Genomic DNA, 288,358 nt, shown 5'->3' on the forward strand with positions numbered 1-288,358 from the left:
ACTAATTAAGGAGGTTAAGGATGATATGGCTGTTTGGCTAGAATTCCTGGCTTGCTACAACGGTCGGTCCATGTGGCAGAGGGAATTTGTACTAGACAGCGAAATGGAATTCTTTACAGATTCGGCAGGCTCTATAGGTTATGGGGCCTATTGGCAGGGTAGGTGGTCAGCGGAAAGTTGGCCAGAGGCTTGGATCAGAGAAGGAGTTAACAAAAATATACTGCTGCTGGAATTATTTCCGGTAGTAGTTGCTCTGTCGCTATGGGGTCCGGAGTTTGCGGACAGAAGAATTCATTTGCAAACGGATAATAAGGGTGTAATGTTTGCAGTGAACTGCCTGTCAGCAAAATCTGTTGGTGTAGTGAGACTCCTTAGACGATTAGTGCTTTTATGTTTAAAGTTTAACATATGGATTAAGGCCTCTTATCTGCCAGGCAAATTTAATGTGTTAGCAGATTCATTATCTCGCCAACAGTGGGACACATTCAAGGCTTTAGCCCCAAAGGCCAGATTGGAGGGAGAAGGCTGTCCGGAGCATCTCTGGAGCCTTATCTGGGCCTAATTAATGAGATGGTGCGAAGATCGGTCTCAGAAAACACATGGAAGGACTACGAAGCTTCATGGAAAAAATGGTGTGGATTTTCAGTAGGGTATGATTTATCCCCATGGGCTGATTCGGAAGATTTATTTTTGACCTTTATTTGTCAGGAAGTTGAAAATGGGTCATCTCGCTCTAAGATTGCGAAGATGTTAGCGGGAATATCATTTTTCAGGCGCTTAGCTAAGTCTCCTACTAGTTGTTCCTACCCCATCATCAAGCAGTTTATGAAGGGCTTGAGCAGACAGTCGGTTAAACCTGATAATAGGCGTCCTATTTCGTTCAAGCTGTTGCAGGATATTGCTATAGCATTGGACGAAGTGTGTTCGGATGCATACGAGTGCATTTTATTTAAAACCTCATTTGTTCTGGCATTTTTTGGCGCCTTTAGAATTTCGGAATTGGTAGCCCCCAATAAAAGTTCTGAATCCCCCCTTAAATCGGAGGATGTTAGGATAGTTAATGATAGCTTAGAGATTAAGGTCAGAAAATCAAAAACGGATCAGCTAGCCAGAGGATCGGTGGTTAAGTTGGGTGCGATTTCGTCCGGGCACTGCTGCCCGGTCAGATTGGTGCAGCAGTTTTTAGCTGTTAGGCATCCTTCAGTGTCTTTTCTGGTCCATTCTTCAGGTTCTCCTTTGACAACATTTCAATTTAGAGCAGTTCTAAAGAAATGTCTGGGACGTTTGGGCCTAAGCAGTTATAAGTTTACTTCCCACTCGTTCCGAATTGGAGCTGCTTCGGAGGCGGCTAGATTTGGTCTTAGTGGGGAAGCTTTGCAGCGCATTGGGCGCTGGGAATCCCGCAGATCCCAGCTGTATGTCCGGCCTAACCTTTATGTTTATTGAATTTTGTTTCAGATCGGAAGAAAATTGTGTGGATAATAGGCCATTCATTTGTTTTTTGGGCACAAAAAAGAGCCAGACACAGGCCGTACACCGAGAATTTATTCCTGAGCTTCGAGGCCTATCAAGTTGTTTGGATAGGTAGGAGGGGCCTCCGATGGGATGGCCTTTTTTCTTTGATTTTAGAACAATTAAAGAGTTTCCCAGCCCCGGATTTTCTACTGATACATGTTGGTGGAAATGACGTGGGAAAATGGAGGACAATTGATCTCATGATTCAAATGAGGTCTGACATTCACAGCATTGCAAGTCAGCTGTCAGGGGCCAAGATCATTTTCTCCGAAATGATCTCCAGATGTGTGTGGATGAGACCGGACTTGAAATTTATGGACAGAATTCGGAAGAGAGTGAATAGGTTCATGGTTAGGGTTTTAAATGAGGTTAATGGTACTACAGTGAGGCATGTGGAACTGGAAGAAAAAGAGGTGTGCCTTTTCAAAAGAGATGGGGTTCATTTGTCCTCCATCGGACTCGATATTTTCAATACTAACCTGCATGATGGTATAGTAAGGGCCGCGGTCTTGGGGGGCCAGCCCAGTTCAGCTGGTCTGGCCGGTTGGTAATGTCACCCGTTGGGCGGACATTGGTTTGGTGATCAGTGTTTTTTGGGTCATCATCATTATTATTATGTTTAAGTGGTTTAAGTGTTATTAATAAAGAAATTTTTGATTTTGTTTGGTTTACCCCAATAAACGGCCGCGGCCTTTCTCCAGTTGGTGTCTCTAATTATTATAGTTTGGTAAGAGGGAGTGGGGTGTGCAATACCATGGAAAGGGACAGGCATAAACTGTCCCTGCATGGTATTGCCGCCCCAGCCCTGAGAGGGTTAAGTGCTGTTTTCTGGCTGTCTTTTCTTAATTACAGGTGCTGCGGCAGGTGTGCCTGACAAGCAGCTGGGAGAGAGGCCGTTTGGAGCAGCTGATTGGCCAGGGGGCTCGGCGGGCGGTCTCAGCAGCCGTCCCCTGGCTGAAGAGGAGTATATAAGCCGGGCTGGAAACTGCGCCACAAGCCCGTGAAGAAAAAGAAAGAAGTTTCCCCCCCCCCCCTCCCCCTTTTGTCGTGGCCAATTATTGGGGTTAATTGGGTAATGTCACCCGTTGGGCGGACATTGGTTTGGTGATCAGTGTTTTTTGGGTCATCATCATTATTATTATGTTTAAGTGGTTTAAGTGTTATTAATAAAGAAATTTTTGATTTTGTTTGGTTTACCCCAATAAACGGCCGCGGCCTTTCTCCAGTTGGTGTCTCTAATTATTATAGTTTGGTAAGAGGGAGTGGGGTGTGCAATACCATGTAAAAGGATGTAAATATGACAGCTTCCATATCCCTCTCACTTCAGGTGTCCTTTAATGGTTTATCAGTATGCATGTTCCTTGGCTGGGAAGGACAGATATACAGAGGCAAGGGCGTAGCAATAGCCATAGCAGCCAGAGCAGCTGCTATGGGGCCTGGAGCACAGGGGGCCCAGTGGGTACTTAAAGGTATAAAACCTTGACATAATCAATAAAAACATGCTTTCCTACTTTTTATATCCCATACAGTTATCATATTTGTTTTTGTGCGTAAGTTTTATTATTCATTTAGAAATTACAAGTTCCCAAAGTACAATTTTTTGGCTCTGAGAGCTGTCATTGCATTTTATTCATAACTGGTGTATTCATATTGTAATGTACCCAGAAATGCTTTCTGAGTATCTGTCTGTTTTCTGGAGTGTCTGAATTGCCAGAGAATACTTAATTGTGTCAAGTGAGGAATGTAAACACAAGATAACATTAAATAAAGTCTGTGCAGGCGCTCAACATAGAAGTAAATGCCAAGTCCCAGTCTGTATTCAAATGGGAAAAAAGACGATCTCACATATTCACAGATCAATATGCACCAGGTACTCTCACCAGATCAGTAGGCTGACTTAATCACAACTCAGCAACAACAGCTTAGTAACAAACTCCAGAGATCTTCTGCTATTCTAAGCATCTGTGGACCAAATGAAACATGCGGACATAGCGTAATACTGCTAGATTGTAGATTGTAATGACAATACACCCTGTGTTAAGGTGATCAAGTGATCCACTGCGTGTTCCCACCACCAACAGTGTAATGGTTAACCGCTCACCAGATTCCAATGCTGACCCTTTGTATCGATCAGCTATGCACGCTTGTGTTTTAAATCCTAGTTGCCCAGATGGGATGCAGTTCCTTAAAAAACTAAGACAAAAGCTCCAATAGCGTAATACTGTATTTAATAAAAAATTAAAAAACAACTGATGCACTTACAAACGAAGACATCAAACAGCGCATATAAATCATTCCTCGGCAGTGTACAACAAGTTTCTCCGTATCCTGAATCGCGTCTCCCAGTGCGACTTCCGCCAGAGGCCACGCCTTACTAGTTTCGTCAATGTGACTCATCAGAGGCTGGCCTCCGGCGTACCTGGGAGACGCTTTAACTCGTATTTTATGCAAATGAGATCACGTGGTGCGCTCCAACGGCCATGTCTATTTGAATTGGATGCGCACCAGCGGCCATCTAAGGGGACGGGTTGAAAACCAGCTGGGCTTACACATAAGGAAGTAGACAATATATCGTGCGCTCCAGCAGCCATATTGGGGGAAGGATATTAAACTAGCAAAGCGAACCAATCATGATCCCATCTGCCCAGCACACATGTAAATATAAAAATTATACAATATAAAATAAAATAAAATATAAAATATCAGCACTTCCCCAATACGGGGACCTTATAAAGATATCTACATTCCATATATCCAGGCACATATCCATAATGAAATATACTAAACTAAATACTAGACTGTTAAGGTTCAAATATTAGACCGCATCCATAAGTGCAATGCACATATATGCTAAACCTGAAATGCTAGTCATGTACCCAAAAAACCTCACACTTCTGAGTGAACTAACATAGTGAACCCACATTCATAATAATTACCTTACTATCTAAGAAATACAATATACCCCAAAAAACTGAACTATCCCTCATCTTACAGGGCTCACCATATTCTCCCGTTGGATAATGGTAAAGTGAACGTTTTTTATTCCACCTAACATAATTGATCTCTATGTAAACAATGAAAGAACTAGCTGGAACTATATATGGTCAGCCAACCGCACGATGAATGTGAGCAACTATAGAGACCGAACGCCCCCTTGGGGCTGTAAGGCTCCAGACCAGCACACACACACCGCGCGATGGGCTAACCCAACAATCATATTATAACAAACGCATCGGTATGTGTCAGTGACAAAATTATACCCCAAACCATATATTACATGTACACCATCTAATAATTGATGAAATGCCTGAAAAACATGCTGAAAAAAAATATTTAAAAAAGCTAAAAGGTGCTGAGAAAAAAAAAAAAAAAAAAATTACTAAAAAATTACTAAAAAAGGGGGGTTATTATAGAAGGGATCCACTAGCTTCAATCATCTGCTATGAAACAATTTAGATCTAAGTCCACATTCAATCCACCCGGAACCATAGTCTTAAATGTATAAATCCACTTTGTCTCCATGCGAGAAATTTCTCTTATCTTGTGGCATCCACGCCATCTTGTGGTCAATTTCTGTAATGCGCAGAAGTGCATAAATTTAGGGTCACGAGCATGTTTTTCAGCAAAATGTCTTGAGAGGCTATGATTTTTAAAGCCTTTTTCTATATTCTTTACATGCTCGTTAATCCTACTCTTGAGTGCCCTTTTTGTACGGCCTATATACTGAAGGCCACAGGGGCACCAAATAATATACACCACATGTGTACTGCTGCATGTAATAAATTCTTTTATTTTATGACATTCTCCTGTTACTGTAGACGTATTTGATTGTTGTCTGTGGGCCTGTGCTGTCAGGCATGGATTGCATTGTCTGCAGGGAAAGAATCCTGTCTGTCCCCACATATCTTTGCCTCCCGAATGGGGCTCATCTATACACGGTTTCACCAGTCTCCTTTCTAAGTTACTGGCTCTCCTGTATATAAATTTTGGTGTAACAGGTAACTTCCTTTTCAGGATCGGGTCATTCTGGAGTATACCCCAATATCTCTTAATGATGTTTTCAACCTCTCTATGCTGTGAATTAAAATCCATACAAATTGCATATTCTGCTTCATGATGCATCTCACTGCTAGACCTGTTGGTCAACAATATCTTCCTATCCATCTGTTTGATTCTCTCGAGCTCTTGTCTTAAAGGTGCTTCTTGATATCCTTTTTCCACAAAGCGACCCACTAGCATTTCTGCCTGCATGACATAATCTGCGTCATTGCTACAATTCCTCCGTATGCGGGTAAGCTGGCTTCGGGGGATTCCTTTAAGCCAAGTTTTGTGATGGCAGCTTTTAATAGGTATATAAGAATTTCTATCAGTGGCCTTGAAATAGGTTTTAGTTGCCAATCGCGTATCCTTCCTAAAAATTACCACATCCAAAAAATCGATCTCATTCTTATCCCACTTGGCAGTCAGTTGAATTCCTCTTTGATTTTCATTCAGCCATGATACATATGCTTTCAATTCTGCCTCTGATCCTTTCCAGAACCAGATCAGGTCATCTATGTATCTTCGCCACATAGTGACCTTACTGCTTCTTGGATCGGCTAGGATGCTCAATTCCCAATCGTCCATAAATATATTTGCCACGCTGGGTGCAAATTTTGCCCCCATAGCGCACCCGGATAGCTGCAGGTAGAAATTGCCCCCATACCAAAAGTAATTGTGAGTGAGGGAAAACGAAAGCAACTCAACAATGAACTCAATTTGCTGCATCTTCAAGTCAGTGTAAATTGATAGTGCTTGTTTTACTGTCCTAATCGCTTCTGTATGTGGAATAATTGTATACAGGGCTGTCACATCAGCCGTGACCAACAGGTCTGCAGTATGTACATCCATATGTTCCAATGTTTGCAACAAATGCTTAGTGTCTTTTAATAATAAAGTCAGCTTCTTGACTACTGGTTGCAAAAAGCTGTCTATATATTCTCCAGTTCGCTGATTCATTGACCCGATCCCGCTGACAATAGGTCTACCAGGGGGCTTCGATGTATCTTTATGAATTTTTGGGTTGTGATAAATCACCGGTATTCTTGGTGCATCAACCACCAAGTATTTGAATTCTGTATCATTCAGAATGCCCATGTCAAGACCTTTTTTCAAAGTTTGTCTTAACGTTTTCATGTATTCGCCAGTGGGATCTCCTCTTAATTTCTTATAAGTTTGAGTATCACTCAATATTCTTTCCATTTCTATTCTATATTGATCCTTATGCATAATAACTACTCCCCCTCCTTTATCTGCTGGTCTAACTAGCACTTCTTTGCTTTGACTCAACGTTTTTATTTGTTGGAATTCTCTTCCATTATTCTTCACTTGAATCTTTTCTAAATCTTTCAAGACCATATTTTTAAAGACTTTTATCGTTCCGTCACTGGTATTGTCAGGTGGATTGAATGTGGACCTGTTCCTGAGAGACGTGTGCACAAATTGCTCTCTATTTGCTAATGTATTGGCCCTAGAGTTTGGCCCCTCTTTGGTTAAAAAATACTTTTTAATATTTAATTTCCTTACAAATTTATTTACATCAATATATGCTGAAAATTTATTTAAAGCCTGCTGTGGAGCGTATTTTAAACCTTTGTCAAGAATTTGCATCTCCGTGTTAGAAAGTGGGACTCCACTAATATTGAAGATCCCCTCCCCCTTTTTTACCTTCTCCTTTTTGTGAAGTCGCCCTGCTCTTGTACCTCGTCTATTCCTCTTTTTCTGACCATCCTTTGATTGTGTTCGAGATTGTCCCAGTTGACTCTGGGGGATTCCCCCCCTAAAAAATGATGGTGTATACTTTCATTGGTCTGTCTTTCCAGTGGTTCAAACCGATTGAAGGTCGGCAAGGATTCTTGCTCGTCTCCTTTCGGGTAATGGGAATAATAATTACCCCTATGTAATGAATCATATTGACCATCTGGAATTCTATTTCTTTGAGTCTCTGCATAACTCCGGTACATATTATCTCTCACCTGTCCATGTCTGGCCTGTTGCCAACCCTCCTCCTGTATTCTGCTGGTGTGTGATTGTTGTAAGTATCTCCCATTTTGATAGTATCTAGGGTGTGGTCTGACTGCTCCCTCTCTAACTGGTGTCCCAGTTCTATTAACTATACTTACCTGAGCTTGAGTTTCCTGTAAACCTTCACCAGGTCTAGAATTGGGACCTGCATTAGGTTGCACCGGATTTTTATTTTTGTTTTCTGCAGCAGTTTGTCGCTTGGTTTGTTCAATTTGCCATTTGTATGCAATTTTATTTTTATATTCCTGCCACTCATTTTGAAAACGTCTAATTCTAATCTCACTCACCTCTTTCTCATTTTTTTGTATTATCTTAGTGAGGGCTAGAGCATTCTCCCTAAAATTTTCCTGTTCTTTGAACTCCTCCATAGTGGTCTTTATTTTTTCTATCTCAACTCCTAATTTCTCAAGTCTATTTTGTTTCCTTTTACCCAAAATCTTAAGGAGGCCCACCCCACATTGATTAAGATAATCACCTAACTCCCTATCTGTTTCATCACCTTCTTCTCCATCAGTTGGCAGGATATCCCACCTAAACCGTTTGGGAATGATACCTTCTTTGGCACATTTGTTCAAACTAGCCAGATCCCACCATGCATTGGTTTCCCTCAACATTAGGGTCTGTAGCTGCTTGAACAAACCATCCATACTCTGATGTCCACTTTCTGGTTCTTTAACAAACAAACGATCTATATCAATAATTCCTCTACTGCGAATATTAAACATTTCCATTTCTGAACCTGAGTATGCTGCCGCACCACAACCCCAGTAAGATATTATAATAAATGTGGTTATAGGCGCTACTCAAAAATGACAATAATGAACAACAATAATGAACAGTGTAACAAAAAAGGACATGGGTCGCCACACAGTGGGATGGGATCCACCTCCCTAAATGAATGAAATAAAGTCTGTGCAGGCGCTCAACATAGAAGTAAATGCCAAGTCCCAGTCTGTATTCAAATGGGAAAAAAGACGATCTCACATATTCACAGATCAATATGCACCAGGTACTCTCACCAGATCAGTAGGCTGACTTAATCACAAATCAGCAACAACAGCTTAGTAACAAACTCCAGAGATCTTCTGCTATTCTAAGCATCTGTGGACCAAATGAAACATGCGGACATAGCGTAATACTGCAAAGATTGTAGATTGTAATGACAATACACCCTGTGTTAAGGTGATCAAGTGATCCACTGCGTGTTCCCACCACCAACAGTGTAATGGTTAACCGCTCACCAGATTCCAATGCTGACCCTTTGTATCGATCAGCTATGCACACTTGTGTTTTAAATCCTAGTTGCCCAGATGGGATGCAGTTCCTTAAAAAACTAAGACAAAAGCTCCAATAGCGTAATACTGTATTTAATAAAAAATTAAAAAACAACTGATGCACTTACAAACGAAGACATCAAACAGCGCATATAAATCATTCCTCGGCAGTGTACAACAAGTTTCTCCGTATCCTGAATCGCGTCTCCCAGTGCGACTTCCGCCAGAGGCCACGCCTTACTAGTTTCGTCAATGTGACTCATCAGAGGCTGGCCTCCGGCGTACCTGGGAGACGCTTTAACTCGTATTTTATGCAAATGATTAATTTTTTAGTAATTTTTTTTTTTTTTTTTTCTCAGCACCTTTTAGCTTTTTTAAATATTTTTTTTCAGCATGTTTTTCAGGCATTTCATCAATTATTAGATGGTGTACATGTAATATATGGTTTGGGGTATAATTTTGTCACATGTGGTGTATATTATTTGGTGCCCATGTGGCCTTCAGTATATAGGCCGTACAAAAAGGGCACTCAAGAGTAGGATTAACGAGCATGTAAAGAATATAGAAAAAGGCTTTAAAAATCATAGCCTCTCAAGACATTTTGCTGAAAAACATGCTCGTGACCCTAAATTTATGCACTTCTGCGCATTACAGAAATTGACCACAAGATGGCGTGGATGCCACAAGATAAGAGAAATTTCTCGCATGGAGACAAAGTGGATTTATACATTTAAGACTATGGTTCCGGGTGGATTGAATGTGGACTTAGATCTAAATTGTTTCATAGCAGATGATTGAAGCTAGTGGATCCCTTCTATAATAACCCCCCTTTTTTAGTAATTTTTTAGTAATTTTTTTTTTTTTTTTTTCTCAGCACCTTTTAGCTTTTTTAAATATTTTTTTTCAGCATGTTTTTCAGGCATTTCATCAATTATTAGATGGTGTACATGTAATATATGGTTTGGGGTATAATTTTGTCACTGACACATACCGATGCGTTTGTTATAATATGATTGTTGGGTTAGCCCATCGCGCGGTGTGTGTGTGCTGGTCTGGAGCCTTACAGCCCCAAGGGGGCGTTCGGTCTCTATAGTTGCTCACATTCATCGTGCGGTTGGCTGACCATATATAGTTCCAGCTAGTTCTTTCATTGTTTACATAGAGATCAATTATGTTAGGTGGAATAAAAAACGTTCACTTTACCATTATCCAACGGGAGAATATGGTGAGCCCTGTAAGATGAGGGACAGTTCAGTTTTTTGGGGTATATTGTATTTCTTAGATAGTAAGGTAATTATTATGAATGTGGGTTCACTATGTTAGTTCACTCAGAAGTGTGAGGTTTTTTGGGTACATGACTAGCATTTCAGGTTTAGCATATATGTGCATTGCACTTATGGATGCGGTCTAATATTTGAACCTTAACAGTCTAGTATTTAGTTTAGTATATTTCATTATGGATATGTGCCTGGATATATGGAATGTAGATATCTTTATAAGGTCCCCGTATTGGGGAAGTGCTGATATTTTATATTTTATTTTATTTTATATTGTATAATTTTTATATTTACATGTGTGCTGGGCAGATGGGATCATGATTGGTTCGCTTTGCTAGTTTAATATCCTTCCCCCAATATGGCTGCTGGAGCGCACGATATATTGTCTACTTCCTTATGTGTAAGCCCAGCTGGTTTTCAACCCGTCCCCTTAGATGGCCGCTGGTGCGCATCCAATTCAAATAGACATGGCCGTTGGAGCGCACCACGTGATCTCATTTGCATAAAATACGAGTTAAAGCGTCTCCCAGGTACGCCGGAGGCCAGCCTCTGATGAGTCACATTGACTAAACTAGTAAGGCGTGGCCTCTGGCGGAAGTCGCACTGGGAGACGCGATTCAGGATACGGAGAAACTTGTTGTACACTGCCGAGGAATGATTTATATGCGCTGTTTGATGTCTTCGTTTGTAAGTGCATCAGTTGTTTTTTAATTTTTTATTAAATACAGTATTACGCTATTGGAGCTTTTGTCTTAGTTTTTTAAGGAACTGCATCCCATCTGGGCAACTAGGATTTAAAACACAAGCGTGCATAGCTGATCGATACAAAGGGTCAGCATTGGAATCTGGTGAGCGGTTAACCATTACACTGTTGGTGGTGGGAACACGCAGTGGATCACTTGATCACCTTAACACAGGGTGTATTGTCATTACAATCTACAATCTAGCAGTATTACGCTATGTCCGCATGTTTCATTTGGTCCACAGATGCTTAGAATAGCAGAAGATCTCTGGAGTTTGTTACTAAGCTGTTGTTGCTGATTTGTGATTAAGTCAGCCTACTGATCTGGTGAGAGTACCTGGTGCATATTGATCTGTGAATATGTGAGATCGTCTTTTTTCCCATTTGAATACAGACTGGGACTTGGCATTTACTTCTATGTTGAGCGCCTGCACAGACTTTATTTCATTCATTTAGGGAGGTGGATCCCATCCCACTGTGTGGCGACCCATGTCCTTTTTTGTTACACTGTTCATTATTGTTGTTCATTATTGTCATTTTTGAGTAGCGCCTATAACCACATTTATTATAACAAGATAACATTAAATCCAGTTCGGATGCGTCCAGCTTTCCCTGCAGGGAGCTTGTAAGTCCTGTGTTTAACTAGTTGAATGCTGTTCTAGTTTTAAAAAAATGGTGGTAGTATACAATATGCTGTAAATAATCTTTTAGAGCAAAGAAGAAATGCTGAGTTTCATACCACTTTAATGTATTCACCATTAACTTTCCTGAGTTTCTCCACCCTCTGCATGATAATGTAAATTGCCCAATTAACTCATATCCATGGGGTAGGGGCAGATGCCTCCTTCTTAGGGCCCCGTGTAAGTTTTGCTATGGGGCCCCATGATCTCTACTGCACAGAGGGAGAGGATTCTCTCCCCATTCTCTCCACATGGCTACATCACTCTCAGCTTTGCATAAACTTCTTGACCTCCCAAAAATACTCAGCTCTGCCCAAATGACAGTCTGGGACTTTCGTGTCACACATGCAGAGGAGTCACAGGCTGAAAATGATGGGGTAAGATGACTGTAACTCTTTAGATGCTGGAACGCTAACAAAGACACATGTATACTTTAATTTAAATACATGAATACTTAATGCAGCAAGCTTTTAGTTTTTAGCTTGAGTTCCATTTTAATTGACAGGAATCAACAAGGAGAGGATTCCATTAGGAGCAATGAGGCAGTAACACGGTTTTACTGGGGGCCTTTCCGTTTCACAGAAGCTGAATTCTAGTAAATAAAATGATAAATCACAGGTCAAAAACAATCAAGGTGGTGGTAAAACTTCCCTTGCAGGTGAATTTTAGAGGATAGATTCAGATATTTCCAAATGTAAATATATATATATATATATATATATATATATATATATATATATATATATATATATATATTACTGGTTCTGTTTAATATGGCCTTTTATGCAGTGAGAAAGTTCATTGGATAAAAGTTAATTACGCCAGATACACCTGTCATACTCATTTGTTCGATATAAGGCTATTGTGTGCTTCTGCTCCTTTGTCTGACTATCACACACTTTGCCAGCGCAGGTCTGACCTCATTCTATTTTCTTTGATGTTTTCCACAATCCGGTTCGATTTATGGACAAGAAATTCATTACAGGGCTTAAACGGAAAGGAGAGTAATTATACCACTTAAAAAACTAGAGCCCTGATTGTAGAGTCCATGTAAATAGAATTCACTCATTTTTACCCCTCTGTATAAATTTAACCCTAAGTTAGCCAATAGCTACATATGCAGAATATTGGAATAACAATGTGTTACGGGTATAAAAATACAGATCGAAGACAGGTAATGCTACATAAGTTATCTATATAATGGTTATATTAGATATGTGCATTAATATTCAGTTCTATGAAGTATATAGTATTGGCTCCAGGCTCAAGGATTCCAGCTGTCCAATATGATTTTTTAGTTTTTTTTTGCCAGAAGCTACCAAACTGATGATTTGGAACCCACCAAACAGATACTGAAAACATACACCTAATAACCAAAACCAAATTTGCCATAATTACCAGGGGCAAGCGTATGGCAAATATACCAAAACTGAAGGAGAAAAAGATAACTCTTACTTCTCTGATAACTCTGAACCTGGAAAACTAGTTTTAAGTCAAATGTTTGTACGTACGACACACTTGATAAAACACAAACGGCAATACTGACACAATTAATTAAAGGATGATTTGACCTGACAAGCATTTTATTTGCTGCAGTAGGCAAGTCCCAAAGCACAAGGACCAGAAGACAGCCCTGCAAAGACATCAGAGTTAATTGTGCTATATTAACACTTTATAATGCAGACGAAGGTTCATGAAAAATCCATTTTTTAATAACCATTTCATGAACTCAGCAAATAATGGGGAGAATCTGGACAGCCTTTGCATGATGAGCTATAATGCATTTAAAAATTAAAGAACCACATTTTAGTTCCTTATATGAAAAATCCTTTGGCAAGAGAAAAAAGTATTGGCCAGCGCTCAGATTAGTGTTCATGCAGGTCAGTGTGATGCTGCACTCCCTGGCATCCTCCTTATTATACAGCGGACAATACAGTCAAACTGAATGAAATGTTAATGAACATTAACTAGAGCACCTGCCCTAGTCATTTCCAGTAAGTTGACACATTCAAAGCATTCGCTTACTAAAATGAAGTGAAAAGCCTATCTTGCACAGACAAACGCTGTCACCTAGTGGTGAAATCACGTTAAAGGCATGTTTCAGAGCAAATGGCTATGGTTTAGAAGGCAAATTTATATTTAGCAATGGTTTTAGTCAGGCTTACGCATTTTGAATGCTTACAAGATTTCAAATTATATTTGTAATTTGTAAGAATAATCTAATTTAATTTCAGTTTATTATTATGGATTTTCTAAATACGGGTCTTGCCTCCCCAACATGCTCAGCTTTAATGAATTGGTAAATGCAAATTTAGATCTTGGTAAATCAGTATACTTGGACTTTCCTAGGAATTTGAGGAGTGTTCCTCACATAAGAGGCTGAGCATGTAGGAACTAAGGGCAATAAGGGACAGAAGGCAAAGAGAACTAATGACACCCAAAATGGGAAACTTTTAGTACTGGGTCCAGTTCTCTTCAACATATTTCTTAATGATCTACAGGATGGAATCCAAAGTAATATACGTATTACAGGAGGATCTTCAAAGCATGGCTATATGGGCAGGTGTATGGCAGATTAAACTTAAACTGAGAGGGCTATGGATGTTTCCTTTTAAACCATACCAGTTGCCTGGGAGTCCTGCTGGTCTCTTTCACTGCAGTAGTGGTTGAATCACACACTTGAAACAAGCTTGCAGCTAATCCAGTCTGACTTCAGCCAGAGAACCTGATCTGCATGCTTGTTTAGGAGCTGTGGCTAAAAGTATTAGAGACACAGGATCAGCAGGAGAGTTAGGCAACTGGTATTAGTTTAAAAGGAAAAATCCATATCCTTCTCAGTTTAGGTTCCCTTTAATGTTGATAAATGTAAGGTCATCCCTCTAGGATGGGCCATTGGCAAAGTACCATATAAACTCAATGAGATTGGCTAGGGACTTCAGACTTAAAAGGACACCCGAGGTGAAAATAAACTAATGAAATAAACAATTGTATCTATCTTCCTTCTCCTAAAAATGACTTTTTAAGATATTCCACAGTTTTATTTTATATTTAAATCTACTTTTTAAGTTTTTACTCTTTTATTTGTTTTGCTCAATGACACATTAATGAAGTATGCCAAAACTAAAAACTATGAACTACTGACCTTTTTTATCTCTTTTCTACTCTGACCTATTTTCTGCTAGGAAAGTGTTTTATAGTTGTAATTTCTTATCAGTGAGGGTCACATTGTAGTGTGACTCAATCCAGTCCTGACCCAGACAGGAACTGCCACTTACATACCTGATGTTTAACTCTTTCAGGCTGAGAAAGAAAAAAAAGGAACACAGCGTAGTTATTTGTGTGCAAGGAACTGTACATACACATGTCTATCCCATCATGTCACATGTGACCTCAGGTATCCTTGAAGGAATGCTTGCAAACGTATTCAATACCAAGCTGCAACAGTTAAAGCTGACAAAATTCTGGAATGCTTATTATAAATCCGAAGCAGGGGTCAAAATACACATACTCACCTAAATCTTCCTTGCTCCTACTGATGCTGCCCGGTTCACTTTGGAAGATTTGGGCAACGCTCCACTTAATGTCATGAACAGAGCCATGCTTCACCCATGCAAGCAAGGCTGAGCTTGTGAGTAGCATGTAGCTACTCCTGCACAAGCGGCTCCAGCTTACTGTGCAGGCAAAATCTTAAATTTAACTTTATATTGGGGTGAACTGGCAGAGCACACAGTGAAACATGCAAATTCCACTACCAGTGATGTCACTTCAGTGGTTCCACCACTGCTGGTTCCCATGTAGCACAGAATGTTCACATATAGTGTGATGGAGGAGGTCTAAAATGTCTACATCTCCTCATTATGGCCATGTGGCCTACTTTGTTCAGGCTCTGGCTGCCCACATGTTCTTTGGGTCCTGCCAAGTACCTCTACTGCTGATATTCAGTCTCGTTCTTGTTTCTTCTCCCTGCCACCATAATTTATCCTCATTGTGGATACCCTAATTTTGGATATCTGCAGAGGTACCCACACTTTTTCAGCGTGTGAGTTACTTCAAAGATGAATAATTGAAAATGATCTACTAGGATGTATCTACCTACAGATGCAAGCCACAACTTCAGCACATGCACAGCGGAAGTCCATCAATAATTACCTCAAGCCACCAGTCAATTAGATGCATACCATATAGTCCTCCTAAGTAAGCCATATTGAATAGTGCATCAACAAATAGAGTAACAATGGCATGCTCAGTGTCTGGCAAAATTGCAATCAGCAGTGTAATGTATGGCTCCAAACCTTGCAACATAATCATCTACACTGCTATGCAATATTTCAGGACAGCATATCACACTAAGCTCATCCAAGAGACAGAGTACGACACTTGCGTCACTCAGGTGGGCAGTGTGGGACTGGGAATTACCCAAACGTCTTTTGTTCTCTACTGATAGATCACAATCTATGCAATGGGCATTCCTGATGGAGAACAAGGTTAAATAATGGCAACAACAAGGAGATGAGAAAGACACTGGGGGAGATAGGGAAAGCAGAGACAAAACACAGAACATTTATATTGTGCTTTTCTCCTGGTGGACTCTGAACACAAGAGCTGCAGCCACTAGTGTAATGCTGGGGATACACGGGTCGACCGGCGGCTCGATTAGCCGCCGGATTGACCCCAGCCGCGTCCCCGCTCGTCCACGCGTGCGGGCGGATCGGATCGATTACCGCTCGCCCCCGCCGCCGCTTCCTTATCAGCGCTCGATTCCCTGCCATTGTCCGCAGGCGGGAATCGAGTGGGCGGGGATCGAGCGGCTTGATCGGGCCAGCTGAATATTATCAGCTGGCCGGATCAGCTGGTCGATACACGGTACAGAAACGTACCGTGCATCCCCAGCATTAGGGAGTCTTGCCAAAGGTCTCCTTACTGAATAGGTGCTGGCTTACTGAACAGGAAGAGCTGAGATTTGAACCCTGGTCTTCTGTGTCCGAGGCAGAGCCTTTAGCCAGTACACTATCCAGCCATTACAAAGGATGCCTAATGGCTTGAACAGGAAGGTAACTACACCAATCCCCCATCGCAATTGCTAGTGATTTGTAGTATCGCTTTATGAGCGATTACCCTGATCCTATACAATACATTAGAATGGAAACGCTCCCAAAATTCTGCATGTCCTGTGATTGTGATTTACCTAATCGCAATCGCTCCAGTGGGATCTGATCCATCCACTTACATTGGCAAATTAATTTGGGAAATCGCTAGCGATTGAAAGTGATCCCAAAACACTGCCTAAAATGCTTTAGTGGGCCCCAGCCCTAATGGAGGGCCAATGGCAGGGAAACCAGTAGTGGAACCAGTCTTGGGACCAGAGTAGAGGCAGAGCGAGCAGAAAATCCAGTCTGATAGCGCGATTGGTGGGGTGAAGTTAAGGCCTCCTCATTATATAATTGGGTTAACAATTTATATCTGTCTTCTCATAGAGAAGGCATAGGCTTATATTTTAATCACTTTATATTATCGTGTCCTCTGTCTTACAAAGCCTTCCTCCTGAGTTCACAATGTCTTTCACCGCAGCACTCTGGCCAGTCAAAGTGCCTCCTAAGAGCAAACCAATGTGCATGAGTCATTCCCCATCTTCACTAACATCTTCCCCATCTTCACTCACATATGTGGGGCATGGCTGTTACAGTCAGCATCCTCTTCATCCCCAATTGGGTATGGCTTTAGCATTCAGGGAAGACTAGACTGTGGAATGTAGTGTGAGGAGTTGTGTTATGGGTGCATCGCCATCCTGTAACTCATTTTTCTTCCAGTGTTATGCTACGAAGGAATGCATGGTCCAGGAGACACCATCTAGACACAAGAAGCTGAAATAGTACATGGAGGACAAGCATGGTCCAATCAAACAAGGAGATCACGGGACTCCTCAGGTTGAGAACCACTGTAGGTGAATGTGATTGGGGATTTAGCAAGATTGTCCTTTTTTTTTTCTTTTATCATTGTGAGAGGAAACAGAAAAGTAAAATCCAGGACATGGGTTTAAACATGATTCAGTTTCCTTAATTTGAATTGTTCTAAACTAAAATGGTTTCTAATGCAACAATACTATTTAATACAAAATAATCCTGTAATTCAATTGATTCGTTTATTTGTCTTATGACGCAGACACATAGGTGAATGCTCAGTCTGAGAATAATAGTATAAATAGTGGTATATAGTGGATTTATTGATCCTGCTTCATCTAACAGATTTCAAGTGGCAGCAAAGCAGTGAATCACGTTTTTTTCATTCATTGCTAACCTGACACTTGGACAAAATGATCAATCCTGGTAGATTAGGTTTTAAGATGAAAAATATCTTTTGCTTGGCAAATGAAAGATTCTTTCTTTTCTCATGTTTATGGGTACCTTTTGAAGCAATAGGAACCAAGTCTTGGCAGGGTAAAGTACGAAGTAGAATACAACCAAAAGGTAGAAGTTCAAACATCAAACAAAACAAGAAAACAGGCAGAAAAAGAAAAAGCTCAAAAGCAGACAAGAAAACCAGAAAAATAAGGTCAGAAGGTTTAAGCCCAAACTGAAGAACATTTGACGATCAAATCCCCAATTAAGATTCTAGATCACAAAATACACAGGAACAAGAGCTGGAATGCCGACAAATGTGCAGAAAATGCCAGCATTCCCTAAGGGAAACTAACTAAATACAGGTGAGGAGAGGGAAGAGGCACAGATGAGATGATAGAAGCTATAAGGAATAGCCAAGGGAAGATATGTAAATGAAATCTACAGCTCAGTGGTAGAGAAACAGCGCAGGAAAACACTGCTATCAAGACCAGAGCCAGAGAGATTCCATGCATTCGGTCAGTTATCCAGTGTTTGAACTTTTCAAGTGATGTAATAAATCTGAAAATCACACACCACAAATGGAAAATTCTATAGCAAACCCCCTGGTCCACTTGGGAGCTCACTTGGCGCACACTGAATATCGTTCCATGGTTAACTACACAAGTATGTAGCTGTTCATCCTTAGAGTACCACAAGTACCACAATATTGGCATTTTCAGCCATCTAATAAGGAGAACCACTCTCTGCATAGAGAGACGAGGATCTGTTTTATACTTTGAAACACAAGGAGCCATATGCAATTCACTTTTTCACCTGAGTTTTCTCCTAGGTGCTATTTTCCCAACATGTAAATAAATGCATGTTAAACCACCAGAAAGCAAACAAATACTCAAAATAATTTTTACAGTATTTTTTCACCTATTTTCGGGTACCCTTTCCATTGCTAAAAAGTTATTTTAAATCGATGATGAAAAATTATCTCCTAGGAGAAAACTCAGGAGAAAAAGTTAATTGCACATGGACCAAGGAGCTCTTCTTTCTTTATCTTTTTTTTTTACAGTAAAACAAATGGGACATGTGTGTGCGTTGCCATGCAAACACTGAAGATCATTTTTTCTAAGTGTCGGAGATTCTCACTGTCTTATGTAGATATTTTGTAGCATGTTGAAAAATTGCGGACACTTAACATAAGAAAGAAAAGGTCCCTAGGCCATATCCATGTCACATTGATGTGGTTCAACATGGACAGACAAATCTCATTGAATACAGGATTTTTCTTCTATGTGGCATATACAAGATACTTCTGAAAAGATCCATTCTTCAAGTTCTCTGTTTGGTAGCACTAAATATGTACCGTATGTCACCTAAGACTAGCCATATAAACCTGAGGGAATATAAAGCACACTTGAAAATAAAAGGGGTATGGCGGCTAGCATATTTATTTCCTTTTAAACAATGCAAATTGCCTGGCTGTCCTGCTGATCCTCTGGCTGTAATAATTTGACATGTTTCGTCATAAAGACTCATCAGGAGCAGGATGAGTCAGGCTGCTCCTGATGAGTCTTTATGACGAAACATATCGGGCAGGGCTTAGGCACGGAAGTGAGAGCTCAGTGACGATTACACGTGGGAAATCCGAGTGGCGTCCCGATCTGGAGCGGTGGATACAGTGCGCGGACACTAGCAGCAGAGGGGACACAAACAGGCAGCCGGAGCCCATCTTTACGGGGGAGAGCCCGTGCAAAAAACTCTATGCCCTACAATCAAGTCTTCATATTGTGAGTGCAATAATTTTTTAGAGATTAATACAATTTTACAGTTTTACACTATGTGAGTTTTTTTCCGTTTGAGGACATATTTGTTGATGCAAGGAGGTGCACGTATAAGGAGATAACCCGAGTCCAGGCAGAAGGTTCTGTGGAGGTGGTGGACGGCCCTAAGTGGTGCTACTAGACCTTTCTGGAGTCTTTGAAGCTGGCAGGGACGGATCTAGACCAAGTTGCGCCTGGGGCAAGGTCAGTTTTTTGCGCCTAAAGGTCAGGTTTGGGCGCCTAAACTGCCATTCCCCATCCAGTTTTGGTGCCTAATGGTCAGGTTTTGGTGCCTAAAGATCAGGTTTTGGCGCCTAAACTGCCATTCCCCATCCAAATTTTGCCACCTTTTTAAGAATTCAACAAACTGCGCCTGGGGCAAGAGACCCGTCTGCCCCCCCCAGATCCGTCCCTGGAAGCTGGTGAATCTGTTTCCTTATGGTGTGGTGGTGGAATACACTTTGAAGACGCAGCAGACGGCAGATTCCAAAACACAAAAACACAGAGAATCTTATTTGGACTGGTACTCATGAGTGTAGCATTGGCTTGTATTTAAAATGTTATGTGGGTTGTGTAGGCGCTACCTTCTCTTAAAGATTTTTAGATTGTATACAGAAGGAGCAGCTCCAACTTACTCACATTGTATATTATATGAATCTGGAGGTACCTAGGTTGTGGCACTTATCTCTTTTTTAGAATCACTCACTCTGCCTGTCTCTATGAGTTTCTGTGAGCGGGTCAGGAGACGGTTTAATAGGCTCCTGGCCCTGTCTTTCAATGTAAGCAACTCCTATTGGCTTATATTGAAAGACAGGGCCAGTAGCCAATGAAAGCAGCTCCTGGCCGGCTCACAGGAACTCTGCCGTCACAGAGACAGCAGAGTGGGTGGCCCAAGTTCTCGACGTGCCGCGGTGACAACTTTTGCGGTGGGATTCGCCAGGATTCCGCCGTTTCTGTACCAGCGGGCTCTGGTCCTTAAAGGGGCAGAGACCACTGGTGCTTAAGTGGTTAAAGAGAATTAAATATGGCAGTCACCATATTTCTCTCACTTCAGGTTCAGCAGAGTTGGAAATATCTAATAATGGTCTGCGATTTTTGATACCGAGGAGGAGTGCGGATATCTGTTGTGGTGGATCATATGGAGTGGCTTACTATCCAGCGCATACGCACAACACCATCATATAAGGAAAGTTTAATGGTGGCCAAACACATTACAATTTTTAACTTTTTTTCGATTTCACAATTTGAATCATTTTTTTCACTTTTATGAAAAACTAGACTCTTGTAACCAATGTACCACACACGTATGTTCGATTTTGACACAATCACTACAAAAACAATTGAATAAAAGATATAAATTATATAAATAAATATATAATAATCTATACAGTTTCATTTAGAAATGTGTATTGGGTGCTCTGTGCCATAACTGCTGTGTATAAAGGCACACAGCACAAACAACCTTAGAAAATGTACCTTACATTGACAAATTGCTTCCTCATTTATTTTAATCAACATTACATTTATTACAGTGGAGAAATACATTTTATCTAATGTGTCACTTTGACAAATAAAGTTTGTTTATTCTTGAATGTAAACTTAAAATTAGGTTGAATAACTTTCATACTACCTCTCCACACAACCCCTCCACACACCATTCAATTTCTGACAAAATTGACCTGATTTTTATAACCTTTCTGATCGCTTTTAATAATAAAAATGTCAATTTTGATCAAATTTATCAATTGAAAAAATATTTTATCTTGATTTTTTTCACACAGTCAATTGTTTTTTAATCAAATTAGGGTAACATGGAACAGAAAAATTGTAACGTGTGGCTACCATTACAGTCATTCTTCCTCCCTTTAAAATTGGAACTTCAATAACTTGACCACACGGTAAATTCCCTGCTGAATCTGAGAAAAAATATGAAGCTTACGAGGTCCAATGTGCTTACATTGAATAGCAACAATCCACTTCTCTTTGATAACTCAATATTTTCCTATTTGTGCTTCACTTGTCATGTCATTGTCACTGCATGTCATTACCAAAGAGAAAATCAGCTCTTATGGCATCTTGGCGAGCCAGCAGATGAACAGAAGCAACATATTATATCATTTCACCCCATGTTGCTGATTAGATGATTGTGCAATAATGTGTTCTTGCTGAAGTGAGAGTGGCTGATTTTGTGGTATTTAAAACTTTATACATGGTGTCTGGAGCTACAGTCTCTGCAAGAGACTTCATTTACTTGTCACTCATAAAATGAAACAGAGTTTAATGCAGAGGCTTAACAATAGACCCTGCATGTGATGCAGCTACAGGGGGTCCCGTCCTGAGAGACTGACAACTAATGGCAAAGGGTGAAAAAACTTTCTGCTCTCTACACAATTGTTCTAATGACTAGGAAGCAAAACAGGAAACAGGAAAGGACCCGCAACATCCACACACAATGAGCCAAAGGGAGTCAGGAACCTGTAAGCTCAGCAACCAGTAGAGAAGAAAGAAAGTTCCGCTGCACCAATGGCTGGGTGAAAAAAGATTCTCCGTTTATTATTACATCAGTGGGTACAAAAAGGTTAAAAAAGCTCACGCGAATCATAGCTATGATTAAGGGGCCATGAGCTCCAACACGCGTGGCCTTTTTTAACCTTTTTTCACCCAGCCATTGGTGCAGCGGAACTTTCTTTCTTCTCTACTGTTCTAATGACTGCATCTGCTCAGCCACTGATAAGGAATCATACAAAGTTTTCCAGACAAAGATTTGTAGACGGTCCCTATTCAGTGTACAGCAGGCTCTTGTGCACAACGCCCAGCCCCCAACCTCTCTACCCCTCCTCAAGTGCTCTGTACTGTAGTGATGCTGGAGAAGTCTGCAGAGCCAGTTCTGCTCCATCAGAGATGGACAGAGTGAGTGTAATAAGCTGAGGCTGGGAGCACACTCATCTGTGGTTTTTTTTAATGTGTTTTCTGCACACCATGTGTGTCTGTATGTGTGAAAACATGCATGTTTTATCACAGAAGCTAATGTAATTGATAGAGAAAATGCCTGCAGTACTTGACTGCTGTCTGTTTTTATCTGCATGGGGAAAACACATTCAAGTGTGCACTAGCCAATTGAATAACATTAGTTCTCAGTTTACCTGTGCAGAAAGAGAGGGGGGTGGGTCTGGAGGCTTGGCAGGAGGAAGCCCCATCCAAAGTTTCGCAGGGGGGCCTAGTGATTTCTAGTTATGCCCTGGTTGAATGGCATGTTAAAATTTAGGTTAAGAAAAAACCTTAATGCACGTCATTGTGCAAGGGATACTCAAAACGTAGAGAACAACTAACCATCACAGTTTCCACAGGACAGTCTCACTGTCTGTCTAAATAGACTGGGCCTGATTAACTGCTGCCACAGCAGGCGGTTGTGTCCCACAATCAAGCAAAACCCTGAGTGCAGATTTAGAAAAAAGTGTGTCACATGCATGTGACTGTGCTGCCTGTGATGACACTTCAGGGTGGGGTCAGCAAAACCTCCCTGGCGTAATGTTTGAAAAGCAACACTGTGCTAGAGATATTTTGCTCATCCTCACCTCTTATACATGGAAGAAGGTGGAGGCAATAGAATGGGGGGCTTGTCATAAGCCATAGAAAAAAAATTCTCCAGTTATCATGTAAGTGCCCTGCAGCCAAATCAGTGCAATACTAGGCAATGAATAGGAAAACATGCACATGCATATTCTCAAACTATTTTCTATTCATTTAAATGGAACCCAATGTGGCTCCTAATGTGCAGAGAGCCGTGGGAGTATGATGAATGAGGTGGAAGCAATTCCTTTTATTGAAATGATTTTGATGAAGTTTGCGATTTTTATTTACAAAAACACATAAACATGTGTATGTGCAGTCCCTAACCTACACAGAGCTATGCTATTGTCACTGTAAGTGTTAAGAAACCAGGGCTGTCAATTACACTTTATCTTCAATTAGATTTGAGTTCAACTATAGTGTAACTCTCACTGATAACTAATTACGAGTCATAGAATTCTTGCATGGCAGAGAAACACTTTTGCGTGCAGGATAGGAAATAATTCAAGATGGTAGCTGTAAGAAAGATGTCAATACTTATCTAACTCACACTCTCAGAACAGTGCTCGACGGGGTCAGCAAATCCACTTGACATTAAGGAAGAAGGAGAAGGTCTGCACTTGTCCAATAAAACTGTTTATTGCTGGGCGTATCCAGAAGTCCAGAAAACCGCAAAGAAAAAGATTTCTTCTGGATACATCGAGCAATAAATAGTTTTATTGCTTCTCCTTCTTCCTTGATTAAAAGACTCAGCTGTCATTCAGCTCAGCTGAGACAATAAAACACACAAATTAAAACTGTGGGATTCTAGGCAACTCCTATTTAGGAGTAGAACTGTAGATACAATGGTTTGTCTCATCATTTTACTTTTGGTTCAGGTTTGCTCTGAGCTACTTCACACTCTTTTGTCTTAGATTTTTACAATAGTTACTTTACATTCATGCAGAAACAAAAACAGAGGAATCCTCATTCCTCAATTGCAACTTTTCTAATAACAACTGCAACCTATCAGAATGTGCTGAGAACTTTGGATGGCTGAGATCTAAGCTGAATTAGTCTTTCTTTGCTGCATATAATCTGCCTGCTAGATGTTGACCTCTTACAAGATGGAAGCTCTTCAGACTTTCCATGCCTGCTCCACTCTGCCCTGTACGTAGTCAAATGCTAAACCCTTAACTCTTTTATTAGCATCATTCATGACAAAATACTTTTTTTGTGTTGCACATATTTTATAAACATCTTCAAAATCTAAAAGAGGGAACTGTTTTTGAGGGTCATTTTACACTTGGTGCTGTTAGATTTGCACTCAGCAAAATGGCTCCCGCATCGGACCATACCATTACATACAGTTTAGTACATGTGGCAGACTGGGCCAACAGTGAAGCTCGCCCCCAAAAAGCCACACCCCTCAGTCACTTGGACACTGCTGAAGAGGAAATACGCTACCTGAAAATTCACATACACACTGCATGCAAAAATGCAAGAAAAATTCAAAATATTGACTATTGACTTGCATTGCTTCTGGCTCTGGTGCGTGGCAATGCGCTGCAGCTTCTGCTTCAGCTAGACCACTCCCAACGCATCACAGGAAATGTAACACATTCAATTGACTTTAACCACTTCCCCTCCCCCAGAACGAGTAACTACGTCCCTGCATTTCCCCACATCCTCTCGCAAGGACGTAGCTACTATGCCCCCCGATGCCATGCACTCCTGCTCGACCTCCCGCACGCTCACACGCTCATTTTCACCACCGATCGTTAGACAGGAGTTCAATGAATGGGAGCAAAGCTCCCATTCATTGATCTAAGTCCCCATGTGAGTGACCACCGCCATCATTGAGATGGCGCCCTCATTTACAAGAACCGATACTTTCACGTCCACGTATTACTTCCTGTTTGCGTAGTAATACTGCGCACAGGAAAATTGTGTGCGAGGACATCTTGTGGCCAAACAGTAAAATTACATCTACAAACATTTTTTTCTCATTAAAATACTTTTTTTTACATGTAAAATTAACTCCTTACCTCCCACACTCCCAAATAGCTACCCCCAAGCATTTTTGTAAAAAAAAAAAAAAAAGCATATATACAATAAAAAAAATACATAATATTACCTTAGGAACTGAACTTTTTTAATATGTATATCAAGAGGGTATATTACTGTTACTTTTTAAGTTATGAGCTTGCAATAAGTGATGGATGCAAAACTGAAAAAATGCACCTTTATTTTCAAATAAAATATTGGTGCCATGCATTGTATTAGAGAAAATTTTTAAACGTTGCAATAACTGGGACAAATAGGCAAATAAAATGTGTGGGTTTTAATTACGGTAGCATGTATTATTTTAAAACTATAATGGCCAGAAACTGAGAAATAATGACTTTTTTTCCCAAAGAAAGCCTAATTGTTGGCGAAAAAAACAAGATATAGATTGTTTCATTGTGATAAGTAGTAATAAAGTTATAGGTGAATGCATGGAAGGAGCACTGCCAGGTGAAAATTGCTCAGTTTTTTTCAAGGGGAAAAAAACCCTCAGATGTGAAGTGGTTAATGGCCATTGCAACGTGGTAAGCGTCAAAGGGGGCTGTAAGCCATGCTAAAATCAAGCAAATTTGACAATAATACCACATGTGTTTGCATTTAATAAAGCACCTTTGATATTAGAAGGCTGTTTATAGTCAAAGATGATTTTTGCTGTGTCTAATTCACAGCTTGGCTAATACAAATACTCAGCAAAAGCACTTGCTTTTGTCTAAGGCTGGGCTCACACTACACTCTAAAGGACCATTGGTACAATGCACTTACATCACACAGGGTGGTTTTCTGAACCTGGGTCTCTAAAATTTCTTGTCACTGACCCAGAACTCACATACTTGTCGTTCTGTGAGATGCAGACACTACTGAAGCCAAAACATTAGCGATACATTACTTCCTGCTTGGCTGGATTACAGATGTGGAAGGGTCTTATTCTTCCAATTGTAATATTAAATACTTAATGCAGGAAGAAGTGAAGGTAAGACTAAATAAATTAAAAATAGATATAAGACACCTGATCCGGATGGCATACATCCTCGGGTCCTAAGGGAATTAAGTTCAGTTATCGATAAACTCCTTTATCTTATCTTTTGTGACTATCTTTCAACTGGCAGAGTTCCAATAGTTTGGTGTACTGCCCATGTTTTCCCATTATTTAAGTGGGGCAAAAAAATCAGATACAGGAAATGATAAGCCTGTAAGCTTAACGTCAATTGTGTGCAAACTATTTGAGGGGTTACTAAGAGATACTATACATGACTTCATAGTAGAAAATAATTTTATTTCTCAACATGAGCATGGGTTTACTAAGGACAGGTCCTGTTTGACTAACATGTTCAGCTTTTATGAGGTAGTGAACGCTAATGTGGCTATTGGGAATGCAGTAGATGTGATATACTTGTACTTTGCAAAGGCTTTCGAAACTGTTCCCCACAAAAGTCTGGTGCAAAAGTTGAGGATGCAAGGACTGGGGAAGAGTCTGTGTGCATGGATAGGGAACTGGCTAATGGACAGAAAACAAAGAGTTGGGGTCAATGGATCTTATTCAAAATGGGTGACTGTTAGCAGTGTGGTCCCATAGGGGTAAGTAGTGGGCCCAGTGCTCTTCAATTTATTTATTAACCTCCTTGCCGGTTATCCCGAGCTCAGCTCGGGGTAACCTGCGCAGGAGGATTTCTCAGGCCCTGCTGGGCCGATTTGCATAAATTTGTTTTTCCTACACGCAGCTAGCAAAGTGCTCCGGCGATCAAAGTGGGTGGGGGGATGTCGCCGCTCAGAGGCTATCATGTAGCGAGCCCTGGGCTCAGAAGATCTATATCTTGTTTTTTCCGCCACCAATCAGGCTTTCTTTGGGTGATACATTTTGTTAAGAATTAATTTACTCTAAATCCATTTTAACAGCAATATTAAGAAATAAATGGAAAAAAAACATTATTTCTCAGTTTTTGGCCATTATAGTTTGAAATTAATACATGCTACCGTAATTAAAACCCATGTATTTTATTTGCCCATTTGTCCCGCTTATTACATCATTTAAATTATGTCCCTATCACAATATATGGCGCCAATATTTTATTGGGCAGCACGGTGGCGCAGTGGTTAGCTCTCTCGCCTTGCAGCGCTGGGTCCCTGGTTCGAATACCAGCCAGGGCACTATCTACAAAGAGTTTGTATGTTCTCTTCGTGTCTGCGTGGGTTTCCTCCGGGCACTCCGGTTTCCTCCCACATTCCAAAAACATACAGATAAGTTAATTGGCTCCCTCTAAAAAAAAAAAATTGTCCCTAGACTACAGTACTTACACTACATAATATAGACATATGGCAATGGTAGGGATTAGATTGTGAGCTCCTTTGAGGGACAGTTAGTGACAATATATATATATATATATATATATATATATATATATATATATATATATATATATATATATGTACAGCGCTGCGTAATATATCGGCGCTATATAAATAATAATAATAATTTGGAATAAAGGTGCATTTTTTTCAATTTGCGTCCATCACTATTCACAAGCCCATAATTAAAAAAATTATATTAATATACTCCTTTGACATGCATATTTAAAAAGTTCAGAACCTTAGGTAACTATTTATGTTGTTTTTTGTTTTTTTTTATTGTAATTTTTTTTTTTTATAAAAAAATTTGGGTAATTTTTGGTGTGGGAGGTAAACAGCTAATTTTAAATGTAAAATAATGTATTTGTTTAATAAAAAATAGATGTGGGTGTAGATGTGTCAAAAAATCCTGGAAGCGTGATCGTGCGCTTCCATGAAGTATTAGGAGGACGGGAAACTTTTTGGAACACAGAAAAACCGCAGCCTCTGATAAGAGGCTGTCGGCTTTTCTGCGGGGGGCTTCGAACAGTGAATGGGATCTATAATCCCATTCACTGATCGCTGGGCTAACGGCCGGTGGCGGGAGTGCACGCAGCCCAACTGGATGAGAATGTTCGTCCAGTTGGGCTTAAGTGGTAAAATAGTGGCTCATCTTAAAAGTTTGGAATTTACAGATTTTATCCATAGCAATTTGTAGGCCAGTCAGTAGTGGTCTGAACAGGACAAGCCAGTGACATGATTGAACATGAAGTAACAGATATTAACCATTTCAGCCACTTGGATTTCATTGTCATGTCCAGGCGGCTGCTGTTGCACGCCCATGTTGCCCCCCGTTAGCCCGGAGATCAATGAATGGGAACATAGTTGATCTCAGTCCCCGTTAGAAAGACCGACGGCTTCTTATCAGAAGCCACCATCTTTCTGATACAAAAAAAAGTTTCCCATCCCATTATGCTCGCTTCTAGGACAAAAAAAAATATTTTTGACTGTGGCCATCTTGTGGCCAAATAGTAAAACTACATCTAAATACATTTTTTATGAAATAAACACACATTATTACATTTAAAATTAACTGTTTACCTCCCACATCAAAAATTACCCAAATACATTTTTATTGAAAAAAATAAATAAATAATAAAAAAACACATTAATAGTTACCTAAAGGTCTGAACTTTTTTTAATATGCATGTGAAGAGGGTATCTTAGGAACATGTTTTTAATTATAAGCTTGTAAATAGTGATGGATGCAAAACTGAAAAAATGCACCTTTATTCCCAAATAAAATATGGGTGCCATACATTGTTCATTGTGATAGGGACATAATTTAACCACTTAAGGACTGCAGTCATAAAACCCCTTAAAGGGATACTGTAGGGGGGTCAGGGGAAAATGAGCTGAACTTACCCAGGGCTTCTAATGGTCCCCCGCAGACATCCTGTGCCCGCGCAGCCGCACACCGATGCTCCGGCTCCGCCTCCGGTTCACTTCTGGAATTTCTGACTTTAAAGTCAGAAAACCACTGCGCCTGCGTTGCCGTGTCCTCGATCCCGCTGATGTCATCAAGAGCACACAGCGCAGGCCCAGTATGGTCTGTGTCTGCGCAGTACACTCCTAGTGACATCAGCGGGAGCGAGGACACGGCAACGCAGGCGCAGTGGTTTTCTGACTTTAAAGTCAGAAATTCCAGAAGTGAACCGGAGGCGGGGCCGGAGCATTGGGGAGTGGCTGCGCCAACACAGGATGTCTGCGGGGGACCATTAGAAGCCCCGGGTAAGTTCAGCTCATTTTCCCCCGACCCCCCTACAGTATCCCTTTAAGGACCAGAGCCTTTTTTTCCATTCAGACCACTGCAGCTTTCACGGTTTATTGCTCAGTCATACAACCTACCACCTAAATGAATTTTACCTCCTTTTCTTGTCACTAATACAGCTTTCTTTTGGTGCTATTTGATTGCTGCTGCGAGTTTTACTTTTTATTATATTCATCAAAAAAGACATGAATTTTGTCAAAAAAATGACTTTTTTAACTGTCTGTGCTGACATTTTTCAAATAAAGTAAAATTTTCTTATACATTTGAGCGCGAAAGTTATTCTGCTACATGTCTTTGATAAAAAAAAAACATTCAGTGTATATTTATTGGATTGGGTAAAAGTTATAGCGTTTACAAACTATGGTGCCAAAAGTGAATTTTCCCATTTTCAAGCATCTCTGACTTTTCTGCGCACCTGTCAGGTTTCATGAGGGGCTAAAATTCCAGGATAGTACAAATACCCCCCAAATGACCCCATTTTGGAAAGAAGACATCCCAAAGTATTCAGTGAGAGGCATGGTGAGTTCATAGAAGATTTTATTTTTTGTCACAAGTTAGCGGAAAATGACACTTTGTGACAAAAAAAAAAAAAGTTTCCATTTCTTCTAACTTGCGACAAAAAAAAATGAAATCTGCCACGGACTCACTATGCTCCTCTCTGAATACCTTGAAGTGTCTACTTTCCAAAATGGGGTCATTTGTGGGGTGTGTTCACTGTCCTGGCATTTTGGGGGGTGCCTAATTGTAAGCACCCCTGTAAAGCCTAAAGATGCTCATTGGACTTTGGGCCCCTTAGCGCAGTTAGGCTGCAAAAAAGTGCCACACATGTGGTATTGCCGTACTCAGGAGAAGTAGTATAATGTGTTTTGGGGTGTATTTTTACACATACCCATGCTGGGGGGGAGAAATATCTCCGTAAATGACAATTTTTTTATTTTTTTTACACACAATTGTCAATTTATAGAGATATTTCTCCCACTCAGCATGGGTATGTGGAAAAATACACCCCAAAACACATTATACTACTTCTCCTGAGTACAGCGATACCACATGTGTGGCACTTTTTTGCACCCTAACTGCGCTAAGGGGCCCAAAGTCCAATGAGTACCTTTAGGATTTCACAGGTCATTTTGAGAAATTTCGTTTCAAGACTGCTCCTCACGGTTTAGGGCCCCTAAAATGCCAGGACAGTATAGGAATCCCACAAATTACCCCATTTTAGAAAAAAGACACCCCAAGGTATTCCATTAGGAGTATGGTGAGTTCATAGAAGATTTTTTTTTTTTGTCACAAGTTAGCGGAAATTGATATGTATTGTTTTTTTTTTCACAAAGTGTCATTTTCCGCTAACTTGTGACAAAAATAAAATCTTCTATGAACTCACCATACTCCTAACGGAATACCTTGGGGTGTCTTCTTTCTAAAATGGGGTCGTTTGTGGGGTTCCTATACTGCCCTGGCATTTTAGGGGCCCTAAACCGTGAGGAGTAGTCTTGAAACCAAATGTCGCAACTACTCCTCACGGTTTAGGGCCCCTAAAATGCCAGGGCAGTATAGGAACCCCACAAATGACCCCATTTTAGAAAGAAGACACCCCAAGGTATTCCGTTAGGAGTATGGTGAGTTCATAGAAGATTTTATTTTTTGTTACAAGTTAGCGGAAAATGACACTTTGTGAAAAAAAACAATTAAAATCAATTTCCGCTAACTTGTGACAAAAAAAAAAATCTTCTATGAACTCACCATCCTCCTAACGGAATACCTTGGGGTGTCTTCTTTCTAAAATGGGGTAATTTGTGGGGTTCCTATACTGTCCTGGCATTTTAGGGGCCCTAAACCGTGCGGAGTAGTTTTGAACCCAAATGTCTCAAAATGACCTGTGAAATCCTAAAGGTACTCATTGGACTTTGGGCCCCTTAGCACAGTTAGGCTGCAAAAAAGTGTCACACATGTGGTATCGCCGTACTCAGAAGAAGTAGTATAATGTGTTTTGTGGTGTATTTTTACATATAACCATGCTGGGTGGGAGAAATATCTCTGTAAATGACACATTTTTGATTTTTTTTTACACACAATTGTCCATTTACAGAGAGATTTCTCCCACCCAGCATGGGTATGTGTAAAAATACACCACAAAACACATTATACTACTTCTCCTGAGTATGGCGATACTACATGTGTGACACTTTTTTGCAGCCTAGGTGCGCTAAGGGGCCCAACGTCCTATTCACGGGTCATTTTGAGGCATTTGTTTTCTAGACTACTCCCCACGGTTTAGGGCCCCTAAAATGCCAGGGCAGTATAGGAACCCCACAAGTGACCCCATTTTAGAAAGAAGACACCCCAAGGTATGGTGAGTTCATAGAAGATTTTATTTTTTGTCACAAGTTAGTGAAAAATGACACTTTGTGAAAAAAACAATAAAAATCCAATTTCCGCTAACTTTTGACAAAAAATAAAATCTTCTATGAACTCATCATACACCTAACAGAATACCTTGGGGTGTCTTCTTTCTAAAATGGGGTCACTTGTGGGGTTCCTATACTGCCCTGGCATTTTACGGGCCCAAAACTGTGAGTAGTCTGGAAACCAAAATTTCTCAAAATGACTGTTCAGGGGTATAAGCATCTGCAAATTTTGATGACAGGTCGTCTATGAGGGGGCAAATTTTGTGGAAACGGTCATAAGCAGAGTGGCCTCTTAGATGACAGGATGTATTGGGCCTGATCTGATGGATAGGAGTGCTAGGGGGGGGTGACAGGAGGTGATTGATGGGTGTCTCAGGGGGCGGTTAGAGGGGAAAATAGATGCAATCAATGCACTGGGGAGGTGATCGGAAGGGGGTCTGAGGGGGATCTGAGGGTTTGGCCGAGTGATCAGGAGCCCACACGGGGCAAATTAGGGCCTGATCTGATGGGTAGGTGTGCTAGGGGGTGGCAGGAGGTGATTTATGGGTGTCTAAAGGTGTGATTAGAGGGGGGGAAATAGATGCAAGCAATGCACTAGCGAGGTGATCAGGGCTGGGGTCTGAGGGCGTTCTGAGGTGTGGGCGGGTGATTGGGTGCCCGCAAGGGGCAGATTAGGGTCTAATCTGATGGGTAACAGTGACAGGTGGTGATAGGGGGTGATTGATGGGTAATTAGTGGGTGTTTAGAGGAGAGAAGAGATGTAAACACTGCACTTGGGAGGTGATCTGATGTCGGATCTGCGGGCGATCTATTGGTGTGGGTGGGTGATCAGATTGCCCGCAAGGGGCAGGTTAGGGGCTGATTGATGGGTGGCAGTGACAGGGGGTGATTGATGGGTGGCAGTGACAGGGGGTGATTGATGGGTGATTGACAGGTGATCAGTGGGTTATTACAGGGAATAACAGATGTAAATATTGCACTGGCGAATTGATAAGGGGGGGTCTGAGGGCAATCTGAGCGTGTGGGCGGGTGATTGGGTGCCCGCAAGGGGCAGATTAGGGTCTAATCTGATGGGTAACAGTGACAGGTGATGATAGGGGGTGATTGATGGGTAATTAGTGGGTGTTTAGAGGAGAGAAGAGATGTAAACACTGCGCTTGGGAGGTGATCTGATGTCGGATCTGCGGGCGATCTATTGGTGTGGGTGGGTGATCAGATTGCCCGCAAGGGGCAGGTTAGGGGCTGATTGATGGGTGGCAGTGACAGGGGGTGATTGATGGGTGGCAGTGACAGGGTGTGATTGACAGGTGATCAGTGGGTTATTACAGGGAAGAACGGATGTAAATAATGCACTGGCGAATCGATAAGGGGGGGTTTGAGGGCAATCTGAGCGTGTGGGCGGGTGATTGGGTGCCCGCAAGGGTCTAATCTGATGGGTAACAGTGACAGGTGGTGATAGGGGGTGATTGATGGGTAATTAGTGGGTGTTTAGAGGAGAGAATAGATGTAAGCAATGGATTTGGCAGGTGATCTAATGTCGGATCTGCGGGCGATCTATTGGTGTGGGTGGGTGATTAGATTGCCCGCAAGGGGCAGGTTAGGGGCTGATTGATGGGTGGCAGTGACAGGGGGTGATTGATGGGTGGCAGTGACAGGGGGTGATTGACAGGTGATCAGTGGGTTATTACAGGGAAGAACGGATGTAAATAATGCACTGGCGAATCGATAAGGGGGGGTTTGAGGGCAATCTGAGCGTGTGGGCGGGTGATTGGGTGCCCGCAAGGGTCTAATCTGATGGGTAACAGTGACAGGTGGTGATAGGGGGTGATTGATGGGTAATTAGTGGGTGTTTAGAGGAGAGAATAGATGTAAACAATGGATTTGGGAGGTGATCTGATGTCGGATCTGCGGGCGATCTATTGGTGTGGGTGGGTGATCAGATTGCCCGCAAGGGGCAGGTTAGGGGCTGATTGATGGGTGGCAGTGACAGGGGGTGATTGACGGGTGATTGACAGGTGATTGACAGGTGATTGACAGGTGATTGACAGGTGATCAGGGGGGATAGATGCATACAGTACACAGGGGGGGAGGGTCTGGGGGGGTCTGGGGAGAATCTGAGGGGTGGGTGATCAGGAGGGAGCAGGGGGCAGTTTAGGGACTTAAAAAAAAAATAGCGTTGACAGATAGTGACAGGGAGTGATTGATGGGTGATTAGGGGGGTGATTGTGTGCAAACGGTGGTCTGGGGGGTGGGCAGGGGGGGGGTCTGAGGGGTACTGTGGGCGATCAGGGGGCAGGGGGGGGCAGATCAGTGTGTTTGGGTGCAGACTAGGGTGGCTGCAGCCTGCCCTGGTGGTCCCTCGGACACTGGGACCACCAGGGCAGGAGGCAGCCTGTATAATACACTTTGTAAACATTACAAAGCGTATTATACGCTTCCTATCCGGCGATCGTCGGGTTAACAACCCGCCGGCGCTTCCGATTGGCCAGCGGGTTGACGTCGCGGGTGGGCGGAGCCTATTGCCGGCGGATGCGCGCGCATCCCAGCGCGCGATCCCTGGCCAAAGAGTGCCCCAGGACCTGACGCCAATCTGCGTTACGTGGTCCTGGGGCTGCCACTTTGCCGCCGCCAATATGAAGTAGGCTGTCGGCAAGTGGTTAAATGGTGGAATAACTGGGACAAATGGGCAAATAAAATACATAGGTTTTAATTATGGTAGCATGTAATGGCTGAAAACTGAGAAATAAGGAATTTTTTCAATTTTTTTCTTAATATTCCTGCGAAAATGCATTTAGAAAAAAATAATTCTTAGCAAAATGAACCACCCAAACAAAGCCTAATTGGTGCCGAAAAAAAAGATATAGATCAATTCATTGTGATAATTAGTGATAAGGTCCGTACACACGCCGGACTGGAGGCAACGACGGGTCCGTCGTCACCTCCCACTGGGTGGGTGTTCCAGCGACAGTCCGGCGTGTGTACAGTCTTTCTGCAAACTGATTCGGCTGTCTCTGAGCGAACAGCCGTATCAGTCCGCCGACAGACTGTACACACACCGGACTGTCGCTGTAACGCCCACCCATCGGGAGGTGACGACGGACCCGTCGTTGCCTCCAGTCCGGCGTGTGTACGGACCTATAAAGTTATTGGCGAATGAATGGGTGGTGAAAATTGCTCTGATGCATAAGGTAAAAAATACCTGCAGGCTGAAATGGTGAAAGGGGCCCATTCAAGCACCACTTTAGTAGAATCCTTGTAGAGTAGAGTAGACCTGTAAACAAAAATTAACTTTCTGCTCTCAAAACACAAGTTCACAAAAGCCTAGAACACTAGCAGCAATACAAGCAACTAAGAGATGTCAGAGACTTCAAATACTTCAATATCTTTCGTACTCAAACTTTTCACTGCTTCATGGTTCCCTCCTTAAGCTACATACTCACCTCGCGCCGCAGGAAGATGGATCCAGCAACGTCTCCTTGATGTTGAGCATTTCCCGATCCATCTTCCGGCTGGCAGGTATGGGCGACGTCATGCAACAAACGCAAACGAGATTTCAAGCTATGGCTCTACTTTGTGCGGGAGTGGTCGGGGATCTTAAACGCTGTGGCAGTTGTTAACGCCATGTGACACTAAACAACGTTGCATAATCATGCACCTGTACCCATGTCGCGAGATTGCAGAAACGATCGCTCATCCCTCAAAAAATTGCCAGTTGTCAATAAAATTGGCGGAAAAATCGCAAGGTGAGTACGGGCCTTTAGATCTGGCCCCTACTCTGCCTACACCAGCCAGCATGCAAGCAAACCCATCAAGCTCTAGAACCTGAGTTTCAAGCTGTAGGCAATTTTGGTTCATAATCTAAAAAAAAAATTGTTCCAGTCTGTTGAAAGCCTGTGTTTTGAGTGAAAAGGTTTAACGACAGCATGGAAATTGACCAAATCCCTAAGCACCTGTTTTTCCCGTATTTAGGTCCCAGCAGGATGAATCACCCTTGTGTCAATCGTGAATGTGCCATATGCACAAAAGTATGCATACAAATGCATTCTCCAGAAATCATCTTATTTTTTGGTTTTGCTTAATGCAGATCTGAACTCAGAACTCCTCTCTGCTCTAAAAGATACGCAACAGCATAATAGCCTTTAAAGAAAAACATTTCTTTGTTACAGCTGATACAAATCAGCAATTAATCTGCAGTGTGTCTACTTCCTACTTTCGAGGAAGCAGACATATTAACATCCTGTGTTTACCAATTAACTCTTTGCCATGGCAGGCAGCTGACACAGGTGAGGAATAAAATTACAACTTGTGGTTAGTCACAGATGAGGGGAAATTAGACAGGCTAAACTCTAAATACATACAGGGTGCATTTCTATATGTTTTCCGTCTGTCATGTGCAAGCGTTCAGGTCCACTTTAACCACTTAAGTACCAGCGGTCTCTGCCCCCTTAAGGACCAGAGAGTACAATTCCCGCCAGAATCCCGACGATCGCCGCGCATACCCGCCGCAACCCCCATTACTGCCGAACGCTGGGATCCTCCTGACATAGATTCTGCCGTCTCTATGACGGCAGAGTCATGTGAGCCGGTCAGGAGCCGCTTTCATTGGCTCCTGACCGTGTCTACCAATGTAAGCCAATGGGAACGGCTCCTGACCGGCTCACATGGCTCTGCTGTCATAGAGACAGTCAGAGCCAGTGAGCTGCAGCGAGAGACATCGGGTTTGAGCGGCGCGATCAGTGGGGAGTGACGGAAACAGCGAATTCTCGCGGCGGCGGCGATTGAAATCTACGCCCTGCCAGCCAGGAGCCCACCAAAACAGGGCGTAGATTTCAATCACTGTGGTCCTAAAGTATTTAACAAGCATGTGTTTCTGTCAGAGATTCCAGGTCTCTGCAATAGGAAGTAACTGTTTATTAGAGAGGCAGCCCTGGTCAACAAAGATGTGTTTATCCACTTAAGTCTATCTGAATGGATATATCCATCCAGATAGCTTGCCATGCTGCCGCTGAGCTGGGATCCACCGCCTTCTGTTAGCCCGGAGATCAATTAATGGGAACACAGTTCCCATTCATTGATCTAAGTCCCCGTATGAAAGACAGACACCGTCAGCGAGACGGCTACGTATTTCATAAATCCCCTTCTGCTCCATCCTGTAACGATTGGTGCTAGCAAGAACAGAGTTCTGATTATCAGGTGATCTGCAGTATCACCTATAATGCAGATATATACCTTATTATATGATGATCTGCAGAATCACCAATAATACAGACATATAGATAACTGATGTATTAGCTGACAATACTAATAGACACCAGGAAGTAACGTGAGCTAGTCACACTTTAATGCACAGAGTGTAGTGATTGGTGCAACAGTAAGTACTGATAGTTTTAGCAATACCTCACCAGAGGAGCTGGTGGGTACTACCAGTACTGCACCTCTCACCAGAGACAAGGGCTCCCTGGTGAGAGAATGATCAGACAGATCAGTTCAGCAACAGACAGGCAGGTCAGGTACAGAATCGACAGACAGAGGCAGAACGAGTATCAGACAGGGTTGGCAGCAAGATCAGATGGGCAGAGGTACAAAATCACTAAGAGCAAGATTGGTCAGAACTAGCCAGAGTCATACACAGATAATAAACAGTTTTTAGTAATATTAAGCTATCAAGTCGATTCTAACTTAGTGTGAATTCCCAGCTCCTGCTGGTTCTAACACACTAGGGAACTGACTAAGGTCTGAGCGCTAACACAAAGTATTCGCAACAGCAGACAGTTTGCAAGTGAAGCCGAGAGGCTTAAGAAGCGGAGAAGACCCCCAAGGCACGCCCACCGCCCTCGACCAATCAGGAGCGGCGAGCGTGTCCTCTGACGTCAGCCGACCTGCCGGTCAGCTGACGCGCCTCCTCCTGGCATAAAGATCCTGACGGTGAGCGCGCGCACGCGCTAATGTCCCACCTGAGAACAGCAGAGACACCCGTCCTCGGCGTGCTAGACGCCCGAGGCGTGGAGAAATCAGCAGGCAGGGACTGAGCAATGACCGCGGTGGACCCACCGTCCACCGCAGTTGACATGTGGCTATTCCTCACACCCGTCTTTGGCGTGCTAGACACCCGAGGTGCAGGGAGACTGGCAGGCAGAGAACTAGAAGTAGCTGCGGTGGTACTGCTATCCACCGCAGCTGACATGTCATTATTCATTACACATCCATGCTTTACTTCCGCTTGCGTACTAATACTATGCATACAGAATTAAGCTCCGAGGGCAACTTGTGGCCAAATAGTAAAATTACATCTGGAAATAAAAATTTCCAGATAATTACATTTTTTTTACTGTTAAAGTTAGTCCCTTACCTCCCACACTCCCCAATAGCTCCATAAAAAAATGTTTGTAAAAAAAAAAAAATTACAATAAAAAAATACATAAATAGTTACCTTAGGGACTAAAATTTTCTAATATGTATTTTTTAAATTATGGGCTTGCAATAAGTGATGGACACGAAACTGAAAAAATGCACCTTTATTTCCAAATAAAATATTGGTGCCTTACATTGTGATAGGGACATAATTTAAACAGTGTAATAACTGGGACAAATAAGCAAATAAAATACATGGGTTTTAACTATGGTAGCATGTATTAATTTCACATTTATAATGGCCAAAAACTGAGAAATAATGATTTTTTTTTCATTTCTTTCTTAATCTTCCTGTTAAAATGGATTTAGAATAAAATAATTCTTAGCAAAATGTACCACCCAAAGAAAGCCTAAATGGTGGCGATAAAAACAAGATATAGATCATTTCAGTGTGATAAGTAGTGATAAAGTTATTGGCAAATGAATGGGAGTTGAAAGTTGCTCGGATGCATAAGGTGAAACAACACTGTAGGCTGAAGTGGTTATTCTTCTGCTGTAGAAGGTGACATATAACAATAAGAAACCCCTTCCAGAACCTGGAGATAGGTGCTTCAAAGAGAACTGATAAGATCTTACCAGCTCACCAGCTGTATATGCCTTTCCCCCTGACTGCATCAAATATAGCAGGAAACTAGGCAGAGGGATAGAAAATGTAATTTCAACTAGTAATAAATAATTTAGGTTTTCTTTTATCTTTTCGTGTTTTCCTTTATGTTACCCGCACAGAAAACAGGTGGGACCGTCACTAGTTAAAAATGGAACATCCCAAACCGACAATTGTAGGAGTAGCCCATTCTACCGCAAAGACAGGGATACTCTGTTCTAAACCATATTAACTACATAATGTTTGAGATGTATAAATCTAAGAAATTCTTGAAATTGCAAACTGATTTCTCCCTCTAGAAACGGAGCTGGATCAGCTGTCAGAGTCTGCCCATCTCTCATTACAATTTCCACCCCCAGCAGAGAGATGGTTAAATTTGAGGGTCCTTCAAAGTGTCCTATTTCATCACAGATCCTTCTGTGAGCCCATTTGGACCTGGGCATTACTTTGGACCACAGAACTTTCCATATTCTTTTTGGACTGCTCAGACTTTATCCAGTTACTATTTCAACTTTTTATTCCTATTATTTTACTATTTCAATCTGTTCAATGTGATATAAATGTTGTTATTAATATGTAATCCTTTAGGCATTTATTTTATTACAAGTGAAAAGGCCCGCCCATTAAAAGACGGGTGCTAGGCCACAAACACCCCCCCCCTTCCCGAATGTGTACCCCGACGATTGCCCATCAACGATCGCTGTCCAAAGTATATGCACACAGGGAGACGTTGCTTGCTTGGCGGTTGGAAAAAGCAGTTACTTCCCACAATGCAATGAGGTTCACAGACAGCAAACTGTCAGGTCTGGAAGCAGGGATACACACACACAGGGACATGGGACGGAGAGACACTTGCCAATTATTAAATAGGATAACTTTGTCTAAGTGCTCTTTCTGAATATCCTCTGCAAAGTATCCTGCCTTTCAGAGCAAATGTTACCATATGTTTTATTGATATACAGTATATTCTTTACCTGGCAGCTGCTGTACAGTATTGAGGATGGAGGAGCAAAGGCTGGCACTCCCATCAGAGTGAAATGAAATATAATTGTTTCTGTTATAGCTATTTCCATAGCATTATGTGTATTCCTATAAAAATACTGATACAAAATGAACAGTCAAAGTACTGTATGTACTACAATCTATCCAGTACCTTGGGATTGTTCAAACATAATGATGCCTCAAAAGGACTCTTAATAGAAAAGCATATATCACCCATAGACTTTGAACACTTTGTTACTATTGTTAACAAACTAACCACACTTTTGTGCTTACTAGGCAAGTAGAAAATGCTTGCTAAATTTCCCTGTAGGTCTTTAAAATATGACTAAAGAAATGCATTACATCGACACAAGAGACCAGCATGAGAAATCCACTTTAACCAACAATTTTTGCTTCTGTTTAACTCATTATTGTCATTGTAGAAAAGTCCAATTATCCCCAATTATTCCCATTTACTTATGTATGGCTTAATCGAAATACATGGAAGTGTTTGTTTGTTACAAAAAATCTATTTTACATTTTCATTTAATCTAGTGCAGGTAAATTGACATTTTAAGGTTTCAAAAGTAAACATTTGAACCCTAAAACTAGTACAATATTATACCTATATGCAAATACCTTTTCTGAGCAGCTAACACAGCAGTCCACATGACCCTATATGTAGTGAATTTGTGCTCATCATGAAATCCCAAAACTACAATGCTGAGTTCTCAGCAATTAGACATAACATATACAAATGTATTCGTTTTATGCTAGGTAAACACCATACAATTTTGTGTTAGATAGTTGGTTCGATAGATAATTTCCGACATGTCCAATATTATTTTCGATAGTTTTTCTGATCGATTTCCCATAGAAGTGAATGGAAACAGATAAGAAAAGATAACAGAATTGGAAATTGATCGGAAAATTGAATCGGAAATCGATCGGATGGAAAATCGACTGAAAAAACACATTGTGTGTACCCAGCATAAGATAGCCACAAAAATCAACATCCTTGTTAGATGACCAGAGTTTGATGATCTGTCACAGGGTACACCTTATAAATAGTAGCTCAACAAAAAGGTAGCCTCTAAACCGATTTTTAGAATTATTCCTTTTATTATTCTTCTGCATGGTCTAAAACTATTAACATCCATGTAAACTAGAAAAAACGTGGCTGTACACTGATGGCTTGAATGCAAAATCTTGTATTGACCAAGCACACTACATGTTGCAGTCTAATGACCTTCATCTAAACCAAAGCACTTGTTAACACTGAAATACCTTCTACCCTTCAAAGGGCAGGAGTTCTATGGTGCAATCCCCTGCTACATATACACGTAAAACTGCATAACTCAGATTTGTATCCCTATTGTCTCTTGGAGGCATCAATGTATGGCAATGGGTCCAGCGGAGCAGTGGAGATTGTTGCTGATAAGATATTGGACCACAAGGTACAAGCACCTTATAGCTCTCTGAATATGGTCCACCTGGATACTGTGCATGGTTTATAGTCAACCCAGTAATATGTTTTTATTATTACTACTAGTAAAAAGGCCCGCCATTAAAAAAACGGGTGCTAGGTCACAGCCGCTACCGCCCCTCCCCCGCAATGTGCACACATATGCGTCCTGCTTGCTCGTTCCCCACCACTATCTGAAGTCTATGCACACAGGGAGCTGCTTGCTTGGCAGTTGGAAAAACCTGTTATTTCCCACAATGCAATGAGAACCTCTGTGAACCACACCCAGCAAACTGTCAGGTCCGGCCCTGTGTCCTAACTGCCCTGGCTGCGCACATGCTCAGTACAAAAAAGCCAGGGACACACAACCATTCATCAGGCAGGGGTCACACTTGTCTTTCAGTTTCTACACTTTTCAGAAAACTGAAAGACAAATGTGACCTCTACCTTACAACAGCTAATGTAATTTATAGAGAAAACTGACAAATTGCGCAAGATGTCAGTTTTTTTTCTGCATGCGAAATCTGCATTAAAGTGTGACCTAGCTCATTGATTAACATGAGTTCTCAGTTGAAGTCAGTTTTTCTGTGCAGAAAACGCGTACGAAAACCGGTAAGTGTGACCCCTGCCTCAGTTGATGACGCAGGGACACTTGCATTTTACTGTATAGGATTATTTTTATTTACTGTATATAGCGCCAACATCTTCCGTAGCGTTGTACATAGTACATAAAAATAATGGGGAGCAAATATACATAAGAACTACAAGACACTGTACAGTCATGACATTGAATAGAAGAAATACAAATACATACATTGTTGATGTGTAGTTGGTACAAGTGCATATGTTAAAATTACAGCAGTATGAGAAACACTAGGAGGAGGTCCCTGCCCTTGCGAGCTTACAATCTAGAGGCGAGCTTATATATTTTTTTTTTGTTCAACAAAAGAGCTTTATTGAGGTCACCAATAAAAACAGTATCTACATTAAATCCTTCAGTAAGCATACATCAAGAGAGTTTTCTGTTAATTACACAAAGATAGGATACATGAAAGTGTCAAGCAAAAAGTTATTACCGTATTTTTCGGACCATAAGACACACTTTTTCTTCCCCAAAAGTGTGGGGGGGGGGGGAAGTGAGTGCGTCTTATGGTCCGAATGCTACAATTTGAACCACCGCCTAGCGTGCTAAGCCCCCCCCCCCCCCCCCCAATTATTCCAACAGTGCTAGCCTGCGATCTTTCAAGTCCCTTCAGTCACAGCTACTAGTTTGTTAACTGAGGAGGGCTGAGATGGCTGTGCTGGGGGGCAGCTCTTCTTCCCCACGGCCAGTTCAAACACTTTTGGCAGAACGCTGGGCCAATCACGCTGCTGCGGATGGTCTCAGAGGCGGGACCAAGGCAGCGTCATTTGACCAATCACTGCACTCACCCAGTAGAAGTCAGTGCAGTGATTGGCCCAATGATACTGCCATGGTCTCGCCTCCGAGACCATCGGGAGTAGCGTGATTGGCCCAGGCCAGCGTTCTGCCGAAAGGCTTTGAAGTGGCTGCGGGGAGAAGAGCTTTGAGCCTGCTGCGAGACCATCGGGAGCAGCGTGATTGGCCCAACGTTCTGCCGAAAGTGTTTGAAGTGGCCGCGGGGAGAAGAGCTGTGAGCCTGCTGCGAGACCATCGGGAGCAGCGTGATTGGCCCAGCGTTCTGCCGAAAGTGTTTGAAGTGGCCACGGGGAGATGAGCTGTCAGAAGTGCTGCAGGTGACTTCCAGAACAGTCATCTCTGCCCTCGTCAAGCCACGTGCAAGAGGCTGAACTGCGGCGTACATCGTGAAATGCCAGTGCAGGAGCTGGAGTCACGTGGGTGATAGCAGTCAAATGGACACCTCTTGCTGCTGTGCTGTGACCCTTAACCCCACGCTGGCTATTCTCCTGTACCAGGCACTCCCAGAAATCTGCAGAGGACTCGCATCCCTGTCACCTCTCGCTGCTGTGACCCTTAACCCTGGGCTGGCTCTCCTCCTGCATCAGCTGCTTCCTGGCACCTTTACAAGATCGCTGGCACTACATGTGTTTGCAGGTGGGTGGTGCAAGGGGTGCATGGCTGCTGCTTTAAAAATTAAGTTGAATCCATTATTCTGTTCAAATTAAGTGTGTGTATGCATACAGTAATATTCACATATCAGACTAGGTAAAAGGTGGGTGCTTGGGAAAAGGAAGCCTTAGTGTGAATTTAATGCACACAGAATAAATTATTGCAAGCATTGCCTGCCTTCCATCTATTCCTTCATTTCAAAATACTGTGTACAGATTGTAATTGGTGAAGTTGATTGACATTCTGCCCTTTATCTATGAAGTATGTTAACTTAGCTTAGCTTCACCTAGTAACCATCTCCCTTTATTGACTGCTGTTTTCAGAGTGTGTGTGTGGGGGAGAATGCTGTAACTGGGTAAAGCTCCACAAGACGCCCCTGCACCAAGGACACACCAGGTTTAGTATAATTTTTTTTCCTGGTTTTTGTCCTCTAAAACTAGGTGCGTCTTATGGTCCGGAGCGTCTTATGGTCCGAAAAATACGGTATCTCATACAACTTACAGAACTCCTAAATAGACCAATTGTAGCTAAGATTCTTTCTCGCACAATGTCAGGATCAACATAATCTTGAGCATTAAGCCAATTACACCATATTTTTTCAAAATTTTCACTAGAACTCCTATGTGCATATACAATATTCTCAAGTTTTAAAAAATCGTTAATCTGTTTAATCCACATATTCAGTGAAGGGGGGTTGACTTTCTTCCAGAGCTGAAGTATCAATTTTCTGGCTATAAATAGTGATCTCAACACTGCTATTCTAGTATGTTCTGAAATATCTCCATCCTCATATGACCCTAAAATACATACCAACACTGTACGTGGGATTTTTATTTGAAATACTTGGTCAATGACATCTAACATGCTACCCCAATACCTCCTAAGTTTGGGACAATTCCACAGCATGTGCAAGAGATCACCATGGTCTCTAGCACACCGACGAGCTTATATTTAGCTAGTACTGGACCTGTCATACTTAGCTTGCGTCACCTTTATGTACATTTTTATATTTAGAAACCTGTTTTCCTTGTAAGGTCCAGGCAAAGAATTTCCTAATTTATGGAACACGCTGTGCACCAAAGGACAGGAGTTCTGTGCCGTGATTGTTATATATTGTATACCCCTCCAACTGTATAATACATGTTTTGGACCTGTCATACATGGCTTGGGTAACCTTTATGTACAGATTTTTATTTAGGAACCTGTTTTCCTTGTACTGTCTAGCCAAAGAATTTCCTAAATTATGGAACATGGTGTCCCCCAAAGGGCAGGAGTTCTGTGCCATGATCAATGGTATAATACAGGTTTTGGCCGTTATTATCTGGTGGAGTCGTCATTGTAGGACAGTGGGTCCGGCGGAGCTGTGGAGATTGATGCCCTCAAATATGCGGTTGGACACTGGTCTTTTTTTGGCTTGGAGGCCCTCCTCACAATTAGATTCGGCGTAATTTGCCAATCTCATTTTGCAGAACTCATACATTCACTGCTACTGTTTTTGTTCTTGTCTGTTGTTTTAGGCTTAAGGTATGTGTGATACCTTCGCTATTCTTGCAATTCCGATTACCAAAGAAATTGCTAAGGTATAACATGTCAATCACAGTGTCACAAGCAGCCAGAGCTAACAATTTCTCTGCTATGCCAGGCGAAATTATGGAGTTAATTAGATCTTATCAGGATCTCCCTGGAAAGCACAGCACCCTGCTGACAAACTCTTAAATTAAGGTTGACAGAAATCAGTAAAAAGTATACTTTCACCAGTCCAAAACACCAGGGGTTTTAATACCTTTAGAACTCTACTAGGATTCAAAGAGATCCTTATCTCCCAGCTGGCTTTTACAAATGGAAAATGAGCTCCCAGTCACCTTCCAATCTATAACTTCCATATTTTCTTCCTATTTCAGGGGTTAAGAATCTACTAGGTCGCCCATCTGTGCAGAGGTTATTGGGCTCAGCTTGACACCCTTTCTGGGAAATTTCGAGAATGACTGGACCTAAGACCGCTTAGTAATATAGGTTTCCATAACACATTCTAGTTGGGCACCGGTGTTTCCTATGTGCAGACTCGTGGTGCTTTGCTGAATGCATGTATCCAGTCCATTTGTTGATAGGACTCACATGCGTGGAAAAAATTGTGTTCTGCTAGATTTCTTCTCTTCTGTAAGAGGCTTGGAATTTCTCCTCCTTCAGGGAGGGCATCAGCTCTTATGTCAACCCTTCCCTTTAGGACAAGGTCTTTAAGAGTCTGTTACACTCACATCTTCGTGTCCTTTGTACCTTGTCTATCATCTTTTGTAGAAATGCCATCTCATCAAGCCAGCAGGACACCGGCCACAGATCATCATTTTGGATTGTTCACTACAAAGACTTCATCGCTTACTGGACACCAACATGGTATTTTGAACTTCAGACATTCTACCTCATTTCTCATCTCTTGCTTATTCGGTCCAATCAATCTGTTCAGCTGCCAGATATATTTATTTGCCAGCTCCAATGTACAGTATATGCCAGCTCCAATGTACAGTATATTTTTTGCGTATAGTTTTTATAATAAAACTAACAATTTTATTTGCTCTTGTTACCTGCTTATTCTGATCTATGTTAGATCAAGAAAAGACACACTACTGCATGGTCTTAATTTTATAAATTGATGATTTAATTGCTAGGTTGCAAATGACTGTTTCTTCCTTTTAGGAATAACTAGCTGTGGTCTCTTGTTTTCAACCCGGAGATCGGTGGCAGCAAAATCCTTGATTTCAAGCATGAAATCCGTAATTTTATTTTACCGATTGTATATACAATCGAGATTGCATCATGTATGTGCACAACAGCCAATCTTAAATGTTTACTGTGCTCACAGTGGATTCGCCTCTAGAAGTCTCTAATGGATCTATATGGCAAGTGTAGCATAGTATGACGGGATTCGCAGGTGTTTGTCACAGAATGCATCTACCAATATGTTGTGTGCATCCTATCCTCTTTGAAATATTGGGACACCCCATTTGTCCTTATATTTCCCTAAAGCAAATCTCCCCCAGAACTCCTTATGATTGTGATCCTGTCGTACAATGCATGGGGCCTTAATTCTCTGGTAAGGGATCCAGAGAGTCTCTAGCTTTTCACATTAGAGCAGTGAGGTGATAAAGGTGGGGGGCATAGTCAGTTTGTGCACTGTAGCTCTGCCCCCTTTGCAGTGTAATTTCGTTATTAAGCTATGCTTTGAGCTGCTGAAAAGACTTAAAGTGTCGGATTTCTAGCATGTCAGGGAAAGCTATAGACATTGGGCAGACATGTGAAACAGAAAAATGAATCGGATCCGAATCCTTGTGGATATTATCAGAAGCTTGCCTTTAAAGGATGAACCTAACTTGGTCCTTATGAGTCAGGCCTGGTAAAATCATGCACAATGCCCCAATGTTGCTCCATTATGGGTTGGATTACAAACAGACTTGCTGCAGCCACTAACCTGGCAGGGCCTTATGTGGTCCAAAGACTTTAAAGGAAACCAGAGACGACATATAGTAAAAGTTGTATACATACCTGGTGCTTCCTCTAGCCCCATGCGCATGGATCACTCCCACGCCATCGTCCTTAGCCTTCCGTATCGCCATTATCGGGTCCCATAAATGGGACGCAAGAGAAGTGCACTCTACATATCTCTCCGGCAGTTAACTTTGTTTTTATTAAAATTCGCCACATATACCTGTCAGTTTTACAGTTACATCTGCAGTTGTATCAGAAAAAGTAAAACATGAGCAAGTTTCCTTTTTCCTGTCTAGAAAAAATGTTACATCCCTTTATAAATAAAGTTACATTTGTAGCATTGGAGTTGGCGCATGCTCTCGCACGGCTTCCTATCTGTATTTTAAAATTCTCTCTCTCCCATCTTCATGCCATTGTGAAATGGAAATTAGAGCCATACTTGGATGCATCGATGTAAAGTATAGCTGAGATCCAGGGTGACAGCAATGAAAAGCTGAATAGCAGAAAGAAAGAGGGGGAGAAAGAAAGAAAGGGGGAAGGAATGATAAACTAGTGAAAATTCCCTTCCAATTCTGGGTGTTATGCTGTATCAGAGCAATAAGTGGCGAGGTTCTGCCGCCTCCCCTGAGTCCCAGACTTGGTTATACATTTCTAAGTAAATACATTTTACTGCAATGTTCATTTAAAATGTCACAATAGTTTCTCGTCTTATACATTCTCACTACTTCATTTGTGCCAGTTCCAGACCAGCTTTAGCAGACAATCCAGCAAACACAGGAAATGATAATCTTTATTTCAGGGCAGCAGAACTAAAGTCAAATAAAGAAAGAAATCCTGCACACAAGTCAGAGCAGGAGAACTCCACCCACCACCATTCAACAACCCAGGTGGATGAGCACAGTGGTGTACCTAGGGCATCTGACACCCAGTGCTGCGTATTAAATGACACCCCCACCCCCCAAAAAAGCAAAGGAGTGAGTGTGGTGTGCTAAGCGTGCCACGGCAGTTAATGCCAGGTATAGGTGCCCCCAGTATAGGTAGCGTGGACTAGTTGCCCGCAGTATAGGTACCCTGGAATATTTGCTCACAATATAGGTAGCCTGGAATATTTGCCCCCAGTATAGCTAGCCTGGAATAGTTGCCCCTAGTATAAGTAGCCTGGAATAGTTGCCCGCAGTATAGTTAGCCTGGAATAGTTTCTTGCAGTATAGGTAGTTTGGAATAGTTGCCTGCAGTATAGGTAGCCTGGAATAGGTGCAGGCAGTATAGGTATCCTGGAATAGGTGCAGCCAGTATAGGTAGCCAGGAATAATTGCTGCCAGTATGCGTAGCCTGGAATACTGCTGCCAGTATAGGTAGCCTGAAACAGTTGCCTCCAGTGTAGGTAGCCTGGAATAGTTGCCTGCAGTGTAGGTAGCATGGAATAGTTGCCTCTGGGATAGGTAGCCTGGAATAGTTTCCTGCAGTATAGGTAGCCTGAAATATGTGCAGCCAGTATAGGTAGCCTGGAATAGGGTCAGCCACTATAGGTAGCCTGGAATAGGGGCAGCCAGTATAGGTAGGCTGGAATAGTTGCATCTGGTGTCAGTAGCCTGGAATAGTTGCTGCCAGTATAGGTAGCCTGGAATAGGTGCCGCCAGTATATCTAGCCTGGAATAGGTGCCGCCAGTATATCTAGCCTGGAATAGGTGCCGCCAGTATATCTAGCCTGGAATAGGTGCCGCCAGTATAGGTAGCCAGGAATAGTTGCCTGCAGTATAGGTAGCCTCGAATAGGTGCAGCCAGTATAGGCAGCCAGGGAAAGGTGCAGCCAGTATAGGTAGCCTGAAATAGGTGTAGCCAGTATAGGTAGCCTGGAATATTTGCTCCCAGTATAGCTAGCCTTGAATAGTTGCCCCCAGTATAAGTAGCCTGGAATAGTTGCCCGAAGTATAGGTAGCCTGGAATAGTTACCTGCAGTATAGGTAGCTTAGAATAGTTGCCTGCAGTATAAGTAGCCTGGAATAGGTACAGGCAGTATAGGTATCGTGGAATTGGTGCAGCCAGTATAGGTAGCCAGGAATAATTGCTGCCAGTGTAGGTAGCCTGGAATAGTTGCCTGCAGTATAGCTAGCCAGGAATAGTTGCCTCCAGTGTAGGTAGCCTGGAATAGTTGCCTCCGGGATAGGTAGCCTGGAATAGTTGCCTGCAGTATAGGTAGCCTGGAATATGTGCAGCTAGTATAGGTAGCCTGGAATAGGGGCAGCCACTATAGGTATCCTGGAATAGGGGCAGCCAGTATAGGTAGCCAGGAATAGTTGCCTGCAGTATAGGTAGCCAGGAATAGTTGCCTGCAGTATAGGTAGTCTGGAATAGGTGCAGCCAGTATAGGTAGCCAGGGATAGGTGCAGCCAGTGTAGGTAGCCTGGAATAGGTGCAGCCAGTATAGGTAGCCAGGAATAGGTGCAGCAGTATAGGTAGCCTAGAATAGAGGTAGCCTGGAATAGGTGCAGGCAGTATCGGTAGCCTGGAATAGGTGCAGCCAGTATAGGTAGCCAGGAATAGGTGCAGCCAGTATAGGTAGCCAGGAATAGGTGCAGCCAGTATAGATAGCCAGGAATAGGTGCAGCCAGTATAGGTAGCCTGGAATAGGTGCAGCCAGTATATGTAGCGAGGAATAGGTGGAGCCAGTATAGGTAGCCTGGAATAGAGGTAGCCTAAAATAGGTGCAGCCAGTAATAGTTGCCTGCAGTATAGGTAGCCTAGAATAGGTGCCCACAGTATAGGTAGCCAGGAATAGGTGCAATCAGTATAGGTAGCCAGGAATAGGTGCAGCCAGTATAGGTAGCCTGGTATAGGTGCACCCAGTATAGGTAGCCAGGAATAGATGTAGCCAGTATAGGTAGCCTGGTGTAGGTGCACCCAGTATAGGTAGCCAGAAATAGGTGCAGCCAGAATAGGTGGCTTGGTATAGGTGCACCCGGTATAGGTAGCCATGAATAGGTGCAGCCAGTATATGTAGCCAGGAATAGGTGCTGCCAGTACAGGTAGCCCAGTCCATCCCTTCTTCTCCTGCTTTACCTCCTCTCCAGTCTCCTGGTCCCCTCCTTTAGAACGCCTGGATCCCCCTCCACTGCCTGGTGGCATAGTTCACACAGCAGATCAGTGGTGACTTGCAACGAGGAGGCACTGAGTCAGTGCCCAGTAACGGCGCTGTATAGAGGAAGTGCCATCTTTTTACTTCCTGTATGTGGCTGAAGTTACTAGGCAATGCTTGCTGGCTTTCTGGAGGGGAGGACCGGTAGGCAGAGAGGATAAAGCAGCGGCCGGGGGGGGGGGGGGGGGGGGAGGGGGCAGGTGACAAGGCAGCTTGTCCATCGGGGAGGGGGGGGTGTTCTGGGCAGCGGTAACCCCCAGCAGCAGGGAGGACGGCTGTCATCTTCCCCTCTCCCCCCCCCCCCCGCACGGTAAGACCAGGGGAGGGCCACCCTTGCACCACCCCCTTCAGATGGCACTGTGAGTGCAAACACCAGGACTGTTTTTAGGCATAGGAATACTAGAAAGATGTCGGGGTGACACCTGCAGTTGGGGGCACCACAAAGCTATTCTTTTTTCTTACATTTAGCTTATATCACCATGACCCAACCAGGCTAGTTTTCACCAGCCCCCGAATTACATCTTCCTCCGAGTTGCGAGGACTCAGAAGGGAATAGTATTTTACACTGCCGGGTATATGGGCCATCGTTCGGCTCACCCTGTGCTCAGCTCAACAGCGGCGAACTTATACGTACGCATAGCAGAGGTGCCAAAGCAGCGGATGCAGCATTACAAGGCAGATTCCCGAATGTGTTCATGCTAAAATCGATTGTAGATTGTCCTGCGGTATATGGGCAGCTAACAGATCACTCTTGATCACTCTCTGATCAGATTTGATCAGAGAGAGATCTCTCTATTGATTGATCTGCCCATGCATCATCTGCTGTATTGGAACTTTTACATTTGGTCAGCATTCATTGTTAAAATGCTTCTGGGTTTCCAGGGCAATATCTCTTAAAGTGGACTCAAACTAAAAATACAAGATTTCAGAAATAAAATCTATTTTCTAAATTATAATAATAAATAGCAGCCTTTTTTCAGCTACATGATGACAAATATAAAATATTTTACATTTAATGGAGGAACCCCTCCCTTCCTTTCATATTGCCGGGACAGAAACCGGCAAACTGGTGAGTAGCAGGTGTCTGGCAAAGGAGGAATTGCTAATGGCTGCTACTTGTATAACCCTAGTTATGAAAGAGAAGGGTGAAAAAATGCTCATAGGCTTGAAGGAGTGTTTATTTATCTTTGTATGTGTCAGAGTGGTGCAACTGAATATTTTGAATTAAAAAAATGTTTGGTTTGGGTCCGCTTTAACAATAAAGACCCGGGCTGTACATAAACAGAATAATGTTTATATAGAGTAACTATATACCTCTCTTAACAATGTAGGAAGGGTTTTGTTATGCGGGTTCATTGAGTATGGGTTGGTGAAATGTATCTGGGTTGCTATCAATTTGTGTATCCTTTACAGACATTTTTTTTAAATACTTGATTTCTGTATACCTACAAATTTGTTATCGATGTCATAATATTTAACTAATTAATATAGTCTATCACATTACTGTTCACAAATGGGGGTGGGGGACAAAAGGTGCACCAAAATGTCCAGAACCAGCCAGGCAGAAAAGTTACATAAATACCTGTGAGATGGTGTCCTTTGGATTTAAGCAACTGTATATTTACATAAACTCCCATGCAAATTTGTAATTACTCAGCAGATGCAAAATAAACTGTAAACTGATAGTGCAGGCACTAACTTTTTTTTTTTTTTTTTTTTTTTTTAGGGTGGCCACTGGGACAGTTAAACAGGCCACTAGCCAGCTATGGCACTGCCACAACCCCAGAAAACTCTCTCTTTCTCTCTTTCCCTATCTTTTTTTTCCAGAGGAGTTACTGCAGAGCTGTTAAAGAGGAACTCCAGTGAAAATAATGTAGTAAAAAAAGTGCTTCATTTTTTACCATAATTATGTATAAATGATTTATTCAGTGTTTGCTCATTGTAAAATCTTTCCTCTCCACGATTTACATTCTGACATTTATTACATGGTGACATTTTTACTGTGGGCAGGTTATGTAGCTGCTGTTAGCTGTTTTGGCTGTTAGAGACAGCTGTAAACAGCTAATTTCTGTCTGTGAACCTTGTTACATTGTAACAAACTGCCAAAAGTACCGCGGTACTCAGAGCTTCTTGTGGGAGGGGTTTCAGCACAAAATCAGTCATACAGCGCCCCCTCATGGTCTGTTTGTGAAAAGCATTATATTTCTCATGTAAAAGGGGGTATCAGGTACTGATTTGGATAAAGTTCAATTCTAGGTTGGAGTTTCTCTTTAAGTGCTGCAAATAATGTGCACTCGGATAACCCCTCTGGACCATCCCCACTATGCTGTGTACTGTGAATATGCCTACTTAATGTATATTTACTGTATGCTGATTAAAAACTACTGTACCATAACTGACCCTGTAGATGCCAAAAATAATTCTGGGTACAACCCCCTTGTACTTGGCAAAATAAATTCTAATTCTCCAAGAACATAGAACCAGCAATGGCTACTGTGGGGGTATGTATGAAACACATACCTTTACTTATCTCATTCCCTGCTGCCAAATAGTAGTAAGCAAGGAAATGAGCCAAGCATGATAACAATATGTCCACCACCTGAATGTGTGATCTTATAAAGCTCCCATCAGTACTTTGTAATAAATACTGCCTACATTTAAGGCTATGAGTAAGGATTTGTAGTCCGAAACATGTCAGCCAACTTTTTGAGGCAGAGGTACCTGCTATTTGCCTGAAAAAACAAATCTTGAATTTTTATGCCCTGGACCTTTCTTGATCCAAGTCGATGCCCTGCAATCTGGTGTCCAGCACCCCCAGTGAGGTAATGAGAGATTGAGCGCGTTATTCTTTACTTTTTCTACATTTTAGGGAGAGCCTTTTTCTCTTCTTTTCCATTGTGCTACTACGAATTACCGGTAACTAAAACTAGGTACTATGAACTAACTAAAAAATATACCTTCATTGTAGTTGCCAAGAAAGCTATGTGAAGAATTTGCATATTTCCTAGGTTGCCCTTGGAGCTGCACAAAATAGTCCTTCCACATCACCGAACTGACTGTTTTTTTTCTTCTTCTAATAGTAAAATGTCCCTCAGACACCTGGGGGGCTTCCCATGACCTTTTGATGTATTTGGCTATACTTTGCCCTCCAAAGACCAGAAAGACTAGAACATATTTTAGAAATTGCCCTGATTGACTTTTATCACTTTCATATGATCATTTTAGGATTATGGATCCCCATATTGCAGATTTAGGGGCTCATTTGACCACAGTATCCTCAAAACACACTTATGCATATTTTTGCAATCAAAGCATATTTACTTCCTTTCTATGCTGTGATATGACCCAAGCGAGGACTGATCATTTTCAAATTAACCCCACTGAGACATTTAGAAGTGGATAGATACAATTACAAAGTGTTTAATGCTGTTTTTCATTTACATTCTGTCATTGTTGACCTGGAACACATGCAATATTTCCGCTTTAGCTCGGTCTTCCACAATCAAGTTTCCTGCCTGATCTTGTCCTATAATCTCTATCTTCTTTCGTTTTGAGTTTATATATAGTGTTTGTAAAACTTTTTGGGATCTCTTGTTTTTGCTTTACAAATGTTTCAGCTTGCATTCCAAAGTAAACCATATATTGTTATTATGTTTTATTTCATTTTAGAGGATACCAGTGGCCTGGCAGTCCTGCTGAAGTCTCATCAATAGTGTCAGAAACAAACGCCTGAAACAAGCATGCAGCTAACCCAGTTAGACTCCAGTCAGAGCACCTGATCTGCTTGCTTGTTCGCAGTCTATAACTAAAAGTATCTGCTTGCTTGTTCGCAGTCTATAACTAAAAGTATTAGAGGCAGATGACCAGCAGGACAGCCAACCAATGTGCATTGTTAAAAAATAAATATGTCAGCCTTCATATCCCTCACAGTTCAGGTGTGCTTTAAAACATTTTAGTAATAGCGCCAATACTAAACACCTAATGCTCACCTCCATTCTACAAAAAAGCTTTATCCAAGATAGGAAAGAATCTTAAACTGCTACAGTGGCATAGCTACGGAGCTATGGGCCCCGGTGTGCAAGTTTTACATTGGGCGCCCCCAGGGCCGGGCCGAGGCATAGGCTGGAGAGGCTCCAGCCTCGGGGCGCAGTGTAGGAGGGGGCGCACAATTCATTCAGCTGTCATTCCTAATTGTGTATGAAGCAGAAAGAAATAAGAAAAGGGGATACATGGCAGTGACTGCAAGCCAGATAACTAGATATTAAGGTGTTGAGGAGGTTGTGGGCCATGTGGCCCTCTTAGTCTAACAGCAATCAGTAAGTGACAGCTGGGGTGGGAGGGGTGGAGGGGCGCACTTTGGTGTCTCAGCCTTGGGTGCTGGAGGACCTTGTCCCTGCTCTGGGCGCCCCCAAGCACTTTATACATAACTATTGATACAGCACAGTCACATTGTCACAGGTGCAAAAAGGGGATGGGGAACAGTTTATTAAAGGGGTTCTGTGGGGGGTTATTGAAGATAAAAACAAACACTTACCTGGGGCTTCTATCAGCCCACTGTAGCAGTAATGTCCCACTCCATCCTCCTCCGATCCGCCATTCTCCACCGCTGGCCCCAGTCTAGTGCGGCATGCCATCCAATTGCGGCTGTGCGGCCGTGGCCGCATGCCTGCTCGCTCCCGCGCGCGTTATCGGAAGCTTACTGCACAGGCGCAGTACAAGAAAACTTCATACTGCGCCTGCATGGTAAGCTTCTGATGATGGGAGCGGGAGCACGCATTATTCGTCTTGTTAGGCGAATAATTGCCCGGCGCCAGCGCCGGGGAACGGCGGATCAGAGGAGGATGGCGTGGAACATTACTGCTACAGGAAGCTGATAGAAGCCCCAGGTAAGTGTCTGTTTTTATCTTCAACACCCCCTCCACAGAACCCCTTTAATGACTACTACTATTCAAAGTATATATAGAAGTGATTATTACCAGCACAGGACCAGTAAAGTTCTAATACTGGGCGCCCCTCTGGCCCAAGGGCCCTGGTGCAATCGCATCCTCTGCACCCCCGTTTGATACGCCACTGGACTGCTATAAAATCACAAAGAGGAATTATTATTATTATTGCAGACTATACAAAAGGAAAATTGAAAACAATTTATGTAGTAACGTTTTAAAGTAAACCTGCAGTGGTTATAAAAACAGATCAATAAACCTAGAACTTTGACACATTCGTTTCTACGTGTTTCAGAGAAGAGGGAAATTGTTTAGTATTGAAATAATATAGTTTCCTATATGGAGCTTGAAAACAAAATTGATTGTGGTTTTTTTTCTCTTTATAAACTAAATTAAGTGTCCGATTAATGTGACAAGAGCAAGAAATACATTTTCACACAAGTGGACATTGATAGCTAAGAGCAAATCTCTATTGTTCTTCCTTAAAACCATTTCATGCTCTATTTAATCCATTTCATCATATCAAAGTAGTAAGTATTACACAGGTTATTACACTTACCATAAAAGTCATCAATAAACCTGCTGCTACTCAAATTGGACTGTGTCTACAGAGGAATCTGTTATTTTTTATAAAGGAATGAGTGAACTTTTCCAGTCGCAATATAAATGAACTGACTAAGCAATCTGTTATTTGGTAGAAAGAATACGGAAACAATTATCAATGCTTCTGATCTGACTCTCTCACAATTCAGTAACTACACTACTAACTACAGTGACTGATATACACGAGATTGTCTGACTCTGCAATACCTGGATTTGCAAAGTTCAATTAAGGATTTGCCACGGGTATGGAGACAGAAATATGAGCTGGAATAAGTGGTCTAACGCTAATTTATGTCCTGTTTTTTTGAAGTGTGTCTAGTGCATTATGGGGACTGAGATCTATAAAACAGATACCAAAGTAAACTTGAAATGAGCAGAATATAAAAACTACTCTGCTTTCCCCTTTAAAAAACAAATACCGGTATGCAAAAAGTCTGGTTTTAAGTTAGCCTCGGATACATTACTTTTCACTTTGAATTACTGTAATCAACCTAGACCAAACTAGCAATAAACAACTATAACACTATAAACTCTATTTCAGTGGCGTACCTACCATAGGGCTGCAGGTGTAGAGATGTCGCGAACCTCCGATTTTCGGTTCGCGAACCGGGATCGCGAACTTCCGCGGAAGGTTCGGTTCGCGGAAAAGTTCGCGAACCGCAATAGACTTCAATGGGGAGGCGAACTTTGAAAAATAGAAAAAATTATGCTGGCCACAAAAGTGATGGAAAAGATGTTTCAAGGGGTCTAACACCTGGAGGGGGGCATGGTGTAGTGGGATACATGCCAAAAGTCCCGGGGTAAAATCTGGATGTGAGGCAAAGCAGCGTTTTAAGGGCAGAAATCACATTGAATGCTGAATTGCAGGCCTAACGTGCCTTAAAACATCTTGCATGTGTATACATCAATCAGGGAGTGTAATTAGAGTACTGCTTCACACTGACACACAAAACTCACTGTGTAACGCACCGCAAACAGCTGTTTGTGTAGTGACGGCCATGCTGGACTACTGCGCAACATGGCGAGATTGCTCTTCCTCACTCAGTGATGTCAGGTAATGTGTGACTTCCTTCTCAACTTTCCATGGCATTGTTAAAAAGCTTACGTTTTGTTTTTAAATTACATTTTCTACTTGCTGTGTACTTGTTCAGTACCGCTACAAAGAGAATCCTGTGGAGGCGGGCAAGTCTGCCATTGTGACCCCGGGTAATGGCCGGGGAATGAGGGGTTTGAATCCGGTGTGGAGCTTGAGCAACGGCTACCACTACACATCCAAGGAGGGCAGCGGGCAGGCAAGCGCGCCCGCCCGCCCGCCCCGAGGTAGTGACCAAAAATAACAATACAGGAGGAGGACTTTCGAGGCCCTGCTGTGTATTTGAAATGAATGTACTTTAAATCCTTTAACGAGAACCAGTTATGGCGGGCAAAGATGACACCACATTCCTTTCACGAGAATCATATGGAGGCGGGCAAGTCTGCCATTTGTGACCCAGGGTAATGGCCGGGGAATGAGGGATGGAATCCGGTGTGGAGCCTGAGAAACGGCTACCACTACACATCCAAGGAGGGCAGCAGGCAGGCATGCACGCCCGCCCCGAGGTAGTGACCAAAAATAACAATACAGGAGGCGGACTTTTGAGGCCCTGCTGTGTATTTGAAATGAATGAACTTTAAATCCTTTAACCGGAATCCGTTATGGAGGGCAAGTCTGCCATTGTCACCGCGGGGAATGAAGGTTGGATTCCGGCCCGAAGTGGGAGCCTGCTGAGACCCATGCTGTAGCTGCCCTGACCGTGCTTTGCAGACCAGGCATCTGTGGTCAGATGGACCCTTGAGCCAGCGGAAGACAAACCAAGTCGAAAGCATTTGCCAAGAATGTTTTACGGAGGGCAAGTTTTTTTGCCCTTTTTTTTACATTTTTTGAAAATGATAGATGGTTGTATTTTTCAATTGTTTGAAAGTTTAGATGGTTGTATTTTTAAATTCTTTGAAAGTTTAGATGGTTGTATTTTTAAATTCTTTGAAAGTTTAGATGGTTGTATTTTTAAATTGTTTAAAAGTGTATCCATTCTTCCTCCCCCCAGCCACGAACAATACCATGGGAACGTGGAGCAGCAGAAGCCCCCTGTGACGGCTGCTGCGGTTGTTCTCCGCGGCTTGTCTTTTGAGGGGTGCTGCTTTTCCTCAGGTGTTCTTGCCATAGCTGTTTGTGCCTTCTCTCCAGGTGCCTTCGTAAAGCACTTGCCCCTACGTGACAGTTGGCCTTTCCACGGCTCAATTTTTGCTGGCAGAGACAACAGTTGGTTTTGCTCTGAGACACACACGTGAAAAAATTTCCAAACCGCTGAACCCCCCTGGGGTGATGGCGCTACGGTGGCATCAGCAGCTGACGTTGAAGGGCATGTTGGCTGGCTGGCCATAGCTGGTGATACATGGCGCCGGACACTGCCCCCAGCTGTTTCTGAGGACGAGCTCCCTCTGCTTCTATCATGGAGTCATCTCCTCCTACTCCTCTCTGACTCCTCCTCTGAACTGTCCCCTTGGTTATCTCCTCTACCGGGAACATATGTGGTATCCGTATAATCGTCATCATAATCCTCCTGGCCAGCTGCGCTTTCCTCAGACACCTCCTCAAGTGCACCAACTTCAGGTGGTCCACCATCATCCACATCCACACACGTTACGTCCATACTATCGCCAGAGCCGGGACGAGGTCCTCCAGCACCCAAGGCTGAGACACCAAAGTGCGCTCCTCCATCCCTGCCACCCCAGCTGTCACACACTGATTGCTATTAGACTAAGAGGCGCCACAGGGCCCCCAACCTCCCCAACACCTTAATATGTAGTTATCTGGCTTACAGTCACTGCCATGTATCCCCTTTTCTTATTTCTTTCTGCTTCAAACACAATTAGGAATGACAGCTGAATGAATTCTGCGCCCCCTCCTACCCTGCGCCCTCAGGCTGGAGCCTCTCCAGCCTATGCCTCGGCCCGGCCCTGACTATCGCCACCTAACTCAGACGTATGAGGTGGTGTACCTGCGCCTTCTTGTTGTTGTTGCAGTAGTGGCTGGGAATCAGTGATTTCACCACCACCACCAAATAACTCCTGCGAAGTGTCAAATGCAGCGGATGTGGTGCTTGTTGTAGCGCTGGTGGCTGCGGGAGATGAGGTGTTCTGTGTTAAATACTCAAGCACCTCCTCACGATTTTGGGAAGTGATGGCACGTGCCTTCTTCTGAGCACTGTATTTTGGGGCAGGTCCGCACGAAATCACAGCAACACCACCTCGCATAGCCACAGACCTGCCGGTGCCTGGTGGCCTTCCTCTGGGTCTGCCTCTACCTCTTCCTCTACCTGGTTTGTCCATTTTGTCCATCTCGGGGGTATGCTAGCTATATGCAGTGAGGTGGGTTCTCACTCAACACAACAGGTAGTTAGATGCAGTGAGCTGGGTTCACTGAACACAACAGGTAGTTAGATGCAGTGAGCTGGGTTCACTGAACAGTAAAGGTACTTAAGATGCAGTGAGGTGGGTTCTCACTCAACACAACAGGTAGTTAGATGCATTGAGGTGGCCAGGTGGGTTCACACTCAACACAACAGGTAGTTAGATGCAGTGAGCTGGGTTCACTCAACACAATGCTAGGTATATGCAGTGATGAGGTGGATTAATTAAACCCAACAGGTACTGGGTAGTTAGATGCAGTGAGCTGGGTTCACTGAACAGTAAAGGTACTTAAGATGCAGTGAGGTGGATTCTCACTCAACACAACAGGTAGTTAGATGCAGTGAGCTGGGTTCACTCAACACAATGCTAGGTATATGCAGTGATGAGGTGGGTTAAGTAAACACAACAGGTACTGAGTAGTTAGATGCAGTGAGCTGGGTTCACTGAACAGTAAAGGTACTTAAGATGCAGTGAGGTGGGTTCTCACTCAACACAACAGGTAGTTAAATGCAGTGAGGTGGCCAGGTGGGTTCTCACTCAACACAACAGGTAGTTAGATGCAGTGAGCTGGGTTCACTGAACAGTAAAGGTACTTAAGATGCAGTGAGGTGGGTTCTCACTCAACACAACAGGTAGTTAGATGCAGTGAGGTGGCTAGGTGGGTTCACACTCAACACAACAAGATGCAGTGAGCTGGGTTCACTCAACACAACGCTAGGTATATGCAGTGATGAGGTGGGTTAAGTAAACACAACAGGTACTGGGTAGTTAGATGCAGTGAGCTGGGTTCACTCAACACAAAGCTAGGTATATGCAGTGATGAGGTGGGTTAAGTAAACACAACAGGTACTGGGGTATATGCAGTACTGGGTAGTACAATGTGCAGGTTCCTGTCACACACACAGGTAGTCACTGAATGTGCTGGGCTGCTGGCAGTGGCACACACAATATCAATTAGCAAGGCTGTGCATGCAACAAAAGTGTCAGTTTGACACACAGAAAATTTTTTTTACAGGATGAGCTCTGAAAAGAGCTGTTGCTGGGTGCTTTAAAAGCAATAATAATCAGTCAGGAGCAAGCAAAGCAGCCTAGAACCTAACTAATCTGTCCCTAGGAGAAAAAGTCTGCAGCAGCTGTCCCTTTCCTCTCTCTAGCAGGCACACGAGTGAGGCTAATGGCTGCCGGACCCTGCCTTATATAAGGGGGGGGTGGGGCTCCAGGGCTTAGTGTAGCCTGAATGGCTACAATGTGCCTGCTGACTGTGATGCAGAGGGTCAAAGTTGACCCTCATAGTGCATTATGGGGCGAATCGAACTTCCGGAAAAGTTCGCTTGCCGCAGGCGAACGCGAACCCCCTAAGTTCGCCTGGAACCGTTCGCCGGCGAACCGTTCGCTACATCTCTATGCAGGTGTTCACAGCACCGGGTGAACCATGGCTAGGGGTGCCCCTGTGGTGCTCAGCCACTGTGTTCTTCCACCTGGGAATGTGTTTAGTGCTTCAGAGGTTGCCTGTCATTAGTAGCCATGTGCACTGGCTGCTGTAATACAAGAGTGCCCTAGACTATTAATTATTTATCCTGATCAGAGTAATAAATTAATAATGCAGGGCAGTTTGCTGTTGCAGAAGCCATTGATACAAGTGCTGACAGCCGACTTCTGTAGTGAGCAGAGAAGCAAGCTCCAGGCAATTTAGATTGGCTTGTTTGCAGGTAATCGTATCTCTTTTCCCAGTTCCCCCTCCCACCCTGTTGTCTTCCCCATGACCCTTTCCTCTTTTCAGACTTTAGAGGCCTCTTTTAACAGCATGTCCCTGCCAATCAGCACTGGTGATGTCTGCAATCCTGGTGAGAGGTCATCCTGACATTTCTCCTCTCCCACCAGGCTCTCTGTCTTGTGCCTCTACCTCTTTACCACCCCCTCCTCCTCCTATGCATCCCCCTCTTTCGTATGTCCCCCTTTTCTGATTGTCCTCACAATGTAATCATACTGTAGTCATAGTCTAATGTCCTACCATATTATTATTGTGTATTTATATAGCACTGATATCTTCTGCAGCACCGTATAGAGTACAAATCTTCATAACAGTTAGCTCCGTCCACATCCCGACGACTCCTTTTCCTCCAAAATCCCCCAAAATTTGCAGCGACATGCACGACGCCCCAACTCGTCTACCCTCCCAACAACAAAAAATTGGTTGTTGGGGGGGGGGGGGGTTGTATGTAAATAATCAGCACCTGTTGTTAAATTCCAAATACCAATACCAAACACAGCAACCCACAAAACCAAACAGATCATGACACCCTGTGACTGGATACTGTGTTATATAATACATGATTGGATACTGCGGTAAATAACACATTAATTACCTTACTGAACAGGCCAAGTGGTCATGTGGTCCACTTCTAGCTTCCAGTTGCTCTTGCTGTATTTTTAAGTGTTGTCAGACTTTCATTGGTACAGTAGTATTCCTTAAATTCACTGTTTTTCTGTAAAAAATAAGAATAAAATGTCTCTGTATCACCTCAACATGACAGAAAACGCAGCTCTCACCAAATAGAGTAGAGAGAGTTTTACACTATGGATGGAATCACAGAAAATCGAAACCTGAAATCTGCATTAAAAAAATCTGATATTGGCTAAAGCCTTACAAATCCATAAGCGTTTTATTGCTTATGGAAATGCATTAGGCCAAAAGCCAGGACTGGAGTCTTTCTCAATGAATAGTGCTAGGGCTGCTTAGTGTGAGCGCTATAATCATTGGCTCCTGGTCACGCTCCAGGCAATGCTGTTTGGCCAAACAACAAAAAAAGATCCCCAGCATGCCATAGACTAAAATGAATTAGTGCCATACACTAAAATGCAATAACGCCATCCACTAAGATGCAACTATATACTAAATGTAATCCACTATATACTAAATATAATCATGCCATACACTAAAGTTATTGAATACTCACAATGGGTTGTCAGTAATAACAATCTGCTTGCAGAGCCCAAACCTAATATGCAAACTCAGCTAATGACAATATCTTTCATTATCATTATTTTTGAATTATAAAGTGCCAACATGGGGGCACTGTACAGACTAAAAAAACAAACATGGGTTACATAATAATACAGACAATGGGATACACACAATATCAAAATTGGTACATATTTCAGAATTGTTAGACATTGTACTTACAGTGGCAAATTAACATAATTATCAAAATGTATAGCAAATTTCAAGACAGGAAGCAGCAAGAGAGCCCTTCCATTGTGAGCTTACAATCTAAAGGGTTAGGAAGGAAACAAGAGGTTGGGTAATATATAATATGTATTACTAGAGGCGGTGTATTAGATTATATTTAAAGTAACACAACTTGGCTAGAGGGTGAAGGGGATTGGCCTACATTAGAGCTTATACGGGTACCTGTCTGAAAAATTGAGTTTTGAGGGAGCACTTGGATGTCAAAGGTTGGATTGTGACAGATGTGTTTTGGAGGAATTCCAGAGGAGGGATGAGGCTTGTGAAAAATCTTGTATACATGAATGTGAGGAGATGATTCTAGAGGAGGACAGAAGAAGGTCATGTGCAGAGCGGAGATTGAGGTAGGGTTGGTATCTGGAAACTATTGAGGAGATAAATGGGGGAGAGTTTGTATAGAGCTTTGTAGGTTAGAGTTACAAGTGATTTCTGGCGCTTGCTGCCATACTAGTGACAGGTATACTGTATGTAGTAGGAATGTACACCTGGTGGTAGATTGCCAAACTATGTTTTTCAGTATATCACTAAACTATTACCACATGTGTGAAAATCTTAGTGAATTTGGAAAATTTGGGGAAAAAAATGTAAATTACTAAATGCTGTATTTTACTGACCTATCATTTTTCACCAAACTAGACATGTCACTGTAAACAGTGCACCCCCGTGTTTACTTATATGTTGATATGCTATCCTCACAGCAATTTATTCAACAGAAACCTGCTTTTAGATATACTTGATGGAGGAGACGAAGTAGAGCACAATACCGGCATCTGCTGAGGGGGTTTAGCTGATCAAACAGCGGCTTCCCATCCGTACGACGCGTGACGTACAGCACAAATAAGCACTCTCCCTTATATCTCAATATATACAGTATGTACGCTGCAGTTAAGGTAAGCACATTTAAGTCTGGGGCCACTGCAGTTATGCAGTTATACTATATGGTTTGTCCTTGGAACCATGTACATTGAAAGCGAACCAACACCCCTCCCTGTGTTGACTTTCAAACTACAGTGTTTAGGGCAGGATCAGCAAAGAACTCCTTAGTATAGTATTCTTCTTGACACACCCAAAAACCCGTCAGTATAATTTAAAGGGGCACTATGGCGAAAAATTGTAAAATTTAAAATATGTGCAAACATAGACAAATAAGAAGTACGTTTTTTTCCAGAGTAAAATGAGCCATAAATTACTTTTCTCCTATGTTGCTGTCACTTACAGTGGGTAGTAGAAATCAGACAGAAGCGACAGGTTTTGGACTAGTCCATCTCTTTAAAGGAAATTTTCAGCGAGGCTTTTATTCTTTATAAAGATATTCCCTAAAAAGGATTTAAATAATGATGTTAGCCAGCTTCCCTGCTCGATACACAGTTTTTTGTCAGTTGAACAATGCAACTGCCATTCAATACGTGCTTTTGAAAATAAATAAATCCCTGAGAATCCCCTATGAAGAGATGGATTAGTCCAAAACCTGTTGCTTCTGTCAGATTTCTACTACCTACTGTAAGTGACAGAAACATAGGAGAAAAATAATATATGGCTCCTCTCCTTTTACGCTGGAAAAAACATACTTCTTATTTGTCTTTGCACATATTTTAAATTTTACAATTTATTTTGCCATAATGCCCCTTTAAGAGTTATGCTTTCTTGATGTATATATGGTTTTAAACTATTGAATAAAAGTTATATTTTAGATTACACAGATTTTGCTAGGTACAGACAGCGTTCAGTCCTTTGGACCCCATGTTTTATATTATATTCCCTTGTACCGATTTTTGGCCTTTTGGCATATTACAGGCCATTGAGGGGCTGAGAGGTGCTATAGAAAACTACTGAATCTGGACTAGAAGTTTTTCAGCTAGTGTAACCTTGAACATTTAGAGCTGGTTGAAATCTGCCAATGCCGTGAATATTTTCATTTTCTTTTAATAAAGCGCAAGCTTTTGCTTATTTGTACTTACCTGGTGTGTCTCTGTTCATTAAAGAGTTCAGTTAATGTACTGTTATGCACAATAAGAATCAGTCATCTATCAGTCTCTTAGGAAGACCATTTCCTCATGGCTCACTCCAGCCCCTGCATGCTGAAGCAGATGGTATTTAATATGTGGTATTTAGTGAGTGTAATTGTACGATATGCCAGCCTTGAAACACACTGTTCCTGTTTCAGTCCAGATGGCTGCAAGTTGTCATATATGAGAAAGTGTCCTCTGTCCAGGATTAGAGATGCCAGCATCAGTGCCCCTGGTGAGGGCAGCTGACGTGCTTGGGAACAATGCATGCAATTATTAATTTCTCGCCTGCCAACACGCTTTGTTAATCAGATCTACATCCCTGGGTGTGATACAGAATATACAGAGTGACAGATCTTGGGAAAAGACTGTAAGGCTTAATATAGCAACTAAAATCAAGGTCAATACCCACCCTCTGCTTGAATTAATCAGGGATTGCTTGTAAATTACAGCACTTTGCTATGCTGCTTCACAGTCAAAATATTAAATTAAAAAGGCAGCTTCACTTTCGCTAGGAAAAATAAAAAGCAGCCCTCACCTGAACAGCAAAATAAATTGCCAGAATTTTAGTTAGCTGAATTACCCAGACCTACCTCATTGTGTTCTGGTGCAGAACTTAAGGCCATGTTCACAGTGGTGCGTTGCAGTGTAACGGATGCTTTGTGAAGTGGCTTACTGCAGTGCGAACCACTACATGGACATTGACAGCAAAGTGAAGCATGCTTTTCATTGACTGTGTGCTTCACTGTACCTGACGCAATGCAAGCTTAACGTGTGGCGCTGCTGTCCCGAGCCAATGCATTGCATTCCTGCTGCTACAGGGAACACAATGACCACTGTGAATGTGGCCTTAGCTGGGCACATGCAAATTGATTTAAGTTTGCTTAACATTCAATTCAAATTTTATAAGTATATAAAAAGTGGAAATCAGTTGATCTTGGTAGCACAGATGGCAATCCATGCATGGCCAATTTTGTACTGAAGTAGGTTCAAACAAGAGGAAAGTGCGTAGCCTGGGAGTTCTAATTGATGGGGATTTAAACTTCAGAACTCAAATCTTTGCTGTGGTGAAATGATCCTATTTTCACCTGAAGAACATTGCAAAAATCAAGCACCTCATCCCCCCAGAAGATCTGCCAACCTTAGTCCATGCCTTCATTACCTCCCGACTGGACTACTGCAATGCTCTCTACACTGGCCTTCCAAAAAAGGTCTTGTACCACCTACAGCTGATACAGAATGCTGCTGCCAGACTGCTAACCAACCAACCCCGTCACTGCTACATAACACCAGTCCTGCACTCACTTCACTGGCTACCTATAGAATGGAGGGTCCTATTCAAGATCAGCCTACTGACATTTAAATCACTGAATAATGTGGACCCTGGATACATGAAAGATATGTTGCAGCTACGTAGCAATCCCCGCATTCTCAGATCCACAGGTTCTAATAATCTAGTCATACCCAGAGTCCACTTGGAAACTTTTGGTCCCAGAGCCTTCTGTCATGCTGCCCCTACGTTTTGGAACTCCTTACCTCAACAGATCAGGACAGCGCCATCCCTGGACGTGTTTAAATCCAGACTGAAAACCCACCTGTTCAGTTTGGCATTTGCAGAAATATAACTTTTGTTGTGTGAATACTTCATCCTACTACCAATTACTGAATCTGAGAGAGCCTAAGCGCTTTGAGTCCTATGGGAGAAAAGCGCTATAGAAATGTTATTATATTATTATTATATAATAAAGGAAGCATTTGTGCATTTGCTCCTTTGTTAGATCCAACAGGAATCCACTGAAAAGTCTCAAAAGCCCATCAGATACTTGTATGATTGATGGAGGTTTTCAAAGTTGATAGATCAAGGTTCTTTCAATTCTGCACTTCATATTGGTAGGAAAGTGCATCATCTTCAGTACTCCTTGACCCATAAACCCTCAACTGTATGGACATGTTCATATCCCTGCATTGTAAAGGACCACCTTATTGTAATGCACTTCATACAGTGCATTTCCAGATAACGTGAAAAATGCCCACAATATATAGCTCTTGTTCATGCTATGAAAATAACGTGTACCTGTAATGCTATGTTTTTGGCGTTGCTAAGGCCTCACACTCGACTCACACTAGCACACAGACTAGGTAAATACATAGCTTACAACTTCACACTGTATTAGGATATTTATTCAATGATTTACATTATTTACAGGTATAGCAGTGAATCATGGATAAGTAATAGAGTAAAGAATCAATACATTACCGGATATTGCATCATCACTCCGTATCGGGGACCAGCGATCGTCAGGAGGCAGCGCATACACAACATCACACAACTCGTCAGTAGTGGAGAGTCCCATCAGAGCAAGGAAAATCTCTCTTTCTTATACTCATAGCTCCACCCATTTTCCCTATTGCATCCTGGGGATGCACAGGCATGAGCTTCACTACGGTTGGATGACTTATAGTCAATATTCTCATGAACAGGACTAGTTCTGGTTAAGTCCCGTGTGAACGTGCAATTCCTGAAACAGTTAATTCAGGGTTACGCGCTTATTGCAACACAATGTTATATAACCATATCACGTGCCACGCATGCTCAGTACTTGTTTGCAGAGGGTTTAGTCGACCATCAGCCTATCCACAACGTGGAAGTATGATTCATCCCTTGTGCCCACTGCGTGATGGCAGCGCACAGCCGTATGTTTTTATAACTTGCAGTAACCTTTTGTTCTTGCCAATGATTTTTCTATGGAGAATGGTGCATCGCTACTAAAAGATCAAAATATGTCCTATCTGCCTGCAGACTAGCTTGCTAATGTGTTTTTCTCCTAACAGCCAGTCAATCACACAAGCTCTTCAGACGTGTATCACAGTACCAAGATCTTCTTTCCTGGGAATTCCTCCAGCCATGGCAGCCTATCTGTCCCTCACCACATCTCCACTCCCAGCCAGTGTCCCGGGGTCCCCTCCATTGCAGATGTTTTCTGCGACTGCACAAGCGCACAGTCGCGATCTTGTGGCCAGGAGCATTCTGTGCAGGCACAGTACTTCTGCGCCTTCGCAGAACGCTCCAGGCTACATGAGCGGGATCACAAGCAGCATTTCCCCTCTCACGCAGGCGCAGAAGATGCCGACATGGCAAGGTCGGCTACGGAGGGGACACTGGCTGGAAGCAGAGCTGCGTCGAGGGAAAGATAGGCTGCCAAGGTTGGAGGAAGACCCAGGTATGTAGATCTGTGGGGTTTTTTTTACCTCGGACCTGTTCTTTAGCATGCAGAGTGTGCATTATTTTCTGCCCATGTTGTAGTGCCTGCCTAGTTAGAGTACTGGTTAAGTGCACTACCTGACTTAGGAGACCAGAGTTTGAATCTTGGCTCTACCTATTCAGTAAGCCAGTACCTATTCATATGTTGGGTATGGATCACTGATGACTGAAAGAAACATACAGTATATGCGAGACCCCCACCTGACAGTGAGGTGGTTTGGATCTGGAGAGCCTCCCTGTTTGCAGGGTTGTGGGAACACAGTGTTGCACCGATTGGCACTTGCACAGTTTTGGTGGAGGTTGAGTGAAGCGTTTATGAAGCAGTGTTACACTATGTGAAGTTGTCTTTTACAGGTCTTAATTCTGGAAGCGCAGTGGACTCTTATATGCATAACGATATATGGACTGGATGAAACACAGCGCACTAACAGGATTTTAGTGATACAGCAACTGTGAATATTGATGTGGGACTGTTTGTGCAATTGTTGAGCCCGAAGTAGGGGTGATATAAAATTGTATGTGTGGGTGGCGCAGCATATAGTAATAACATTTGTTTAGCTGATACTACCTATTCAGTAAAGAGTCCTTGGGCAAAACTCCCTAATACTGCAAGGTATACTGAGTGGTTGCAGCTCTCAAGCACTTTGAGTCTGACAGGAGAAAAGCACTACACAAATGTTATTATTATTATTATTATTATTAATGTGTTATAAAAATACCCATAGTGTGAATTTAGCAAGACAAAGGCTCCTGCCTTTTCATGCACACAAAAACAGAGATGAAATAAACGCTTATTGAGATCAATAGGCTGTTTCAGATTAGTCTGCGGGGAAAAAAAATTGTGTTTGCTACATTTTTTTGCAAATTGCATCTGAATCCCCATTATGGCACATTGGCATGGCAGGGGGATTTGGTTACAGATTCACAGATGCACGGGCTCCACGTCCATCTCAGAGATAACATAATGGTGTCTCTGACTGTTATCCCTCATTCTTATAACTGCCACTTAGTTCACTTGCTAGTATCCCAAATGCTGGCAATAAAATTAAATCACCATTGCAAACACAGCATGATTTAGATAATGCACTGTTATCCATTATACAAACTTCTCAACACTGCAGTACAGGCACTCATCTGGAAGTTAAATATAGAATCGATATTAAAGAATGAACAAACAGTATTGCAAATTAAGTTCAAACCCTTTAAGAAACACAAAACATTTTCCATTATTAGTTCTTTCAAAACCCATATTAAAAACTTCTACAAAATAAGATTTGTGAATAAAAGATCGCTAGCAATGCTGAGGCAAGAAATAGGGATTATATATGAACTAATCACATCATAGCAAAGAAAATCCACGGACTGAGAAGATAGCCAAATATTAAGAGGAACATGAGATAAACATGCATAATACAAGGAAAACAGAACAGGCTGTGAAATTAAAATACATATTTCAAAAGAGTTTTTACGTGACTTTATTCATGATTGTACATAATTAGAGAATCTCCAAGATGCATAACAAAAGAAAACTATACCAAGTATATAATTGTTATTGCTGTTTATTTATCACATCATTATTATTAATTACAATGTTACATTAAAACATATAGGCTAGGTGCACACTAGGTACGTTAACGTATCCGTGGCTCTGTTTTTCAGGCCAGATCAAAACTGGAGCCACGAGTACCAGTGTTTTAGATAGCAGCTGACTTCACCCATAAAGAAAAATGGATCCGTCTGCGTTTGCGGAGATCCGTTTTCAAAACCTAGGCGGAAGGTCCGGATCTGCTGCATTTTCACGCAACGAATCTGGATCCTGATACACGCAGAGGTAGAGGCAGGCAATAGAAAAACAGATCCCCCTCTACACAGGCAGATTTGGACACAGAAACGGATCTGTTTCTGTGTAACAGCCTGTGGGGGAGAGGGGGCCGCCATGCTGAGGAGTAAAGCAGGCCAGACGGGGGTGGCAGCGGTCAGCTCACCTGGGTCCCCTGTCCATGCTACCCCCGCCAGCTATATGCCGCAAAACTTGTTAAAATGTATAGCAGCAGCCAGTGGGGAGCTTACCTTCTCCTCCTACTTCCTCCGCTCGCTGCGTCGCTGCGTCGCTGCTTGCAATGCCACCCTCCAAAGTATAGAGGGCAGTGTTGCAGGCAGTGACGCGGCGAGCGGAGAAAGTGGAGAGAAGGTAAGCTCCCCGCTCCTCGCTATACATTGTAACAAGTTTTGCAGCATGTAGCTGGAGGGGTAGCGGGGACAGGGGACCCATGTGAGGGGAGGGGTGTCCTCCCTCCCCGCTGACCACTGCCACCCCTGTCCTGTTTGCTATACTCCTCTAGCATGGCTGGGCATACATTTCCATGAACTGGAAACGTATGCTACAAAAATGCACAAGTTCTGGAACCTTTAGGGCTTGATTCACAAAAGAGTGCGAACTGTTAGCATGGCCGTTTTCACGCTAATTTTCGCGTTTGCGCGTGATCGTGAATTTCCACGCGCAATTAAACGTTTTCGCGCGCAAACGCGAATTTTCACGCAAGACCGTTATCGTATCGAAAATTCGCTTTTGCGTGCGAAAGCGATCGCGCGCAAACGCAAACATTTGCGCGAGAAGGGCCGTGCTAACAGTTAACATTCTTTTGTGAATCAAGCCCACAATAGATATAGAAACAAAAAAATGCCATTTTGGCTGCTGCTCCAGATCAGGCACTTCATTGATGGTTTGAAGAGAAATGTAGTACAATTTTCCATATCTGCTGGTTTGCTATAATACAACTTAGAAGATTTATATAGCAGTGTGCTAAAGTTATCTACTAAATGACTTTGCTTTAAAGTGCTTGGTCTGGAACTACTTGCACCTGTAAGAGACTTACCTCCGGGATCCAGCGATGTGGCCGTCTCTGCCAAAAGCGGGTCGCGTCCTAGCACTTCCGCATGTCAGCAGCCGTCCTTCGCTGGTGACGCGCGCACTGGGGATCGCTATACGCATACTGGTGGGCAGATGTCTCGCTTCTCTCTGCCGCAGTATGGTCTGAGGCGGTGACAGAGGTAGTGTCAGCTGACAGGATAGTCAGCTGACACTTATGCAGGGGTTTTATTTAATAAATATAAAATGATGGATGCTGACCCTGGCTGGGATTGAACCCTGGCTCTCACGTCAGAGGCTATGCCCTTAACCAGTATGCTATAGCTGACACACAGTCAGGATGTTTTGCTGGTCAGTACTGGTTAGTCAGCTGACATGTATTGCCACCTGTGTCACCTGATCTCTCTGTCAGCTGACACTTAAACAGGATTAAAACCTGCATGTGATTGGCTGTTGTGTGCATGTGGCCGGCCACTGACTAGATGCTGTCAGTATTTAAACCGTGCTGTGACAGTTGCATGTTGCCCGTGATAGCTCTAGCTTGCTGGTTGCTGGGTGCTCTGTATACCTGCTCTTGTTATATTGGATTATCTGGATTTCGACCTCTGCTTGTTTACTGGACCTCCCTTGACTGCTGCCTGAACCGACCTATTGCCTGGATTATCGTTATGACTGTTTGCTACCTGGTTTGACCTCGGATACCTTTTTTGACCTCTCTTCTGCCTAGCCCTCCTGTACTGCGATATCTCGGTTTACCCGTGTATGACCTTGGACTGTTTCTGGACTTTGCTACTTTGTGTTCTTGTTTAGGCCTGGAAGTTTATTTACTCACCCTGCATTAAGCTCCAATACCTTGCACACTAAAGGCCTGGGTGTAACCAAAGTCGGGTAGGTGTTGTCTGTCACCTCTCGTTCAAGCGAGGACGCGCCACATAGGGTGAAGCGTGTGGAGGTAGATTGGGGCATTGGAGCTGATTCTTGAGTGGATATTCCTACAGACCTGACAGCACCACTGTATTATTGGTCTACTAGTTGGGTCAGCTGAAGATTGAAGTGAGGGCACTGTTGGGAATACCAAAAAGTCAGCACATGCTCCTGAAACATACAGAAGAAAAAAATCTACTATGCCAGAACACTTTCTCTTACACAACACTCAAAGGCCACTGAAAAAATGTAGTTTCCAACCCTGCATTTTGCAAATGAAGCTTAAAGGACTCACGAGGTGACATGTGACATAATGAGATAGACGTGTATGTACAGTGCCTAGCACACAAATAACTAGGTTGTGTTCCTTTTTTTCTTCCTCTGCCTGAAAGAGCTAAAAATCAGGCATGCAAGTGACAGTTTTTGTCTGGGTCGCGACCGGTTCAGACCCTCCCTGATAAGGAATCGCAGCCATAAAACACTTTCCTGGCAGAAAATGGCTTCTGAGAGCAGGAAAGAGATAAAAAACATCAATAGTTCATGGATTTTAGCTGTGGCATACTTCAATGCATGTATCATTGAACAGAGACAATTAAACTGTAAACACTTAAAAAATTAGATTTAAAAATAAAATAAAACTGTTGGATATCTAAAAAAGTCATTTTTAGGATAAGGAGGATATATACAATTGTTTATCTCATAACTTTATTTTCACCTCGTGTGTCCTTTAATCTTGCACCTCAGTGCTGTGGAAATCTGCAGTACCCAATTGATGTAGAACCTGGTTTAACAAGATTAATAAAATTTGAGGTAATGGAACAAATTATTGAGAACGGTCATGAGAAACCTGAAAAAAAAGATTATTACTTGGGCTGTGTGGGTAGATTGGAAGAGCTTTAATGAATATTAAGAACTAAATTGAAGAAAAAAATAAGCTGCAATGAATAGGGGTGGAGTGGAAGTCACCCCCCCCCCCCCCGTTCTCTTCCTCCTTCTCTTTTCTGTCTCCCCCCCTTCTCTTTTCTGCCCCCCCCCCCCCCCCTCCCCGCCGTCTAAAATATCTTCTCTTTGTGCTGCGTCCGGTTGGGTGCTTCTTAGGTCAGTGATTATATAACTATTTGATATATTATTGCTCAGTGGTAGTAGTGGTATTTTACAGAGGAGGGGACCTTGGGCTAAAGCCATTGCAATGAGCCTAAACCTATTTGTTATAGTACTTGAAGTTATTGTTACGCATACATTAGGGAGGAGTCGTCGGTGGCTTCATGACACAGTGACGCTCTGTGAAATTACATGAGCACTGCCATTTTTTATTATTCAAAGTGGGGCTTTAATTTTCTTTAAAAATGGCTTTATTATTTTATTGGTGTTCAATGAAAGGTAAAACAAAACCATACACATTAAATATTCCCCTATGTTAAATAAGGTCTTAATTTGGGATATTTCGTGCCACTCTATCTAATTTTATACACTGGCAGTGTCCCTACTGCTTTAGTCACCCACATGTCTAGCTGAAGAGGATAAAGAAAGCATTGATGTCATGAAGAAGGAGACCAAGTTGTGGTGCTCAGGAAAGCCAGGAGGCTGCTGCTCTCTGCAGCATGCTTTGTCAGATCAGATTACAACAGCATGTGTGGATGAAGTGGCAAACACCAGCAGCAGAGGGCCAGCATGAAGCCCATTTGGAGTGTGCACTGCCAAACCAATAAAACCAGAGCAGGTGCAGGAAATAATAAACTGCCTGAGTCAAGCTAGTTTTTAGCTATCACTTGTCTATACCAGCAATCAAATTGAAAGTGTCAGTAATGCTGCCACTTCTTTTAAGTCGCTGGCCCATGAAACTTGGGCTGATGAACATATATGATCATAAAATATAACTTCTGTGGATGCATAGACTGCCAGCATTGATATCTGAAGGGGAGGGATTAACTCCAAAGTAATTATGGAGCTTTGTTTTAAAGCATTATTAATGTAAGAGGAGTAAATTGAAAGGATAGGGTCAGATGCAGAGGTGGAGAAGCCCTAGCACGATGGTACCGGGCAAATTGCTGGTGAAGGAAAACGGGACAGTGACGCTTGTGGGGCCTTTGAAATAGTGATGGACAAGTAGATGTAGATAACTTTGAGATGATGCAAAAGTATGCAGCTTGAAAACAAAACCAATCAAACCCTGCTGAGGTAACATTCGATTGGTTAATTTTCAAGCTGCGTAAATTTGCATAAAATTTGCATCAACTCGAAGTTATTTGCATCTACTTGACCATCACTACTTTGAAGTTTGGTGGCAGGCTGTGTTAGAGGTGGAGGAAAAGGAGCTTAGGCACACAGAAGTCGCTGTTTTCATACTACATTAAGGTTTTTATGGATGTCTCTGTTACCACTGAAGGAGTTATCCACTCATTTCCTGTTCCTGTGAAAGCCATAAACCTTCACAGCTTTAGCATGAATCCTAGTGGTCCCAGGTTGTGAATACTGTGCTATGGGCCCCCATGATTCACACCTGGACAGGTTTACAGGAGCTGTTTCATTCTAATGTTGGCCAAGCACAGGATGATACAACACACTACTTTATACTGCATGACATCAAATTTAAATTTTTTCCCCATATTTTCTTATTAAAACATAACCTTTTAAAGATGTGGCATCTTGTAAATTTTTATCGAATCGACTAAGAAAAATCCAATTCTGCAAGTATTTTTATTAGATTATTCTTGTCTTGTGTGTGAATATTGGAAAAACAGAACAAGACAAAAAAGCAGCTTCAGGCTGGCAAAACATTCCAGTTAGATCAATATCAGCGTGGAAATTTGGGGTTATGAGAAATGCATGTTTGTGACTAGTTACTGTTACACTAATTACTGCTGTGTCTAGAGAGAAACAACTTGCAAGGTAAGGAGCTGTGGATGGCTGACTATCTAGGGCATTACTGCAAACAACATCCACTTGTGTAGAAGCAACAGACATCTGCTCTCGGTATGTGTCTGCATTATTACTGTAGTGTAGATCATTGCAGGCAAGCTAAACATTAAAACAATAACTTGTCTCAGAAATAGAGAACAAGAAACAAAGGACTCCGTGCTGTGTCCTATTTTATCAGAATGTGCAAGGATACACAAACACTGTGTAGATACAGTTCTGCAGTTTAATCTCTCCCTGCAGGCTAAATGGCCCTATTTTCAGCTCACCAGTCATATCAATTCTCACAGCTGCAGTCGTCCTTCCCTACCAATTATTTTATTGGGTTGATTTCTCACTTATCTAGTAAATCTAAGCCAGGGAGCAAATCTCAAACAAATGCTTGTTTCAGGCTTATATCTCCCTCTAGGAAATTTGAAATAAGTATATCTGAAGAATGAAGCAAACAAATGTGAGCTAAACTTATCAATTTGTTTTGTTGGACTCTTTGAGGTCTTGGCATGAAAATTGAGTTCTCTTTACATGATGTTATTCTTTAATAATGAGTATTTACCATTCCACTACTGGGACACACCAGCGACTGCACTCAATGTGGATCTTAAACACAACAGTCATCTCACTTCCCCAAGGAAAAGCTGGGTCTGGGGTTTCCTTGTCTATAGAGCTCTGGACAGAGGCAGAATAATGAAGCTGGAAATGCAAACCTTTTGTATCTGTGCAGTAGCCACTGATAATATCAACCCCTCAAACACACTCTTTTCAATGCAGCAACTGCTGGTGGTAAAGCACATGTTAAGTAATCACAGGCTATAGACTAGATTTATTTCAGGGGAAAGGAATCGATTGAAAAGCACTTCTAACCCTTCTCCAATTTATGCTGAGACCAAAGGTACAACATATCTGCTATAAAATTGTGTGAGATGACACTTACTTTTGAAATCAATGGAAAAGGTCATGACATATGATTTAACAAAGCCAAAGAATGTATCATTATCTCTGCACGACTAAGAACAAGATTGACATGCCAATAAAATAATTAAATTAATGGTTCTGTAGTTACAAGGTTTCTTTAGGTATTACCAATAGCAGTCTCATGAGGTTTGCAAGTGGTAGATACATGTCTCTAAAACAATGTTTTGTAAAATGTGTACCCCCAAATCTCTGCTGCATTACATCTCAGTATTATGATGAGCATTTGAAGCAGACTTCTAGTAAACCTGAGATGGCGAGGGAGAGAAAATGTATACATACCCAGGGCTTCCTCCAGCACACTCCAGGATGATCACTCCCTCGCCACCCTCTTCCGCCACCTGGATCATCTGGAATCTGGCCCTGAGTCCTCTGGTCTAAGGCATTCTGGGCATGCACAGCCTGGCTGCGCATACCCCCATTGCGCTACCAACACAGGGAGCATTCTGCGCCTGCAAAGTACTACTGCAACGGTGCAGAATGCTCCTGACGACGGGAGCGCAAGAGGGGAGCACGCATGGCCGGACTGGACCTGAGCTGACTGGCCCCGACTGGAGGACTTTAGGGGCCAGATTTCAGATGATCCGGGCAGAGGACGAGAACAGCAAGGGTGCAATCAGCCTGGAGGAAGCCCCCGGTATGTATACATTTTCTCTCCCTCGCCATCTAAAGTACACAACTCTGAACAGGTTCCATGGCACCGATACAAACAAGCAGTTTAGTCATGCTCTTTACAGTATGCCCTGTCACACTCTCCCTATTGGTCAGTTTACGGAAGCCTCTCAGTCTGCTCTGACATACAGACAATCAAATCCTTTGGATACAATCAATGTGCCAGACCACTGACATTGTGTCTAACAGACAGATCAAAAGGTGGTATATACATGTACAATTGAACACACAATTAAATGGTAACTGCCACCACCTTTTATAAAGAGGAAAGGTCCTTTCTGACTACTCTACACTAGGTAAAGATATGTTTATAGCCCAGTTCACACTGGCATGGATGGAAAACTGACGAATCAGTTTTTAACCACTTGCAGAACCCTGGTATATATCTAAACCCCTGTAAATTTTACTTGCGCATCAGAAGCATAGATATGCGTATTTGTTTATTTACCGCTGCCACTCGGCGATACCAGGCGTGCTCCCGTTCACCTTCATTGCAATCCCACCGGTCTTTGATCAGTGAATGGGAACAGCTGTTACCAAACCTGATCAGTGCCTGTAACGAATGAAGTCCGGCGAGATGCCTGTGTTCATTCTCGAAGTGAAAGTAAAAACACACACACATAACACTTCCTGTGTACTAACAACTGGGAGGGAGAAGGTGCCCCAAAAAATAGGTGGTGGTGGATGAACGGTATATCTATATTATGTGACTAAAAATAGCAAAAAAAATATGAATAATAAAAATGGCTTACCTCAAAGGTAGGGGCAAAGCCAATTTCAAACAAAAAGTTTATTATTGATCAGACACGATCAATGATAACACACTTCGCGGAACACAGTCCGCTTCCTAAGATCAAAGGAGCTTTTAGGCGCACCTGAACTTACTGTTTACAGTATAAAGACACTGCTTTGCATTTGATCAGAGGAAGCTGACTGTGTTCTGCGAAACGTGTTTTCATTGATAGTGTCTGACAGGGCCGGGACAAGGTCCACCATCAACAGAGGCTGAGCTGCCCAAGTGCGCCCCCCCCACCCCAAGTGCGCCCCCCCCCAAGTGCGCCCCCTCCTTAAAGATATCCAAAAATAAGACAGTATTTTCCCACAGGAGAACAGATTAATATAAATTAACAGCAAACAAGTGATACCAACATTTTTTTGTATAAATTAGGTAATAAGTGCAAATACAAATAAATTAACAGCAAAAGAACATGTATGTTTAAATGCAGAAAAAATTGCTTAAACACAACTGTAAACATTTGTCTTTCCTGAATCCATAAAGCCTCAGGCTAGATTCACAGTGGGACGTTGCGTTTTGATGCCACGTTAAAGTCGCACCGCATGCTTACAACGCAACGCGCCCAAAAAGTGGCAACGCAGCGTTACCGTCGCATACAGCAGATACAGTAAAAAATACAGGCAATGAAAAGTATGCTTCCAAGTCATTACTGAGCATGTGCAAACAGTCCAACGCAGCTAATAACGTGTATAACGCACAGCATGCAGTACTTTTACTTAACGTGCAGCGTTAGATACCAACGCAACGTGTGCACTGTGAACAGGGCATTGATTTTTCATTGCAGTGAGTTATTCTGCGTTAAATGCTGTTTTAACGCGCGACTTTAACGTCCCACTGTGAACTTAGCCTCATACACACGCTCAGCAAAAGTCTTTTAAATGCACAATTATCAAACAACTTGAAGAAGTTGGACAACTTTTGTCAAGTAAAATATCACTGATAAGAGGCGACCAACAACTGATAAGATGCAGCTCAAGTCAATCCAACTGTTGTAATTGCACATAAATATGCACAGTTTAAAGGACAACTGTAACGACAGGCATATGGAGGCTGCCATATGTATTTCCTTATAAACAATACCAGTTGCTTGGCTGTCCTGCTGGTCTATTTGGCTGCTGTAGTGTCTGAAAACAAGCATGTCAAATCTGACAATAATGTCAGAAATACCTGATGTACTGCATGCTTGTTTAGGGGCTATGGCTAAAAGTATTAAGCCTCATCTACACGGTACAATTTTCCATCAGATAGATGGAACTTTTAGATAGATCTGATATGTAGAGTATAGTAAACCTGAGATGAAAGTTTATATATACCTGGGGCTTCCTCCAGCCACCTTTAGACTAATCAGTCCCTCACTGTCCTCCTCCGCCACCTGGATCTTCTGCCATGGGTACAGGCACTTGAGCCAGTCTGGCGTAGTACGCATGCACACACTCCACCACCAGGAACGTACTACACCTGTGTAGTACTATTGTGCAGGTGCAGAACGCTCCTGGCTGTGGGAGTGTCATGCGGCCGGACTGCGCTCAATGGCTGAATTACCGGGATTCATAGCAGAAGATCCAGGTGGTGGAGGAGGACAACGAGGGACTAATTAGCCTGAAGGGAGCTGGAGGAAGCCCCAGGTATGTATAAAACTTTTCTTTTCATCCGTCTCAGGTCCCATTTAATTCATAGTCATCAAACCAAATTTTAACATATCAAATTTTTTGATTTAATGAGCAAAAGGAGTGCATAAATCAGCATCAGCGCAGAATTATTTGCATTTCATTGACCATCACTATTAGTTACACATCTACACATCAGGCTTTATTCTTACAGCATAGATGTTATATAGTATATATAAGAGATTCCTGTGTACACATCATATATACAGTCACTATCAGATATGTACATCGGACTTTAAAAATATGGGGACTGCTTTATGGAAGCAGCACAAGTAACTATTCTTGATTGGTTTATTTCAATTTTATGGGCTAAGCAGAGTCACTACTGTATATATAAACTGTATATATAATTTATGATGTGCTCTCTGCCCACCTGCCCCACTGGAGTACAGCAGATACCCCTAAAGGGTCGTACTCAGCCAGCAATAGTGCGCACAATGTTACTCAACGTCGGGAAATATTGTTTAACAAACGCATGTTAAATGTTGTGTCCTCCCTGTGGCGATTGCGCATTCTCAAACTACAGACACAGAAGATCAGATCTTTAAGATCCTCAAAGACGCTCGTGTAAAGTACCACGATCGCTTGAACGTTCGATCAAGCTTGTCAAGTAATGACACTTTAGGTGATTACATAGCTTAAAGAGACTCTGAAGTCTCCAAAATATAAGGTTTTTACTTTAAAAACCTCATTAACATTATTGCCCCTCTTAAATCAAAACACCCTAAACCACCCCAAACTCGCCCGGCTAAATCCACGACTTTCTTGGTCGTGGATTTTGCTGCAGCCTCTATGCGCGTATCTACCTCTTCCCCGCCCCTCTCAGTGAAGGAAGACTGAGAGGGGCGGGGGAGAAGTGGCGTTCTGCGCTGATTGACACGCATAGAAGCAGAGCTGCAGCAAAATGCTCTACCTCTATGCGGAAGGAGCCTGCAATGTACCCCAGAGAGTTTGGGGTGATTTAGGGTGTTTTCAGACGTGGGGAATGCGGCGATTAAACAGGGGCAATAATGTTAATGAGGTTTTTAAGGTAAAAACCTCATTTTTTGGAGAATTCAGAGTCTCTTCAAAGGATACATCTGACAAATTAAAAAAGAAACAGATTTACTTACCTGAGTCTTCCTCCAGCCCCTTAAAGCCTGTGTGTCCCTGGGCACAGCTCCGCTCCAAGAGTCCCAGCCCATCTATTGTGGCCCCCTCTGTAGCAAATGCCGAACTGGAAGGTCGGGATCCATTGCGCAGGGGCCCATCTGATCTGCTTGCTATCAAGCTCCCATTGCCGGGAGCATTCTTCACAGGCGGAAAAGTAATGCGTCTGCACAGAATGGTCCCACTGACGGGAGCTTCATAGCAAGCAGATTAGCTGTGTGCTGCTACGGAGGGGATAACAGGAGACGGGCTGGAAGCGGAGCTGCGCTGAGGGACACACAGGCTCCCAGCCAGGGGCAGAGGAAGTCCCCACCCAGGTAAGTGAATCTCATTTTTTTATTATGTTCATCAGATGTATCCTTTAAGCAATGTGTGCACCCCTCATATTTCAGGTGCCAAATAAACACATAAGAATTGGGGATCTAGCAATAAACTTAAACTGGGAACTTAAAGGAATCATCAGGCAAAAAATAAAAAAAAAAATCAGCTTTACTCACCTGGGGCTTTCTCCAGCCCCTTGCAGCCGACTGTCCCACACTGACCGCTCTGCTCTCTGCCGCTTTACCGGGTTCCCCGCACGGTGCAGAGGATGACCTTGAGGTTGTCCTTACTGCGCCTGCGTGAAGCGCCGCTGTCAATCATGGCCACAATGTCCGCTGCGCACTGCGCAGAACTACTGCACCTGCGCAGCGGACACTGTGGCCATGATTGACAGCAGCGCTTCACGCAGGCACAGTAAGGACAACCTCGAGGTTGTCCTCTGCACCATGCGGCAAGCCCGGGACAGCGGCGGAGAGCGGAGCGGAGAAAGCCCCAGGTGAGTAAAGCTAATTGTTTACCTAATGATTCCCTTAACACCAAAATAAGGTGCATTGTTCAACCCCATGAATAGCAGCCAGTCACCTAAGTGACACGATTGATGACAGACCTCTGCCCTGCATTATTGATAGTATACATAATAGTATAATGTGACAAGCACTGGCTGCAAATCTATATCAGCTGCTGATAATACTATACAGTATCCAGTTATGGTGCATTATATGATGGATAATATTAGTGTGTCTGTGGTATAGACACACTAACATTATCCATCATATAATGCACCATAAATGGATACTGTATTATCAGCAGCTGATATAGATTTGCAGCCAGTGCTTGTCACATTATACTATTATCAATAATGCAGGACAGGAGCTCTGAGTCAGTGTGTCACATTAATATCTAAAATATAAATGTATGTATGATGGGATTGGGACTAGGAGGCATTGGAGGCCCTGTGTAATACTATAATAGATTCACCATAATAATGCTGCCTGTGCAGCTGTGCCTGCTGCCTGTCACACTTACTTTTACTTGACTTGGGACAGGGACTGAGAGACAGACAGCCAGCCGCGGGCCACACAGGGCAGACGATTCCCCCGCCGTCAACACAGCCACACTGTCTCCTGCCTGACTCCTCCCTAGCTGCTGATTCACAGGCGAGGAGACAGGCGACGTTGTGAGGGGGCGGGACCCACAGGCTGCCCGACGTCACACAGAGAGGCGCACGCTGGTTGGCCGCTCTGTGTGTGAGAGAGAGGGAAGGGCGGCGGCGCACTTTGGAGTCACCGGGACGGACGGTGACCATGACAACAACAACAAGCCAGGTAGCGGAGAGCGGAATATGTATACTCCGCTCCCGCTTTAGACAGACAGACAGCACTGTTGTGCGATTAGAGGCGGCGGGCGCTGGGCGGCACAGCAGGGCAGGCAGCACGCAGCACGAATACAGCGGGGGGCGGCCAGCAGAGGTAACACAGAGTGAGTCACACAGACTGCAAGTTCCGCCCCTCCAGAGTGCTAATGACATGCGCCCTGAGGCTCCAGCCTCGTCGGCCTCTGTGTCGGCACGGCCCTGGTGTCTGATGAATAATAAACCTTTGTTTGAAATTGGCTTTGCGCCTTCCTTTGAGGTAAGCCATTTTTATTATTTATATTTTTTTGCTATTTTTAGTCACATAATATAGATATACCATTCATCCACCATCACTTATTTTTTGGGGCGCATTCTTCCTCCCAGTTGTTATGTCACAGCCCACAAGCTGCTTTGGGGGGTTAGTCTAGTGTTCAATTTCTGAACTATTGCTTTTTTTCTAGAACACGACCGGAGCTAGTCTACTTTAGGGGACCCAGCGCAAATCCCCATAGACAATTGGAACTGAGCTGAAAACGGAAAGAATTTCCGCTTTCAGCTTGTTTTAAACCCCACAAGTTATATATGTATGGAAAGCTAAGATTCTCCTCTAACGAATTCTGGCACTTTCGGTGAGAAAAACCTTAAACTCACCGTGCAGGAAGCGCCGAAAGTCCGCAATCGTGGCTCCGTCGGCCATTTTAGCTGTCTGCTGCTGCTGTTTATCTCCCTCCTCATTGGAGGGATTGTTAGCTGGGGGCGTGCCAGGAAGAAGAAGTGAACTCCACACACCACCCAGTGGCTGAGTGATAAAACATAAGTTGCTCTGAACTTGGGCATGGGAATAATAATGTATTATAATACATTAATACATTATTATTAAAATAATGTTATTTATACGCACACCTGCTTTAGTGGAGTCACTGTCCCCTTGCCCGCTCGCTTCGCTCGCTGGGCTGCGGGCTCGGTCCTCGCTTCGCTCGGACAACTTTTTATTCCTACTCTATGTCCACATGGATAGTGGAGATTGCACGCACATCTGCTTTAGTGGAGTCACTGTCCCCTTGCCCGCTCGCTTCGCTCGCTGGGCTGCGGGCTCGGTCCTCGCTTCGCTCGGACAACTTTTTATTCCTACTCTATGTCCACATGGATAGTGGAGATTGCACACACACCTGCTTTAGTGGAGTCACTGTCCCCTTGCCCGCTCGCTGGGCTGCGGGCTCGGTCCTCGCTTCGCTCGGACAACTTTTTATTCCTACTCTATGTCCACATGGATAGTGGAGATTGCACGCACACCTGCTTTAGTGGAGTCACTGTCCCCTTGCCCGCTCGCTTCGCTCGCTGGGCTACGGGCTCGGTCCTCGCTTCGCTCGGACAACTTTTTATTCCTACTCTATGTCCACATGGATAGTGGAGATTGCACGCACACCTTAATTATTTTCATTATTTTTTTTATTATTTCATTAAATGCATTTCTTGTATTTTTGCAAGTTTTAAATTACAATGACAGTTTTCAATACAAGAATTACTTGTATTCCACAGCCACTAGGTGGCGTGTGGAGTTCACTTTTTCTTCCTGGCACGCCCCCAGCTAACAATCCCTCCAATGAGGAGGGAGACAAACAGCAGCAGCAGCAGAGCTAAGATGGCCGACGGAGCCACGATTGCGGACTTTCGGCGCTTCCTGCACGGTGAGTTTAAGGTTTTTCTCACCGAAAGTGCCAGAATTCGTTAGAGGAGAATCTTAGCTTTCCATACATATATAACTTGTGGGGTTTTAAACTAGCTGAAAGCGGAAATTCGTTCCGTTTTCAGCACAGTTCCAATTGTCTATGGGGATTTGCGCTGGGTCCCCTAAAGTAGACTAGCGCCACACGACCCACATATTTGATGACCAAAGAACCTGAGTGAGGATGGGATTTCCTCACCTGCCTTCATACTGTGGTTGCTGGTCGTGCAACCTACACTTGTGAGTATTCTTTTGCTCTTTAAGACTATGTGATCAGCACTTGACATACTGCACCATAAGGGGCTCCTGGTGTCTCTGTGTTTTTTCCTGTCTCCCTAGGAAGTCTGTTGAATCCCTTGGGATAACACACACCCTCTTAACTTCCTGTGTACTGTTCTACAGCAGAAAATGGCTTCTGAGAGCAAGAAAGAGGTATAAAGGGGAATTTCCTATTAATGAGGGTCACACTAGTCACTTCCTGTCTGAGTCAGGACTGAGTCAGCCACTTACATACCTGATATTTAACTATTTCAGACAGAGAAAGAAAAAAGGAACACAGCATAGTTATTTGTGTGCTAGGCCTTGCACATATCTCATCATGTCACATGTCACTTGCGGGATCCTTTAAAAAAGACTAACAGACAGATTTAGAGCAAGTACAGGGAGTATAACAAACATGTACATTCTAAAGGGATGCTGGGATGCCTCTTATTATTGTAATACACAGACCAATACACAGACAAATTCACACTCTTCTGCTGTTACTGAACAGGTTTTTGTCAATGGGCTTCGGTAAATTACTGAACTTCTACCGCACCTGTGAAAATATATAATGAATTAGCAAAAAAAATCTAAAATACTGAATGCAGTATTTTCCCAACTTTTTTTTTTATTGAACAGCCTTTGATAAACTGACGCTTATGTGTTGAGCTGATGCAGAGATAACTTCAGATATTTCATCTCTCTTTCTATAACATTTGCGCTGCTGTTTATGGACAGTTGGGTAAAACATTATGGCCTGATCAGCTCTGTCCAATCCTCCCATAGTGTGATTATAGTCGATCACAACCTGGGACTTTTCAATATCCGTACCACCTCTTGTTCTTGTCGTAGGAGAGGTGGCATTGTGTATGGTGCTCAGGAGGGACACTTTTTATCCCTCTACCACAGTACCATCATCTTGCCCTACTGCCAAGCCACAATTTCCCCAATTTTTTAAAAGAAAAGGAGGGTGGTGGTTGGCCCTTACTGTGCAGGGGCAGGATTCTCCTTGGAGGAACCTGTTTCAGAGGTGGGATTAAGCGTCCTGCTCCTTGCTTAAAGTAAACCAGAGACCTTGATAAGTAAAGATTTGATACTTACTCGGGGCTTCCTCCCGCCCCATAAACACGCCGGAGTTCCTCGCAGTAGATCTGCTCATGCGCAGAAGACCAAGACTGAACCCGACTGAGCCAGTTCTCGGGCTGATCACGGCTTAACGGCAGAGCACAGGAGGACAGCGTGGGTCTCAGATGTGTTTATGGGGCAGGAGGAAGCCCCAGGTAAGTATCAAATCTTTAGTTATCGCGGTCTCTGGTTTAAGGGCAAATTAAGCCCTTGTTTTGGAGGGAACATTCCATCATGAATGTATGATTAGTCCATATGTCTGTCACGTGCAATTGGACAGCAGATTCAAAGACTGCTAACTTTTCTTGTTGGCTTGACCAACTTCGATATTGAATTGGATTCCATTACAGAGAAATGTAATAATTGGGATTCCGCTTGTGTTATGTACACAACAATGATATGCAGATGTCTGGCAAGTTTCCAGCTATCTATTGATACACTTTACATAGTGCTCAGATATAGGGAACAGATTAAAACCACCCAAATATGAAATGCATCATACAGTATTTTAGTTTGTGACTTTTTTCCATTCAGACCACTGCAGCTTTCAAGGTTTATTCGACGCTCATACAACCTACCACCTAAATGAATTTTGGCTCCTTTTCTTGTCACTAATAAAGCTTTCTTTTGGTGCTATTTGATTGCTCCTGCGATTTTTACTTTTTATTATATTCATCAAAAAAGACATGAATTTTGGCAAAAAAATGATTTTTTTTAACTTTCTGTGCTGACATTTCAAATAAAGTAAAATTTCTGTATACATGCTGAGCGAAAAATGTGGACAAACATGTTTTGGATAAAAAAAAACCCCATTCAGTGTATATTTATTGGTTTGGGTAAAAGGTATAGCGTTTACAAACTATGGTGCAAAAAGTGAATTTTCCCATTTTCAAGCATCTATGACTTTTCTGACCCCCTGTCATGTTTCATGAGGGGCTAGAATTCCAGGATAGTATAAATACCCCCCAAATGAACCCATTTTTGAAAGAAGACATCCCAAAGTATTCACTGAGAGGCATAGTGAGTTCATAGAAGATATTAATTTTTGTCACAAGTAAGCGGAAAATGACACTTTGTGACAAAAAAAAAAAAAAGTTTCCATTTCTTCTAACTTGCGACAAAAAAAAAAATGAAATCTGCCACGGACTCACCATGCCCCTCTCTGAATACCTTGAAGTGTCTACTTTCCAAAATGGGGTCATTTGTGGGGTGTGTTTACTGTCCTCGCATTTTGGGGGGTGCTAATTTGTAAGCACCCCTGTAAAGCCTAAAGGTGCTCATTGGACTTTGGGCCCCTTAGCGCAGTTAGGCTGCAAAAAGTGCCACACGTGTGGTATTGCCGTACTCAGGAGAAGTAGTATAATGTGTTTTGGGGTGTATTTTTACACATACTGATGCTGGGTGGGAGAAATATCTCTGTAAATGACAATTTTTTAATTTTTTTTACACACAATTGTCCATTTACAGAGATCTTTCTCCCACTCAGCATGGGTATGTGTACAAATACACCCCAAAACACATTATACTACTTCTCCTAGGTACGGCGAAACCACATGTGTGGCACTTTTTTGCACCCTAACTGCGCTAAGGGGCCCAAAGTCCAATGAGTACCTTTAGGATTTCACAGGTCATTTTGAGAAATTTCGTTTCAAGACTACTCCTCACGGTTTAGGGCCCCTAAAATGCCAGGACAGTATACGAACCCCACAAATGAACCCATTTTAGAAAGAAGACACCCCAAGGTATTCCGTTAGTAGTACGGTGAGTTCATAGAAGATTTTATTTTTTGTCACAAGTTAGCGGAAAATGACACTTTGTGAAAAAAAACAATAAAAATCAATTTCCGCTAAATTGTGACAAAAAATAAAATCTTCTATGAACTCACCGTACTACTAACAGAATACCTTGGGGTGTCTTCTTTCTAAAATGGAGTCATTTGTGGGGTTCCTATACTAACCTGGCATTTTAGGGGCCCTAAACCGTGAGGAGTAGTCTTGAAACAAAATTTCTCAAAATGACCTGTGAAATCCTAAAGGTACTCATTGGACTTTGGGCCCCTTAGCGCAGTTAGGGTACAAAAAAGTGCCACACATGTGGTATCGCCGTACTCGGGAGAAGTAGTACAATGTGTTTTGGGGTGTATTTTTACACATATACCCATGCTGGGTGGGAGAAATAACTCTGTAAATGGACAATTGTGTGTAAAAAAATCAAAAGATTGTCATTTACAGAGGTATTTCTCCCACCCAGCATGGGTATGTGTAAAAATACACCCCAAAACGCATTATACTACTTCTCCTGAGTACGGCGGTACCGCATGTGTGGCACTTTTTTACACCCTAAGTACGCTAAGGGGCCCAAAGTCCAATGAGTACCTTTAGGATTTCACAGGTCATTTTTATTTCAAGACTACTCCTCACGGTTTAGGGCCAGGGCAGTATAGGAACCCCACTAATGACCCCATTTTAGAAAGAAGACACCCCAAGGTATTCCGTTAGGAGTATGGTGAGTTCATAGAAGTTTTTATTTTTTTGTCACAAGTTAGCGGAAATTCATTTTAATTGTTTTTTTTCACAAAGTGTCATTTTTCGCTAACTTGTGACAAAAAATAAAATCTTCTATGAACTCACCATACTCCGTACGGAATACCTTTGGGTGTCTTGTTTCTAGAATGGGGTCATTTGTGGGGTTCCTATACTGCCCTGGCATTTTAGGGGCCCTAAACCGTGAGGAGTAGTCTTGAAACCAAATGTCGCAAAATGACCTGTGAAATCCTAAAGGTACTCATTGGACTTTGGGCCCCTTAGCGTACTTAGGGTGTAAAAAAGTGCCACACATGTGGTACCGCCGTACTCAGGAGAAGTAGTATAATGCGTTTTGGGGTGTATTTTTACACATACCCATGCTAAGTGGGAGAAATATCTCTGTAAATGACAATTGTTTGATTTTTTTTACACACAATTGTCCATTTACATAGAAATTTCTCCCACCCAGCATGGGTATGTGTAAAAATACACCCCAAAACACATTATACTACTTTTCCTGAGTACGGCGGTACCACATGTGTGACACTTTTTTGCAGCCTAGGTGCGCTAAGGGGCCCAACGTCCTATTCACAGGTAATTTTGAGGCATTTGTTTTCTAGACTACTCCTCGCGGTTTTAGGGCCCCTAAAATGCCAGGGCAGTATAGGAACCCCACAAGTGACCCCATTTTAGAAAGAAGACACCCCAAGGTATTCCGTTAGGTGTATGGCGAGCTCATAGAAGATTTTATTTTTTGTCACAAGTTAGTGAAAAATTACACTTTGTGAAAAAAAACCAATAAAAATCAATTTCCGCTAACTTTTGACAAAAAATAAAATCTTCTATGAACTCATCATACACCTAACTGAATACCTTGGGGTGTCTTTTTTTCTAAAATGGGGTCACTTGTGGGGTTCCTATACCGCCCTGGCATTTTACGGGCCCAAAACCGTGAGTAGTCTGGAAACCAAATGTCTCAAAATGACTGTTCAGGGGTATAAGCATCTGCAAATTTTGATGACAGGTGATCTATGAGGGGGCGAATTTTGTGGAACCGGTCATAAGCAGGGTGGCCTTTTAGATGACAGGTTGTATTGGGCCTGATCTGATGGATAGGAGTGCTAGGGGGGTGACAGGAGGTGATTGATGGGTGTCTCAGGGGGTGGTTAGAGGGGAAAATAGATGCAATCAATGCACTGGGGAGGTGATCGAAAGGGGGTCTGAGGGGGATCTGAGGGTTTGGCCGAGTGATCAGGAGCCCACACGGGGCAAATTAGGGCCTGATCTGATGGGTAGGTGTGCTAGGGGGTGACAAGAGGTGATTGATGGGTGTCTCAAGGTGTGATTAGAGGGGGGAATAGATGCAAGCAATGCACTGGCGAGGTGATCAGGGCTGGGGTCTGAGGGCATTCTGAGGGTGTGGGCGGGTGATTGAGTGCCCTAGGGGCAGATAGGGGTCTAATCTGATAGGTAGCAGTGACAGGGGGTGATTGATGGGTAATTAGTGGGTGTTTAGGGTAGAGAACAGATGTAAACACTGCACTTGGGAGGTGATCGGACGTCGGATCTGCGGGCGATCTATTGGTGTGGGTGGGTGATCAGATTGCCCGCAAGGGGCAGGTTAGGGGCTGATTGATGGGTGGCAGTGACAGCGGGTGATTGATGGGTGGCAGTGACAGGGGGTGATTGATGGGTGGCAGTGACAGGGGGTGATTGATGGGTGATTGATAGGTGATTGAAAGGTAATCAGTGGGTTATTACAGGGGAGAACAGATGTAAATATTGCACTGGCGAATTGATAAGGGGGGGTCTGAGGGCAATCTGAGCGTGTAGGCGGGTGATTGGGTGCCCGCAAGGGGCAGATTAGGGTCTGATCTGATGGGTAACAGTGACAGGTGGTGATAGGGGGTGATTGATGGGTGATTGATGGGTAATTAGTGGGTGTTTAGAGGAGAGAATAGATGTAAACACTGCGCTTGGGTGGTGATCTGATGTCGGATCTGCGGACGATCTATTGGTGTGGGTGGGTGATCAGTTTGCCCGCAAGGGGCAGGTTAGGGGCTGATTGATGGGTGGCAGTGACAGGGGGTGATTGATGGGTGGCAGTGACAGGGGGTGATTGATGGGTGATTGACAGGTGATCAGTGGGTTATTACAGGGAAGGACAGATGTAAATAATGCCCTGGCGAATTGATAAGGGGGGAGTCTGAGGGCAATCTGAGCGTGTAGGCGGGTGATTGGGTGCCCGCAAGGGGCAGATTAGGGTCTGATCTGATGGGTAACAGTGACAGTTGGTGATAGGGGGTGATTGATGGGTGATTGATGGGTAATTAGTGGGTGTTTAGAGGAGAGAATAGATGTAAACACTGCGCTTGGGTGGTGATCTGATGTCGGATCTGCGGGCGATCTATTGGTGTGGGTGGGTGATCAGATTGCCCGCAAGGGGCAGTTTAGGGGCTGATTGATGGGTGGCAGTGACAGGGGGTGATTGACGGGTGATTGACAGGTGATTGACAGGTGATCAGGGGGGATAGATGCATACAGTACATGGGGGGGGGTCTGGGGGGGGGGGTCTGGGGAGAATCTGAGGGGTGGGGGGTGATCAGGAGGGAGCAGGGGGCATAAAAAAAATAGCGTTTTTAGATAGTGACAGGGAGTGATTGATGGGTGATTAGGGGGGTGATTGGGTGCAAACAGGGGTCTGGGGGGTCGGCAGGGGGGGACCTGATGGGTGCTGTGGGCGATCTGGGGCAGGGGGGGGGAATCAGTGTGCTTGGTGCAGACTAGGGTGGCTGCAGCCTGCCCTGGTGGTCCCTCGGACACTGGGACCACCAGGGCAGGAGGCAGCCTGTATAATACACTTTGTAAACATTACAAAGTGTATTATACACTTTGTATGCGGCGATCGTCGGGTTAACATCCCGCCGGCGCTTCCGTATGGCCGGCGGGATGTTGCGGCGGGTGAGCGGCGCCAGGCGGAGGCGGAGGATCGCGTCACTGATGACGCGATTGCTCCGCCCATGCCCCTATAAGGACTGCCGCCATTTGTCTATACGGCGGTCCTTGCGGGGTGCACATCCCGGCCGCCATTTGTCAATACGGCGGTCGGGAAGTGGTTAAGTACTCCCTGCTGATTCTGTGCTCAGAATGCTGTGGAGCTGGCTTCCTAATTTTTCTTTGTTGTAGGCAGCTTCTTGGTTTGGCACACAGGCATTTGTTTAAAAAAAAAAAGAGTTTAACTTACCTGGGGCTTCTACCAGCCACCTGCAGACGTTCTGTGCCCACGCTGGGACACAACGATCCTTCGGTCCACCGCAACAGCTCACTTTCATTTTCGGCGACTGAGCCCATTGATGAGGACTGCGCCAGCGCAGCCCTGGCCGCACATGTCCTCGTTTGTGCTCCAGTTACCTGCGCAGGATGCTCCCAGCCACAGGAGTGCAAACAAGGTCGTGTGTGGCCAGTGCCGCGCAGGCGCAGTGGCTGTCAACTTGCAAGTCAGCGGTAACGAAAGTGAGCTGCAGCAGGGGAGTGGAGGATCGTTTTGTCCTGCCGCAGGCACAGGACGTCTGCAGGGGGCTGGTACAAGCCCCAGGTAACTTAAACTCTTTTTTGTTTTAAAGACCTTACAGGTTTCCTTTAAATGACACACTGACTGATATCACCAACAGAAACACACATTATGATGACATGGATGTTAGTGCGACAATGACACTTACACAGTTACCAGCACAGGGGTATTGTCACAAATGTCCATGAAACGTTATTTATTTTTTTAAAGAGCACACTAACTGTTATCACTTACAGTAACAAACAGTAAGGTGACACCATTGTGTTGGTGTGACTCTGTATGGGAGTCAGTGACAATTAATCACTTATGCGCACAGTAACAACGGGCTGTAATGGTGAAGCAGCCAGCCACACCATACACTGTATACAGGTCACAGGTGTTGTGTTGCTACAACACACACCACAAAATGCAACCACAAATTATCAGTACAGCAGGTTCATGGTCAGACCTCAAAAGGACTATCAAGGGGGCCTTAGCTTGTTCATTAACAGTTGCATAGCTCCGAGGAAGCAGCTACACAGCACTATGTTACAATACAGACTGTCTATCACTGTCCCTGTATCTGCAGCAGCAGCTCCTCTCCCTACCTTGACTTCAGGCAGAGTGAAAATGGGCGCTGGGATTGTGCCTTTTATAGGGCTAGGAGTGGCCCATATTGGAAAAATTTCCAAATGACAGTCCTGTCCCACCTGACTTCAGGGTAAATGGTCAAAAAATGGCTCCATAAAAAATATAGGGCGAGCGTGAGTAGCCTGAATGGGCGAACAGTGACAGTTCGGTGGGAACTGTTCACTGGGCGAACTGTTCGGCCATCACTACTTAACCACTTAAGGACCACAGTCTTTTCGCCCCTTAAAGAGGAACTCCAGTGAAAATAATGTAGTAAAAAAAGTGCTTCCTTTTTTACCATAATTATGTATAAATGATTTAGTCAGTGTTTGCTCATTGTAAAATCTTTCCTCTCCCAGATTCACATTCTGACATGTATTACATGGTGACATTTTTACTGTGGGCAGGTTATGTAGCTGCTCCTAGCTGTTTTGGCTGTTAGAGACAGCTGTAAACAGCTAATTCCTGTCTGTGAACATTGTTACATTGTGGCAGTTTGCCCAGAGTACCGCGGTACTCAGAGCTTATTGTGGGAGGGGTTTCAGCACAAAATCAGTCATACAGCGCCCCCTGATGGTCTGTTTGTGAAAATCATTATATTTCTCATGTAAAAGGGGGTATCAGCTACTGATTGGGATAAAGTTCAATTCTAGGTTGGAGTTTCTCTTTAAGGACCAGAGCCTTTTTTTCCATTCAGACCACTGCAGCTTTAACAGTTTATTGCTCGGTCATACAACCTACTATCTAAATGAATTTTACCTCCTTTTCTTGTCACTAATACAGCTTTCTTTTGGTGCTATTTGATTGCTGCTGCGATTTTTAGTTTTTATTATATTCATCAAAAAAAGTCATGAATTTTGTAAAAAAAATGATTTTTTTTTAACTTTCTGTGATAAAATTTGTCAAATAAAGTAAAATTTCTGTATACATTTTTGTCCAAATTTATTGTGCTACATGTTTTTGATAAAAAAAAACAAAAAACATTCAGTGTATATTTATTGGTTTGGGTAAAAGTTATAGGGCTTGATTCACAAAGCCGTGCAAACTGTTTAGCACAGGAGTGCTAAACAGTTAGCACGTGAAGTGCCATTCGCGGACTTTTGTGCGCGCAAAAGTCCGCGAATGCCACTTCACGTGCTAAGTGTTTAGCACACCCAGTTGCACGGCTTTGTGAATCAAGCCCATAGCGTTTACAAACTATGGTGCAAAAAGTGAATTTTCCCATTTTGAAGCATCTCTGACTTTTCTGAGCACCTGTCATGTTTCATGAGGTGCTAAAATTGCAGTATAGTATAAATACCCCCCAAATGACCCCATTTTGGAAAGAACACATCCCAAAGTATTCACTGAGAGGCATGGTGAGTTCATAGAAGATTTTATTTTTTGTCACAACTGCCACGGACTCACCATGCCCCTCTCTGAATACCTTGAAGTGTCTACTTTCCAAAATGGGGTCATTTGTGGGGTGTGCTTACTGTCCTGGCATTTTGGGGGGTGCTAAATTGTAAGCACCCCTGTAAAGCCTAAAGTAGCTCATTGGACTTTGGGCCCCTTAGCGCAGTAAGGGTGCAAAAAAGTGCCACACATGTGGTACCGCTGTACTCAGGAGAAGTAGTATAATGTGTTTTGTGGTGTATTTTTACATATACCCATGCTGGGTGGGAGAAATATCTCTGTAAATAACAATTTTTTTATTTTTTTTTTACACACAATTGTCCATTTACAGAGAGATTTCTCCCACCCAGCATGGGTATGTGTAAAAATACACCACAAAACACATTATACTACTTCTCCTGAGTACGGCGATACCACATGTGTGACACTTTTTTGCAGCCTAGGTGCGCTAAGGGGCCCAACGTCCTATTCACAGGTCATTTTGAGGCATTTGGTTTCTAGACTACTCCTCACGGCTTAGGGCCCCTAAAATGCCGGGGCAGTATAGGAACCCCACAAGTGACCCCATTTTAGAAAGAAGACACCCCAAGGTATTCCGTTAGGAGTATGGTGAGTTCATAGAAGATTTTTTTGTCACAAGTTAGCGGAAATTGACACTTTGTGAAAAAACAAACAATAAAAATCAATTTCCGCTGACTTGTGACAAAGAGTAAAATCTTCTATGAACTCGCCAGACACCTAACGGAATACCTTGGGGTGTATTCTTTCTAAAATGGGGTCACTTGTGGGGTTCCTATACTGCCCTGGCAGTTTAGGGGCCCTAAACCGTGAGGAGTAGTCTTGAAACCAAATGTCTCAAAATGACCTGTGAAATCCTAAAGGTACTCATTGGACCCCTTAGCGCAGTTAGGGTGCAAAAAAGTGCCACACATGTGGTATTGCCGTACTCAGGAGAAGTAGTATAATGTGTTTTGGGGTGTATTTTTACACATACCCATGCTGGGTGGGAGAAATATCTCTGTAAATGATAATTTTTTGATTTTTTTACACACAATTGTCCATTTACAGAGATATTTCTCCCACCCAGCATGGGTATGTGTAAAAATACACCACAAAACACATTATACTACTTCTCCTGATTTCAGCGATACCACATGTGTGACACTTTTTTGCAGCCTAGGTGCACTAAGCGGCCCAACGTCCTATTCACAGGTCATTTTGAGGCATTTGGTTTCTAGACTACTCCTCACGGTTTAGGGCCCCTAAAATGCCAGGGCAGTATAGTAACCCCACAAGTGACCACATTTTAGAAATAAGACACCCCAAGGTATTCCGTTAGTAGTATGGTGAGTTCATAGAAGATTTTATTTTTTGTCACAAGTTAGTGGAAAATGACACTTTGTGAAAAAGAAACAATAAAAATCAATTTCTGCTAACTTTTGACAAAAAAATAAAATCTTCTATGAACTCACCATACACCTAACGGAATACCTTGGGGTGTCTTCTTTCTAAAATGGGGTCACTTGTGGGGTTCCTATACTGCCCTGGCATTTTAGGGGCCCAAAACCGTGAGTAGTCTGGAAACCAAATGCCTCAAAATGACTGTTCAGGGGTTTAAGCATCTGCAAATTTTGATGACAGGTGGTTTATGAGGGGGCGAATTTTGTGGAACCGGTCATAAGCAGGGTAGCCTCTTAGATGACAGGTTGTATTGGCACTGAAGTGCAGGAAGCGCAAGATGTTCTCAAATCGTGACCTGGACATGGCAGCAGAGAACATGGGCATGTGATGTATTGGGTGCGTAGACCAATAAGACCGCAATACATTCTTTTTGACTAGACCCATGTTAAGGAGAAGGCCCCAAAAAATGTTACGTTTGGAAACTTGGAGTGGTTTCCACCGAAAAAGCTGGGCATGGTAGCTTCTTGGATTAGCCGTTGCGTATTGTGTGGCATAACGGTTGGTCTCACCCACAATTAAGTCATAGAGACCAGCAGTGATCAAAAAAAAAATTCTGTAACTGCGGTGGGGCGGGTGAGGGTTTGGCTAGGTGATCAGAAGCCCGCAGGGGGCAGATTAGGGCCTGATCTGATAGATAGGAGTGCTAGGGGGGTGACAGGAGGTGATTGATGGGTGTCTCAGGGGGTGATTAGAGGGGAAAATAGATGCAATCAATGCACTGGGGAGGTGTTTGGAAGTGGGTCTGAGGGGAATCTGAGGGTTTGGCAGAGTGATCAGGAGCCCACACGGGGTAAATTAGGGCCTGATCTGATGGGTAGGTGTGCTAGGGGGTGACAGGTGGTGACAGGAGGTGATTGATGGGTGTCTCAAGGTGTGATTAGAGGGAGGAATAGATGCAAGCAATGCACTGGCGAGGTGATCAGGGCTGGGGTCTGAGGGCGTTCTGAGGGTGTGGGCAGGTGATTGGGTGCACAAGGGGCAGATTAGGGTTTGATCTGATGGGTAGCAGTGACAGGTGGTGATAGGGGGTGATTGATAGGTGATTGATGGGTGATCAGTGGGTGATTAGATGGCAGAACAGATGTAAACGATGCACTTTGAAAGTGATCTGAGAGTGGGTCTGCTGGCGATCTGATGGTGTGGGTGGGTGATTATATGCCTGTAAGAGGCAGGTTAGGGTCTGATCTGATGGGTGGCAGTGACAGGTGGTGACGGGGTAATTGACAGGTGATTGACAGGTGATTACAGGGGAGAAAAGATGTATACAGTACACGGGGGGAGGTCTGGGGGGTGTCTGAGGGTGTTCTGAGGGTGTGGGCGGGTAATTGGGTGCCCTAGGGGCAGATAGAGGTCTGATCTGATGGGTAGCAGTGACAGGTGGTGACAGGGGGTGATTGATGGGTGATCAGTGGGTGATTAGATGGCAGAACAGATGTAAACAATGCACTTTGGAGGTGATCTGAGGGTGGGTCTGCGGGCGATCTGATGGTGTGGGTGGGTGATCAGATGCCCGTAAGAGGCAGGTTAGGGTCTGATCTGATAGGTGGCAGGGACAGGTGGTGATTGACGGGTGATTGACAGGTGATTGACAGGTGATTACAGGGGAGGATAGATGTATACAGTACACAGGAGGCGGGGTCTGGGGAGTATCTGAGAGTGTGGGGGTGGGGTGATCAGGAGCCCCCAGGGGGGCAGTTTAGGACCTAATAAAAAAAGAGCGTTGACAGATAGTGACAGGGAGTGATTGATGGGTGATTAGGGGGGTGCAAACAGGGGTCTGGGGGGTGGGCAGGAGGGGATCTGAGGGGTGCTGTGGGCGATCAGAGGGCAGGGGGGGCAGGATCAGTGTGTTTGGGTGCAGACATGGAGGGCTGCAGCCTGCCCTAATGGTCCCTCGATCACTGGGACCACCAGGGCCGGAGGCAGCCTGTATAATACGCTTTGTATACATTACAAAGCATATTATACGCTGTACATGCGGCGAATCAGTAGTTAATTACCCGCCGCCGCTTCCGTATGGGCAGCGGGTAAGAGCGCCAGGTTGGGGGAGCCAGCCGCCAGTGGCAGATCGCGTCACGCGTGACGCGATCGCTGCCTAACCACGGCTGCCGCCGCCGATGGATGTATTGCGGTAGTTTGGGCCCAGCCCTTGCCGCCGCCCATCGGCTGTGGGCGGTCGGCAAGTGGTTAAAGGATACATCTAAGCTAATAAAAAAAAGATCCACTTACTTGGGGCTTCCTCCAGCCCTTGGCAGCCGTCCTGTGCCCTCGCCGCAGCTCCGGTGGCTCCCGGTCTTCTCCGCTGGCGCAGCTGACCTCGGTCGGGTTCCAGTTCGGCTTCTTCTGCGCTTCACCGTGCGGGTCTCGTGGTCTCTCTGACTTCATCAGGACAGTACTGCGCAGGCCCAGAACCACATATAACCCTGACTACATATACTGGGAACATATACCCTTGGCTACATATACTGGGCACATATACCCCTGACTACATATATTGGGCACATATACCCCTGACTGCATACACTGGGCACATATACCCCTGACTACATACACTGGGCACATATACCCCTGACTACATACACTGGGCACATATACCCCTGACTACATACACTGGGCACATATACCCCTTACTACATACACTGGGCACATATACCCCTGACTACATATACTGGGCACATATACCCTTGGCTACATTTACTGAGCACATATACCCCTGACTACATACACTGGGCACATATACCCCTTACTACATACACTGGGCACATATACCCCTGACTACATATACTGGGCACATATACCCCTGGCTACATATACTGGGCACATATACCCCTGACGACATACACTGGGCACATATACCCGACTTCATACACTAGGCACATATACACCTGACTACATACACTGGGCACATATACCCCTGACTACATATACTGGGCACATATACCCCTGACTACATATACTGGGCACATATACCCCTGGCTACATATACTGGGGACATATACCCCTGACTACATATACTGGGCACATTACATATACCCCTGACTGCATATACTGGGCACATATACCCCTGCCTACATATACTGGGGACATTCCTCTGGCTACATATACTGGGCACATATACCCCTGGCTACATATACTGGACACATATACCCCTGTCTACATATACTGGGGACATATACCTCTGGCTACATATACTGGGGACATATACCTCTGGCTACATATACTGGGCATATATACCTCTGGCTACATATAATGGGCACATATACCCCTGACTACATATCCTGGGCACATACACCCCTGACTACATATACTGGGCACATATACCCCTGACTACATATACTGGGCGCAAATACCCCTGACAACATATACTGGGGACATATACCCCTGCCTACATAAACTGGGGACATATTCCTCTGGCTACATATACTAGGCACATATATCCCTGGCTACATATACAGTACTGGGGACGCTGGCTGTTTGTCATTATGTGCATTTACTGGTGAAAAGCTGTCTCTTATTATGTGCATTTACTGGTTAAAAGCTGTCTCTTATTATGTGCATTTACTGGTGAAAAGCTGTCTCTTATTATGTGCATTTACTGGTGAAAAGCTGTCTCTAATTATGTGCATTTACTGGTGAAAAACTGTTACTTATTATGTGCATTTACTGGTGAAAAGCTGTCTCTTATGTGCATTTACTGGTGAAAAGCTGTCTCTTATTATGTGCATTCACTGGGGAAACGCTGTCTCTCATTACGTGCATTTACTGGTGAAAGGCTGTCTGTCATTACGTGCATTTACTGGTGAAACGCTGTTTCTTATGTGCATTTAGTGGGGAAACGCTGTCTCTCATTACATGCATTTACTGGGGAAATGCCATCTGTCATTATGTGCATTTACTTCATATTTTTTTTATGTAACTGCATTAGCTAGTATAACTACATTACAGTTAGCCCCACCCACATGACATCATGGCCACGACCATTTTTAAAAATGTCCTCAAATATGTTGCCCCCTATCCATTTTTGACTGCCCCCTCATATGTGCCAGTCTAGAACCGGCCCTGTACCCCTGCCTACATATACTGGGCACATATACCCCTGGCTACCTGTTCTGGGGACATCTCTACCCCTGGCCACCTATTCTGGGGACACCTATAGACCTGGCTACTTATAATGTACTTAGAATGGTGTGGGAATGTTGGGGTGGAGGGTCCTGGAGGAATGTTTGGGTGGGAGGCCCGAGGTCCGTGGGGTTGGAAGGTCGAGGGGGGGGGGGGGCATAAAAATGTTTTGCTATGGGGCCCAGTCATTTCTAGCTATGCCCCTAAGTATGGCCACCATGGTTACCTGTCTATAAAAATGTCCGACCATGACACTGTAATATTTTTTTTAAAGGAGACACTGACTGATAACACTGACAGTAAACTCACAGTATGGTTAGTGACACGGGTGACGCTGTTTGGGGATCAGTGACAACCAGTCACTTATGCACAGTAACAGCGGGCTGGAACGGTGATGCAACCAGCCGCTACACACTACACTTTTTACAGGTGTTGTGTTGCTACAACACACACCATATCACAAGGCAACAGCAAATATCAGTACAGCAGTGTCAATGTCAGTCAAAAATGAGTTTTGTGGTCAGGATTAGTCCTCAAACAGAGTGTTAGGGGGTTCCTAGATTGTGGACTACAAGAAGCAGATGACCTAGTAAGCAGCTACATTGCACAATATCACAAATGCAGCAAATGTAGTCAGGAAAAGTCTTTAGAAGGACTATTGGGGAGTACATATTATTTGGGTGCTAGGCAGGTCAGCACAGGGTGAGCCGAATGACGGCTCTCCCTGCTGCCACTAAACACCCCGTCAGCATTAAATACTATTCCCCTCCGAGTTGCGACAACTTTGAGATGTCATTCGGGGTCTGGCAACCGCCAGAGCCCCAAATTACCGTTAAGCGGGGTGCACAGCACATTGCCTGCTTTGCTATTGGGGGTCACTAGCTGGTGGACTACAAGAAGCAGAGCACCTGGCAAGCAGCTACACAGCACAATATCACAACATCCTATCTAACACTGCCCCTGTATCAGCAGCAGCTCTTCTTCCTACACTGACTAAAGACAGACTTAAAGAGGATCTACATCCTAATATAATGCAGTAAATAGCTTGGTGTTTTTCTCCAGGTAGAGAGAGGAGGCGGGGCCAAGCTTCGGGACGGCTTTGTGGGACAACACACCGCAGGTAAATATACATTTTATTTACAGGAGTGCTGCAGGATTGTTTATACTAGGATGGAGATCCTATTTAAAATGGCTACTGTGATCCTGCCTTTTAAAGGGGTGGAGTGGCCCGGTGGTGATCAGGTCAGATTCGCCATCCTGTCCCACCTGACAGGCTGATGGGTCAAAAAATGATCCTATGGGAAAGTATAGGGCATATGTGCAAGTTTGCCAGGAACTGTTCTCCCGGCAATCTGTTTTGTCATCACTACTTAACATGTTCATAACACAGAAAAGGGAGAGGAAACTCATTTCCTCTTCCCTTCTCTTCCCCAGCAGTCTCCGATTTTCCAACAGTAACCTCTATTAATGTTTTTATATACCTCCTGCAACTCTACTACACACAGGTTTTATTACTGCTTATTATGGTGCCCCTTAATTACATTGCTCGTAATTTTAGAGCCCCTAATTAATGTAAAGCTACTGTACCTTTGTCTTCAGTTCTGGCCTCCCACATATTTGCTCATCACCACAGCTTAAAGAGGAACTCCAGTGAAAATAATGTAGTAAAAAAAAGTGCTTCATTTCTTACCATAATTATGTATAAATGATTTAGTCAGTGTTTGCTCATTGTAAAATCTTACCTCTCTCCGATTTACATTCTGACATTTATTACATGGTGACATTTTTACTGTGTGCAGGTTATGTAGCTGCTCCTAGCTGTTTTGGCTGTTACAGACAGCTGTAAACAGCCATTTCCTGTCTGTGAACATTGTTACATTGTGGCAGTTTGCCCAGAGTACCGCGGTACTCAGAGCTTCTTGTGGGAGGGGTTTCAGCACAAAATCAGTCATACAGCACCCCCTGATGGTCTGTTTGTGAAAATCATTATATTTCTCATTAAAAAGTGGGTATCAGCTACTGATTGGGATAAAGTTTAATTCTAGGTTGGAGTTTCTCTTTAATAGTTATGTGTTATACCAGTCACATGATTATTGTGCCAGCTGTGAACAAATAGGGAAACTGAAATTCAGAACAGACAAACAATGAATAAAGAGGGCACTAGTGAGCCAAGGACACATTTTTGAAAAGTTGTTACTCTGCCAACTCTGGCCACTCTCACCTGAGTGAAAAATGCCAGGGGACCCATGCAAAGTCCTCAAGGAACCCTGTGGTTCCTGGTTGAGAAAGTCTGCTCTAACATATAGGAGTTTTACATATGTCTCATCAAGGTTTCCTTAAGATTTTACTCATAATGTGGAGGGCTTATTACTTTACAATAAATGTCAGCAGTGGGGTTGCAAGGATTACAGAAGATCCAATGATCCCCTTGGCACCAGTAGAGGGGCAATTGTGTGCCAAGCAAAGCGTTGGCATGACCATGAGAGTATGTGGTGAGTAGACCTTAACCACTTGAGCCTAACTGGGCTAAAATTTTTGTCCAGTTAGGCTGTGCGCACTTCCGCGGGTCGTGCACGCTCCTGCAAGCCCCCCCCCCGTGCGCGCTCCAGCCTCCGGCCGTTAGCCCGGCGATCAATGAAAGGGATTATAGATCCCCCCCGGAGAAAAACCACCAGCGTCTCTTCAGATGCTGCGGCTTTTCTGAGCTTTGGTCTTCTTTCTTCTTCCTGGGAGCGAGATCTAGGACTTTTTGACTGTGATGGACGCAAATTGAAAAAATGCACCTTTATTTCCAAATTAAATATTGGCGCCATACATTGTGATAGGGACACAATTTAAATGGTGTAATAAGCGGGAGAAATTGGTAAATAAAGTACATAGGTTTTAATTATGGTAGCATGTATTAATTTCAAACTATAATGGCCAAAAGCTGAGCAATAATGATTTTTTTCCATTTCTTTCTTAATATTCCTGTTAAAATGAATTTAGAATAAATTAATTCTCAGCAAAATGTATCACCCACAGAAAGCCTAATTGGTGGCGGAAAAAACAAGATATAGATCAATTCATTGTGATGAGTAGTGATAAAGTTATTGGCAAATGAATGGGAGGTGAAAGTTGCTCAGATGTAAAAAAAATCTCAACCCTGTGGGCTGAAGTGGTTAAAGAAGAACTCCAGTGAACATTTTACTGTTGGCAGGTGATGTAGCTGCTGCATGGTTTTTGGCAGTTGGAAACAGCTGTAACCAGCTATTTCCCACAAAAGTTCGAACTTTTCTTGTGGGAGGGGTTACTTGTGGGAGGGGTTTCACCACAATATCAGTCATACAGCGCCCCCTGATGGTCTGTTTGTGAAAAGGAATAGATTTCTCATGTAATAGGGGGTATCAGCTACTGTTTGGGATAAAGTTCAATTTTTGGTTGGAGTTTCTCTTTAACTACTGTACAAAGAGCTGTATGAGGCATGATATAATAGGCGTGATATAATGTGCCGTTTTCTACAATAACCATTTCTATAATCCTAGATCATAATTAAAGTGGAACTAAACTCAGAACTTGCCCTCTACTCTAAAAGATTAGCCATGGCATTATAACCATTATGGGAAAAATTATTAATTACAATTTATGGGAATCCTAAAAAACCTGACTTTATAATTTGGTTTCACTTTACAAGGAGCACTGAGAGGATCAATGGAAGGGTGGATATACCGCTGCACTTGTAGTGGTAACCGAGCTGGACCTGGGCAACCACCCCACAGATCAAAGTAGAAAAAAGAGAGTTTGGTCCGCTTTAAAGTCGCTCCAACAGTTTGTTTGGGACTTATCCCAGAACAGCCACAGAAACACTCAGCTAACATGTTTAGGACCTGCAGTGGTCCTTAATCATAGCATGCTATGATTAAGGACCACTGCAGGTCCGAAACATGTTAGCTGAGTGTTTCTGTGGCTGTTCTGGGATAAGTCCCAAATAAACTGTTGGAGCGACTTTGAAGCGGACCAAACTCTCTTTTTTCTACTTTAAACACTGAGAGGGTTAAGCTTTTATTTTGGGTGGAACCTGTTCCAATGTTTTTTATTGGGATTTCAAAGAAATATAACAGTCATCTTAATGACATATCTTATATAACAACAATGAAAATGTTTACATTAAGAGTAAACAAGATACAAAGACCAAGTCTGGACAATAATATAGGAGGTTTGGTCAATAACAAAAGATTACAATGAATACAGTCATATCATATCTATAACAAGTTGTACAGAACCAATCACATTACATCTCTTGTGTTGATACTTCTCGAGACAGAGCTGATCCTCCTGGGAACTGGGGGACTAAGATCCAACCTTATAAGTTTCCAGGGGCAGCATCCATCGCTTAGGACACTATGCAATGTAATTATATTAATTCTAATAATGAAAAATTATGCAGTAGTGGATCATTTGTCGATATGCATATACAAAAGCATAAGTAGCCCAATGAGTAGGTCTATTGATGACTAAATTGTATATTGAAACAATTAAATAATCAAAAAACAAAAGGGAGTGTCCAACGGGACATTTCACTAAATACATGGATAAAATATATCTATCTACAGATCTGGTATATACAATCTTTTGCAGAGTCAATAGACAATGGTTAATTAGTGAGAGGTAAAAATGCAACTCTGAATACATTTCAAATAGTTTGGACTTGGGGTACACTAAAGGTCACAGACTTGCCCTATCAAGAAAAGTCTGGAAATTTCCACATTTAATAGCCCAAGATTTTTCAGCTTTTAAGTTGAAGTGAACATTTTAGAGGATTTCCTCATTTTTTGGGATGTCTGGAGACTACCATTTGTCAACAATTAGTAATCTTGTTGATATAAACATATGGTTGAAGATGAATCTTTCTCTAATGGGCAAGTCTATGGTCTTGAGGTGTAATAAAGCCATACCTGGGGGGATATGAGTGAGATTAACTGGTAATTTTTGAGAGATTTCTCTATTTCTTCGAATAGTGTTTGTATCTTAGGGCAGTACCAGAAAAGGTGTTCCAATGATCCTATTTGATCACAGTTCCTTCAACATAATGGAGATGTTTTATTATCAAATTTAGAGATTTTTTCAGGTGTCATGTACCACTGCAAAATTATTTTGATCAAGTTTTCATGGTGTGAAACACAATGTGAGGCTTTGTTTTAGTTTTAGGGCTAGTTCCCAATCCTCTTGTTCTATTTCAATTTGAAGATATTTCTGCCATCTTTCAGATTATTTTTCTCAGGTTGTAGCAATTTATTAACTTGAGGGGGTAAGGACATGGGGTATTTTTTGTTAAGAAATGTGTGTAAGCTGAGGTATTTATAGTTTTCAGATTCAGGGATGCTGTATGAATTAACCAACTCATCAAATGGCTTTAATTTTGAATCTCAAAAAAATGTATCTACTGAATCTAGGTCCAGTTCTGCCCAATTTTCTAGGGATAGGTTCTAGGGATTAAGCTAGACAGGTTTGTTATAGGTATAGTTTAAGTTATTGCTAATGGCTCACCACTACAAAGCTTGATCATTTTTCTCCATATCCTCAGAGTGTTAGCTGTAATAGGATTTGAAGTATGCTGCTGGGTTTTCCATATCAGTTGGGATTCTAAGAATGTTCTATAGTGTTTAGAGGGGAGTTGTTCTTGCTCCAGGTCTACCCATTGCTTGAAGGAATGATTTGTCCATATTGCCCTTGATTGTTCTAAAATTGTGACCTTATATTACTTTTCAATGTCTGGAACATCAAATCCTAATTCTGAAGAGTGGATGTGAGAATCTGCTCAGCTGCCTGTGCAGACAGGCAGCTTTTTGACCACTGTTCAGGTCTGCATTCTGCAGGTCTCTTTAAGAGAGACTTTTTGTCAGTATTGCAGCTTGCTGCTGAGGAATTTGCATACGTTCGTTATGCAAATGCCCTACCTGCCTCCTGTGATGACTGGCAGTATAAAGGTTGGGATTACCCACAGTCCTTTGCTGGTCATTCCTTCAGGGTTTGTAGTAAACACTCCTAGAGAGTGTCAGCCATGCTACTTCTTGTTGAAGTTATCTTAGAGTAATTCTGGGGACTGCACTAGGCAGTTTCTTTAGTGCCGTTAGGATTGCTTATCTGTTTGTTTGTCTGTTGCGACTGTCCTGTCCCAGCGGTGGTCGATAGGAAGTCGTTCTGTGTGTCTGGGTGCTAACCGGAACAGCGGTTGTTACTGGTAGCCCCTTCTGATCTGTCTTCCCTGGATCGCACTCGCCTTGAGCTAGTGCTGTGGATCCTTCTGTTCTGTCTTCCCTGGATCGCACTCGACTTGCGCTAGTGCTGTGGATCCTTCTGTTCTGTCTACCTGGATCGCACTCGCCTTGAGCTAGTGCTGTGGATCCTTCTGTTCTGTCTACCTGGATCGCACTCGCCTTGAGCTAGTGCTGTGGATCCTTCGGATCTGTGTTTCTGCTTGGATCACACTTGCTCTGACGGAAGAGCGGTGGATCCTTTCTGCCTAGTTCCTGTTTCACGTTTGTCTGTCTTGTCTGATACGAACGCTTGCTGTAGGCTCGGTGAGGTAACCGTTAAGCAAGCGCTCGCGTTCTCTGTTTCATGTTTGTCTGTCTTTGGTTAGTTAGGCGTGCTTGTCTCGGTTGTGCGTAACACGCGGAGACCGCGCACGAACGCGTGCACTGTTGCGAATGAGTGCGGTGTTCGCGTTCAGCTAGCGTTTGTTATTTTCCTTATCTTTCTCTTTGTATGATTTGCTGTGCCTTTGCTACCCTGGTGCTCTGTCCTGCTCAGTCTTGTGTCGCTATTGGCAATCGCCATTCTTGCGATTGCGTTTCCTACTTCGTTTCCGCCGTTGTGTGTTCGCCGTTGCTGGGTGGCGACTAGTTTGGTGGGCACACATTGGTTCTGTCCCTTTGCTCTGTTCCCTGTGGGCTATCCAGCCCTGCCTGATTGTACCTTGTCCTGGATCTGTACAATTCCCATTTGGCATCTGTGGCTGTGCAGCGGCTGTGTTCGCCTGCACTCCACAGCGCCATCTGCCGGTGGGAATTGCCCTCTGCGGGTGCATAGCGCCTAGCCTGGGTGTCCTCAATTATACGCTTGTGGAGGAAATCCGCCGCGTCAGCGCACGTCTGGTGCGCTGACCACGGAGACGATTCCACAATCGTTACAGGATGACCAGCCAAACCAAAATTCCCAGGGCAGAGGGAACCTTTGATTTGCTTCAGATGTCATTGCCTGAGACAAAATCGTATGTGGATCCTATTATAGGTAGGATCGCACGCTATATTAAAGCATTTAAAAAAATCTGTACTCGTTCCTGATCCCCACCCATATGGACATTATCTAGATACCGGGTTGTTTGAACCACCATTCGCCTCATGGGAAATCGGGGCCTTGGTGTAAGAATTTGATTTTGATTGGAAAACCTTTTGCGATTTTAACATCGCAAAAAGCGAAGATGTCTTGAATGATTGTCTTGACTCTATGTACCTTTTAATTGATTCTGATGAATGTGACGAGTGTGTTGTGGATCTGGTGATGTTTGTATGGCAGAACATTTTGGATGAATTACACACACACCAATCAATTGATCCCAATAAAGAGGTAAAAGTTTCCCGTTCTGTTCCTGCTCCAGTTCCATCTGTAGACTGTGCGCACTATGATTGTTCATCCTTTGTTAAGTGTGCATGGGAGCCCCCGTTTGAGAAATGGGAGATCGAGCTCCTGGTCTATGAATTGGAAGGTGATTGGAGATCGCTTTGCAATCATTACCTTTCTAAAAATGAAGCAGTTTTGTATGCGTGCATTGAGTCTGCGTGCACTTTAATCAAGACTGGTGAATGTATCTCTGACTTTGTGACTCAGCTGTTTGACGTGTGGAGAATGATTTTGGATGAACTACATGCGCTTCAATCTGCTAATTCTTGTAAAAACACATTGTCAACGGACGATTGTTCCAATCCTCTGGATTTAAAGAAAGTGAGTTTTGAATGCATTTCCTTTCCCAAACCTACTGAGTGTTTGAAGCCTGAGTGCAAGTCGTTCAGAGCAGTTGCTTGTGTGGAAGTTGAACCAGTGCGGTCTGATGTCACCACCGCACGTATGGCTGCAAAAGGTCTGTGTGGTCCTTTGTCTAAGAAAGACAGATATTTTCCCTCAGGTTCTCTGAGATCGTCCATTTATGAACCTGCTATGGGGAAAATTCCTAAGTTATGCAACTTTAAGAAAATTATTGATGTGTCTAATAAAGTTTCTTCTGTTGTTGTCGCCACTTCTTTTGCAAATGAATCTATGTCTTATTCTGTTCACACCTGTGAAGGCCTGTTGCCTAATGACAGTTGCTCCAGTGTTTCTGTCCTAGATGCCTTGCAGTCTGCTCCGCAGATCGCGGAGGTTTGCGCTATGGAAGCATCAGTTTCGCAACCTAAAGCGATCTTGGATCCGCAAATTTTGCGTTCTGTCTCCTCGGATTCGACATCGTTAGCCGAGTCTAAGAGTGAGACAGCACTTTGGTTTTACGAATCTGACTCTGAAGCATCTTTGCTGGGTCCAGAGAAGATTTCTCTGAGCCTGCCCTGTACCATGAATAACAATATGATGTCCAATCACACTGACATTTGGGAACCCCTTTCTTGCTTTGAAGAAAGTTCTGACTCTCCACCCTGTATTCTGGATGAGTCAATATTGCCTTGTACAATATCTCCTGCAGTGTCCCTAGAGGCTCGTCTAGGTATTGCTGCTATTTTCACCGGTTTTTCTGCACTTTTGGAATTGCAAGCTAGTTTGACTGCTACGCAGAATTCTGGGTACAGTGAGAATGAAGTTAGGGAGTCAGTGTGTGTTCCAGTAAATATTCCTGTACATCCCGCTAATTATGATGAAGTTCAGTCTCAGGTTATGGTGGAACCATTCCTGGGACATCTGCCCTGTCCACAAAATAAAGTTCCAGTTTTGCCCTGTAACTTGGATAGTTCAGAATCCTTCTTAGAAAACCTGGAAAATGATGTTCCTGAGGTCTTGTTTGATGTTCTGGAGGTCTCCGAGTTCCTCCCAAAGGGAGCAGAACTTGTAGGAGATGTCTCCTGCCCCCCAAGTCCTTCTGAGGTGTTGCGCACTTCAGTAGGCATTGCTGTTGTGCTGACTACCTTTGCAGCTCTGGTGGAGCTTCACTCATATGTAGTCAATGATGATATTACAGTCACAGAAAATTCTGAATTTATGTCCGAGTCTTCTTTTGAAAGACCAGTACCTGTGACCTCCACTCATGATGATTTTCTGCCCGGTCCTGGTTTTGGTCTTGTCGTGCTGGACTCTGAGGTTGGCAGTTCCCCGACATGTCCTGAGGTTTCTCCTGTGCTGGAGTTCCCCAGTGTGCTCTGTGACCCAGAAAGCCCAAGTGTGCCTCGGTTACCAGCGTACTCAGATGCTTCCTCGGTGGAGACATGTTCTGATTTAGCCTGCCTGCTTGCATGCCCAGAAGTGGTCCCTGAAAGTCCTGATCTTGATGGGTGTCCTGCTAATTCTGAATCTGGAACTGTCATAGGTTCCATGGGGGTGCTTGGTAGCTCTCCATGTGAGCCTGGTGAGCGTTCTGGCTTCTTGGAATCTCTGCGGAGCTTCAAGGCGTTCTGGGAGATTCCGAGAGAAGTTTTGCTTGGTACCCTGAATACGATCAACAGCGGCTTTTGTTTTGAAAGAGACACTTCGAACAGGTTTTGTGGCAGATTTGGTATTTTCGGACGCTCCTTGGAAGGTGGTGGGTATTGTCTAGAGGGTGTCGATGGCTTCTTCTCTGGGATCCACAGTCCTGATAGGGTTACGCTGAGACTTGTAGTGCTGATGGGCATGTTTCGGTGGCTTCTGTTTCCGATGAGGTCGGTTTCGGGTGGACTGACTCTGGAATTGGACCTTGTCGGGCTGTCCCGACCTTCATGAGTCTTCTGTTAGAGTTGTTTGGAGATATCAGTTTTGAGGGTCGTCTGGAATTCGACCCTAGAAGGGGGGGTACTGTGAGAATCTGCTCAGCTCATCTGCTCTGCTCAGGCAGCTTTTTGACCACTGTTCAGGTCTGCATTCTGCAGGTCTCTTTAAGAGAGACTTTTTGTCAGTATTGCAGCTTGCTGCTGAGGAATTTGCATACATTCGTTATGCAAATCCCCTACCTGCCTCCAGTGATGACTGGAAGTATAAAGGTTGGGATTACCCACAGTCCTTTGCTGGTCATTCCTTCAGGGTTTGTAGTAAACACTCCTAGAGAGTGTCAGCCATGCTACTTCTTGTTGAAGTTATCTTAGAGTAATTCTGGGGACTGCACTAGGCAGTTTCTTTAGTGCCGTTAGGATTGCTTATCTGTTTGTTTGTCTGTTGCGACTGTCCTGTCCCAGCGGTGGTCGATAGGAAGTCGTTCTGTGTGTCTGGGTGCTAACCGGAACAGCGGTTGTTACTGGTAGCCCCTTCTGATCTGTCTTCCCTGGATCGCACTCGCCTTGAGCTAGTGCTGTGGATCCTTCTGTTCTGTCTTCCCTGGATCGCACTCGACTTGCGCTAGTGCTGTGGATCCTTCTGTTCTGTCTACCTGGATCGCACTCGCCTTGAGCTAGTGCTGTGGATCCTTCTGTTCTGTCTACCTGGATCGCACTCGCCTTGAGCTAGTGCTGTGGATCCTTCGGATCTGTGTTTCTGCTTGGATCACACTTGCTCTGACGGAAGAGCGGTGGATCCTTTCTGCCTATTTCCTGTTTCACGTTTGTCTGTCTTGTCTGATACAAACGCTTGCTGTAGGCTCGGTGAGGTAACCGTTAAGCAAGCGCTCGCGTTCTCTGTTTCGTGTTTGTCTGTCTTTGGTTAGTTAGGCGTGCTTGTCTCTGTTGTGCGTAACACACGGAGACCGCGCACGAACGCGTGCACTGTTGCGAATGAGTGCGGTGTTCGCGTTCAGCTAGTGTTTGTTATTTTCTTTATCTTTCTCTTTGTATGATTTGCTGTGCCTTTGCTACCCTGGTGCTCTGTCCTGCTCAGTCTTGTGTCCCCGAGCGCCCCGTTGTCACATTCAGGAGGGCCACATCCCTCCGTGATACTCTGGTACAAAGTCATTTTTGGGGGGTCAACCCTAGACGTCACTGCATTGTGTTAGGCACCTATGCTTGTGGCGGCTGCTCTTATTGTCAATTTATGAAAGTGGGGAGGACAGCCATGCTACCCAATGGCAAACCATACACCTTGAAACACTATGTGAATTGTCAAACTGAGCTAGTGGTTTATCTACTTCTTTGCCCATGTGGCGCGTTCTACATTGGCAAGACGAAGAGGAATTTGTGGAGACGTATTTCTGAGCACATGCAAAATATTAGTAATAAGGAATCCTGCACCCCTGTCGCCCTGCATGTGAGACAGTGCCCCACATGCACCCGCAATAAATTACGGTTTGTAGGATTAGATAGGATCCACAGTACCATACGAGGGGGCAATTTTGACAGCCTCCTTCTTCAAAGAGAAACTAGGTGGATCTTTGAGCTCCAGGCATGTCAGTCTCCAGGTTTAAACGAGGCCTTTAGTTACGCCTCGTTTTTGCCTCTCTGACGTGCACATGGTGACTGTTTTTGATTATCTTCGCTGTGCCTCTCCCCTCCCCCCTCCCCCCCCCCTTCCCCCCCCTCCCCCCCTCCCCTTTCCTTACCCTCCTCCCCCCCTTCCTTCCCTACCCCCCCTTTCCCCCCCCCTCTCTTCCATTTTCCCCTACCCTTAGTCCCTCCTCCCTTCCAACCCCCCCCCTTTCCCCCCCCCTTCCTTTTCTTGCCTTCCCCCCTTTCCCCCCCCCCCTTGTCCTTTTTTCCCCCCTTTCCCCCCCCCCTCCTTCCCCCCCCCCCCCCCCCTTCCATCCCTCCCCCTCCTCTTTTCCTCTCCTTCCCCTCTCCTCTTTGCGTGTGGTGTTCAGTGGTCGCTCTGCTTCTGACATGATGTCTGGACCTGTATGGGACCATGTTGACAGTCTTTTTGTGTATGGCTCCACGAAATTATCGCCATGCACTGCTCTTTGGCGCCTTATGGTTATAGACGCCTTGAGCTATATTTTTCCTATTGTCCCTTTATCTCCTCATTGTAATAAGTTGTTTTGGCTAATATATGTATGTATAGGACAGGCTTGTCCTGTCTGTCGAGTTTACTGGGGGTGTGTGAATGGAATGCTGGTTTGTATGGATACAAGAGAGTTACCGGAGTGTGGGGATGTGGCTGTGTGGACGTCAGGACGCTGCGGCGAGAGCTTGCTTTCCATCAGCTCGCTCCACTGGCCCGCAAGCGTCATTTCCGGTCCACACGCGCACTCCCGCTTAGCTCTGATTGGCTCCAGATGCGGATATGTATCCGCTTGGTACAGATGCAGGCACGCCTTCTGATGACGCCGTGAGAACGGCGAAACATGTAAGGGCGCTGCCTGCATGAGACGCCGTCTCCTCCCGCGGACCTCCTCTGCACCCACCACCCGCTTCCCACGACTGGGTGACCATTAACAGTGCCGGACCTACACCTTGAGTCCATCAGGATTTGGCTACCTTCTGTCTACATTGTTGCAGATCTGATCTGACTGATCTCTCAGCCTTTCGCAGACACCGAACGGACACTCATGGCCCAAACACTCTGGACATGCTGGGGAGTCTAGCCTGTTACACAGCCCGTCACCGATCACCCAAGATGACCTTTCCACAGTGAGGTACCGGAGGAGGGTGAGACATTGTTTGTGACTTGTCTACTTGATGTGTACAGGCCTTGCTGTGATTGCTACAACAGGTCCATATGGCATAAGTTGTCCACCGCTGTTTCTACCTGTGTTGGCTTGCTACCTGAGCTGGCTTTTCAGCGCTTGGCTGTAACATACTGCTTCTGCAACCGCCACTTCTGTTCCAGGCTCTGCATGGATCCTATCTTTGCTTATCTGCTGCTGTCGCTTTTGGAAATTTTTTTCTAGATTGAGCTCACTATACCATCTGCCCAGTGGATGTGAATGGTGTGGGTGTGAGGTCTGTCTGTGTGAGGAGGTGGCCAGCTCATGGGTTTTTAATACAACAATCTTTCTATTGAGATACACTTACAATAAAGATACAGTTTTTATAAAGATTTATGATGTCTATTTATCCTTTTATGGAATAATCACTGTTAGCATCTGTCAACAATTTTTCCTTCTCCAAATCAATGTGTATATTGTCTGATACAAACGCTTGCTGTAGGCTCGGTGAGGTAACCGTTAAGCAAGCGCTCGCGTTCTCTGTTTCGTGTTTGTCTGTCTTTGGTTAGTTAGGCGTGCTTGTCTCTGTTGTGTGTAACACACGGAGACCGCGCACGAACGCGTGCACTGTTGCGAATGAGTGCGGTGTTCGCGTTCAGCTAGTGTTTGTTATTTTCTTTATCTTTCTCTTTGTATGATTTGCTGTGCCTTTGCTACCCTGGTGCTCTGTCCTGCTCAGTCTTGTGTCGCTATTGGCAATCGCCGTTCTTGCGATTGCGTTTCCTACTTCGTTTCCGGCGTTGTGTGTTCGCCATTGCTGGGTGGCGACTAGTTTGGTGGGCACACATTGGTTCTGTCCCTTTGCTCTGTTCCCTGTGGGCTATCCAGCCCTGCCTGATTGTATCTTGTCCTGGATCTGTACAATTCCCATTTGGCATCTGTGGCTGTGCAGCGGCTGTGTTGGCCTGCACTCCACAGCGCCATCTGCCGGTGGGAATTGCCCTCTGCGGGTGCATAGCGCCTAGCCTGGGTGTCCTCAATTATACGCTTGTGGAGGAAATCCGCCGAGTCAGCGCACGTCTGGTGCGCTGACCACGGAGACGATTCCACAATCGTTACAGTGGAGAATTAGGATTTTGTTGGAAAATCTGGAAAATGTATTCATTAATACAAATTTATTAGTCATTTTTTGCAGGGAAGTGAAAAACATTTTAGGGTGTAATGATCCGCTCAGCTGGATGCACTGGCAGACAGCTGTTTGACCATTCCTCAAGTCTGTGGGCTGCAGGTCTCTGGAAGAGAGACCTGTCTTTCCATTACAAGTTTCTGGTCTGTTCTGCTGCTGAGGAATTTGCATACACTCGTTATGCAAATCTCCTACCTGCCTCCTTCGATGACTGGCAGTATAAAGAGCTATGTTTCCCAGAGTCCTTTGCTGGTCATAAGGGTTAGTTCCTGTGAAACACTCCAAGTGTCAGCCTTGCTCTTTGTTTGAAGATTAGCTTAGAGTTATTCCTGGAACTGCACTAGGCAGTTTCCCTAGTGCAGTTAGGATTGCATATCTGTTTTGTTTGTCTGTTGCGATTGTCCTGTCCCAGCGGTGGTCGACAGGAAATCGTTCTCTGTGTCTGGGTACTAACCGGAACAGCGGTTGTTACTGGTAGCCCCTTCTGATCTGTCTTCCTGGATCGCACTAGCCTCTTTCGCTAGTGCTGTGGATCCTATCTCTTCTCGCTTGTTCATGTTTTCGTGTGTCTGTCTTGTCTGCTACGAACGCTTGCTGGAGGCTCGGTGAGGTAACCGTTAAGCAAGCACTCGCGTCCTCTGTTTCATGTTTGTCTGTCGGTGGTTAGGTAGGCGTACTTGTCTCTGTTGTGCTTATCACGCGGGGACCGCGCATAAACACGTGCACTGTTGCGAATGAGTGCGGTGTTCGCGTTTAGCTAGCGTTTGTTATTTTCCTTATCTTCTCATTGTATGATTTGCTGTGCCTTTGCTACTCTCGTGCTCTGCCTTGCTGTGGCCTTGTGTCATCTCTGGCAATTGCCTCTCTTGCGATTGCGTTCCTGTTTCATATCTGCTGTTGTGTATGCACCGTCGCGGGTTGGCGACTAGTTTGGTGCACACACATACAATCTGTCCCTTTGCTCAATCTCATTCCCAATCGCTTCTCTTGCGATTGCGTTCTCACTTGGTTTCCTTTGTTGTATGTCCGCCGTCGCAGGGTGGCGGCTAGATTGGTGGACATACATACATTCCTCATCTGTCCTTATTCAGTCTTGTGTCACTGTTAGCAATCGCCATCTCTGGCGATTGCCTTCTCTCCTGTTCTTCATGGTTGTGCATGCACTGTCGCGGGTTGGCGACTAGATTGGTGCACACACATACCCTCTGTCGCTTTGCTCTCTCTCCTTCAGGGCTATCTTGCCCTGCGTTTCTTCCCTTCGTACAATTCCTGTCTGGCGTCTGTGGCAGGGCAGAGGAGCTGTTCCTCTGCACTCCACAGCTCCACCTGCCGACAGGAATTTCCCTCTACAGGTGCATTGCACCTTTTGCTGGGTTCCCTCAAATTACACGCTTGTGGAGGATTTCCGCAGTGTCAGCGCACGTCTTGTGCGCTGATCACGGAGGGAATTCCACAATCGTTACATAGGGACTTTGATTGGTAGATTTCAAAATAAATATAACAATTGTGGTAGTATCATCTTAAAGGCTGCTGTCCTCTCAAGCCATGAACATTCCAATTTAGAAAGGGCCTCTACTGTAATTGTGTTTTAAGTTTAGCTATCCAGGGTTTGTAGTTTTCTTTATATGACAGAGGTAAGGATGGGGTAAGATGTATTTCCAAATATTTGATTTGGCAGTCCAAGAATATGGACAAGAACTCTTGAGAGATTGGATTTTATATTGTCAAACATTACAAGGTAAAATCAATGTTTTGTTTTAATTTAATTTATAATAAGAGATTTTTGAAAAGTTCTTTAGTCCATTCCTCAGATTTGGCAGTGATACAGAAGGGTTTTCCAGATATAGTAGTATATCATCCAGGGCCGAAGATAGACCATCAGTGAGGGTAGTCTGGGGTGGGGCCCAGAGAATTCTAGGGCCCCGCCAGGGGGGGGGGGTCTACCATGAAGCACATGAAAGCACTTATCACACACTTGGCCAGAGCTGCAAGCTCCGAGGGGATGCTTGCTGGTATAATCATTTCATTCAATAGCAGCACCAGCTTCTGTTTGTCACAGAGACCTCTTGACCCCCCTCCATGTGAATGCAACTTCTCATAATTATTCACTTCAGTCTCCCAGGGCCGGTTTAACCACTTGCCGACCGCCTTAAGCCAATGGGCGGCGGCAAGGGCTGGGCCCAAACGACCGCAATACGCCCATCGGCAGTGGCGGCGGCGGGCGTGGTTATGCGGCGATCGCGTCATTCGTGATGCGATCAGCCGCCGGCGACTGGCTCCGCCCCCCCCCCCCCCCCCGCGCGCTGTAACCCGCCGGCCGTTCGGAAGCGCTGGCGGGTTACTAGCACCCCGATTGCCGCACGGAAAGTGTATAATAGGCTTTGTAATGTATACAAAGCCTATTATACAGGCTGCCTCTTGCCCTGGTGGTCCCAGTGTCCGACGGACCACCAGGGCAGGCTGCAGCCACCCTAGTCTGCACCCAAGTACACTGATTTCTCCCCCCCTGCCCCCTGATCGCCCACAGCACCCCTCAGACCCCCCCTGCCCACCTCCAAGACCCATGTGTACACCCAATCACCCCCCTAATCACCCATCAATCACTCCCTGTCACTATCTGTCAACGCTATTTTTTTTAACCCTAAACTGCCCCCTGCTCCCTCCTGATCACCCCCCCACCCCTCAGATTCTCCCCAGACACCCCCCCCCCTGTGTACTGTATACCTCTATCCCCCTGTAATAACCCACTGATCACCTGTCAATCACCTGTCAATCACCCATCAATCACCCCCTGTCACTGCTACCCATCAATCAGCCCCTAACCTGCCCCTTGCAATCTGATCACCCACCCACACCAATAGATCGCCCGCAGATCCGACGTCAGATCACCTCCCAAGTGCAGTGTTTACATCTGTTCTCTACCCTAAACACCCACTAATTACCCATCAATCACCCCCTATCACCACCTGTCACTGTTACCCATCAGATCAGACCCTAATCTGCCCCTTGCAGGCACCCAATCACCCGCCTACACGCTCAGATTGCCCTCAGACCCCACCCCCCCCCTTTATCAATTCGCCAGTGCAATATTTACAACTGTTCTTCCCTGTAATAACCCACTGATCACCTGTCAATCACCCATCAATCACCCCCTGTCACTGCCACCCATCAATCATCCCCTGTCACTGCCACCCATCAATCTGCCCCTAAACTGCCCCTTGCGGGCAATCTGATCACACACCCACACCAATAGATCGCCCGCAGATCCGACATCAGATCACCTCCCAAGTGCAGTGTTTACATCTGTTCTCTACCCTAAACACCCACTAATTACCCATCAATCACCCCCTATCACCACCTGTCACTGTTACCCATCAGATCAGAGCCTAATCTGCCCCTTGCGGGCACCCAATCACCCGCCTACACGCTCAGATTGCCCTCAGACCCCCCCCCTTTATCAAATCGCCAGTGCAATATTTACAGCTGTTCTTCCCTGTAATAACCCACTGATCACCTGTCAATCACCCATCAATCACCCCCTGTCACTGCCACCCATCAATCACCCCCTGTCACTGCAACCCATCAATCTGCCCCTAACCTGCCCCTTGCGGGCAATCTGATCACCCACCCACACCAATAGATCGCCCGCAGATCCGACATCAGATCACCTCCCAAGTGCAGTGTTTACATCTGTTCTCTACCCTAAACACCCACTAATTACCCATCAATCACCCATCAATCACCCCCTATCACCACCTGTCACTGTTACCCATCAGATTAGACCCTAATCTGCCCCTAGGGCACCCAATCACCCGCCCACACCCTCAGACCCCAGCCCTGATCACCTCGCCAGTGCATTGCTTTCATCTATTTCTCCCCTCTAATCACACCTTGAGACACCCATCAATCACCTCCTGTCACCACCTGTCACCCCCTAGCACACCTACTCATCAGATCAGGCCCTAATTTGCCCCGTGTGGGCTCCGGATCACTCGGCCAAACCCTCAGATCCCCCTCAGACCCCCTTCCGATCACCTCCCCAGTGCATTGACTGCATCTATTTTCCCCTCTAATCACCCCCTGAGACACCCATCAATCACCTCCTGTCACCCCCCTAGCACTCCTATCCATCAGATCAGGCCCAATACAACCTGTCATCTAAGAGGCCACCCTGCTTATGACCGGTTCCACAAAATTTGCCCCCTCATAGACCACCTGTCATCAAAATTTGCAGATGCTTATAGCCCTGAACAGTCATTTTGAGAAATTTGGTTTTGCAGACTACTCACGGTTTAGGGCCCATAAAATGCCAGGGCAGTATAGGAACCCCACAAGTGACCCCATTTTAGAAAAAAGACACCCCAAGGTATTTTGTTAGGTGTATGACGAGTTCATAGAAGATTTTATTTTTTTGGCAAAAGTTAGCGGAAATTGATGTTTATTGATTTTTTCACAAAGTGTCATTTTTCACTAACTTGTGACAAAAAATAAAATCTTCTATGAACTCACCATACTCCTAACAGAATACCTTGGGGTGTCTTCTTTCTAAAATGGGGTCACTTGTGGGGTTCCTATACTGCCCTGGCATTTTAGGGGCCTTAAACCGTGAGGAGTAGTCTAGAAAACAAATGCCTCAAAATGACCTGTGAATAGGACGTTGGGCCCCTTAGCGCATCTAGGCTGCAAAAAAGTGTCACACATGTGGTATCGCCGTACTCAGGAGAAGTAGTATAATGTGTTTTGTGGTGTATTTTTACACATACCCATGCTGGGTGGGAGAAATCTCTCTGAACATGGACAATTGTGTGTAAAAACAAATCAAATAATTGTCATTTACAGAGATATTTCTCCCACCCAGCATCTGTATGTGTAAAAATACAGTACGGCGGTACCACATGTGTGGCACTTTTTTACACCCTAAGTGCGCTAAGGGGCCCAAAGTCCAATGAGTACCTTTAGGACCTTTAGTACCTTTAGGATTTCACAGGTCATTTTGCGACATTTTTCTTTTCAAGACTACTCCTCACAGTTTAGGGCCCCTAAAATGCCAGGGCAGTATAGGAACCCCACAAATGACCCCATTTTAGAAAGAAGACACCCAAAGGTATTCCATTAGGAGTATGGTGAGTTCATAGAAGATTTTTTTTTTGTCACAAGTTAGCGGAAATTGATTTTAATTGTTTTTTTTCCACAAAGTGTCATTTTTCACTAACTTGTGACAAAAAATAAAATCTTCTATGAACTCACCATACTCCTAACGGAATACCTTTGGGTGTCTTCTTTCTAAAATGGGGTCACTTGTGGGGTTCCTATACTGCCCTGGCATTTTAGGGGCCCTAAACCGTGATGAGTAGTCTAGAATCCAAATGCCTCAAAATGACCTGTGAATAGGACGTTAGGCCCCTTAGCGCACCTAGGTTGCAAAAAAGTGTCACACATGTGGTATCGCCGTACTCAGAAGAAGTAGTATAATGTGTTTTGGGGTGTATTTTTATACATACCCATGCTGGGTGGGAGAAATCTCTCTGTACATGGACAATTGTGTGTAAAAAAAATCAAATAATTGTCATTTACAGAGATATTTCTCCCACCCAGCATCTGTATGTGTAAAAATACACCACAAAACACATTATACTACTTCTCCTGAGTACGGCGGTACCACATATGTGGCACTTTTTTGCACCCTAAGTGCGCTAAGGGGCCCAAAGTCCAATGAGTACCTTTAGGATTTCACAGGTCATTTTGCGACATTTGGTTTCAAGACTACTCCTCACAGTTTAGGGCCCCAAAAATGCCAGGGCAGTATAGGAACCCCACAAATGACCCCATTTTAGAAAGAAGACACCCAAAGGTATTCCATTAGGAGTATGGTGAGTTCATAGAATATTTAATTTCTTGTCACAAGTTAGCGGAAAATGACACTTTGTGAAAAAAAACAATTAAAATCAATTTCCGCTAACTTGTAACAAAAAAAAAATAAATCTTCTATGAACTCACCATACTCCTAACGGAATACCTTGGGGTGTCTTCTTTCTAAAATGGGGTCATTTGTGGGGTTCCTATACTGCCCTGGCATTTTAGGGGCCCTAAACCGTGAGGAGTAGTCTTGAAACCAAATGTCGCAAAATGACCCGTGAAATCCTAAAGGTACTCATTGGACTTTGGGCCCCTTAGCGCAGTTAGGGTGCAAAAAAGTGCCACACATGTGGTATCACCGTACTCAGGAGAAGTAGTATAATGTGTTTTGGGGTGTATTTTTACACATACCCATGCTGAGTGGGAGAAATATCTCTGTAAATGGACAATTGTGTGTAAAAAAAATCAAAAAATTATCATTTACAGAGATATTTCTCCCACCCAGCATGGGTATGTGTAAAAATACACCCCAAAACACATTATACTACTTCTCCTGAGTACGGCAATACCACATGTGTGGCACTTTTTTGCAGCCTAACTGCGCTAAGGGGCCCAAAGTCCAATGAGCATCTTTAGGCTTTACAGGGGTGCTTACAATTAGGCACCCCCCAAAATGCCAGGACAGTGAACACACCCCACAAATGACCCCATTTTGGAAAGTAGACACTTCAAGGTATTCAGAGGGGAGCATAGCGAGTCCGTGGCAGATTTCATTTTTTTTTGTCGCAAGTTAGAAGAAATGGAAACTTTTTTTTGTTTTGTTTTTTTGTCACAAAGTGTCATTTTCTGCTAACTTGTGACAAAAAATAATATCTTCTATGAACTCACTATGCCTCTCAGTGAATACTTTGGGATGTCTTCTTTCCAAAATGGGGTCATTTGGGGGGTATTTATACTATCCTGGAATTTTAGCCCCTCATGAAACATGACAGGTGGTCAGAATAGTCAGAGATGCTTGAAAATGGGAAAATTCACTTTTTGCACCATAGATTGTAAACGCTATAACTTTTACCCAATCCAATAAATATACACTGAATGGTTTTTTTTTAATCAAAAACATGTTTGTCCACATTTTTCGTGCTGCATGTATACAGAAATTTTACTTTATTTGAAAAATGTCAGCACAGAAAGTAAAAAATAAAATCATTTTTTTGACACAATTCATGTCTTTTTTGATGAATATAATAAAAACTGTAACTCGCAGGAGCAATCAAATAGCACCAAAAGAAAGCTTTATTAGTGACAAGAAAAGGAGGTAAAATTCATTTAGGTGGTAGGTTGTATGACCGAGCAATAAACCGTGAAAACTGCAGTGGTCTGAATGGAAAAAAAGGCTCTGGTCCTTAAAGAGACTCTGTAACATTCAAAAGATCCCCTGGGGGGTACTCACCTCGGGTGGGGGAAGCCTCCGGATCCTAATGAGGCTTCCCACGCCGTCTTCTGTCCCACGGGGGTCTCTCCGCAGCCCTCCGAACAGCCGGCGACTGTGCCGACTGTCATTTCAATATTTACCTTTGCTGGCTCCAGCGGGGGCGCTGTGGCGGCTTTCCATTCCGAACTACACGGAAATACCCGATCTCATTCGGGGTCCGCTCTACTGCGCAGGCGCAGGAAACTTGCGCCTGCGCAGTAGAGCGGACCCGACGGCGATCGGGTATTTCCGTGTAGTTCGGAGCCGACAGCCGTCAGAGCGCCTGCGCAGGAGCCAGGAAGGTAAATATTGACGTCACCGCTGCCCGGACTCCACGGAGGGCTGCAGCGAGACCCCTGACGGATGGAGGACGGCGTGGGAAGCCTCATTAGGATCCGGAGGCTTCCCCCACCCGAGGTGAGTACCCCCCAGGGGATCTTTTTATGTTACAGTTCCTCTTTAAGGGGCGAAAAGACTGTGGTCCTCAAGTGGTTAAGGGGCTCCGGGGCCCTTGGGCAAACTGAATCAGGGGCCCCATGCCCGAAGACAACCACCCCACGCAGCCATTACCTCTCCTCTCTGCTACCCGGGGCCCTTGTGTGACAAGCCGCAGCAGTAATTATTCACCTGTCCTGGCAGCGGATACACAGTCTGCGCACTTTTTTTACGCTGTCCTCTTCCTTCTCTAACCCGGCGCGTTATGCGTAAACATGCGCCGGGTCATAGAAAAGGAGGAGGACTGAAAAGAGTGCCGGGACTGTGTAGCTGCGCCAGGACAGGTGAATAATTACTGCTGTGAGTCCTGCGACTTATCAGGCAAAAGCCTTGAAAGCAGTGTGAGCAGGCAGAATTTAGCAGGGTTGGCGGCGCGGGGTCCCTGCAGAGGCCCTGGGGCAATTGTCCCCTTTGCCTCTATGGCAGCCCTGGTAATATATATGTGTAACCATAAGTGACAGGGGGAAGGGGGTGTATAGGATGCTCAGCCTGTCACCCATGTAATATATAATATATATGTGCCTCAACCTTCAAGCAAGAAGAAGAAGTAGCCCCCTGCCTCCCGGGCCGGTCCAAGCAAGAAGAAGGGGCCGGTCCAAGCAAAAAGAAGAAATAGCGCCCTGCCCCCAGGGGCGGTTCTACACTTGCTGCCGAGTTGGAGGGGGTAGCTGGCAGGAAGGGGGAATTGGGTACTTACAATACAGTGGGCGGCATTGCAGGAAGTGATGACAGTGGAACGCACGCTGGAATGCGGAACAGGTGAGTCATCCCCGCCCGCTGCCTCTTACTAATAGCGGCGGCGGCTGCTGCTAAACTTAAGCTGGAGGGGGAGCGCAGATGGGGGACCCAGGTGAGGGAGGGGGGTCCGACCCCCCTCCCTGCCGCTGTGCCCAATACCCCCTTTCTGCCTGCTACCCTCTTATGAGGCGTATGCTACGCCGCGGGTCTGCTAGTCTTTTTATATTATGTTTAAAAACTTTAAAAAAATAGATTTAGTGTTTTGTCTCAACTCAACATCCTGTGTCTCAGTGTGCTAAAATATATTAACTTTTGACCTCCTTTTTTATCTAACCCCTGCTCTCATAAGCCCAGTTCTCTGCCAAGAAAGTATTTATGGCTGTAATTCCTTATCAACCTGTTGCATAGCTGAATATTAACTCTTTCAGGCAGAAGAAAAGCAACATAGCATATTTTTTGTGTGCTTGGCACTGTATATACACATGTCTATCTCACCATGCCACCTGTCACTTAAGCTTCCTTTTAAACAACATACCTAGGCAGCATATCGTGACACGCTGGCTAGTGTCTGGGGATGTGGTGATCTGGATCCCAGCTCTGTTCTGTCGTTGTGCTGGATTGTAGCAAATTTGATGCATAAGTATGGTGAATGCCCAGCTGCTGGGTGACATCACTCACAGGTCAATCAGTGCTGAGTAGTTCCGAGAGGCACGCCTTGTCCTCAGAGCTGGCAGCAGTGGGCGCATTCCTCGGTTATCTAGAACAGTGGAGTTGCATAGCTCCTTTGCTTCACTATGGTTTTGTTCTGTGCTGGAAAACTGCTTTACTGTAACTTTACATCTGATCTGCAAGGATCTAGCACTCCAGGAAGTTGGTGTCTTCCTGAAGTGCTAGATCCATTGCAGAATAACTAAGGAAAGCCCCCACGCAGCCAGCCAAACACTAGCCAGCATGTCACAAGACTCTCCACAGCCCAGCAACCGGCCAGTGCAGGCTGTGGATTGAGTGGCTCCTAATAGTGATACCAAGAACAGAGGGTTGGTATCCAGCAGAGGAGGGTAAGCTCCCATCTATGCACCTGTGGCTATCAAGCGGCTGACTTGGATCTGCATATGCATTCTACAAAACAGTACTGTGGCTAATACACTGGCGCAGACTGTGATAACTTTTTGCTCACTATCAGGCTCTTCTGCTATACTGTCAACATCAGTCAGTATTGATTTATGCTGCTAAAGATAAGCTTTTACCTTACAATGTTTAATTTTTTCTAAACTCTCCATTTTATGTGACATCTATTTTATGGAAACTGGACACCCAATCGGTATATTGATACTTCCCTAAGTCTCCCTTATCTAAAGTTGCAACTTTGAGTGTAACTCAATGCAGTGAGCATATGATTGAGCTGAGTGTATGTTTACTAGCATATCAAGTTACAATTGTAATTAATAGTGTTTATGTATCACCGTTTTATACTTAATAAAGTGGTTTATTGCCTGAATTTTATTGTCAAAGTAACTTATCCCTCCAAATTATAAGTTGGCATTGTGTCCCCCTAAATAACATATTGTATTTTTCACACCATAAAATGCACCATAAGGCTTTAGCTTACCTAACTATAAATATCTTGATATTGATAACCTCCCCTTATGGTATTAAACATTATATTAATAATAACATTATTATAACTATATACACTGCGCAATGCAGTTCAAAGCTATGGGCCAAAAACCCCCCATTGCTCCTGTCTTGCCCTATTTCCACAGACTTTCCAACATGTCCGATCAGACTTTCAATCAATAAACAGCACAAAATCGATAAAAAAAATTTTAATTGATTGGATATGTATGAGCAACAGATTACTGGCAGATTCAATCAAAGTGATCAAAATCAATGTGTGTATTGCCTTTGCATCAACTGCACCATTTTGGTTCATCGCATTACAGGAACTGTAACATGTTCCATTGACTTACATGGTCCCTGTGAGGAGCTGCTGCGGGGGAGAGTGACACAGCATGGTAAGTGTAAAAAGGGCTTTAATTGTTTGTTGCTGGCAAGCTGCTCCTGTGTGGACAGGTCACTGACTGGTCATTCTAGCCCCCAGCCTGATGTTTTCACAAGCTGAGCTAAGATAAGGGGGAGGATGAGAGGTAGAGAAACACTATGTGCCTGTATGTGTAATTCCTTTTTTGTCTGTAGCAGAGCATTGCTGTAGACTATAGCTTGTTTCCTATGATCCCTAAAGTGCCTGGAAACAGTTAACTGTATTTTGTCAGTGCCCCAGCTGGCCCCAGTGTAGCGCCGACACTGTATTGAACGGATGTAATATGGGACAGTGCTGAAGGTGGCCCTTTTCTGGGCAAGAGGGCAGACTCGGACACTACTGGAGACATGTGGATGTGATGGGACAGTGCAATAGCAGGGAGAGTGGGATAGGGTAAATGCTGTAGAGTACTATTTCTCAAAAACTATTATAGCATGGTTCTCTTTATTAAAGGGGCATTATGGCAAAAAAATTTACAATTTAAAATATGTGTAAACATAGACAAATAAAAAGTAGTTTTTTCCAGAGTAAAATGAGCCATAAATTACTTTTCTCCTATGTTGCTGTCACTTACAGTAGGTAGTAGAAATCAACAGGTCTTGGACTAGTCCATCTCTTCATAGGGGATTCTCAGCAAGGCTTTTATTCTCTATGAAAAGATTCCCTAAAAAGGATTTAAACAATGATGCTGGCCAGCTTCCCTGCTTGCTACACAGTTTTTTTGGCAGTTGGGCAGAGCAACTGCCATTCACTAAGTGCTTTTGAAAATAAATCAATCCCTGAGAATCCCCCCATGAAGAGATGGACTAGTCCAGGCATGGGCAAACTCGGCCCTCCAGCTGTTACGGAACTACAAGTCTCACAATGCATTGCAGGAGTCTGACAGCCACAGTCATGACTCATAAAGGCAAATGTATTGTGGGACTTGTAGTTCCGTAACAGCTGGAGGGCCGAGTTTGCCCATGCCTGGATTAGTCCAAAACATGTCGCTTCTGTCAGATTTCTACTACCTACTGTACGTGAAAGCAACATAGAAAAAAAGTAATTTATGGTTCATTTTACTATGGAAAAAATGTACTTCTTATTTATTTATGTTTGCACATATTTTCAATTTTAGAATTTATCACCAAAGTGCCCCTTTAATGACAGCATTGCCCAAATACCCACTACTGTGCATAACATCATCTCAAGTACCTCTTGACATATATATGTGTATTTGTTATGACTGCTCTATAATTATGTAACAATGTTTTCCAAACATTCTTTAATGATTTTAATTAACTATAAATACTTATTCAGGTTTGTTTATAAATATTTATAATTTTTTTTTTACATCTCAAAACTTACTGTAATGCATTGATTACGACAACGGCCACTTCTGGTTCCCAAAGAGGGACTGTCACTCTGAAAAAGGGACAGTTGGGAGCTATGTATCTGTATTCCAGGCAAAGTTAATGGTATAAATTTACCCGTTGGAAAGAGTTACTGATACAGCATATGCCATTCCACACAAATACACAAGAGGGTAGCAGAGCTCTTCCTCCTGGTAGTGTTTTATGCTTTGGTACAGGGAGGAGCAGCATGTAAGGGTGTGTTGTGATGGAGTTACTGCTGCTCTGTATGTGTTCTTGAATGAAAACACTACAGGCATAGGAGAAATTATGATTATTGGATGTAAAAAAACTGCAGCACACACTTAGGAAGTAATGGTCGTCAAATATGTGTTGGGAGTACCCCAGCATGAACTGGATATGAAATAAACAGAAGGACAAGACCTTTATAGCTCAATTACATTACCTGGAAATTTAACTGGCAGAACAACCAGGAGGAGCAGGTAAGTGCAGATAAACTATTCAATATATACAGTATATCTAATTGTATCTAATAAAACTTGATTTTGTACTTTCACTGATCTGTTAAGGACTAATACTTTGAGGTTACTGTCCTCATGCATTATATATCATTGCATAATGCTGAATTTATACTATGCAAATTGAGAAAGGAGGGAATATGTCACAAATATGTGTAAATTACATAGGAACAGTTGCAGAGTTTCACTGAAGACAAAATGAAACATTTATATTTTCAAATGGCAACAATGAAACACTGCAGCATTTAAACTCTTGACGAACTTAAATCATTCTGTACTCATCTTATTTTTGGCATCTTGTCCAAATCCTCAGAGAAAGCTGACAGTGAACTACAGATTGTTGGCTGACAGATTACAGCTGGATTTTTAGGTCACCCTTTAAAATACCAGGTTTCCCATCTACATCCTGCTCAATTGCTTATTTCTACAGATACTGTTAAAACATAAAGATTTGTACAGTATTGAAACTATCTGTAGCTTAACCCGCAGTGACCTATAAACCTACTTTACAATGGTACAGCAGCAGCAGATGAAAGTGCCCTGCCTTGAGTCGACACGCTGGCTTCTATACCTCTTGGAAGCTATTCTTGCCAGAGTTCCCACTGCTTTTCTTGCCCCCCCCCCCCCCCCCCCCCCATACAGCACTGGTGAGTACCACTCTCCTGCTGCATTCTCCATCATTAAAAGTGCACTATAACAAAGAGTGACAATACCACACCCACCAAATGCCCATAAAATGTGACTGGACTTGTGTACCATAGTGTATAGATTCCTTTATTACTGCCCATAGGACTTAAAGAGGAACTGTCATGAAAATCTTACAATTTAAAAAAACATACAAATAAGAAGTACGTTTCTTCCAGCATAAAATGAGCCATAAATTTCTTCTCTCCTATGTTGCTGTCACTTACAGTAGGTAGTAGATATCTGACATTACCGACAGGTTTTGGGCTAGTTCATCTCTCCCTAGGGGATTCTCAGCATGGCCTTTATTCTTTATAAAGACACTCCCTGAAAAAGATGTATACAAAGATGCTGGCCAGCCTCCCTGCTCACCGTAACGTTTTTGGTAGTCGGAAGGAGCAACTGCCATTCACTAAGTGCATTTTGAAAATCCCTGTGAACCCCCCATAAGGATATGGGCTAGTCCAAAACCTGTCGGTTCTGTCAGATTTCTACTATCTTCTGTAAGTGACAGCATCATAGGAGAAAAGTAATTTATGGCTCATTTTACTCTAGAAGAAACATACTTCTTAATTGTATCTGTTTACATATATTTTAAATTTTAAGATTTTCGCGACAGAGGTCCTTTGAGTCAGCTGAACTGGTGTCAGCTTGAAAGAGTATCAACAGATGTGGACAGCGTAGGGTCACGTCACCGTCGATGTAACTAGTTCCTAGTACTAGATGCTGCACTTTTTCTCTGGGTCCTGCCATTAGTGCTAACAGTAGACTAATATTAGGGGAGCTTGACAGTATCACTCCTCAGATGCTCCTAAAACAATCATCCTTTCAGCCGATTTTCCAGCTCCCTGGATAGCAATCATGGACATAGTTAACCTGTTGCAGACATATGCTATTTAAATCTGCATCCTGTTTGCAGCCTCTTATTTCTACCAGGACGTACATTTTAGAAAAAAAATATCTCCACATATTACTGCCGCGATAGCTCTTATGTCAGTGCTTAACTTAGCTGTCTAATGATAGCTGAGTTACGTGTGCTGGCCAGGAGCCAGTTTCATTGGCTTCTGACCCTGTGATCACCGTGAGCCAATCACAGTGAACACAGAGTAAAAATAATTTTTTTAAAGAAGCCTTTTGTTCTAAGGGGCCATATTCTGCCATTCTGCCATGTAGAGACTGTGACTTTGCACAGTCTCTACACTCAGATAAAGCACAATTGAGTACAATGCTGCAGCGCTAAAGGGAGAAGAAGTATCAGCTCAGTTGTGACGACGTGACGCATGTATACTTTTTTTTTGCTTGTATATCAAGTCAAAATTTCACAAATATTTTTGCTTGTATTGCAAAGCGCTCTTAAACCAAGTTTCTCACTAAGGGCATTAGAGAGTTAGCTAATTACATTTTACTAATTTATTAAAAAGTACAAGACAGAGTGGTTTGCAGGTTCAACAGACTTTCCACAGGCTTACTCATCGGTGTATAGGCCTATAACCCCCTATATATATATATATATACTGTACTAGCAGACCCAAGCCCATTTAAAAACAGGCTCTAGGGTCTGTGTTTCTCGCCGCCGCCCGCCGCATGCACTGTGCACGCACCCGTCTGGCTCCCTGGCCCCGTCCTCCTGTCTCTGTGAGGCTGGGTCCGTGTTGCGCACATGTGCAGTAGCAAAAAGCACGAACCCAGCTTCACAGGGGTTTTATTATAGAGGATATATATATATATATACACACTTTGCAGGTGAACATTCGGCAGGACCCCATGCTATTCTTGTGTGTGGTTTCATGAATTGAAAGAGATATCTGATTACTTCAGAGTGCAGGGTTTGTTTTCTAAAACAAAACCATTGCCCCTTGCTGTTTGACGTAGCCAGCTGTGTGATGTGTAATCAGCTAAAGGCTATGAGCTTAATCTGTAACTATACAATTGTGGTTTCTGTACAGACCACATGACCACAGGGCTCTCTTTCTCCATAGTGGCATCTGCACATTCTCTGGAGAGTGATTTTCTGCTCAGTTGGAGGATACAGTCTTTACATTTTTCCTACTCTACCTGACTTATGACCTTAGGTTGAGACTTCAGTTTAATCAGGCTCTCATGACTGACATGTGGGGTATGAAAAACAGGAGCACTGGCCAGTGCTACCTTATTGGTCCAGAAGGCTTCTTCACACTTGGATGTCCATTCTATTACCCAGGGTTGCTTCTTCTGGGTCAAGTCAATCCAGGGCTTAGCAAGTATAGTACAGTGGGTTTGAATTTCCTATAGTAGCTGACTTGGCTTTTGTTTGGAGCTGCCTGTGTGACATGGCCTACCAGTTAATATTACTGTATCATTCATAAGCTTCATATTTTTACATTTTTTAAACTAGCATATGCTATCCCTAATAATCACTCTGACTAGTGCAGCTAGAATGCAGGATTTGGTCAAAAAGCTATATAAATCTAGAAGACTGAACAAAAAAATCTGAATAAATAAGGGGGTGGGTGGGGTGCTGATGACAAATTTAGTTGTAACATGCTCCATTTATTCCCATTACTCTAAGTGTCCCCATTTAGTGCTACCATTCTAGTACATCCATCCTGCTTATACTATATCTCTCCAGAAAAGGAAATTCACAGAGAGATTTTTTTTGGATGGGGTACCCCTTCCAAGAATAAGGTAGAAAAGGACAGTCTATACATTTATGGACAGTTGGCAACCTTGCTAGAGTGACAGTCACATCTATTAATCTCTGTGCTTATGACAACATGTGAAGCAGAGACAACCTCATCATCTCTACATATAGAAAACCTGGGTCATCTGTGCATTTGCTAGATGTAGTCATGCAACCAGTAATTAGTATTTTTTGTATGCCCTTCTTCCATTCATGGAAGATGGTGATCCCCTACATATAATAATAATGCTAACATTTGAATAGCGCTTTTATCCTGTTGGAATTAAAGCACTTAAAGAGGAACTCCAGTGAAAATAATGTAGTAAAAAAAGTGCTTCATTTTTTACCATAATTATGTATAAATGATTTAGTCAGTGTTTGCTCACTGTAAAATCTTTCCTCTCCCCGATTTACATTCTGACATTTATTACATGGTGACATTGTTACTGTGGGCAGGTTATGTAGCTGCTGTTAGCTGTTTTGGCTGTTAGAGGCAGCTGTAAACAGCTAATTCATGTCTGTGAACCTTGTTACATTGTGGCAGTTTGCCCAGAGTACCGCGGTACTCAGAGCTTCTTGTGGGAGGGGTTTCAGCACAAAATCAGTCATACAGCGCCCCCTGATGGTCTGTTTGTGAAAATCATTATATTTCTCATGTAAAAGGGGGTATCAGCTACTGATTGGGATAAAGTTCAATTCTAGGTTGGAGTTTCTCTTTAAGAGCTGCAGGCACTCAGGATGTGCTCAACAGGCCAACCTGCAGTGTTAGGGAGTCTTGCCCATAGCTCTTTACTGAACAGGTATCGGCTTTAGCCAGGATTTGAACCCTGGTCTCCTATGTCAGAGGTGGACCTGGGTCCTCTGTGTATTTGCAAGGTGTAGCCATGTGATCAGTAATTTTTCCATTCAAGGAAGATGGTGTTCCACTGTATGCTAGTGTCATGGTGCCCTTGGAAAATGACATATCTGGAATCTCTGATTAAAAGCCCCTAATTTTCATTTTGACAACAGAACAGTTAATTAGGCATTTAAATATTTTCAGGTATGCAGATAGGAAGGCAATTGATTAAAAATGCTGCTGAATGATATATTGCTGTTTGTAACTGAACCAGACATCTCACTGTCCTTATTGCCCTTAATGATGCCCATACACGATACAATAAAACTGTTCGATTTTCCCGTTTATTTGATCTAAATGATCAAATCAAATGAAAGTTGAAAATAATTTTTTTTTCGATCAAGAAATTCAAACAATTATCCAGTTTTTTGGCAGAAAAATCTGATCGGACATGCTGGAAGAATGCTGGATCTAACGGAATAATTGAACTAAATTTTCTAATCGAATGAAAAATTGTACCATGTGTCACAGACTGCTAGGGCCGGTCTGTGGACGGGTCAATCAATCAGAGTCAGAAATCCTCTCACACTGTCATTTTCCTCATCACGAAGCGTAACCCGACTTCACAATTTTATGAACTGACTCGCGGAGGGGCATTCGGACGCCAAAGGATTCACCACACACATACAATTCAAAGATCTGCCACCAAGCGGGTTACACAGCCCGCCACTGTAATTATACTTGTACTTCGAGAACGCTCTATTAACCCTTAGCAGTATGCAGGAACCTGGGTCAGATCTTTATATCTGGGCCGGGTTCTCGCATACGGGTTATAAAAGTACACGTCTATTAAACACGGTAGCGGTTTCAGGAGAATAGGTATGGTTGTGTATATATTCAGAACAGATTGTAACCATAACGATTTTTAAACGTTTTTATAGCAAAGTTGCATTACATACATTTACACAGATTAACACATAGACACAAAGCTTAAAAATAAAAGGGATAAAATCAGAAAGTTCTTACTGTAGTTACGGCTGATAGTCCATTTGGAGAATGAAGAAAAAGAGTCCAGTTTAAAGTAGACATTAATGTTAAGAGTCCTTGAAACGCAGCATGAGTTCGGTCCTCCTGGAACACATGCTCCAAGCTCTTCTTTAGCAGATGAAATGATGAAGGATAAAGGCGGGCTCTGCTGGCCCCATATTTATGCAATCTTAGAATTGGGGCTGGATTACCTCTAAACTAGGTGGAGGGAAGGCGGGGTTATCTCCTGGCAGCAAGGTAGCCTCCACCGGAATTAAGAGCCAAAAAATGTAATATTATTAATCCTCGGTGTGACTCCGCCCCAGATTGGCGCATCGCAAATCCAAGACTATATTCATAAGCGGCCTGCGACCCTGTATCAAATGAGACTACACATGCCTATTCTATCACATTCTGTCTCTATGCAGGCTGAATAAAGCAGTTTCCCGACTGACCTCTGACAGTTGGGAAACTGTAATTCAGGTGAATGATAGAACTGATTTATGGGTATCAGAAAATGTATTTTTTGTCTTTCTGTGACAAGCCTATTTTAAATTACTAATACATAAAAGTTCTCTTTGTTTGATTGTATGACTTTGGCGGGGATTTCTTATCTTGGCCAGTTTGAGCTGGCTTTTGGGAGAGGGCTGTGGTAGCAAATGGTCCTCCACAGGAGGTCGAGCCACGTGTGAAATTCCTTGCTGACCTTGCTGAGAAAGGGAGAAAAACAACTCTGATTGTAATTTTTTAAGCGAGAATGTCACATCTACTGATGGCGCAATCGATGTGCGGCATCGGTGGGTGTGATATGCCATTTTATTCACCACATCTCCCCCTACCAGTCGGCCGCACAGAGTGGGTCTGCCAGACCTGCTCTACGTGCCTCTGAGCTACTGAACGGGTCCTCGACTTCGTATCTGACTGTACTTTAGTCAACTCACCAGAGGCATAAGGCCTCATGGTCCGGGGTGTTCCAGTGTCCGCTTTGGGGACGGCAAGGTACACACTCACAGGTTTACCTCTAAACGTCTGGCTGGGTTTGTCTAGCCCTTCCTGTAAGGGGGAGAGTCGTTGGCTGACATCCAGGTCACTTTCTGACTCTCGGGTGTCAGCCTGCGAATCTGGAAGCAGCGTGGCATACCCCCGCTTCAACTGACTACACCTTGGCAACACATTTCGGTCAGCACAGCCTAGGTGAACCTTAGAACACATTTCAAAAAACGAATTAGCCTTCACCTGGGTGGCAAGGCTTGCCCCTCCTCCAGGAGGAATAGAAGGTGGACCTCTGGGTAGTTTTGCACTGGGTTGCTTCTGCAAGGGGCAGACATGCAAGGGTGAGACAGGGAAGGAACTGCCTGTCTTCACCAGCGGTTTGATAACAGGCAATGGTGAAGCACTCTGGCTGTCATAGCAGGAGGGGAGGTCTAGGCCCCCAGCTGCCTGCTCTGACACCTGGCCTGCTTCCGCTGCCCAGCAAGGATAGGACCCAGGCAAAACAAGACTGTTACATCTTAGGTTAGAGGCAATCACACTTAAGCATAAATCATTTTTAGCAATAGGAGATTCAGCATGAAAACTATTAGCAACATCTGGTACAGCATTAACATCACAGTTCTGTTCATTTTTCACATCATGTACACAGGTATCTGGAACAACAGTGACAGGTTTAGAATCAGACGAACAGGGATTAGACAGCTGTCCGTTAGAAACAGGTATCTCTTCCTTGCCTCCTTTCCTAGGAGAGCTAGGTACCATTACCCTGGCTGCCTCCCTCTGTCCCTCCCCAAGCTTGTACAGTACCTGAGTGGGTCCAGACTGGCAATCCGGGGTGTTGATCACAGGTTCATAAAAGGATCATAGAGCGCCAAGATCGGTGCCCAACAGCACACGCACTGGGATGTCATCTGTCCCCCCCACAACTCTTGTCTGGCGCCCCCTTCCCCAATCGAGAACAACATGAGCTTTGGCGATGCGGGCGTGTGTGCCACCAACTCCCACAAGTGTAACACACTCATTAGGAAGGAAATTCTCCCTGGCAACAAGATGAAAGCGAACCAAGGTAAGCTCTGCACCTGTGTCGCGGAAACCGACAGCGATCTGGTCGTTTACTTCCATGACTTGATGATTTCCGGAAAGTTGAGTATTTGCTGCTCCCATGATGAGGTAGGCGTGTGCAGTAGAGGATGCGCTAGCTGATTCTAGGCTAGGCTCTGGAGATGGCGTCCTCACCTCGGGGCAGGCAGACTTGAGGTGTCCTCGCTGTCTACAGTGGTAGCACTTCGGAACATATGTTTCATCGGGCGAATGAGTAGCAGGTGCAGCTTCCGGCCTCTGTGACTGTGGGACCCGATTCCCACGGTTTGCAGGGGGAGGAGAGCTAGGTTGCACAGGTCTCCACCCTTTCCAGCTCTGGGCTGGAGGTTTGCGGCTGTCCGGCACACGGGTGGCACAAAAGTGTCTGCAAGTTCTGCGGCAGTTTTGGCGGATCCAGGCTTCCGCTCCAGGCCAAACTGCCGGACATCTGGAGTGCAGCAGTTCAGCAACTGCTCCTGTACGATGATGTCCTCCAGACCTTGGTGAGAGTCTTTGTTGAGGCCTCGTGACCACTACCTGAACACAGTCAGCAGGCGACCCTCCAGGTCTGCATAAGTGTCTGTGGGGCCTTTCTGCAGGGCCCTAAACTTTTTGCGATATACCTCTGGGGTCAGCTGGTACTTAGCGATAATTGCAGCTTTTATCGCATTATAGTCATTGTCCTTGTCAGCGGGTAAGTACACAAACGCCTCAAGCGCTTTGTCCCCCAAGTTGGGGGTCAGAAATCTCGCCCATTGCTCCTGGGGCAGATGATGCTGACGATAAGTCTTTTCAGAGGATTGCAAGTAAGTGTCTGGGTCAGTTCCCTTCTCCATTTCTGGGAACTTAAACTTGGGAGTCCCAAAAGGGCCTGCTGTGGGCCGGGGTTCCGGAGAACTTGGTGAGAGATTTTGGCCTTGCCCTCTCAGTATGGCCATTTCAAGGTCGTGTCGGCGGGCTGATTCTCTCTCTGCCGCCTCTTTCTCGGCAAGCCACCGGCGTTCTGAGGCTTCCCGTTCCGCCTGGCGTTCTGAACGGTCAGCGTTTTCTCTGACAATCTGCATGTACAGCTCAGGATTTGTATCCGCCAGTCTTTGTAAAGCATGCTGCATTCCAGCCTCAGGAACACAGGAACGGTTGGCATGGGCGGGCTCCTGTCAGCCACCATGCTCCTCAGCATTTAAAGCGATCGGTTCAGACGCGGTTCCGTTTTCCTCTGGGTCTGGAAGTGGGTTATTTTGCTCCAACCGCTCACTTCCCTCTGCCCCAGTTACAGCACCGTCTGAACCAGGAGTGTGCTCTCCCAGCATCTGCTCCGGCTGAGTATTTAGTCGCAATAAGTCCTCGATCAATTGCACTTTCTTTTTTCTATCAGTCACAATGCCTCTTTCTGCGCACCTGTTTACCAGATCTGGCACTGACGTTTTCTTGTATCTTGCTGCAGCCATTTTTGCCAAATAAAAGATAGGATAGCAAAAGAGATTGGAGGGGGGGGGGGGACTCTGTGCTATACGTTTATTCTATATAAATGGTAATGCAATGGTTACAGACCACAGATTTTCAATCTGCTCTTTCGATATTCTGAGCATACTCAAATCCCAATAAGCTGCCAACCAACGTCACAGACCGCAAGGACCTGTCTGCGGACGGGTCAATCGATCAGAGTCAGAAATCCTCTCACACTGTCTTTTTGCTCATCACGAAGCGTAACCCGACTTCGCAATTTGATGAACTGACTCGCGGAGGGGCGTTCGGACGCCAAAGGATTCACCACACACATACAATTCAAAGATCTGCCACCAAGCGGGTTACACAGCCTGCTACTGTAATTATACTAGTACTTCGAGAACGCTCTATTAACCCTTAGCAGTATGCAGGAACCTGGGTCAGATCTTTATATCTGGGCCAGGTTCTCACAAACGGGTTATAAAGGTACACTTCTATTAAACACGGTAGCGGTTTCAGTAGAATAGGTACGGTTGTGTATATTCAGAACAGATTGTAACCATAACGATTTTTAAACGTTTTTATAACAAATTTGCATTACATACATTTACACAGATTAACACATAGACACAAAGCTTAAAAATAAAAGGGATAAAATCAGAAAGTTCTTACTGTAGTTACGGCTGATAGTCCATTTGGAGAATGAAGAAAAAGAGTCCAGTTTAAAGTAGGCATTAATGTTAAGAGTCCTTGAAACGCAGCATGAGTTCGGTCCTCCTGGAACACATGCTCCAAGCTCTTCTTTAGCAGATGAAATGATGAAGGACAAAAGCGGGCTCTGCTGGCCCCATATTTATACAATCTTAGAATTGGGGCTGGATTACCTCTAAACTAGGTGAAGTGAAGGCGGGGTTATCTCCTGGCAGCAAGGTTGCCTCCACCGGAATTAAGAGCCAAAAAATGTAACATTATTAATCCTCGGTGTGACTCCGCCCCAGATTGGCGCATCGCAAATCCGAGACTATATTCATAAGCGGCCTGCGACCCTGTATCAAATGAGACTACACATGCCTATTCTATCGCGTTCTGTATACGCAGTCAGCCTGCGTTTCCCGACTGACCTCTGACAGTTGGGAAACTGTAATTCAGGTGAATGATAGAACTGATTTATAGGTATCAGAAAATTTATTTTTCGTCTTTCTGTGACAAGCCTATTTTGAATTACAAATACACAAAAGTTCTCTTTGTTGGATTGTATGACTTTGGCGGGGATTTCTTATCTTGGCCAGTTTGAGCTGGCTTTTGGAAGAGGGCTGTGGTAGCAAATAGTCCACCACAGGAGGTTGAGCCACATGTGAAATTCCTTGCTGACCTAACACAGGACATGGTTGGAAGTTACTGTACTCTGCAATGTTCTCAGAGGGGGGAAAAGAGAAAGGGAGAAAAACCACTCTGATTGTCATGTTTTAAGCGAGAATGTCAAGTCTACTGATGGCGCAATCGATGTGCGTCATCGGTGGGCGCGATATGCCATTTTATTCACCACACCATGTATGGGCACCTTGAGGTTTATGTTGAAAATTAGAAAAAGTAGTGTAGCACTTCCCCTTTAAAACGGGATGTTACCGATGTGAGAAAGGTGCTGATGTGGCAGAAACTAGCAACGCACACTGCAACCCGTGTGTTACCTCCTTGTTGCTGCCTGACGTGTGCTCCGCTTGTATAACCCACAGAAGAAAGTTAACAGCAATATTTGAAGCAAAGAAGAAGAAAGCGTGCACCTTCCGTCAGTGGCTCTAATACATTTATTGATCCATGTGCGGCAGCATAAAAGGATAAGTGGTGGAGGTTACAGACACATCATCATGTAAACAGGAGTACCTCATATACTGTGATGCCGGTTGCAGGTGCAGGAGGTGGGAGTGGGGATGACGGTGGACCTGGCGACGGCCGTTTCATGTCTCAACGGACGCCTGGTCACGCTGCACCTTGAGGGTTATCACACTTGTTCCAATTTTTAAATAAACTTTGAAAAATCTGAGAAACTTAATATAACTGCCTCCAACTTCATAGAGATATGCCTGAGGTTGGCCTTTCCATTCAAGTGGAGCACAGTTGAAATTATTTATTTAGGTATTCAAATCCCCAAGAATCCCTCATTCATGTTTAAACTAAAGTATGAGATATTGTTTAGCGAAATACAGAAGGATCTGTTGGCATGGAATAAGCTTACATTATATTAGTTTGAAAGAACTGTGGTCATTAAAATGAATGTTTTCCTATGGCACATTTCACACTTAACACGTTTTAACTGAAATCTTCTTCCCAATGCACTGCTATGGAAAAAATGCGTACCAACGCATACTAACGCATACTAATGCACACCAACTGATTAAGTGTAAACGGGGCCTTAAAGGGGCAGTACAGCAAAAAACTGTAACATTTAAAATATGTGCAAACATATACAAATAAGAAGTACATTTTTTTCCAGAGTAAAATGAGCCCTAAATTACTTTTCTCCTATAATGCTGTCACTTACAATAGGCAGTAGAATTCTGATAGAAGTGACAGGTTTTGGACTAGTCCATCTCTTCATAGGGGAATCTCAGCAAGGATTTTATTCCTTATAAAGATATTCCCTAAAAGGGATTTAAACAATGATGCTGGCCAGCTTCCCTGCTCCCTACACAGTTTCTTGGCAGTTGGACAGAGCAACTGCCATTCACTAAGTGCTTTTGAAAATAAATCCCTGAAAATCCCTTATAAAGAGATAGACTAGTCCAAAACCTGTCACTTCTGTCAGATTTCTACTACCTACTGTAAATGACAGCAACATAGGAGAAAGGTAATTTATGGCTCATTTTACTCTGGGAGAAATGTACTTCTTATTTGTATATGTTTGCACATATTTTAAAATGTACAGTTTTTCGCTGTAGTGCCCCTTTACGGTTAAGCAATTTACCCATATTGGACAGATGCTGGATATGAGAGATCTGCCTGATATACGGTTGCGGACTAATCTACAACTGAGATCATACAACTGGGGTCAGTAAATACCTCTACACAAGAAGCCAACTGCAAAATCCTCATTAGGTGGCTTAAAACTCTGTCAGAGATACATGCATTCAAACCAGATTACCCTGCCAAATGTTGGAGATGCAATTGCAACAATGCAACTTATCCACTTCCCTACCACAGGTTTTTCTCCTTCAAAACCAGAGTAATTTTCACATTATGCTCCTCCTATTCATTCACCAATAACTTTATTGCTTCTTATCACACTGAAATAATTTATATATTATTTTTTGCAGAACAAACTAGGCTTTCTTTGGACAGTACTTTTTGCTAAGAATTATTTCATTTTATATGCATTTTGCAGGGAAGAAACGAAAAAAAAATTCACCATTTCTCAGCTTTCAGCCATTGTAGTTTGAAAATAAAATGTGCTATTGATGATGAAACAGACACATTTTATTTGCCCATTTGTCCCACTTGTTACAAAATTTAAATTGTGTCCCTAGTACAATGTATGGTGATAATATTTTATTTGGAAATAAAGGTGTATTTTTTCCATTTAGTGTTTTTTTTTTCTAGAACAATAGTTCCAAGACTTTATTTACAAAAGCAACAGTAATATACCCTCATGACATACATATTTAAAAAGTCCCTAAGGTAACTTTTTATGCAGCTTTTTTTAATGATGTAATTATTTTTTATTTAACAAGTGTTTTATTTTGGTAACTATGGGGTAGGGGTGAATGGAGTTAATAAATAATAAAAATGTATTTAATTTTTCTATGTGAAAGTGTAATCTTGTATTTGGGTGTAGTTTTACTTTTTGGCCACAACATGGTGCTACACTAAACCCATGTTCTATAAATAGAAGATGGAACCAAGTGTGTACACGTGCTGTTTACGTTGGGGGTCTATTTTTATCAGAGCCTGTGCTGCTGCTGGAAGCTCTGATTCATCACAGGCACAATGATTGGGTTTGAGAACAGCTGTTTCTCATTCCCCGATCACAAAGGGACAAGATTGTGGTGAATGCGAACAAGAGAAATGCAACGATCGTGAGCCGGCAAGTAAACAGTATGCATATCTACGCCCCTGACCCTGAAGTGAAGTATACAGGGGCGTAGATATGCATAGCAAGGGCGCTGAAGTAGTTAACAATACATTTGGTGGGAATGCAATCCCATTCAGGTTTATTGGAAGGAAAAACACAAATAGGAAAATATCTTTGGAGATAATTTATTTTAATACATGGGCAACGCTGTCGCACTGTAACCCTCTATTTGTTAAAAGCTATAAAAGATCCTTAATGTTACATCTCTTGAACGTAGGGAAATCCATTGTGCCAAGGTGGTGGAAATCACAGTGCCTGCATTGAAGAATGTTTCCATAAGATAGACTATATGAGAGCTACAAAACTAGATACAATTGAAAAATTCTTTATCATCTGGGCACAATGGGCTGAGTTTAAAAGTGAAGATAAATTTCAGAATACCACGGCGGAGGGCTGATGCAAACTTTAGTCGTTGACGAAGGCCTTGCATCTCAATTGTAGTTGCTATCTGTTATCAATGGTAGATAGTTATTCTGTATGGAATGCAATGCTAACACACGCCTGATTGACTTAATCTGAATGAGAATCGGGTAGAATTGTTGGATGTGTGTACAAGCCTTTTGGGAAGTGGCGAATGCACATTGCTAATGTTGTTTATGTATTAGGACAATATTTGGGAAGATGTTATGAAAAACTCTTTATTCGTATCTATTTCAGCAACTTTGTTTTTTTTCAAATACCTTAGCGTGCTTGAATTGTTTAAAGTGTTTAAAATGTTTAAATAGCTTCATTGGCTCAGATAATTTAAATTGTTTCAAGTTGAATAAGAATTTGAGATTAGATAACGTGTTATTTAATTTGCATACACTGGTAAATTATTTCTCCATATTGATAAATGCTTCTTTTGTTCTCTTTCTTTTTCTGTATTGCAAATAGTCATTTATGCTTAATAAACATCTTGAAACACAAAAAGCACAGCAGAAGTTCTGACTCTCCACAGCATTACCCAAATTTTAAAATTAGGGAGAGAAACACTGCCCTGCCTTCCACTTTAAAGCACACTTGAAGCGAGAGGGTTATGGAGGCTGACATGTTTATTTACATTCAAACAATGCAAATTGCTTGGTTGTCCAGCTGCTCCTGTGTCTCCAATATTTTTAGCCATAGACCCGAATAAGCATGCCAATCAGATGTTTCTGACTGAAGTCTGACTAGATTAGTTGCATGTTTGTTTCAGGTGTGTAATTTGGACTCTGCTGCCAACAAAGAGATCAGCAGGACTGCCAAGAAACTAGTATTGCTTAAAATGAAATTGACTTTAAGGAGAATAACAACTTAAGTATGTTTGTTTAAAAAAATCCAGTTTTGAAGACCATGTATACAGTATGTTGCCTAAGCTAAATCACACCATAATAAATCAGAATGAATTGTCTGGCTTATTTAACCTGCTCACGACCATGTCACGCCGATGGGCATGGCCACGGCGGCAGCCTCAGGACCACGTAAAGTCCTGCGGCTGGCTTTTGCAGGAGATCGCACGCATGCTGCGTGCGCATCTCCTGCTAGTAGGAGATGGCCTGGTCTTTAGGGGGGTCCTCAAGAGGTTAAATATTCTCATTAAGGGTCATTTTCTTTCTTTTCTCAAGTTTAATGTAGTCAACTCTCTGGGAAAGGATAAGGATTATAGAAGAATATGCCAACCTACAAACCAGAAGACATCTACTGGATAGAAGGATCTCAGAGAGAAAATGGACTGGAGCATTTCTATTTACTGGGTCAGGAACTTGGAAGGTACTGAGCAATAACAGGAATGTATTTCACAAGAATGCTGTTAGGCATAACCTTGTTGCAAGCCTGGAGGGCTAATCATGTGTAATTAATGTATGAGTCTGATACTTTAAACTTATCTGCCTTTAATGCTACTTGTATCTAATTTCTTTCAGGTTTGTACTGACTTTACATTATCTGATAACATATTAACATTTAACACCAATGAGAAATAAAAAGCATCAAATTATTACCTAACTATGTGCATACAATATAAGATACATAACGCTGTGCATACATTATCTAAATCTGTATTGCCAAATGGTTCGTAACACCTTTTAGGCTGTCTCTTATGTCTCACTTGAGGAGCACATTAAAGCCCAATTTAACTAAAAATAAAGATGTTCAATTCTGAAGTTGTATCTTCTACTTTAGAAATCTGTATTATAGTTCTCCATTCCAAACCTTGGCCTCCTTCCCATCTACAAACTAGCTAAGTAGCCCATCTACATACTTTTTTGTCAACAAAAAAAATCTATTTCTGGATGTCCAATAGGCTGTACCTGCATAGTGACCTGCACAAGTGCACAAGCTTGCACCTGTGTCATGTACATGATAGTGAATATGAATGAGTTAGGTGGTGGCCAGTGTAGATAAACAATATAATACAGTATAAATTCTTATTTAACAGTAGCCTGTATGGAAATTGCAAATATTCTGTATCTATCATCCCTCTTGTTTACATGTTTTATGCATCTTCCATGTCTGTATGAGAATTCTGACCTGCTTTCTGGGAGGTGCACATGCAAGAACCACCCTTGTCATTGCCTCTGTCAACATGGTTATGTAGCCTGGCTTGTTTTGTTTTACTTACTTTGGGTGCCATATGTTCGTTCCAGATTGACTAAATCTGAACACCAACACTACTCTTTTCAGACCAATGGTGTTCAACAATAACAATTTTTCACCAAACAATCATATTTTTGATAATATCTGATTGAAAGAAAAGATCATATTTAATCACCACTACCAAATCTAACTTGTGACAATATTTCCACCAGTTATGATCATATCCATGGGCGTCTGCAGAAAAAATTCCAGGGGTGGCAAGATTATATGATTATAAATAGGCGGCATGATGCAAAAAGGGGTGTGACCATGAGATACTGTTGGTGGAGTCAAATTGTACATGGTTCTCCCAGCAGTGTACCTCCTCTCCTTGAAGAAAGAATAAGGCCCTAAACACCAGACATATGAGACATAACCAGATATTTTCCACAGTAACCACTTCTTAGATTAAATGAAAGCAGAAATATCCCCCACGCGATAATTATGCAGCAAGTTCCCCTCAGAAAACAATTTTTTTTTTTACATTTTCCTGCATTTCTCTCCCCAAACATAATTAGGCAGCACTTTCCTCAAAGTAATTAGGCAGAGTACTCACCGAAATTCCCCTAAATTCCAGCCTAACATCAGTCTATGCTGTGCCCCTTAACCACTTCAGCCTTCAGTCGTTTTCACTTTATGCATCCGAGCAATGTTCACCTCCCATTCATTAGCCTATAACTTTATCACTACTTATCAGAAAGAACTGATCTATATCTTGTTTTTTCCGCCACCAATTAGGCTTTCTTTGGGTGGTACATTTTGCTAAGAACCACTTTACTGTAAATGCATTTTAACAGGAAGAATAAGAGAAAAACGGAAAAAATTCATTATTTCTCAGTTTTCAGCCATTATAGTTTTAAAATAATACATGCCTCCATAATTAAAACTCACGTATTGTATTTGCCCATATGTCCCGGTTATTACACCGTTAAAATTATGCCCCTATAACAATGTATGGCGACAATATTTTATTTGGAAATAAAGGTGCATTTTTTCCGTTTTGCATCGATCACTATTTACAAGGTTAAAATAAAAAAAATATAGAAATATTTCATCTTTACATTGATATTTAAAAAGTTTAGACCCTTAGGTAAATATTTACATGTTTTTTTTTTTTTATTATTGTAATGTTTTTTTTTATATATTTTTTGGGAGGGTGGGATGTAAACAGATCTTTTATAATGTAAATGTGTGTTAGGCTCCCTGCACACTGCAAATCCGTTTTCCGATTCCGATTCCGTTTCCGATTCCGATTCCGTTTCCGATTTTCCTTGAATACATTCAACAGAAAAACGGATCAAAAAACGCAGCATGCAGTTAAGATTAAAAATCTGAATCGGAATCGGATGTAAAAACAGATTAAAAATCTGAATCTGAATCTGATTTGCTTGCAGTGTGCAAGAGGCCTTAAGGTTTTTTTTTTTACTTTTAGTTGTAGTTTTACTTTTTGGCCACAAAATGGCGGCCATGAGTTTGTTTACATGACGTCACTCTAAGTGTAACATACGCTTAGAGGGACGTATGGGGGACGCAACAGCCAGAAAAAGTGGAGCTTCTGAGAGAAGCTGTCGCTTTTTCTGCGAGGGAGAGGAATCAGTGATCGGGCACCATAGCCCGATTCACTGATTCGTGGGCTAACGAGTCGCGGCCGGGAGCGCGCGTGCACGCGTGCGATCGGACGCGGGGCCGCACGGACGCGCACATGGCTTCCTGGGCGTAGTTAGTACGTCCAGGAGGCCAAAGTAGTTAAGGTACATACACACGTCAGATTTTCACAAAAGACCGGTCGTTTAGACGTTTAAACGGCCGGTCGTTTGGACCTGAAATCGGGCGTGTGTACGGTCTGTCACAGCCAATTTGACGTCCAAACACCCGGACGTTCAAACGTCCAAACGACCGGTCGTTTGCGAAAATCCGAACGTGTGTATGAGCCTTTACAGTGTTCCCTGGTGCTGTAGCACTATCACCCTTCTAGTTTTCCTGGTGGTCTAGTGCCATAAATACATCATATTAATATGGGAGGACATTATGCTGGGGATACACGGTACGTTTCCCCCTTATCAATCGAGCCGCTGATGGCTTGATTGATAATATCCGACAGGTCCGATGATCGCGCACATCGATTTCCCGCTTGATCCCCGCAGGCAGACAATAGTGGGGAATTGAGCAGCTGATAAGGAATGCCCGCGGGGACGAGTGGGGATCTATACAGGCACCGGCGGGGACGAGCGGGGATGCGCCAGGATCGAGCCAGCGTCTCGATCCAGCGCAACTATCTAACCATGTATTCCCAGCATTAGACTATGACTATGGTAGGATTAGATTGTGAGCTTCTCTGAGGAGAGTCAGTGACATGACTATGTCCTCTGTACAGCGCTGCAGAAGATATCAGAGCTATATAATTACAAAATAATATTATGGTAGGACATTAGACTATGGTTATGCTAGGATTTGATTGTGAGCTCCTCTGAGGACAGTCAGTGACATGACTATGAAGTCTGTAAAGTGTTGCAGAAGATGTCAGTGCTATATAAATACATAATAATAACAATATGGTAGGACATTACACTTTGACTATGGTAAGATTAAATTGTGAGCTCCTCTAAGGACAGTAGTCTGGTGTTGTACACAAAACTTTTGTTTAATAGTGAGGTGTACTTTACATGATTTATTGAGAAGCAAGCATAACTGATCTAACTTATGGATCTCCTTTATTTACCTCTGTGCAGTGTGCATTTATCCTAAATGCAGAGAGTTCCATAAAGCAGAGCCATAAATTACATCATTTATGCTTGTTTTTTCAGTAAATAAGACACACACCTCACAATAAAACAAATTTTGTTGTTTAACACCTAACTAAACACACTAATTTGTACAGCATTACTATTATCAGAGCCTACTTTTGCAGCCAGCAGTGTGTGTGTAACATGCAACCCTGCCTTGTCTGTCTGTGCATTCTGTCTCACACACGCAGGGATCCTGTGTCATCCGATCCCAGCTGGCTGCAAAGCATAGGTCACACATCTCATGATATCTGGCCATGGCCTGATTTGTCGGCAGGCCACCAAGGCCATGGCCTAGGGCGACAGGAGGGCTGGGGCGTTATAACAGTTGGCAGATCAGCTGTTTGTGTTACCACTCCTTCCCACCCGCACGACCGGCCCGCCTGCACGATGTATGACATGACCTCCTCTGCGGCTGCACTGCCTGGGTCGCCTCACTCCTCACAGCAGTGCTGATAGATCAGCTGTTTGTGTCCCTGCTACTTTCCGCACGATCGACTGCTGGCGTGATGTATGACACAGAACACCTCTGCAGTACAAGGTTTCCCTGGCTTGCTGCGATGCTCCATATCCTCAGCAGTGCCTTCTCTCTTCATAGCGGTAAGAGAGTAACTGATGACCAATGACAGCGCCATATACAGGAAGTGACATCGCTGCTGCTCACTTCCTGTATTTGAAATATATGGCGCCATAATTGAGTACTGCTCTTTCACTGCTGTGATGAGAGAAGGTGCCGCTTTCCTTTAATACCTTTAATAAGTTTTAACAGGAATAGCGCATCTTTCAAAAGGAGGAGTCAATTAAAAGCATTAGTAGCTCAAAGTATACTGATCCGAATTAGTGGCAAGTAAATACCTATTACCTAGCAGAAGGGATAAGTCGAGTTTATCTCAAGTTTAAAGCAACCTGAAATAGTGCTGTGCCTCCAGTTACCATAGTTCAAGAGTCTAATAATATTATAAAGTTTTAAACTTGCTATACACTCATACTGATTCGGAGCATTGTTTGTTGATTATAGCTACCTAGAGTTTATCTTTTGTATTGAACTGTAAAGACACTGTGCTGTATTATGGAGACTTAAAGGGAACCTGTACTGAGTAAAATCATTTAAAATAAACACATGAGGTAACTTCAAATGAACATTACATAGTTACCTTGCCATCAGTTCCTCTCAGAAGCTCACCATTTTCTTCTGACAATGATCCCTTCCAGTTCTGACAACATTTTGTCAGAACTGAAAATATCAGTTGCTATCAGTTATATATCAGTTGCTGTCAGTTACAGCTGAGAGGAGAACTGATGTGTCCATGTTTCCCTATGGCTCAAGTGGGGGATATTACAGTTTAACTGTGTGCTGACCAGGAAGCTGTTATGGGGTAATGACCATTTTCAAAATGGAGGACGGAGAATTCTATTGGTCACAGTGGACAAACAGGACGTGGGAGAGGAGAAAGTGATTGAGGAGTAGACTACATGGGAGGTAAGTATGACTTTTTTATGTTTATTTTGACTTTTAATTTTCAGTTCAGCCATGTGTAAGTAGCTTTACAGTTTAATGTACAAGTGCAGCAGTTATTCAGTGCCACTGAGTGACTGTTTATTTATCAGCTGCTCACAACCATTGAGAGATATTCATGTGGTAACACACATCACTGTTGTTAGGGCCCATTTCCACTAGGATATGACATTTCAAATCCATTTTCCTGCATCAAATTTTTTTAGTTTTTATGCAAATTTTAATGTGAATTTCCTTATGCATCTAATGTAAACTGACAGTCATTACATGGGAAATGGATGCGTGGTACAGAAATGCAGTCCATGTTTTTTCTGCATTGTCCTGAAAAGAAAACGCATTTTATGGAAATTACTCCATTGACATGCATTGGTTTCAGTTTCAATGTGAATATTTGCATTGCGATTTATCACTTAGTGGAAACAGACCTTTACTCGTTTTACTACCCATCAGTACTAGAATAGTGTCTGTCTTTCTTTTACATTGATAGCGGTTATACTGAGTACATACATATGTATAGATCTGATTATTTATATACAAGAGTACTGAAGTGATCAGTGTCCGCATTCTGCAAATGTAAACAAATTCAAAATACTCATCCCCTCCTGGAAGGTTTCCTGAACTGTTGTAGTAGAGTTACAGCAGAATTCACTAGAGAGGCATTTATGTTTGCCAGATCCCTGTGGAGTACCTCAGCATCTGCCTCTGAGCAGCAGTCCCTTCTCCCTTCAGTTTAACTGTTCAGTTGCCTAAAGCACAGACAATTTCTATATAGGCTTATAGCAGTGACTGATTGTGAGTGATGTGTTTACAGTACAGATCACAATTGTTTTGAATGACTTATTCATTGTGTAGAGCAGGACAGGATGCTGCACAATGTACAGCAACAGTGTGGTAGAGCTATTGTGTGTAAGGATGCTCAGAGCCTCTGAACAAAGATAACAAAAACTCCAAATATGACCAATTAATTAAAAATCGGTTGTAAAAAACGATTTCTTCAGGGATAGATCACAGAAATCCAACATTTGGGTCATGTAGAGTTTTTCTTTCAGGGAATTGAACACCATAATAATACATCAAATCAAGATGAGGGTGATCATGTACAATGAATATAAGATGGAGCATTACCTGTGCTTACTTATGCTGTGATGTCGTTAGGACTACACCACCCTGCTAAAACATAAGTACTATTCATTTTATTATGTATTTATATAGCACTGAAATATTTCCCAATGGTTTATAGAGTACATAGTCACATCACTGTTCCCCAGAGGAGCTCATACTCTAATCCCTACCTTAGCACAGTATTCTTATTATAGCCTAAGGCCGATTTGGGGGAGCACCAATTAACAAATCAGATTTATTTTGGGGTGTAGAATGAAACAGGAGTGCCCAGAGGAAAAGCATGACAATAATAAACTATTCATGTGAATGGGAATTTTAAGATATAGAAGCAGACATTTCTCTCTTCCTCAAATTCCTAATTGGAACATTGTGTCTTGATGAAACTTCACCAGTGGATCAATTTTTTTGGCTCAGCTTCTTTATTTCTCCCTCTCTTCCTATTGATTTCATTTAATCCTTAACTTAAGGATTTCACAAGTTAAATTGCTTAGTGAATACTAAATGATTTATTACCAAGGTGATAACAGGACAAAGAGCTCAGAGTCATTATTAAATATTAGAGTTAAGCTTAATGAATTGTGACCTATCACATGGCCTCAGCTGTCCCAGGATTGAACTTCACTTCTATCAGTAGCTAATACCTCCTTTCCCAAGAGAAATCTTTACCTTTTTTTTCGAATAGATCATCATGGGGGATCTATGTGGCTGATATTGTGGTGAAACTCCTCCCACAGTATGATGTCATGACCATTGTCCTGACAATTTGCTGTCTGTGATCCTTCTTGAATTGTGGGAAATAATCGTTTTTTCCAACTGCCAAGCAAGCAGTGTCTCCCTCTGTGCATAAAGGTCTCGGTAAACGAACATTCCGTACAGATCACCTGGCAGAACTAAAAATATTACCACCAGTGATAAACTTCAGAATGTAATTCAGGGAGAAGAACGATTTTTACAATGAGCAAACACTGACTAAATAATCTATAAATAAATATTGTAAAAAATAAGCAATTTTATTCATGATGTTATTTTTACTACAGTTCCTCTTTAGGTGGAGCATTGGAACCGGTTCATACTTGCTTAAAAACATACCCATTCGGGACCTCTTTTAAGCTCCGCTTAGTGCAGGAAGCGGATCCTAAGCTGAATGTAGATTTCAAACTTGGCACATTTTCCCGCACCATATGGGAAAATGTATGTCACGGAAGCTTTTGAGAATGGACACTGTCCGTTCTCACTAGGCTAGTTGTCGGGTCCACTTCGTTAATTTAATTCAACGCGTAACGTACTGGCTACCCCAGTATAGGTAGCCAGGTATAGGTGCCCCAGCATAGGTAGGCAGTTATAGGTGCCCCAGTATAGGTAGCCAGGCATAGGTGCCCCAGCATAGGTGGCCAGTTATGGGTGCCCAAGCACAGGTAGACAGTTATGAGTGCCCCAGCATAGGTTGCCAGTTATGGGTTCCTCCCCCCCCCCCTCCCCAGCTTTGGCAGACTGGGGCATAACAGTGAAGAAAGGGGGGAGCAGTAGGGAGGGGGGCCCAACTCCTCCCTCCCTCTCCTCTCCTGTAAAAGAGTAGATGAATAAGAGAAATAGGACAATTGGTCTAAGAGAAGCATTCTCACTAAGCTGTCTGTCTTGTCTTTTCTTTTTTTGGGACAAATAATCTTTCATAAAAACTAATTGTGCCCGGTAGCAGGAAATTAATATTTGTGAGTTATTTCCTACATTTTAGTATTATAGGCACCTCAGAAGTCATGATGTCTGTATGCACTTAAATAGAACAGTGAATGCAATTCCAGCCACTTCTGCAGCCTTCATGCAGCTCTTATATACTGTATGTTTGTTACGGATTTCGCTGAAGACTGGTGTTTCCATTTAAACTATCATGAGACACAAGTGGTGTGTTTAAATGTCTACATTCCAGAGTGAAATATAGGACAGCGTGGCATTAGTAAAACAAGATGCAGAATATTAATCTTCATGCTGACAAAAAGGATTACGTGCTTCATTAATTGGAGTCTCTGTAATGTTTCCAACTACAAGATGCTTCAAAACCTCATCAAATGTATTTTGTTTTTAGTTTGTAAGTATGTCTCCACTGCCCCCAATAAATAACTCATGAATGACTTACCTACCTAAAAAAAGAAGAGCTGTCATCCCTACTGTGAACTCGTCTTGTGATTGAGATTATTAGACATCATTTATTCCTGACCTGGTTTTATTAGAAATGCTATTACGTTGCGTGTTTGTAACTGGGGTCACATTAAAGGCCTCTTCTTTTCTCCATCTACACCTATGGTCTTGGTTGTTTAGCTTTCTTGTCTTTCAGTAGCACTTACATGCATAACATACCCATATTGCTCTGCTTCTGATCCTTCAGTTTTAAGGCCTGGTTCACACGGATGCTCTCCGGGTGGTAAACAACAGCCGTGACACTTATCGTTTAAGAGCTCCCATTAAACCCAGTGTTTCCCATATTTTACCGTTGTTTGTGCAAACGCCGCATTTCGATCCCTATTTTTCCTGTCATTTGAGGTCACCCTGCTTCCAGGGTTGTTTACCGCCACGCCTCCGTGTCTCCCTGCAGCGGTGAAAAATGTAGATTGCCGTCGAAAGCTGTCAAATACTTTTTTTTTTTTGCACGCTTTCAGAAAAGCATTTGCAGAGGCGCCTTGGGATGCCCTGGTGAGCCAGACCTAAGTTCTTGTGTCCCAGGCTGTCTAAATGCCATCTAAAAGCCTGGGGGCAAGAGACCCATTGCTTGCTTGTACTGGCCAGTAGCCAGCAAATAGAAGCAAAGATTGGAGTAGAATGTTACAGTTTCTTTGCCAACAAAAAACTATTTACCTCTGTTTTTCATTGGACTTGTTTTATTGCAATCTATATAAATAGATTTAACAATGGACAAGGGTTGGGACATGTAAATGTTTAAATAACAGATAAAATTCCTCAAATCAGAGAACAGAAATATGATGTGTGAAACTGAGGAAAAACATTGTAACGTCACCTTCCTGCTGATACATGTGTGAAAACATTAACTGGTAAAAGCCACAGTGATCAAGAAAGCTAGCAGAGGCACATCTGTGTGCTGTGTAGTGAGCAGGCTGATGGGGTTGTGTAAGAACACTAGATAATGCTTTCTTCTTCCTTCTGTTTAGGGGAGCAACATCTGTTGTTTTCAAATGCGAGGAAAAAAGAACGCAAAAGGCTTATGCTGCAAAAATGATTAAAAAGACAGTAAGTACTTATGAAACAGCCCTGGCATCACCAACTTCTTTCCCTTTATGGATAGTTTGCATGTAGTTTGTTTTATAATGGTCTTCTGGCCAACACATAGGCATTTGTGAAGCCACAACACATCATTTAGTACTTAATACAGAAAAGTTTGCTGTCTATGGGTTCAATTCAAAAGCATCACTGCATGCAGTAAAGCAGAAAACCACAGATTTTACCAAACATTTTGTCAAATGCCAATTCCCAAAGTCTGTCATGCACTGCTTTCCACTTCCAATGGGCAGTCATGAAGTGGTTAAAAATGGTTAAAGCGGTCGTAAACTCAGTACTTTCTCTCTGCTCTAAAAGATATGCAACAGCATAATAACTTTTAAAGAAAAACATTTCTTTATTTCAACTTACATAACTCTTACAAAGACCCTGCAGTGTTTACTTCCTGGTATCCTGGGAGCACAGAAAGGGTTATCCTCCAATGTTTACATATTAGCCTAGAACAACCACTGTGGCACAGTTCAAACAGAGCAGACAGCCCATCTACACTTGCTGACAAAGCCTAATTAGACAGACTAATCTCTCTAAAGATACACACTTTGAATTTTTTTAGCAATTATATGTGTATTCCTTGTGTGCTGACCAAAAGTTTAGGTCTGCTTTAATAAGATGCTAATGGTTTTGAGCTCATACAAATTTTGTGTTAATTTTATGCAGCTTGAACTTGCTTTTTTATTTTTCAGTATAATAAAAAAATGACAATCCATCAAATACCAAATGATTATTTAAAATATCAAATAAAATACCCCATGAGGTAAATCAGCTTTGTGAATTTTCATGAGTTTTTTTTTTTTATAATTTACTGAACTATCACTAAACTAGCATTGATCATGTACAGTTTCATTGCATAGAACTGCACTGGGAGCAATGGTACAGTTGACTCTTATGCTGGGCATACACGGGTCGATCCGGTGGCCGATTAGCCGCCGGATCGACCCCCGCCGCGTCCCCGCTCGTCCGCGCGGATCGATTCCTGCTCGTCCCAGCCCGCGCTTCTTATCACCCGCTCGATTTGCCGCTATTGTCCGCCTGCGGGGATCGAGCGCGGATATTATCAATTGAGCCATCAGGCTCGATAGATAATCCTCCCCTCAACGCCGTGTATGCCCAGCATTAGTCAGATTTCTTCCATAGTTGAGTGAGGCAAGGAGGTACGGTAAATCAATTATTGTTACCAAATCAAATCGCATTATAGGTCTCTTGCCAGTCTGAGCTATTTTCAACCCATGCCATGTATGGCTAGCTTAAAGTGTACCTGAAGCAAGCAAAAAATTAAAAAGTTTGATACAGTGAGGGAAAGAAATATTTCTTCCCCTGCTGATTTTGCTTGTTTGCTCTCTGACCAAGAAATGACTAGACTATAATTTTAAAGGTAGGTTTATTGTAGCTGTGAGAGACAGCGTAACAACAAAATAACCCTCAAAACCCAGTGTCCCAAATGCCAGAGCTTAAATTGTACCTGCAATGAATGTAAAGCAAAAATTCATACATACCTGGGGCTTCCTCCAGCCCCCTTGAGCCTGACTGCTCCCCCATCATCCTCCACTGCCTCCTTGTTAGTTTTCAATCCTCCCGGTAACTTTGGCCAGTCAGAGCCAGCTGGTACAGGTGCAGACGCTCCCCCGTCACACTCCTGCGGCCAGGAGCATTCTGCGCCTGTGTAGTACTACTGCACAGACACAGAATGCTCCCGGCAATGGAAGCACGATGGGGCCCTGACTCCAAAAGTTATAGAGGGTAATTGCAGGTGAACGAGGAGGTGGCAGAGAATGACAGGGGAGCGATCAGGCCTAAGGGGGCTGCAAGAAGCCCCAGGTATATATACATTTTTGCTTTGCTTCCATCTCATGTTTACTTTAATGCACATTTTAATTAGTGAAATATGTTGTTAATAAATAAATATAGCGATTAGGAGTACCCTCTGTAAGGAAGTGATCCTAATCCCAGTTTGTTACAGGACCTGTATAAAAGACACCTGTACACTAATCAGATTCCAAACTAGACACCATGGCAAAGACCAAAGAGCTGCCCAAGGATGCCACTGACTTGGGGAGAATCTGCACAGAGGAGTGGGCAAAAATCCCTCCTAAGATGTGTACAAACCTGGTAGCCACCTACAAGAAACGTCTGCCCTTTGTGATTGCCAAGAAGGTTTTTGCCACCAAGTACTAAGTCATCTTTTGATAGGAAATCAAATTTTTTTTAACTCATTACAATGCACATCAAGCTATGACTTTGGCGACTATGGTCCCAGCTGCCCTAAGATCATTGACTAGTTAACCCCATATAGTTCTGGGCTGCTTTGTCCCCATTCTTATGACCATCGCAACCTCATGAGGTGAGATTTTGCATGGAGTACCAGACCGAGGGAGATTGACAGTTATTTGCAGGGATGCTCGGGTAGTGCTTTTTATTACCCGCCCGGATCTGGATCCGGGTACCCAGATATCCGGATCCGGATATCCGGATCCGACCTTGCGGATATCCGGATCCAATCCGGATATCCGACTAAATTACCCGCGGGTACCCGACCTATTCGGGTGTCCGGATTGAAAACCCGGAAGTGCCCTTTAAATAGGTTTAAAATGGTTTTTAGGGTAAATGATGCATGTAGTATCATGATTTTTTAAAGGAAAATACTAATTAATTATTTGGTGGACATAAAATGAAAAAAAAAAAAAAGAAGCTGTCAATTACCATCAGGACTAGCTTCCAGACAGCGGTCGTGCAGCCCACATGTCCAAAGTCCAATCGCACAACTGGGACATGGCAGTTTTCAGCTCCGACATCGCCAAAAAATTAAAGCTATTGTAGTGGGCTAGTGGCGTGATAGCTGGTGGCAGGCTATTGTATTTGTAGTGGCGTAATAGGTGGTGGCAGCAGACGATGCAGTTTAGTGTGGACCCTGGTGTTGGTGGGTACCACAGACAAGAGCAGCAGGAGCAGCAGGATAAGTAGGTTGATGCAGCTGTTGGAGTGGCATAGTAGCTGGTGGCAGCAGAAGAAATAGTTTTGTGGACCCTGGTGTTGGTGGGTACCACAGACAGGAGCAGCAGAATGAGTAGGTCGATGCAGCTGTTGGAGTGGCGTAGTAGCTGGTGGCAGCAGAAGAAATAGTTGTGTGGACCCTGGTGTTGGTGGGTACCACAGACAGGAGCAGCAGAATGAGTAGGTTGATGCAGCCTCCCCCCCACAACTCGGACAGCACAGACACATCCCAAAAAAATTACACATTAATAGTGTTTAGATTATAGTTCACCATGGTCACCAACTGACAAACTGACGCCCGGTCCCGGCTGACCAAGTCGGTGGCCTCCAGGAAGGGTGCCAGGACCATGCACACCAGCTGCATTTTTCTCCATTCAGCAATCCGTATCATCTCCGGGAGGTGGCTGCTGGTGCTGCTCCTGTACATGGTGGTGGCATCGGCGGTGGCTTTGGCCAAGTAGTGGTTGACAGCCTGCCTCTGCTCAACCAGACGTTCCAACATGGCCAGGGTGGAATTCCACCGTGTTGGAACGTCAATAATCAGACGGTGCCGTGGCAGGTTCAGCTCCAGCTGCACAGCTTCCAGGACCGATGAGGCACCGCCCGAGCGGCGGAAATAACCCACCGTTTTGCGAGCAGCTTTTAAAAGTGGCTCCATCCCCTGGTAGGTGCTCAAAAATTTCTGAAGCACCAGGTTCAGGACGTGGGCCAGACAGGAGATGTGGGTGAGGTCTCCCCAGCGGATGGCAGCGACAAGGTTGGCCCCATTATCGGACACCACCTCTCCGACTCTGAGGCCTCTGGGGGTCAGCCAACGCCTCTCCTGCTCCTTGAGTTTGTCCAGGACGTGCTCTGCGGTCAGGCTTTGCTTGCCCAGGCTGACCATCTCCAGCAGTGCTTGGCAGTGGCGGGACTTCACACTGCTGCTGCTGAGGCGGGGGCGTTTGGCGGCGGAGGGTGTGCCGGAGGGTGGAACCGGAGCAGAGGCACTTGCTGCACTTCCCCTGACCCTACTGCGGGGTGGCACCACCCACTGGCTTGATGATGCTGCTGTCCCCTCCTCACCTACTTCCACCAAACTTACCCAGTGTGCGGTGAAGGACAAATAGCGGCCTGTCCCGAACCGGCTGCTCCACGAGTCCATAGTCACATGGACCCGCTCACCCACCGATTGATCAAGCCCACGTTCCACATTGGCCTTTGCGAAGCGGTGTAGTGCTGGCATGGCCGTCCTTGAGAAATAGTGCCGGCTGGAGACAGGCCAATCCGGCGCTGCGCACTGTAGGAGTGCGCGCATGTCGCTCCCATCCTGCACAAAGGAGTACGGGAGGAGCTGGGAGGCCATGGCCCGTGTAAGCAGGCCGTTGAGCAGGCGGATCCGACGGCTGCTGGGAGGCTGAGCCCTGATAGCAAACACCTCGGTCAGCAGGGTCTGGTGTCGCTTCTGGCTTGCACGGGAAGCCGAGGAGGGAGCAGAGGAGATCACTGAGGACTGGCTGCCTGAACAGTCCTCAGTGTCGGTAGGAGTGGAAAAGGGGGTTCCGGTGGTGGTTTGGGGTGGAACACTGACAGTGCCAGCTTCCATTAGCCTCAAGAACTCCTCATGCTCCTTGTGATGTTTACCAGCCAGATGTTTTATTAAGCTGGAGGTGCCATAGGTGGCGGGGGTGCTACCTCTGCTCAACTTCACCAGGCACCCCTTACAGGTGACAAACTTGCTGTCCAGTGACGGCAGATTAAAATAATTCCAGATAGGAGATAAAAATTTCCCCTTACGCCCTGCTGCTGTTACTTTTGTTGCTGCGGGGGTTGGGGCCTGGGGTTGAGTGGTGCGGCTGGTGGTAGCGGAAGAAGATAAAGCAGCAGGCTGTTGCTCACTGCTGCTCCTGCCAATTTCAGAGATCATGATTATCCGTGTCAGACCCACCGACGTATCCTCCTCCTCAGACTCAGAGGAGCTAACATGCACCTCCTGTGGTTGGTGGTAGTCTCTGTCCTTCGCCTCATCATCATAATCATCGCCAGATTCCCCCTCCTCAAACAACTGATGGGATGTTGTGGACCCCAACTCCTCTTCTGCTGAGTCTGACACATCGGGCAAGGAGTAGGACCCCTCCCCAACAACCATCGTCACCATCTGTGACTCAGCCATAAATCCCATTTGGGAAAGAATATCCCCCTCAACCTCTGTGGTTACAGGCCTGATTGTGCTTGTGGGGTCTGGACTAAACAACTCAGCAGCACTTGAGGGTAGGCTGCCTGCAGGGGTCGACATGACTGACGACGAGTCCCCATGCACTGCTGCTGGGCGGCTGCTGCTGCTCCTGCGAACAGGAGTGGTGGTGGGGGTGGAGCTCTCTGTTGCAGCGCTGCTGGTGCCCTGCTCATCCAAAATTAGCTGCATCACAGGCTCGGCGTCTTTCTCCTCCAATTTGCGCCGCCTACCCTGCTGAAAAATTTACGCTATGCGCTGCTGCGCCGCTACAGCGTGACTCCCCCTATCAGCTTGGCGCCCAGTGCGTCCACGGCCAGTGGCTACCGGCTGAATGGGCAGTATGGCAGAACTGCTGGCGGTGACGGTGCCAGCAATATTCCCTCTCTTTTTGCCTTTGATGGCCTTCCCCCGGCTGCCAGTGCCAGCAGACATACTGCACGTATGATGGATGTGGGGTACTTTATTGAAATTGGGGGGTGATACAGACAGAGCGCAGTAGAACACAGTGTGCACACTAACGGACGGTCTGTCACACTGACACTCAAGATCAAGAAGACACAGCAGAAATTCAGTAGTCACTCACACACAGACAGTACTAGTCTAACACAACTAGCACTGACTGCAGTACTGAACTACACAAAATACAATTACACACTACACAGTAATCCTCCAACTGTGTAGCTAAGGCAGCACCAGCACTGGCCTATGTGCACAAACAGCAGCACACTAAGACACAGATAGCAGAGCTGCTGCCTGCAAGCTGCAGCAGCAGAGACTGTCACAGCTCACACAGACAGCACAGACTGACACACTAACTAACTACAACAATATGAAACACTACTAGCTACACTACAATAGACAACAGTGTTATATACAGCAGGTGTTGGTGTATAAAAACGCTGGATTTATCACTGGGATAATGCACTTTCTTAACAATACACACTGGACAAACTATCTCAGTGGCAGTCACAGCAAGGACGATTTTTTCATCATGGCCCCCCTCCTTATATACAGGAGGGACTGGCCAAGGTTCCCCTCTGTGATTGGTTGCTTGGTTGCCAGGGCTTCTGCTGGGAGCCCTCTGATTGGCTGAATGACATCATTCCCTTTAGTTACACTATCCGGATCCGGATAGTAGAACGGATATCCGCGGATATCCGCGGGTATCCGGATTATGCGGCCAGATATCCGGATAGAGCTATCCGGATAGTGGCCCAGGTATCCGGATCCGGATCCGATCCGGATACCGTAAAAATGGTCGGATACCCGGGTTAACCCGGGTACCCGGGATCCGGATGAGCAACCCTGGTTATTTGGTGTAACAATGTGTGGTGTTTGGTGCACACTCAGAGTATTCAGATTGTTGGTGATCCGCAGTATCACCAATAATGCTGATATATCCGATTATGTGGCGATCTGCGGAATCACCAATAATGCGGATATTTATTTGTAACTCTGGATACCGGGTATAACGACAGTGGAAAACCCACCACACTGATATCTTTAAGAGGACTGGTTACCTCTAAAAGAGAAACGCAGTGTGTGTGATTCTGCGACTAGATGACGTAACGCTAGAATCGCGTTCCCCAGCAGCAATGATATACTGGGGAACCACTGAGACCTCCGCAAGGAGGGATTCAGCAGAATAAACCCTTTAGTGGGAGAACCACTAAAGGGGGCAAAGTCAGACGGAAACGGTTCGGTAACAAACTGGCTGCGAGGTACCGAATCGTGAAACAGAGAGCAGAGTCAGAAATCTAGCCAAGGTCAGTAACGGAAATCAGATAGGCGGAGGTACAAAGTCAGAAAGCCGAACTCGTAGTGAAATAGACAAGCAGAGGTTCGGCAACGGGAGATCAGAAAATGGCACAGATAACAATAGTGCTTGCGAATATATTGGCAAAACCAATATATGTCGCAGATCAGGAAAATAACAAATCTGACTGTTGTGGGCTAGTTACGGCAAGCCGCACTTGGCCCACGATGGTACTGACTGTCAGATCACTATCTGGCTGACTATTAGATCAACTGACTGGCTGACTATAACAGAGATCAGGTTACATACAAATATACAATAATCAGGAAAACAACAAAGACTGACTGATGAGAGACAGGAGCCTTGCTCCAGCTAGGACTGTCTCTCTCGGATCTAGCTAAGGTCTGAGGGCTATCACAAAGTAACGCTTACTGCAGACAACTTGCAACTGACAGAATGCCTGCTTTTATACTGTGCTGGGCTCAAACAGCCCGCCCAGCCAATCAGCCAATCACAACACAGCTCAAGGACCTTGCAGCACAGCTCAAGGACCTTACAGAGGTCAGCTGACCAGCTGGTCAGCTGACTCTCCTTCTAAGAGTATAAAAAGCTTTATTGCACACGCGCGCAGCCCCTACGGGGTCCAGACTGGATTGAGGATAGCGTTGGTGTGTGACAGGCCCTGAGGCCTGTGAGGGAAGAACCGGACCACAGCCTCGACGTAAAGTACGCCGAGAGGCCTGTGACCGAATGGTGGATCGCACCGCCGATGCGGACGTTTCTCCGCGTTCCGCATGCGACCATGTGGTGGATGGTGCCGCTGATGCGGACGCGGAAAAACCTCCGCGTTCCGCTTGCTGAATGCGGTCAGGCCGCCGTCTTATGACATTTGGTGTTTCTTCCATCTGCAAATCATCATGCTGTTGTCACCTTCTCACCAAGCTGCTTGGCGATAGTCCTGTAGCCCAGTGCAGCCTTGTGCAGGTCAACAATCTTATCCCTGGCATCCTTGGACGGCTCTTTGGTCTTGGCCACAGTGGCTAGTTTGGAATCTGATTGATCGATTTAGTGCTTTCCTTGCACATGTGTCTTTTATACAGGTCCTGTAACAAGCTGAAATTAGTAGCACTCCCTTATAAAGAGTGTGCTCCAAATTTCAACCCATTACCTGCATACAGTGAAGACATCCGGGAGTCTGAAATCTTGCTGGTTGATAGGGGATCAAAAACGTATTTCACTCATTAAAATGCACAACAAGCTCTGGCATTGGGGCACCAGGTTTTTGAGGGTTCTTTAGTTGTTATTCTGTCAAAGCTACAATAAACCTACCATTACAATTCTAGACTGGTCATTTCCCGATTAGAGGACAAAAAGCAGAATCAGCTGGGCATCAGATACTTTTTCCCTCATTGCACTTACCTCTGTAGAGGAAAACCTCTGGATAATCCAGAGGCTTTGCCCATCCTCCTCAAGCTTCCTGTTCCAGCGCTTGGACCCTCAGAACATATTTGACAAGGGCTTATCGAATATGTTCATGCAGCCTTGGTCTTCACCATAAACAAGAGTGGTTGCACTTCTCATGGCTTTTTCCTCCATGTATGAGTGTCTCTGTGCTACTGTGCAGGTTTGGGGTGTCAGAGTGACTGGGCAGTGCCACTGCGCTCTTACAGAGACAGGAGCACAGCTTTAAGAAATGTTCTCCTTTGTAAACTGGGCTACTGTAATGTGGCTGCTGTGGGCGGCTGTAGAAGTTGCTGTGGGTATAGGTGTAGCCTTGTATGGTTCACTGAATGCTGTTTTGCTTTCCAACAATTGCAGATTGACAAAAAAATTGTAAGGACTGAAATTGGAGTGCTACTACGATTGTCACATCCTAACATTGTAAGTATTTCTATTTATGTATTTATTTTAATATACAGTACCAAATGTAATGCAGTTGCATTTTATATGGCTAAATGTGCTATTGGTGATAAACAATTCAGAGATGAGCTGAGACAGAGAAGGCTTTCTAGGATAATAGATACTTATGCTTTGAGGAAATAGAGGGAATTTGGAGCTCATTCCTGCAGTCAGTGGCCAGTGAATGCCAAGGGCACACATTTGTTGATAACATTATATTGAAAAGCAAAAGCTTTAGAAGTACGAAATATATTATTTATTTGCTAACTCAAAAGAATGAAAAGGCAAGCCTTTGAAATCCTAATGTTCCTTAGAGAGGTATGAATCTAAAAATGTATGACTTTACTTTTCAAAAGCTTGTTTTTTCCACTCAGAGGACATCCAGCAACAGTTCATGCATGGTATAAAAACATCCAGCTATAAAGGTCATGTTTGTTTGATTAAATAAGTACAGCAGAAATGATAAAGTCTAAGGCTCGTTCCCACTTGGTACGGTTGCAGAACACAATCTGTGGTCCGGGCTCCGGTTATCAAAAACCGAAACGCAAACGGATCCGTGCTGCCCTTTGCAGCATACATTTCAGATCCGTTTGCATTTTAAACAATGGATCCCCAGCCCTGGCCATGAGTGGGTGGGGGCCGCTGAACTGGAGGGGGTAGCAGACAGGAAGGGGGGCAGCAGGCACAGTGGCGAGGAGGGGAGTCGGAGGGGAGCCCCCTCCCTCACCTGGGTACCCCCGTCCCTGCTCCCCCTCCAGCTATTTGCGCAAATGTAATTGTAATGCAGCGAGCGGGGAAGCAATTATCTTCCTTTCTTGCGTTCCACCGCTCGCCACATGACTTCCTGCAATGCCGTCCACTATACTTCAGTGGGCGGCATTGCAGGAAGTAATACGGCGAGCAGTGATGTACCAAAAACAGAGTAAAAACTTGTGAGAAGTTGTGGAAAGAAAGAGGGGAACCAGACAAGAGAACAGGAGGTTTTCATAGGACAAGCGAAATTTGTGGATGGGATTGTACCTTGAAATTAGTGAGAAAACGTATGGAGTGGGCAACCTATGGAAAGCTTTCTTTGAGAGGCTTAGCAGTTTGAGCTAGATCCTCAATGTAATTGGCAGCTAGTGGAAGGATTATCAAAGAGGGGCAGCAGTAAAAGAGCAGGAGAGGTGGATGAGCCGAGCCTGTAGGTATATTCTGAAGATATGGTGGCTGCCATCTTTTGCACTGGTCCTTTGCATTTAGCGTCTGACCTAGCAGCAGTATACTATCTGACTCCAATCCACTGGCTACATACTTGCTCCAGATGTGTGATTCTGAAACTGCCAAAGCCATGGACCAGTATAAGTGGCAGACTATTTTTTCATGTTTATAAGGCTGGTTTCACAGTGGGACGTTACAGGCGCACGTTAGAGCAGCCTGTAACGCAGCCCACCGCACAGTAATGAAAAATCAATGGGGCTGTTCACAGTGCGGACGTTGCGTTACATTGTAACGCTGCATCACAAGACAACGTACTGCATGCAGTACTTTGGACGCGGCTGAGCCGCGTTAGACTGCTTGCACATGCTTAGTAATGTTTGGGAGGAGCGGAGAGCGGCCAGGCACATGGCTAATTAATATGCACTGCACGTTATGACGTGCAGTGTTTACTTCCTGGAGCAGCCGCTCTGTGCGGCGATTGGCCGGCGGGACCACGTGATGCCGCATGCGCACAAGAGTGCGCATCACGGCATCACTGACGCCAGAGTGAGCTGCACAACGCGGCTCACTCTGACGTCCAGATTCAGCACCACCAGACGTTGAGTTAGGGGGACGTTATGCGACCTTAACGCCCCCTCTAACACAACGTCCTGGTGTGAAATTAGCCTAAAGGGAATAAAGATAGCTGCCTCGATACATTTCTCACTACAGATGAATCCAAACTTTAAAAATCTATCAGCTGATAAAACTGAACATATTCAATGGTGCTAGCATCCCTAGTCTTAAGCTATTGAGTAAATAAAACAATAACTGTAAAAATAAAAACGTTTGCATTTTATTATGTATTTTAGTTCATATCAGGCATATAAAATATATGATGACTTATGAAAGACTGGTAAACATGTGAACATCCTATGTATGTGAGTTTGGTATTACACAGAGGACTTCCAGCCTCGGGGCAGCCCATACATAGGCAGTTTATTGACAGATAAGTACTATCAGCACACTTCTCTGTAAACTGGTAAACTGTGTGACTGAACGCCATGCACTGTCTGGAATATAGTAAAACTGGTTTCATTTCCATTATTCATAAGGAATGCGAATTGCTTCACTTTATAGTGAAACAGTCAATAGAGTTAGACAATTTTGTACAGCAGGCAAGTAAAAAAAATCACATCAAGATTTCTTATAGAGAAATTTTAAAAGTAAAACTTTGTACTCATATAACACATAGATTAACGTTAAAGGAATACTATCGATTCACATATTTTTTTTCAATTGACACAGGAATTATTTGGGAAGTGCTGCCAAGTACTGGTGTATACATTTTAGTAGCAACTTCATTGTTTACTGTTATCAAAATACATTCAAACTTTACTGACGCCAAAACTGAGGGCTGACTGAGCCATGAGGAGAGTAGAAATTCCCCTCACACTTGATCAGTTAACTCTATGTGCAGCTCTGTGTGTGACAGAGAAGAGAGCTCCCAACAGCTGCAGATCCTGTGTCCTGTGTTTCTGACTGACCTGTCTGAAGAGAGCAGAGGAAATGTAACTAATTCTCACAGCTTTTTCATACTGTTTTTGCTTTCAGAGTTTGATATGTTTGATATTTGCTTTCTGTAGTCTGATATGCAACTCTGGCTGTGCATTGAAGCAGACACCCCTTCTGCAATTGATTTGTCCCAATATAGCTAAATCCTACCCTCAATTACAGCTTTTGCCTCTGATATTTAACATGAAAAGTAGGAAAATGTTTACACAGCTACTTAGACATTATTTGCACACTGTCATTTTAGAACACTTGGTTATCGATAGTATTCCTTTAAATCCCTCTTAAAGATCCTGATAAAATCCAACCATCTACAACAGACATAATAATAGCTTAGCTAGCAGTGTCCAGATCTTACCATTCAATTGTATGTGGCCACCATAAGAGAACTGCACCCTTCAATATGGGCTGTAATCAGACCAGGTAGTGGTCACCATTTATTAACATTTACATTAGGTTGGAAAGTGTCGGGGGTTCTGTTGCGTTCATTGCTTGTCCCGATATCGCACGCCATTACTGCCGCGCACCCAGTCGAGCAAGTCAGCCCGACATCTTGCAGAACCTCCAATCGATACATGCGACCAATTTCAGACAGAAATTGGCTGCATCGTCAATCGGGCATGCTCATGGAGGCACCGATTTTAATCCGATTTCGATAACATTATAATCGGATGGTCGATTGGCTGCCAAGTCAGCTGATGTATGGCCACCCTAAGGGTATATTGCCATGGACAATCAATCATCTGATTTGCTTGTTCAGGCCCTTTAATAGAAGAAAAACTGCTAACTAGTTCACTTAGATAAATGGAATTGATCCATTTTTCGAATCGATTTCATCAATCTAATTGGATTGGTTAACATTTTTCACTCAATATTAACCCTGAATGATCATTTCCAAGTGAAAATAACGATCAAATCAGACAATCGATCGTCCAGGGGATTGTATAATTAATGGCCACCTCTCACTCAGTGGGCCCCTCCAGCTAGCCATTGTGCCCCATTTGTGCCACCCCAAAAATCTGAAGCTGGAGCTGCCACTGCTGAACACACGCTAGATTCTCGGCTGAGGTGGTCTTTACTGGCTGCCATGAGTTTAATCTACTTGCGCGTAAGTAACTAGTACAGTATGTGCATCGGCAGTAAGAGTAGGTGGGGGAGCAGCAATTCAGTAACACTTTGGATATTTTTTTTAAGCAATGTAACTAACATAATGTAAATGAAAGCACATTTTATGTATACGTTACACTGCCATTCATTGTTGTCATTATTTCAGATAAAACTAAAGGAAATCTTTGAGACATCAACAGATATTGTGCTGATTCTGGAATTGGTGACAGGAGGGGAACTCTTTGACAGGTAAGTGGCATATTGTGCACCTGACTTGTTCACACTGCAGAAATCCACAATTAGGAAAAAACTCTGAACTTGCATGCTTTAGTATTTTGTTAAAATTCAGTGTCGTGATACATTTATTTTCCACAAATCTCTTCTTTTCTTCTGTTCTTCTATAATTCCTGTGTTTAGATTCTTGAAATCATTCTGCTTCTGATTCTGTCCCGCCAAATACTGAAACGAATGAAAACCACTAGCTTACTTGTCTGGACCAATGGAAATACTCAGTTGCAAATTCACATAAGTTCTGGTGGGAAACAAGCTGCTGTGGAGCTTAATTGAATTTGCCACTAAGAATTTCTAACTTAGCTGAATTCGTTAATGGGTAAATTAATCAGTGCAATTCTCATCCATAAAGAGGGAAATATGCACATTTGTGCTCTGTTTCTTTAATCACTTCAGTGGAGCTTAGCAATAGTGGTATATAGTTCTCTGTTTCTGCACATCGCAGATAGTCACTGGTGGGCTGGCCAGGTGATCACAGAACAGATAAATCCTTACACAAAATAATATCTTAAGACCTAACAATAATGTAAATAACAAAATTAATTCATACAAGGACTACAGCCATTATGTTCTATGTGTAGTTGTGCAGCCATTATGCAACCCAGTAAGTTTCCACCTCCTAGAACACTTTATGCTATATATCTATTTTAGTGCTGCCTATTTTAGTGCTTCTCTTTATAGTAGCCTTCACTGTATTGTACCCTGTTTTCTGACATCTCCATTAAAGGACACCTGAAGTGAAAATAAACTAATGAAATAAACGATTGTATCTATCTTCCTTCTCCTGAAAATGGCTTTTTGAGATATTCCACAGTTTCATTTTATGTTTAAATCTACTTTTTAAGTTTTAACTGTTTTATTGTTTTTGCTCAATTACACATTCATTAAAGTATGCCAGAGCTAAAATCTATGTACTATTGACCCCTTTTATCTCTTTCCTGCTCTCAGAAGCCATTTTTTGCAGGGAAAGAGTTTTATAGTTGGAATTAATTATCAGTGAGGGTCACATTGTAGTCACTTCTGGTCTAAAGGTGCGTACACACATGCGACTATAGTCGTTTGAAACGATCGTTCCCCGATCATTTCAAACGACGATCGTTTGAAAAAAAGCAGCCAACGACCATGTAGTCTAACGACGGACGAGCTAGATCGTTCAAAACGAATGATCTAGCTTGGCGGATTTTTCCCAACGACGATCGTTTGCAAAAGTAGTACATCGATGGAAACGATCATTCGTACTAGGCTTGACATGCGCATTTCACTATTTCTCCATGGAACTTTTCATTTTTATGCGCAGGCGCAGTAGTTACTTTTACGTGATGTAACGTTCGTTCTAACGATCTGATCGTTACACACCTTTTAAAACTGACTTTACTTAGGTCGTTCTTTCATCAATTAAAAGTTTGTTCGTCGTTGACAACGAATGATCGTGGTCGCATGTGTGTACGTAGCTTTAGTCAGGACTGAGTCAGCCACTTAAATACCTGATATTTAACTCTTGCAGGCAGAGAAAGAAAAAAAGGAACCCAGCATAGATATTAGTGTGCTTGGCATTATACATACCCATGTCTATCTCATCATGTCACACCTCAGAACCCCCCCTGACCACCCCAGCACACCAGTATCTGCACCCTAGCACCCACCTAAAAACCCATCAATCACTCCCTGCCACTTACTGCCAACGCAATCCCGTAGATTAGGTCCCTAACTGCCCCCTAGGGTCCCCTGACCACCCCCCTTACCCTCAGATCCCCCCCAGACCCCCCCCCCCGACCACCCCCCTGTATACTGTATACGTTTGTATACATCTGCCTTACCCACTGATCACCTGTCTATCACCTGTCTATCACCTATCTATCACCTGCCTATCACCCCTTGTCACCACCACCCATCAGAGCAGACCCTAAACTGTCCCTTGGGGGCACCTGATCACCCACCCAGACCCTCAGATTACCCTCAGACCCCCCCCCCTCCTGATAACCTCCCTAGTGCATTGTTTACATCTATTTTCCCCTGTAATCACTCACTGATCTCCCATCGTCACCCCCTGTGTCTGCCACCCATCAGATCAGGACCCAGTCTGCCCCGTGCGGGCACCTAATCAACCCCCCACACCCTCAGATCGCCCTCAGACCCCCCCCCCCCCCCCCCCCCACAAATCACCTTCCCAGTGCATTGTATTTGATTATGCTGTAATTGTATTTGATTGTGCTGACATTATATTTGATTGTGCTGACATTGTATTTGATTGTGCTGACATCGTATTTGATTGTGCTGTAATTGTATTTGATTGTCCCGTGATCGGCTTTGATTGTCCCGTGATCGGCTTCGATTGTCCCGTGATTGGCTTTGGTTGTCCTGTGATTGGCTTTGATTGCCCTGTGATTGCCCTGTGTTTGGCCTGTGATTGGCCTGTGATTGGCTTTGATTGTCCCGTGATCGGCTTTGATTGTCCTGTAATTGGTTTTATTGCCCTGCGATTGCCCTGTGATTGGCTTTGATTGGCCTGTGATCGGCTTTGATTGTCCCGTGATCGGCTTTGATTGTCCCGTGATTGGCTTTGATTGCCCTGTGATTGGCTTTGATTTTCCCGTGATTGGAGTGCCCTGTGATTGGCCTGCGATTGCCCTGTGATTGCCTTTGATCGGCTTTGATTGTCCTGTGTTTGTTTCTGATTCCCCACTCGCCACCACCCCCCTGGCACTATCCTAGTGATCTAAAAACAGTGATCAGTGAAAACTGTCACTTTTTTAGTATCACTAGTGTTAGCAGTTAGGCCAGTTAGCTAGGCCCCTTTGTAATTGTCAGTTAGTGCTCAGCCCACTGCACCACAGTCACTAATTAGCGTCATCACTGTCGCTAGTATCTGTAAGTGATCATTACTGATCGCAGTCAGATCTATATTAGGGTCACTAGGATCCACAAAAAAACGTAGTGTTTGCCCGATCAGGCCTGATTGTTCGCCTGCACTTGCGTTCAGCCCGCCCCACCGCAGCGACAGAAATTTTTTTTTCTGATCACTGCAAAAAACACTGTACAATAGCTGTGGCACTGTAAACATCAGTTTTGATTTTTTTTTTTTATCAAAACTCAGTGACCACAGCTTTCTACCTCTCAAATACTCCCTTTTGCTAGGTAGGTGCTCTTTTTTTTTGGGTAGTCTCAGAGGAATACCCAATAAATTTAGCAGTCCACCATGGCAAGAAAGGGGTATTCCGATGATGAGGTTTTCAGGTACATGGCCCAGTCGGATGAGGACGATTGGGCCGCCTTATTCGACGAATCTTCCGGGTCAGAGTTTGAACCTGAATTGAGCAGTGGCTCACTGACCAATAGTGATGACGAGGTTGAGGTCCCGGCTAGAGCCAGGACCCCATGTTGTTGGACCGCAGGTGGCGCAGGATCGGCCTCAAGGGCAGCAGAGTGGTGTTAGTGCTGGTCTGAGATTTCATGGTGGGGCAGGCACCAGCAGCACAACATCTCCTGGACCTAGCACCAGTACTTCCGTAGACCCTGGTGAAGTGGCGAGCACCAGCATGGAAGTTGAAACTGGTTCGGTGGCACGTGCAGTAAGATCCCAGTCGCAGCCACCAAGAAGACGGGTCCGTACTACAACTAGTTTACCAGAGGTGCTGGCAAACCCAAATTGGCAATCCCCTGATTCCGGCGCACCCGTACTTCCCCCTTTCACCGCCCAGTCTGGAGTCCAGGTGGAGACAGATAATCTAGGATCGGCCCTAGACTTTTTCTATCTGTTCTTCACCCAGGATTTCTTAGACTTAATTGTGGCAGAGACCAACCGTAAGGCCACACAATATATAACCGCCAATCCGGAAAAGTTCCTTGCCCAGCCTTTTCGGTGGAAACCAGTCCAAGTTTCCGAAATGAAAAATTTTTTGGGCGGTCTCCTTCACACGGTACTAGTAAAGCAGAATGTGTTGCGGTCTTATTGGTCTACGGACCCAGCATGTCATGTTCCCCTGTACTCTGCTGCCATGTCCAGGACACGATTTGAGAACATCCTGCACTTCCTGCACTTCAATAACAACGAAACCTGTCATCGAAGTGACCACCCTGCTTTTGACCGGCTCCACAAAATTCGGCCCCTCATAGACCACCTGTCATCCAGATTTGCAGATGCTTATACCCCTGACCAGAACATCTGCGTAGACGAGTCCCTCATACGTTTTACCGGGCACCTTCGCATCAAACAGTACATCACAAGCAAGCGCGCCCGGTATTGGGTTAAACTGTATAAGCTCTGTGAAAGGGTCACAGGCTATACATCTTATTTTAGGGTCTATGAGGGGAAAGACTCAAAATTGGAGCCGGTCGGATGCCCTGACTACCTGGGGAGCTGCGGAAAGGTTGTGTGGGACTTGGTGTCACCCTTGTTCCAGAAGGGGTACTATCTTTTTGTGGACAATTATTACACAAGTGTGGCCCTCTTTCAGCACTTAAAAATAGAAGGAATCCGATGCTGTGGCACCGTGCGGCCTAGTCGCCGGGGCTTCCCCCAACGGCTCATTAACACCAGACTTGAACGGGGGAAGAGGGCCACCTTGTGTGCTGATGACCTGCTCGCGGTGAAATGGAAGGACAAGAGGGACATTTACTTTCTGTCTACCATTCACGGAGACACGACAGTTGAAATTCAACGACGAACTAAGGTCATTGAAAAGCCCCTCGTCGTCCACGAGTATAATACTAACATGGGAGGGGTGGACTTCAATGACCAGAGGTTAGCGCCCTATTTAGTTTCCCGAAAAACAAGACGCTGGTATAAAAAAAGTGTCTTTTTACCTCATTCAATTGGCAATGTACAACAGCTATGTTCTCTACAGTAAGGCTGGTAGAACTGGATCGTTTCTTCAATTTCATAAACAGATCGTGATGGAACTCCTGTATCCAGGAGGTGCCGTGGCTCAACCCCAAGATGCAACTAGCCGGCTGCATGGAAGGCATTACGCCTATCCAATTCCGAGTACCCCAGGTCACCGAATCTGAAGAAAACGTTGTCGTGTCTGCAGCAGGGCTGGAATAAGGCGTGACACCACTGTTTATTGTCCCACCTGTCCTGACCAGCCTGGCCTATGCCTAGGGGTAGTGTTTTGAGAGGTAGCACAAGCAGGTACACTATTAGAGAGTAGGGAACTACAGACACAGCAGTAGGCACACAAGGGTCTCTCAGTGCTATTTCACACTGCTGTGATGAGTTAGGGCAAATTGCCTGGCGAAAGTCACACTTTGCGGTTCCCCCCTACACCGGAAGTGCTTGACTTAACGCTAGTGCATGCCTACGTTACTGCGTGGCTTCTGCGGCAATTTCAATCGGCCCGGAAGTCATGTTAGTCTATGGCGACGCAGGTCATTACTAGGCCGACTGCTACTCTTGTAGTGTTCCCTGAAGGTCTGTTTTGGACGATACGGTGCGGCGGGCTCGACCCACCGGATATGTCAATATGCAGTGTGAAACCAAACATCTGGTTTCGAGAGACCATAATACACAGGGCTGCCAGAAACCTCTCCTTTCACTTGGGACAAAATGCGTAATGTACTTCGCCACAACACATGCGATTTGCACTTCGCACATTGTCCCATGGGGGAGGAGAGGTTTGTCCCCGGGAGGTAAGTAAAAAAAAACCAAAAAAAACCAAAAAACAGGTAAGCAAAAAAGTTAATGTTTGGTTCGCAATGTTAAGGTTTTTATTTAAAAAGTTCAAAGTTGATTAATGTTAATGAAGTAATTGCTTTGCTGCTTGCTTGTTTTTTGTTTTTTTTTTTGTATTTTTTTTCTCTTTTTCCATCCATTAACGACTAACCAGCTGCAGCACTGATGGTGCATCCTGACAGAACATTGCGCGTCTGTCAGATTACACACAAGTCGGTGCATGCAGCGCTGCAGGACGAGATTTTTCCTCTGCAGTCAAAAAGATACGTTTGCCGAGGCATATGGGCCGAGGAGAGGTGTTGGGGTTCATATGTTTTGGCAAGCACTTTGTATCAAAAAAGAACTCAAGCAATGATTTCTCCATTCACATCAATCGATGTGGATGAATAAATCAGGTTTGCCTGGGCATACGAGCTGGTGGGTTTGGATTTTTTGGGGCGGCAGCTCCTATGTCCAGGCGGACACCTTCCCTTCCTTTTTGTTTTGTTTTTTTCTTCTCTCTTTTTTCTATCCAGACCGACCGACCAATCAGCTGCAGCATATTTCTCCCACCCAGCATGGGTATATGTAAAAATACACCCCAAAACACATTATGCTACTTCTCCTGAGTATGGCGATACCACATGTGTGGCACTTTTTTGCACCCTAACTGCGCTAAGGGGCCCAAAGTCCAATGAGTACCTTTAGGATTTCAAGGGTCATTTTGAGACATTTGTTTTCAAGACTACTCCTCACGGTTTAGGGCCCCTAAAATGCCAGGGCAGTATAGGAACCCCACAAGTGACCCCATTTTAGAAAGAAGACACCCCAAGGTATTCTGTTAGGAGTAGGGTGAGTTCATAGAAGATTTTATTTTTTTGTCACAAGTTAGCGGAAATTGATTTTTATAGTTTTTTTTCACAAAGTGTCATTTTCCGCTAACTTGTGACAAAAAATAAAATCTTCTATGAACTCACCCTACTCCTAACAGAATACCTTGGGGTGTCTTCTTTCTAAAATAGTGTCACTTGTGGGGTTCCTGTACTGCCCTGGCATTTTAGGGGCCCTAAACCGTGAGGCGCAGTCTTGAAAACAATTGTCTCAAAATGACCCTTGAAATCCTAAATGTACTCATTGGACTTTGGGCCCCTTAGCGCAGTTAGGGTGCAAAAAAGTGCCACACATGTGTTATCACCGTACTCAGGAGAAGTAGTATAATGTGCTTTGGGGTGTACTTTTACACATACCCATGCTGGGTGGGAGAAATATCTCTGTAAATGGACAATTGTGTGTAAAAAAAACAAAGAATTGTCATTTACAGAGACATTTCTCCCACCCAGCATGGGTATGAGTAAAAATGCACCCCAAAACACATTAACCTACTTCTCTCGAGTGCGGCGATACGACATGTGTGGCTTTTTTTTGCACCCTAAGTGCGCTAAGGGGCCCAAAGTCCTATGAGTACCTTTAGGATTTCAAGGGTCATTTTGAGACATTTGTTTTCAAGACTACTCCTCACGGTTTAGTGTTCTCCAGAAAGTTTTTCAGCCTAATTTTTAAGGTTGGAAAATAATGGAGAACCAGCTGTGAGTGATCCAGTGAACCGGACCTTGATTTATTAAAAACTCTTCCACTATCAATCCACTAGCTATGATCTAAGCAGGTATGTGACCGTATAGTGGAAAAACTGAATAAAACCTTGTCAAATTTTATTGATCATTTAATTCCTCAACCATTCAATAGCCTTGCAGAACCAGTTGTTCTCAGCTGAAAAGATAATATGTGATCAACTCTGCTGAAAATGTAAAGTACTGTATGTACAGGTGTCCGCTGTCATTGTTAGTCAGTTTTGTGAATGAGAGGTTGCGTCTCGCTGCCGCAAGCTCTCACTCATCAGAGGCACTGTGATCAGTTTGAAAATGGCTGTTTCCCATTCACTGATCATGGAAGGTTTGCGACAAAGGCAAACGGAAATGGCGCTGCAATCGCGAATAGTGGCGGTAAGTAAACAATGCATATATTTTCCCCATGATCCGCAAGTGAAGTATACAGGGGCATATAGAGTATATTCGTATTTAGCAAAGATCTGGAACTGGTTAAAACTTTACAATTTTTCATGATAGTGGTCCTTTAACTATGGCCCCCAACTATCCTTTTTTCAGAGGAAAATCCCTCTTTGGGAATGAAATCTCCCCTGTCCCTCTTTATTCTTCATTTGTCCCTCTTTCAGGACTGATGTACAGATCTGTGTACATATATGTATTTTTTTAACTGAAAACTGTGTTTACTGTAATTGGCTATAAACGTTATTCCCATCATTTAAATTAATATATTTCTCATATCAAAATGTTAAAATGAAGGAAAACGAATGATAATAGAAGGGACCCGTGTGGTTTGAATGATAAAACAATATCTTTGGCTTCTAAATTCTTTGTGGTATTTATGACAAAAGGTGTGGTGGGGGCGTGGTTAGAGGTGTAGCAGGGGCATGTCTTAAAGTGTACCTGAAGGAAAAAAGTGCCCTTAGGGGGTACTTACCCAAGGAGGAGGAAGCCTTTGGATCCTAAAGAGACTTCCACGTCCTCCTCACCAGAGGGGATCCACCACTGGAACCCCCGAAGATGCGCGCAGACGCAATAGCAGCTTTCCCATGGGCTCCGGTGGATGAAGCCGAGCCTGATCGGGTTCATTCTAGTGCGCAGACGGGAACCGTCAGCACCTGCGCAGTAGAGTGGACCCCATCGGGCTTGGCTATTTCAGCCAGAGCCCGATCGGGAAACCGCTACTTCACCTGCGCGCACCGGCCACTGGAGATTTTTACCTTTTGGGGAGCCAGCACTGGATCTTGGCTGCAGAGGAGTACAGGGAAAGGATCCAGAGGCATCCCCCTCTTAATATATCTAAAAAAATTTTTTATTAAAGTCACAGGTGTCCTTTAACGTGTCCCTCTTTCTTATCTCAAAAAGTTGGGAGATATGGCTTTAACATCTATTTTAATAAAGCTATTAGGAAACAGCGGGAGCTAGAACTGTGTTGCTTGTAATGTTAAAACATCTACCTGCTCAAAACGGAATACAGTAGTTAGCAGTGGACTCTGAGGATTTCAATAGAGATTTATCCTATATCCTTTTAATAATTCAGAACTTTATTGGTCCTGCCATCCTTGGAGTTTGACTGCCACATCTATAATGTATTAAGAATCTTATGAAGAGTAGAATTCCTTTTTTAAATGCTGTGGCAGTTTTGCAGATCTTAGAAGTCAGGACCTCATTACCAGCTCTCTCCTCAGCATGCACCAAAGTAGAAATATTAATGTTATGTGAAAGTCCTTACCCATTATAGTAGTTCACCCAAGCCAGCACTGTGAGCAGAATACTTTATTCCTGAAATCAGTTTAAACACAGTTTTTGATCTATGCAGAATATTGTAATTTTTTTTAACCATTGAAAGCAGGAAACCAATAATAGAACATTGAGGGTTACGCTAGAGTGCACGGAGTATATTTTAAAATAATAATTTGTAGTAATCCTAGAATTTTTTTCCTTTTTAGGATAGTGGAGCGTGGATATTACAGTGAACAGGATGCAGCCTGTGTGGTAAAGCAAATACTGGAAGCTGTTTCTGTGAGTTGAAGCCAACGGATGATTTTCATTGTCATATTCTATCACTTTGTTTTTGATCATACAGGTGTGCATTCAAATATAGGGCTAGTGTACAGAAATCAGGAAAGGATATTGTACAACAGGCATCTTTTTATGCCTCAGTGTTGTTAACTAGAAACTTGAAACTGGTATAGTGGTTGTAGAGTTGTAGGGATGAACATTGCTACCATATGTCGCAACCTAACCTTCTCTCCAAGATTCAGTAGGGTGGAGGTGAGGCAATCCATGATGTGAAATGCATGACCATGATTTATGAGTTTGGTTTCTTTGAACACTTTGTGCATTAATGAGAAGCTGCCTTTCTAGGCGACATGAGTGTATATATCTTTGCACACACAAAGGCAAACCAAACATAATATGCAATGCAGGAGGAAACCTGGAACATCGCTGCTGCAGCATTTGACTGGATCATTTTCAAGCAAAGGTACAATAACAACAGTCACCACTCTCAAAAAATCCAGGAGCTAGACACAGGGTCAGCCAAGGTGACAGGATTCATTAGAGAAGAGAATTTGCTCAAAGAGAAAGTAAAATGTCCAATATTGGCTCACATGTATCAGAGTACAGATCTTTAGTGAGTCGTAGCTATGACTAAGGGCCCATTTAAACTAGTGAAGTTCGACACAAATCTGCAACATGATGGGGTAGGTACAGAGGTGTAACTAGAAATCATTGGGCCCCCCTGAGAAACTTTGGATGAGCCTCCCCCCCCCCCCCCTCCTGCTTTCTGCACAGGTAAACTGAGAACCAATGTTATTAAATTGGCTAGTGCACACTTGAATGTGTTCTCCACATGCAGATAAAAACAGATAGCAGTGAAGCACTATCAATTACATTAGCTTCTGTGATAAAATGTGCATGTTTTCACACATACAGATATACATGGTGTACAGAAAAACGCATGCAGAAAACCAACAGATGAGTGTGTTCCCAGCCTCAGCTTATTACACTCACTCTGTCCATCTCTGACGGAGCAGAACTGGCTCTGCAGACTTCTCCAGCATCACTACATTACACAGCACTTGGGGAGGGGTGGAGAGGTTGGGGGCAAGGCGCTGTAAACAAGAGCCTGCTGAACACTGAATAGGGACTGTCTACAAATCTCTGTCTTCAAAACTTTCTATGATTCCTCATCAGTGGCTGAGCAGATGCAGTCATTAGAACAATTGTGCAGAGAGCAGAATGTCTTTTTTTCCTTTCTGTGCCCTTGTCAGTCTCTCTGGACAGGGAAAAGAAACTTCTCCCCCCACGGGGCCCCCTTGCAGCTTCTGGGCCCTTTGCAGCTGCATCCCTTGCAGGGTCTATTGTTACGCCCCTGGATGGGTAAACATTGTTACACCCTTGGATGGGTAAACATTGCCTATCTTTTCAATGGCTTTGCCATCCAGAAATACTGCTGTGCAAATCTGGACGCCATTCTGCAGATTTCTGCAGCTCGCAGCTGAATCACTATAGCCATGCACGACACACCTTAGTGATTCGGGCTGTGTCTTTACAGAACAATGGCAGTCCCAAACAAATCTGAAATGACCCTAAGGAGTGATCTGTACTCCGGTAAATGTGAGCCGATATGCCTGTATTCTGAATTGTTTTCAAATAAAGATTGGACATTTTACTTTCCAGTTGAGCGGATTCTCTTCTCTAATGCACCATTTTCAAGTTGCATAAATCTGCATAAAATCACCATAAAAATGTTGTATCAACCCCAAATGGTTTTCATTTCAGTGAGCATCTCTACTGCTGATGCTGATACTTCAGGCTTCTTTCACACCTGCAATATGCATGCAGACTGATCTCCATACTCATTGTGATGAAGAATATATTAAAGGCAGAGGAAGCAGCAGGCAGGACAGTAGCATCTATAGAATGGCTCAGAAATGGTTCTCATTTCAGTTTTCCTTTCACATCCTCGTGTAGCTTGATTTATAAATCTGCCTCTCTGATGCACAGAAACAGCTGCACAGAAGTAAGAAACTCTCAAGGCAAGATTGATCAGTTTCCCACACAGAAGGCATCACTAAGAATGCATATGCAATGTATTTAGCATTGTACTGCTGCTTGGTATATAAACATTGCTGCACAAAAATAAGAAAAGCCTCGGCTAACTTTTCATATTTGCATTTTTTTGTGGTACTTCAGTATAGAAGAAATGTCTACAACACACCAAGAACAAAAGCAAACTTATTTATTCTTCAAAGGCAGAATAAATGAAGACCACTTTGCTGCCTTTTATTTAATCTATGTTTGAAGAATAAATAAATTTGCACTTGTCTGGTGCATAAAAATGGTCATAATATAACATTTCCATCCACTCAAAATTATTAGCATCTCATTGACCATCACTAGGGTGAGTTGAAGGCATTACTTCAGCACTAGAAGCTGAAGAATACAGGTGCTCCAATTACTCAAATGGATATGTCAAATATTAGTATTTAGCCCCCCAGTGAGTCCAATTACTGTGGATTGCAAAGGATAAATCCAGAAACAAGCTGCGGCCAACACAGCCACTGTAGCCACAGACAACTCTAGGAAGGCGAAACTGGTCGAGTTGGAGAGTGGGCAATTACTTTCACTGCTTTATGACTGCGATTACATGCAAGAGGATCTTGTGTGCAGGGACCCGTAATGTGAGTTAAAACTGTTCTGTTTTTAACTGTATTTATCAGTAGAGCCTGATACCTCTCTATTATTTGATTGCTGTAGCAGCCACTTGAGAGATTTATTTTTATGCATGGGCTGGCTATAGGCTTCTGGACATTGGTTGAAGTTGTTTTTGGATATTACTTTGACACTGACTTCAAGGTTGGGTATCACTGTGAAGGGAAGTCAAAGGATGGGAGTCAAGGCACAGGCACTGCGAAGCTACAGAAAAGAACACCATCAAAAATCAATTTCCCAAATCAGTTGCTGCATAAATAGTCGCTGATTTGTAATTTATCAGTGCCAGATTCTTGCAGTTCCATCACTTGATAAATCTCCCCCCGGACCATATCATCTACCTAAAGCCTGGTACACACGATGCAATTTCCCATCAGATAGATGGGTCGATAGATAATTTCCGACAGATCCGATCAGATTTCCAACTGTTCTTCTGATTGATTTTCTGATCACTTCTATGCAAATCTTTCAGAAAAACGATCGGAAATCCGATTGAAAATGTCGGAAATTATCTATTCGATCCATCTATCTGACGGGACATTGCATGGTGTGTACCAGGCTTAAAATAGGATGCTAGTGGGAAAAATATTAGTTTTACAGAGCATGTGCAGTTTTTAGGGGGAACATTTCATTAACTGTATCGATGTTCTCTCCTTAATTCTAAAATATGGTCATAAAGGTCTACTTTGTAAAGGACTGGTTAAAGCAGCCAGTCCATTGCAATGCAAACTCTGCTGAGGTTTCATAGTCTGTTATGGAGGTTAAAAAATTCTAAGGCCTAGTGCACATCAGAGCGGTTTGGCTGCGGTTTGCGATCCGCTTGCGGGTGCGGATCCGCTAGGGTAATGTATTTCAATGGGCTGGTGCACACCAGAGCGGGAGGCATTTTGCAGAAACGCATACTCCCGGGCTGCTGCAGATTTTGGATTGTGGAGGCGTTTCTGCCTCCAATGTTAAGTATAGGAAAAACGCAAACCGCTCTGAAAAACGGCAGTTCAGAGCAGTTTTGCAGGTGTTTTTGTTACAGAAGCTGTTCAGTAACAGCTTTACTGTAACAATACATAAAATCTACTACACCAAAAACGCTTCACAAAACCGCAAAACGCTAGCTGAAACGCTACAGAAAAAGAAGAAAAAGCGTTTCAAAATCTGCTAGCATTTTGCGGATCTGCTAGCGGGTTTTGGTGTGCACCAGGCCTAAGTGTGTCTCTGAACAGGATGGGCTTCTTGTATGCGAAGTGTTAATAGAAACAGGGACAATTGCAAGATTGTTGAATATTCATGAGCCTGGGTATCAGATAATATAGCATTGTGCCAGTGAATATTCTAATTAGTTATGTAGCACCAAAGCTTGCTGTTAGATTACACTAGAGACTGTTGCTAATATTAAGTGGAGCACATTTCAAAAGGAAAAAAAGTACTGTTTAATTTGTAAGAGAGATAAAATATGAGTGCAGTGATTCATAATCACATTATAAGCTACTGGGTTTGACATAATTAAAAATCAATACCTTTAATATCCAACTGTGGAAATATTTAGTGTAAGTTTTAAGCCAAACAATGCTTTTAGATTTACTCCATAGAAAGCTTTGGAGGAGGCTCCGATCAATAATGCTAATCAATACTACATTATATTTGCATTATTGATCAGGAGCTACTTTAGATCTTTCTGTGGAGATTTAAAATAAGAATACCGTATATACTCGCATATAAGCCGACCCGCATATAAGCCGACCCCCCAACTTTTACCTGAAAAACCAGGGAAAAATGATTGACCCCCATATAAGCCGGGGGTAGGAAATGCTGGCCGCCTTATTCCGCCTTATTCCCCTAGTGTGTCCCAGTATAGCTAGTTAAGTGCCCAGTATAGGTAGGTAGTGCCCCAGTGTAGCTAGTATAGTGCCCAGTATAGCTAGTATAGTGCCCAGTATAGCTAGTATAGTACTCAGTATTGCTAGTAAGGTGCCCCAGTTTAGCTAGTATAGTGCTCAGTATAGCTAGTATAGTGCTCAGTATGTTATGATCGCTTCTGCAGCGTTTACTGCTGACTGCAGTGGTATTGCAAACCAAGCAGTTCTAATGTCATTACATGCATTTGCTTGCATAGTTTGGTTTGCACTTAAACTAGTTGCTGATTCCATCTGCAGTCGCTCTGTAGTTAATGACAGTTTAATATGCTTTTGTGTAAACAAACATTGTCTGCTGCAATGGAGGGGCAATCCCTTTCCTGCAGGCTGCATATCATTGTCTGCCTTTTCCTGCTATCAGCCTGTGATTAATTACCATTCACTTGTGTGGGAATCTGCAGGTCTGCTCCCATTGGATGACCTCAGTATAAAGAACTGCTTCCTGCAATGCCTCATGGGCTACCATAGTATCAGATTCTGTCTGTTACTCTGCTCGTGCCCCACCTTGTTCCAAGACCGTGTGGACTGCGCTGACTCCTGCGAAGGGGTCAGCGAGTCCTCCTAGTTCTGCTCTTGTTTCTAGAAGTTGTTACTTTGCTTGTCTTGTGTCATATATTGGTTCATCGCCAATATATACGCATACTTGCACGTTTATTATTTTCCTTGTATTCGTGTTACGTTGATACATCAGTGTCGCTGATATATACGTACACGAACTGTTTATATCCTGTGTTCCGTTAGTCAGCGTTCCAGCACGCTGAGCTAGTTATCCTGTTCCTGGTCCTGTTTGTGGATTGCGTTCATCTCTGCGAAGAGATAGCGAATCCTTCTGAGTGCTGTTCCCTGTATTACTCCAGTCTTAGTCAGAGTTCCTGCTTATGTCATATATCGGTTCATTGCCAATATATACATATGTTAGTCAGACGTTACAAATAGTTTCATTGATAGCTGTAATTGTAATACGCTAGGAAATCATACTTATTGTATATTTATCTGTGTTACGTTCATCTATCTTGATCCTGCTATTTCCTGACTATCCTGTCCTGTCTTGGTGAGGCACGCCATTGCTGCAAACGCATTGGCTACCTCATTCCAGTCTGTTTTATTGTGGACGCTTGCTGTCACTAAGAAGTGGCTAGTTAAGCAAGCGTTCATTCTGTCTACCTGTCCTGATCTCCTCAGTCCTGGTTTATGCTCTCAGCGCTACCTTGCGCTAAGACGTTATTACGAAAGTGTTGTTTGTGGCTGTTCGGATCTGCACCGGCTCTGTGCGCCACAATCTCCTATTGGAGTCAGTCCTCTCCTCCACTAAACTGGGGATATCCTGATTCCTTGCGCTGGTGTGTGTACCTCCTTCACGTCAGCTTATGTGTTGCATGCTGACTGTGGAGATTACACCTCCAAGCTTAACACAGTATAGCTAGTAAAGTGCCCCAGTTTAGCTAGTATAGTGCTCAGTATAGCTAGTATAGTGCTCAGTATAGCTAGTAAAGTGCCCCAGTTTAGCTAGTATAGTGCTCAGTATAGCTAGTATAGTGCTCAGTATAGCTAGTATAGTACTCAGTATTGCTAGTATAGTGCCCCAGTTTAGCTAGTATAGTGCTCAGTATAGCTAGTATAGTGCTCAGTATAGCTAGTAAAGTGCCCCAGTTTAGCTAGTATAGTGCTCAGTATAGCGCTCAGTATAGCTAGCTGGTCTGCGGGTCCCCCGCTCCCCCCCATGGCCGCCGCCGCTGCTATTACCTGCCTGCATCTTCTATTCCCCTCTCCGTGCTTGTAAACATTCACAGCAGCGCGCCCGGCGCTGCTACTGTGACGAGCGGCGAGCCAGGAAAGAGCGGTTCCAATAGTAACAGGAAGCCGCGCTCTTTCCTGCCTCGTCACAGTAGCAGCGCCGGGCGCGCTGCTGTGAATGTTTACAAGCACGGAGAGGGGAATAGAAGAAGCGGGCAGGTAATAGCAGTGGCGGTGGCCGTGGGGGGAGCGGGGGACCCGCGGATCAGCGGAGGGGGGGGACCCACGGACCAACATGACTCGCATACAAGCCGACCCCCCAACCTTTGGCCACCTTTTTGGGGGTCAAAAATTCGGCTTGTATGTGAGTATATACGGTAATCATCTTTTAAGTAGTAAAGCAGCTTAGCAGGAGAATCCAGCACAGCTTCTTGTGTAAACTAGAGGTGCCCACACTTTTTCAGCTTGCAAGCTACTTTGAAAATTACAAATTAAAAATGATCTGCCAGGTAGAATCTACCTACAGATGCAAGCCACAACTGCAGCACATGCACAGCAACAGTCAGGGCCGATTCTAGACTTTTTGCTACCTGAGGCAAACTTGTGAGGATGTGCCCCGCCCCACCCACCCCCACCCGATTTGGAATGATCGCACAGCACCCGACAATTTACACTGCTTCAATTAATGTTCTCACATGACATGCTGCAGCTCAACACAATAGCACACTGGCTGGCTGTGAGTTTGTGAGTCTCGTTCTCGTTCTCTTCCTACTTTGACTACATGCTGTCAGTGTAAACACAGTACAAAAACTCTGCCCCTGTAATCTCTGCCATCTGATGCAAATGTTTCACCTTGCTTCATGAGAGAACTGGTCCTGGCGACAGTCCATCAGTGATTACCTCAAGCCGCCAGTCAATTAGGTGCACATCACATAAACTGAATAGAACACTGCTAGACCAAATAGAGTCACAATATCATCCTCAGTTTCTGACAAAATTATAGTCCGCACCGCAGTAGCACATAATGCTTCTGAAAGGATGGCTCCCTACCTTGCAACATCATAATCCTCTACACTGCTGGGCAAAACTTCAGGACAGTAGGGATGGTTATTGAGATGAAAATAATTTTGAGTTGTTGCAGCATTATGCCCATTTTGTATGCAAATTTATCCAGTTTGAACATGAACCAATCAAATCCCGCTGAGGTAAAATTTGATCCATTTTCAAGCTGCATGCATTTGCACACAAAATGTGCATAAACCTGCATCAACTCCAAAATTATTTGCATCTCATCCACCATCCCTACAGGACAGCATATTATTATTATTATTATTTAGTATTTATATAGCGCCAACATATTACGCAGCGCTGTACAGTGTATATATATATATATATATATATATATTGTCTTGTCACTAACTGTCCCTCAAAGGAGCTCACAATCTAATCCCTACCATTGCCATATGTCTATTATGTAGTGTAAGTACTGTAGTCTAGGGCCACTTTTTTTTAGGGGGAGCCAATTAACTTATCTGTATGTTTTTGGAATGTGGGAGGAAACCGGAGTGCCCGGAGGAAACCCACGCAGACACGGAGAGAACATACAAACTCTTTGCAGATAGTGCCCTGGCTGGGATTCGAACCAGGGACCCAGCGCTGCAAGGCGAGAGAGCTAACCATTACGCCACCGTGCTGCCCTCACACTATACTCATCCAAGTCAAAGAAAGAGAGTATGATGCATATGTCACTTAAATGGCCAGTGTGAGATCTACCCAGAAGTCCTTTGAGATCTACCAGTAGATCACAATCTAACTAATGCTGGGAATACACGGTACGTTTTTGAGCCATTAAGATGGCTCAATTGATAATTTCCGACCTGTCCGATACCCTGCCAGATCGATTCCGCGCTCGATTTCGCATAGGGAACAATGCGGAAAGATAAGGAAGATAAGCGAACCGAGGCACCCCTGATTAACACAACACAGCAATTATATTTCGCATATGTACTGAACTTACCTGCTATTTCATGTTTTGATTACACTGTGAGAAGTTTTGCTTATTAGGCAGTGGTAGAATCTGCATTGGCAAATTATTAAAGAATGCATTTTGTTAAAACATACCCCCCATTTTTTATATGTAATGTATAAACCATACATGCCATTATCTAGATTAATTAACTAATGGTATACTGTGGCATTTACAGTATTTACATGGAAATGGAATCGTCCATCGGGATCTGAAACCAGAAAATCTTCTCTATGCTGACATGTCTCCAAATTCCCTTCTAAAAATTGGTAATATGTTTTACTTTATTTGAACCCTCTAAGTTAGTCTATCTATTTTACTTTTAGGCCTGACTAAAAAAAGATTTTGTAATGTCTGTCCATTTATGATTTAAAAAAAAAAAGAAGAAAAAATACATTTGTATAGCGCTTTTCTCCTTTCCGTCTCAAAGCACTTGAGGACTGCAGCCACTAGGGGCGCGCTCAGTAGGCAGTAGCAGTGCTAGGGAGTCTTGCCCAAGGACTCATTAATGAATAGGTGCTGGCTTACTGAATAGGAAGAGACGAGATTTAAAACTTGGTCTCCTAAAGTCAGAGGTGCTGCCCTTAACCAGTACAGTATCCAGGCACATATAAGAAGACATTTAGAAAGCGGAAACATTGCTCACACTATTATTAACCACTTTCCTACCAATACACAGTATTCACATTGTTGGTGACTTAATTTAAAGCACAACAACCTGAATGTTGAATGTCAGTGTTTTCTGATGAGCAGAGTGCATGTGATAGCACACGTCTGTGCTCATCTCTGGGGCAGTACGTGTGTCCAGCACCAGGGTCTAACACCCTGCTGCCTGACCTCCGAGTCCTGTCTGACCTCCCTCATGAAAAAGGGTGCACACTGGACTACCCAAAATGCCGTAAAGGGGAAGGGGCGACCACTAGGCTACCAGGGCTGAAGAGGAGGGACCACTAGACTAGACAGAAACAATATATGAAGTGGGGGCCCCTAGACCCCAGGAAGAGCTCCGCAAGACCCCAGGGAAAAATCTAGATCAAAGGGGAGACCACTAGTTCACCAGGACAAGCTCTAACAAAAAAGATGGGGGGGGCACTATTACTTCTAGGCTCCTTTTCCAGGAGCAGTTGATAGGTAGTGCTAAGCCTCTTAAACTCTTACAACTGCTTGCTGCTGCCTGGTAACTGCTCACTGCTGCCTGGTAACTGCTCACTGCTGCCTGGTAACTGCACACTAAGCACGTAGTTCAACTGCTTGTGGAAATCAGCCAAAAAATGCCATTTAGCCACATTTTATAGCCTTGCTCACTTTTGAAACCACACCTCCTGCATATAAAGCAACCAATTAAGTTTTCTATAGACCTTTATTCCCTCATTTACCTTATTATATTATACATATGCAAAAAAATATTATACATAATGCAGAAAAATATACCTTTATTACAAAATTGAATATCATAACTATACAGTGTAGCAAAAACAAAATGTAAATGTTATAATAAAGTGGGTAAATAGCCAGGTTTAATTAGGGTTTATTATCTATAGTAGTACTTTTGATTTTAAAATAAAAATAGGTGAAAACTAAGAAATTGTGTATTTATTAATTCATTTATTTTCCTTCTTTTGCCCTTCAAATTGCAAGAATTTATAAATAAATAAATAATAAATAATAATAATAAATAAATAAATAATTCCTTAGAGAAATAAAGAATCCAACGAAAGTCTACTTTCTACCGAAAACAATGATGTATAGATTACTAAGGTGCCATAAGCAGTGATAAGGTTAATGCTGATTAAACCCTTAGCAGCCAAATAAAGTAAAACTTTATGAGGCTGCAGGGCCTTCCCCAGCCTGGCAGGCTTGGCAGGGTGTGTGGCAACAGGGTAGGGGTGGCAGCAGGAAGCTCTCATATATACCTGTCCGGACGGCTGAATCGCTTCTTCTTCCTTCATCACAGTGGCGACATACTCCAAGCAGGACTCCTCGGTTCCGATCACATGGTATGATATGTGAGCAGGTTTCAGGAGACCATGTCAGTGGTACAGCACCACCCAGTGGTGAAAGAGGGGTGATGGAACAGTCTCTTCCATCTCATCCATCACCCCTCTTTCACCACCGGGTGGCGCTATAATGCTGACATGGTCTCCTGGATCCCGATCACATGATATGACATGTGACTGGGACCCAGAAGACCTGCCGTGAGTTTAGAGCCGCTGATGGAGGAAGAGAAGAAGCCGTAATTATAGCTTCATACTTCCAAAAATTGTGGCACGTCTCTGTGATTCTACGATGCTAGGTGAGGCCATGATATATAGCAAAAGACAAACTGAAGCACTATTATCAAATTTTAGACACTGCATTATCAGACATTTCAACATGTTGTCCATTTTCTAACAGAAATACACAGATCATAAGGAAAAGGAAAAATATAATGAAGATTTCATAGTTTAAAATAATTCAAGAATTAGGTATTTGGAAAACCAGTTCTCAATACTTTGTTTTATATTATTTATTTTTTATTCATTAAAGCGGACTTTGGTCTATCAAAAATGATTGATGATCAAGTAGCCATGAAAACTGTATGTGGAACACCAGGATATTGTGGTAAGCACGTTATATATACACAGTATAAAAATGTTGCTTTATTTGACAATTTTGCTTGTATTTGGCATTATTTTAGAGGTGTAGCACTTTTTGCAGTTACTATAGGCATTAAGGCCTGGTTCACACTGGAAATTAAGTGGCAAACGGATCAGTGAAAATGGACCTGATCACCGGTTGATCGGATCCGTTTTCCCTCCCTTGCCGTTCAGCTGCTTCCATTTCGTTTCCTCATATCTCCCCCCCCCCCCCCCCTTCCAATTCACCAAAGTGGATTTTGCTGGCTAGAACTGTCTGTGAAGTAACGTTCCATTTTCTCATTGCCCCCAGTGCAGCGCTTCCGCATCCATTTCCATACCACTGGGCTCAGAGGTCTGGAATAATTGCTGGAGAACAAATTTGCGGTTTGTTTAGAGGATCGTGCAGAACGGATCCATTCTAACAGACCAATGTGAATGGATCCATAGGTTAACATTGGATCCATTCACATCCATTAGGATCCATTCAGTTAGGATCCACGAACGGCCTGTTCTTTTCTGCCAGTGTGAATACAGTAGAAGGCAGATGGCACTGAATCCAGTCCATGCACTACTCCAGTGACCATGACAGATTCATTCTGACTTCTTACCAAAATATGTAACTTGCCATTTTTGCTCCTTCTCTGACCCTCTCAGACCCTCCACATTCCTAGCTTCTCCCCATGCACAATTCACTCTCAGTCCTTTCTCTCAGGGGAGTATTTAGGTATAGGCATTAAAGGCCATTGGCTGGCGTGCCATTGGTCTTGGATTAAGCCTTGCCCCTGGACTAAGCCCGGCTCCCACGGGTGTTCTATCACCTACTTCTGCTGTGTCTGGGGAGCATAAGTTGCAGGCAGCTGCCACTTTGTCTCTCTGTGCCACCACTCCCCCCCCCCCCCCCCGTACATCCCTCTGTCCTCTTGTGCATTCTTCTTTCCACCTGTGTGCATCCTTCTGTCCCCCTGTGCCTTCTCCTGTTCCCTTTGTGACTCCTTCTGGCCCTCAGGCCTCCTCCTGTCCCCCTGTGCCTCCCTCTATCCCTGTGCCTCTTTCTGTACCTTTGTGCCTCCTTCTGTCACCTTGTGCTACCTCTGCCACCCTGTGCCTCCTTATGTGTCATTATCTGTCCCTGTCTCCCTCCTGCAATCCCTCAGCCCAGTGTGCAAATGCAGAGTATAGTGCAGCAGAAGCTGTTCTCTCACCTCCCTGCCGGAATCCCGCACTGTGCCTGTGTGACCATTCTATCTGTCTCCTGCTTCCTCTAGTGCTGGCACCTCACTCTCCTTATGTTGCGTGTAATCATGCTACATGTGGTAGGAGATGCTGGGCACTAGGCCGAGCGGAAAGGCGGAACCACAGTACTGGACTCCAGAGGAGAGTTGTGAGCACAGCTTCTGCTGCGATATACTCTGTGTTTACACACTAAGCTGTGGGAGAGCAGGAAGGGGGTGTGCAATGAAATGCGACAGGATTGGCGGGTTGTTTGTATCTTGGGGACTCCATGTGATAAGCATCCACCTTATACGCCACATGGTTCATAATCTTCACTGAAAATGTCTCCTTTAGCAAACATTCTTGTCCACATACATTTATTTAAAACAATTTAAAAATGTGCCACTTGATATATATCCTCATCATTTTCAACCATAGCGATCTCTGTTACCTACTGGTGGTGACTCAATATAGGAGACGTATGTGCAGTGAACCACAGTGATAACTCACAGTGATGACATACACCTGTAAAAGCACAACTGGATGTTTGAAGTGAACACTGTGAAACCTCTCTGCTCTCCACTGTACATCCCCTTATGTAAATCACTCCCATTTGTATCCAGGACCACCCTACCTTTTAAATCGTGTGCTCATTAGTAAGATGGACCCTTCTCTTGCGTCATGTACATTTTTTAATATTTCAGGGTGGTAATCTATTATATATATAACTTATTGTACAGTGCTGTAAACTATGTTATTTCACAAATAATGAATAATTGTAATAATAATGGCAAGATTGTTAATTTTGCTTCCAGCACCAGAAATTCTTCAGGGTTCCCTATATGGCCCAGAAGTTGACATGTGGTCTGTTGGAGTCATAACATACATCTTGTAAGGATTTATGTGTTACGTAGTAGACTAGTCCTTTGTGTTGTGTACTATATTGTCAGTACGTTTTCCTGGAGAGCAGGAGCATGTCTGTGCTTTATGCTTCATTTTATTAGATCTCTATTTAGAATCATGTTATAGGGGATTAAGAAAGGATTCCTACACATCCGTTATTCAGCCTTCAGATTAACTTGGTTCTTCCCCTTGCTGTGGCTGATAATGGCTTGTACTTCCTCTGGTCACTGAATGACATCAGTATACTCACAGTAACTTGTATCATGCCATCGCAGGAAGTGCAGCCACGCTGATTTCTGAGGAACCTTTGTAGCAAAATTAAAAATTAAAAAGAAGTGACAGATGAGCAAAAGTGTAATAATGTTGCATTAAACTTTACTCATCATTTTCGTTTTTGTTTTGTTTTTTGTTGTTTTTTTTACAGTTTTCCTACAGTTCCTCTTTACCTCTGACAGCTGATTTGTGGAATTGCCTTTGATTATCTAACCAGGGCTTCTGTGTTAGTGGAGATTTGCATACTGGCTGAATTCACCAGTCAACACTGTGTGGCATTTCAGGCTTGCTTATACTAATAATTCAAAAGTTCATATTACAGAACATGTGAATATAGTCCCTTGTGACTAGAAAAGCAGCTTTAATGGCCCTGTCATCACTGTGAGCCAATCACAGTGACCACAGCACTAAAATAGGAAAAAGACCAATTAGAGGCCAGCGCCTGTGGGTCCCGAAAGGGTTAAAGAAGCCTGTGGATTGATGCGCTATTGTCATTCTAATTGAATGGATAATAATTAAGTGTTGACATGATCACTCAGTAAAGTTGTAAACTTTCATTTTACAAATGTTAATTAATATGCCAAAGTTCTGCATTTGTCTACATTTATGCAGTTCCCCTTCATATAGTTACTAGTCAGTCTAAAATAAGACGAGCTTCAAACATTCTTGTGTTGTGTGCTGGTACACATAGCTGTTGAATAAATCAAACATCTTTGCATTATTAATTCACATATTTCTTTCCTTTATAGGTTATGTGGCTTTGAACCATTTTTTGATGTAAGGGGGGATCAATACATGTTCAGCAAGATACTCAGTTGTGACTACGAGTTTACTTCTCCCTGGTGGGATGAAATCTCACTGAATGCTAAGGATCTGGTAAGCAAAGTATTGTGGCATTAACAAAACCGTAAAGTAAAACTGGGTTCTTAACATTAGTACATTGCGAGGAAAGGAACAGCGCTACTTAAAAACAGATTGCATCCTTATGACCACCTGCTTGAGAGTGCAAGCCCCACTAGTGGGATAAAATACACACCCAGCATTCAAATAAATTGCACCTACCATTGGAGGATGTTGGTTTCCGTAATAGCTTGCATGCAACTTATTAGGTACTCGGCCCTCCCACTGCAAAGAAGTCATCCCCTATGGGAGGGGCCCTAACACTAACTAATCCTAACTTATGCATATGCATAGCCTGGGTGCGCTACCAAATAAAAATTCAAAATTACGTAAAGGTGGATCAGCGCATCACCAGGCCGCCTCCGAATGGCCACCAATCAGAGGTGCGCTCAGCGCACCTCTGATTGGTGGCCATTCGGTGGCGGGCTGGTGATGCGCTGATCCACCTTTGCGCAATCTTAAAGAGACTCTGAAGTCTCTAAAAAAACATTTTTATTTCATAAATCAGAATCAGAATCACTTTATTTCGCCAAGTGCGACAGGCGCCGCACCCGGAATTATTTGTGGACACATGGCATATTGGCAATGACAAACAGTACGAATAACACTACACATAGTACAATTTATAAAGAGACATTTCAGCATGATTGGCAAGTGACAACAGTGCAAAGTAGCTCTGCGCGTAGTACAATTTATAAGGAAACATTTCAACATATTGGCAAGTGACGACAGTGCAAGTACCCTACACATAGTACGATTTATAGAGAAACATTTCACCAGAGCCCATCTAGGGGGTTGTCCCCCTAGATGGGCTCTGGGATAATATGTTATCCCTAACTAAACTGCCGCATTCCCGCCGCTCTAAACTATCTAAATCCCCCCTAACTCCCCTCTACCTCTCCCCCGCAAAATCCACAACTTTCTTGGTCGTGGATTTTGCTGCCCTAAGCTCTTCCGTGTGGGAGTTTTGGGGGATTTAAATAAAAATATGTTTTTTTAGAGACTTCAGAGTCTCTTTAACCACTTAACATCTCAGTCGTTTTCAGCTTATGCATCCGAGCAATGTTCACCTCCCATTCATTAGCCTATAACTTTATCACTACTTATCACAATGAACTGATCTATATCTTGTTTTTTCCGCCACCAATTAGGCTTTCTTTGGGGGGTACATTTTGCTAAGAGCCACTTTACTGTAAATGCATTTTAACAGGAAGAATAAGAAAAAAAATGAAAAAAATCATTATTTGTCAGTTTTCGGCCATTATAGTTTTAAAATAATACATGCCTCCATAATTAAAACCCACGTATTGTAATTGCCCATTTGTCACGGTTATTTCACTATTTAAATTACCGTATGTCCCTATCACAATGTATCGCGACAATATTTTATTTGGAAATAAAAGAGCATTTTTTCCGTTTTGCATACATTACTATTTACAAGCTTATAAAAAAAAAATAGAGAGAAATATTTCATCTTTACATAGATATTTAAAAAGTTTAGACCCTTAGGTAAATATTTATGTGTTTTTGTTTTTTTATAGTAATGTTTTTTGGTTTTCTTTATTAAACATTTTATGTGGGCATTTTTGGGAGGGTGGGATATAAAAGTGTTTTATTTGGGGAAATATTTGTGTATTGTAATGTTTTTTTACATTTACTTGTAGTTTTACTTTTTGGCCACAAGATGGCAATCTCGAGTTTGTTTACATGACGTCACTCTAAGCGTACAATGTACGCTTAGAGGGACACAGCTTCAGAAAGAGCGAAGCTTCTGAGAGAAGCTGTCGCTTTTTCAGCGGGGGAGAGGAATCAGTGATTGGGCTCCATAGCCCGATACATTGATTCCGTGGCTACCGAATCCGCGGCCGGGAGTGCGCGTGCACGCGCGTGATCGGCCGTGGGAGCGCGCCTGTCCTCCTTGACGTTTTTATACGTCAAGGAGGACAAAGTGGTTAACATCAGTGTTGCCAACTCATCCCTTTAAATACGGACGCTTATGAATTATACATGTCTTGTGGCTAGTTAGATGCAGTTTAGGCACTGATTATCTGTGAGAAGCCCCAGAGCCTGTATAACTTAGATGTGTCAGTATTTAAAGGGATGAGTTGGCAACCCTGGTTAACATTAGTAAACTGGCACTTCTGCTTACAATATGGTAAGCTACTTTTGTTGAATACCAAATACTTTCTTATGGATCCTCAGTGCCTGTATCCAATGTTGCATACAGTCCTTGACTTGTGACCTGAAGCTCTGTTGTACCCAGGATAGATGAGCATGGTAGGATGGAAGAGCAAGGTGTGATAGCTAGGTGGAGCCTACTAAATAACGCACAAGTTTGGTGTGAGTACGAGGGATGACAGTGTGGAAGAAAGCACGCGGAGGGCAAAGTGAGTGAAATAAAGGGTGGAACAGGTGAAGAACATAGTTTGGGTTGGTAAGTTTTGTGGCTTTGTAGGAAAGTATAATTTGGGGATAGTAGAACAAGTGAGTAGTGCAAAGCCTGAGGGCCCATTCACACTGGGGCGATTAGCGGGCATTAAAGAGACACTGAAGCGAAAAAAAAATTATGATATTATGATTTGTATGTGTAGTACAGCTAAGAGATAAAACATTAAGATCAGATACATCAGTCTAATTGTTTCCAGTACAGGAAGAGTTAAGAAACTCCAGTTGTTATCTCTATGCAAACAAGCCATTAACTCTCCGACTAAAGCTGAGTACACACGTACGATAACGATCGTTCAAAAACGAACGATAACGACAATCGGAACGATAATCGTGCGTTCAAAAAGTGTGAACGATCGTTTTTGTGAACGATAACGATCGTTATCGTTCAATCGGACCGATCCAACCCGGCGGATTTTTTCGAAAGATAATCGTTCAATCGTTGCAGTGTGTACAAAGATCGTCCGATAACGCATGTTCTTATTGCCTGTCATAACGTCACTTCCGTTTGCGCACGCATTTTTTTATCGTTCGTCATTCAGTACTTTATACTTATATCGTTCACGTGTGTACACAATCGTTCATTACGAACGATCTTTTCAGTCTAATTTGAATATCGTGTAAACGTCACGAATCGTTCGTAACGAACGATCTTTATCGGACGTGTATACGAACCTTAAGTCTTAAGGTGCGTACACACGCCGGACTGGAGGCAACGACGGGTCCGTCGTTACCTCCCGCTGGGTGGGCGTGCCAACGACAGTCCGGCGTGTGTACGCACTGTCGGCGGACTGATACGGCTGCTTCTGAGCGATCCGCCGGGCGATCCGCCGACAGTGCGTACACACGCCGGACTGTCGTTGGCACGCCCACCCAGCGGGAGGTAACGACGGACCCGTCGTTGCCTCCAGTCCGGCGTGTGTACGCACCTTTAGTCGGAGAGGGCTGTTATCTGACTTTTATTATCTGAACTGTAAGTGAACTGTTTACTAGAGGAGAGAGGTCATTACTTCACAGACTGCTCTGAAAGACTCATTTTGAATGCTGAGTGTTGTGTAATGTGCACATATTATAGAATGCTGCAATGTTAGAAAAAACACTATATACCTGAAAATAAAAGTATGAGAATATTTTCTTTGCTGCTAATCTTCTAGTAATTATTCATAGTACACAACCAATTCACTATATCATATTTTTTTTTTCGCTTCAGTGTCTCTTTAACTGCTAATAGCAGAATCACTGGCAATCGCAAAAGCGCTAGTGTAATGTTAAGTAAATAGCAGTGATCTCACTGCCCTGATTTCCGGCGATTCGGAATAAACGCAAATGTAGTGCATGCAACACTTGTTCACATTTTTTGTGCGATCATGATTGCAATGTAAAAAAAAATGCAAAAACCAAGTCCAATCACCACTTTAAAAAAACACACTAATAATACAGATATGAATTTTATTAACCTTGCAACCTCTAGGGTTAGGCATTGAAGGGGGTAGCATTCTGTGTGAGACTAGGGTTAGGTTTAGCTGTAGCAAAATATGGGTAATATTTATTGATATTTTACTAACCAAAATTCTAAAATAGTCGAATATCGGTAAATGCTACCCATATTCTAATATTGGCTATATCCCGGCAGCCAAATTTCCTGGAGTGTTTATTTCACATAAGGCGCAGGGTCCCAATAGACATAGCTCTTTATCAGGATAAAGTGTGTTTGTACTACAATAAGACAGCTATAATCACATATCATAATAATCCAGGATAATATTAATAACATAAGAAGTCCTATGCCCTAAGAGCTGGTAACTGAACTAGGCAAGAAAGGTACTGTATGTTAAAGAGAACGAGTAGAAAAGAGTAAAGAAAAAGGAAAGTGTAACTGGCCAATTTTTTCAAGGAGTGATTACTGGGGCTGGGGAAAATGAGGAAAGGAATGGACAGTGCAGAGAGGTAGGTGGATCCAGCATTACCTCTGTGCTTACCTTAGGTAGTCTTGCCTCAGTCAGGTATCTTTTAAGAATAGATTGTTTTGGTGCCAAGATGAAGAGCATCATTCATGGATTTTACTGATAAGGAAGGTGTTCCAATGGTTTGGCTAACCTTGGTCACCTGTGAATGAGAGAGGAAACCAGTACACAATGGTGCAACATCATTAATTCAGATGGTTGGTATATATTGTAAAGCAATAACACTCTGGAGAAATAACCCTCCCTGCTTGGTTCTCCAGATCTACCAGCAACTGAATAGTCGCTCTCCTAATCATCTTTATAGTTATAAACAATAAAGCTAACACCTCCAATGAAGGAGTAAGTAACGGGACAATAAACAGGAATGGAGGTGCCCAAAATGAATTAACCACTTTACCCCCGCCCGTACGAATTTCTCCGTCCCTTTTTCCATCTTTTTACCCCCAGGAATGGAGAAATCCGTACTTTCCGTGCTCCCACCGCTGCCCGCGCTCCCGCTCGCTCTACCGCGCACTCCCGCTCGTAAACACGCCGCCCGCCGCTCGCCCGGAGATCAATGAACGGGAAAATCCATTCCCGTTCGTTGATCTAAGCCCCGCAATGATCCGCTGCTTGTCCGATAAGCAGCGCGATCATTGTGAAAAAAAAAAAACTTTCTGTAACGATTGTGGGATATCTCCGTGTTCAGCGCACAAAGATGTGCGCTGACACTGCGGAGGTCCTCCACAAGCGTGTCAAGATACTAGAACCCAGCTTTTGGTGCAAGCACCAGTAGAGGGAAATTCCTGTCGGCAGATGGCGCTGGGGAGTGCAGAGGAACCAATCCTCTGTACCTCCACAAATGCCAGACAGGAATTGTACGAAGCGCAGAACGCAATCGCAAGAGAAGCGATTGCGAATGAGAACGAGCAAAGGGACAGGCTGTATGTGTGTGCGCCAATCTAGTCGCCACCCCGCAACCGCGCACACACAACAGCAGATGGGAAACAGGAACGCAACCGCAAGAACGGCGATTGCCAGAAGTGACACAAGGCAGATCAGAACAGAATACGAGGATAGCAAAGGCACAGCAAATCATACAAAGAGGAGATACGGAAAATAACAAACGCTAGCTAACCGCGAACACCGCACTCATTCGCAACTGTGCACGTGGTTATGCGCGGTCTCCACGTGATAAGCACAATAGAGACAAGCACGCCTAACTAACCATCAACAGACAAATACGAAACAAAGAACGTGAACGCTTGCTTAACGGTTACCTCACCGAGCCTACAGCAAGCGCCCGTATCAGACAAGACAGACAGACGAGAAACAGGAACTAGGCAGAAAGGATCCACCGCTCTTCCGCCAGAGCAAGTGTGATCCAAGCAGGAACACAGATCAGAAAGATCCACAGCCGCTAACGCTAGCGGCTAGTGCGATCTAAACAAGACAGATCAGATGAGGTAGCCGGTAGCAACCGCTGCTCCAGCTTACACTCCAGGAACTCAGATCAGAAGGATCCACAGCCGCTACCGCTAGAGGCTAGTGCGATCCAAACAAGACAGAGCGATTCGCTATCAACCGCCGCTGGTGACAGCGCAATCGCGACAGACAAGACAAGACAGAATAGGCAGTACAAATTATACACAAACTGACTGCACTAACTAGGAATGCAAGGAGCACTCCCCAAGAATTAACTATACTAAGATAGCAGTGGCTGACACTCCAGGTGAGTCCAGCAGGAACAAACCTCTATGAGCAGCGAAGCATTGTGGGACACACATAGTACTTATAGTACACGCCTCCAATGAATGTGGCCAGGTAATTTGCATGACAACGTATGCAAATTCCTCAGCAAGCACAAGCTGCAAAACTGACAGAAGGTCTTCTTTCCAGAGTCCTGCAGCATGCAGACCTGAATAATGGTCAAAAGGCTGCCTGCCTGCGCAGGCAGCTGAGCGGATCGTTACAGTACCCCCCCCCCCCCTCTAGGGACGAATTCCAGACGTCTTTCAAAACTGGCGTTACCAAAAAACTCTAACTGAAGACTCATGAAGGTCGGGGCAGCCCGACAAGGTCCAATTCCAGAGTCAGTCCACCCGAAACCGACCTCATCGGACACAGAAGCCACCGAAACATGCCCATCAGTACTACCAGTCTTAGCGTAACACCCATCAGGACTGTGAATACCAGAGAAAAAGCCATCGACACCCTCCAGACAATACCCACCACCTTTCAAGGAGCGTCCAAAAATACCAAATCTGCCACAAAACCTGTTCGAAGTGTCTCTTTCAAAACAAAAGCCGCTGTTGATCGCATCCAGGGTACCAAGCAAAAACTCTCCTGGAATCTCCCAAAACCCTTTGGAGCTCTGCAGAGATCCCAAGAGGCCAGAACGCTCATCAGGCTCACATGGAGAACCGCCAAGAACCCCCATGGAACCAATGATTATCCTGGATTCAGAATTACGAGGACACCCATCAAGATCAAGACTTTCAGGGACCACTTCTGGGCATGCAAGCAGGCAGGCTAAATCAGAACATGTCTCCACCGAGGAAGCATCTGAGTACGCTGGTAACCGAGGCACACTTGGGCTTTCTGGGTCACAGAGCACACTGAGGTACACCAGCACAGGAGAAACCTCAGGACATGTCGGGGAACTGCCAACCTCAGAGTCCGGCACGACAAGACCAAAACCAGTACCGGACAGAGAATCATCATGAGTGGAGGTCACAGGCACTGGACTTTCACAAGAAGACTCGGATACAAATTCAGAAATTTCTGTGACAATAATATCATCATTGACTACATATGAGTGAAGCTCCATCAGAGCTGAAAAGGTAGCCAGCAAGGCAGCAATGCCTACGGAAGAGGGTAACACCTCAGAAGGAGTTGGGGGGCAGGAGACATCTCCTACAAGTTCTGCACCCTTTGGGAGGAACTCGGAGACCTCCAGAACATCAAACAAGACCTCAGGAACATCATTTTTCAAGTTTTCTAAGAAGGATTATGTACTATCCATGTTACAGGGCAAAACTGGAACTTTATTTTGAGAACAGGGCAGATGTCCCAGGGAAGGTTCCACCATAAACTGAGACTGAATTTCATCATCATGAGTGGAACATACAGGAAAATTTGCTGGAACACACACTGACTCCCTAACTTCAATCTTGCTGCACCCAGAATTCTGCGTAGCAGTCAAACTAGCTTGCAACTCCAAAACTGCAGAAAAACAGGTGAGTATAGTGGCAATACCTAGATGAGCCTCTAGGGACACTGCAGAAGACTCTAAACAAGGCCATCTTAACTCATCCAGAGTACAGGGTGCAGAATCAGCACTTTTCTCAGAACAAGAAAGGGACTCACAAATGTCAGTGTGATTGGACATCATATTGTTATTCATGGTACAGGGCAGGCTCAGAGAAACTTTCTCTGGACCCAGCAAAGATGTTTCAGAGTCAGATTCGCAAAACCGAAGCGCTGTCTCACTCTTAGATTCGGCTAACAATGTCAAATCCGAGGAGCCAGAACGCGAAACCTGCGAATCCAAGATCGCTTTAGGTTGTGAAACTGACGCTTCCATAACGCAAATCTCCGCGATCTGCGGAGCAGACTGCAAGGCATCTTGGGCCGAAACACTGGAGCAACTGTCCCCAGGCAACGGGCCCTTACAGGTGTGAACAGGGTGAGACAGAGACTCATCTGCAGAAGAAATAGCGACATCAACAGAATAAACTTTATTAGGCATATTAATTTCACTTTTGATGCTGCATAGTTTAGGAATTTTTCCCATAGCAGGATCATAGATGGAAGATCTTAAAGATCTGTTCTTAGATGACAAGGGATCCCACATATCTTTGAGAAAACTGGCACATTCATGTTGATCACAATCTGCAGGAACATCTGAGAAACAGGCATTACATCGCATAGATTCAAACTTCACGCAATCAGGAGAGAATCTTTCAAGATTCGCACAGGAATCAAGCACAGTAGTGCACCCATTCATGTCAGGTCGCACAATATCTAGACTCACATGCTTTACCCCAGAAAGGCAGTAACAATCATCCGATAACGATGTCTCTTTATTGAAGTCAATTGATTGGTGTGTGTGCAATTCCTCCAAAATCGTCTGCCACACATAAGTCACCGGATTCACAAAACATTCGTCACACTCATCAGAGTCAATCAAAGCGTACACCGAATCAAGACAAGCATAAAGAATCTCTGCGCTTTTTGCGATGTAGAAATCGCAAAACGCCTTCCAATCAATCTCAAACTCCTCAATTAATGCTCCAATATCCCATGGAGCAAATGGGGGTTCAAACAACCCGGTTTCCAAGAAACCCTCATAAGGGTTGGGGTCAGGAACATGCAAAGACTTTCTTACTCCTTTAATATAGAAAATAATTCTGCCTATCAAAGGATCCACAAATGCCCTTTCTTGGGGTAATGAAACCTGAGACTGAGAAATTTCAGACTTTACAGAAACAATTTTTTTATTTGTAGTTGCTATGGGCAACGGATTTTTCAGCTGAGAAGTCTTCCTTTTTTTCCTGCTTTTAGTCCTTGCTGCTTTAGGTGGCTGCTGTTTAGACACAGGGGAATAGTTACTGCATTCATTTTCAAACTGAATGGTTTTGCATGAAGTAGGTAGAGCAGCTGACTCATTAGCAACTACACACTCATACAAGGCAGGTGGCAAGCAAGGCAACTCAAACCAGTAGGAGAATGTAAATGTAAGAAACTGATACAGATTATCATTCCAAGAATTGTATTGCAATATTTCATGAGCCCATACAAACAGATTGTCTTTCAAAAGCACATAAGCTAATTGGAGAGCAGACGTGGACGGATTAGTAATTTGAAAAGTAGGATTCAGACAAAATTTTACGCATTCAGAGAGAAAATCCTCTTTCGTCTCTGAATTTAATATTTTGAAACTCTTAAAGACACAGGAACCATACTCAGCAAAATCGTACAAATCAGAAATTCTCTCTACACTGGGGTTTTGGGTTGGGCTGCTCATAATATAACGATTGTGGGATATCTCCGTGTTCAGCGCACAAAGATGTGCGCTGACACTGCGGAGGTCCTCCACAAGCGTGTCAAGATACTAGAACCCAGCTTTTGGTGCAAGCACCAGTAGAGGGAAATTCCTGTCGGCAGATGGCGCTGGGGAGTGCAGAGGAACCAATCCTCTGTACCTCCACAAATGCCAGACAGGAATTGTACGAAGCGCAGAACGCAATCGCAAGAGAAGCGATTGCGAATGAGAACGAGCAAAGGGACAGGTTGTATGTGTGTGCGCCAATCTAGTCGCCACCCCGCAACCGCGCACACACAACAGCAGATGGGAAACAGGAACGCAACCGCAAGAACGGCAATTTCCAGAAGTGACACAAGGCAGATCAGAACAGAATACGAGGATAGCAAAGGCACAGCAAATCATACAAAGAGGAGATACGGAAAATAACAAACGCTAGCTAACCGCGAACACCGCACTCATTCGCAACAGTGCACGTGGTTATGCGCGGTCTCCACGTGATAAGCACAATAGAGACAAGCACGCCTAACTAACCATCAACAGACAAACACGAAACAAAGAACGTGAACGCTTGCTTAACGGTTACCTCACCGAGCCTACAGCAAGCGCCCGTATCAGACAAGACAGACAGACGAGAAACAGGAACTAGGCAGAAAGGATCCACCGCTCTTCCGCCAGAGCAAGTGTGATCCAAGCAGGAACACAGATCAGAAAGATCCACAGCCGCTAACGCTAGCGGCTAGTGCGATCTAAACAAGACAGATCAGATGAGGTAGCCGGTAGCAACCGCTGCTCCAGCTTACACTCCAGGAACTCAGATCAGAAGGATCCACAGCTGCTACCGCTAGAGGCTAGTGCGATCCAAACAAGACAGAGCGATTCGCTATCAACCGCCGCTGGTGACAGCGCAATCGCGACAGACAAGACAAGACAGAATAGGCAGTACAAATTATACACAAACTGACTGCACTAACTAGGAATGCAAGGAGCACTCCCCAAGAATTAACTATACTAAGATAGCAGTGGCTGACACTCCAGGTGAGTCCAGCAGGAACAAACCTCTATGAGCAGCGAAGCATTGTGGGACACACATAGTACTTATAGTACACACCTCCAATGAATGTGGCCAGGCAATTTGCATGACAACGTATGCAAATTCCTCAGCAAGCACAAGCTGCAAAACTGACAGAAGGTCTTCTTTCCAGAGTCCTGCAGCATGCAGACCTGAATAATGGTCAAAAGGCTGCCTGCCTGCGCAGGCAGCTGAGCGGATCGTTACACTTTCCCAGCCTCCTAGTACTTCCTCCAAGCGTCCGGAAGGACGCTTGGAGGTCGCATTAAACAAAAAGTTACTGTTGCCATCTTGTGGCCAAATAGTAAAACTACACTCTAAAGCATTTTTCACATACAAATTCATTACTTATACACAAAAAATTACAGTGTTGTGAAAAACTATTTGCCCCCTTCCTGATTTCTTATTCTTTTGCATGTTTGTCACACTTAAATGTTTCTGCTCATCAAAAAACGTTAACTATTAGTCAAAGATAACATAATTGAACACAAAATGCAGTTTTAAATGATGGTTTTTATTATTTAGTGAGAAAAAAAACTCCAAATCTACATGGCCCTGTGTGAAAAAGTGATTTCCCCCCTTGTTAAAAAATAACTTAACTGTGGTTTATCTCACCTGAGTTCAATTTCTGTAGTCACCCCCAGGCCTGATACTGCCACACCTGTTTCAATCAAGAAATCACTTAAATAGGAGCTATCTGACACAGAGAAGTAGACCAAAAGTACCTCAAAAGCTAGACATCATGCCAAGATCCAAAGAAATTCAGGAACAAATGAGAACAAAAGTACTGTAATTGAGATCTATCAGTCTGGTAAAGGTTATAAAGCCATTTCTAAAGGTTTGGGACTCCAGCGAACCACAGTGAGAGCCATTATCCACAAATGGCAAAAACATGGAACAGTGATGAACCTTCCCAGGAGTGGCCGGCCGACCAAAATTACCCCAAGAGCGCAGAGAAAACTCACCCGAGAGGCAACAAAAGACCCCAGGACAACATCTAAAGAACTGCAGGCCTCACTTGCCTCAATTAAGGTCAGTGTTCACGACTCCACCATAAGAAAGAGACTAGACAAAAACGGCCTGCATGGCAGATATCCAAGGCGCAAACCACTTTTAAGCAAAAAGAACATCAAGGCTCGTCTCAATTTTGCTAAAAAAAAATCTCAATGATTGCCAAGACTTTTGGCAAAATACCTTGAGGACCGACGAGACAAAAGTTGAACTTTTTGGAAGGTGCGTGTCCCGTTACATCTGGCGTAGAAGTAACACAGCATTTCAGCAAAAGAACATCATACCAACTGTAAAATATGGTGGTGGTAGTGTGATGGTCTGGGGTTGTTTTGCTGCTTCAGGACCTGGAAGGCTTGCTGTGATAGATGGAACCATGAATTCTACTGTCTACTAAAAAATCCTGAAGGGGAATGTCCGGCCATCTGTTCGTCAACTCAAGCTGAAGCGATCTTGGGTGCTGCAGCAGGACAATGACCCAAAACACACCAGCAAATCCACCTCTGAAAGGCTGAAGAAAAACAAAATGAAGACTTTGGAGTGGCCTAGTCAAAGTCCTGACCTGAATCCTATTGAGATGTTGTGGCATGACCTTAAAAAGGCGGTTCATGCTAGAAAACCCTCAAATAAAGCTGAATTACAACAATTCTGCAAAGATGAGTGGGCCAAAATTCCTCCAGAGCGCTGTAAAAGACTCGTTGCAAGTTATCGCAAACGCTTGATTGCAGTTATTGCTGCTAAGGGTGGCCCAACCAGTTATTAGGTTCAGGGGGCAATTTCTTTTTCACACAGGGCCATGTAGGTTTTGAGTTTTTTTTCTCACTAAATAATAAAAACCATCATTTAAAAATGCATTTTGTGTTCAATTATGTTATCTTTGACTAATAGTTAACGGTTTTGGATGAGCAGAAACATTTAAGTGTGACAAACATGCAAAAGAATAAGAAATCAGGAAGGGGGCAAATAGTTTTTCACACCACTGTAACTCATTACCTCCCACACTCCCCATTTTTTTTTGTAATTAAATTTTTTTAAAAAAATTTACAATTAAAAAAAAAAATACAGAAATAGTTACCTTAGGGACGGAACTTTTTAAATTTTGATGTCAGGAGGGTACAACACTGTTACTTTATAAACTACGGGCTTGTAAATAGGGATGGACGCAAAACTGAAAAAAATGCACCTTTATTTCCAAATAAAATATTGGCGCCAAACATTGTGATAGGGACATAATTTCAACGGTTTTATAATCGGGACGAATGGGCAAATACATTTCATGGGTTTTAATTACAGTAGCATGCATTATTTAAAAACTATAATGGCCGAAAACTGAAAAATAATGAATTTTTTTCCCACATTTTTCCTATTTTCCCATTAAAACATATTTAGCATAAAATAATTCTTGGCATAATGCCCCACCTAAAGAAAGCCTAATTGGTGGCGGAAAAAACAAGATATAGTTCATTTAATTGTGATAAGTAATGATAAAGTTATAGACGAATGAATGGAAGGAGCGCTGAAAGGTGAAAATTGCTCTGGTGCTCCAGGGGTAAAACCCCTCAGTGGTGAAGTGGTTAAAGAGAGGTAATCTCCAACACCAATGTGGTAGGAAAAGATTTTCTTCAAGAACAATTGTAATGTTGACCTACCACATTGGAGTTATTCATCTGAAAAGGTAAGATTACCTCTCTCTAATTTATTTTGGGTGACTCCATCTCTGTTTATTGTCCCATCCATTTCACTGGTTCCTGTAGGTTACTGTACTTTAACCATCAGTTATGCACAGAATAAATTGCACGTCTGTAAGCGCACTTTGAAAGTTGCCTCAATAATAAGGCTACCCTCAGCTTTGTGATTCTTATATGGCTATTGAGCCAGCTGTGTGCAGAGAGAAAATCTGTGTGCAGAGAGTGAATGAGTGTGTTCATCACAAGGAACATGTCATATAATTTGTTTTGTATTTTATTGCATTGAAAAATGCAGTACAGTGGATTTGATTTGAACAAGTCAGTAAGGCACTAAGGGAATTTCAAATGTCTGTGGCTGCACAGCAGTCCGTAAGAGCAGAGTGTGCATATACTGAATATGTCATTAAATGAATTTCACTGTTTTTATTGCAGGTGAGGAAGCTGATTGTGCTGGATCCACAAAAAAGATTAACAGTCTCTCAGGCTCTGCAGCATCCATGGGTAACAGGTAGAGCTGCCAAGTTTTCCCATATGGACCAAACACAGAAGAAACTTCAGGAGTTTAATGCTAAGCGCAAGCTTAAGGTGAGATGTACATCAAAGAAAAAAAATATAGGTTGGCTGCTTTAGGCCCCTTCCAAGTTGCAACACACTACATTTGCGTTTCAATGCAATTCTTCCCAATGCGGTTGGATATCCATTCATAACAATGATTGGAAATATCCCAAGCATTTTCAGGAATTTATCTGCGACTCTGCATTGCAATTCTGCTGTGAATAGCAACATAATGATAGGGACATCAGGAAGTCCAGTCTATGGACTGCTGATATCCCTGCGGATCGTGTCACATCATGTTCCTGAAATCGTGATCGAAATTGCAATAAGTGGGCATGAGGCCTTACACTTTTACTAAAAAGTCAGTTTGAATTAGGCAGAAAGGGGAAAGGCTAGAATTTCTTAGAAGTTGATTGTTGTGTGCCCCTTGTGAGGAGATTTTCCCTAACAGTGATCAGCAAAGTGCTGCTGCTAATGTATCCCTATGGGATCATTCTCACTACATGCAGCACTTTGTAGGCAATTGCATTGTGATTCTTGCTCTGTTAAATGGTAATCAAAACGCAAAATCGTGATTGCGATTTGATTTGCGTTTTGAGTGTGAACCTGCCCAAATAGATTTTTTGAACTTTTATATTTAGTTTGTTATTGTATAAGTTCTAAGTGTAACTGAAAATGATTCTAGATTTCTGGTATTTTATCCTTAATAGGCCGCAATGAAAGCTATAGTAGCTTCAAGTCGCTTAGGACACCACAGCAATATAGAGAATTCCAGATGTGTGCAAGAAGAGCCAAAAAAGAATGAGTTCTCAGGGGCTGTGTCTGAAGAACCCCATTTAGCAGCTGAACAGCAAAGCATCTCACAGGACCCACCACCGAAACACGAACAAGAAGAGCATCCCGCCAGCACACAAGCAACACTCATTGGAACCGGCACCTAGCGACAGCATTATTTTATTTTTTGAAAAATATAATCCATCAGTACTACTCTAAAGTAGTTATATGAGCCAGTAACCTTTGAAAAATGCTAAGGACTTTCTAAAGCAAATGAGGTGCTAAAAAATGTAACATGTTAAAAATGAAACATGAAGAAAAGACAGCAGCCATACATAAATTACAAGGGCAGACTTTTGTAACTTAGTGAAATAAATCTGTAACAGTAACGTAATTGTGTAAAATGCCAAATCCTAATTGACAATTTTAGCACCAACAGTTGGTGAACTTGTGAATATCTTTTATTATAATACAACCTTTTGGTAAAACAGTAGGCAGCATGGTGGACAAACAGATAGCATTCTTTCCTTCCAGCAATAGACTTTCAGAATCTAAATATCAAGTTTGTATGTTCTCCACCATTACTGTGTAGGTTGCTCTTGGTGCTTTATTTTACTCCCATATTCTAAGAAAGACTTCTAGGCGTAATGGTTTTTAGTAATTGGTTGTAGAATGTAATAGAAACATTTGTCTCCTAGTCCTTTTTGTACCTTGTGAGCCCGATTTACAAAGTTCCAGGAGCAGCAAGTGCATTTCCTCACTTTGCACCTCTAAGGGATCACATTTGCATACCATAATGACTTGCACTTATGTTCAGGATGTAAACCATAGCAATGTGGAGGGATCCTCGGCTTGCAATGATGACCAGAAAACTCAGATTTTCCTTTTATTTAAATTTTTTTTGAAAATCACGTTTTATTGCTCACAATTAAACAAGAAAGTAAAAACCAATACAGAATACAGTATCTGTCAATCTTATAGAAAGGGTGAGTTATATGCGTACGTTAAAAAAGGGCGTCGGGAAAAAAGGGCGCAGGGTTTTAAATGATAAGCACGAATAACGTTTAAAAAAAAATTGTAGTATATTTCGTTTAAAAATAATGTTTTATAAAGTTATAAATCATTAAATAATGTGTATGAAATCGGCAATTGTAAAAACTTTAATCTTCCCTGTTTAAAAAGTGAAATGTATAATAACGTTTTATAAAAGATTAATAAGAATTTTACTAAAACTATACCTAACCCTACTCTCACACAGAACCCTCCCTGTACCTACCCCTACCCCCTAGACCCCCCCTGGTGGTGCCTAAACCTAAGACCCCCCTGGTGGTGCCTAAGCCTAAGACCCCCCTGTTGGTGCCTAAACCTAAGACCCCCCTGTTAGTGCCTAAACCTAAGACCCCCCTGTTGGTGCCTAAACCTAAGACTCCCCTGGTGATGCCTAAACCTAAGACCCCCCTGGTGGTGCCTAAACCTAAGACCCCCCTGTGATAAGCATTAATAATGTTTTAAAAAAATATTGTGCTGTTTTTCGTTTAAAAATAATGTTTTAAAAAAATATTGTACTGTTTTTCGTTTAAAAATAATGTTTAAAAAATATAAATCATTAAATAATGTGTAATCATATGAAGCAGTCATAAAACATTAAAAGTCTCTGGGCGCCGCTTGTAAAACGTTATTTTTCTCCGGCGCCCTTTTTTCCTGTTAGGCGTCCATTAGACAATATTTATTATGGGAGTGAATGGCGGCGCCCTTTTTGTCCACCTGCCTCATGCGCCCAAATTTCCTGCCTCTGAGTTACATACTATACATATAACATCAAGAACTCACTGAGCCACTCCTATCACAGGTAGAAAGTCTTCTAGTTTAAACAAAGTAATCGTAAATAAATGTCAATACAGCAGAAACCAGTATAACCCGCCATGAGCCTATATTACCATAGAAAAATAGAAAGAAACAAGAAGAGGAAAGAGGAAAAGAGTGAATAAGAAAAAAAGAGAAAATAAAATAAAAAGATCCTAGTCACCCACCTGCCAATAAAAATCCCTTTTATGTTAATTTTTACACCTTAAATATTGAACAAATAAATACATATAAAATAAAAAATGAATATTTAAAAAATGAATATTAATCAATGGTTCTCAACATATTTATATTTAAATCTGATATTAAGTTATATAACTAAAATTAATACCTTCTACTCCATAGAAATGAACAGTTGCTTGTGATTCCAAACAGGTGTATGATCATCAGGTATGACACTGCTTCATCATACTTTCAATCTTGTACACACCTTTAATATTGATTGGCCAATCACTGACCAATTTTACCACTTCCTTGTAGTATTTACATACACAATATGTTCATAGTATTCAAAATTTGTTGACCTTCATACTGCATGGAGGTGGTAAAATTGGCCAGTGATTGGCCAATCAAAATTGAAGGTGTGTACAAGGCAGCCAACTGGCCAATGACTGGCCAATGTTATCACTTTCATATAGTATAAGAGCTTACCTACACAATCTGTTCATTGTAATCAAAATGTGTTGGCCATCATGCAGGTGGTAAAATTGGGCATTGATTGACCAATCAAAATTGAGTGTGTATATGCAAACAAAATTCTTGTAGACACGTAAAACATGTCACCCGGCAGAGGTCGATACCCGGCCCCTTGGGCGATATTCCAGGGGCGGGGCTAGAAGTGTTGCTAGCCTGCAAGTCACTGATGTGTTCTGTTCCTATGTGGGGGACAGAGCGGTGCAGGAGTGAGGTCGTGCGGCAGGCGGAATAAGTGTATAGAACAATGCTTTTGGCCGTTGATTGTTCAATAAGGTTTGGGGGCTGTTGTACACTCACTGTATTCTCAGGAGCGATGGTCATTATCTCCTACCTTGGCAAAGTTTCATCTGACATGTGTACGAAGCATTACACTCTCTGTTAAGGCTCTGCCTCTAGAATAGTGAAGACTTTTCTAAGCTTAACACATTATCATACATTAAGCTTGTGAACATGTGCATTAGGTTAAATTGGGGAGCTAATTGGATTTTGCAGTTGCATAGCTTTACTAGGATTCCTATGAGCAGTAACATACTAAATAATTACTTATTTACCATGTTTACAATATTCAAATTCATACAGAAACACTGTAAGAAATATATATTTCAAGCAATTTCCTTCATTAAAAGTTTCACAAAAATCATTTTATGCACTAATAATCTTCATTTTATATATTAACCTCTCTGGCGGTTATCCCGATCTAGGGTCGGGGAGAAAAACCGCAGCTAAGAGCGGTAATCCCGACCTCTGCTCAGGGTAGCCACCGGAGGCTGAATTAAGCAGTGCGCGCAGCGGGAGCGTTTATACATACCTCCCAGGGATTCCGACATTGGCTGACATTCTTCTTCCTCTCCTCCGGGGCTCTGCTTTCAGCTGGTGAGATCGCCGGCTGTCGTCATGATGACAGCCGGCAATTTCACTTTAGAGTTGCAGCGCCACCTGGAGGATGGAGGTCTAAACTTCAGCGCTGGAGCCAGGGGGGTGAGTGATTGCAGAACTGCTGCAGATCTCCCTGACAGCATGATTTTTTCCAGTTTTTAGGGTCTGAAAGGGTGCAAAAAAAATTGCACCACTTTCAGACCCTAAAATCCGGAAAGAATCATAATGCCAAGGGGGTTAATGACCTAGTTGATGCAGTAGAAAGCAAAGTTGCTGTTTTTGCAGATGATACAAAATTGCGCAGAATCATCAACTCTCAGGAAGATAGTGACATATTGCAGCAGGATCTGGATAGGATGGCTATATGGGCACATACATGGCAGATGAAATTCAATGTTGAAAAATGTAAAGTCATGCATTTTGGTCGTACCAATGGTCTAGCACCATACAAAATAAATGGGAGACAGTTGGGGACATCAAACTTGGAGAAGGACTTAGGAGTACTCATCAATAACAAGTTAAGTAATCATATTCAATGCCAAGCTGCTGCAGCTAAAGAAAATAACATTTTGGGATGCATTAAAAGGGAAATAAAAGCTTGGGATGTTAGCATAATACAGCCCGTTCAACTCCCTGGTAAGGCCGCATTCGGAAGACGGAATTCAGTTCTGGGCACCGCATTGTAGGAAGGATATTGCAGGTTTAGAGTAGGTGCAGAGACGAGCAAATAGATTGATTAGAAGGATGGAAGGTCTCACGTACCAGGAAAGGTTAGATTAACTGGGCTTATTTAGAAAAAACGCCTTAGAGATCTAATTAACATGTATACCTGTAAATACATGATAGTGCAATATAAATGCTTGGCTGGTGAGCTTTTTGCCCCGAGGCTTGTGCAAAGGATTAGGGGACATGATCTGCACATGGAGGAAAAAGTTGTATCCATTTATTTAGGAAAGGGTTCTTTATGGTAAGAGTGATTAAAATGTGGAATGTATTATCGCAGGAAGTAGTTATGGCAAATTCTATATCTTCGTTTAAGGGGGCTTAGATGCTTTCCTTGCGTTGAAAGACATCCATGGCTACAATTACTAGGTAATTACCAGTGGTGTTGATCCAGGTATTTTTTATGATTGCCATCTGGAGTCGGGAAGGATTTTTTCCCCTTTTGGGGCTAATTGCCTTTGTAATGGTATTTCGTCTTCCTCTGGATCAACAGGGATATGTGAGGGAGCAGGCTGGTGTTGTACCTTATCTATTGGTTGAACTTGATGAACGTATGTTCTTTTTTTTTTTCAACCCAAATAACTATGTAACTATGTAAAATATGTAATGAAATGCTGAGGCTACTTTCAGATACGATGCAGTGCAATTGTCCTACAGCATGAATCCCTGCCACAGGACAGTCGCGCCGCACCATTAACCTTGCACATTACCCTGCGGCAGACTGTGCCCACTGGGTAATATGCACAGCTCTGCTCCCGCTCAGTGACGTGCTCCCTGCTGAACAGGAAGTATGTCACTGAAGTTTCATCGGTCTGTGCTTACATGCCACACCACAATCGCAATTGTGCTTTCACACATACTGCGTTGCCATTGACTTGCATTGCTGCCTAATTTATGCAGTGGGTATGGATCATGCGGCAAAGCACTGCAGAGTTTGTGGTGACCTTGCATCAATTTTGCTACTTCCATCGCAGCACAATGCCATAGTATATAAGTTCCCATAGATCAGGGGTGGCAAATTTTTAAGGCCAAGGGCCATATTGCTGTCCTTGTGAGTGCCAAGGGGCCAAACTAGTGAAATGAAACCCAGTTTTTGCTGATTGCCATTAGGTACACCATGTCTGTGACATTTTACTAAAAGAATTCCACGGGAAATAACCCATATACCAAATGCAGTTAGCACCGTGGCAGCTGCTAGTCAGTGGCTGTTACTGCTGCTGCCTCCTGCACATGACACCACGGCTAGGGCCGGCGGGCTGCTTGGATTTACAACTTTAAAAAGCTTTGGTGGACACCAGAAATGGCTCGACGGGCTGCATTTGACCCCCGGGCTGGGCTTTGGACATGCCTGCCATAGACTAACACTGCCATAGCAACGAGCTGCGTCGAGGGAGAGTACCGCAAGGCGTGGTATCGCTCCATATGTAAAAGGGGCCTGATGCTTTAACAATGAAAGAATATGTTTGTGTATATTAGAAGTATAAATCTTGATGATTACCGTACATACTGCTGAAAAATAAAAGTTTGCAGAAAGTGACAGTAAAGACAGTTAAACGCTTTAAAACATATAATTATAGAGTAAAATATTTGCTATAAATTGTAAAATTATTAGAACATACTAGAATGTGCAATGAAAGACCTTGTATAGAAATTAGCCTGTATTCAATTTACTTTTTAGCAAGTTTTTTTCTTAGGCGATAATTTTTAAACTTCTTTTAAAATATTTTTTTCTGCGCTCTGCATTTGAAGGGTACCAAGAAGTAGGTGAAAAAGTGCTGTCAAAATTATTCTGAGTATTTTCTTGATTGTTGCTGGCTTAAAAGGCCTTGTATTAATTAGGTTTGAAAATATCACCTAGGAGAAAATTTAGGAGAAAATGTGAATCGGATTAAACCCAAAGTTTCACCTGGGTCATGTCAGACTACAGTATAGTCATGGTTATCAAATGGTTCATTAAATGATGATGTATGTTGCAACATGCACAAACATGTATAGGCCATTTATTTTCCATAATTGGACCATCTCCAGTTTTGTTACATCATGGGTCATCATCAAGTATTGTGGCTTTAGCAAATTAGACAGTGTAATGTGATTATTTATGTGAACTGCTTAATGTTCTCTGTAAAACACTGCAGTCAATGTGATGTAAAACTGTAAAATAGACGCAATATTATGTGGTCATCTTATAAAAGCAAACTTTCATCTATTCTATATGAGTGAGTCTTGTTTAGTTTAGAAATTACAACAGTTTAACAGTTCCCTTTGCCTAGGTCAAGCTGCCATATGAGTGTTTCATTGTCATTTGTTTTTTAATGTTTGTGCAGAAATAATAGTCAACATAACAGTTTCAATATAATTTTGTAGTATACCACATTAATAACAATTAGTTGTCATTAATTGCTGATTATTCTGTTTTGAGGTCATGACCTTAATTGGACTTTTACTTCTAGCAAAAGTCAATGGGATTCACAAAAACTTTCATGCATGCGGCAGCTGCGATCACCAGGCTGGATGCTAAGCAGTGATCGGCCGTGATCTGCTGAAACCACAGACTTCAGCAGCTTCCAACCTTACATGAAAAGATATACATAGCAATAAATAGGGAAAAGATACAGTCCAGTGTACATTTCCCTATTTATCTTCACAAATGTCACTCCCAGGTGGGTAAGCCATTTGCAATGTTCATTAAATAAATGTGCAGTAATTATGATGCCCAGTAATCAATGGACACACAAGCATACACAGCAGTGCGTGAAAAAAATGACCCAACCCCCCCACCCCAAAGCCTTATTACCCACACAGGTTGGGTTGGCCCTGGCTACGCCCAACAACATTGCTTCTACTTTTAAAATTGGATGGGGAGTACATTTCAAGTGAAGGAGTAGAATCCTCCATTCCCTCCCTTCCACAAAGGGGGGGGGGGGGGGGGTCATCCATACCTCCTTGAGCACAAAAAATGAGGGAGGTGAGATGATACAATGAGAAGGGCATATGATGCAGGGAGTCATCAAATAACCACCCCTACTAAGACAAAAAGGGTCTTTCACAAGACTCTTCACCTAATTACCATAAAGTGCTAAAATGTAATCAAAAAACTATTAAAGCGTTTAAAAATTTAATTTTCTTGCTCAAAGTCTTCTGCATCGTTTGAAATATATATATATATATATATATATATATATATATATATATTTTTTTTTTTTTTTTAAGTTGATTATAGAATATTGTCATATTGATTGAAAAGTTGCTATTCTCAGTGTCTGTCCTCTTTAAGTACCAGAGCACAGGTGATGTAATGCTGCTTGCCCAAGCTATGTTTAGTAACTCAACTGGATGACGCAGTAGGGTGCTGTAGCTTGGTTGTATCACTGTCAGCAAGAAATTACCCCATGGGGTTTGCTTGAATCTCATACTGCCAGTGACCTAACCCAGCCACATTATCTACCAGAGCCTATAAATATAGGCAGGGAGGGAGCTCTGAAGGGAGTTAAAAGTGTACCTATACCTATCCTGCTTACTTGCTTTTGTTGGCAACCGTATAGAATGTTTATAAGTAACACAAAACACAGAAAAAAAAACCTCATACTTACCTCATTAAAGCCATGTGCTTTCACTGATCTTTTCTTTGGTTTTCACTCTCTGCAAATGCTAATGCTACATAGAGAGGCAAGAACAGCCAATCAAAAATGTTGCTGTGGCCCCATCGCTTTGCCCTAAGGGCCTTTTTCCACTACCCTGCGATTTGATTCTGATTGCAAATTGCAAGGTACATTAAACGAATGGAAACTGCAGCAGCAATTTCCATTAGTGCGATCTGATTGCGATGTGATTTTGGTCAAAACGCGATCGTCGTCCTGCCGCGTTTTGGCCGCGATTGAGCTTTACTATACTGAGTATAGTAGCTTAATCGCATGGTGGAAATTGAAACGCGATTACGATTGTGATCGCGATCGCATTTCATAGTGGAAAAGAGCCCTAAGAGCCTTTTTCCACTACCCTGCGATTTGCGATTTGATTCTGATTGCAAATCGCAAGATACATTAAACTAATGGAAACTGCAGCAGCAATTTCCATTAGTGCAATCCGATTGCGATGCGATTTTGGTCCAGGCGCAATCGTCATCCTGCAACATTTAGGATGCGATTGAGCTGTACTATGAGTATAGTAGCTCATTCGCAATTGCATGGTGGAAATTGAAACGCGATTACGCATTTCATAGTGGAAAAGAGCCCTCAAGCCTTGTACACATTGTTTGCCCTCTGACCAAAAAATAACCAGTCTATAATTGTAATGGTAGGTTTACTGTAGCTGTGAGAGACAAGATAACAACAAAAGAACCCTCAAAAACCCAGTGCCCCAAAGTCAGATCTTGATGTGCATTGTAATGAATAAAATAAGTATTTTATCCCCTATCAACCAGTAAGATTTCAGGCTCCCAGGTGTCTTTACTGTATGCAGGTAATTAGCTGAGATTAGGAGCATTATCTGTAAAGCCCCATACACACACTCAACAGCGGTCTTTTTTAGGCTCTCCATGTCCAAATGTTGAATTGACTTCTTATCAGTCTTATCAGCTGCTTGAACAATAGCAAGAGATTTTTTTAGGTGTTTCACAAGAAAAGTTATGAGAGCCTAATGCTGGGCATACACGGCCCAGATTCTTCTTATCAATCGAGCCGCTGATGGCTCGATTGATCATTTCCGACATGTCCAATCACCGCGTGAATCGATTCCCGGCTCAATCCCCGCAGGCGGACAATAGGCAAAGACAAAGCGCTGAGAAGGAAGTGCCCGCGGGGACGAGCGGAAATCAATCCGCGCGCACGCCCGGACGAGCGGTGACGCGCCGCCATCGAGCCGCTGGCTCGATACCGGCGCACTATCTGCTAGATAGTATGCCGTGTATGCCCAGCATAAAGAGACCACTGTTGAGTGTGTGTATGGGGCTTAAAAGACTGCTGTTGAGTGTGTGTATGGGGCTTAAAGGGAGGGTTCACGGAGAAAAAAAAATACTAATCCATTTAACTGGGGCTTCCTCCAGCCCGTGGCAGGCAGGCAGGACGTGCCCTCAACTGCTTGGGGCAACACAGTCAAGTTTTCGAATCCACCGTGTTTCTCTCTGCAAGAAGAGTTTCTCATAGTCTACCCCTTTCAAATCCTGGGCAAGAACCCACTGGGCAAGCATTTCACTGCCCCAAGCAGTGAAATGCTTTCTATGGCCTGGTGCACACCAAAAAACGCTAGCAGATCCGCAAAATGCTAGCAGATTTTGAAACGCTTTTTCTTATTTTTCTGCAGCGTTTCAGCTAGCGTTTTGCGGTTTTGGGAAGCGTTTTTGGTGTAGTAGATGTCTTATATTGTTACAGTAAAGCTGTTACTAAACAGCTACTGTAACAAAAAACGCCTGGCAAACCGCTCTGAAGTGCCGTTTTTCAGAGCGGTTTGCGTTTTTCCTATACTTAACATTGAGGGCCCGTTCACACTGCACGCGTTTCCAGCCGCGTTTTGGAAACGCGTGCAGGTGGCCAAAACGCACGACATCAGACATTGCATAGAGTGCAATGTCTGATGTTCACACAGCATGCGTTCCGGACCTGTGCGGTCCGGGAACGCATGCTGCACGCAGATTTTACAAAAACGCGCGGCTGTCCCATTCACTTTTCAGTGATGGGATCAGCCACGCAACGCATACGAACGCGGACATGCGTGCGTTCGTACGCGTTGCGGTCCGCATGCGTTGCAGTCCGCATTTTGTAGTCTGAACGGGCCCTGAGGCAGAAACGCATCCGCAATCCAAAATCTGCTGCAGCCCGGGAGTATGCGTTTCTGCAAAACGCCACCCGCTCTGGTGTGCACCAGCCCATTGAAATACATTACCCTAGCGGATCCGCGCCCGCAGGCGGATCGCAAACCGCAGCGGAAACGCTCTGGTGTGCACTAGGCCTACAAAAGCATTTTCTTCTGTCTTTTGAGACCATCTATATTTTGAGATGAATGAACCCACTGGCTTGAAGGGATGTGAGTATTGTAACCAAGATGGCTTGAAGAGATCCCTTGCAGTATGTAATACCCATGTGTCTACTGAACAGTTTTAGCTGATTCAAATGTTTGTATGAAATGTATGTTTATCCTAATGCTTCGATTTATAATATATACCTACACACACAGTATCTCACAAAAGTGTGTATATATGAGTATTATGCTCAGTTTGTGGGACCATTCTGTTTGCACCCATAATTTTGAGGGGGCACTTGCGGGGTAGGAGACAGATGTCACATATAGCCAACATATACGGCTCCGCCTGCCATCTCAGCTGCGCAACCCCATGACCCTTTTGCCTGAAATATTTAGACTACTGGGGTAAAACATTCAGTATTGTCATAAACCTAACCGGAAATCACTTTTTATTATGTTCTTGGATCCTCTGCTTAACACACCTTATAGTTTTATCTACATAGAAGAATATGCAAGGGCAGTTCAGTTCATACATCGCATGGTCAATGATGCAAGTGTAAAATTACTTTACACACACACAAATCGCATATCACTGATGAGGCACAGGCATCGAACAACCGACAGCAGGAATTGCTATGGCGTCCACTACTTCCATTTCCTCTTGCCTCTTTGGTACATGGTACAACTGGAGGACCCCCACAGTTCGGTGATCCTGACTTCACTACCAGCAATGGAACACACCAACTCCCAAGCTTACCCTGTGCGATGCACCCATGTTGGTGCAATTTAAAATGCTCTTGCAGCGAAAGTTGGAACAGGCTACAACTAGGCTTACTGCCCAGTTTAAAGAGATATGGAAACCAGTTGCCTGCAGATGTGACCTGGAGGACACACTGCACAACACAACAGTGCTGGAAGAGATCTAGAGGAGATGCATGCTGAATTCAAAGCTGCTTATAACATGATGGAACATTACAAGAACTGGGTACGATGAGGAAATCTGCGAGTATACAGTATGGTATACAAGAGTCAGTAAGAGACTTTACCTCAAACATCACAACCCACTAGACAATACAATGAAGACCTACAGGGCACTTAAAGAGGCACTGAAGCGAAAAAAAAAAAAATATGATATTATGATTTGTATGTGTAGTACAGCTAAGAAATAAAACATTAAGATCAGATACATCAGTCTAATTGTTTTCAGTACAGGAAGAGTTGAGAAACTCCAGTTGTTATCTCTATGCAAACAAGCCATTAAGCTCTCCGACTAGTTAGTCGTGGAGAGGGCTGTTATCTGACTTTTATTATCTCAACTGTAAGTGAACTGTTTACTTTTTCTCTGCTAGAGGAGAGGTCATTACTTCACAGACTGCTCTGAAAGAATCATTTTGAATGCTGAGTGTTGTGTAATCTGCACATATTATAGAGTGATGCAATGTTAGAAAAAACACTATATACCTGAAAATAAAAGTATGAGAATATTTTCTTTGCTGCTAATCTTCTAGAAATTATTCATAGTACACAACCAATTCATTATATCATATTTTTTTTTCGCTTCAGTGTCTCTTTAAGTCCAGGGAACATCTGCACTCGAATCCCTTTATAGTAGACTCCAAGGGACCTGACAAAGTAGTTCACTATATCAAAAGTTTACTATATCTGAATTGGTCATACAATATGTTATCTATACAGGTGCAAGTAAGGACCTGAGGACTGAGTTTACTATAGCTAGAGGTTTACTATATCTAGATTCTACTGTAGTAAGAAACCTGTCCTACCCTATCTCTCCTTATCTTACCAGAAACATGCATAGAATATTTGTTGCTTGAAAACATTGTTTTCTGAAGCAAGTTGTTTTGGTGCACGGTGCTCAGCGCTGAAGCTGGGTGCCGATATAGTACTAATGCTATAGTGTGCACCCTGTGCAAAGGTAATTCCGGTTTCAATTACGTACTTCTCCTTCTGAGTTGCTACGACTCAGAGGGGGAATAGTATTTAACGCTGCTGGGAATTTGAGTGGCAGCAGAATGAGCAGTGTTCTAAAACAGGAGGAGATAGGTAGTATTCTCAGAAAATGTGCAACCTGTTAGAGAATTCAATGTATGGATATGTGTAGCGCTGGGAACCTGGGAAAGGTTCACAATAATCTAAATTTGTGTGTGCGATTTTACAAGGATATAATTGCTACACATGCATAAACCCTTGGCGCCAAAATTATCATTTATAGCTGTTAGTTAAGGGCTTCTAACATTGCCCCATGGCAATGCCGTTTTTTAACCAGCTTCGCACTTTATCCCGTTTTTCCCCTCATACCAAGTGCAGCTACCACTTTTTCACATTACCAAGTTTGGCTAGTACACCCCCCCCCCCCCCCCCCCCAGTATTAATCGCCTCCTCCTTTCCCCATGTTTGTTTTTTTAATCCCCATCTACCCCCATGTGTGGCACAGTATATTCCCACATAAATTGATGTTACTTACGATCAGCATAGAAGAAGAAGTGTAGCTAATACCCACAGTGCAGGCATACTGAGACTTCATTGCCCGCCCTCCCTTTACTCCACTGCCACACTATGGGCACCCAGAATCCTCTCTCCTGCCCAGCAGCTGACGGGCTCCTCCCCGCTTCCCCTGGAAGGCTGCAATGTCTCTCCCCCTTCTTCCTTGCATTTTAATTCACAGCAAAGCAGTGTATACCTCTGGCATACTTCATCCAGTTCTGTGCATCGCTCCTCCACTTTCATCAGAGCTGCTGGTGCACTGTGCTAATGTGCAGTTCCTGAATTCGTCACATGACAGACTCAGTCGGGCGCTGCAAAGAAGTAAAGAACTGCGCTAACAGGGTAATACGCACTTGCCATTAGTACTGGTAAAATTGCCATGGCAATTTTACCACCACTTCGTGAATGAGGACCAATATTACAAAAACAATTGTGATAACCTATTTCCTTTCCTAACACCCTGCTTTACAGAAAAAGAAAAAGCTCACCTTCACCTACACTGAAAGTCAACATAGTTATGATCCCTAAAAAGGAGTTCACAGAACTCTATAACTACTCCCATCAAGGCTTCTGTTACACTGCAAATCTAGATGCGATTCCAATCCAATTTTCAATGGATGATAGGAACACAAGAAGAAAACAGAAAAAAATGTAGCATGCAGGACTTTTTAAAATTGTGGCAAAATGATTCAGTAGATACATACAGTATCTTGCAGCAAAAGAAAATCCCAGGCCTAGAACAGTCACTGCATATACACAAATCCTTTGATACTTACTACTTAAAGGGGCACTATAGTGAAAAACTGTAAAATGTAAAATATGTGCAGAGATATACAAATAAGAAGTACATTTTTTTCCAGAGTAAAATGAGCCCTAAATTACTTTTCTCCTATAATGCTGTCACTTACAGTAGGTAGTAGAAATCTGACAGAAGTGACGGGTTTTGGAGAAAAGTAATTTATGGCTCATTTTACTCTGGAAAAAATGTACTTCTTATTTGTATATGTTTGCACATATTGTAAATGTTACAGTTTTTTGCTGTAGTGCCCCTTTAAAACAAAAGTTTGCTTTCAACAGAAAGTATTTGCGATAATTTAGGTTGGAGTGAGCTCCGAGATGTGCATCACTGCTGAAATATGTAAATTATCCATTGTTGTCCCTGTAAGCTAGCCACACCTCTACTGACTTCTTACAAATTGTACCGAGGAAATTGCACCAGTGATCAGCAAAGTGCTATGCCAGTGGTTCCCTATAGGTCCATGACCTCAAAACGCTGTTTGCAGCATTTTGTGAGTGACCCTGGAGTGGTCACATCAGTGGCTACAGTAGCTAATATTACTCCAGGAAATACCGTCACTTCCGCGTTTTACTAATGCGTCTATAGTGGGTTCCAGCCCTTAAAACACTTTACTCCTCTACAAATGCAATCATCAGATATTTGGGTTTGTCCTCCCAAGTGTTCCCAACACACAGGGGCACACGGCAGGGAGGTCCACTCTCCCCAATCCTATTTATCCTGGTCTTGGAACCTTAATGCTGGGTACACACAATGCAATTTCCCATCCGACAGGTGGGAATCGGGCGATTATTTCTGACATGTCTGATCAATAAAGTGGTCAATTTTGTACATTTATAATTGGAAAATCGATCGCTTTATCGATCGGGTGCACATTGGACATGAAAACACCATGCAACTTCCCATCTGATCACCAGTCGATCGGGTGGAAAATTGCATTGTGTGTACACAGCATTAGCCAGAGCTATTAGAGGGAATAGAGCATGCACCACAAGCTTTAGTTATTTGCAGAATAATGCATTATTTGCAGAATAATGCATTATTTGCAGAATAATGCATAATTGGAAGGATACCACTGGACTACTGATCACTATATACCTACCACTTATGCTGGGCATACACGGCTCGATTTTGAGCCATTAAAATGGCTCGACAGATCATTTCCGACATGTCCGATAAGAGAATTGACTGCGGAATCGAGCGTTGAAACGATCGAGCAGTGTATGCCCAGCATAAAATCTACTGATCACTGTATGTCTGTCACTAGAATCTGATTGCTACTCAGCAGTCACGCACTATCTGTCTTTCTTTGGTATTATTTATCAATGATATCTGATTGTTGTTATTGTCCACTTGTCATTGGAGATATTCTCTTATTATTTATATATGCTTATCATTGACAACAGCTCCATTTAATTGCTATCTGTCCATTGTTGGTAATATCTGAGTTTCATTGTTTTGTACCAGTTAATATTTACTTATTACTAGAATTTGCCTGTCCTGTTTGATTAGGTAAGTATTGTGTATTTCAATGTTTTTCTTTCCATTTAAATTGTAATTATTTTAATTTTAATCTTATCTCTTGATGTATGAAAATGTTGAGCAATGATACCTGCTTGTGGTCCATAATATATGAATAATGGAGTATAGCACACTGCCTACAGCACACAGCATACCTTTATGTAAATGTATAAAGGCTCATCGTAGTTGCAACAACATTTGAAAAGTGCTTTCCACACACAGGACACAAAATACATACATAGCTCAGACCAGCAATTAGTAGAATTGTGGTTTGCATTACAGAGGAAAACGCTACATGTCCATAAACGCCAAACTAAACAGATGGCCCTTGAATCCTGGCATTTTTTAGTGCTGAAGATCTGGAGCACAGGCCCTGAATCCCCAGCAGTGGTGGCCTGATCCTTTGGAGGAACTACGTAGTTTCGCGTTGGGATCTCAAACGTGCGGCCTGTCAGAGCAGTATGACAGTATGGAAGACTATCTTTACACGTCTTGTCTTAGGGCAGTTTCCCACTTGAAAAGAAAATGTATTCGTTTGGTACGGTGTCTGCAGCGCAGCGACAGACATGCAAACTGATTTAATGTTAAAATAGCTTATGCTTCCACTTGCTATTTTTAAAGGAGTCAATTGGCTTCATAGCAGTAAACATAACACAAAGTCCCACCTTGCTGCATTTTTATGGACAAGAAAATGCCAGCCTATTGAAACGGATGGTGTCTATACCCACTAGGCTCTTTACTGCATCCGATCTGTCACCTTCAATAGCCTATTGCAATAGCCTATTAAACTGCTGGGGCTCCCTATTGGACATAAAACAGACCAATGATTGACCTTGAGTAGGTGGCAGGACCCAAACTGCGCAGAGGACAGGATCACAATGAAGATGCGATGGACTACGTGACGTATCTGAGCGGATCTGCTTTATCGATCCTTTGCTGATCTGCCCACATCCGACACAAGTTGGAACCGGACCTTCCACTTTCTAGTGATGAAGAGTGATATACGCTGCACCACATCACCTGGTTCTATAGTGTAGTGGGTGGGAAGCTGGAAAATAAGAGTTGGAAGGGTAAAGGTGGCCATACACTGGTCGATTTGCCATCAGATTCGACCAACGGATAGATCCCTCTCTGATCGAATCTGATCAGAGAGGGATCGTATGGCTGCCTTTACTGCAAACAGATTGTGAATCGATTTCATCATGAAGTCGATTCACCATCTGTGGAGCTGCCGCTGCTGCCGCCGCCCCTTCCCCGCCAGCTATACATTACCTGCTCCGGCCGGCGCGAGTCCCCTGGTCTCCGCTGTCTCTTCTCCGGTCTGGGCTCCTCCAGCTTCACTTTACTTCCTGCCGGGGAAGTTTAAACAGTAGAGGGCGCTCTACTGTTTAAACTTCCTGCCGGGACAGAAAGAAGTGAAGCCTGCTGAACTCGGAGCCCAGCGCGGAGTTGGAGCAGCGGTGGGACAGTGGGGAATCGTGCCGGCGGAACAGGTAATGTATTGCAGCTGTATTGCATCGGTCGTCGGGCATTCGAACACCACTATCGACGCACTCCCGAACCGCCGGCGATTGAGTGAAATCTTCCGCACAGACAGGTACGATCGATTTCGGACAGAAATCGATTGCTCGGTCAGCGTTTGGGCGACGATTTCACAGCCGATTCGATCACAGTGATCGAATCGGCTGTGTATCGGTGGGAAAATTTGTAAGTGTATGGGCCCCTTAAGTATCCTGTTTTGTTTTTTTTTAATCCCAGGTGCTGCACCACTGATCATCAAAGATATGGAGGGATCCTCCAACTAGATATGCTATTGTTTAAGGTGACACACTATTTCTGTTGTTTAGGGCAGTGATCTGCAAACAAGGCTCTCCAGCTGTTAAAGGGAACCTAAACTGAGAAGTATATGGATTTTTAAATAATACCAGTTGCCTGACTCTCCTATTGTCTCTAATACTTTTAGCCACAGCCCCTCAACAAGCATGCAGATCAGGTGCTCTGACTGGAGTCAGACTGGATTAGCTGCATGCTTGTTTGAAGTGTGTGATTCAGCCACTGCTACAGCCAAAGAGCTCAGCAGGACTGCCAGGCAACTGGTATTGTTTAAAAATAAACATCTATATCCCTCGCAGTTTAGTGCGTTATACTCTTATTTCGGGGCGTTAGACTGTTTGCACATGCGCAGTAATGTTTTTTTTTTTATTTGCCGCATGCGCCGTTTTCGTCCGATAGTATGCGTCAAAAAGTACGCATCACGGACGCATCAAGAGACGCATAACGCGACTCTATATAACGTCCAACTTCAAAGTTCACATGCTTTGTTAGGGGCACGTTATGCGACCTTAATGTCGCATCTAACACAACATCCAAGTGTAAAAGAGACCTTAAGAAACTACAAGTCCCACAATGCAGTGCAGGAGTCTGACAACCACAATCATGATTCATAAAGGCAAATGCATTGTGGGACTTAACCACTTCCGGATTCTCGGAGCGTATATACACGCCCCTGAATCCAGAAGTGTATACCATGGAAACGGCCGCTCGTATGAGCGGCCGTTCCATGTCAGTTCCCGGAGGGTGTCTCCGTGAACACCCTGCGAGCCGAAGATCTTCCCCGGTGTTTACATGTATACGGCGCTGCTGCGCAGCAGCGCCGTAGAGGAGATCGGCGATCCCCGGCCTCTGATTGGCCGGGGATCACCGGCATCTGATAGGCTAAAGCCTATCCCATCAGGCGCAGGACGGATTTCCGTCCTGCGCCGCTCACAGGGGGAGGGAGAGGGAGGGAAGGGGAAGGAGGCCAGGAAGCGCTGCGGAGGGGGGCTTTGAAGAGCCCCCCCCGCAAGCGCAAGCAGCCGGCGGCGATCAGACCCCCCCAGCAGGACATCCCCCTAGTGGGGAAAAAAGGGGGGAAGTCTGATCGTCCTGGCTGCTAGCTGATCTGTGCTGTGGGCTGGAGAGCCCACGCTGCACAGATCAGCATAAAAGTTCATGGTGTGGAAGTGGTTAAAAGCTGGAGAGCCAAGTTTGCAGATCACTGGTGTAGAGGGACACGTTGCTTATTTATGTTTGGGGACTACGCTGCCTATTTATGGTGTTTGAGGGGATACATGCCAATTATGTAATTTGGAGAGTACATACAGATTAATTGTGTTTATGTGTCAGGTAGCTATTTGGATGGCACTTAGGGCAGCAGCGGACATATGCCCATGTAAGCCGTGCAGCCTCACGAGGGCCCCATGACTTCTAGGGCCCTTCCAGCTACAACACAAACTCCCCACAAACTTCTACTGCACATTGGTGCCCCTTTCTTGAGGGTATGTATATTAATAAACTGACAATTTAACACACACCATACAATCTTTAGAAAAATTGAAGAAACATTTCCAGCATTCTGGATCAATAAAAGTCGGGAATAAAAATGAATGAAAAAAAAGCTTTTTTTCGGGAGATCCAATCATATTTATCGAATTGCTGTAAAATCGGATCATTTTATTGTATTGTGTGTGGTCACCTATGCAATCTACCACCAGAACGCCCATGCTGCTGGCCACAGCTAAGGACCTGTGAGGGAGAAGTTGCAAGAGGGTGTCCAAACAAACCCACGAGCTGGGTGACACGCTTGTTTATCATTTGAATATTGAAAGAGCATTTTAACAGAAGCAATAAATGTTTAAGGCTTGTGCACACCTTGGGCGTTTTGTGTTTGTTTTTTTAGCGCTGGCGATTTTTTAAAAACGTCTTAAAAGAGCTTGTGTAATGATTCCTTATGGGACAGTTCATATAAGCACGTTTTGCCCACTTTCCGCTCAGCAAAGCAGTGTCAGTACCATTTTCAGGGCGATTTTGCTACAGTGGAAAGTATAGGAAAAACGCAAAACGCTCACAAATCGCTTTATCCAGCGATTGCGTTCGCACTTTTAAGAATAAATACATTGGGCTTGATTCACTAAACTGTGATATCTCAAATATCACACCTCAGTGTTCTCCCCAGAATTTTTTTCCAGCCGGGGGGCATGAAATAGCAGCCAGGTGGCATGATAAAATAGCCGGGTGAAGCAAGATGAGAGAATGCAGGGCTGGTGCTTCTGTGTGCAACTCTGCTTACAGCATAGGAGGAGGTGAGCTGATGACAGCCATGGAGAACCCGGCTAAAAAAGCCTGGGGAGAACACTGCACCTTATTAAAGATATCACACCTTGGGCTTGATTCACAAAACGGTGCCAACTGTTAACATGCTGTGAAAAGTGCTTTGCGCAAAAATTCACGTTTGCGCGTTAACAAGTTAATGGTCGCCTTTGCATGATTAATTTGCTTTATCGCGCGAACGCAAACGTTAACGCGTGAAAAATTTGCGTTAACGCGTGAACGTGAATTTTTGCGCACAAAAATCAGTTTCCGTGCGAAAACCTTTTTTTTTGCGCGAAAAGCCCTGCTAACAGCCGTGCTAATAGTTAGCACCGTTTTGTGAATCAAGCACCTTATGAAAGTTAACACGCATTATCAGAGTAGAATAGCGAGCACTACGAACTTATGCCTGCTAATTGGCAATGGTACGCGTCCTGCCCGGAGCCCCTGCGGATTTGTAGCTCTTGCTATGCTACTCTGATAAGGTGTGTTAACTTTGATAAGGTGTGATATTTTTGATAAGGTGTGATATTTGAGTTATCACGATTTAGTGAATCAAGGCTATAGTATTTATTATTTTCCAGGTAAGAGTTCACTTCCTGACTTGCGTCAGGAAGGTAAACAAATCGCTCTGCCAAAGCGCTTTGAAAAAGCGCTTAACAGCTGGCGTCAGCTATTTCGTTTTTAGATGTGAACAAAGCCTAATGCACCCTTGAGCGCTCCCGCTTATCTTTTATATTTATCACTTTTTTCCACAAGTCGTGGAACATGCTGATTGATGACATCCAGAGGGTTCTCAAACCCAGGTCCTTTACTTGATTGGAGTGCTGTCATACTTAGGAATCAATAGTAAAACATTGTAAAAGTTACCAATATTTTACAATTGTAATTACATATAGCCCAGCAGTAGAATATCCATACTCTACTAACAGCTTTCCCCAGTGCTAAAAATTATCACATGCCCTTTTTTTCAATTCAAAGTATGCTGCGAGGAGGGGAAGCTGTCCTCAATGAGTGTGGTAGGGAGTTCAAAGGGTAGGAACAACATGGCAAAGGGTAAGTAAGAAATGGTCCTGAATATTGGAGGGACCAGGGCTGGCTTTACCATAAGGCACTGTAGGCACATGCCTATAGGCGTCTGATGACGGAAAGGCGTCTCACTCCCCTCCCTGAGCGCCTCCCTCTTTCCTTCCCTGTGTAGAGTACAGAACAGAGTGTAAATGAGAGGTTAGGCCCCGTTCACACTTGCGTTTCTCTGCCAAACGGACCAGATGACCTGACCGGATCGGAACCGTACAGTTCTGATCCGGATCCGATCAGGTTGCATCAGGTGTACATCAGGATGCGATCCGGATCCGTTTGGCAAAAGAGAGTAGAAATAAATAAAGATTTTGGGGTCTGGGAGGTCAGCAGAAGGTGCACCTGTGGAATCAGGTCCTCCGCTGTTTAGGCCTCACCTCCACCTCCAACATACTGCCAACAGCTCCAGCACGTTAAAAGTCACTGCTGCTCCACTCCAAAATGCTTGCCCATGTGTCCCCATCCAAAATCGCCGCTAGAATACGCATAGGAAGTGGGGTAGAACATCAGGCGTTTGTAGCCAGTGTGTTCTGTGCTTCCGTTTCCCATTGGTTTTCTATTTCCGGTTGGTGCAGTCAGGCTCCGGTCCGGGTGCGTGGGCCGGACCAAAAAATAGCGCATGTTGGAAAAGTGTCCGGAGTCCGGCTCCGTACTGTACGGAACGGACGCGTGAACGTCCGCATAGCCTTTGCATTGCTATGCGGAACGTACGTTTGTACAGTATACGGTCCGCATCCGATCAGGCAGATCCGGACAGGGAACGCTAATGTGAACCGGGCCTTACTCACAGCATTCTACTGACAAGATCTCCCTTGAGGGCCCCACTGGCTGCCTAACACGGAGGGTACCTCTGGCTAACTAATGCAAAGGGACACCTGTAGCTATGACAGGCAAGGGAAGTAAGGGAGAAGTGACAGCTGTCAGCTGGGCCAGCCAGTGGTTCGATAGGAGTTTGAAGGTTCATTGAGGGCTAGTCTAGCTTGCCAGGACAGCTGTGCCTATAAGCTCAAGTAATGTAAATGCAGGACAGGGAGGGACCAAGTTTTGCCGAGAGCCCAATGGATTTGTACAGTTACGGCCCCTGGATTGAAATGTATTCGTAATTTCCAATGAGAAGCACTAATAAAATATACTACGGCCAGCTAACGTCTTCCAATACGTGAGAGCATGGTGTACAAGAATGTGCTGTTGATCCCATTGCAACTGTGGTGCCTGAACTCCTACACCAGACTTAGTGTTGTCCGGATCATGAACGATTCGAATCTTTGATCCGAATCTATTTTGTGAGTCGAATCATCCGAATCATCAAAATGAGTGATTCGGATCGAAAAAGGGGCGGGGCAAGGAGCGACACGCCCCCCTCTCAGCGGGGAGCGGGGTCCTGGAAGCAGAGTAGGGATGGATCACTGAGTTGGAGGGGAGGCAGCCTTGCAGCCACAGGTAGATCATGCAGAGCAGGGACAAGGTCCTCCAGCACCCAAGGCTGAGACACCAAAGTGCGCCCCTCCATCCCTCCACCCCAACCGTCACACACTGATTGCTCTTAGACTAAGAGCCTCCCCAGTGCCCCCAACACCTTAATATCTAGTTATATGACTTGCAGTCACTGCTATGTATCTCCTTTTCTTATTTCTTTCTGCTTCAAACACAATTAGGAATGACAGCTGAATGAATTGTGCGCCCCCTCCTACACTGCGCCCTGAGGCTGGAGCCTCTCCAGCCTCTGCCTCGGCCCGGCCCTGGGTAGATGAGAGAGAGGGGACATGGGTGCCACTGCCAGATATGTGTAGAGCACACATACTGGCTGCAATGTGCTGCCTATTATAGGCTGTCTGTTCCTAGTTGTGCATAGTGATCACATTGGAAACTTTTGGCTCAGCACAGCACAGCTCAGTAACTTTGCAGGCACTGTAATTGAAAGGCAATATGCTCCTCCTGCACTCGGCACTAAACAGCTGCACTTATCTTCTGGGAATGCTTTGGAAAGCTTTCTTTCACTGCGACGTTTGCTTTAAAACATGATTGCAGCATGTGGGTATTGTGTGCAAACAATAATTTCTGCTCTCTGCTCTTCCCTCCTCCCTTCTCTGTCCACTCCCTGCCCTCTGTCCATCTTCTCCCCTTCTCTGTCTGTCCACCCCCCTCCCCTTCTCCTGGCCACAGCAGGGAAAGACCTGTCCTGCTATTCATTTTCACCCCCGAATGCTTCGGTAGCAAAATGATCCGAGATTCGGATCAAAGATCCGGATCTCTTCAATGATCCGATTCGAATCATCCGGATCATTGAAAAGATCCGAACTTCCTATCTGCAGCAGTCAGTGAGCCAAACATCCACATACAGCTCCTGCCGCGCACAGCAACTCTGCGCTTCCGTCTGTATTTATCAACAATTCAGGGGAGGCGGCCTTCCCTTCTTCGTCAACAGTGAATACAGCACCGTCATTGGCCATCTAATTGGGAAGTCCAGCATGACTCCGCCCAACAAACGCCGTGGTTTTTACGGTATCGGGTGTTTACGCTGGTGGGCGCGAAAGCAGTTTCGAAGGAGTAGGTTAGTGGGTCTCTGCCTGGGACGACTTACGGCATCTGTTGCGATTGCGATGCCCCAGTGATTGCGTGCTGTTGGGCAAGTCGTAGTTATGGGCGGGTCACATTACTTTCTGCAGCTTATCTATGTACAGCCAGTACATTGCACGTTCTCACGGGCTCGCCTAGGAGATACTGCATGAACTATGTTGGGGCATTAATGTATTATTACAGTAGGTTGTTTTCGTTTGAGTGATGTGTAAGGGATGGGTTTTTTTGTTTGCATGCACTTCCTTAGTGTGGACATAACATGCTATGTGGGTTGGGTTTACCAACAAATCAGCATACATTGTCAAACAGCATACATTTAAAAGTGATATTCTCCCTTTTAGTAGAATCAGTGTCCCCTTGCCCGCTTGGTCCTCGCTTTGCTCTGACAACTTTTTATTCTAACTCTATGTCCACTTGGATAGTGGACATTGCACACCAGGACCCAGGCAGGCAGCTAACTCGGGTTGCAAGGTTAGTTCTGCTGATCGGTATTATGGGGTTAATTTATGGCATGCATGGCTTTGCACATGCTCAGTAGTTTTTTTTTATACTATTTTGATGGGCATGCTGAAATGTTGGAAGTGGGCATTGTAGGTTTTTTTGTGTAGTATTTTTAAAAGTATGTGCAATGTGTTTGCATGACTTTATGTCTGTCATTTGTGCTAGAACGAAGCAGCAGTTGCACTGTAACACGCATCAGGTGGACTAGGCACTCGTTCTAAGTATTCAGGGGTAAGCCATTTCTCTCACTTTGTGAATGGTGCTTGTTTCTGCATACTATTTGCTCCAGTTTTTTCCCCGCTCTTGATTCGTTTTTATATTTTATTATTGCTGCAATTCTATTTTGTTCACTACTTTATTTTCATTATGTGACCTTGGTATCGTTTAACTTTTTGGCACTTGTTGCTTCTTTCTTACCTGTTTTACTGTTTTCATCCCAGGGGGCGTGCCTCTTCTCAGGGACCTGTCGGCATCTACATACTCACATAGGGCCTGTTCAGATCACAAATGCGGATGGCCATGCGTGCGGAACGCATTCGGACCGCAACGCGTACGAACGCATGGCCATCCGCGTTTGTGTGCGTTGCGTGGCTGATCCCATCACTGAAAAGTGAATGGGACAGCCACGCGTTTTAGCAAAATCTGCGTGCAGTATGCGTTCCCGGACCGCACACAGTGTGAACATCAGACATTGCACTCTATGCAATGTCTGATGTCGTGCGTATCGGCCACCTGCACACGTTTCCAAAACGCGGCTGGAAACGCGTGCAGTGTGAACAGGCCCACAGCCTGTCACTGGGTCACAGAAAAGAGCCCTCCTGCTGTGATCGGGTATAGGCCTGTGTTGTATGGGCAGCTGACAGATCTCTCTAATCAGACTGGATTAGAGAGAGAGTAGTCTCTTGGTTGAATCTGCCCATCATTGCTAGATGTATAGATACTTTTATTTCCTCAAACTAGTTGTTTGCTATGTTCTTTGACATAAGAATCCAACTTCAATAGCTCCTGTAGGAGATATCCAGCAAGATTTCTCAGCTGCCCTTCCTCTATTTACATTTAGGGCCGGTTCCCACTTGTTAAGAAAAATACCAGTTAGGATGCTTTTTTAAAGGGAAGGTTCAGGGACTAGCTAAAAAAAATAAAAATCCATTTCCACTTACCTGGGGCTTCCTCCAGCCCGTGGCAGGCAGGAGGTGCCCTCGGCGCCGCTCCGCAGGCTCCCGGTGGTCTCCGGTGGCCGACCTGGCCAGGCCGGCGGCCAGGTCGGGCCTCTTCTGCGCTCCATGGTGCGTTCCACGCCGGCGCGCTGACGTCATCGGACGTCCTCCGGGTTGTACTGCGCAGTCTCAGAACTACTGAGCCTGCGCAGTACAGCCCGGAGGACGTCCGATGACGTCAGCGCGCCGGCGTGGAACGCACCATGGAGCGCAGAAGAGGCCCGGCCTGGCCAGGTCGGGTCGGCCACCGGAGACCACCGGGAGCCTGCGGAGCGGTGCCGAGGGCACCTCCTGCCTGCCACGGGCTGGAGGAAGCCCCAGGTAAGTGGAAATGGATTTTTATTTTTTTTAGCTAGTCCCTGAACCTTCCCTTTAAGCTCTGCTCAGCGCAGGAAGACGATCTTAATGTATCTTTAATCTGTTGAACCATCTATCTGCCAAAAAAATCTCATGGTGTATTCCCAGTGTAATGCCAAGCTACACATCGCTGCATTCCAGTGGTTTTGGAGGTGTGTTTAATGCTGGGCATACACGGCGAGCTTCTTTCTTATCAATCGAGCATGGGGATCCCTGTAGGGTTGCAAAAGACCAATGGGAATCCTCAGTAATATGAGTATTATTTTTGTTTCATGGTTGACCAATGAACATTCTTCCTATTGCTAGGGAGAATTTGTATATTGTCTTCTATGGGGAACCCCATACCCCTACCAGCCTCCAGGCTGTGTACCATGGACCGAGCGGAGCAATCATCAGCGACAGAACTGAAAGGAAAAGGAACAGGACTGAGAAGATGGCTCTAAGATGTTGAATGGACAGAGCTTATCCACCAAGCGGATGCGTTTACCCTTCGCCACCTAACCACTATGCCACCGTGTTGCCCATACCTTTCCCGTTTTGCATCCGCTCAAATGAAAACCGGCTCTTACCTTGAGCAGTAATGTGTGAGCTTGCTTTTCTTGTCCCTTAATTGCCTTGGAACACGTCAAATCTGCCCCGTCATTTGATTGAGCAGGAGCCATGGCAAAGAGGGCTAACTTACCTGTGTCATCGGTGATGCACTTCTCTCCATCTTTCTGACCCTCCTGTATTCACTTAGGGGGAAAATAGCAAATATGTGTTCCCTACAGGGAAAAGACCTCTAAATGTGTTAAAATTTAACTATTAATGAGTCAGATAAAAATATGGAGCATATCTATCTAAGTTCCCCACCTCACTGTACTACCAGTCATTTGTGAGTGTAGGGTCAAGTACTGTTTGGTGGGCTGGTGTATTTACACCATGCAGGTCTGGCTTACCCATATATCCCAGCCTGATGATCAGTATCTCAGTATTTATCTTGAGATATTGAGCCTCACCATAGTACCCTTCCTGGTGATTTACCATTCATATTGTCGTATAAGTGCCCTTATTTTGACACATCCTGTATAACATTGTCTGTGTGAGAGTGTGTGTTTTGCTGCTCCTTATCTGACTCAATAAAAGTTACATTTTAATGCGTTTAGGGGCCTTTTCCCTGTAAGGGACATGTATTTCCTCCTGCTTTCATGTCTGAACTACCATGTTGACCAGGGCAAGAGTTAAGGTACATACATGTCTGATTTTTCCAAACGACCGTTTGTTCGGACTGGTCGTTTGGACGTTAAATCGGGCGTGTATACAAACGGCCATTTGGCTGATAAGGCTGGTTTTCACGGATCCGCTTGGCGGTCGTTTGGAAAAATCAGACGTGTGTATGTACCTTTTTATTGTGGTGTAGTATGCAGTAATTGAAACCTGGCAAAGGTTCTAGTTCTCCCCTGACTATCAGAAAAGAATAAAGATTTGTCTGGACTTCCACTTTATAAAATTTAGAGATTTATAAAATAGATTGATTTCTTAATGCACAATCAGTTTAATATTCATTTAATTTTCAAGGCCTTGCAAGAAAACTACATGATTACATGATGAGAAGCTATGGATTCAGAGTATATTTTCTGCAAGTGGAAGAGCCGCTTCTGGCCAGGAAAGGTGAGTTACAAGATGGACACCTGAATTGATAGGAATATGGAGGCTGACATTTATTTTATTCAATGCCTGTCCTGCTAACTCTGGTTTGATCTCTTTGACATCAGTAGTGTCCGAGTCACACACCTCAGTGTTCTCCCCAGAATTTTTTTCCAGCCGGGTGGCATGAAATGGTAGCCGGGTGGCATGAAAAAACAGCCGGGTGGGACGAGATGAAAATGCAGGGCAACTCTGCTTACAGCATAGGAGGAGGTGAGGAGGTGAGCCGATGACAGCCGGGTGGTCACCAAATCTAGCCGGGTGGAGCACCCGGCTAAAAGAGCCTGGGGAGAACACTGCACCTGAAACAAGCATTTGGCTAATCCTATCATACTTCGGTCAGAGCACCTGATCTGCATGCTTGATCAGGGTCTATGGATAAAAGTATTAGAGGCAGATTTTTAGCAGGACAACTGGGCAATTTTGCATTATTTAACCTCTTAGCAGCCACATAAAATAAAACTTTATTTGGCTGCAGGGCTGCATTTTTCGTGTCACTGGGTAAGCGTGCCTTCCCCAACCTGGCGAGCTATGACTTTTTGAGTTAAATACCAATTAGGTGTGCACTGGTAGAATTATAGTACAATTAAGTATAAGAACCCCTCCTTTTGGTCATATATTTATACTGTAGATAATAGTGGTCTGTAGGAGTATAGCGGGGAATAATTTGTATTGGGAATTGTATAGGGATAGGGAAGCTGTAGCAGCCTTTTATCTATCCATGCACCCGCAAGGATTGCAGACATCCGTCTCCCCTGCACTTCTCGCTCTAGTGACTGGCTTGAACTGATCGCGTCATCAGTTCAAGACGCTCTCTAGAGCAGGAAGTGCAGGGGAGACGGATGTCTGCAATCCTTGCGGGCGCATGGATAGATAAGTAGCTGCTAAATGTGGGGGGGGGGGGGGGGGGGCACACAGGAGGACCAGGAGACAAAAGGGAATTGTAGAGTCAGGAGCGGCACACCTTTCCGTACTGTATGTGGGTGCTGAACCTTTGATGCAAAGCAACATCAGATAATATTCCAAAAGTCCAAAGGTAGGTTCGCACACCAGCTTTTCAGATAAGCCAAAGATAGTTTTATTCCATCATAATGTGTCAACACTATGCATGACAATTGTTTCGGGGCCACGCAGGGCATTATGATGGAATAAAACTGTCTTTGGCTTATCTGAAAAGCTGGTGTGCGAACCTACCTTTGGACTTCAGGAGACACAAGGGGGAGGGAGGGAACACAGGAGGACCCATGGTGGAGACGGGAGGAAACATGGAGAAACGTGAGACATGGAGGACACATGGGGATACAGGAGGAGACCATTTTATATACCGTATGTTCCCTGGTTTTTGCCATCTAAACCTGGTTGCGTCTTGTATTCCGGAGTGACTTATACGCCGGCAAATACGGTATGTAAGTTATTTGTGATGACTATTATCTGAGAAATAGAGCATTTTATCATATTTTCTCTTTTATTTACAGTTTAAGTTCATTAGGAGTCTCTGCATTTTTCCCCCCGACTCCAGGTACCCAAAAATTGCCTCGACTCCAACTCCTACTCCACAGCCCTGGATGTAATCCTGACATGTCACCTGGTTTCTGATCACAGGATATGATGGGCCATAGGATCGGGATCCAGGAGATGATGCATTACAGCACCACGCGGTGGTGCAAGAGAGGTGATGGAAGAGTCTCTTGCACCACCAAGTGGCGCTGTAACATTGACACAGTTTCCTGTGTCATGTGATCGGGACTCTGTGTCATGTGATCGGGAACCAGAAGACCTATCTGAAGTTCAGCGCCACTGCCGTGGGTGAAGGAGAAGCCAATCCAGTCATCTTGACAGGTCACTGCCCACTCTGCGTGGTTGTGTCTGGCAGCATAGTTTAGACTTTCCTGCTGCCCTGGCACAAGTTGTCTCAAATAAGACAACTTGTGCAGGGCTGTTAAAAGAAAATAAATGTCAGCCTCCATATCCCTCTCAGATCAGGGGGTGCTTTAAAGTGTAACATCAACTTTGTGGAAAAAATGGTCACGCTTTGCAAATAAACATTTGCTGGAATGGTTAATGTGCTGATTTAAAGGAGAACGTGAGGATCTGCAGCTTTGTAAATTATACTCCATTATACAGATTGTCAATGAGATGCAAACAAATCTGATACGCAATTCCATGCTGCACACTATTTGCTTTTATTTTGCCCACAAGTCAGAATTATGAGCATCTTATTGACTATTTCTAGCAGTCATAAATTGCCCCCAATGTCTGCCAGCACCCCTATGTGGCCACAATCTCTGTCAGAGGTGATACCCGCCTCCGTCAGTAGTTAGCAAGTATTACAAAGCTGAGAGCATACTGTGGGGTTTACTAGAAAGCTGTTATGTTGGGAATACACCATACAATTTTCTGTTAGAATGCATAATTAGATTATTTTCTGGAGAGAATGGTCATTATCTCTGGTGCATTGTCTTCTGTTTATCTCCTGCTGAGTAGAACAATGCCTAATTGCTCGGCCGATAGATGGTAAGATAGATACATTTCCAACATGTTGAACTTTATCTATCTGGCAGGTAATGCTGGGAATACACGGACCGTTTCTCCAGCAGATTCGAGCCGCTGCCTCGATTCCGGCTCGTCCCCGCGGCCGCCCGGATCGATTCCCGCTCGTCCCCACGGGCACTTCTCATCTGCATTTCGTTTTATCCTACCGTTTTGCCTGCCGGTATCGATCGCGGAATCGATCCGGCGGGTGATCGGACGCGTCAAAATTATCAATCGAGCCATCAGCGGCTCGATTGATAAGAAAACCAGGTCTGTGTATGCCCAGCATTAATGTAACAGAAAATTGTATGGTGTATTCCCAGCATAACATGTTTTGTGGGAAGTTCAGACACAACAGGGTGCTGAAAAGCAGTAAGTGTACTGGTGAGTACTGAAATATGGGGCACTAGAACTTTGTCATGCTATACTTGATACTTGTGGCCCCACTTATTTCTTTCAGCTCTCCTCCTTCCCCATCACCCTTCTTTATTTTGCTTTACTCCTGAAGTCAAGTAGTCCCAGTCCTTCCTGAATCTCCATCACAGTTGCTCCTACTAACACGGTGCTGCCACACTGGGCCTATCACCAGAGTGGTTACAGTTGACAAGTGTAATATCTAACCGTATTACTCTGGATCTCAGCCTCAGCGTCTTTTCAGTCCTTCTCTGTTTTCGACTCCTCCCACTGGCCTGAATCTCAGATATTGGAAATAGAGATAGGGACCAATGTAAGTCAATATAAATCATCAGCAAGGTGGGGAATCTGAAAACTCTGTGGCTGGGACCCAAAGGAAACTCATTGGGAGACAGAAGCTGAAGAGTGGTTCCTTGTGACTGGAACACTGGACAGATGGCTCTAGCAGCCCTTCTCCAGCACGTTCCATGATAGTTAATACTCTGTATAGGTATGGGAACCCTGTTACTACCTCCTCCTGGGAGTTAAGGTGTGTACACACATGCAACTATAGTTGTTTGAAACAATCGTTCCCCGATCATTTCAAACGACGATCGTTTGAAAAAAGCAGCCAACGACCATTAAGTCTAACGATGGACGAGCTTGATCGTTCAAAACTAACGATCTAGCTTGGCGGATTTTTTCCAACGACAATCATTTGCAAAAGTAGTACATCGTTGCAAACGGTTGTTCGTACTAGGCTTGACATGCGCATTTCACTATTTCTCCATGGAACTTTTCATTTTTATGCGCAAGCGCAATAGTTGCTTTACGTGATGTAACGTTCGTTCTAACGATAAGATCGTTACACACCTTTAAAAGCTAACTTTACTTAGGTCGTTCTTTCGTCAATTAATAGTTAGTTTGTCATTCAAAACGGAACGATCGTTGTTGTATGTGTGTACGTAGCTTTAGGGTTATGAGTAGATACTCCGTCATGTGTAGCCTGCACTATGTAGTATTGGGGATGACAGTGGCTGCAGACTAGTGATGGGGGTACAACCTTTCACTTTCACTATGCATTACTTAGCACTGATCCAAATATAAACTGAGATTACATATGAGAGGCTCTCTTTTTGTCCAAAATAATTTTGATCCATATTTATATGTGAGTATGGTATATGATATCTCTTTAATTATCAGTTATTGCAGTTAAACGCTTGAAATGCTGTCTTTGGGGTGGTGTACAGGCTGCACAACAGGGATGAAAGTAGTTTTAGCTGGCTCTTCAGCAGTGGACATCTGTCTGCTTAGTATATTGAGTAGATCAGTAATCCAAAGAAAAAAGTTAGATGCTTACGTCAGTAGGGGGAAGCCTTTGAATGCTTCAGAGACTTCCCCATCCTGCGGCCATACTGCGTAGGGGTCAGTGGGTTTGCACCTGCACAGTAGCACGGAGCCGCTCATGCACAGAGAGCAGAGCCACGCATCATCGGCTCTCTGCATATGCCGTACTTTGTGCCCATCCATAGGTTTTATGGTGGGATGATTGTAGTAGGAAACCACTTCCCCCCCCCCCCCCAATTAGAAGTGTTTGTTGTATTAAATGTCTAATTGGGCAAAAAATATTGTAATAGCCAGCTTTATTTAACTTCCCTGGCGGTGCATTTCTGTCTGGATTTATGGTCTAAAAGCAGTCAATTTTTTATTTTATTTTTTTTAAGAATTTTAGGCCTTCAATTCTTAAGTCATAACTCGCCCAAATATGTCAGAATAAAGGTTTTGTAGACAACCGGCGTATAATAAGACAAGAACACAACATTGTTGAAATAACGAAGTTTATGAATAAACTTAAAAAATAGTGAAACTGTACAAATAAGGCATTAGACTATACAATATGTGCATATATCCCTAATACCCCTTCCACGTGTGGTATATTTTGAAACCGGGAATGGCATAGAGGGCAACATCACATTCAAGGCAATAGAAGCGCGATTCCTTTTGGACTTTTTTCCCTTTGCTCTCAGTCTTAGGCGGCAGGCAGAGAGTAGTCAAAAACCAAGCAGAGGTTGGTGCAGGCGGCAGACAGAGAGTAGTCAAAACCCAGGCAGAGGTTGGTGCAGGCGGCAGACAGAGAGTAGTCAAAACCCAGGCAGAGGTTGGTGCAGGCGGCAGAGAGTAGTCAAAACCCAAGCAGAGGTCGGTGCAGACGGCCGGCAGAGAATAGTCAAAATCCGGGCAGAGGTCGTTGCAGGCAGACAGTAGTCAAAATCCAGACAAAAAAAAGCAGTAACAGTAAGGCAGAAACACTTAGCTCTAAAGCAGTTGGGAACCCAATGGCTATATTGTTAACATCCCGTCCTTTCAAATGAGCTTATCTGCCATGGCAGTCAGGTGACACGGGGAGAGATCAAATTACAACTTGTGATTAGAGACAAACGAGGAGGGATTCGACAGGCTAAACTCTATCTATCTATCTGTTTTTTGCAGCGGTCATATTCGGGTCCAGATGGGGGGAATCCTACAGGTTAAACGCTCTATATACATACAGGGTGCATTTCTACTGTTTACGTTCTGCAAAAGTTCAGGTCCACTTTACATTTTTTTTTTTTTTTTTTTACTCTCCCCATGATGTTACACCACAAAGCGTTGCTCCGCTTTCCTGATTGCCCACCGGGTCCCTGGAAAAATAGCAGAGGTAAAGGGGGTTCCGCTGGCCAGCGCAGATCGTGCACGGGACCCAGGAAATCAATGGGAGCAGTGGTTTCCTCCTCCCCACACTCACTTTTACTCTTGCCTAATGCTACGTACACACATGCGACAACGATCGTTCGTTGAGAACGACGAACGAACTTTTAATTGACGAAATAACGACCTATGTAAAGATAGTTTTAAAAGGTGTGTAACAAACTTATCGTTAGAACAAACGTTACATCACGTAAAGCAACTATTGCGCCTGCGCATAAAAATGAGAAGTTTCACGGAGAAATTGTGAAATGCGCATGTCAAGCCTAGTACGAACGACCGTTTCCAACGATGTACTACTTTTGCAAACGATCGTCGTTGGTTAAAATCCGCCGAGACAGAACTTTCTTTTGTAGCGATTTGGCTCGTTCGTTGTTTGCCTTAATAGTCGGTGGTTTGTTTTTTGTAACGATCGTCGTTGGTAAAGATCGGGGAACGATCGTTACAAACGACTATAGTCGCATGTGTGTACGCACCTTAAGTCTCCTTCCTATTCTTCCTGCACAAGCTGCTCACCTCCCTGCAGATGGAACTCTGGCTGGTAAGAGACCAGAGCTTTTCCAGTCATCCTCACTTCTGCCGCCTGGTGTCTGTGCAGACAAAGTATTATGCATTTCAAATTACAGACACTAGATGGCAGCAGTAACAATAGCTGCAAACCGCTCTGCTTCTCTCTATAGCATCCTGCAGAGTTCATGGACGCTGCTGTGCACTGTGTAGTCAGACGGGCGAAAACCAGCTCAGCAGGGCACAAGTTTTGCGGCAATTAGTTTTAGACCCTGCATATTATGGCATGCGAAAGCAAATGCTAATTTGCATGAGCATTGCCTCGTGATTAAGCCAATTAGGCCAAATTTGCAAAGCCAGATATATCAGGTTTTTACTTGGTGTTTGATGCACACGTTCCTCTGCTACTGTGCAAACCAGCTCAACACATCTGGCAGTAGGCCGCGGACCGCTGGTTGAAGACCCCTGCTTATAGAGCCTAGCCATTCCTTTCACGGCTGTTGCTCCCCCTGCGCTAGTAATGGTAAAACTGCTGTGCGCTCCGTGCGCACAGCAACTTTACCGGAGTTTAGTACATCAGCCCCCTTGTGACATATGTATGCGATTCCTCATGGAGCTGGGTCAGTATACAAATAGTCGTGTCTGTAGATCATCTCCTGGTGAGTAGTCTACTTTTATATATTTACTGTACTGTCAACATTGGTGCATGGAAGGTGCCGCATACCGAAGACTGGGAATATAGCAATTGAGATATTATACAAAGGTCTAGTGAGGAGCAGTTTGGATAGTGAAACATCCACTTGGAGTAGAATTTTACTATTTACACATTGGGCCTAAACCTTACTGTTTATTTTCTAAGTAAACTATATCTCTGAGAAGTAATATTGTGTTTTTTCTTCAATATAGATCTTAAGAAAATATGATCATCCAGAACCCGGAGATGAAGCTTTGGAAGTAGAAATATTTGAAGCAAATGAACAGTAAATATGTATACAGTTGTGCTCATAAATGTACATACCCTGGCATAATTTATGATTTCTTAACCATCTTCATGTATAGTAACACACAAACTTTTCTGTCACTCTAGTGGTTGGCTGAAGCCATTTATTGTCAAACTGTGTTTACTCTTTTTTTTTAAATCATAATCTCTACACAAACTGCCTAAATGATCCTGATATAAAATTTACATTCCCAAGTTCCTTCATATCATGGATTTCCCCTTTAACATCAATGACAGCTTGGAGCCTTTTGTGATAGGTTTGAATGAGGCTCTTTATCTCCTCAGATGGTGAAGCTACCCATTCTTCCTGGCAAAAAGCCTCCATTTCCCACAAATTCTCGGGCTGTAAGGTGATACAGTGCATTGCAAATTAATGTGATATTTAACGCAATAAATGTCAATTTAAGTAATTAATATACCTGTGATGGGAAACTTAAAGGACAACTGAAGTGAGAGATATATGGAGACTGACATATTTATTTCCTTTTATACAATACCAGTTGCCTGGCAGTCCTGCTGGTCTATTAGGATGCAGTAGTTTCTGAATAATGCCAGAAAGAAGCATGAAGCTAATCTTTCAAGAGAACCCGAGGTGTGTTTAAAGAATGTTATCTGCATGCAGAGGCTGGATCTGCCTATACAGCCCAACCTCTGTTGCTATCCTAAACCCCACTAAGGTCCCCCTGCACTCTGCAATCCCTCATAAATCACAGCCATGCTGTGAGGCTGTGTTTACATCTGTAGTGTCAGTCTCAGCTGCTCCCCCGCCTCCTGCATAGCTCCGGTCCCTGCCCCCGTCCCTTCCCTCCAATCAGCAGGGAGGGAAGGGATACAGGCGGGGACCAGAGTTCTGCAGGAGGCGGGGAGAGCAGCAGACTGACACTATAGAGATAACACAGCCAGCTCTGACAAGCTATTTGTCAGCAGCATGGCTTTGATTTATGAGGGATTGCAGAGTGCAGGGGGACCTTAGGGGGGTTTAGGATAGCAACAGAGGCTGGGCTCTATAGGCAGATCCAGCCTCTGTATGCAGAGAATATTCTTCAAACCCACCTCGGGTTCTCTTTCAGATCTGACAATAATGTCAAACACCTGATCTGCTGCATGCTTGCTCAGGGTTTATGGCTAAAAGTATTAGAGGATTAGCAGGATAGCCAGGCAACTGGTATTGCTTAAAAGGAAATACATATGGCAGCTTCCATATCCCTCTTGCTTCAGTTGCCCTTTACCAGTTCTGCATCGTTGCAGAGTCTCAAAGATTCACAGAAACTGTGCGACCCCTTATTTTGCCCCTAGCCTTCCCTCCATTCTGCTGCTGTAAGCTCCCACGTGGATCTTGCTTCTAAATGGCAGAATTCAGGCAGAAGAAAAAAAAAATATATAAGAAGTTCTATTATATCCTGGTTTGAATCTATTTATTCTCATAGAGGGCCACAGCGAGAGCTCCTGCACAAACTCTTGGCTCGTGCTGATTACTATTAGGGTACGTTTCCACTTGTGAGGCGCGATTTGCTCGCGGAAAACGCGTCAACGAGTCCGCATGCGGTTGCGGATTCGTTGACGTTTTCATGCGGATTTTCACGCGGAATCGGTCGCAATTTTAACAACGCGATTTTAACATGTCCATGCCGGCAAGCATTGACATGGGTTTTTTAACGAAATCGCGCGCGGAAACGCCGGGAAAACCGCAAGACTCAAGTGCTTGCGGTTTTCCTATTTAGTTACATGACCGACAATTCGCGTGTGGCGTGCGAATTCTGACGGCTGTGCTGTGCAGATTTTTTTCTGCAGAGCGAGCCGCACAGAATTCCTGACAAGTGGAAACGACGCCATCCACTAGTATTGTTTGAGCGAATCTGCATGCAGGAAACGCATGCAGATTCGCTCTAGTGGAAACGAGCCCTGACTCCTCCGAGTTGTAGCAGCTCAGGGGAACACACAAGGGCCCAAGCTATTGTCGGCGGCCCGAATTACTATATTTTTTTAAAAAAAAAATTTTAAACGAATTTGTGTGGTTACCAGCTGAAACTCCGGGTGCTGTGCTGAAATAAGCTGGTTCACTGGGTTTACTATACCAGGCTTACTCACGTATACTTATGTAGTTTGACTGGGACCTGGGTATTTAGTGTACTATACAAATCCATATTAAAAAAGGAGCGCTGGTGATATATAATGCAATATAACAACTTTATTTTTAAATGTTCAAAAAGAGACAATGCTCACATTCCTTACCCACATTAAAATCACACTCCACACACATTCATGGGAGTCATGCGGTGTGCTTGTATAGATCAATAAAAAATATGCATATAAAAAAGGGAGGGATTTGCAAAAAAAATGAGCTCACTAGCTCCACAGTCACTGTGGTCAAAGAATAGTTCCACCTGTATTTATCAAGACTAAGATCTAAAAATAAATAGTCTCCTCCATACACCAACTTGTCACAGTACTCCGAAAAGGTTCAAAAAATAAACACCACCAGGGTTCCAATATGCATATAAGATCGCCCGCAGTAGCTCATTTGTTACCTCTCCAGGACGGATTCAAAAGTCGGCTGCGCTGTACCTCTGCGTATAGCGGTATCTCAGCTGCACTTACTCACAGGTCTAAAAGAAAAGAGTGATCCGCACCACCTTCAAAGCTTAATCTGTTTTTATTGGAATAGAAACATACAAAATTTAAAAAGAACTATAAGGCAGGACAGTTCACTGTTTTGGGATATTGCCCATCTTCATGCTGCCTAGTTCCAAAATGGCATACAAACATACCAACATATATACAAAAAAGCAACCAATCACTGAGCATATACTAATTAGAGGACCCGATGGAAAACAGCCAATTTAAATATCTATGTCCCTTTCATCGTGGCCTTCTTCCGCCATAGTGCAGCCTCCTTGGTGTCAGGAATCAACAGCGGTATTTGTTATGGAGTCGCACTCACTTGGCATCCATCAATCTCAGATGGTCAGGTGTGCAGATCAAATAGTCCCGGACACCATGGGACTTAAACTGTAGTAAAAGAAAAGTGATTCGCCCCACCTTCAAAGCTTAATCTGTTTTATTGGAATAGAAACATACAAAATTTAAAGAGTAACTGTCAGGCTGCAGAAGCTAATTTAAACCTCTATTCTCCTGTGTTAAACAGTTTAGAAGGAAGCTCAAAAGCCATTAGTGAAGATAAACATTTCAGTTACCTTTGATGTGTGCTTATCTTAAAGTCTGTTATAGACCCATAAAGACGCAAGCCGCAGCTCGGGCAGACTACACTGCAGGAGTCAGCTATTGTTCCTAGCCACATGGTTCATTAATATTCACTGCACACCGTGTTGTTCAAGAACGAGCTTATCTGTGATCAGAAGCAGGCAGGACATGAGGACACATTTGGCTTCACAAACATGGAGCCTGCCATGAGCTGTCAGGAGCATCTATCTCTGCATATACTATATACAAAATCTGTGAAATCCAAACGTGGACAGTGAAATGCATATGTAATGTAAGTACAGCCAATCTTTAGCTACTGATATGTGTTTATTTTCTCTGAGACCCTATACCTAACAGCTCCTCTTTAAAAAGAACTATAAGGCAGGACAGTCCACTGTTTCGGGCTCCTTACTCACAGGTCTTGCGGGAATTCACTCGGATCTTCCGATTCGCTACTATGCACTCCAGAAGGATTCCTCCCCGTGACGTCACCCCTTAGTGTTGCTGGGTGGTTCTCGCGATAGCTCACGCTCTTCCATAACCCACCTCACAGCACAAGCTCAGGCTTCCTGCGTTCCACAGCGTTCCACTGTACTTCCTGGATTCACAGGTGCTATATAGGATAGTTCTGACCGTAGAAAATGTCCTTCAATGGTTCTTTGATGGTTCAGACCTCCTAGTTAGGTATACCCAACAGTCTGTGGGGCGCCCCTCTGGACTCAGATTAACATGTTTCAACAATTACGATTGTCTTCATCAGAATCAGTACTTAACTATGTTCTGTAGAATCCATCTTTAAATACCTTGCATGCTCCTCCTCTTCCAACTCCTATGTCCCTCCCTCAGTGCAGCTGAGATACCGCTATACGCAGAGGTACAGCGCAGCCGACTTTTGAATCCGTCCTGAGCTACTGCGGGCGATCTTATATGCATTTTTTTTAGATCTTAGTCTAAATACAGGTGGAACTATTATTTGACCACAGTGACTGTGGAGCTAGTGAGCTAATTTTTTGCAAATCCCTTTTTTTATATGCAAATTTTTTATTGCTATATACAAGGACACCGCATGACTCCCATGAATGTGTGTGGAGTGTGATTTTTTTTTTTTTTTTTTTTTTAATGTGGGTAAGGCATGTGAGCATTGTCTCTTTTTGAACATTTAAAAATAAAGTTGTTATATTGCATTATATATCACCAGCGCTCCTTTTTAAATATTGATTTGTAATGTAAAATCGAGTGGGAGTAAGGGTATACCCACTAATATCAAGGTAGCAGCAGGTGGGAAGTGTAACCAATACAATTTATATCAGTACTGAGAAGCAGCGCCATCTAGCTATTGTTTTTTATTTAGTGTACTATACCTGAAGTTTTACTGTATCAGTTAACTACTATAATGAGATTATACTTGTAATATCCAGTGTAGTGTGAAGGAGCACCATGCAAAATAGGAGGAGTGTGGTGTGATCAGACCTCACTTCTGTGTCTCAAGGGGCCACACGTAGGAAATGGTTGGCACCACTCAAAGTAGTAAATTAAGCTCTTTTATTTCAAGTAAAGGCAGCAGTAACAGACCGCTAGCCCCAAACAGATCCAGCACCTTGGGATGTGGCATAATGATGTTTCTGCCTTAACTACCTGCATGGCCAGAGGACCCAGGACACTTACGAGGATAGTAGTGTACACTTTTCATTTGAACACCATTGATTATATATATTTTATTCTTTTCACAGGACAATTGTGAAGTTGAAAGATGCCAAGCCCTTTGTGAAAGTTGAGCTACAAAAAATTAGCGAAACATTAGGTAACTAGATTTAGGTAACTAGATTATCATAGACAAAAGAAGTATCTTTTAAACCCTAAGGGGTTGCTTATTGACAGGAGCGGGAGGTATGCACTTGCTACATGTGGTAGTGCAGTGTAAAGTGTGCTGCTAACTACCTCACGCTCCTTGCTAATAACTGCTGCTCCAATGAACTTGCCCTGAGCCTTGGCAGGTCCGGTGGCTTTAATCGATGTGATCCCTACACTTTGGCCCAGTAGGCGCTCCACTTCTTTTTCCACTCATGTATCCTCCGGTCCCCCGCCGCCTGCTACTATTGTTTCGCTACACAGGCCTTGCCACGCGTAGCCTTCTTCGCTTTCCCGTCCGCAATAGCATAGCACAGGCGCAGTAAGCCTGTCTGCAAAAACGAAACTAGCTGGCGGCGGGGGACTGGAGGATCTGTGAGTGACTGCGAGGGCATGGGACGGCTGCAGGGGGCTGGAAGAAGCTCCAGGTATGTAAAAGTGATTTTTTTTTTTTTTTTTTTTTTTTTTTTTTTTTAATCAAGGCTTAACCACCCTGGCGTTTTATTAAGATCGCCAGGGCGGCTGCAGGAGGGTTTTTTATAAATAAAAAAAAAAACTATTTCATGCAGCCAACTGAAAGTTGGCTGCATGAAAGCCCACTAGAGGGCGCCCCGGAGGCGTTCTTCTGATCGCCTCCGGCGGCGTTCTTCTGATCGCCTCCGGCGGCCAAAAGTAACACGGAAGGCCGCAATGAGCGGCCTTCCGTGTTTTGCTTACTTCGTCGCCATGGCGACGAGCGGAGTGACGTCATGGATGTCAGCCGACGTCCTGACGTCAGCCGCCTCCGATCCAGCCCTTAGCGCTGGCCGGAACTATTTGTTCCGGCTGCGCAGGGCTCAGGCGGCTGGGGGGGACCCTCTTTCGCCGCTGCTCGCGGCGGATCGCCGCAGAGCGGCGGCGATCGGACAGCACACGCGGCTGGCAAAGTGCCGGCTGCGTGTGCTGCTCTTTATTTCAGCAAAATCGGCCCAGCAGGGCCTGAGCGGCACCCTCTGGCGGTAATGGACGAGCTGAGCTCGTCCATACCGCTAAGGTGGTTAAGTATACCTTTAAAGAGAACCAGAGACGAAGCACCCTCATGTATTTTCCCATATATATCAGTGGGGACATGACAGTAAACACCTACTCTGCTCTTTTGTTTCATTCTTCTCTGCTAAATCTGCCTGTTATCAGCTCTGATAAGCAGGGCTGTGGAGTCGGTACAAAAATCTTCAGACTCCAACTCCGACTCCTCAGTTTCTGAAACCACGACTCCGACTCCGGGTGCCCAAAATTGCCCCGACTCCTCGACTCCGACTCCACAGCCCTGCGTGATAAGAATCCCCGACTGAGCATTCAGTCTTGATTTGCCTCGGAATGATTATAGCTGAGTCAGTCTTCTGTGATGTCCTTTCAAGCCAAGGCCCCCTCCTGGCTCTGCTTTCCTGCTATTTATCCTCCTAGCAGTAAAGCAGAGCCAGAAGGGGGCGGGCTTGGGCTTGAAAAGACATCACAGAAGACTGACTCAGCTATAATCATTCCTGGGCAAATCTAGACTGAATGCTCAGTCGGGGATTCTTATCAGAGCTGATAACAGGCAGATTTAGCAGAGAAGAATGAAACAAAGAGCAGAGTAGGTGTTTACTGTCATGTTCCCATTGATATATATGGGAAAATACATGAGGTTGTTTCGTCTCCGGTTCTCTTTAAGCAGTACCTTATACCTCTTTTAAACAGTATATTTTATTGTAATTTTCTCTGCATCCCCATTATTATGTTTTACCCTATTACATTTTACGCATGGTCCCCATCCCTTGTATAGATCTCCCTGGCAATCTTGTGGGCCCCTACACGTTTCCCTGGTGTCTTATGGTCGCCTATACGTTTCCCTATTGTCTATTACTCTCCTATGCATTAGAATGTATACACTAGTTTTCCCCGTATGCTTCCCTGGTTTCTGTCTATGTCTCCCTCTCCCCATGCAGAGATCGGCAAGCAGGAAGCATGTTGGGGTAAATTTAACTTGCGTTAGTCTACTTAAGGTGACCCAGCAGGAAACCTCATAGAGAACAGATCTCCAATCACAGCACCCTCTTCAACTTGAAGTGTTGTCATTGGAAGAATAGTGTGGGCATAGTTATTACTTCAACTAATCCCAATCCTGGAAAGTTCTAGAGAGTGCTGCCCACCCAATCATGTTAGTGGAATTTCCCTATGCGGTTTCCTGCTGGGTTCCCTCAAGTAGACTAGTTCTGTGTAATTCACCCCCATTAGTTCCAGCGACAAGTGTGCTCCCGTGATGGCACTCCAGCCAACCCCATACTGCAGGATGGGCCAGGTTCTAGCTACAGTGCACACAGTGGAGCCACGATTTTCTGTGGAAAAAGTAGCTCTTTGCTTCAGGTGGGGGGGGGGGGGCTGGGTTGGGCCCTATGGAGGGAATCTAGTTAGTGTAGTTGGGGGGGGGGGGGCTAATGGGCACAGGCATGTGTTAGCAGGTGCGCTGTTCAATTTACATTTCTACTGCTGGCAGGTATTGTAACTGGAAGGAGATGCTGCTTGTTTTTCTGGCAGTTGGAAACAGCTGGTATTTCCCACAATACAATAAGGCTCCCATAGTGTGATGTCAGTACCGCAGTGCCGTGAGGTGCTGACATCACACTGTGGGAGGGGTTTCACCACAATATCAGCCATACAGAGCCCCCTGATGATCCATTTGTGAAAAGGAATAGATATCTCATGGGAAAGGGGGTATCAGCTACTGATTGGGATAAAGTTCAATTCTTGGTTACGGTTTCTCTTTTTAAAGAACGTCTGTCACAAAGCAGGGCAAAACTTCAGTGGTCTTCCTGCATTGAAAAGACTTAGTGATTCCAGATGTACTTGCTGATAAAGTAGTAAGCAGATTATGACCTTTTATATAAGTTTACTTGGGTCCCTTTGCTGCGACTTTCCAAACCCACTCTATTAGTTCTTTAGATTGATGGGTAGCAGTGGCATACCTAGATATTATGGGAACCCATAGCAAAACTTTCATGGGACCCCCAGATGTAGGCACTCTTGAGTAATGCCACCTGCCCCTACCCTATAGATATGAGTTGGTTGGGCAACTTCTGAAGTAATCAACACTGCATGTAGTCCATGGGCACTGAGACAGTCCGAGAGTAAATGAAAACAGGGAAGTTAGTAGTGAATACATCAATTACCATTGGGCCCCCTCTGCTCCAGGACCCCATAGCAGCTGCTATGGCTATTGCTATGCCCCTGATGGGTAGCTTTTTTGTTGAAATGGTAACTTGGCTTTACTTTGCTTTCATTTTAGGAAACTGTTTCTTTTGAACTACTAATCATTTTGGCTTGCAGCTTTCACTAAATGCAGTTCCTAGTTATGTATTACTTTGCTTGCACATTATCTAGCATCCTGTATTTTATAAGTTTGCCTCCTTTAATACACGTGAAACATTAGATGACAGGCCATCTGTATGTAATTCAAGCATGTGGACAGCTATAGTGTAGCGTATAATTGTAATGTGTCTTATCAGTATCTATATAGTTTAGAAATTTTTTTTTAATTTTTTTTTTTCAGACAGGACTGAAAAGCTCAAAGTGACAAGTGAGGAGATACTTCATCGAGGGGCACTCAGCAAAGCCATGAAAATCCTAGAAGGGTCATCTACCAAAGGAACTGACAACATAAGTGTGTCCCTGGACAATAAAACTGAAATTGCTGAAGCACATAATGGGGCAAAACACAGTAGTAGGGAAAAAGAATCTTGGGCTCCACCAAAAAAAACTCAACTAAGGGGGATTTCAAGCACTGAGAAAAACACAACATTTAAAAGGAAGACAGACTGTTCTGCCACTAGTACTGCTAAACCCACAAAGCGCCCTAAGACATCAGACAACAGAAAAACAGAACCAAACAAGCCTAAACTGCTAGAAAATGCCCAGCAGAATGCCGTAAGCAATACTAGTAAAACAAGTAAAAAAAACAACGCAAGTGCTAAAAGAGATGGAATTTCCCACAGGAGAAACTCGGGGCTTAAAATTGTTTCCCATTCAAGCAGCACTACAGAAAAGAATTCATCTGGAAATAGGAAGAAGAGGAACAGCCATCGCTCCACTGCAAAGGAAGTGGATCATAGTGCATCACTCTGTGAAGACACAGACAAAGCAAATCCTCGACCTACACCCTGCAAGCCACAGCCTGAAGATGCGGGCAAAGAAGATCCGGATTACCACACAAAGAGCAAATATAACCATTTGCCCTTTGAAGAGTTTTCTTTCGCTGAGGCAGGTAATGGTCTATAAAACTGAACACAACTAATATAGTAGTGTAACAATTTTATCCATAAGTAAAGATGGATTTAGCCTTGATGCAGCTGTTCCATAGAAATTTGTTTTGGAAAAGTTATGACCCAAAGTGCCACTAGTGACCCTGGAGCTGGCAGAGCAGAATGTGTGTTCACCAGCTAGAAAGCAGCTTTCACTCACCAGCTCCTCCTCATGCTGCTGGCACTGTAGCTAGTTGGACTCTTACCATTATGAGACTGTGCTGCAGTGCTTGCCACAAAGAGTTATTCTCTCGAGAGGGTGGTGAATAAGGTCAGGTGATCTGTGCTCACAGGGAGAATGGCTGCTGCTTCCTTTCAGCCCCTCTGACTACATCATCTGACTTGTGTTGCGGTACAGGTAAGAGGCTGGACAATACAATGAAATTAAGTGTGATCGAGGGACCCTGATTTATTTACAAAGTGGGCATCCCGCAAAGCCTGATTACATACACAACACACTTGCGGATGTGTATCATGGCTGAAGCAAAAGAGGTGTTTGAGAACCTCAGACAAAGGGTTGATGCCCATAAAGTTGGAAAGGTCACAAGACCATTTTTAAAGCATTTTTAATCCGACAATAGTAGATTGAAAAATCCAGGGCTGTGGAGTTGAGGAGTCTGAGTCGGAGCAATTTTTGGGTACCTGGAGTCGGGGGAAAAAATGCACAGCTTCCAACTCCTAATGAATTTAAACTGTAATTGAAACGGCTGTGGAGTCGGAGTCGAGGAGTCGGAGCAATTTTGGGTACCCGGAGTCGCAATTGGAGTCGAAGTCGTGATTTCATAAACTGAGGAGTCGGATGAGTTTTATACGAAATCCACAGCCCTGGTAAGTATTAGACTAAGGAGTCTGAGCCATTTTTGGTACCTGGAGTTGGTGTCGGTGGTTTCATAAACAGCAGTCGGAGTTGGAGTCGGAAGATTTTTGTACCGACTCCACAGCCCTGAATTAAAATAGAAAATATGATAAAATGTTCTATTTCTCAGATAATAGTCATCATAAATATTTTATATGTACAGTAATAGCTGTGCTTAGTCCACAAAAATGAAATAAACCAATCAAAAATTAAAAATACAGGTACTGCTTTATTGAAGCAGCACAAGTTACTAAAGTAAAATGTACATATCTGATTGTGACTGTACAGTATGTATGATGTGTACACAGGAATCTCTTATATACATACTAAATAACATCTATGCTGTAAGTATAAAGCCTGATGTGTAGCCGTGTCACTAATAGAGATGGTCAATGAGATGGAAATAATTCTGCGTTGATGCTGGTTTATGCAAATGTCTGCACTCCCTTTGCTTATGAAATCAAATAATTTGATATGGTGTTAAAATTTGGTTTGGTGACTATGAATTAAAGGGTACATGAGATGGATGAAAAGAGATTTTTTATTTTTTTTTAATATATACATACCTGGGGCTTCCTCCAGCCCCCTTCAGGCTTATCAGTCCCTCGCTGTCCTCCTCCGCCACCTGGATTTTCTGCTATGAGTCCCAGTAATTCAGCCAGTCAGCGCAGTCCAGCCACTCCCACAGCCAGGAGCATTCTGCACCTGCACAATAGTGCTGCCTAGGTGTATTACGCTCCCAGTAGCAGAGTGTGTGCATGCGCACTACGCCCGGCTGGCTCAGGTACCTGGACCCATAGCAGAAGATCCAGGTGGCGGAGGACAGCAAGGGACTGATTAGCCTGAAGAGGGCTGGAGGAAGCTCCATGTATGTATAAAACTTTAATTTCATCTGTCTCAGGTTTACTTTGTTACACAGTAGTACTATACTCTACATATGCACGCCCCACAAAGCTACAGGGAATCCACTGAGAATGTTGTGCACACTGAACGCAGAGGTGTTGTCCATCACCCATAAACCTGGTTCAGATTGTGCATGAAGAATGTGTAATAGAGGGAGAATCCCCTCATTCCCCTGCAGAGTACCTGGACATTACTCTTACATGTACCCACAGTTACATTGCCTAGGGCCTGATAGATGTTCTTTGTTCCTGCCTGTAGCTTCGACAAGTACTCTTACCAAAGACTAATTTTAGTCTATGACTAAAAGTTTTAGAGGCAGAAGATCAGCCGCCTAGCCAGGTAACTGGTATTGTTTGTTTAAAAGGGAATAAATATGGCAGCCTCCATATCCCTCTCGCTTCAGTTGTATTTTAATATTCCTAAGCATTGGCAGTTAAGAAATGCATTTCACGTTACTTACTTTCAATCAACAAAATTGTAATATGCAAATTAGAGGCGTCGGAGTCGAGGAATCTGAGTCGGTGGAATCCTAACCTGAGGAGTCAGAGTAGGTGGATTTTTGTACCGCCTCCACAGGCCTAGAAAAATCGAGGACTTTTTTTTTTTTTTTTTTAATTTGTAACCTTACTCAAGAGGTCAGAGAGAACTCCAACTGCAAGGCATGTAATAGTGTGAGAGGATACAATGAAATCCAAGGTAACTTCTAAGAAACTGAAAGCCCTCCTCACTCTGGGGAATGCTGCTGTTCAAGAGTTCACTATCAGGAGGACACTGAACAGCGATGGTATGTATGGCAGCTTCACAAGATGAAAGCCACTGCTCACCACGCCCCCATAAATCGGAATGAGACTGTTTTGCGAATAAATAAAGCCAAAGTACACCACTTTTTTTTTTTTTTTTTCTTTTTAGCTTAAAGTGAACCCACAGGCAGATTGATATGGAGGCTCCCATATTTATTCCAATCTAAACAATTCTAGTTACCTGGCAGTCCTGTTGACCTTCTGACCACCCTGACTATGTGTCAGATGCTGGCGTATACGGGGCTTGAAGGGTGTTGCACTTAAAACACTGTTCAAGTCATTATAACTTTTTATGACTTTGTTATACATGCAATGTTGATTTTTAAGACTTTATAGTCTCTTTAGCTAGGTTTTTCTTCATCTATGTTTAGGGCTCTTTCACATTAGGGCAGATTTTCTGCATTTCAACGCAACGGGTAAAGTTTGCGTTACCCAAGGTGAAATGAAAGTCCATAGACTTTCATTTTAGCTTTCACATATAACGCAGCCTTTTTGTGCGTTGCGTTACACTGCACCCAGGTGCAGTTTTTCGTCCGACGCTAGCTTTATGCGTTACAATGTTAGTCAATGTAAAACGCACACTATGCGCGTTTTTAATCCGTTAACGCAGGCAATCAGTCCCAGAATGCAACAGAGGAACAATGTAGAAAGTTGAAAACTAAAAGAAAAAAAAAATTACCTGCGTTTTCCTATGTGCTGTAACGCATTGAAAACGGATTAAAAACGCACACTCACTGCAGTGCAACGCATATCAAAACGCATACAACAAAACGTATGCTTTGAGCGTTCTCCAACGCAAGCTCTTATGTGAAAGAGCCCTTAGAATTTGTTTGAAAAGCAGGTGTTCTAGGTTGCTATTAACTCTGACACAGTGGATTAGTTCAGTAGGACCTGGAGTTCCGCTTGTTGACTATTACAAAATTTTCAATAAAAAAAAATTGAAGCAGAAAAATATAGAAAATGTAAAAAGATTCATGTACTTTCAAGCACCACTGTAGGGGAGGAATGTGCTAAAGCAGGTGAGCGGGTGTAAAGTAAAAGGGTACTATGGAAACCACATCTTCGCATTTTGTATGCTGCTGGTTATAGTGCTTGTATTTGCAGTAAACTGCTGGTGGCCAAGGGTTATTCACACTGAAGTAGCAGCTGATTGCAGCATCTCCTGTCAAAGGTTTACCATGTGTTGAGCACAGCACACATGCTAGGAGGGAAAAGCTTGACATGTGAGCAGAACAGTGGATTCTGCAGGCAGCAGAGTGGGTACCCTGACCCACAGCTCTCCAGCCTAGAAAGTCCATTGTTATAGTGAGAGAAAACACTGACAGTGTACACAAAATGTCTTTAAATTAACCTGTTTTGCATGGGATTTATTAACAGCTGCATCTGGATTGCAATAGCTAGATTGACGTAACTTGTAACATTTTTAATGGCGTCTTTGTAAAAGACTATAGCCATTTAAATACACTGCCCCTTCTGACCCCTCACACTCCAGTGATATCTAGCACCATGCTGGCATTCTCTGTGTAGAACACGCCTCTGAATCATTTATGCTGCACTTTTTACTTTTTCCTTGCTGGCATTTCAACATTTATGCTCTTTCTATTGCCCCTAACTGATGTCTATAGCTAGGACTGCTGTAATATATTTCTATGCATACTGGTTGTTTGAATACATCGTTACTTTTATCATAAAATTGCATTCATGCAGTCCTACATTGACAAGACAATGTATGACTGCTTGAAGCCTCTGAAGAAGCGGATGTTCTGGCTGCAAAATCAGGCATACATTCTTATCTTCTGATGCATTTCCTCTTTTATGTTTATATTAAGTTTTATTTTATGAATGATACAACTTCGATGAAACCTTATATAGCTTGAATTTTTTAAATCATTTAGTCTATGCTTTCCACCTTACTCTTTTAGATTTCCTTTCTTCCGAACTGTCAATGGAATGTAGTTCACCAGAATCTACTACAATGCAAGAAGTATGCTCCGATACAGAGGAAGATATGCAACTTCCTGTCATTCCTCTCAAGAAAGGTAACATAAACTGTACAACATAGAAATATTGGGGACTATATTTACAAAGTCATAGGCTTTAATTCATCAAAGGCTGTTTGATTAAAAAAAAAAAAGAAAAAAGTTGGAAAAATAACACATTCTGTATTTTAGACTTTTTTTTTAATTTTTTGCTAATTCATCAAGATTTTCACAGGTGAGGTAGAAGTTCGGTAATTTACCGAACCCCTGGCTTCAATTCAGAAAAACCTGTCTGATAAAAGGAGTGTGGAGTTGTCTGTTTTGTTACATGCTGTTCCGTGCAGTGATGGCATTACAATAGCAAAAAGGCATCCTGACATCCCTTTAGAAAGTACATTTGTTATACTCCTCTGCTCCCTCTGAATATGTCTGTTAGTCTTTCTTAACATTCCATTTTATTGCCACAGTTAATATGAATTTTCAAGAAACATTAAACATGCCATGATTTCCCCATTAGCTTCTCTGCATCTTCAAACAGGAACCTAAAGGATTAAACGTCTCGAGCTGCAGGGGAAACCTCTTGTTCTGCTCTCTCCACCGCTTCCTGGGGGTAGAGACGTTTGTTCCTCTCATGCAAGTGTCGCATCCTATAACGGACTTGCAGGAGACAGAGGCTGTTGCTCTCTGCACCTGCCAGTCATGTCTTATGGACAGTGAAGCTGGTTTTCAACACTTCAGAGCTGCCGGTAATCACTTCACACGTTTCTGTGCTTTACTGCATGCTCTAATCTTCATGAATTGACATTTGCTGACATTTATTGAGATGTTTACCGTCGGTAATTTACCTCGCTGCTCAGTGATTTCAGATTGCCATGTGGTAACAGCCTTGATGAACTGACATTTTACAAAATGCTCCGTAAACTCAGCTGTTTTCAGCATTACTGAATGCGGTAATGCTTGATGAATTGAAGCCACTGTCTATATTTTGTCTATGAGAGCCAATGAAACGGCACTCATTTCTCTAGTAGATGTCAGACTGTAAATTCTTACTGTCCTTTTGAATATTTTGCAAAAAGTCATTCTTTGTCCTAATACAAAGTATTATTATTATTGATTTATAAAGAGACAACATATTCTGTACAAAGTAAGGAACAAACCTGGGGCACAAAACAATATAGGCAATGGTGTACACCAATACCCAAAATACAGAATTGGTAATTACAGTGACAAACGTAACTTGATAGATAAAATGTATAACAAATTGCAAGACGCAGAATGAATAACCTATTCAAGATACAAAAGGGTGAGAGCCTTAGCCTTGGGAACTTACAATCTTAAGTATTGTAAAATGATGTAAACATTATCACTATTACAGGTATCTCTCTTTTTTTGAGGTACATCATTTGTTAGGTTTGTAGCTATAGAAAATGTTGTGGACTGATTAATTTCCTGCTGTAAGAGACTTCTGCTGTGCAAGAAAACGTTTACTAGTTCCCAGCAATTTGAAGTATATACAGTAGCTCTGACATGACTCAGAAAAGTATTCACTTTCAGTACTGAGTCTTGAGGAAGACTGCTAAAAACTCAGCAGTAGCAGATAGGCAGACACAACATGCTAATAGAGATGGCCCGAACCGTTCGCCGGGCGAATCTCTCTGGGCCTTCTACTACTTCCGGGTCGCAATGACTCGGAGTAGTACGCCTGCGCTGCCCGGCGGAGCGCGTCCTAGATCGCGCTCCTGTTGCCAGGCACTCTCTGTGCATGAGCGTGACGTCACTCATGACGTCACCCACATGCGCAGAAAGTGCCCAGCAACAGGAGCGCGATCTAGGACGCGCACTGCCGGGCCAGCACAGGCGTACTACAGGGTCATTGCGACCCGGAAGTAGTAGAAGGCCCACAGATTTTGAGATGTTCGCCGGCGAACAGTTCGGCAACCGTTCAACAATTCTACATGCTAGTAATATAACTAGCAAGCAGTCAGTAGTGGCATTTTCATGGTCCAATTGGTTCTGACCGGCTTCCTCGCAGTCTACCTTGTGTACTAGGTTTGAATAGTTTCACTTCCAGGCTCTGGCTTCTAAGTTGCCAAGCAAGTTTTAACATTTTCCAAATCATGAAAACACACATTACAGACTGAACGTTTATCGAAGACCTCCTAAACAAGCGTTTCCTAACATTATTTCAGCATGGACCCCTTTTTGAAAGATGAGGTTTGTCGAGTACTGTAAAACCTTGGATTGAGAGTAACTTGGTTTAAAGGGAACCTAAACTGAGTATATGGATTTTTCCTTTTAAAATAATACCAGTTGCCTGAATCGCCTGCTGATCCTGTGTCTCTAATACTTTTAGCCACAGCCCCTGAACAAGCATGCAGATCAGGTGCTCTGACTGAAGTTAGACTGGATTAGCTGCATGCTTGTTTCAGGGTGTGATTCAGCCACTATTGCAGTCACAGAGATCAGCTGGACTGCCAGGCAACTGGTATTGTTTAACACGAAACATCCATATCCCTCTCAGTTAAGGTTCCCTTTAACCACTTCGCCCTATCTGGACGGATATATCCGTCCAGATGGGCACTGCTGCTGCAGCCGTGTGGTGCGTGCGATCGGGCGCGCGCCCGCGCGCGCTCCCGCTGCCCCCCGATCAGTGAATGGGAATATAATTCCCATTCACCGATCTAAGTCTCCGGCAGAAATGCCGACGCTTTCTCATCAGAGAGCGCGGTATTTCTGCCCCCAGGAAACATCACCTTCTTCTTATAGTTCCTAGATGCGAGATCGTTCGCATCTAGGAATTTTTTGAATGTGGCCATCTTGTGGCCAAATAGTAAACTGCACCCACATACCTAAATTAAATAAAAAAATACATTATATTACATCTAAAATTAGCTATTTACCTCCCAAACTAAAATTACCCAAATACATTTTTGTATTTAAAAAAAAATAAAAAAAAATTACAATTAAAAAAAAAAAAAAAACTACATAAATAGTTACCTAAGGGTCTGAACTTCTTAAATATACATGTCAAGAGAGTATCTTATTAATTTTTTTAAAATTATAAGCTTATAAATAGTGATGGACGCAAATTGAAAAAATGCACTTTTATTTCTAAATAAAATATCGGCGCCATAAATTGTGATAGGGACGTAATTTAAACGGTGTAATAAGCGGGACAAATGGGTACATAAAATGCATGGGTTTTAATTACTGTAGCATGTATTAATTTTAAACTATAATGGCCAAAAACTGAGGAATGATTTCCCAGAACGTCATTGGACAGCACCCCTGGATGAGACTTGTCTCCCTCCCAATCGTGGACAGGAACTGCAAAAGAAAGATTTGCATAACAAATAGGCAGCCATATATAAGCTACTAGCTTACCCTCAGTACTTCAGTTCAGTTTCCTGTCCCGGACGGAATGCAGAGGAGAGGTCTCCAGAGTGCTATCCTTGACAGGTGTTCAGGGGCAACGTCTTTCAGGGCTCCAGTTAGGCTGATTCAGGTGACAGTGGGAGCCCTGCAGCGTGGAGGAGGCTTCTCCGTGCAAGGCAGCGGAGATATAGCGCAGGCGCGCTTGGGAGACAAGGTACTTCCGGGTCTTCCCGGAAGTCGTCACGCGCAGCGTCCAGTGTGACTCAGATCAGGCGGCAGGCGGCCGCGGCGGTCATTGCGGATCAGCATCAGCTGATCCGCTAAGGTAACGGTTTACATGCGGCAGGTGCCGCAGAAGGGGGATAATTATGCTAATACGCTTAAGCAATTAAGCGGCAGGTGCCGCGGCTGGCTAACCTTTGAAAGGCTTATGCAAATGAGAAACATGCTAATGAACTGAGTATTCAGGTGGCTGTTTGCATTTCTTTGTGTCATGTGATGATTATTTAAATCTGTTTCCTGACTCACTCTGGTTGTCTAAAGTGAGCATGGAGGACGCTTCTGGGTCAGCTCCTGCGCAGTCTGCCAGGCCAGCCCAAGATACCTCTCTGGCAAGTACTTATGTACAAATTGTACAGTGTGTATATATGTGTATTTTTATATATACTAGAGAGGGTACTAATGGTTGGTTTGTTATTATGTTTTTTAGCCAGAAAAACATGAAAAGCCTGGAAAACAGGACAAATCTGACAAATCTTCCACACAGTCTAGTGGATCTAGTAAATCTGTGAAGAAATGTGCCATTTGCTCCTCTCGCTTGTCATCCTCTACCTCAAAAAAGCTGTGCCAGGATTGTACAAACAAACTGGTTAAGGATGAATCACCAGTAATCTTTAAGGATCTGATGGGATGGATGCGGTCAGAAATGTCTTCAGCCATCAAGGAAATTAAACATTCTGCCATTTCTTCTCAGACTGTAGCTCCCAGCCCTGCTGAAATGCCTGGTCCTAGCAATGAGGTTCCTGTTAACCTTAATGTCAGTGGTTTATCTCCAATTCCTTTATCTCGTACTCCTGTGCAGGCTAGGAGAAGCAGAGATAGTGAGGTAGAAGGTTCTCAATTTTCTGAGGGAGAAATTTCTGCATTAGATGAAATATCTGAGGGGGAGGAGATGGATAAGACTGAAAAACCACAAAAGTTTGCTTTTTCTACAGAATTAATGAAGGATCTTTTGACATCCATGCATGAAACAATGGGTATTAAATCAGAGCAAAAACCCTTGTCACCCCTTGACCAAATGTATGAGGGATTGGCGGACCCCCAATCCAGGTTCATCCCGGTCCATTCTACTCTTAAAACTTTGATCAAGAAAGAGTGGCAAAATCCTGAGAAAAGGGCCTTTTGGCCAAAATCTTTATCTAAGCGTTATCCTTTTTCTCCTGATGACCAGGCTTATTGGGGCCCTCCGCCAAAACTAGATCCGTCCTTTTCCAGGGTTTCAAGAAAATCAGACCTTATGTTTGAGGATTTCGGAAACCTTAAAGACCCAATAGACAAGAAAATGGATAATGTTTTGCGTAGGGCTTGGGAGTCTGCTTCATTAACTTTTAAACCGGCAGTAGCATCGACAGCAGTGAGTCGATCTCTGAAGTCTTGGTTGGCAGAATTACAGTATAAAATAGCAAATGGGGTGTCTAGGGAAGAAATCCTTAATGACTTTCCTAAAATCACTAATGCCTCAGATTTTATGGTTGATGCAGCAGACGATACGGTTAAATTAACAGCCCGTACCACCGCACTAGTGAACTCAGCTAGAAGGGGAGTATGGGTTAAGACATGGAATGGGGATAACTCATCCAGATCTAAGCTTTGTGGTATCCCCTGTGAAGGAGATCTTCTGTTTGGGTCTAAGCTGGACGATACACTAGATCGTACAGCAGATAATAAGAAAAATTTCCCAAAGAAGCGCCCCTTTCAGAATAAACGGCCATTTCGGGCCCCCGCTAAAAATGAAACGGATAGTAAATCCTCCAGGGGTAGAAGATGGGCTCCTTACAGGCAACAAGGACCCCGCAATACCGCTACTAATACTAAAAAGACAAACAAACAATGACGCCATCATTCCGGTGGGGGGGAGAATCACCAACTTTTACGAAATATGGCAACAACTATTCACCAATCAATGGTTACTAAACATAATATTAGAAGGTTACAGAATAGAGTTCGAACATCTCCCCCCTCAAAACTTTGTCTTAACACCTTGTCCAAAAGACCCAGCCTTATTAGTAGCCCTCCAGTCAGAAGTAAAGTCTCTTCTTCAGAAAGGAGTAATTCGACAGGTTCCAGCATGTCAAAGAGAACAGGGATTCTACTCCCCAATCTTCCTGGTAAAAAAGCCTCAGGGAGCCTATCGATTGATTCTAAACCTAAAGAAATTGAATCTAAAAGTCAAATACAGGAAATTCAGGATGGACAATATTCGATCTGTGGTTCATCTTTTACAGAAGGACGATTTTTTGGCATCCCTAGACCTGAAGGATGCGTATCTACATCTACCAATCCATTTATCCTGCCAACAATACCTGAGGTTTGCCGTGTGGATGGAAGGAGAGGTAAGACATTTTCAATTTAATGCCTTGCCTTTCGGACTATCGTCTGCCCCATGGCTATTTACTAAGGTTATGTCTGAAGTATTAGCTCTTCTCAGGTTAAGACACGTTAATATTGTCGGTTACCTTGATGATTTTTTATTATGGGGTTCTTCTGAAAAATCCGTTAATGATCAGCTTTTTATAACTCTGGGCGTCCTCCAGGAGTTAGGTTGGTTAATTAATTGGGAAAAGTCTGCTCTGATTCCTTCCCAGTGTCTAGAATTTTTGGGTTTCAATATTTCTACCAGAGAAGAGAAACTGTTGTTACCTGATAGGAAGATCATTGCTATTTTTAATAGTATTTTCTCATTTCAGAAATTAAGAAGCATATCGCTAAGAAAAGCCATGGCTCTTCTAGGACTTCTAACCTCTGCCTTTCCGGCTATCCAGTGGGGACAGTTCCATGCGAGATTTCTACAAATATGGATTTTGAAATCTTGGAACAGGTCTCTGGTGACTCTAGACAAGAAGATCATCATTCCACAAAGTGTAAAGACTTCCCTTATCTGGTGGCAACGTCTGGATCATCTATCTCCAGGTCATCTATGGAATTATCCACAACAGAATACAATCACAACCGATGCCAGTTTGTGGGGTTGGGGAGCCCACTTCAATTCTCTGCCGGCTCAAGGATCATGGAATATGACAATAAGGTCACAGTCATCGAACAACAGAGAGTTGCAAGCAGTATGGCAAGCCTTACTACATTTCGGCCCCCTAATAGAGAATTCTCATGTCAGAATAAGAACAGACAACAGGAGCGTTGTAGCTTTCCTGAACAGGCAAGGGGGCACGAGGAGTCAATCCTTATGGGAAAAGACGGCAAAGATCCTATTCTGGTCGGAGAGAAATCTTTTATCATTAACTGCGATACATTTAAAGGGAACCTCAAACCACTTGGCGGACTACCTCAGCAGGAGGAAGTTAGACTCGAACGAGTGGTCACTAGATCTGGAAGTTTTTCAGCAAGTGACGTTACAATGGGGTTGCCCAGAAGTAGACCTATTTGCAAGGAGAGCGAATGCGAAATGTCAACAATTTTGTGCCCTGTTTCCAGAGGACCTACCTTGGAAAGTAGACGCCTTCTCGATCAATTGGGGAGAGTTACTGATGTATGCATTTCCTCCAATACCATTGCTACCACGAGTAATAAAAAAGATTATTCAGGACAAGGCTCGAGTAATCCTGATAGCTCCACTATGGCCAAAGAGACCATGGTTCACGTCACTAAGAACACTAGCGGTTACAGATCCGATAGTCTTTCCTCCCATACCTCACTTGTTGTCCCAGGGTCCAGTGTGGCATCCGAGTTTAAACAGCCTTCACCTTTCAGCCTGGAAGCTGAATGGGGCATCCTGAAGTCCAAAGGCTTTTCAGACGAATTATCAGAAACTTTGATACAGAGTAGGAAGAAGGTGACTCGAGTAATATACCAAAAGGCCTGGAGAGTGTTTAACGAATGGTGCTCGGAAAGATCTTGTGACAATACATCACTTAAATCCGTATTAGAATTTCTTCAGTGTGGATACAAGAAGGGGCTTAGTATAAGCACTCTGAAGGTACAGGTATCTGCTCTAAGCGTATTCCTAGAAAGACGGCTGGCAGAAGAAAATCTAATTTTAAGATTCTTCCAAGCTTTAAAGAGACTGAAACCAGCAATCAGGTCCAGAATACCCTCATGGGATTTAAATACTGTCTTACAGGGGTTATGTGAAGCCCCTTTTGAACCATTATCACAGATTTCGGATAAATTTCTTACTCTAAAAACCATTTTCCTGCTAGCTATTACTTCAGCTAGAAGAATAGGTGAATTACAGGCATTGTCTATTAAAGAGCCCTACTGCGTCATTTCTGAAGATAGAATTACGTTACGCACGGATGCAGCGTTTCTACCAAAGGTTGTTTCCTCATTTCACAGGAATCAAGAAATCTTCCTTCCTTCCTTTTGTGAGAATCCTAACAATGACAAGGAAAAGAGACTTCATTGCCTGGATGTGAGGAGATGTCTTATACAATATATGGAGAGAACAGGTCCATGGAGAAAAACTGACGCAATGTTCATTCTATTTGCTGGGAAACAAAGAGGCAACAAGGCGTCCAAAACGACTCTAGCACGATGGATCAGACAGGCTATTACATTGGCATATCAAGCTCAAGGGAAGCAGTTAGGGTCTTCAATTAGAGCTCATTCTACAAGAGGAATATCGACTTCCTGGGCAGAGAGGTCAGGGGCATCAATAGAACAGATATGCAGAGCTGCTACCTGGTCAAGTCACAATACCTTTGTGAGGCATTATCGCCTAAACATCTCAGCCGCAGCAGATTTATCTTTTGGAAGAAAAGTACTGCAGGCAGTGGTCCCGCCCTAGATCTCATATCTGGTACATCGTCTCATCCAGGGGTGCTGTCCAATGACGTTCTGGGAAAGACAACTTTACTTACGGTAACGTCTTTTCCAGTAGTCAGAAGGACAGCACCCCTGCAACCCGCCCTATTTTTGGGTGGAATAATAATTATGTAAGTAGGCATTTATACCGGTCCGTGTCATCTTTTGTATTAACTGAAGTACTGAGGGTAAGCTAGTAGCTTATATATGGCTGCCTATTTGTTATGCAAATCTTTCTTTTGCAGTTCCTGTCCACGATTGGGAGGGAGACAAGTCTCATCCAGGGGTGCTGTCCTTCTGACTACTGGAAAAGACGTTACCGTAAGTAAAGTTGTCTTTTTTTCCATTTCTATCTTAATCTTCCTGTTAAAATGCATTTACAGTAAAGTGGCTCTTAGCAAAATGTACTACCCAAAGAAAGCCTAATTAGTGGCGGAAAAAACAAGCTATAGATCAATTAATTGTGATAAGTAACGATAAAGTTATTGGCGAATGAATGGGAGGTGAACATTGCTCGGATGCTTAAGATTTTCGACGCTGTAGGCTGAAGTGGTTAAGAGCGCTTTGCAATACAAGCAAAAAACTTTGTGAAATTTTTGACTTGATATACAAGCAAAAAAAGTATACATGCGTCACGTCGTCACAACTGAGCCAATAGCTCTTCTCCCCTTGGCACTGCAGGATTGTATATAATTGCACTTTATCTGAGTGTAGAGACTGTGCAAAGTCACCTTTCCATGAAATTCTCAAAATTTTGGATAAGTTCCTTGTTAAAGCCACACAAGAAACAAAGGTTGGGGTGAGCCAACAGATGGCAAGAATTATGTTAGTTGTAGTGAAATTCTTGTTTACATTTTTATTTTATACGATTTACACTAACTTTTGGAATAAATCAGCTGGGTTTCCATTAATTCTTATGGGAAAATTTGCTTTGATATAAGAGTTCTTTGGATTATAAGAATGTTTCTGGAAATTATGCACGCAAACCAAGGTTCCACTTCCATTGCAGATAATGTCTAGTACCCCATGACTCATACACTCGCTGGCTGCTTACCAAGTTTCCCTGACAATAAGTCCTCCCTCGAAAATAAGCCCTAGCAGCAGAGAGAAGGAAGAAGCGGGGACACAGCAGTGCAGTACAGAGAGGCAGCCATGAAGCAGTGGGTGGACTCATCTCTGGACAATGTCAGCCTCTGTCCCTTCCCATCTACCAGTATTGCTGTCACTCTCTCCTCTCACTCTCAAAGCCGTGGTGATGTACTGGCTGCTGTCATCTGTGTTATTTGCTCCAGGACGGTGGGAAGGGGTGAGAAAGCTGCGGTATGTGAGGAAGGAGAGTGTGTGAACGGAACTTCTGTCAGCACCACTTTGCTACAGTAGGCTCAACAGAATTTTGTATGGAGAAAGATGTGTGCTTTGTGCTCTTTCTTTAGTTGCATATGCTAGCTGTCCTCTCTGCCTCTCCTGCACAACTTGTGGTTCAGACAAGACAGCGGTGGCAGGAATAGGTAACTAGGAATAGGTGCCCACAGTATACGTAGCCAGGAATTGGTGCCTGCATTATAGGTAGCGAGGAATAGGTGCCAGCAGTAATCGGGCATGAATCTCAAGCATGTGGCTGTCCTCTCCTTACTAGATAGATCTGAATTAGATCAGTGTAATGCTGGGAATACACATTAAGTTTTTACTTTAGATAGATGGGTTCGATAGATAAATTCCAACCTGTTGGATCTGGTCGATTCTACTTTCGTTTCGATTCTCCTCATTCAAGTGAATGTAATTGATAAGAAAAGATAAGGAATTGAGAGAGGAATCGAGCAGTGAATCGAGAGTAGAATCGATCGAAAGCGAAAAACGACGGCAAAAACGAACGCAAAAATGCATCGTGTATTCCCAGCATTATTCTGGGAGTAGAAATTAGAACCTCAGCAAACAGTACAGCTTCTGCGCTATTGTACTGCATCATTTATGTCTCTTATCAGCAAATGTAAAGTGCGATTCACATTTTGTATAAAATTCATAGGCTTCAATTCATCAAAGGGTGTTCGATAACAAAACCCCAGTCCTTAAAATACCGCATTCGGTATTTTACACTTCACTGTGCTAATTCATCAATATTTTCCCATGTGTGGTAGAGGTTCGTTAAGTTACCGAACTACTAGGCTTCAATTCATCAAAGGCTGTTCGATAACTGCAGAGTGGTGCAGAGCAGCTTGGAATGTCCATGTGTTGTTAAAAGTTGATAACAATAGAAGGCATCCAGACATCCCTTTAGATGTAAAGGTGTTATAGTTACTGTTATTTATACTGCCTCTGCTGCTCTGAATCTGTCGATCAGTCTTTCTTAACATTTTATTTATTTGCCACAACGTAGATGAACTTCCTGGAGACATTACAAATGCCATGCTTGGTGATTTCACCACCAGCATCTTTGCATTATCAAACAGGGCCTGAAAGGGTTACACCACCGAAGGGAATCTGGGGATATATTTTGACCCGTTCTCTCTGCTCACTGCTTGGGGGGGTCTGAAAGCTTGTGTGGAGAAGCCTGTGTGACCTATCAGCGGCACTTGCAGGAGAACAGGGGCTGTTTCTATTGGCTGCCTGCTCCTGCTAATCATGAAACCATTCACACAGAAGGCTTTCGAAGCCTGTAACGACAGGGGAGAGCTTGAGATAAACACCAAATGTGTTAGCGAATGTGGGAGCCTTGATGAATTAACATTTGTTGAGCACATGTCGGTAATTTATCTCATTGCTGTGTCATTTCAGCTTCTCATTCGGTAACAGCTTTGATGAATTAACATTTTCTAAAGTGCTTCGTTAAGTCAGCTGGTTTCAGCATTACCGAATGTGGTAATGCTTGATGAATTGAAGCCATAGTCTGCAAAAATACTACTGTTCAGTTCTACCAATAGCCATGTGTTCTTCCTTACGGTTTCCCCCCAAAAAAGACACCCCCTGAAAATAAGCCCTAGCACAGATTTTGGAGCTAAAATTAATATAAGACACTGTCTTATTTTAAGGAAACACGGTATTGGGTACATCTTACTAGTACTCTTTTTGCCTTCAGAACTGCTTCAATTCTCTATTGCATAGATTCAACAAGGTGTTGGAAACCTTCCTCTGAGATTTTGGTCCATATTGACTTGATGTTAGGGTTGCAACAGTATGAATATTCACGGTATGTAAAAAAAAAAAAAAAAAAACACAGCATACAGTATTGCACAATTATTTGGACCTGGGCCGCCCCCTTACATTAAAAAAATGTGTCCCCGACTCTAGGGTAAAGCTGCAAAATGGCTCAGCCTGCTCCTGCTTAAAGTCCTGGTGGTGGTAAATACTATTTCCCCTCCCGGTCACCATGGAAAGTGGTGAAAGATGTAATTCGGCTTCCAGCTGTTGCTGGCGGCCGAATTAGAGTTTTTATAGTAATTCGTGCTCTGTCTTTTGTCAGCTCCCAAATTACTCACTGAACACCGCTATAGCAATAATTATTATGATCTATGGCGGCTGCGCCCAAACCTCCAGCGCTGTTTTTACAGAGCTCCACTCCCTCACCCCCCTTGTATGGTAGCCAGGTATATAGGTGCCTCCAGTATAGTTAGTTAGGTATAGGTGACCCCAGTATAAATAGCGAGGAATAGGTAGCCAAGAATAGGTGTCCCAGTATAGGCAGCCAGTAAAAGGTGCCCCTAGTATTGGTAGCATGGAATAGGTGCCCACAGTGTAGGTAGCCAGGCATAGGTGCCCCAGTATACCGTAGGTAGCCAGGAATAGGGGTGCCCCAGTATAGGTAGTCAGGGATAGGTGCCTTCAGTATAGGTAGCCAGGCATAGGTACCCCCAGTATAGGTAGCCAGCTATAGGTGCCCCCAGTATAGGTAGCCAGTAATAGGTGACCGCAGTGTAAGTAGCCAAGAATAGGTACCCACAGTATAGGTAGCCAGAAATTGGTGCCCCGCAGTATAGGTAGTCAGGAATAGGTGCAGCCAGTATAGATGGCGAGGAATAGGTGCAGCCAGTATAGGTAGCCAGGAATACATGCAGCCAGTATAGGTTATCAGGATAGATGGCAAAGAATAGCTGCGGCCAGGATACATAGCCAAGAATAGGTGCGGCCTCTATAGATGGCCAGGAATAGGTTTGGCCGCTGTAGATGGCCAGGAATAGGTTTGGCCGCTGAAGATGGCCAGGAATGGGCGTGGCCGCTGAAGATGGCCAGGAATGGGCGTGGCCGCTGAAGATGGCCAGGAATGGGCGCGGCCGCTGAAGATGGCCAGGAATGGGCGCGGCCGCTGAAGATGGCCAGGAATGGGCGCGGCCGCTGTAGATGTCCAGGAATGGGCGCGGCCGCTGTAGATGTCCAGGAATGGGCGCGGCCGCTGTAGATGTCCAGGAATGGGCGCGGCCGCTGTAGATGTCCAGGAATGGGCGCGGCCGCTGTAGATGTCCAGGAATGGGCGCGGCCGCTGTAGATGGCCAGGAATGGGCGCGGCCGCTGTAGATGGCCAGGAATGGGCGCGGCCGCTGTAGATGGCCAGGAATGGGCGCGGCCGCTGTAGATGGCCAGGAATAGGCGCGGCCGCTGTAGATGGCCTGGTGAAGGAGGGTGGGACACAGTGGCAGGAGCACGAATAGCTGCGAGGGTAAACAAATAGTCTCTTTGCTGGATTCATTGTGTGTGTACGTCTTCCTCCTTCCAGTTCTAGCCCCTAGTGTAGGTAGCCAGGAATAGGTGCCCCATTGTAAGTAGCCAGGAATAGATGCCCCCAGTATAGTTACCCAGCTATAGGTGCCCGCAGTATAGATAGCCAGGAATTGGTGCCCCCAGTATAGTTAGCCATGTGGTCGGGAATGCAGCGGCACGGGTGGGACGCATCGGCAGGTGCACGAACGGAGGCGGAGATAAACAATTACTCATTTCGCTGGATCCATTGTGTGTGTACTTCTTCCTGTTCTTTGTTTCCATCTCCCTGTAACAGCGTGATGGATCCAGCGAAGTGAATATTTGTGTGTGCCAGCCGCTGCGTCCCACCCCCGCCGCTGTTTGTGCGTGCCGCAACTGAAAACCGGTGAACCACAATTAGCATGCACAGTCAAATTGCAGTATACCGCAGCAAACCTACATGATTGCATCACACAGTTGCGGCAGATTTGTCAAGTGCACATCCATGATGTGAATTTCTTGTTCTGCCACATCCCAAAGGTGCTCTATTGGATTGAGATCTGGTGACTGTGGAGGCCATTGCAGTACAGTGACCTCATTGTCATGTACAGGACACCAGTGTGATGTAATGTGAGCTTTGTGATGCTGTGCATTATCCTGCTGGGTGTAGCCATCAGAAGACTTGTTCACTGTGGTCATAAAGGGTGGAAATGATCAGCAACAGTATTTAAAGGAAAGGTTCAGGGAGGGTGGGTAAAAAATAAAAATCAATTTCCACTTACCTGGGGCTTCCTCCAGCCCGTGGCAGGCAGGAGGTGCCCTCGCCGCCGCTCCGCAGGCTCCCGGTGGCCGACCCGACCTGGCCAGGCCGGCTGCCAGGTCGGGCTCTTCTGCGCTCCAAGGCCCGGAACTTCTGCGTCCCACGCCGGCGCTCTGACGTCATTGGACGTCCTCCGGGCTCTACTGCGCAGGCGCAGAACTACTGCGCATGCGCAGTAGAGCCCGGAGGACGTCCGATGACGTCAGCGCGCCGGCGTGGGACGCAGAAGTTCCGGGCCTTGGAGCGCAGAAGAGCCCGACCTGGCAGCCGGCCTGGCCAGGTCGGGTCGGCCACCGGGAGCCTGCGGAGCGGCGGCGAGGGCACCTCCTGCCTGCCACGGGCTGGAGGAAGCCCCAGGTAAGTGGAAATTGATTTTTATTTTTTACCCACCCTCCCTGAACCTTCCCTTTAAGGCCTGTACCACCTCTCGATTGTTTTGACGATTTTCCTCACTACCAGCAATTGTTTTTGAGCGACGAGCAGTTCTTTACATGATCTTGCGACATGGGTACAGACGAACGATCACGTGAATGCCGATTAGCAATAACCGTCACAGATCTTTAAGATCCCCAGCGTCTCCTGCACAAAGTACCGCGATCGCTTGTCTCATCACACCTATCTTGTAACATTGTGCATACCCGCCGGCCGAAAGATGGATCGGCGGAGCGCTGGTCGTCAGGGCGACGTCACTGGATCCATTTCCTTGCATTGTGAGGAGAGTACTTAGCTTTAATACCAATTGAGCATGGTTTAAAATGCCACAGGCTACAGTGTGCCAAGAAACTGTCCCCCATGTCCTATAGTTGGTTGTGTGTGTAAATTCCTGTAGATCAGCAGTCTGTGAAATACTAGACCTGGCACCAACAAGCATGCTATGTTTATAGCCACTTAAATCGCTTTTCTTTCCAGTCCCGATTCTGTTAACTTTTCTTTGTCGCATCTAGATGCCTAAATGCATTGAGCTACTGCCATGTGATTTGCTGATTATCAGTTTGTGATAAGGGACACCTGCCCGACGTGAGAAGGATATGAAGGCTGCCATATTTATTTCCTTTTAAGCAATAGCAGTTGTCTGTTGAGTTATCTGGCTATCCTGCTGATCCTGCCTCTAATATTTTTATCACACACTAGCCGAAAAGGAAATACCAGGGAAATACATACGCACACAATGTCTAAATGAGACAAGCCCTATAGGTAAAGGTAAAAGGTCGAGGTACACCTCAATATATAAACCAATTGGTTGTATGGCAACCACCCATAAGTAAGGGTGGGTGTCAGTATTGTCCATAGCCGACCTTTTACCTTTACCTATAGGGCTTGTCTCATTTAGACATTGTGTGCTCTAATATTTTTAGCTATAAACCCTGAACAAGCATATGCAGATCAGATGTTTTCTGACATTGTGAGATCTGACAAGATTAGCCACATTCTTGTTTTTGGTGATATTCAGACACTACTGCAGCCAAATAGATCAGCAAAGCTGTCAGGCAACTGGTATTGTTAAATATGGCAGCCTCCATATTCTTCTCACTTTAGTTGTCCTTTAAGAAGCTACTAAATAGCTCCAACTAATAAAGTGGCCAGTGAATGTGTATTTGTTAGGAGTACTCAAGGTTTGTAAATACTATTCAAACATTCCTTTATGCCATACATGTCAAATCCTGGCTCTCCGAGCCATTGCATTTGGCCCCCAAAGGGCTTCTCCACTTTGTATTATGTTTGGCTCTCTCTAGACCACCAGGGAAGCTATTTTGGGGATGGAGCCCTAGATTACACAAGGGAATTGTATGGAGGGAGGTCACCAGGGAACTGTCTACGGGTGCAAGACGGAACCACTACAAAACAGGGAACTGTTTAGGGGAAGGAGGAGGCCACTAGACACCAGAGTACTGTATAGGGGAGGGAGGATGTATTAAACACCAGGGAACTGTAAAGGGGAGGGGGAGGGCTTTAGACACCAGGGAAATTTTAAGGGAGGAGAGGGCCACTAGACCTTGAGTGGCCTGCAACTTTGTCCCAGTGTTCAATTTCGGCCCACTTTGCAATCTAAAAAAAAATAAAAAAAAATTATGTATAAATAAGCCCTAATAAATATTTGTACTTTGGTAAATAAAAGCAAAAAGCAGGGGTGTCAAACTCCAATACAAAATGTAAAGTGCTCAAATCACAATAGTAATCAATGCTATCAGGCAGTGTTACAAAATGGGGATGCTAGCATTACTGTATGCACATTGAATGTAAGCTAAATGTGAAAAAAAAAATATTTTGTCTTTTTCATTTTAGGTCTTACAGAACCAAGCACATTTTCTCCTGGGACCTTTGTCTGGTGTAAATATCAGCGATACCCCTTCTGGCCATCATTGGTATGCTTTTTAAGTGTCCCTTCTGTTTAAAGTGTACCAGAGCTTAAATAAAGTAAAAGTTTTATACATACCTGGGGATTCCTCCAGCCCCATACGCACGGATTGCTCCTATGCCGCCGTCCTCAGTCTTCTCCCTCTTCGGTACCGGGTCCTGTAACTTCAGCCAGTCTGCACAAGAGAAGTGCGCCCTCTATGTATCTCTCTGGCGGGACCATGTACCGAAGAGGGAGAAGACTGAGGACGACATGTGGGAGCGATCTGTGCGCATGGGGCTGGAGAAAGCCCCAGGTATGTATAAAACTTTTACTTTTATCTAAGCTCTGGGTACACTTTAAGAATAATTTGCACTGATTACTATAATTATGTTTACAAATTATTTCATCACTCATGATAGGTGAAGAATGTAAATGATAAGAAAAAGAGGGCTGGAATAATATTTGTGGAGGAGTGTCTTTCTGATCCAAATACTAAAAAGCAGAGGTAAGGTGTACAATGTTTGTAAGGTTTGTGTAGCGATGTAGGACTATTGTTTTTCTGAAAGAAAATGCTGTAAAGCAGGGGTCCCCAAACTTTTTCGGTCAAGAGCTGGGTCAACTTACTTCAAACTAATGGGGGGCCGGAGTATACATAATGTGATGTAGAAAACATTACATTGAACCTAGGTAAACTATTAACTGTTAACACGCGCAGCCCTTTTGTTCCCATTTAACCAAAGCAAATAGTATGCCCCCAACACAGCATGTGCAAATTTTATGCCCCCAATACAGCATGTGCAGATAGTAAAAAAACAAAACTCCTTTTCACCAGATAGCGAGGCCTACTCAGGGGGTAACTTGTCATCCAATTGGACAGCAGTGTCACCTGATGCAGAATTGGATTGGAAGCCAGCGAATGACTGCTTGCTGGCTTGTACAATATGTGGATGAGTGGTGCCAGCAGTGCTATTCTATATGCAAGACACCAATATTTAAAGATGTAGTAGACCGCACCTATAAGTGATACATTTTGTGAGTGGGGGGCCAGTAAAAAAACAAAAAAACCTCGGGGGGCCGCATTCGACCCACAGCCCTTAGTTTGAGGACCACTGCTGTAAAGAAGGAAATATTTAAATATTACTCCTCCTTAGGGATGGTCAGTGAGGTGCAAATAATTCTGAGTTGATGGAGAATTCTGCAAATTATTTATGCAGCTTAAAAACAGACCAAACGAATGAAGCTGCGGTAGAGATATGTTTGGTTCATTTTCAACCTGCATACAATTACCTTATTTTTCGGGAATATAGGGCGCTCCAGAATATAAGACACACCTAGCTTTAGAGGGCAAAAACCAGGGGGAAAAATATACTAAACCTGGTGCGTCTAGGTTCCCGGAGCATCTTGTAGATGTTCTCTCCCAATCTGCGTCCTCCTGTGTCTGCTTCTGTACTCCTTTGTCCCGGAATGTCCCCCTGTGTCTTGCCTTGGTCCCGCTTTGTCACCTCCTGGTCCCCCTGTGTCCCCTGATGCTCCCCCTGTGTCTCCTCTTGGTACCCCCTTGTCTCCCCCTGTTCCTCCCTCCTCCATGTCCCCTTCGCTCCCTGTTTCAGAATCAAAATAATTTATTTTGCCAAGTACAAACGGGGGGTTGCACCCAGAATTGATTTTGGCTCATACAGGTTCTGGAAGGATGGGGGGGCGATAATGTCCAAAACTCGAGAGCTGAGGCTGCCATACTACAGCGCCACCAGTCGCACTTGGCAATCATCTGTCATCCCTAAGGAGAAATGGGGGGAGGGGGACAGGGAGGCGAAGGTTCAGCGGTGATAACCCAGTTCTTCATGAAAGAAACCTGTGGTAATGGCTGAGAATCCCGATTGCTGACATCTGGCAGTGCTGGCCAAGATGTTCCAGTTCGAAAGGTGCAGTAGTGTTCATTTCTGTGGTGGGTCTGGACTCCGGAGCAGCATTCAGCAGGGCTGGTCCAGATAATCTGGCTGTCACAGAAGTGTCCACCTGCGGTGGCATCATGGAGGGGCTGAGCCAGAGGTGTTCCTGCTGCCGCGGAGCAGTTGCAGCCAATGGATGGATGGAGCCTTCATCCAGCAAGGAATAAAAAAGTTTCCCGGTCAGCGTGGTGTCCTACCACAGTGGAGCCCTGATAGCAGCGGGTAGCAGTGGTGGACTCCACAAGCTCTGTACCACAGACAACAGACCCAGGCAGCGGCGGAGGTGGAAAAAAACTCCAGGTCCTGGACTCCCCATAACCCGCACCAATGTACCAGGCTACACTGGACCACACTACACCCTTTCAGGGGGAAAACCAGGTGAATTGGTAGGGAAAAGGGAAGAAAAACAAGAAAAAGCCAGAATCCTGTGATCATGGCTGTCAATTAAGGCGCCATCTTCCTTAACGGTGCGACTGATGGCACAATGAGTTCCTGATGACGCGATCAACAAGCCTTCACTAGAGGAAGCCACATTACAGAGGAGAGGTCTACAGATCACAGGCGCTGGAATAGCCGGCTGAGGTAAGCCGCTCTGCTGCTATTCTTTTACAGCGAGCGGAGGAGACCAGCTGGGAGTGGAGAAAACCAGCCTGGGGTCGGCGCTGGAAATGCTAGGAAGGTAAGCCACGCTTCCGCTATTTACTTTTAAGCAGGGGGGGAGGTAGTATGCATAGAGCTACTCTTACACTACTTTATAGAGTAACCTGCCTCTGTTACGTTGTTACGTCCGTATTTTTGTCTCCATTTGTTTTGTTTACTGTATTTCATCATTAATTTAGAGTTTGTAATGTATATAGAGTGACTTATAGTACTGGCTTTTTTTTTTTTTTTTTTTTTTTTTAGATAGGTCTATTTATAACATTGAGTCTCAAGCACCCAGAAAGCACACTCATCTGGCATCAGCCAATCCCTGTTGGTGCTGGATAATGGGGAGGTTGCACTATGTTATTATTGGTTTATAAAGAGTCGGCATATTTAGTTTTGCTGTACAGAGTAAGAAACAAACATGAGTTACATAGTAATGCAGACAATGGTATGTACAAAATATCGACATTGGTAGACATAGTAATTACAGTGACAAATGTAACATGATGAATAAAATGTATAACAAATTCCAAGACACAAAATAGGGAGAGAGCCTTGGCCTTGTGAGCTTACAGTCTCTAAAGTAATAAGGAGGAAACAAATGTTGGGGTAATATGCAACATGTATACCTAGAGGCAAGAGCTTTTTCTAAGCACTTGTGATTTTAAAAGCTCTTGTTAAAGAGGAACTCCAGTGAAAATAATGTAGTAAAAAAAAGTGCTTCATTTTTTACCATAAATATGTATAAATGATTTAGTCAGTGTTTGCTCATTGTAAAATCTTTCCTCTCCCCGATTTACATTCTGACATGTATTACATGGTGACATTGTTACTGTGGGCAGGTTATGTAGCTGCTGCTAGCTGTTTTGGCTGTTAGAGACAGCTGTAAACCGCTAATTCCTGTCTGTGAACCTTGTAAGGCCCGGTTCACACTTGCGGTGGCCCTCCGGAATCGCCGTGCCGGAGCCGCACCGCCTGCAGAACGGACGGAACGGACGCACGGCATAGCAATTAAAGCCTATGCGTCCGTTCACATGGGTCCGTTCTGCAGAACCGGAGCCGGACCGGATCCGGGCCGGATCCGGACTCCGGCCTCCGTTCCAACATGCGCTATTTTTTCATCCGGCCCCTCCGGCAGCCGTATCCGGGGCGGAGCCGGACTGCACCATCCGGCCAATACAAACAAATGGGAACCGGAGGCCGCACAACACACTGGCTGAGAAATCCGGATCTTCTACCCCACTTCCTATGCGGATTTTTGCGGCGATATTGGCTGGGGACACATGGGCAAGCATTTTGGAGTGGAGCAGCACGAGCTGGAGGTGTTGGCAGGATGTTGGCAGCATGTCGGAGGTGGAGGTGAGTGCTAAACAGCAGAGGGCCTGATTCCACAGGTCCCCCTTCTGCTGACCTCCCAGACCCCAACATTTTTTTTTTTTTTTACGTATATTTTGCCAAACGGATCCGGATCGCATCCTGATTACCACCTGATGCAACCTGACCGGATCGGATCCGGATCAGAACCGTACGGTTCCGATCCGGATCCGGTCCGGATCCGGTCAGGTCATCCGGTCCGTTTGGCAAACAACCGCTAATGTGAACCGGGCCTTACATTGTAACAAACTGCCAAAAGTACCGCGGTACTCAGAGCTTCTTGTGGGAGGGGTTTTAGCACAAAATCAGTCATACAGCGCCCCCTGATGGTCTGTTTGTAAAAAACATTTTATTTCTCATGTAAAAGGGGGTATCAGCTACTGATTGGGATAAAGTTCAATTCTAGGTTGGAGTTTTTCTTTAAAGTGAACCAGAGACGAAGCACCCTTATGTATTTTACCATAGAAATCAGTGGGAACATTAGAGAAAACATTTACCATGCTCTCTGTTCCATCCTCACTGCTAAAAGTGTCTGTTATCTAGCTGAGATAAGAATCCCGGACTGAGCATTGAGTCTGGCTTTGCTATAATGACTCAGCTAAAATGATTCCTGAGCAAAGCCAGCAGGGGGCAGGCTTGGACTTGAAGACAGCAAAGAACACAGTCTCAGCTATAATTATTCTGTAGCAAAGCCAGACCGACTGCTTAGGGCTGGTTCAGACGGACGTTTGCAGAGCGTTTACAGCCAGCGTTCAGGGCTTGGTGTTAAACGCTCCCATTCAAGTGAATGGGAGCGTTTGTACCAAGCTTTCAAGCGCGTTTACACAAACGCGGCGTTTGGGTCCCGATTTTCTCTGGCGTTCAAGGAGCCCCTGGAAGCTACATGTAGCTTCCAGGGGAGGTTAACCGCGACGGCTAATGTCCCCCTAGGGGAAGAAAAAACGCGACCGCATCCAAACGCACACGAACGCTGCTGAACGCGACGCCAGCAAACGCAACGCCTCCAAACGTCCGTCTGAACCAGCCCTTAGGGCTGGTTCAGACGGACGTTTGGAGGCGTTGCGTTTGCTGGCGTCGCGTTCAGCAGCGTTCGTGTGCGTTTGGATGCGGTCGCGTTTTTTCTTCCCCTAGGGGGACATTAGCCGTCGCGGTTAACCTCCCCTGGAAGCTACATGTAGCTTCCAGGGGCTCCTTGAACGCCAGAGAAAATCGGGACCCAAACGCCGCGTTTGTGTAAACGCGCTTGAAAGCTTGGTACAAACGCTCCCATTCACTTGAATGGGAGCGTTTAACACCAAGCCCTGAACGCTGGCTGTAAACGCTCTTAGAGGTGATAACATGCAAATTAAACAGAGAACAATGTAACAAAGAGCAGATTAGGTGTTTACTGTCATGTTCCCACTGATTTATAAGGTAAAATACAAGAGGATGCTTCATCTCTGGTTCTCTGTAGCTAGCCCTGCTAGCTTTTTAATAGGAGCCAATGGTCTCTATGGCAGGACCACGGGTCAGTCATTGGGACCAATCCCTGCACTCAGTAGCAGGGAGTGCAGTGATTAGTTCCAATGACAGAGCCGTGGTCACGCAGTCAAGACCATCGGATCCTATTAAAAAGCGAGCAGGGAGCAGTGATTGGAAGTCTGGGGCAGCGGAGCGCCTGATTGGTAGTTTGCTCCCCAAAGCTTACTACCTTGGATCGGCCGACGGCATGGTAGCTATGTAAATATGTGCATGAGGACAGAGACGGATCTAGGGAGAGGGGTACGGGAACATCGGAGGACACCGGGAAAGAGGATGGGGACACTGGGCACAGGGGGACAGAGGAGGACACAAGGGGACATAATTAGGGGGTGGGGGGACGAAGGTCCATAAGATGCCCCTGCACCATGGATGCACCTGGTTTAGTATTTTTTTTTTTCCCTTTGTTTTTGTCCTCTAAACTTGCATCTTATAGTCCAGAGCGGTTTATGGTCCGAAAAATATGGTATATACTGGTGCACGGGCCTTTTTCCATGCTGCCCCTATTCTACGTAACTCTCTTCCATAATCAATTCAAGAGGCCCCATCTCTGGACAGCTTTAAGAAAAGGCTAAAATCCTCCTCTTTTCCTGGGCCTTAGAGACTGCAGAACGCAGGTTCACAGCGCTGTAAATTTGCAGGGAGAAAAGTGCTATAAAATACTATTTTCATTATTATCAACAGATATTGAAGTTGGTAGAAAAATCATCTTCTGACTAATTTGCATATAACAATCTTGTTGATTGAAAGTCTTGTTATACCTGCAAAAGCTTAGGAATTTCAAAGCTACATTATGATGCAATCTGCTTTTGCCAACAAAATGAAGTTCCTGGTCAGGAAGCTTACACTCTGCCCTGTTTTCCATCCTGGCCTGTTATTGTTAACGTGGAAGGGCCAGAACGTTGTCTGAATGAGATTCACCGAAGCCCCATATCATCCAGATTTTGCCATCTAGCTCTGCCACCTTGCAGAAAAAGGCCTCTACCTTGTCTATATCTGATATAGAAAAGGCCAGAGTCATTTTTCTGCAGGGAAGTGGAGCTATACAGCAGAACCCAGCTGATACGGATTTCCAGAGTATCTTATAAAACAAACTATGGCCAGCATTCACAAAGCATTACTGCATGCGATGATGCAGAAAACAGCTAATTTAGTGAAATGTCAATTCACTAAGGCTGTTACCGCATGGCAAGCTGAAATTACCGAGCAGTGAGGTAAATTATCGACTTCTGCTGTAAATACCTCAACACGTCAGTAAAATGTGAATTCGCAAAGATTAGAAGATGCAGTAAGGCTCAGCTCCCTAATTACTGGCAGCTTTGATGTGGTGAAAACCAGCTTCCGCATGCCTTCAGGCTACTTGCACACTAAGACATTGCAATAGGTGCCACGTTAAGGTCGCATAACGTGCACCTAACGCGACGCCTGGTGCTCTTCGTTGTGGACGTCAGAGTGAGCCGCGTTGTGCAGCTCACTCTGGCGTCCGTGATGCGTACTCTTGTGCACATGCGGCATCACGTGGTCCCGCCGGCTAATCACCGCACAGAGCGGCCGCTCCAGGAAGTAAACACTGCACATCACAACGTGCAGTAAATATTAATTAGCCATGTGCCTGGCCGCTCTCCGCTCCTCCCCAACATGACTGCGCATGTGCAGACAGTCTAACGCGGCTTAAGCCGCTCTAACGCCGTAGCATGCTTCACTTTCTTAAGAACGTGCAGCGTTACATGTAACGCAACGTGGGCTGTGTGAACAGCCCACTTGTGTTACATTGCTGTGCGTTGGGGAGCGTTACAGGCTGCACTAACGTGCGCCTGTAACGTCTTAGTGTGTAAGCAGCCTCAAGGTACAATATCCCATGAGTGACAGAAGCAGAGAGCCAATAGGAACAGCCATGTGTAATATTTATTGAGAATTCATCTAAACTGTGGCTATTGGATAAAATTCTAATAAAGGCTAATAGATTCAGAAGGAGTAGAACAAACATTATTATAACCAGGACTGTGGAGTTTGTACAAAAATCATCTGAGTCTGACTAATCAGTTTATGAAACCTACAGGTACCCAAAATGGCTCTGACTCCTTTGCTATTTCTTACCAGGGCTGTGGAATTGGTACAAAAATCATCTAACGCCTCAATTTATGTAATCCACCAACTCCAGGTACCCAAAATTGCTCCGACTCCTGACTCCACAGCCCAGATTATAACGTGTACATCTGAAGGGATTTGGGAATACCTTTTACTATTGTAATGGCGTCAGTCAGTGGGAGAACAGCACGTAACTGTTACCGCACAGGTCTTTTTCAGTAAATTACCGAACGTTTAACACACCTTTTTGTAAATCTTTGTGAATGCTTAAAAAAATATGAAAAGTACTGCATTCTGGATTTCCCAGCCATGGTGTTTTTTTTTCTTTACCGCCCAAAGCTTTGTGAATGTTGCCCAATGTGTTGGGGCATTCTAACTTTTAAGCATTCGCATACCTCTGTGTTTTTTATGTGCACCAGAGATGCATTTTATAGGGACCCTGCGCAGTGTCAAAAAAAGGAAATCTGGACTTACCTGGGTCTTCCTCCAGCCCCCCGTACCCGCGAGATGCCCCAGCATCCTCTTGGTCCCTTCTGCTGTCCCACTGGTGGCTCCGGTAATCCGGTGACTTCGGCTGAAGTTGAGCATGTGTGCCCCAGGCATGCACCCGTCACACCTTCACACCAGTAGCCGTGAGCTTTCTGCGTATGCGCGGTTCTCTAAAGACTGAACCCCGCAGGAAACATGCGGCGACTAGTGTGATTTTAGAGCGCGGGACACTAATGCGAATTACTAGAGCCACCAGCGGGACCGCAGAGGAGACCAAGAGGATGCCAAGGGATCTCGCAGGCTACAGGGGGTGGAGGAAGCCCCAGGTAAGTCCAGATTTCCTTTTTTGGCACTGCTCAGGGTCCCTTTAAACTTAGGATATAGCTGTAGAGTTGTTGTAGAAATCAAAACTAGTCCTTGGTGAACAAGCCTACCACCAGGAGATAGAAAGGATCTGCAACTGGTGCAAGGCCGACAAGCTTGTCCTCAATGCAGCTAAAACTGTTGAACTAACATTGATTTTAGGAAAAAAAACCTGTCCTCCCACCGGTGCTCATTGAGGGCTCTGAGGTCTCCAGGGTCACCAGCGCTCGCCTCCTAGGCACCACCATCTCTAGTGATCTAAGGTGGGATGGCAACTCCTCCAGACTGCAAAAAAAGCCCAACAACGGCTGTTCTTTTTGCGTGAGCTAAAAAGGTTTGGCATGTCCCGCGCCCTTCTGACCCGTTTCTACTCCTCCACCATCGAGTCGGTTCTCTGCTCCTCCATCATTGTGTGGTACCCTGGAGCTTCCGCCAGGGACTAACACAAACTACAGAGAGTTATCAAATCTGCAGAGAAGATAGGTACCTCCCTGCCATCCCTAGAGCTACTGCACCACTACAGACTGCTTTCCAGAGCAACCAGGATTGCAAAAGATCGCTTCCACCCTGGCAACCGCTACCTCAATCTTCTCCCACTGGGGCACCGCCTCAGAACTATCTCCACCAAGACCTCCAGACACAGGAACTCTTTCTTCCCCCAAGCTGTCCAGGCCCTCAACTCAGCGGCCCCCTCCTCCATCCCTGAGACACGCTAACTGTTATCTGGGCTGCGCCGCATACTGCATATTGCATAGTGGATGCTGTAAAACTGCTTGTTTAGGGCATTCACCCAGTGTATTGTTGTACTCCTAAAATCGTATCCTATAGTCTATGTGTAATTATATGTATGCTGTCAATCATATTTATGTTCCTGTCAATCATATTTATGTTCCTGTCCATGAAGGTTTGCTGCTCTGTAGTGCCAACAACAATTCCTTGTATGATCGTGTACTTGGCGAATAAAATCTATTCTGATTCTGGTAAGAGTACATGCAGAGGGTGCAGACACGAACAAAGAACATCCATCACACATTGATCACATGATCTGAAACAGGTTTATGGGTGATGGACAACACTTCTGCGTTCAATGTGCTCAAGATTCTCAGTGGATTCACGACAGCCCTGCAAGGAGTGTGTGTAGATTATAGTACTATTGTAAAACTACATTTGTGATCGCCAACTCCAAATTTAATAACATCAAATTAATTGATTGTATGAGCAAAGGGAGTTTCAAAATCATGTAGAATTGGTACAGGAGCTGATAAGTTACACGTGTCAAGTTAACACCAAAATGCATAATTTTGGGGACTTAGCACTGCTTTTACTGTATATACAAATTATTCATGATGACTATTATCTGAGAAATAGAAAATGTTTTTTTTTTTTTTTTTTTTTTTTTACAGTTTAAATTTATTAGGAGTCGTTGCATTTTAATCACGACTCTGACTCCGCAGTCCTGATTATTATTATTATTATTATACAGGTGCATTGTCAGGACCTGGGGACTGAGTTTACTATATATAATTCTCCACATAAGTTATATATATATATATATATATATATATATATATATATATATATATATATATATATATATATATATATATATATATATATATATATATATATATATATATATATATATATATATATATATATATATATATATATATATATATATATATATATATATATATTTATATTTATTTATTTATTTTTGTGTGTGCTCTCAAATTTTTATCATCATTTGTCAAAACGCTGCTAAATGACCTTGTCCTTTTTTACCTAGTTTCCGTGTTGCATTCCATACATTGAAACATTACGACTGTCCAGAAAAACAAGAACTACTGGTAAGTTTATGGTGTGGGATGTCAGACTGTAAAATACTGAAATTCACATTCTAATTATTGTTGAAAATGTCATTCTTGTGTTTGTAGCCATTATTTTTAAGTAGCTAGACATTGCCTTAATTCCTCAGGTTAAGGTAATTTTGCTTAGAATTGCAATTTTTTCACTTTCCACTGAACTTCCTGTGTAATCTCACCTTGAAACATTTTAATTATGGCTATAGTCAAATTTTCAGACAGGAAGCGGAAGACTTGCTGTAAGGTTCCCTCCTATCACCCTCCCCATTTCCCTCCTCTTCCCCGGCTCTAGGATGATGTAGTTTTTTAATCAGTGATATGATCACGCCTCATCCAATTACCAGTGATATTGTATATACAGGTTAATGCATACTGTATATGGCCCATTACCAGTATGAGAATAGTTAACATTCCTTTACTTGAGCCATTTGCTTTACTACCAACAAATTCCTTATATGGAACATTACATGTATACCTTGCTGGGCAGATGACCATAGCCTTATAAGGAAAGCTGCCCGAAGACCACTTAGGATTGGCTAGGGCTTTGTTTTTGTCTTTATGGGTATAAAAGGGAGCTAACGCCCTAATTTCAACCGCTTCGTGATGTGACAGCTTTGTTGATAGCATACTTTGCCCAGGCCTCTGAAACCTGAGATGCCTATCAGGACATATAGGTTCCCTCAGGACTATTTGTGAACTTATCTGATCATGCTGAAAGACATATGGACATTTGACCATCATTCTGCAGGTAAGTATTCATTAAATGTTATCGTTTACATCTAAGAGTTCTGTCTTTGAGTTATTTTTATGTGCTCTGAAACTGCAAACCTACTACAGATAAATTGCCTTGGTGATAAATAGGTGCTTTGTTTACAAGTTTTGTGAATTCACATTACACCACCCTGTTTCCCTCCTCTTCCCCAGCCCATTTCACTCCTTTTCCTAGAAGGAAATAGGAGGGTAATGGGGAACAAAGCAGGCCTGCCTACTCATGTCTGCAAATTCGACATTGACCAAGGCGAGATTAAGGGGAAAGTGAGGTGGGTGGGAAATGAATGAAATGCAGTTATAAGCAAAATTGACTTACATGCATAACAGCGCTACTTGCAGGGCAATAGAAAAGGACTTCAGACAGTTTCTTAGGACTAATACTATATGTACCTATGTTTATCTCATCATGTCACATGTCCGTTCAGGTGTGCTTTTAAGCTTACCTGAAGTGACATGAGATAAACATGGGTATACTGTATATCTTACCAGTCCTACTTAGATCATTTCTGTGTTACTGTGATTTTTTTTTTTTATTTTTTTTTTATTGCTTGGGTTAATTAACAAACCAGTCCTTTTGTGTGAATGAGGCAGTTGGACTAACAGTCAAATGCATTCTCTACTCTCTTGAAAAGTAAATAGAAGCTAAAACCCTTGTATCTGGTTGACCAAAAACTTCTACTAATAGGACAAAGGGCAATTTCTCTTTTGTATGGGAGCTGAATGAAACAGATTTTATTACACTGATATAGCTGCTGTTTATACTTAACATTAGAATTATTGCCCTTAAATTGAAAATAAGAATGTAATGCTGGGCATACACAGCGCGATAGTTATCAATCGAGCCGCTGATGGCTCGATTGATAATATTCAACCTGTCCGATCACCGCGGCGGATCGACTCTGCGCTCGATCCCTGCGGGCGGACAATGGAAGAAACGAGCGGCTGATAAGGAACTGCCCGCAGGGACGAGTGGGAATCGATCCGCGCGGACGAGCAGGGACGCGCCGGCATCGAGTCAGCGGCTCGATTCCGGCGCAGAATTGCACCGTGTATGCCCAGCATAAGACTCCAGGAAAGTTCTGTGTACAATTACTACTACACATACAATTAATAATCTCGTAGGTTTTTCAGTTCAGGTTTGCTTTAAAAGACAACTGAAGCGAGAGTGATCTGGAGGCTGCCATATTTATTTCCTTTTAAGCAATAACATTTGCCTGGCTATCCTGCTGATCCTTTGCCTCTAATTATTTTAGCCATAGTTCCTGAACAAGCATGCAGCAGATCAGGTGTTTCTGACATCACTGTCAGATCTGACAAGATTATCTGCATGCTTGTTTCTGGTGCTATTCATGCACTACTGCAGCCATATAGATCAGCAGGACTGCCAGGCAACTGGTATTGTTTAAAAGGAAATAAGTATGGCAGCCTCCATATTCTTCTCACTACAGTTGTCCTTTTTAGAAAATGCTAGAAGAAATAAATGTATGAAATGTGGTTGTAATATAATATGTGGGGGGACAAAGAATTCCAGAAAATGTCATAGAGAAGAAACTCAGAGACATTTTGAAATAACTGGATTCCTGACAATACTGCAGTAGCATAAATATGACCTGGGACCTTGGTACAGGAAGACAAATTACAGAAAAGGCTGATTATGAAAGTATATATGAAATAATGCTGGCCAAGCTTAAGGAATACTAAGCACCCAGTAATGATGATCCACAAATCCCGGAAAGATGGACTAGAACAAAAATGGCTGCTAACCTGCTGTTTGGAGAAAGTGGTTTGCTACAACTGCCTAGGTAAAGACTGTAATCATAGGATCTGTGCAAGCCGAGACTCCACAAAGCTTAATGTTACTACTTATCCAGAGACGAGTCAGAAAGTGTTGGGATAGCCAGGCTGATGCTTCATTGCTGCTCATGTTCAAATACCCCACTGGGGTATGTAATCTGATAAGGGGAAGTGGGAGGAAATAAGCTGGATATAATGTGATGGAAGCACAGCAGTGCACACATGCTCTAGTGATAACTGCACAAGCACCGTGCATGCCCAGAAGACCAGCAACCGCTGATGGTGCATGTGCGGTCATCACTAGATGGCTACACATACCCAGACAAAGAAAGGAAAGAAGAAATGGAGGAAATACGAGTGATGGTGCAAGCTTGGTCCTAGCTGGATAGCCACTAATGCCCATGTATGATATACTACATTAGAAAGAGAGAACATAAAGCTGGGGAGGGTGAGGGGACAGAAGAAACGCTACAGCAAATTTGCATAGATCCGTCCTTTTTATATGTCTGTATGTTTATTTATTTTTTTCTAATCATATCTCTATATGTACACTGCTTTTAAGACCATTGCTCGCAAAGATTACGGGAAGTCTGTTGACTGGTGTGAGGCTCTAATATGTGACTACAGAATTCGGTTAGGTGAGTTCCCCCAACCTCATTACATGAAACTTCTATGTAAAGGTGCGTACACACGCACGACAGCAGCCAACGACGGGTCCGTCGGCACCTCCCTCTGGGCGGGTTTTCAGCAGACTGTAGTGCGTGTGTATGCACTTTCGGCAGACTGATAAGGCTGTTCCTGAACGATCTGCCCGGCGGATCGTTCAGGAACAGCCTTATCGGTCCACCGACAGTGCGTACACTTGCACTACAGTCTGCTGAAAACCCGCCCAGCGGGAGGTGCCGACGGACCCGTCGTTGGCTGCTGTCGTGCGTGTGTACGCACCTTAAGCATAACCTGTCTGAATCTGTATATGCCTAAACATACCATCAGTATGGCTAATCTTCATTTTAAGTATCTCTCTAATGCTGGGCATACACAGTTTCTTTTCCTTATCAATCGAGCCGTTATTGGCTCGATTGATAATATCCGACAGGTCCGATGACCTGCCGGATAGATTCCCCGCCGGCGGACAATAGCGGGGAATCGAGCGGCTGATAAGGAGCGCCGGCGGGGATGCGCCGGCATCGAGCCATCGGCTCGATCCGGCGCATAATTGCATCCGTGTATGCCCAGCATAATGCTGGGTTTACACCATACAATTTTCTGTTAGATTCTTCTGTTAGACTTTTCTGTTAGATTTCCTGTTCGAATGCATAATTAGATTATTTTCTGTAGAGAATGGTCATTATCTCTGGTGCATTGTCTTCTGTTTATCTCCTGCTGAGTAGAACCATGCCTAATTGCTCGGCAGATAGATACATTTCCAACATGTTGAACTTTATCTGTCTGGCAGGTAAATCTAACAGAAAAATGTATGGTGTAAACCAAGCATAATACATTCCTGCTATCCTGATAGCTTTCAGACATGAGGGACATGTGTATGCACAGAAACTCACAACATTCAGGATATTGCACCATATTTTTTTTTTTTCAGTTTATACTTAGTTTCTTAATTCATGGTGAAAGAGGGGGACAGGAGATGTTAGCAGAAGGGCCATACCGTTGGCCAGTCATGGAATAGGAAGTGTTGTGGTCTGGGGTTGTTTTGGAGAGAAAAAAAGTTTGGTTGTTTCCATTGTGCGATTGGCATACTGAGTAAAGGTGCCCATAGACCTGATAATTATGGGTAGATTTGAAAAAGAGACAAATTTATCTCTAATCAAATACGAGATCTGATTAGAGATTAATTTGTTTTTTGTTGATTCTGCTCATTACAGGCCGATTTCGGTCCGATTTCAGCATGAAATCTTAAGGGAATCTGCTAATTCTGCACCGCCGCTGCCCCCAATGTATAATGTGTCATAAATGGCCTGATCCAATTCACTTTTTCTCCTAAGTATTTTTCTTCTAGGTGATCTTTTCACATATTATTAATAAAAATGCATTTTAAGCCACCAGCAAGCAAGACAAAACTTCTTTGCCTACTTTTGGTATTTTTACAATTGCAGAGTGCTGAAAACTTACTTTAAACGAAAGATGAGAATTCTCTTAGGCGAAAACTTAGGAGATAAAGTGAATTGGTTTGAGCCCAAAGTTGTGTTGCCTGATCTTTAAAATCAATGGGAATCGTTCCTGGAAAAAAAAAAAAGCCAGATACTTGAGAGGGAAGATTGTGGGTCCTATAGAGAGCCTTCCCACTCCTCTCCCAGCCACCGTTCCAGCGCTGGCTCCCCCGTTGCAGTATTCAACCAATTTGGTCAAATACTGCTGTCTCCGCCGCCGAAGGGAGACTTCGTGCGCAGTATGGAGCTTGTCTTCGGGAGGACTCTGCTCCCAAAGACTTTCGAAGTCCCCCGCAGCGGGGAGATTGAAAGCAGACAGCCAGCGCTTAACGGAGGTGACCGGAATGGAGCGGGAATGCTCTATAGGACCCAGAGCCTTCCCTCTCCTTAGGTAAGTATCAGGCTTTTTTTTTTTTTTTTCAGGAACGATTCCCATTGACTTTAACTACACCTACTAGTTTAATTGTGTAATTTGTTTTTCTTTTGGTTGCTGTGACTCACAGGTTGTCTATCTACCTTCATTTTATTGCAGGCTGTGGCTCATTTACTGATAGTTTTTATGACTACTGCACCGCAGCAATCAGTAAGCAGTTTTAATTTTCCTGTTATATTTCTCAAGCTAAACTTTACAATTACAAAAAATCAATGGCGGAGAGATAAATTGATTTTTTTTTCTAGGCCTGCCAGTACGAAGGGAATATGGTAAAGTAAAGCTAAACTTTCCTTCAGTATGTTCAAAAAATTGTGACCCACCACCAAATGGTCCTGACACTACTAACATCCTGGTGAGCAATAAGGTGCTCCCAGACCGTGCACGGGCATCCAGAGATCGGGCAAATGAGAAGCTAGTGGATTGTATTGTGACAGCCAAGCAAGCAGAAAGTCATCTCAGGGATATCCTTGCAGGGAAGAGAAAGTCCCAGTGGTTGTTGAGGTTCCAGTCATCAAACGGCAGTGTGGACGTCCTGGAAACCTATATTGAAGATGAAGCCCAAGTGGAGGTGGTGGTGAGCTATCTTCAGTCACTGTGTGACAACATGAGCAGGGAATCAAAAAAGCTAATGAATGGAGATCAAACGAAATTCATTCTTGAAGTGATGCTTCCAGAGGTACAGTTTAATTCTATATTCTATTAATACTGAGATAGGGAATCTTTCAGAATGCTAAGCCATTTGAGTTTTATGTCTTCACTGGCATAATCCATCTTTCATGTAAGTGACAGACATGAAAGCCAAGACATGGCAACCATGTAAACAGCAATTGCCTCCGTTTTTTATTCAATAAAAGTTACACAATTAGGACCACAGATATTTGGACAGAGACCTTTAAAATTCATTGTTCTAAAGTGCAGAACCAAAATTCGAAAAAAGTTAATTCTGTCCAAATATTGATGGACCTTAACTGTATGTGTGTATGTGTTTTTTTTTCAGTCAAATCTATATAACTAGACTTGCGTCAAGCTTCTTACTGTCTGTTATCTGGGTTACAAAAATAGAAACTGTGTTTAACATATACCACAAAGTAAAACTCCACCCAAACAATCCCTGCTCTGCATTAGGCCAAGACTACCTGTATTTATCTAGCCAAATGTCTTCTGTCACCCTTCTTATCAGGCCACATCACAAGATATCCAGAATCAGTGACCTGCTGATGGGCTGACTCAAGTACGTCCCACGGCAAAGTGGGTGTTGGTAGCATACCAGAGACTATAGCTACCTGCCCTCGCCCCAGTCATCCTGGCAGCGTCACACTTTCCACTAGGGCCCCAGGCTCACTGCGGTCACATGACCGTTAGACTGGAACTCTAGCTGTAAGTTACTTGCAGCCTCATACCTTGCTGCTAGAGCTCCAGTTTTACTGTCATTTGACCACAGTAACCCATATGCAATTCCATTTTTCACCTGAGTTTTCTCCTAGGTGATATTTTTAAACTTGTCAATACTATGGCCTCAATTCACTAAGCTTATCTCCTGTCTTTAATAACTCTTCTAGAGTTGTTACCATGGTGATAAGGCATGTAGTATTCTGGAAACATTTAACCTCAGGCAAACCTAAAGTTAACTCTTCTGTCTTTAAGTTAACTCTTCAATCCTTAAAATAACTACAGAGTTAAAGACAGGCTGTTTATTAACTGCATGTGAAAATAACTACAGAGGAGGTAAATTAACTACAGAGGAGGTAAAATAAGTACAGAGGAGGTAACTTAAGGAATGAAGAGGTAAGATAACTCTCTCTTATGTGGAGGTAAGTTTTCTCTTGCCTTATTATCTCTAGCAGGATCTTAGTGAATTGAGGCCAATGACTTTTAAACCATCACCAACCAAAAAAAAAAAAAAAATGCTCAAAATAATTTTGATAGTACTTTTTTTTTTTTTTTTTTTCTGCACATTTTGAAACTTTTTCCATTGCAAAGTGCTAAAATGTAATTTTAAATCGCAGATGAAAATTTTTCTTGTAGGAGAAAACTCAGGTGAAAAAGTGAATTGCATATGGCCCCATGAGTCTAGAACTCTAGCAAAGAGTACAACGCTGCCGGGGAGACATGACGGGTAGCTATGATCTTCAGTACACTCCCAATGTGCACTCTGCATAGGCCCGCAATGTTATATTGCCTACGGCTAAGCCCTCCTCCACACATTTGTTATTAAAAAAAAAAAAAAAGTTGGCTTATCCATGGTGATAATTTTGTACAATGATGGTTCCACTGTGATTTCATTGGCACATATTCATGCTGTTTTAATCAATGAAGATTATCGTAACAGTTTGGTGTGTGTGTGTGTGTGTGTGTGTGTAAATTTCTTTTTTAAATGTTGCTCACTTGTTTTTCAGGCTGTGGTTTATGCTATATCTGCTACAAATAATATTAGTTATGAAAATGCAGAAAAGAAATTTTTAGACGGACCTTTGCTCAGTAAGAGGTAACCAGCATCTTTTATCCTATAATGATGGCGATTCTGCTTTAAAACTGTTAACATACTGTAGTCTAATGTTTTCCTTTACTGTAGAGAAAGAAAACTCTTTGAGGAACGAATTTTGGATAAGAAAAAAGCCAGGCTTGCGAAACATCTGCACTCTACATGAGAGCTAGACTTATGTGAAAATTCCAACACTTCCATCTCTCTTCATCGGGAACACAATACAGAACCAGCTTATGGCTTACATGGTTTATTGTCATTAATCTGCTATTCAGTGTATCGTTGGAGGAAGAAAAGGAGCTGCCAGCAAACTAATGCATTTCGGGCTTCCTTATTTTCTAATACCTTAATCTTCCCTGTTGTGCCACTCCTTCTTTTTTATATATTGCTGTATCATTAATTCATAAAAACACTGGGGAAATAATGGTGGTACCCAGGTTGACTAACCAGAGGTCCAGACTAATTCTGAAAGAAATGCAGGGAAAATCTGGGGATGCAAAACTTTCTTGGCTGCAAATTGTTAATCACTTTTTTATGTGATGCCTTCTGGCCATAGATAATTCATGTTCATACTTGTACTTTATTCATTTGAATTACTTGGACAAACGCTTCAGCCCAGAATGAACTACCATAACCTGGATCATGAAGATACTAAACCCCCTTATGCTAAACTGCACTGCTAATAATGTTAAACGTCAGCCTCCGGCTGGAAGTCCTGGCTAAAGCAACTGGACTCATCAGGATTAAATACAAAGACTAAGAAAATCTGTTGTTTGCACAATCTTCTCACTCAACATCATTTTATACTTTTGATATTTTTTGGACTCCTTTATGGTTGTGACAGTAGTTTTTACTGCCCCAGGCATGATTTGTAGTATTTTGTTACTGGTCACCAAAATAAATATTTTTGTTTATTCTTTACATGTCGCATATTTTGGCTTTGTGCCAACAATAGGATAAGCTGAACTGAAGTCAGTTTATTTACCGTATTTTTCGGCATATAAGACGCACTTTTTCTTCCCCAAAACAGGGGGGAAAAATTGGGTGTGTCTTATATGCCAAATGCACCCAAAAAAATGTTGCAGAGTGCGCAGGGAAGCGCTTACCCATCTTGCCGCCATGCTCCTCTTCCCCTCGCTTCAGCCGCGATCCTCTTCACCTCCTCAGGCGCAGTTCTCGGATGCCACCTCCGCCGCCAGGTCCTCCGCTCCTGTGAAGGGGAAAAGAAAACATTAGTGGCATTGTCCCCCTCTCCTGCCGCGATCCGCTCGACGCTGCCACTCACGGAAAGCCGCCGCCGCCCCCTCCGCCGCTACACGCCGAGCGTCCATCCTCTTGCCCTCCTACTTCCTGTTTACATCACGTGCAGCCGCGTCATGCGTAGCCCCAGCCGCGTTGCGCTCGGGCTACGCATGACGCGGCTGCACGTGATGTAAACAGGAAGTAGGAGGGCAAGAGGATGGACGCTCGGCGTGTAGCGGCGGAGGGGGCGGCGGCGGCTTTCCGTGAGTGGCAGCGTCGAGCGGATCGCGGCAGGAGAGGGGGACAATGCCACTAATGTTTTCTTTTCCCCTTCACAGGAACGTAGGACCTGGCGGCGGAGGTGGCATCCGAGAACTGCGCCTGAGGAGGTGAAGAGGATCGCGGCTGAAGCGAGGGGAAGAGGAGCATGGCGGCAGGAACAGGTGTAGTATTAATGTCATTGTAGTGCAGCTTAGTGTTAGTATAGTACAGTGTAGTGTAGTGAAGCTGTGTGTTGTGTCAGTGCATTGTAGTGTAGTATAGTGTAGTGAAGGGTATTGCAGTGGTGTGTTGTGTTAGTGTTGTGGTAGTGTAGTGTAGCATAGTGTAGTGAAGTGTATTAATGTGTTGTGGTAGTGTAGTGTATTGTATTGCTGTGTAGTTTAGTTGTTAGGGCAGCAGGGATTAGTGTAGTGTAGATAGAGTAGCTTAGAGGCAGTTTTAGGGGGTAAAAGGTCCATAAGACGCCCCGGCAATGTAGACGCACCTAGGTTTAGTTTATTTTTTTTCCCCTTATTTTTGCCCTCTAAACCAAGGTGCGTCTTATATGCCGGAGCGTCTTATATGCCGAAAAATATTTTGCTATGAGAGCACGTAATGAATTGCACAAAAAAATGAATCCTGGTTACATGTAAAAATGTTTGCCTTTTAAAAAAAAAAAATTCAAATGCATTGGTTTTGCCCCTCCCTTTTTCAGTTTTTACAGCTGTGGAAATGAATTACATTAAAGGGGCACTATGGTGACAAATTGTAAAATTTAAAATATGTGCAAACAGACAAATAAGTGTTTTTTCCAGAGTAAAATGAGCCATAAATTACCTTTCTTCTATGTTGCTGTCACTTACAGTAGGTAGTAGAAATCTGACTGAAGTGACAGGTTTTGGACTAGTTCATCTCTTCATAAGGGATTCTCAGGGATTTATTTATTTTCAAAAGCACTTAGTGAATGGCAGTTGCTCTGCCCAACTGCCAAAAAACTGTGTAGCGAGCAGGGAAGCTGGCCAGCATCCTTGTTTAAATCCTTTTTATGGAGTATCTTTGTAAAGAATAAAGGCCTTACTGTGAATCCCCTATGAAGAGATGGACTAGTCCAAAACCTGTCACTTCTGGCAGATTTCTACTACCTACTGTAAATGACAGCAACATAGGAGTAATGTATGGCTCATTTTACTCTGGAAAAAACGACTTGTTTGTTTGCACATATCTTACATTTTAAAATTTTTCGCCATAGTGCGCATTTAATATTGCCATGCCTCCTGTCATAAGACAGACAATGAAATGTGAGCTGGAAAAATAACGTGCTAATACACTTGTAACTGACTTTATTACAATAATGGCCTCTATTCACAAAACTTCTCATAAATGATTATTTATCACCTAATTGATAAAAGTAACCTTTCAGCACATTTACAAGCAAAATAATCACTCAAAGTACAGTAAGTTGTTCCTAATTAACTTCACTTCAATATTACTTTTCTTACCTTAATTGTATTATCTATGTTACTTTTAGGCTGGTTTCACAGTGGGACGTTACAGGCGCACGTTAGAGCAGCACCTGTAACGCACCCCACCGCACAGCAATGAAAAATCAATGGGCTGTTCACAGTGCCCACGTTGCGTTACACAGTAACGCTGCGCCATAAGTCAACGTACTGCATGCAGTACTTTCTAAGCGGCAGAGCCGCGTTAGACTGCTTGCACATGCTCAGTAACGTTGGGGAGGAGCGGAGAGTGGCCAGGCACATGGCTAATTAATATTTACTGCACTCAGTGACGTGCAGTGTTTACTTCCTGGAGCGGCCGCTCTGTGCAGCGATTGGCCGGCGGGACCACGTGATGCCGCATGCGCACAAGAGTACGCATCACGGACGCCAGAGTGAGCTGCACAATGCGGCTCACTCTAACATCCAAAGCAGGGAGCACCAGGCGTTGCGTTAGGGGCACGTTATGCGACCATAACGTCCCCTAAAATGCAACGTCCTGGTGTGAAACCAGCCTTAAGCTCCCAAAAAGCAAAAATATAAGGTGAAAACAGGAGAAAAAGCTCTGTGAATCCTGCCCAATGTGGGTTTACAGCCAACTCCAAAAATGTACTAGAAATCTGAGACTTATTTAATTATACTATACCTTAAAGTAACCCTGTGTCAACTCTTGCAGTGTTTATTAAAGGTAAAGATGTTTTATATACAACCTTTCCATCTTCCCTATAGGGAGATATAGAAGGTCTTTCTGTTGCCAGCAGCAAATGCAGAAGGAACCGTAATGAGTGAGAACAGTAATTATGCTGTTTGATGAGATGACATGTGTATGTACAGTGTCAAGCGCACACATATCTAGGCAGTGTTCCTTTTTTTTTTTTTTTTTTTCTCTGCATGAAAAAGTTAAAAATCGGGTATGCAAGTGACAGTTCTTGTCTGGGTCAGGACCGGGTCAGACTATAGCATAACCCTCCCTGATGAGTAATTACAGCCATAAAACACTTTCCTGTCATTAAATGGCTTCTGAGAGCAGTAAAGAGATAAAACGGGTCAATAATTCATAATTTGAGCTCTGGCATACTTAAATGAAGGTGTCATTGAGAAGAGACAATGAAACAGTAAAAGCTTAAAAACTAGATTTAAATGTAAAAGGTCTAAAAAAAAAAAGTCATTTTTAGGAGGAGGAGGATATATGCAATTGTTTTTCTCATCAGTTTATTTTCACCTCGAATTTCCTTTTAAGAGGCTAGTTTTTAGCCAGGTGGTCAGTGAAGGGTGTGCTGTGGCTAGTGTTGAGCTGGTGTTTTATTCAGGTGGGGTGAAATGGCTACAATCCTTTTGCAGCAAGAAGTAAAAGATAAAGACTTTTCTCTAATTGTCATCCAGGACAACCTGAGATCCGGCTCCGCCCAGGATCTGGGGAAACACCAAATCAAGAAGTTTAAAAGCCCCCGCCCTCCCTCAATCCTCAGTTCATCTGTGTTTCCGTCACGGAAACACCATTGGAAGCAAGCTCCCATCTAATGTTTATTATTTGGCTGCAAAGAGAGTTGAAGACACTGGCACTAAATGCAGCAGGGACTGATACAACCACACTGGGCTTACCTGCAGCGTGCTCCAAAAATATTCCACAGTTCAGTCAGGTAGAGATGAAGAGAGAAGGGCACAGCTGCTAAAATATCCTTTATTAGTGGCTGGGTAGACACACACAAGTTACAGCAGTGGGGGGATAGCGAAGTCTGACAGCTGTTTCGCAGAGACTAGCCCTGCTTCAAGCAGGGCTAGTCCCTGTGAATCAGCTGTCAGACTTCGCTATCCCCCCACTGCTGTAACTTGCGTGTGTCTACCCAGCCACTAGTAAAGGATATTTAGTATTCTATTCTAGTATCTGAGACCTCTAACATTTTAAAAGGAGTTATGAGGCAGTTAATAAGAATATGCAAGAGACTCTAGATAAATTCAAGGAGTCTTTTGTTCCACCCCCCACTGATCCCCTTCCAGGTCCCTCTGGGTTATTGTCTCAGCCACCTACTATTCCTGATATATTGGGAGCTGAGGAGGGGGAGGATATTTCTGGGTCAGGATCTTTGGAGGAAGGTGAACAGCCCAGGTCAGAGGAATCAGATAAAGAAGATAAAGCAACGGCTCCTAGATTTCTGTTTGCTTTTAATAACTCAGAAGATTAATCTGGAGTAGTGTACTCCACGGAACAAATTAAGGAATCTGTTCCAGAGAATACTCCCCATGATCAAGTATATTCAGGTCTGGGTCAGTCTACTGGGAGAGTGTTCCTCCCTACGTCCTCCAGGACGGCCCTCCTGAGATTGTGTAAGTCTCCCCTCCTAAGTCGGAAACACCTGACAAGAATTAAAATAATAATTAGTATAAATCCCACCTCCTCACAATGTCCCCCAGTTTTTTGTTTGTTTCCTGGACTCGTCACGGAAGCACCTATGAAGTGTTCCTGGTGGTAGGGGAGCCTGTTGGCACCTACTTGTGAAGCCAGGTTTATTGCAAAGGTTATGGATAGAGGAGCGGTTTAGGTCAGCGCTGGGCGCGATCTAGCTGGTGGATGAAGGGGCAGCCATACCTCTATTCACTTGTTGGAGTGAGGAAATCGGAGGATTTTTTTCATGGCCACCGCTCGTTCTGTCCAATGGCGGCTGGGTGGACGCTGGATGGCTCTTCCGCATCTTCATTCCGGAAGTTGAAATTGGAGAAGACGCCGGAAGTGATGCGGAGATGATGCGACGCATGCCATCAGGCGGAAGTTCGGTCGCATGTATTTAGGGGCGGTCCCCGAGTGCGCGGGTCGGCTTCTTCCTTTCCGACCTAGCTCAGCACGCTAAGCAGTGGGGACCATGCCGGCATAATCGGATACCGCCTGTGGCGGACGCAACAGACCACCCAGCACGCCTGATACACTGCACGGAGGCAGTGTCACTCTGCAGGGGCTATGGAGCAGTCAGCAGAGCCCGCTCCAGAGGCGCAGCAAATATCTTCGGCTGTCACGGGGGAGGCGGGACAGCAGCCGGTAAGATGCATTGACAGTAGTTACAGGCTTGATATGTACTCCTGTTGGCTTGTTAGCTAAATATCCCTTGGGGTCTCTTGTTTGTCTATTTTTGTCTTGCAGAAACCACTTAAGAGTTCAGCAAAGTCTATTAAGTGTGCTAAATGTGGTTGCAGGCTACCTGAAGGGACTACCAAAGCTCTGTGTTCAGACTGTTGCAGTAAATCAAAATCACATACCCCTAGGCCTGAGAGCACTACTGTGGCGTTATTAGACTTGATGAAATCAATGAAGCAAGAGTTAGCTACTACGTTTTCTGCATTTAGAGCTGCTCTGCCTCCTTGCCCGGTACAGATGGGTCCGTTTTCTCAAACACCTGCTGCCTTGCCTCCAGTGCCCACTGCTCAGTCAACGGTGGTTACTTCTCAGGCGCAGGTTCCCCAGTCTAGTTCTATTCCCATAATCCAGGCTCCTCCTTTACCTGTACTTCCAGAGATTCCAGTCGGGGTAGGAACCTCACAGGCGGGAAGGATCAGAGATTCCTCTCCCTTGTCTTTAGAGGAGATATCTGATGAGTCTGAGGAAGGGGAGCTGGTCGAGTCAGACCATTCGGGGGTCCTGGGGGGGACCAAGATACCTAGGTATCTGTTTGAGGCCGAAGACACTTCAGAGCTTCTGAAAGCAGTATATGATTCAGAGCAGATTGAAGAGCCTAGATCGACCTCTACTCAGGATGACATTTATAGAGGTTTAGAGGATCGGGGGGGTCTAGTCTTCCCAATTCATAGAGCAATCAAGAGTGTTATTTCGGCCCAGTGGAAGGATCCTGAAGGAAGGCTGTTTGTGCCGAGATCCTTCAAACGTCGTTTTCCTTTCAATGTAGAGGAGCATGAATCATTTTTTAAGTGTCCACGATTAGATGCCCCTCTCTCCCAGTGCTCAAAAGATACGGATTTATCTTTTGAGGATATGGGAGCCTTGAAAGACCCGATGGACAGAAAGGCAGAGGCCCTTCTCA

General features: G+C 43.7%; 2 protein-coding genes and 1 long non-coding RNA gene across 7 annotated transcripts; 2 read left to right on the top strand and 1 right to left on the bottom strand.

The window, feature by feature from the left end:
* Positions 1–55,046: 55,046 nt before the first annotated feature.
* Positions 55,047–123,166, bottom strand: LOC137549659 (uncharacterized). Its single transcript, XR_011026841.1, has 3 exons — positions 123,069–123,166; positions 61,406–61,525; positions 55,047–55,121 (listed from the first exon to the last, which is right to left on the bottom strand). It is a non-coding gene; the product is annotated as an uncharacterized lncRNA (long non-coding RNA).
* Positions 123,167–124,091: 925 nt separating this feature from the next.
* LOC137511655 (calcium/calmodulin-dependent protein kinase type IV-like) lies at positions 124,092–205,979 on the top strand. Its single transcript, XM_068233997.1, has 12 exons — positions 124,092–124,328; positions 138,803–138,947; positions 148,391–148,469; positions 157,295–157,357; positions 161,400–161,482; positions 170,725–170,797; positions 179,340–179,430; positions 181,688–181,762; positions 183,807–183,882; positions 184,917–185,043; positions 198,703–198,855; positions 199,536–205,979. The coding sequence occupies exons 2-12, from the start codon at positions 138,850–138,852 to the stop codon at positions 199,764–199,766; spliced, it is 1,149 nt and encodes a 382-aa protein (XP_068090098.1). The 5' UTR covers positions 124,092–124,328; positions 138,803–138,849; the 3' UTR covers positions 199,767–205,979.
* Positions 205,980–222,094: 16,115 nt separating this feature from the next.
* Positions 222,095–282,249, top strand: PWWP3A (PWWP domain containing 3A, DNA repair factor). Of its 5 annotated transcripts, none has more exons than XM_068233998.1 (15): positions 222,096–222,290; positions 222,983–223,048; positions 225,949–226,041; positions 233,161–233,234; positions 238,186–238,256; positions 241,869–242,579; positions 247,098–247,214; positions 263,338–263,417; positions 263,812–263,897; positions 273,608–273,668; positions 276,811–276,886; positions 278,946–278,996; positions 279,092–279,522; positions 281,243–281,331; positions 281,419–282,249. In XM_068233998.1, the coding sequence occupies exons 3-15, from the start codon at positions 225,988–225,990 to the stop codon at positions 281,492–281,494; spliced, it is 1,977 nt and encodes a 658-aa protein (XP_068090099.1). In that variant the 5' UTR covers positions 222,096–222,290; positions 222,983–223,048; positions 225,949–225,987; the 3' UTR covers positions 281,495–282,249. The 5 variants fall into 5 exon arrangements, with proteins under 5 accessions (XP_068090101.1, XP_068090099.1, XP_068090100.1 ...); XM_068233999.1 differs by lacking the exon at positions 222,096–222,290 and adding an exon at positions 222,355–222,498; XM_068234000.1 differs by lacking the exon at positions 222,983–223,048 and having other exon boundaries at positions 222,095–222,290.
* Positions 282,250–288,358: the final 6,109 nt, after the last annotated feature.

Source organism: Hyperolius riggenbachi, chromosome 1 (assembly GCF_040937935.1).
Source record: "Hyperolius riggenbachi isolate aHypRig1 chromosome 1, aHypRig1.pri, whole genome shotgun sequence".
NCBI classification, from domain to species: domain Eukaryota; kingdom Metazoa; phylum Chordata; class Amphibia; order Anura; family Hyperoliidae; genus Hyperolius; species Hyperolius riggenbachi.

Coding starts and splice junctions, on each gene's coding strand:
- LOC137511655 (XM_068233997.1), top strand. CDS start 138,850: ATGCCAACCTACAAACCAGAAGACATCTACTGGATAGAAGGATCTCAG. Junction 170,798..179,339: donor AAATACTGGAAGCTGTTTCT/GTGAGTTGAAGC, acceptor TGGCATTTACAG/TATTTACATGGAAATGGAAT. Junction 198,856..199,535: donor ATGCTAAGCGCAAGCTTAAG/GTGAGATGTACA, acceptor TATCCTTAATAG/GCCGCAATGAAAGCTATAGT.
- PWWP3A (XM_068234000.1), top strand. CDS start 225,988: ATGGATTCAGAGTATATTTTCTGCAAGTGGAAGAGCCGCTTCTGGCCA. Junction 263,898..273,607: donor CCAAATACTAAAAAGCAGAG/GTAAGGTGTACA, acceptor TTTTTTACCTAG/TTTCCGTGTTGCATTCCATA. Junction 281,332..281,418: donor GGACCTTTGCTCAGTAAGAG/GTAACCAGCATC, acceptor CCTTTACTGTAG/AGAAAGAAAACTCTTTGAGG.